Below are 243,793 nucleotides of genomic sequence, written 5' to 3'. Positions count from 1 at the left end.
CACTTGACAGGTGTTCAGTAAAGGTATGTTGCATGAATGAGCACTTTCTATCTCGTACATATTTTGTCAGAAGTACTTAGCACTATCTCTTTAAAGGGTTTAGGTTTTTGGAATCCTGAAATGAGAGACTAGGGGCTTTCAGTTCTGTCTCTTCTTTATGCTGAGGAAATGAAACAAGTAAAAGTATTTGCTTGGGATGGGTAGAAGGGAAGAGAAAACTGACAGTTCATATTTCCAAAATATCATCACTCAAGGCAGTTCTTCTCATTTTCCCAGGCTTGTAACTTCTAAGGTAGAGAATGTTGGGGTATTTTTAGTTGTTTTTTTTTTTGGTTTTTTTTTTGTTTTTTTTTGTAAAAGCCAAAACATTATTTCTGTGTGGAAATTTGAGGACTTTTATCATTTGATTTACTCTATCACCCCCAACCAACTTTGGCTCACTCCTTTGAAATTGTGTGAATCTTTGCAGTTTTCACAAGTTATATGGCTTTTAATCTTTTAATCCCTCTTACTCCTTTTCCCCTACTATGCTGAATCTGATTCAATAAAAGTTTACCTAGAAAAAAACTTATCCAGTTAGGAGCCCTTAAACAGTGCTCAGTGTTTTTTCCAAATTAGGTTTTGTTAGTGACATATCTAAGGGTAACATGTCAGTGTAATCAACTTGTTTCAGTTTGTTCAGAACTTTCTCGGTTTGAGCCCTGAAAATTCTGCATCCCAGGAAACCCCTCAGTCCCCCTACATCATGATATGTCAATCTCTTCTGTAATTTAAAATATTGGACATTTAAGCAAAATTGCAATTTAGGATATTCATTCAGTACATGTTTATTACCTACTCTGCGGCAAACAAAAATTAAGTCCTACTGTGATGGAGCTTACAATTCACATTAGGGGAGGAAAAAATAGAGCAGGGAGTAGGAAGTAGGCAAATAACACATGTGTAAGTTTCCAATCATTTTCATGGAGTGGAGTAATTCCGCAGTAATAGAGAGGGCGTGGGTGCTGTTGCTCAGGAATGTGACAGCGATGTGACTACCTGGCTGAGACTGGAACGATGTGAAGGCAGCCAGGCAAAGCCCTGAACAATGAGACAAGAACCCTGAAGCAGGTACATGTGTGTGCTACATAACGACATGTGTGCACTAACAAAGGGAAAAGTGGCAAGAACTGGAGTAAAAAAGTTGAAAGGAGGTAGATCACATTAGACCTTGCAGGCCCTGGGGAGGAATTTGGAATTTATTCTAAGTGCAATGAGAGGGTATTTAAGCAAATGAATAACATATACATATACATTTTCAAAAGACTACTTTTGTCCTTTTTAAAAAAATTTTTTAATGTTTATTTATTTTTGAGAGAGAGAGACAGAGCATGAGTGGGCAAGAGGCAGAGAGAGATCAAGATGCAGAATCTGAACTAGGCTCCAGCTCAGAGCCTGGCACAGGGCTTGAACTCAAGAACCGTGAGATCATGACCTGAGTTGAAGTTAGATGCTTAACCAACTGAGCCACCCAGGTGCCCCTACCTTTGTCCTATTTGGAGAATGGCCTTCAGGGGATAAGAGCAAAACAAGGAAGCCCACTCTGGAGACTATGGCAGCAATCGGGGAGGCAGATCGTGGTAGACTGGATTAGAGTAGTGGCAGTAGAGGTGGTGAGTGGCCATCCAATTCAGAGCACATATTCTGGAGACAGAACAGGCAAGACTTGACAGATTGGATGTGGGATATGAAAAGAACCATTAAGAATGGTTCCTAGGGTTTTGCCTGATGGCAGGGTGGATTAAAATGTCATTAACTAAAGTGGGGGAAAGTTAAGAAGTTAGTGGAGCAAAAATTCAAGAGTTCTTTAAGACATGTATTTGTGAGATGCTTATTATGAATAACTAGAGACATCCAGCTGGAAGTTTGATATATGAGACTGGAACTCAAGAGAGAGGTCAGGGCTAGAAATATAAATTTAGGAGTCTTTGAGCTGGCATGGCATTTTAAAAGGTGAGACTGGACAAAGTGGAAAAGCTGGTTAGAGGAGAAAGGCCTGAGGCACTTTCCTATAAAGGCTGGAGAGTGGAGGAGGAACTGGGAATAAGAACAAAAAAGCAGAACAAAAACTTGAGAAGGAGTGGCTATGAAGGAAGAAGGAACACCCAAGGCATGTGCTGTCTCAGAAGCCAATCTAAAACAAATCATTTCAAGAAGAGAGTAGTCAAAGTAGATCAAATGTTACAAAGTAGATCAAATGGTCCAAGAAGATGAGGAGAGATGACCACTTTCCTTGGATTCTCTGGCATTGATTTTTAAAAAGTATAATCCTCGTATAAAATGAGTATTTTATACTCATATAAAAATGGTATAATACTCCTGTAAAATGCTCATAATACTTATATAAAAAATGATCCCACAGTTCCCTAAAGTTGCAACTGTCATTATTCAAAGTCGAATAAAAACTTTTTTATTTAATGAGGGATGATCATTTTTCAGAACAAAATAATATGAATATAGCCTGGAATAGGAACTGGATGGGAAAAAAGCTGAACAGAGAAAAATACTAAGATGACTCATATATCTAAATGAAGGTGGTAATCAAGGTGCTAAGAAGTTATGTTATAAAGGGAAGAGAGAGGGGCACCTGGGTGGCTCAGTCAGTTAAGCATCCACTCTTGATTTTGGCTTAGGTCATGATCTCACGGTCTGGGAGTTGGAGCCTTGAATCAGGCTCTGCACTGACAGTGTGGAGCCTGCTTGAAATTCTCTCTCCCTCTCTCTCTGCCTCTCCCCTACTCATGCACTCTCTCTCTCTCAAAATAAATAAATAAACTTAAAAAAAAAAAAGGCAAGGGACAAGTTGGGAAAATACAAACATTTACAAATAACATACAAATATAATATACAAAAAGATTAATATTTATATATATAAAAGAGCTAACAAATTAATAATGGACAACTATCCCAATAGAAAAGTGAACAAAGGATATATAGATAGGAAATTCATAAAAGAAACACAAATATCCAATAAGGATAATTTAAGATATACACTAATATTATGAAGAAACAAACAACCACAACCTTGCTATTCAAGGAAATTACTTGTATCTAAAGCATTATTCCATTATTGAAAAATAATGGTGGGGCACCTGGGTGGGTCAGTTGGGTAAGCCTCTTACTTCAGCTCAGGTCATGATCTCGAGGTTTGTGAGTTTGAGTCCCACATCAGGCTATGTGCTGATGGCTCAGAGCCTGGAGCCTGCTTCGGATTCTGTGTCTCCCTCTCTCTCTCTGTTCCTACCCCACTTGCTCTCTCTCTCTCTCAAAAATAAACATTAAAAAATAATTTAAAAAATAATGGTAATTTTTTTAACTTTATTTTTTATTTTTTAAAATTTACATCCAAATTAGTTAGCATATAGTGAAGCAATGATTTCGGGAGTAGATTCCTTAATGCCCCTTACCCATTTAGCCCATTCCCCCCTCCCACAACCCCTCCAACAACCCTCAGTTTGTTCTCCATATTTATGAGTCTCTTCTGTTTTGTCCCCCTCTCTGTTTTTATATTATCTTTGTTTCCCTTCCCTTATGTTCATGTTTTGTCTCTTAAAGTCCTCATATGAGTGAAGTCATATGATTTTTGTCTTTCTCTATTTTCACTTAGCATAATACCTTCCAGTTCCATCCACGTAGTTGCAAATGGCAAGATTTCATTCTTTTTGATTGCTGAGTAATACTTCATTGTATATATATATACCACATCTTCTTTATCCATTCATCCATCGATGGACATTTGGGCTCTTTCCATACTTTGGCTATTGTGGATAGTGCTGCTATAAACATGGGGGTGCATGTGTCCCTTTGAAACAGCACACCTGTATCCCTTGGATAAATGCCTAGTAGTGCAATTGCTGGGTTGTAGGGTTCTATTTTTAGGTTTTTAAAAAAATTTTTTTAATGTTTATTTATTTTTGAGACAGAGAGAGAAAGAGCATGAACGGGGGAGGGGCAGAGAGAGAGGGAGACACAGAACCAGAAGCAGGCTCCAGGCTCTGAGCCATCAGCCCAGAGCCCAACGCGGGGCTCAAACTCACGGTCCGTGAGATCGTGGCCTGAGCTGAAGTCGGACGCTTAACCGACAGGCGCCCCTATTTTTAGTTTTTTGAGGAACCTCCATACTGTTTTCCAGAGTGGCTGCACCAGCTTGCGTTCCTACCAACAATGCAAAAGAGATCCTCTTTCTCTGCATCCTTGCCAACATCTGTTGCTGCCTGAGTTGTTAATGTTAGCCATTCTGACAGGTGTAAGGTGGTACCTCATTGTGCTTTTAATTTGTATTTCCCTGATGATGAGTGATGTTGAGCATTTTCTCATGTGTCAGTTAGCCATCTCATGTGTCAGTTGGAGAAGTGTCTATTCATGTCTTTTGCCCATTTCTTCACTGGATTCTTTGTTTTTTGGGTGTTGAGTTTGATAAGTTATTTATAGATTTTGGATACTAACCCTTTATCTGATATATCATTTGCAAATATCTTCTCCCATTCTATCGGTTGCCTTTTAGTTTTGCTGATTGTGTCCTTCACTGTGCAGAAGCTTTTTATTTTGATGAAGTCCCAATAGTTCATTTTTGCTTTTGTTTCCCTTGCCTCCAGAGAGAGACGTGTGAGTAAGAAGTTGCTGCGGGCAAGATCAAAGAGGGTTTTGCCTGCTTTCTCCTCGAGGATTTTGATGGTTTCCTGTCTTACATTGAGGTCTTTCATCCATTTTGAGTTTATTTTTGTATATGGTGTAAGAAAGTGGTCCAGGTTCATTCTTCTGCATGTTGCTGTCCAGTTTTCCCAGCACCACTTGCTGAAGAGACTGTCTTTATTCCACTGGATATTCTTTCCTGCTTTGTCAAAGATTAGTTGGCCATACGTTTGTGGGTCCATTTCTGGGTTCTCTCTTCTATTCCATTGATCTGTGTGTCTGAAATAATGGTAATTTTTAAAGGACTAGATTATAATACAAGAAGTATGTTCTAAAAAATTAATCGTGGTTAAGCTGGATGGTGAGATAATTGTTTTCTTTTCTCCATTTATACATTTTCAAATATTTCTACAGCATCCATGTATTATTTTGTAATAAGCTTTTCATTTTATTTACATACAAAGCAATTGCCGGGAATTGGCAATTCAGTATGAACCCAAGAGAAACACCTGTGAAAATATTGATGTCACATATCCGTTTTTCAAGCAGAACTGTAAATTTCTCAGATACAGGTCATCATGGTTGGTTTTTTTTTTCAAGATTTTATTTATTTTTTTAAATGTTCATTTTTGAGAGAGAGAGGGAGAGGAAGAGACAATGCAAGTGGGGAAGGGACGGAGGAACCAAAGCGGGCTCCTCGATGACAGCAGAAAGCCCTATGTGGGGCTCTAACTCACAAACCATGAGATTATGTCCTGAACCAAAGTCTGGCGCTTAACCGAGCCTTCCAGGCTCCCATTAAGATTTTAAGTACTCTCTACACCCAACTTGGTGCTCCAACCCACAACCCCAAGGTCAAGAGTAGCATGCTCCACCGACTGAGCCAGGTGTCCAGGTCATTATGTTTTAATGACATTTTCATTGCTCATTATCTAGGTTAAGCACTTCTCCGCATCCTACTGTTTTCTCTTTAGCCCCTACCGCAAAAGGCAGGGGAATAAGAAATAAAATACTCTGACATTGGCGGGCATATCTGTTAAAAGTTTACTATAGGAGGCTTCCCTATAATACGGCGTATTTTATTCTAGGTTCCCGCCTGCTCTCTAGTACGGAACTCCACTGCAGTGCACTGGTACCATATTCTTACTGAAAGTTTTCACAAGTAAGTATGATGCCGGTGTTTGCCTCTTATCCTCGTGCATTCAATAACTATTATTGTGCACATACAATATGTGCACAAAAGTATCCTCGGTATGCTATCTCCCACCCGACTACCTGAGTTGACTTCACAAAGTCGGACTCCTTAGTTTTCCCCTTCTGGGGAGAGGATTCCAGAGAAACGTACTGGGAAAACAGACATTGTCTTGTTAACAATCCAGGTCTTCCCACGGAAACCCCGTTACGAAACCAACCATCTCGCCCAGCTTCCTCTCTCAGGTCTCCTGCGCCGGGTGGTTCCCGTCTCTCTCGCACCCAGCAAGAGCCGCGAGAGCCCCGCCCCGGCACCGCCCCCAGCGCGTGACGTCACCACGCGCGCCGCGCACCGCGCCCCCTGTCAGAGGCAGCCATTGTTCAGTAGGTCGCGCTGGCTTTGCCAGGGCTGGGTTGGTCCTGCCCCCCTCTCCAAGTCCCGGCCCCTCCTTAAAGCTAGGAGAGGGGGCCAGTCCGCGGCTTTGAGCACTCTGCGGTCCTCGGGTGCAGGCCACCATGAGCAAACGGAAGGCGCCACAGGAGACGCTCAACGGGGGAATCACGGACATGCTCACAGGTTAGCGCCGCGCCAGGCGCCGCTGGCTTTCTTCTCCTTTCTTCCTACCTCACTGCCTTCCCTTCCTTCTCTCCCGTCCCCACAGCCCTGTGGATGGGTCTGGCCCCTTGCAGCGGGTAGTCTTCCGTACGGATCTTCCTTCAGCGCCCATTGCTGGTGGCTGAATGTCAGTCCTCCAGGGGACTCCTGTGTCACTGGGCTGTCTTTGGCCTGGCCCGTGTAGAAGCGTAGGGTCACTGCCCCTTAAGAAGTTGTTACATCCCCTTCTGGAAAACTCAGTTTTCGTTTGTTTACTCGTGGTTCTTGTTGACCCGAGCCTCTTGTTGCCTTTGCAGAACTCGCAAACTTTGAGAAGAACGTGAACCAGGCAATCCACAAGTACAATGCTTACAGGTGGGACGGTGCAGCATTCTCTGGTAGCATGCATCCTGGGATGTGTGGCAGTTAACAGGGCTGAGGGGCCAGTGGATATTTGGACCATATGCAAGAGGAGAAAAAAGCAACAACTGAGGGTATTGACTCTGTGGTTGTACCTTAATACAATATTTCTGGGATAATTTGGGCAGAGCTCTGTAGGATCGTTTCTAATCGGTGTAGCTGATGTGTGTTTTCCCCATCATCAAATATGAATTGCTGAAAATGCAGTTTGATTTTAAGCCATAATGAAAGACAGTGTATGAGGTCTGTGCTATGAAATTCATGGAATCAGATCTTCATCTGGTTGGTGTTTGGCCGATCCTTGGATCCATTCTATCCTGTCCATCTCACCAGGACCCTTATCATAGCCCTTATTCCCACATCCAGTTACTTGTGCCCCTTAGCTCACAAACATGTCCTAAGTCCCTCAGCTCTTACAAGCAAAAACAAAACAGCCTTCTTAACTTCCCTCTACCCTCTAGCTAGCTCCTGTCTCTTTCCTCCACTTTACAGTTAAGCTTCTTGAATAATCTGTTTCTTGTCTGGATTTTCTCAGCCCTGGTCATTCATTATCTCACTGTGGTATAATTGTCATCCTGCCATTCCTCTGAAAATGCTGTCACCTACATCTCACCTTATTGAACTCTCACTGGCATCCACCGTTAGCTCATTGCATTCAAGTCTTAGCCTTGAATTCTGTGATGGCACTCCTGTCTGTTCTTTCACCTCCTGTATTCCAATGCTAGGAGTTCCCAGAGGTCTGCCCTTTGTCCTTTTTTCTCATTTTCATACTTTCCCTGGCAGTCTTAACATTCTTGGCTTTGGATACTGGTTATGTCATTGACTCCAAATCTGTATCTCATTGGCTTTTCTTCAGATTTTTAGGCTGCTATTACCTTTATCTCCACCCTTTCAAAATTAACCTCAGCTCTCTCCTTCCTTTCCCATTCAAAATTCAAAACTGATTATGCTTCTTACCTTATCTTTTATGACTTCCTGTTTAAAGTAATTGTTCTATCAAAAAAAAATAATTGTTCTATCATCCACACATTTGATGATCTAAAAATCAGAGATATTCAACCCTATATTTTATGTCGCACCAGGCTTCAGAGAGGAGATGTTTAGTTTTGAAGGAGCCTGTCAAGGGATAAGTGAAAGGAAGAATAGTCTAAGAAAGGAAACAATATGTGTCAAGGTATTGAGACCTGAGGAGTATGACATTTTCCAGGAAGTCAGTAGTTCAGTTTGCTTATGGAATATGGTCGGAATGAGGAAATCAGTCTGGAAAATCAGGTGATGCCTGCATGTATTTCCCTACCCAGATATACATTTCTCTTGATTGTGGCCAATATATTCTTTTGAAAATAGTTGTCTGATCCTGCCATTCTTCCAGAAGGCCTTTCAGGATTCTTTTTCCCTTCAGGCTTTGCTCCATAATGCCAGTTGTCTGGTACTACTTGTCTTTACTGAAACAGTTCCCTCAACAAACTGTCCTCAACATACCTTTCCAGACTCATCATCAGTTACATGCTAATAGAGGTTGAAATCCAAATCTAAAGGTCTGTATGTATTAGAACAGAATGAAAAATCAAGGATGCAAAGACTACCTGGTATTTATGCTTTAGACTTAGATGTACTGTGGCTTTTTTTTTTTTTTTAATTTTTTTTTTTCAACGTTTTTTATTTATTTTTGGGACAGAGAGAGAGACAGAGCATGAACGGGGGAGGGGCAGAGAGAGAGGGAGACACAGAATCGGAAACAGGCTCCAGGCTCCGAGCCATCAGCCCAGAGCCTGACGCGGGGCTCGAACTCACGGACCGCGAGATCGTGACCTGGCTGAAGTCGGACGCTTAACCGACTGCGCCACCCAGGCGCCCCTGTACTGTGGCTTTTTTATCAGCATCATTGCTAAACTATATTTAGCACTGAAATTACAGACAGGATACCATCGGTAAGCTCCCAGGGTGTGCCCAATGTGTCACCAGATTATTGAGCTGGATGTGCGTGGAGATGGGCAAGAATCACAGGTCAGTGCTTTATGCAGAACTGAGATGAGAGCAATGAAAAAAAGAATATAACTATAAGGACATGGCGGAATGCAGTTGGAATTTTAGGCCATGAATTTAAAAATAACCATCCATAAACCCCTTTGGTATCTAGTAGTCTAAATACCACCAGGTGGCACATTTTCATGAGAGTTACAAACAATTTCTGAAAACTAGCTTATCCCCAAAAGGAAAGGCTACTGGTCTGCTGAATCTCCCTAGTTTCACATATACAGTTAAAATTATGCTATCCTCAAATGTGAGGATTTTCAAAATACTTCTAAAAGATATGCAGGTGGTCTGTCATTTCATCTGAGTTTTTTAAGTTTGACACAGATGTGGAAAATTAGTTATTATGATAAAGTTTAAGCTAAATATTTGCTTGTATATGTGTTCCAGTTTAAGAAAAATTAAGACCTCCCTGGATTTGTAACTAACTGATTTCTTTTTTTTTTTTCCTCTTATAGAAAAGCAGCATCTGTGATTGCAAAGTACCCACACAAAATAAAGAGTGGAGCAGAAGCTAAGAAGTTGGTAAGTTTAGTGAGCAAGCTGATTGTAGAGTTCACATATGTACAAATTTGATGGGTTCCACTGGAAAATTAAATTTGCCTCTCCAAAACTTCCTTGATCCACATATGCAGATTTCACTGCTCCTGATTTCTTGGAATAATATTAATGCTATATCAGTCATACTGTTTCATTGTCAAAGTGTGGAGGGTGTAGATTGAAATTCTGCTTTAAATATATGTAATTATAATTTTTTTCTATACCCTGCCATATACATATGTATTCACACTGAATTTCAGCTTGAGGATTAGTCCTCAAGAATGCGGTGACAGAACGTATTGGCATGTCTGGTCCCTAGCTCTTTTTCTGATAACAGGTATAAGAATTTATGTGAGTTAGTGAGAGTTGGTGTTCCCAAAGAGATCTTACCTACTAATCACATAATTGAGCCCCTTAGTATATTAACGCATTTAGCCCTCTAGTCTGTGATTTTCTTGAAGCCCTATATGCTCTGTCACTGTGTGTATCACAATTTCTAGAGGGTCATGGCTCTTGCTAATTTATATTGTCAAGAATATACTAGGAAAGTCTACATGTTCTCTTTCTTTTTTTTTTTTAATATTTATTTAATTTTTTTGAGAGAAAGTGACAGAGCAGGAGTGGGGGAGGAGCAGAGAGAGAGACACACACACACAGAATCTGAAGCAGGCTCCAGGCTTCGAGCTGTCAGCACAGAGCTGACGCAGGGCTCAAACCCACAAACCACAAGATCATGACCTGAGCTGATGTTGGCCGTTTAACCGACTGAGCCACCCAGGTGCCCCTGATAGGTTGTTTTCTTTCATCTAAATCTCACTAAAAGATTCTAAGTTCCTGAAAATTGAGGACCATATTTTAATTCATCTTTTGTTAAAGATGTCAAACTGACGTGGCTTTTGATTGGTCTAAGTCCTGACAGTTATCACCTTCTTTTGTTATTCTTTACCCATTTGTGTTCACAAAAGTCCTCTAGAATTTAGGTTATCAATATTTGATTTTCCTTAATTTTCTCATGAGAGCCTTCAAAATATGAGCCATAACTGTCCTGTATTTTCACCTTTCAGAGTCGTGAAATCACCATAAATCTTGTACATCTTATGATTGAGTGACAGATTATCCACATTAATCATGTGCCACATCTTCATCTTGAATTAATTACTCAATACTAATCATGTCCTGGTGTATAGGTTTTAAATCTTTTGTACCAATAGACAGTTCTCAACTTCAGTATATCCTCCCCAAATAGACTAGCCAAGGAAGTTATAAATACATTGGACTTTAATTCTGAGTTTCTTTCCTGGTGAACTCACCCAGTGTTAGCCTCAGGAGCCACTTCTGCCTGCATTCTGTTCCCCTTTTATCACTATTGACTTTCCTTTTTTATGTTAATTACCTGCTCATTTATTAGATTCAAACTTTTGACAAGCTTTAATGCACTTCATCCCAAATCTGAGCTTATGGTATATCTCAAAAAAAAACCCACAAAAGTATCCAAAATTCCTTTTACATGAGACTGGACTTAATATGAAAATCACATAGGGGCGCCTGGGTGGCTCAGTTGGTTAAGTGTCTGACTTCAGCTCAGGTCATGATCTCATGGTTCGTGAGTTCAAGCCCTGTGTCAAGCTCTGTGCTGACAGCTCAGAGCCTGGAGCTTGCTTCAGATTCTGTCTCTGTCTCCCTCCCCCACTCATGCGTGTGTGTGTGTGTGTGTGTGTGTGTGTGTGTGTGTGTGTGCTCTCTCAAAAAAATAAACATAAGATAGAAAATATGAATACCACATCATTATTCCTTTCCACTATTATATTAAAAATCACCAACCTACTCTTTGGCACATATGAGTGCTTGTCAATAATTCTAGAAGTCTGATATTTCCAGATTGAGTGTTTGCCTCTTAATCCTTAATGTTAGGTATAGGAAATAGCCTAGGCTTAAATTGCTTCAGGTCAGTATGTGTCTTCTGATAAAGAAAATGAGAAACCTGAGCAGTTTCCATTTTCTAGTCTTTTCTGCTTCCTAAATCTTGTTCATTTCTCTCTGGTAATTGCTGTTTTCAGAACTTGAATATGTGTTCAGTAGTCCGGGAACACTTATTAAGCATTAAATAAATCAAGAATATGGAAGGGTATATGTAGGGCTAAGAGACAATAGGAAATAACTGGCACACATGTTGTGCACTTGAACATTTAACTTAAAAGGACCAATACCACCAAGAGTGAGCACTAATGTAAACTGTGGGCTTTGATGATGATGTTTCAATGTAGGTTCATCAGTTATAATAAAGGTAGCGTTGTGGTGGGGGATGTTGATAGTTGTGGAGGCTATGTGTGTGTGGGGGCTGAGGGTATGCAGGAACTCCGTACTTAGTGATCAATTTTGCCATGAACCTGTAACTACTGTAAAAACTTATTTAAAGGGAAAAAATAAAAAGGAAAAAAACATGAAAAAAGTGTTCAACTTGACCAATAATCAGAGTTGCAAATTAAAACAAGATGCTGTATGGTGTTATCAAACTATCAAATATAATGTACAGTATGGATAAAGATGTGGAAAAAGACATACAGTTACTAATGATGGAAATCTTGGTTATTTACAGCTTTTCTGAAGGATAATTTGGCAGAATGTTGGCAAAATGCCTATCTCCTTTGTCCCAACAATTTTACTTTGAGGAATTTATCCTGAGGAAACCAGTAGAGATAGATGTATGTAAGCATCATTTGTTCTGCACCTGTATGCCACGTATTCTCCTGGTGCTTCAGGTGAAGCAGTAAAAAGACATGATCTCTGCTCTCATGGGGCTTATGTTCTAGAGCCGTGCTGTCCATCACAATAACCATGAGCTGCATTTGGCTAGTGAGCTCTTGAAGTGTGGCTAATGTGACTCAGGGATTGCATTTTTTCATTTTAATCATGTAAACTTAGATCGTCTCGTGTGGCTGGTGGCTACCATGTTGAACTATACAGTTCTAGAGCAGTGGTTCTCAGTGTGGTACGTAGACCAGCAGCAGCATCACTACCTGGGAACTTGTTAGAAATGCAACCTACTGGGGGAGCTGGCTGACTTAGTTGGTAGAGCTTGTCAGTGTTGTGAGTTTAAGCCCCACGTTAGATGTAGAGTTTACTTTAAAAGGAAGGAAGGAAGGAAGGAAAAAGAAAGGAAGGAAGGAAGGAAGGAAGGAAGGAAGGAAGGAAGGAAGGAAGAAAGAAAAGAAAAGAAAAGAAAAGAAAAGAAAAGAAAAGAAAAGAAAAGAAAAGAAAAGAAAAAAGAAAAGAAAAAAGAAAAGAAAAGAAAAAAAGAAAAAGAGAGAAGGGAAGGGAAGAAAGAAATGCTACCTTTTAAGTCAGAAACTCTAGGGTGAGATTGGCTTTCTGTGTTTTACCGCATCCCCAAGGTGATGATAATGTATGTAAAAGCTTAAGAACCTCTGCTCTAGAGGAAATTCATGACATGGTTATATCAAAGTTTGTGAACTATCTAAATGTTTACCTGTAGGGTATTTGTTAAGTAAATTATGATACATTTGTACAGTGATATACTATGCAGCCATTAAAGATACTGATGTTGTATTTATATATTGACATGGAGATTTGTTCATGATCTGTTTTTAAGTTAAGAAAATACAAAGCAGTATGATTCTGTTTTTGTAAGAAAACTGTGTGTGTATGTGTGTGTGTGTATATATATATATGCACATATATGCACATATAACTCTGCTTATGTATATAAGCAGAGAAGGCTATGTAGCAGATGTTAGGTGATGAGATTACAATTTATTTTAATTTTCAGGGTGATGAAATTAGCAAGTGATTTTAATATTTTTCTTTTTGCAATTCTATTTCTCTTTTCTACAACAAAAATTAATTTAAAAAATAAGTCATTTAGAATTGTTTTATTAGGACTTCTCTTTTGTCAGTCATTTAAGGATTTTGTTGGGAGAATATATTTTCACCATGACTCAATTTTCTGTGTCCTTGGTTTTAAAACTGGTCATGTGATGATCATTTTTTTCATTTCCCATTTTTTACTTTATCTTTGAGTGATTTGGTAAGCATTATATTTATATGAGTTTTATATTTTTAATTTTCTATTAGCCTGGTGTAGGAACAAAAATTGCTGAAAAGATTGATGAATTTTTAGCGACTGGAAAATTGCGTAAGCTGGAAAAGGTAAAATTTTAACTTGTTTGCTTATTTGATTATAGTGTATGCTTTTGTTTTTGTGTTTTGGGTTTTTTTAGTGTTTTTTTATTTCAAGAGAAGGAGAGCAAGCACGAGTGGGGGAGGGAGAGAGAGGGAGAGAGAAAATCCCAAGCAGACTCCATGCTATTAGCATATTAGCACTAATATTTAGTGCTAATTAGTGCTAATTTAGTGCTATATTAGTGCTAATAGCACTCCATGCTATTAGAGTCCAATGCAGGGCTCAGTCTCACTATTTGTGAGATTATGACCTGAGCTGAAATCAAGATTTGGACACTTAATGGACTGAGCCACCAGGTGCCCCTCTAGTGTCTGTCTTTAGGGCAACTATCATGTAGCATCATTGCAGGGTGACTGATGTCATTCACCTGGTGAGATGGAGAAGAAAAAGAGAGGAGTGGAGTTTATGGCTTTAAGTGTTCTATTTTTTAAATTTGAATATTATTCCCCTAAAATGATAATTGTTCACTTATTTTATGTGTCCTTTATTTTTAAAAAATGTTTTTTGGGGTGCCTGGGTGGCTGTCTTTGGGCATCTGACTTTGGCTCAGGTCATGATCTCGCAGTTTGTGAGTTCGAGCCCCACGTTGGGCTCTGTGCTGACAGCTCAGCCTGGAGCTTGCTTTGGATTCTTCTGTGTCTCCCTCTCTCCCTCTCACTTCTCCCCCACTCATGTTCTGTTTCTCTCTTTCTCACAAAAATGTTTTTATTTTTAATATTTACTTGTTTTTGAGAGAGAGACAGAGAAACAGAGCACAAGCAGGGGAGGGGCAGAGAGAGAGGAAGACACAGAATCCAAAGCAAGCTCCGGGCTCTGAGCTGTCAGCACAAAGCCCAACGCAGGGCTCAAAATCATGACTCGTGAGATTATCACCTGAGCCGAAGTCGGACACTTAACCAACGGAGCCACCCAGGTGCCCCTTTCTATATGTCCTTTAAGAGACTGTTAGCAGCTGTATTATAATTAGCTCCTCGTATCATTCAGAAGGTAGGTTATAAACTTTGATAAAAGATTGTTATATTTTAGAATTTCTATTCTTAAGCTCTTTAAAGCATTTTTATGATTTTATTTCACCCTGGTGATAGTAACTATACCACTTATGGTCTTTTATGAATAAGCCTTTTAAAAGTATTGGATAAATGAGAGATGAAATATCTTCATTTGCTTTGTTATTCATCTATAACCACTGAGGTTATTTGTGAATACTTTTGTATGGTTTTACAAACAAATGTAAATGGCTCCTCAGGTCTTTTAGCAGACTGGTATATTTCCAATAAGATCATTTGAGTCCTCAGAGCATTCCAAAATCATTATTAGACTTTTTTTTTTTTTTCTTAAAGATTCGGCAGGATGATACGAGTTCATCTATCAATTTCCTGACTCGAGTTAGTGGCATCGGGTAAGAAGTATTTTTTAAGTAGACACAGTAGTAGGGTTGGTTTTATTTTTTATGTAAGACAGAATAAGTATATTGTTTCCCTTCAAAACCTGTACCTTGCCATCTCTGTGTCTTTGTCCATATAGTTCACTCTTCCATATCTTATATGTCTGAGGCTGGTTCTTCAGGTGCTACCTCTCCTTTCAAAGTCCATCCAAGGCAAGTGTTACCTCCTTCATAAAACCAGTTTGATTCCCCAGTCAGATATAATCTCCTTCTTCTAACCTCCACCTACACTTGCTCTGTGTACATCTTATCACTCCCTCCAGATTATGCCTCTTTTGCCTCTCTGAGCATGATATTTATCTTAAGCATTGAAACTTTTTTTCCATAGCACCTAACATAGTACCTTATAAATTTGGGACAAGCATCCAAGCATTTTTTAATGAAGGAATCTCTATCTTAAAATTTGAGTTAGCACCAAAGGGGGCTTCTTTGACACTTCTTGGCAACATAAAGATTAACATTAAAACATTAAGGTTGTGGGGCACTTGGCTGGCTCAGTTGGTGGAGCATGTGACTCTTCATCTCAAGGTGTGAGTTTGAGCCCCACATTGGGTGTAGAGATTACTTAAAAAATAAAATATTGGGGGCGCCTGGGTGGCGCAGTCGGTTAAGCGTCCGACTTCAGCCAGGTCACGATCTCGCGGTCCGTGAGTTCGAGCCCCGCGTCAGGCTCTGGGCTGATGGCTCGGAGCCTGGAGCCTGTTTCCGATTCTGTGTCTCCCTCTCTCTCTGCCCCTCCCCCATTCATGCTCTGTCTCTCTCTGTCCCAAAAATAAATAAAAAGTGTAAAAAATAATAATAATAATAAATAAATAAAATAAAATATTGGGGCGCCTGGGTGGCGCAGTCGGTTGAGCGTCCAACTTCAGCCAGGTCACGATCTCGCGGTCCGTGAGTTCGAGCCCCGCGTCAGGCTCTGGGCTGGTGGCTCGGAGCCTGGAGCCTGTTTCCGATTCTGTGTCTCCCTCTCTCTCTGCTCCTCCCCCGTTCATGCTCTGTCTCTCTCTGTCCCAAAAATAAAAATAAAAAACGTTGAAAAAAAAATTTTTTTTTTAAATAAAATATTTATTTATTTATTTAAATCCAAGTTAGTTAACAAAGTATAGTATTGGTTTCAGGAGTAGAACTCAGTGATTCATCACGTACATATAACACCCAGCACTCATCCCAAGTGCCCTCCTTAATGTCCATCACCCATTTAGCCCATTCCCTACCCACCTCCAGCAACCCTTAGTTTGTTCTCTGTCTTTAAGAGTTTCTTATGGTTTGCTTCCCTTTTTGTTTTTATCTTACTTTTCCTTCCCTTCCCCTATGTTAATATTGTGTTTCTTGAATTCCACGAGTGAAATCATATGGTACTTGTCTTTCTCTGCCTGACTTATTTCACTTAGCATAATACACTGTAGTTCCAGCCACATTTTTGCAAATGTCAAGATATGCCAGTCTTTAAAATCTAAGATCTTTTTGTTTGTTTGTTTTAATTTTTGTTTAACATTTATTTTTGAGAGAGAGACAGAGCATGAGTAGGGGAGGAGCAGAGAGAGGGAGACACAGAATCCAAAGCAGGCTCCAGGCTCTGAGCTGTCAGCACAGAACCTGACGCAAGGCTCAAACTCACAAACTGGGAGATCATGACCTGAGCTGAAGTTGGATGCTTACCCAAGTGAGCCACCCAGGCTCCCCTAAAAACTAAAATCTTAAAAAACAAACAAACAGAGGTGCCTGGGTGGCTCAATCGGTTAAGTGGCCGACTTCGGCTCAGGTCATGATCTCGCAGTCCGTAAGTTCAAGCCCCGCATCGGGCTCTGTGCTGATAGATCGGAGCCTGGAGCCTGCTACTGTTTCTGTGTCTCCCTTTCTCTCTGCCCCTCCCCTGTTCGCGCTCTGTCTCTCTCTGCCTTTCAAAAATGAATAAATGTTAAAAAAATTAAAAACAACAACAACAAAAACCACTAAGGCTATACTGCTTTGCTTAAGCCGCATCTTTATGGAATGAGGCATTCTTTTAGATATGTGATTGTTCCTTTAAATAGCCACATTTTGATGAAAGTTATTGTAAAATATATTAAATTCTTAAATTCAGTACTGAAAATGAACATGACTCCTCAGGGACTTCGGGCCTTTCTAAAGTATTAGAAGTTGTTTTAAAGAGCATCTGTGTTATTATTATCTTCTTTTTCTAGGGAAAAACACTGAATATTGCAAGTGGGGTAACTGGCAAAGTCAGAATTAGAACCCATGTTTCCGGACTCCCAATTCAGTTCTACTTGTTATGTGCCATATTGCCTTTCTGCTATGAATATCTGTTTCTGTGTTTCTACAAATACTCTTTGTCATTAAAATTTTAGTTTAAATACCATTTCAGAGACCTTCCTTTGCTACCCAATCTAAAGTAGGACCCAGCCACTCGTCACTTTTCCGTATTTTAATTCATTTACCTGATACTTTAAAAAAATTTGTTTATATACCTATTTATTTTCTCTCTCTCCCCACTGGAATGTAAGTAGGTAGGTAAGACCAAGGTGCTTATTTGTCTTATTCTTGCTGTATTTTCAGCACCTAGAAGAGTATCTGGCACATAATAGGCCCTCAGTTAATCGTTTGAATGAAAGAACTGTTTTCCTATTTGTATGTCTGTCTGATGAATAAGGTATATGTGTACTATAGCACCTAGCTGCTTAGATGTCTGTTTCATATCCAGGTTCATGATTGTCTTCCTAGATTGACACTTCAGGAATTCTTCTCTTTGGATAAAATCACACCACATTTTAACAGGTCTTGTTTAGCTCCACAATAACTCTTCATGTTTGACAAAAGAAGACATACTTGGTTATTTGTTATTAAGGGGTCCTGAGTTTCACTTGATATTTAGATAATGCTTTTCTTTTTTTGTAGTCCATCTGCTGCAAGGAAGTTTGTAGATGAAGGGATTAAAACATTAGAAGGTGAGTATGTACAATAGGTCACCAGTCCCAGGTCACATATGCTCCTGAAGGATGGTTAATGCTCTAGCAAACTAGAACTTGAAAAACCTTTTCTCAACTAGTAAATAGGAATGGTAAGACTTTCATTTTAACTCTGTAGCAGAGAGTAGATGTAAAGTAGAGCTTTTATTCCTATATTAAACTTGTTTAGGTTTATAACTCAGAAGAGGAAGTGGCTTCTTTATTTAAATGCAGTGATTTCATTTGTAGATTTTGAAACAATTTAAATTGCCTTTTGTTTCTCTAGTGAAATTTTAGACAACAGAATCCTACGCATTCAGCCTTAAAAGCAAAGTGATATACATGGAGAAAGATTCTGTAAGAGGCTTGCAATACTTACTGAAGGAATTTTTGATTTCAAAGAAGTGATAAAAATAGAGCCTAAATCAAGTAATTATAAACATATTCCTTAAACCTAGTATAGTAATCCTTTGAATATAATTTATTTCTTCATACTTTTTAAAGGGTATATACTATATATAGATAGATTTATTACAGTATATTTATTATAGTATGTATGTACAGTATACAGTATAGATAGATTTATTACAGCATTTGGGGTTTAATATTTGTAGATTCAACTATCTGCAAGCAACCAAAATGATTAGGTGGACAGGTTCTAGAGATGAACCTGGGTTTGAATCCATTCTCCACCACTTTATTAGAATGGATGATCATGGTGCTTTGGTTTCTTAGCTGCAAAATGCTATCATAATTTCTACCTCATATGATTTAAAGCAGTAATGTATGAAAAGCACTTAGTGCACAGTTCTTGGTACGTAGTAAGTACTTAAAAGTGGTAACTGACTCTCAAGAGGCATGATTAATTAGTAATACTGCAAAGTTAAGAATTTGTGTGAGTCACATAACAAGAGAATGAACTCTACTATATCTGCATCTCAGAGAGGGTTTGGGCTCTTCTGCCTGTGGCATATTTGGTTTATCTGAGTGAAATATTGGTTAAAGGGGTCAAGAATTTGTTTTTAAACAGAAGTTGCATCCCTTGGGAGTGTCAGAGATCATCTATAATGGTTTTTACAGTATTTCACCATTCACAGATATGTAATATGATAACTGTCAACATCTATATCCTTACATATTACAAATTCATTAGTTCCATTGCATTTTCAGTGTTTACTATGTACACAGAACTATGACAAATATTAAGTGCTCCATGTATTATAAAGATTTTTATTTTTCTCCATTTTGTATCTCCAGAGAGAATCTATGATTGTGAATATAAGGGTGACTGTAGAAATTGCTTTGGAAGCATACTTATCTTGCTGTTTCTTTAACAAGGCTTACTCCTGTACTTATGCCCAGTAAAGGAACATCACTTCTAGATTTCAGATATGATATGACAGCTTTTTAATCAAAATAATGAAGATAACACTTTTCCTTTCAACAGGATTTCAGCCACAGTGCCTATACAAGTTACTATTCAATAAATACTAGTTGAATGAAGGAGTAAATGAACAAATGGGCAATATAAACTAACGTAGTCCTAAAACATTCAGAAGTTGTGGCTACTACTGCTGCTATGAACCGTAAATTAAGCAATATAGGTTCTTATAAGGCTGCTTTTTGCTATAGTCAGTGAAGTGTGGTATGATCCTGGCATGTTTAATCTATTATTCTGTGTAACTATAATTGAAATTTTGATTCAGTAAATAAAAATCATGAAATCAACTGTTAGATTTTACTGCATTGATTTGAAGAAACTTTTATCTAGTTCTTAATATCAGAATTTTTTTATCTTTTCAAAGTCGTTTCAGTGTATTTTCCTGGTAGTTCTTTGTAAAAAGGATCACTAAATTTAGCGACTTTCTTCCCAAGAATGTTTAAATTAGCACCTCAACTTTATATGTCTTCTATACAGATCTCAGGAAACATGAAGATAAGTTGAACCATCATCAGCGAATTGGGCTGAAGTAAGATAGCAAATTTTCTTTTATTTTGACACTTAAGATGTAAAAGTAAAGTTTTTTTATAGCCATTCTTCTTCCATACACCATAATAATTCTTCAAACTTAGCTAAACGCAATCATTTTTCTATTTCAGGAATACTAAGATTTGTTGCAGCTTTTGTAGAGAATATGCCTGTTTTCACACATCTTGTTATTGCCTTCTAGTTTGCTTTCTTGTGTTGAGTGTTTCCCCCATGCTCTTGACTTCAGGGAGGAACTTCCTCTTAAAATACATAGGACTGAGTGCATCAGTCAGTTAGCAGGTGTTTATTTTGTGCTTAACTATTGTAGAAAGCATTGTGTCAGGTCTGGGGTAAGGATATAAATAGGATCAGTGTAGCTCTTAAGAAGTTTAGAGTCTGCCCAAGAAGCTAGGACGTGAGTATGGAATGCTAAATTAAAAAAAGAAAAAGATAAAAACCCAAAGACCTAAATAATGGTGTAGGAATAACTAGTAGGAATGTTGTATATCAGCATCAGTAATTATTTTGTGTGCTGGATACAATCTGGAATCCCTTTTGTAATGCATAGTACATAAGCAGGTCTCACTTCCTGTCTTACATAGTCTTTTTTTTTTTTAATTTTTTTTTTTTTCAACGTTTTTTATTTATTTTTGGGACAGAGAGAGACAGAGCATGAACGGGGGAGGGGCAGAGAGAGAGGGAGACACAGAATTGGAAACAGGCTCCAGGCTCCGAGCCATCAGCCCAGAGCCTGACGCGGGGCTCGAACTCACGGACCGCGAGATCGTGACCTGGCTGAAGTCGGACGCTTAACCGACTGCACCACCCAGGCGCCCCAGCTGTCTTACATAGTCTTGTTGGCAGGTTAGCCCTGTTGATGCCTCACCATAATCCTCTAAACTCACACTGCTCTTCTAAGACTCTGAGCTGGTCAGAAACCAGGATTGTGTAGTCCTCCCTTTCCTTGCATTTACTTAACAGAGATCTTCTGAAGAACTTGGTTGTTGTGAGAGGTGGTTTTGAGCAGGTGCTTTATCAGTTTTAGATGTTATTTCATACTGAGATATTTTTGTAACAGCTTTATTGAAATATAATTCAGATACCATACAATTCATCCTTTTATAAAGTATACAGTTCAGTGGTTTTTAGTATATCCATGGAATTGTGCAACCATAACGACAGTTGATTTTAGAACATCTTTGTTATATCCCAAAAAGAACCCATACCTATTGGCATTTGCTCCCCATTTCTCTCTACCTGCCCTCTCTCTCCACCCACCCCCCCCCCCACTCCACCCCCACCCCCTCTCTGACAATCATTAATATACTTTCTGTCAATATAGATTTGCCTTTTCTGGTCGTTTCATATAAATGAAATCATACAGTATGTGATCTTTTGTGAATGCCTTCTTTCACATAGCATAATGTTATCTGGATTCATAGGATAATGTTTTAAAATATGATAATTTTGCAGGATTTAAGAGCAATAAACTGTAACCCCATGACTTACACACAAAGTGGAGGGAGCAGTCCACTTTGGAAATATACTAACTTACTCTTGGTATAGGAATGTGAAGTTTATTTAAAAGAAGTTTAGATGGAGTATCTGGAATAGCATAAAGAATGACACTTAAAAATTTTAGTCTAAGTTAAGAAACAAACTTACCCTTACCCCCCATTTTTACTGTTATCTTCTTAGTAAGTGCTAGTCTTGATTTTTGAATGATGTACTGGGATAAGGACACTTGATATGGTAGGCAGTTTATTTTTTAAGACGATTTAAATTTCACAAAAATCGTTTGTCTACTTATTCTGTCTTTATAGATATTTTGAGGACTTTGAGAAAAGAATTCCTCGTGAAGAGATGTTACAAATGCAAGTAAGCGTGTGCTGAATTGTATTCTTTGATTAGAATTGACAATGTCACTTGTTGAAAAGCCATTTTTAGAATACTGACTTAATTTTTTTTCTATTAGGATATTGTACTAAATGAAGTTAAAAAAGTGGATTCTGAATACATTGCTACAGTCTGTGGCAGTTTCAGAAGAGGTAACATACTTCCTGATCTTAGGTTATTCATGCCTTGATATTGCCTAATGTATACCAAAAAAAAATGGAACAAAGAGATGTAATTTGTGTTACTTTATAGATATACTAAGATCCAGTAGAGTATTATCTAAGTTTATTTGTTTATAGATAGGAATATGTATTAAAAATTAGAGAAAATTCATCCTTATTTTATTATAGGATGATATTTTAATGACTAGCTTTAACAAATTTTATAAAATAATTTTATATATATTAAGAGCTTAAGAGCAATTGACTACATGCTAGTAAAGCTGTGGGAAGGTGGTGTTGTTTTTTTTTTAACTTTTTTTATTTTCTAAGTTTTCTGTAACGAATCTAAAAATACTGTCTCTGAAGCACTAGTTCCAAACCAGTTCTCACAACAACCAGGTCCTTCAGATGATCTCATTCTGTGTGAATGTGAGCAAAGTGGGAACCAAGAGAATCCTGGTTTCTTACTGGCTCAGAATATGGAAGGGTAATATAAATTTTAAAATATTAACTTTAAAAATTGTAATACCAAAATTTGATTTAAAACTTTTGGAATAGTTATCTGACTGAATCCCTGGCCACCTTTGGAGTATTGCTTAAGCAGTAGGTAATGAGCTACCACAAATACTCAGGGTAGCTGCTTTAAGAATCTGGAGCTGGGAGAGGAAAGTGACACATCAATAATTGTTGATAAGTAGAAAGAACATGGGACTGGGACCAAAAGACTTGGGCCCTAAGGCCAAATCTACTGTCACTACATGATTGAAGTAAGTCTGCTCTTCACATCCCCTTTTCCATATTTGCAAAATGAGAGGATTAAAGTTAACCAGTTGTTTGAGTTTTTCTGTACATCAGAAATACCTAGAAAGTTTAAAAAGAGAAGTGCACATTGCTGTACGGTGCTACAAACCTACTAAATAAGAATCTTTTTAGGTGGGGCCTTAGAATCTGTATTTTCAGAACATAGACTTGGATACACAGCAGGACAAATGCATGCTCAGTTGAAGATGACAGCCTTTCTGGATTTCAGTATTTCTATTTTAGTTTTGCTTTTATTGAGTAGGTCATATGGTTGCATGCTTTAATATAAAAAAGGTATACACTAAGAAGTTTCCCTTCTACCCTGTCCTAGTTCACTCTTTCCACTCCCTCCCACCACTGTCCCATTAATGACCACTCTCCTGTGCGTTCTTTCAGTGGTTTTACAAGTAAATATAATGAATGTGAATATATATATTCTTTTTTCCCGTTTTTTTTTTTTATTTATTTAAAATCTTTTTATTATTGAAGTATAGTTGACATACAATGTTATATTAGTTTCAGGTATACAACATAGTGGTGACAATTCTGTACACTACACGGTGCTCACCACAATAAGTGTAGTTACCATCTCTCACCATACAATGTTAATACAATACTGACTGTGTTAACTATGCTGTACTTTTCATCTCCATGACTTCTTTTATGACTGGAAATTTTTACTTCCTAATCGCTTTCACCTATTTTATCCATCCCCCCACTTAGCCCTACCTCTGGCAGCTACCAGTTCTCTGTATTTATAAGTCTGTTTCTGTTTTGTTGGTAGTTTGTTTTGTTTTTTAGATTCCACATATAAATGAATCATATGGTATTTATCTTTCTCTGACTTATTTCACCTAGCATAATACTCTCTAGGTCCATCCATACTGTCAAAAATGACAAGATCTCATTCTTTTTTAGGACTGAGTAACATTCCATTGTATACTCATACCACATTGTCTTTACCTAATGAATACACGTTCTTGCTGTCCTCCTCCCCCTTTCTTTCACAAAAGTAACATAGTATATACACAGTATGTGCCTTACATCTTAATAAAAACATATCTTGGAGATCTTTTCCACATCAGTATATAGAGAGCATGTTTATTCTTTTTTATTTATTTATTATTGAGAGACAGACACAGTGTGTGAGCAGGGGAGGGTCAGAGAGAGGGGAAGACACAGAATCCAAAGCAGGCTCTAGGCTCTGAGCTATCACCAGAGAGCCGGATGCAGGGCTCCAACTCAACCCACGAGATCAGGACCTGAGCCAAAGTTGGACGGTTAACCAACCGACTGAGCCACCCAGGCACCCCTGTTCTTTTTTATAGCTTCATAACATTTGGTTATGTTGGTGTTTCATACTTTATTTATTTGGTCCTTTGTTAATAGACTCTTGGGTTATTTCCCTTTTTATGCTAAAGTAATTGTTTTGTTTTTTAAATGGATAGAGTAATACATTTTGGGTAGTAGGTTGATGGTAAAAGACACAACTTTTAAGAGAAATGAGAAGAAAAGAAGACAAAATTTTCTTTCTTAAAATAGCTTCCTTGAATGTCCTGGGAACAGCACACAATGAATCCAGTCTTCTTTATGTTTAAATAGCTGGTTAAAGATTATTGATGCATAAAGTGGTGGTCCAGAGACACTGCCATATCTTCAGTGACCAAAAGTATGTTTTGCATATATTGTACTTACAAAAATGCAAAGAAAGGAGATAAACAGTATTATTCTATGCCAACTGTGCGGCAGGCACTATTCTAGATGCTTTTACATATTATTCTTAGTTGTACAATGGCCAATAGAGTAGTTTTTAGTAGTTTATAGACAGAGAAACTGAAGTCCAAAGGAATATACAGTCCACACTTGTAATATTGAAACAAAAGACATTTAAAATGAAAATCCATTGAAATGAACACAAACTTTTATAGTTTTATAATAAAAGAAAGTATAAATAACTGTATGTAACCTTTCTAAAGTTATGTGGTTGTAGAATGGGGGTCAAAATAAAAACCTAAGTCATTATAAAGTGCTATATTCTTATCCATGATACCATAATAGTAATTTTTACTAATATTCATTAAATGAATTGAGTCGTAAGAGTTGAAATGGATTTTCTGATTAGCCTTTACAGAGTTAGAACATATTGTTTAATTTGAGGTTTTTAGATGTATAGTATTCATAGTTGTATTTTAAAGCTTTTTTCATAATGAGAATTTACTAATTAACATATAGTTGTTTTCAGGTATACAATATAATGGTTCAACTATTCTGTGCATTACTCAGTGCTCATCATGATAAGTACTCTTAATCCCCTTCACCTATTTCTCCCATCCCCTCACCTACCTCACCTCACCTCTGGGAACCACCAGTTTGTTCTCTATATTTAAGAGTCTGTTTTTAGGTTTGTCTCATTTTTTTCTTTGTTCATGTGTTTGGTTTCTTAAATTCCACACGAGTGAAATTGTATGGTATTTGTCTTTCTCTGACTGACTTATTTCACTTAGCATAATACACTCTACATCCATCCATATTGTCGCAAATGGCAAGATTCATTCTTTTTTTTATGCTGCGTAATATTCCATTGTGTATATAGACCACATCTTCTTTTTATTTTTATTTTATTTTATTTCTTTATAAAATTTTTTTTAACATTTATTTATTATTGAGAAACAGAGACAGAGCATGAGCATGGGGGAGGGGGTGGCAGAGAGAGAGAGGAGGAGACACAGAATCCGAAACAGGCTCCAGGCTCTGAGCTGTCAGCACAGAGCCCGATGCAGGGCTCGAACCCACAAACCGCGAGATCATGACCTGAGCCAAAGTCGGATGCTTAACCAACTTAGCCACCCAAGCACCCCGACCACATCTTCTTTTTAAAAAAAAAATTTTTAACGTTTATTATTGAGAGACAGAGAGACACAGAGCGTGAGCAGGGGAAGGGTAGAGAGAGGGGGAGACACAGAATATGAAGTAGGCTCCAGCCTCTGAGCTGTCAGCACAGAGCCTGACGCAGGGCTCGAACTCATGAACTGTGAGATCATGACCTGAGTCAAAAGTCAGTCGCCTAACCAACTAAGCCACCCAGGAGCCCCAGAAATTTAAATTGTTTTTTTTTTTTTACATTTATTCATTTTTGAGAGACAGAGAGAGACAGATCACAAGTGGAGGAGGGTCAGAGAGAGGGAGACACAGAATCTGAAACAGGCTCCAGGCTCTAAGCTGTCAGTACAGAGCCTGATATGGGGCTCAAACCCACAAACCACGAGATCATGACCTGAGCCAAAGTCGGACGCTTAACCAACTGAGCCACCCGGGCGCCCCTAGACCACGTCTTCTTTATCTATTCATCTATCAGTGAACACTTGGGTCATCTATTGCTGGACACTTCATTGCTTCCATGTCTTAGCTATTGTAAATAATGTTGCAGTAAACATAGGGGTGCATGTATGTTTTTGAAGTAGTGTCTTTATTTTCTTTGGGTAAATACCTATTAGTGGAATTACTGGACCATATGGTAATTTGATTTTTAATTTTTTGAGAAACATCTATACTGTCTTCCACAGTGGCTACACCAGTTTACATTCCTACCAACAGTACATGCGGGTTCCTTTTTCTCCACATCCTCGCCAACACTGTTTTTTGTGTTTTTGATTTTAGCCATTCTGACAGGTGTGAGGTGATAATCTCATTGTTCTTTTGATTTTCGTTTCCCTGATGATGAGTGATGATGAACATCTTTTCATGTGTCTGTTGGCCATCTGTATATCTTTTTTGGAAAAAAGTCTTTCAATATTGTTTTTATTCATTATTGAGTACTTAGGTGCATTTTGTTTTAATTTTTTGTTTTTAACATTGATTTATTTTTGAGAGAGAGAGCACAGGTGGGGGAGAGGCAGAGATGGAGGGAGACACAGAATCCGAAGCAGGCTTCAGGCTCCCAGCTGTCAGCACAGAGCCTGATGCAGGGCTTGAACTCATGAACCGTGAGATCATGATCTGAGCTGAAGTCAGACGCTTAACCGACTGAGCTACCCAGGTGCCCCTAGGTGCATTTTTAGTACATTAAACTCACCAACTGTATGTAATGCACATTTAATGCCAATCACTGTTGTTATCCCAGATTCTGCAGTTTATATTAGTATACCTGAACAGTTGGACAGAAAATTGAAATCTTTTAACTAATTCTGAATATGAAGTGCAGTGAAATATAGTTAGTCTACAAGAAGTAAAGCTCCTCGGTGTGACATCACTTTGGTGTTGTATTTGCCTGCTAATTTATAAAGTCATATAGGGAATTCCATACATATTTTTTGTTATTTAGGTGCAGAGTCCAGTGGTGACATGGATGTCCTTCTCACCCATCCAAGCTTTACCTCTGAATCAACTAAACAGGTACTGCAGAATTTATAGTCAAATATGCTGTCTTACACAATAGTAAATATCATTTTCTTTTTTTTTTTTTTTTGACAGAGAGAGCATGTGTGTGTGTGCAAGCAGGGGAGGGGCAGAGGGAGGAGAGAGAGAATCTCAAGCAGGCTCCACACCCAGTGCAGAGCCCAGCATGGGCGTCGATCTCACAGCTATGAGATCATGACCTGAACTGAAATGAAGAGTCGGACACTTAACCGACTGAGCCCCACAGGCACTCCTAAATAATCATTTTCTAAATGATAGTTGGATATTTCAGAATGAATTTTTGCTTTAATCTTTTTGAAAAGTCAGTTGAAGTGCCCTGTACTGATTGACATCTGTGAAAGGCAAAGTAAGTGGTTGAAAGGGATACACAATAGTGTTTTTCTGCAAGGAACTGGGGGTGGGGGGGGACAGTCTAATTTTCAAAAAAGAAACTTAGTACAACATTTCCAGAATTATTTATTGCCTATCATGGATATTTTAGAAATATCCACTATAATATTCAGGTTTTCATTAAAAGAATATTTTTCTACTAAAAAATGTTATATTAAGAAACTTTATCCCTGTTAGAAAAACCCATGAAGGCAAAACATTTTTGATTTTGGAATATATACTTTTTTAAAAAAAAATTATTTAATCTTTGTTTATTTTTGAGAGAGAAAGACAGAGCATGAGAGGCAGAGGGGCAGAGAGAGAAGGAGACACAGAATCCAAAGCAGGCTCCAGGCTCTGAGCTGTCAGCACAGGGCTTGAACTCACGGAGTGTGAGATCATGACCTGAGTTGAAGTCAGACGCTTAACTGACTGAGCCACCCAGGCACCCTTGGAATATATACCTTTTAAAGATGAAGCAGCTAACTTTTTGATTTAATGAAACAGACGAACCCAAATGATGTTTGGGAGTATCAATGATATTGGTGAAAAATGATGGTTTCTAAAAATATGTTTCATTTGATAAATGAGTTTTGTGTTAGAAGAAGAAAGTACTTAGAGGAAAGCTAGGCATTTCTCCATAGATAATTAGAAAACTCATCTTAAAAAATGTTTTCTGGCTATAAAAGAGTAATTATTTTTCTTTTTTCCTATTTATGTTTCTATAGCCAAAGCTGTTACATCGTGTTGTGGAGCAGTTACAGAAGGTCCATTTTATTACAGATACTCTGTCAAAAGGTGAAACCAAGTTCATGGTAAGTACTTGTTTGAGTTAACACTTCTGAACAAAAATCTTGGAAACTGTTCAGTAACCATTCTGAGTGTATGACTCTCAGTATTGTTAGTATTAGAGTCAATAAATAGGATATCCATGAGAGTTTAGAGAAGAATTAATAAGATGCTAATCTCAGAATATTTTAGTAAAGACTTTTGTTTTAAATTCTCCACTTGTAACTAATCTGAGCTACTGGAATACATAATTAGGCATAATCTGCTTTTATTAAAATTTCTATAATGACTTCAATGCATCATAAGTTTTTCTCTAAAATAGCAAATGTTCTCATATTCTCAGACTTGGAATTCTTCAGTAAGTGAGATTAGAATTGTCTGAAGAGTATTAATCTATTACAACACCAAAGAAAGAGAAGAAATTAGGGCATGTGATACAAACATGTTATGCAGCATGGTAAGCAGAGGAGTTAATAGAGATTTTCACGGTGAAACCCATCATGATGAATTGTGAAAATCCTGTAGAGTTCCAGGCAATTAAACTTTGAAGATTCAAGACAAATGGCAAATGAATTAAGAAGAGGTTAATAAATATCTCTGTGTAAAAAACCGACAGGAAGGCAAGTAGAAATCTAGGACTAAGGTAATAAAGGGTTACCTTTGTTGTGCTGCTCACTTAAATACATACCTTGAAACTCCTTTTTTCCGTGTCCCCTTTTCCCAAATCATATGCCTGAAATGGAAAGAGATTGTACTTTTGGGGAGCGGAAATGCTAATACTAGAAAGAGTCTCATTGCATAATTTGACAGTGGTTTTAGCCAAAAGTAGGATAAGATGGTTGAGATAGATCGTTGAAACATCGTGTCCTTCAAAAAGTAGAACAGTGCTCGCCAGGGACCTGTGGGGAAGGGGAATATGGAGTTAGTATTTAACAGACCCCGAGTTTCAGTTGGGGAACGTGAAGAAGTTCTGGAGGCAGATGGTGGTGATAGTTATACAACAGTGTGAATATACTTAATGCTATAGAACTTCAAACTTAAAAATGGCTAAAATGGTAAACTTTATGTTGTGTATATTTAATCAGACACACAGAAAATCATGTCATTAAATTCAACAGGGTGATTTTATTGGGCTATGAAACTATTGCCAAAGTTGGTCACATTTTATAATGTTTCAAAAGAACTTTGGGAAAGGTAAAAATAAAATTCTAGTCAAGTCTTTAGGAATTAAATCTATGAGCTGTTCTCCCAAATCTGTCTGATTTGGAGCTTTTACTCTATGCCCAGAAATATAGACATGTGAGATGTTATTAAAAATAGGGTTTATATATGCTCTAGGAACATCCCTTTTAAATTGAAATTGATTATATTCACCAAAATGAATCTGCATAAAAAATAAATCTGTGTAAAATAATCTTACATTTAAAGAGCATTCAATCAGATAAAATCCTAAAAATAACATGTGGTAGACAAGTTGAATTTTTTTTTTCATTGTAGGAAAGTGTCCTGGTATACCTGGGGATATTCTGGGGACCCCTCTGGCCTCTCTACCTCCTCTAGTCATCTCTGTGAAAGGCCCTAGGACTTCTACTGGGGAAGCGCACCTGCTCTTTTCAGAGTTAGCGACCAGGAAGGTGTTTATGCAATGCAATAGCAGGAACATTTTTTTTGCAGTCTGAACAGTATTCTGCTGTGCTCAAACAGAGATCCAGAGGCAACACCAACAGAGGCTAGTAATCCAGCTAGCAAGAATACAAAGAAAAATTACAAACTGGTGGGCTGGGTATAACCTAAAAAGGAAAGGTGGGTAGCCACGTGTATGTAAACATAAAGCGTTGCTGGCAGTAGTGGAATTGGGTTACCCCAGTAAGTGTTCAGTCATAGAAGAGAAGACCTTTGTCTGTCAGCCAAATTCCAGTGACTGCTACAAACCAGGCTGGTTCAGACCTTATTGCACATGTGATGCTTGAAAGACTAGGGCCACTCACCAATCCTAGGACAAGGCTGGAAACCTTCACTGTATCTTGCCTTCCCATTCTCTCAGTCATAGTCCTAACAGCACGTATATAGTTATTGCCAAAAAGAGAATTCCCCAAATCTATTTTCCAAAAGAAAACAGGTGAACATAATAATAAAGTGGGTTTTTTGTTTGTTTTTATACTTTGAGCAAGAAACTGAGGTCTTTGTGTGTGACATAGGAATCCATCTTAGTGGATGGTTTGTGTATAAAGTTTGGATACTGTACATGTGGCTCATATATTCTCTGAAGCTTAAAAAAAATGCCATGTGTGAGCCTGCTGTTTGACATTTATAATTGGTATGTGGTAGGATGAGGAGCAATCCAGGTTAGCTTTCAAGTCAATTTATTGTGGAGGCAATAAGGGGTAATTAGTACCTTATTGCAAAGAAAAGAGTGTGTGTTGGTATGTTGCATTGTGGAGGAATATACAGAAGCTCTAAAATCTTATTCTGGCTCCATGACTAATGGATCGTGTGACATTAGGCAAGTTCCTTTACCTCTGTAAGGCCTTAATATTTTTACCTATAAAATGATACACTTGTGCTGTGTCAAATGACAGTTATACAGATCAAATTAAGTAACATACATGGACACTGAAGGCTTTGTACAACTATCTTCATAGAGTGAATCTTCAAAAGAGTAGTACAAAGTGTTACACTAATATAGTATGATGTGATATAATATAGATACAGTATTTCTGTTTGGAAACAGATCAGTAGAGGAGAGCACCTGGTAGGGATTAAATTGGGAAACAAAAAGAGGGACAGAAAGTGAGAGAGGATGGTGATATGAGAGAACAAAACAGGGAGAATGAGTGCCAATAGGATGAGAAAGGTGTGTTCAGTCAGTTCAACAAATATACATTAAGCATCTACCACTTTTCAGTACATCTCCTGGGATGTATCTGAATTTCAGGAGAATTTATAGTTGGGACGGTGTGGGAAGGGAGTGATGGTTTACATGACCATAATAGGGGCACCTGGGTGTCTCGGTTAAGCATCAGGTCATGATCTCACAGTTCATGGATTCAAGCCCCATGTCGGGCTCTGTACTGACAACTCAGAGGCTGGAGCCTGCTTCAGATTCTGGTCTCCCTGTCTGTCTGCCCGCCACCACTCACACTCTGTCTCTTTCTCTCTCAAAACTAAATAAACATTAAAAAAATTAAAAAAAACACAATGACCATAATAAATAGGTAAATCACATGTTAGGTTAAGATAATGAGTACTATCTTTAAAAAAAGAAAAGGAGGGTATGGGGAGATGGGCGTGTAGGAAACAGCATTGAATAGGATGGTCAGAAGCAGCCCCTTTGAGAAGAGGAGACTTGAAAGAGGACTTGAGGTAAGGGAGTCAGCCAAGCAGAGAGCTCGGCAGGAGTCAGAGCAGTTACCCTGAATGCATGAGCGTCAGCAAAGATAGTCAAAGAAGCTGAGATCTTTTAAGTTTCTGAAAGGAAATTGGCTGAAAAACAAAGTCACCTTAGAAAATGGAATAAACCTGGGTGCCTGGCTGGCACAGTCTTTAGAGCATGTGACTCTTGATCTCAGGGTCATGAGTTCAAGCCCTATGTTGGGCGTAGAGCTTACTTTAAAAAAACAACAACAACATGGGAATGCAAGCTGGTGCAGCCACTCTGGAAAACAGTATGGAGGTTCCTCAAAAAAACTAAAAATAGAACTGCCCTACGACCCAGCAATTGCACTACTAGGTGTTTATCCAAGGGATACAGGTGTGCTGTTGTCGAACGTTTATACCAGCACTATCAACAGTAGCCAAAGTTAATGTCAATCGATGGATGAATGGATAAAGAAGATGTATATATATATACACACACATATATGTGTGTATATATATATATATAGAATATATATTGAATAATATATTGTATATAATAAGTGAATATATATTCAATATATGAATATACATTCATATATTCATATAATATATGAATATATTATTCAATATATGAATATACATTCATATATTCATATAATATATGAATATGTGAATAATATATTCGATAATATATGAATATATACATGTATATATATATATACAATGAAGTATTATTTGGCAATCAAAAAGAATGAAATCTTGCCATTTACAACTACATGGATGGAACTAGAGGGTATTATACTAAGTGAAATTAGTCAGAGAAAGACAAATATTATATGACTTCACTTACATGAGGACTTTAAGAGACAAAACAGATGAACATAAGGGAAACAAAAATAATATAAAAACAGGGAGGGGGACAAAACAGAAGAGACTCATAAATATGGAGAACAAACTGAGGGTTGTTGGAGGGGTTGTAGGAGGGGGGATGGGCTGAATGGGTAAGGAGCATTAAGGAATCTACTCCTAAAATCATTGTTGTACTATATGCTAACTAATTTGGATGTAAATTTAAAAAATTTAAATTAAAAATAAATAAACAACCAAAAAACAAAACAAATAAAAACAACAGCAAAGTGAAATAAACTATTCTCATTCCATATACAGTTGATTTCAAAATCTCTTATTTCTGTAACAACTGACTAAATAATTTTAAAGATATGACCATTCATGTCTTTTTCAAGTTCTCTTCAAAGCATGAATTCCTTTAAACTAATAGTCACCAAGCCTCAGGAAAGCCAGGGTTAATATTCCAGATCTTCTTGTAAAGCCATGATCTTTAGATAATTGAGTTATTCTTCCTGTGAATAAAATGACATTTGGAAGAAAAAAAAAAAACAACAATTTCTCCTGCATTTAGATGCCTGTTTGCTTTATATAATGACTACCATTCAGATTTTAGCATTTTGTGCAAGTTTGGCCTGGGATGATTTCCTGTGAAATATCTACTATAAGGATTCAAGGGACAATAGAAGATCCCTTGAGTCCCCTGGGGAAATGAAAGAGGCTTTATTTCAGACGACTAGGCATGAAGCTACCCAACTGAAATGCCAAACAAAACTAATCCACTCAATCTAATAAAGAATTTACAGTAATACAGAGAAATTCTTTAACATTAGCACTTCAGAAAAAGTGCAGGAAATAAAATGAGCCTTTGAGGAAAAGAACAAAGCCATTAGATGAAATCCTATTACTGATGTGACAAACCGCAAGATCATTGCCTGTGGCACCCAAACATCCATATCCGCAAGGTAATACCTCATGGTAATTCCAGATGGAAAGCATTGCTGATCCATTTGAAGGTTCAGTTAGAACTTGTTAATGTCTAAGAAGGTAGCTTTCATATTTTGAAGATAAACAGGTTTCATTTAATCTTTCAGCCATAGGAACAGCGAAAGAAAATACCCATTTTAGATTCTAGATTGTAATTTGTCCGTGTTACTGAGTGAAAAAGTATATAGCTTTTAGTGACATGTATACTTAGTCAACTGTTCTTTAGGACCAGAAGCCTGCCACATGTGTACTTTTCTTAGAATGTGACATTTGAAACATTTAATTTGAAATTTCTGATGTTTGTAGCTCTTTTTACATATTTATGGATTGTTCCCCAGTCCAGAATTTTGGTCCATTTTTCTAGAAAAGGAGAAGATTACTAAATAGACTTTGATAACGTTTGTTTAAAAACTGTAGAGGTATAATGAAAACTCACCTGTAGAGGAGGAAAATGATCCTCTAATTTTCTTTTAAATTTTTCTTATTTTTCATCTCTCTGTCTTTTCTAATTTCTGGGAGGTTTCCTCAATTTTAAATTCTACTTCTGCTATCCTATTTTAAATTTTGTTGAAACCTTTTCCTTAAGTGTTCTGTTTTCTATGGTATTCTGCCCCTACTTCAAGGATGGAATATTTTCTGTAATCTGAGAATACTACTCATAGCTCTTTGTGTTCTTCCCGAATAGTGATTGTTTCTTCCAAATTGCTTTTATCTGTTTTGGTCTGTGTCTTTCATGTTTGATGCTTTCCCTGGTTAGCTTCTCGTTTAGAATCCTATAAAGGCCAAATCCTCATACCTAGAATCCTTGCCTGCTGTTCCATGTACTTCTTTATTTGCCACAAAGTACAATAGGAGGGTAGCCATAGACAGCACATAGAAAATCCAACTAAAAGTGCTTAAAATTCTTTCTTTTTTTAAGGTTTATTTATTTTTGAGAGAGAGAGAGACAGAGTGCGAGTGGGGGAGGGGCAGAGAGAGAAAGAGAGAGAGAGACAGAATCCGAAGCAGGCTCCAGGCTCTGAGCTGTCAACACAGAGCCCGACGTGAGGCTCGAACCCAGGGACCACGAGATCATGACCTGAGCCGAAGTCGGTAGCTTAACTGACTGAGCCATCCAGGCATCCCTAAAAGTGCTCAGAATTCTAAAACTGCTTGCACTTAAAGCAGAAACCTCACATTTAACATCATAATACTGAAATTAAGCCTGAAGTTTGAAAACGTCTTTAAGCATTCTTTGAAATATCCATTTTAGGGTGTTTGCCAGCTTCCCAGTAAAAATGATGAAAAGGAGTATCCACACAGGAGAATTGATATAAGGTATTACTCAAAATTTGTTGCTGACCTATTAAATTTTCCCTTCTTTTCTCTTTCCTTTGTCTTCTGTATATCTTGGAATTCATATAAATGTCTAGAACCCCTTTTCATTCTGAAGGGCTGTATGTTCCTGCTATAGACAGTGTGCAGCCTGAAAATATGTAAAGAATAACGACTGTCTACAGAATCTAATCTATTTTCTCTAGATTTGCATCTCACCATGATGCCTTCCACAACTCAAAAGTAGTTTCCTGCCGGAGGAACGTTGGTTGTAATAAGTGATACTGCTTTTCGTTTCTCCACACCGCTTGCCAGAGCATAGTTTACTGAAACCCAGACTAACTGCAACGTCAGAAGAATTTGAACAGTCTACCTAATGATAGTCTCCTCCTTAGGTTATTAAACCACATAGACTTATTTTAGGTGTTTTGTGCCTTACTGATTATAAGAGTCCTATTTTTGCTAGATTTGAAATGTGTGGTGAAAGATTTGTTTATTTATTTATTTTAGGTTGATACCCAAGGATCAGTATTACTGTGGTGTTCTGTATTTCACTGGGAGTGATATTTTCAATAAGAATATGAGAGCTCATGCCCTAGAAAAGGGCTTCACAATCAATGAATACACAATCCGTCCCTTGGGAGTCACTGGTGGGTATTTGTGTGTGCGTTAGAGATAATCCCAGTCATCTGGAGAGAAAGTTATTTTCAGATATATTTTGATTTAGCAACTTTGGTTCCTCAAAAAAGCCTTTAAGTAATTATGCCAGTTAATTGTAGTTTCTTTGTATTATGAGTCCCTCAGGCAACAAAAGGGTCTTTAATCCATATGTGCTATCAAGCCCTCATTTGAAGCCCATGATGGCAAAAGTTATTTCTAGCTCTATTAGAATGTATTAATGTGATGGTCAGCAAAAAAAAAAAAAAAAACCTTACTGGTTTAAAGTGGGTTTGTTTGTTTTTAATGTATCTCCGAGACTTCCGCAGTACCCAGGTATCATTGCTTTTAGTATCAGGCCAAGCTTGGTAGCTTTGGCCACTTGCCTTTTAAAGTTTAAAGAGTTGGGGCGCCTGGCTGGCTCAGTCGGTAGAGCATGCAACTCTTGATGTCAGGGTCGTGAGTTCATACCCCACATTGGGTGTAGAGCTTACTTTAAAAAAGATTTTTAAATAACAAAAGAAGTTTAGGGGCACCTGGCTGGCCCAGTCAGTGGAGTGTGCAGTTCTTACTCAGAGTTGTGTGTTCGAGCTTCATGTTGGATATAGAGAGTAATCAAAAATAAAATTAATAAATGAAAAGTTTAAAGAGTAAGAATTGCTTAATCTGTACTTGTTGATATCTCACCACTGTGTGAAACTGTGTGGTTTACTATTCTCTACTAGGAAAATGAAGATTTTGTCATTTTGTCCTCAAAGTATAAAATAGAACTTTCTTCCCTGGTAGACAGGGCAGTGCTTCTTGTGTGTAAACATGTATGAGCCACATTGGGACCTCATTAAATGAAGACTCTAATAGGGGGGCCCAAGATTCTGCATTTCTAGTAAGCTTCCAGGTGATTCCCGTACTGCTAGTCCAGAGACCACATTTTGAGCTGCAAAGGAAACTAGAGAGTATTTCATATGATACATGGTAGCTCTAGTGGAGATCCAGCAGAGAAGGAAATCATGAATTAGGATCATTTCAGTGGCTCCAGTTGGGATGCTCAGGTTACTTTTGTAGGATGATTAGTATATGTGACAAAGCTCAAACACAAGCCATGTGGGAGGATGGGGGGTGGGGCAGTCAATATCATTTTTTGGTGACTTGGTTACCATTTTCTTTTTCTTCTGAAAGTGAGCCCCATACAGCTGTTTTCCTTGCACCCTCATAATCAAATTCCAAAACTGGCTTGTAGGTAAGTTTCTTTTCTCTCTGTACTTTTAGGAGTTGCTGGAGAGCCTCTGCCAGTGGATAGTGAGAAAGACATCTTTGACTACATCCAGTGGAAATACCGAGAACCCAAGGATCGAAGTGAATGAGGCCTGTTCTTTCCAGACACAGCTCAACTCAACAGGAGTCTTAATTTATTTCTTAACCTTTGCTATGTAAGGGTCTTTGGTGTTTTTTAAGTGATTATTTCTTCTTCATGCTTTAGCTTGCACTGTAGTCAATAAAGCCTCTCTTACTATTATCAGAGAATCTTATTCTGATTTTATTAGGAAATAGCATATCATGTTAACATGTGCGATCACACTTTACTAAGGATTTAGTGGAAAGAATGAAGAGATGAGATGTTAGCAGTGTTCAATGGGAATTTTTATTTTCCCATTTTTTTTAACCTTATGCTATATAAGCCACATTACCCTACCACCTTTCCCTCCTATTTACTAATTACAATTAGTCAGGATACACCAGAGACTGGTTCAGTGTTTTTTAGAAATTAGGGACCTTCATAAATGTAATTATTTTCTTTGGTTGGCTTGGCACCCACATTCAATTTTGTCATATATACTTAAGACCTAAGTATAGGTTTATCTCTTAAATCTGAAATTGGTTGTAATTGATCAGAAAGAACTTACCTAAGCAAAACCACTTACAATATGCACCTGTATGTACAAAATATGGCCTCTTCAACTTCAAACAAACAAAAATTTCACTTATTTGCTCTAGTTTTCCTCCAAGGTAACTTTTTAAGTTCAAATGGTCAAACATATAAGTAAAAACACTCCTTGAAGACCTTAGCTTTGAAATTATATAATCTATATAGTAAATTAATATAATTTAATAATATAAGTTAATGTAATATAAATTAGATTAATTTATATAATTAAAGTTATATAAATATAAAATGTAAAAAGTTATCAAGTGGTTAAGTAAAGCTATTGAAAACAATGCATGCAAATGCTTTGTAACTTGCAAAGGACTATATTCACATAAAATATTACCTTTTGAATCTTATTTCTGTTTTTTTTTAATGTTTATTTTTGATAGAAAGAGCATCAATGGGAGAGGGGGAGAAAGAAAGGGAGACACAGACTTTTGAAGCAGGTTCCAGGCTCTGAGCTGTCAGCACAGAGCCCGATATAGGGCTCAGAATCACGAACTGCGAGATCATTACCTGAGCCAAAGTCTGACGCTTAACTGACTGATCCACCCAGGCGCCCGAATCTTATTTATTTATTAACCAAATTATTTTGTAGTGAAATGATATTTCCCTGACAAGAAATGAAAGAAAATAAATGAGGGATTTTAATATAATTTTTTTCCTTAATTTACTGTGATAGTTTTTTGCCAGTAAGATACAAGAATTAACTGCAGAAACCTTCACTTTTGTCCCCCAAGCTACTGTCGGGTACCAGAATTTCACTGGAAATGAAATAAAGATTTATTTGAACTAATTGAGTCACTAGATCAAATTAAACTTTTCTGTTGTGGAATCACATTTCTTTCCTGCAGAAATAGACAAAAAGCCAAAGCTGGTTTTCATTCATCACAAGGCAGCACATCGCAGTGCTCTGACTCAGTCTATCTCAGTTACTACAAGATTTGATTTTCAGGGATATATGTATGGAAAGTTTTTTATTTTAAGTTTATTTCTTTTGAGAGAGCATGAAATGGGGAGGGGCAGAGAGGGGCAGAGAGAATCCCAGGCAAGCTCCGCAGCGTCAGCACAGAGCCCAAGGCAGGACTCAATCCAGCTAATTGCAAGATCACAACCTGAGCCGAAACCAAGAGTCAAAGACTTAACCAAATGAGCCACCCAGGCACCCTTGTATGGGAAAGATTTTTTAAAGTAATGTCTGAGATTTCTGTTTGAATACAATAAGGAGTTGTCTTTATTTTGAAGTATTTAGATTTTTTGGCATACTCTTAACCGTGTGTGTTGTTGGTTGCCGGTCACTTGATTTCGACATATTAGTCCAGGACCACAGTCACAGCGCTGGAAGATCTCTGGAGCCTGAGCGGTATCTTTATGCCCTCTCCTAGAGCAGACCTGTCCCTCCAATAGAACTGGCTTACAAATTTTAGTCCAGAAATGACGAGCACAGCAGAGTCCAGCTCCACAGTCCAAAGTTCTAAGGCATCTTTCTCCCTCTTGTCCTGTAACAAGATTCGTAAGGGCTGCAGCAAAAGTGGGGAAAGTGGCACGTGAGGGGGTTATCGCTGGGGTAAAGGTGTGGGATATAGAAAGAACTGAAGGCCACAAAGGAAGAACAGAGCATGCAGGTCTCCCAGAGCTAAATCTACTAAAAGTATATGAAATGGAAATTTCAGCCCTACCTAATAGAATTTGTTTTATAAAGTTAAAACATTTTCAAAGGAAGATGGGATTTCCAGTCTTGAGGAATGAAATAAGCATCCCTTATCAGTGTTTTTGTTTTTTTTTTAATGGGATTTATCCTGGCATAAAGACCATTACTTATAAAAGGGACTGTTAACCTGAAGGCACAAGAATGGCCAATTCACTGCTTTCAAACATTCTACTTAATTTCTGTCACAGATTGGAATTTGAGACTACAATTTTGTAAAAAGCTTCATCTTAGTGGGTTGTATTTTGTTTGAGAATAAAAAGTTAATGCATTTACTTTCATTTCTCTTTTTTCTCTTCATTTTTTATTCTGAGGATCTAGAAAGGGAAACTGCCATTTGTTAAATTACAGACTATAAAAAGATACATGTGTAAAATTCAATTAAAAATCTTGCTAACCAGTTCATTATTATGGCTATTCCCCTGTCCTTTTGCTGATTGCCTTATGTTACTCCCTGCATGATCTCCATAGCTGCTTACAGAAAGAGATGAGAAACAAGACATACTCCCTATGTGTTTCTGGAGTGGAGAGGAATCAAGTCAGTTTCAGCCTATCCTTAAAAGGCTAGGGGGAGGAAATGTTTTTCTTTAATGTTTATTTAGTTTTGAGAGAGAGAGAGAACAAGCAGGGGAGGGGCAGAGAGAGAGGGAGACAGAATCCAAATCAGGCTCCAGGCTCTGAGCTGTCAGCACAGAGCCAGATGCGGGGCTCAAACTCACGAACTGCAAGATCATGACTTGAACCGAAGTTGGATGCTTAACCAACTGAGCCACCCAGGTGCCCTGGAAATGTTTTTCTTTAAAAAAAAAAAAAAAAAAAAAAAAAAAGAGTGCTCAGAATGCTTCTCTTACCCTTCCCGCCTTGTGGTTTCTTAATATTTGGCTTTCTTTTGGGTTTGTTTTCCTGAATTGGATGCTCAGTTGTTCCTTTTGTTTCTATATCATCTTGGTCATCCATCTGCCTTTCCAATATTGGGGTTGCATCTTCCATTGTAGTACAAACATCTGAGCAACAACCAGATGTAGTTCGAGTTATTAACTCAAGGACTAGAACCACAGACATGCTAATTATCATACTGTTACATAGTTTGGCAGTACCTCTGCCTTCAGTTTATATATAACTTTCAAGATTTCTGGGACATATGCACTAAATATTTACATGCACATATGGTAAAGAAAGTGGTTAAGTAATAAGTGGAATCCAAGTGAAAATGAAAGAATTTGTAAGGTTCCAACTTGAACCTTTCCTTGAAAATCATTATCTCTAGGTTGTTGGCAAAAATTGTTGCCAGGAAATAAACTATTTTGTTGCATTAAGAAAAGGCAGCTGCATAAATTACTTCAAGTATAAATCCAGGAAATCTTTAGAGAGTGCCTATCTTGGAATATTCTAGTGCATGAGATTCGGATGCTGTCTTCAGTGTAAAGCCACTGTTCACTGGGGCAGAGCAGTCCCACAGGGGTTTATGACAGCTTACCATTCATGCACAGTGTTCCAGGGCAGCACATGGCATTACGTTGGCACCTCCTTCGTAACCCGCGACATGTAGCACAGAATGGCCTCTCATCTTGAGGCTTGAGGCAGAATTTTCTGGAACTGCAGTCCTTGTCAGACAAGCACTGTGAACCCTGTAGGGAAAAACTTGTCACAGGCCGGGCAATCCAACAAGATGTAGGATGACTTTTAATTCAAAGTGGGAGATGGAGGAAGCCAAATCACAGTGGCACTTTGAATGCAGGGACAAACCTTAGGTGGCACCTTAATTTTTCAATATAATTGGTTTTCTCCCACAAAGGAGAGACCAAATTTCCAATGAAGAAACCTATGTGTTGCATAGGTTACTCGTGTTCGAAAAATTGTCCTAAAAAGTTGTCCTCGTTTTAAAACTCAGGATTTAAATTTCTTATGCTCTTTCTGTAAGTGGAAGAAAATGTCTTCCCATGTGTGTCTTATAGATGGTTATGAGATTTTTGATTTATATCTGTTACCTCTAGAAGCTGTGCTACAGTTTAATTAAATATAATGTGGGTATTTGTGCCATTCCTATTTGATTTCTTTTCTCAGGTGAGTCCCATCAATCACTGCACCCATTTGCCAGCTAGCACCTCGGTGAGTCTTACCCAAGTGAACTGCCCCCTGCTCCCTGGTTGAACTTTACCTTCCGAGCCCCGTGCACGTCGGCAGAGCTCTTGATGTTGTTGAAGTCCAAAACCAGAGCACTCAGGGGGGCACAGAACCAGCTGAGCCCCAGCAAGACCACCACCGCCATCCTTCAATCACCTTGACCTTCTCAGCTGTCTCCGCGTTCTCCAAACTGAGCGGCAATAAACCTACAATAGAGCTTTTGCCAAAATGGAAACCCTGCAAGTCGTCCGTAACTGCTTTTCCTGAAGGAAAAACAAATCTTTGTCTAAGAAAGGTGTGTGAAATAGGATGAGTGAGGTCTAACCAGCAGATTCCTTCTGAAACGATTTATACCAGATGTGCCCCCCTCATCTCTCTCCACCTCCCTCCCTCCTCCTTCATTTCCTTCCTCCTTACCCCACACAGGCTTCAACAAATCCCTTCAGATCTGTTTGATCAATAGTTCAAAACAAGGACTCAATAGAGGGAGAGGAGAGGCAGGGCCACAGCGGCTTCTCCTCCAGGGGTTGAATCCCTCTTAATTATTGCATATCAAAGTTAGTTCAAAGGGTTAGCAGAAGAGCAGGATGTCTGTATCAAAGGCAAACTCTGATAATCACCTGCATTTCCTACCTTCAATAATCCTTTGGGGGTGGAGGGAGTCTGTTCTAAGATCTGTTTTCACGGCTAATTGTGCTCAAAGAAAGAATGAATCATATTGGCCAATATGCTGTCAAGGATGCCAAAAACTAATGAGTTACAAAATATCCTGAGAAGCTTTAAACTCTGCTTCAGATAGTGAAGACAGATAGAAAAGAGAAAAAATGCCTTCTGATTAGCTCTGGCATCCAGATGTAAAAATCGCAATGGCTTAAAAGCTGTGAGCATAATGGCACCTGTTCTAATTAAATGTCAATTGGAAAATAATCCTCCTTAAACTGAAAATTGAACTGTTTGAGGCTACGGTTATTTAATTAGGAAAACAATGAGATTTATAACAACCCTCCTCTCCTATTACTTGATGATGGGGGCAACCACAGAAAGTCTATTTTATGCAGATTCATACAATTCAATAGGAAGCTCTGGATGCATTTTATGTGCAATATATTTACTTACTTTGTATTGCATTGGTTAAACTGACTTGAGCAGTGTGCCTGTGTGGATCAGTTAAGTGTCTGGCTGTTGATTTCAGCTCAGATCATGATCTCACAGTTCGTGAGATCAAACTCCACATCGGGCTCTGCGCTGACATCTTGGAATTCTCTCTCTCTCTGCCTCCCTCCCCACCCCCCATGCATATGCATGCATGTGTGCACACTCTCTCAAAATAAATATATATATATATATATATATATATATATATATATATATATTAAGTTAAAAAAATTGACTCAAGCAGAACAGGTCTCCAGGTCTCTTGGACATTTCAGATGGAATGTCATTCATTTTCAATTTTTCCTAATTTGAATTTTTGAAAACATCTTCTTCATCCCTTGGTGTCTCATTTTTTCTTTTTTCAGCCAGACTGTTAGAGAAGTCAAATCATTTAGACCTGTAATCACTGCCTAAGTATTTTAGCAGTGGAACAATCCAGATCTGGGCCAAAACATTTTTTTTTCTCACTCCTTGTTTTCGTCGTTCTCAGTGTAGACTCATGCTGGTACCTCAGGTGAGAGGTGCCGTTTAAAATCTAAAAATGCAGGTATGCCTGGCTGGCTTGGCCAGTGGAGCATGGGCCTCTTGATCTTCGGGTTGTGGGTCGAGTCCCACATTGGGTGTAGAGATTACTTAAAAATAAAATCTTTAACAACAACAACAACAACAACAACAACAACGACAAATCTAAAAATGCATCGTTTCTAAGCCATAAATGGCAGTCTTGGTATTGCTGGGTCTTCCTCCAGAACCCCAGCCCATTGAAATGTATCTCAACATGCTGTACAATGGGAACATTTCCAGTCCCGAGTAATGGGTTGGTAGCATTTAGCAGCAGGTGAGCTGAGGCTTCCTTTCCTCAGCTCTCTCCCTTGGGTTGGGGCTGCTTGTCCACCACTCATGTAGTACAAGAAGGAGCTACTTCTTCTGCAAGGATGCCTTTTTTTTTTTTTTTTTTTTTTGCTTCAACTGAAAACATCAAACACCCTTTGATAGTTATGATAAGCCTGATGACTAGGTGTGTTACAGGATTTATTTTGAAGTTGGACAATTATGACCAAGGATAAAGGAGAGAGCCCCAGGGTTCCCTCTCTGCTGGGGATCTCTGCTTCCTGTTACCTAACTGAAGAGAGAATATCAGGGCACCAAAGGCCTCTGGCAATAAACACAGACAAAAGGGCTGATGGGAAATCTTGTAACACAGCAGAAGTATTCATTGAGCACTTCGTATGTAGCAGACCCTGTGGTTAGATGTTGGGAATAAATAAAACAGAATCCTTGGCCCTGAGGAACCAGTGTCCAGTCAGAAGATACATATATATCTAGGGATGCTTCCGATATATTGTAACAAGTGCTAAGATAAAGGCATAAATGTGTGGCTGGAGGATCACAGGGGATGGCATGACTAGACCCTCTAGAGAAATAAAGAAATGCATCTACAGAGGAGGTAATATTGGAGCTGGGTTTTGTGGGATGAGTAGGAGTTTCCTGGGCTGAGAAGCAGAGGATGGTCTCACCCCAGGCTCAGGGGGTGAAGTGTGTGGAGGGGCAGGGAGGTGTGTCTCAGCTCCAGGGAGAGATTGTGTCTGCCTGAGGCAGGTGGTAAAGGACAAGATGAAGCTACACTATGAGGAACCTGATACACCATGCAAAGAAAACTGGATTTAACTTATGTGTGAAGTCATCGGAGATATGTAAGCTTGAAAATGGCATGACCTAAATTCCTTTTTAAGAAGGCAGTGGTGGTGGCCACGTGGAACAATAGTTGTAGTGGGTGAAAGGGGACACTGGGCCATGACTCAGGTCTCAGCTGCAATTCCCACATGATGAGGAGGAAGTCCAATGTAAGGCAGTGGCACAGTGGTGATGAGGACCAAGCAAAGGGTGGGGTTTTGAAGTTGAACCTCTGTCATCAGATGTGGGGTGTAGGGAGCCAGTGGGAAGGGAGGAGCTGAGAGAGCTGGCCAGTTCTAATCTCACACCCCAGGTGGGCTGTGGCAGCACTAAAGCAGAGAATTCAGGGTGAAAAGCAAGTTGGGGTGGCAGGGTGACAGTTGGTCATGGGAAAAGCTATCCAGTTCATCAAGTCTTTGCTGGATATCTAATATCGAGGTGTTTTCCAGGAGTGATGCTCTCCATCTGCCTCCCACAGACAGAGGGAGGAAGGATGCAGACATCAGACACCGGGCGGTTACAAATAGGCATGGAATAGGACAGTAAAGCACACATGTCCGTGTCTGTGTCTCTCTGCACTGAGTACGAGATTTGGGGTCAGACTGGCCTGAATCAATCACAACGCTGGCTTCTCCCGTGTCCCCACCACACCCACCTCCCCTGTGCATCCCTCTACCTATCATGGCACTTACAAAGCTCTTTTGTCTACTTATTGTGTCTACAGCCAGATGATAAGCTCTGTGAAGGCAGGCCCATAGCTAATTCATCTTGATATCCTCATGCCTGGAGTGCCCGGCACTCAAGAGAAGCCCCACACAATTTTGATGTGATAGATGAATGCACAAATAAATGGATATATAGTGGGGCGCCTGGGTGGCACAGTCAGTTGGGTGTCTGACTTCGACTCAGGCCATGATCTCATGGTTCACAAGTTCGAGCCCCGCGTCAGGCTCTGTGCTGACAGCTCAGAGCCTGGAGCTGCTTCAGATTCTGTGTCTCCCTCTCTGTCCCTCCCCCACTCACTCTCTCTCTCTGTCTCAAAAATAAAATAAACATGAAAAATTTTTTAAATGAATGTGGAGTAACTTTGTGGTGCTGGGCAAGTTACTTCATCTTTCCAGGCTGCAGTATCCCCTGCTGGAAGCTGGCTGCCCTCCTCCATAATGATGACATTTTGAGGGTTCGATGTGTGAAAACATGTGTAAGGGCCTGGGGCAGTCACTGGCACTCAACACTCCAAATACGTGTCTTTTACCTCTTTTCCAGGCCAGAACTTTCCAGTGTCACGTAAACTTCAGTACCCAGCATGACACATAGCCCTTCCGTGGCAGGCTCTCCACAGATCTTTGTTCCACCAATTCATCAAGGAAGAATCTCCCCTAACCTCGGGCCTCATTTGGCAACAGGGCCACTATTTCTATGTCTCCTAAAAAGCCAGAGCAATTTTGAGGAAATTAAGTATGTGACATCTGCCTGGAAAGTAGCTTTTGGCATATTTTCAAATCTGCCAAGGCCACTGGCTCGTTCATAATCACAGCGTGCCTCAGTTGGGATGCCAGCAACTGAAAGGAGATGCCCCTGTGGCAGCGTTTACTGCAAGGCTTCACCTCAGTCATCTGGGGATTAGAGATGATGGGGCAGCGGGAAGAGGATGGCAGGGAGAGGGAAGGAGGGAGGGGACAGCTTTACAAACGTTTCTGCTTAAAAGGCATTTTCCCTGCTCTTAGGTCAGGGCGCCAAAGCACACACACTCAGACTGCGGCAGCAAGGACCTTGCAGAGGCTGTGGCTGCCTCTCAGAGAGACACCAGGAGCTCTGTCAGCCGCAGAACAAAGAAACCCTCACACACACTTTTGGCCGAGATGCTGCCATCTTGACACCCTCTGACAAGGATTAGGGGTTCACTGAAAATCTCAAACTGATTCTCTTACTTCCACAATGAGTATCTAGGCCAAAAGAACATTCAGATGGAGCACTAGGGACTGAGTTTAGAAGAAGTGAAAATTCCCAGAGAAACCCCCAAGGGCCCCAGCTTCGGCTCTGTAGGTCACCTGCCGCTCCGTGGGTGACTCACATTGTTTGTCCGGGAAGCACTGTGGGCTGGTGTGTGGGAGCAGACACCTGTATCCTCCGGAATGACAGCTGCTCTAGTTCAAGTCAAAGGCAGAGTGTCAGAACCCGTGATTTATAGTCACTTAGGAATGGAAATTTTTATTTGCTATGGCTCCTGTGTCAAAACCAGTTTGATTTCCATAAATTTTGCTTTCCTTAAAAGAAAATCAAAGTAACTGAAACAAGCAGGTCTTTGGCAGAATCTCACAGGAAATGTTCAATAAAATAAAAGATGAGAAGGGCATGTTGAGAAGAGACAGAGATTGCAGGATATAATCAAAGAGTTGCTGTAAACGTTACGGGTTAGTTACCTGAGGTCAGAAGGTAAAGCAAACCACTTGTAACAGCTGAGGAGTCGCCTGTCAGATGTCTTGCAGCTAAGCATGGGGACAACGCTGGAGGCATTAAGGCGGAAGCCAGGGAGATGGGGTCCTGGCCTCTTCACTGACTGTGTGGCCTTGGCTTGGTCACATCATCTCCCAGCTAACCTCCTCATCTTTCCGAGAGCCTCTTACAGACCAGTGTTCTGGGAGATTACAGGGGGGTCCCTGGCCACCATGTTGCTCAGCTCCAGGAGATTGTTTGGATGCTAGTCTGTGTGAATCACCCGCTTTGGAGTCTACCCCCAAGGAGGTGCTGGGGACTCCCTTTTCTTGCAGCAACAGCCTCAGAACTCTCCCGACTTCATTCTAGGCACCCAGCTAGAAGCAGCTCCAAGAATCCACGAGCTTCCGTCTTCCAGGATATGCTCTGTCTTCATTTGTTTTTTACTTAAAAAAATTAGATGAGGTTGTGTGTGACTTCATAAACCCAAATAATGCCTATCTGTCCCGCCCTGCTCCCAGGTACTTGTCTTAGTCCGTTCAGGCTGCTACAACAAAAATACCACAGACTGGGGGGCTTCTAAACAACAGAAATTCATCTCTCACAGTTCTGGAGTCTGGAAGTCCAAAGTCAGGGTGCCCACAACGTCAGGTTCAGGCCTGGGTCCTGGTTTATGAACAGCTGTCTCCTCACGTGGTAGAACGAGAGAGGAAGTTCTCTGGGATCTCCCTTATAAGGACACAATCCCACTCATGAAGACTTCATCCTCGTGCCCTAAGCACTCCCCCAAAAGCCCCCACCTCCTAAACCTGTCACATCAGGCATTAAGATTTCTATGTAAGAATTTGGAGAGGATGCAAGCATTCAGACCATGGCAATGCTCTTCCTCCCCCATACCAGGTTGTCACCGACATATCACATTGCACAAAACGTGGGGGACAGGGGAGTGTGACAACAAATGCTACTATGAAAAGGCAAGAAAACATGAAAAAGAAGCTGCCCCTGTGGCAATACCTATCAGCTGGAAAGCGTAACAGCTCCCGTCATCGGTCAGTGAAGGAGCCAACGAACTGAGAAGAGGGCGTATGTATGTTTGGGTGAACTGTGTCACTGCTGCTGTGGCTCTGTGACTAGGATGTCCTTTTGTCCATGCCGCCATGTTCCCCAGCTGAGGTCTATTGACCACGTGTGTCAGATTTTGATGTCGGTTGTTGTTTTTTTTAACTGAATGATATTTCCATTTCTAGAGAGTCTACAACTGACTTCTTGAGGCCCTTTCAGACTTTTGGTTGCCCGCAGCCTCTTCCCATGACAAAGCGGGTTCTGCCATCTTTTGATCTAGACCAAACTGGGTCTGATTCTTTTCCCTCAAAAGTTTCCCCTCAGGGGTCAGTCCAACTGCATTAGGAGACCCCAAATCTGCCTGGAGTCTCAATTCTGAAGAAGCACATTTTAAAAAATGTATGGCTATAGTGGCTATAGCTAACAATACCGTGCTGTGTATGTAGAAGTTGCTATGAAAGTAGAGCTTTAATGTTCCCACCATAGCAACAACAAGAAGATAATTATGTAAGATAAAGGATAGGTTAACTAGCCTTATTGTGGTAAATATTTGCTACATATATGTGAATCAAATAATCACATTGTACTCCTTAAGGTTACATGATGTTATATGTCAATTATATCTTAGTAACACTTGTAAAAAAGAATGGCTACCCATGAGCTCTGCACACATGAACTCTGGAATCCCCTTCTGGAGGGGATAAGCTACTTGCCGTGAATTTCCCTGGGGTATTCTCCAGGAGGCCCGCCCAGTTCTGGTATCCTTCCCCGTTAGAGTCACTCTTCCAGGGTGTCTTCATCTGGTTACTCCATCTCCCCAGGTGTTGTGAAGTATCTGACTCACTGAATGTGATCTAGCCTTCTCTGTCCAGGCTCCTACTCTGTATATACCCTGGATGTGGTCCAAGCTGCCTCATAACTTTGGCCAAAGTAAGCTGTCTGTGTGGCTGGAGCCCTCTGGCTGGGCCCCATTTGACCAGTTTAATACTGGGTGGGTGTAGCGGGGTGAAGACACTGAAGTTCACAGAGGTCAAGTAATTTGCCTAGGTCACATGGCTAGTGAGTTGCAGATATAGGATTTGAACATCAGTTTTCTGGTTCCAAAGTTTATTTTTTCCACTATACCACACTACACAGCTTGCTAGCTAAAGTCCATTCCCAAACATAGCAAATTGCATGAAACACAGGTGTATATTCACTAAGAAATAAAATCACAGGGAACACTGCCTGTTGCCATATTTGGATTATATACAGCTGTAGGACTATGTCACCTTTTCCCTATATTATCCTTTATGGAAATGTGATATAGTGGTTAAGATGAAATAACTTGCAGGTTGTGTCAGCCAGGCTGTACCCTAACCTACATGTGGTACATTGACAACACTGGTTTCCTCATATAGACAATTTGCAAAGATTTGATGGTGCCCTTTCAACCTTCAACATAGGCTTTGACTTTGGTAGGGAAGCCCCCAGACACACCATCTAACCCGATAGGATTCATAACTGTGTTCACAACCTTGTGAAGAATTTGGATAAAGCTCTGGAGAGCAAGAGGAGGACAGAGTTCATCACCCTGACACGCAAACCCCAAACCCAGTGCCCACTAGCACATTTAGCTTTGCATTTACTTTGATCCCTTGCACCCTCTTGTGGTCAAGAGTGAAGTGAGCACTCGGAAGGCCCAATGTAAATTCCAGGTACTCCATTCCAGAGGTATTTCTCAATTTTTGGTGGAAATTCCCCATGGAACAGCACCCGCCTTCTCATAAACCTAAGTACTTCCCCACCTTATGAAAGTGACCTTCCCTTTTCTAATTATAACAGAAAAACATGTTTTCAAATTTTAGAAATTTTGGAAAATACATAAAAGTGTGAAGAAGAAATTAAAAGTCACACATACTCTGACCCAGCAGAGACAGTCACTATCAAATTTCGGTGAATTCCCCCCAATTTTTTCTATGCAGGTACATATACACATATACATGTAGCATTTTTTTAATAATTTTTTAAATGCTTATTTATTTTTGAGAGAGAGAGAGACAGAGTGTGAGCGGGGTAAGGGCAGACAGAGAGGGAAACACAGAATCTGAAGTAGGCTCCAGGCTCCGAGCTGTCAGCACAGAGCCCACAAGGCTGGACCTCACAAACCATGAGATCATGACCTGAGCTAAAGTCCGACGCTTAACTGACTGAGCCACCCAGGCGCCCCTCATTTATTTTGTAATATACAATGTAATTAATCTATCACCAGCTCCAGAACTTGCCATTTCTAATGCTTACCCCTGCCCATGTGTGTCTCCTCTACCCAGTCCCTCTGTCTGCCTCCCCAACACTGATGTTTATGGTTATCATTCCGTTGTTTCCTCTTAAAGTAAAATTACAACATACACACACAACTTGGGATTACACTCTATTTACTTTTGTTTCCTCTTTTTTTTTCCCCACTGAACATTTTCCTTAGATCATCAAATATTATCAGAACACATGGCTGTACCTTCACCCAGAATACAGGTGTATTACAGTTTATTTAATGAATCCTCTAAATGTTGGTCATTCAGATTGTTTTAAAATTTTTGCCACTCTAAATCATTCAAGCTGTTTAAGAGAATACATCTATGATTGTTTCCTAGAGATGAGCCCTTAGGCATGGAATTTCAGGGTATGGTGTACTGAAGTCTTTGACCGCTCTGCCCCTCTGCACTGGAAGCCATGGCCCTCTTGTCCTCCTGAGCCGTTCTGAGACATCACCTCCTCGGAGCAGCCTCCAGTCTCTTCCCCCGGCCCGCTTAGGTGCTCTCACTGCTGGGTCCCCCTGTGCTCTGCAGCCTCCTTGTAGACGGCCAAAGGACATGGGTTGCATCTCCTCCTCTTCAAAGATGCTCAGTAACTAGGGGATCCTCACCCCTCATCAGAATTTTGGAGTCCTTGAAAAGAAACAAGTGAGCCCTTTTGCTTCAAAAGAAACAGGGAATGGGGCGCCTGGGTGGCTCAGTCAGTTGATCGTCCGGCTTTGGCTCAGGTCATGATCTCGCGGTCCAGGGGTTCAAGCCCCGCATCGGACTCCGTGCGGACAGCTTGGAGCCTGGAGCCTGCTTCGGATTCTGTGTCTCCCTCGCTCTCTCTGCCCCTCCCCCATTCGTGCTCTGTCTCACTCTGTCTTCAAAAATAAATAAATGTTTTAAAAAAATTAAAAAGAAACAGGGAATTAAATAATACCACTGGCATTAGAATCTTATTATTACTTTTTTACGTTTAGCATAATTGAGCTACCAAATCTTCACAGCGGGGCCTCTGCTCTTCAGTTGTTTTTTCATTTCTGAGGGTAAAACTATACTAACTTTTGAGATTTTTCTCTCAAAAAGGTAATGTAGGGGCGCCTGGGTGGCTCAGTTGGTTGTGTCCAACTCTTGATTTTGGCTCAGGTCATTATCTCACAGTACATGAGAGTGAGCCCTGAGTCAGACTCTGTACTGGAGTTATGCATGGAGCCTGCTTGGGATTCTCTCTCTGCCCCTCTGCCACTCACACTCACTCTCTCTCTCTTTCAAAATAAAATAAATAAACTTAAAAAATGGTAATGTAGGCAGTTCAGCAGGCTATTTTCACTAGAGCAGGTGACTTATACTGGAAAACTGCTCACAAGGTAACATGGGCCTCTGGACCCATATAGCACTTAGGGCGGTTTCCTCATGTAACAGCTCTGAGCATGGTGCCTGCACATAGCAAGTATTCAGCAAATGTTTCACAAATGAAGGTGTCTCAGATCCCTTCCTGCTCTAAAATTCTGTTTCTAGAGATTTTATAGGAAAAGAATGTCATATTATTAGAATTTGGACCGAGAAAGTTCTAAGGGTTTAGATCCCAGTGCAAGTGGGGGAATGAGAAGTAGCTGTAGTTTCAAAGTGGTCAAGGTCAGGGTCTTGACATAGACCTTGAGCATTAGCATGGATGCCAACTTGACAGGGCCAGAGGGACATGAAGCAAAGCAAGGATTTCCTCGGTAGCAGCTGTTTTCCTTGACACTTTCTTTCAACACCTTCTTCCTATATCAGGTGTTGGGAAAGAGGAAGTCTCTCTGCATGACCTGGGACTGGTGTTGTGAGATCCTTTTAGAAGAAAGATCTTTGGATAACAGAAGCAGAAGGAAGGAATTTTGCCAAATTCCCATTCAAGTGCTCTTTGTAGCCTTTAATGGCCAGGTATATCTGACAAAAGCCAGGTCTGTGCCAGAGTACAGGCTGAAGTGTGGCTTTAATATGTGTGTGTGTGTGTGTGTGTGTGTGTGTGTGTGTGTGTATAATTATGTGTGTATGTGTATATATGCGTATTCTTTGCCTACATAACTTTCAGACCTATAGCATATTTTCATTTGTCGTTAACGAATTAACATTTTCCGTATGCTAGGTAGATTGTTATGTGCTTTAGATACATTATTTTATTTACTATCCACTCAACCCTCTGAAGTAGATACTACTTATACCTGTTTCACAGAGGTAGAAACTGAAGCATAGAGAGGTTAAGTTGCTTGCCTCAGATCGAAGAGTTGGCAGATCTGGGATACAAACACCACCTCTTTGGACTCTAAAGGTCATTTCATTTGGCCTACTTAGATACACTGTTTACTTATATTTATCAACTCTGCCTCATTTGGCAGGTATTTGTCTAAGTCCTACATTATGAGTCCTTTGGGAGCATTTATCTACTGATCTCTTATTAGCCTGAAATGCCTTACACATAGCAGGTAAATAATAATATTAAGCAGCAACTTGGTATTGTGGACTGAACATCGATGACTTTGTGGGTGTGTTTTCTCTCCAACTTCTTATTTTGAACAATGTAAAACTTACAGTAAAGTTTTAAGAATAATGCAATGAACACCCATATATCTTCTACCTAGATTCACCAATTATTAACGCTTTGGACATTTACTTCTGGTCTTTTTTTTTCTTAACCATTTGAGAGTTAGTTGAAATCACATGCCATTTCATTCCTAAATACTTTACCATATATATATCTCCTAAAAACAAAGCCATTTCTGCATAACCAAAATACAATTATCAACATCAGAAAATTATACAATGTTGCAATACTGATATAATAGTCAAATTTTCTCAATTGTGCCAATAATGTTTCTCACTAACAGTTTCTTGTGTTTTTGTTGTTGTTATTGTTGTTGTTGTTGTTTTGATGCAGGGTCCAATTTAGGATTACATTGCTTGTAGTGTCATATCTTTCTTTTGTCTCTTTTAATCTAGAGCAATTCACCAATCTTTTTCTTAATCTTTCATGAAATTTACATTTTAAAAATTTTTGTTTAAATAAAGGGCAGTTTGTCATCAGAAGTTTCTCTTTTTTTCCCCCTTTGTAGAGAGAGAGCACATGCATGCATGAGCAAGGGAGAAAGGCAGAGGGAGAGAAAGAGACAGAGAGACAGAGAGAGAATCTTAAGCAGGCTGCACGCTCAGGCAGAGTGGGACTTGAATCTCGATCCCACGACCCTGGGATCCTGACCTGAGCCGAAATCAAGAGTGGGCGACTGGAGGGACTGAGCCACCCAGGTGCTCATGAAATTTACATTTTAGAAGGGACCCAGCGGTGTTTTGCAGAACGGCCCTCAATTTGGATTTGTCTGATTGTTTCCGCAAGAATAGAGACACACCTTTAGCAAGAATATTACCTTAGTGTCATCTGTGCATCATGTAGGGGGCATATGACGTCAGTCTGTATCATCCCTGGTGATGTTAAGTTTAATCACTTGGGTGACTTCTTTGATGTGAAAGTACCCTTTTTAGTAAGGAATCTGAGGGCTGACACTTTGGAACTGTGACGATCTTCAAATGTCTAGCACTTACTGATAATTTTTTGCCTGAAATTGGGTGGTTCCAAGAGTGGTGATTTTCTTTTTCTATAATTTCTTCTATATTTATTAGTTGGTATTCTTCTCTAAAGAAGGGCTTTCTCTCCTCCACCTCCTCTCTCCCTTTGAATTATAATCTACCCCTACCTGTGTGATCTTGAATAAATTACGTCACTTACCCCTGGGGACCCATGTTTTCTCATTCTTAAGTTGAGAGAGCTTAAGGGTCATATTTTTGAATTTTAGTCAGTCGGAGACAAAATTCCCATAAAGATCTGTTCGCATCTGAATGAAACGGTCTGACGTGCCCAGCCACAGCATCCCTCAGTAGCATCCCGGGTCAGCTCCGCCCGCCTTCCCCGCGGCCCCTCCCATAGCAACAGTAACTAGTAACCCGGGCGTTCTCGCGAGAGAGAGCCCCTTCAGGGACAAAGGTGCGGTCCCCAAAGCGTCTTCGCCTACATCAACTCCCGCCCCTGCCACCTGCGCGCCGGGCCGTCCCGCGCACGCGCGCACACGGAGCCAGACAGTTGGGTTTGTCCCAGCTGTTCCTCTCCGCACTCAGACCCCCGGCGCGCGACCCGGCGCGACACTACGGCGCAAACGCCGTGCGGGTGGGGGCGGCTAGGGGCGCGCAGGCGCCGCGGGGAGTGTGAGGCCGCGCAGGCGCGGACGGCGTTGGTTTGAAGAAGACCTTCAGCGTTGCCCTGGCGGAGCGGAGACCGGTCCTCTGGTTGGAGGTGAGGAGAGCCGACGCTGTGGGCCGGGCAGCCGGCGGCGGAGCGGGGCCTGGCGGGGGTGGGTGGTGGCCCGCCACAGAGCTGGGGACCCGGTGAGAGGCGGGCCTAACGGAGGGCTCGGAAGGGAGAGAGGAGCCTAATGGGGTGCGGGCCCGGTTGGGCCGCGGAGGGCAGAGAGGACCTTGCTCCCCTGGCCGCCTCAGGTGATGGAGCCGCAGCCCCGGCGTGGGGAGTGGCGCTCGGAACGCCGAGCCGCGACCCTGTCAACGCCTGGTGGGCCCACAGGACTTTTCTTTCCAGGCGTCAGGCCAGAAAGGAGGTTGGTTTCTCGGGAAGTTGGATCTTCGAACCCCAACCCCCAACCCCTCAACCCCGTCCCCAGCTTCCTCTCTGGAATTGTCCACTATCAGGGGAGCTCTCACACTCCTTACCGCCAGAGAGGATGCCATACGTGCAACTGAAAAAGGCGAAACGAGGAACAAAAGGGGCTCTTTACTGTCAAATTAGTAATTGTGTAAAGCAGTATTACCTAATTAACGCCCCCCCCCCGCATCTAAAGCAAACCCGTACGTTGTGCATGCCAACAAACGACAAGCGCATTTTGTAGAGCCAATAGAAATATGTAATGATAGCTTTACTCCCGAGTATCGTGAAGTCTCTGTATCTTATCGATTTTTTGCTTGATCATACCAGCAGTGCATTACCCATCAGAATCATAGGCCTGAAAAAGTAAGCTTGAACTAGGCAGAATTGAGATCAGTTAGTAAACTAAACCGGCTACACTCCTTGCAAAGTGTCTGGCAGTAAAGCAAAATTCTAAAAGACTGTAATTAGATGGATGTTTCTAAACATTTAAGTGTATCTTTTCTCTTGTCAGGAGATGAAAATCCAGACTATGTAGAGCCTTAACATTTCTGTTTGAATATATAGTGTCTGCGTTTCTATACTTACCTCCCCAAATTTAGACTTCGGAAAAGTTCCAACAGATACCAGCATCGACTGAAATAATAAAGAGTAATATCAAATTGCAATTGGCAATGTGTAAATAGTCTAGGATCAATCATTTAAATGCAAGGAATTGAATTGTAAAAATAATTGCCCTGAAAGTGGACTCTGAAACCCTGTGGTTTAGAACAAAGTTTTATTATGGTATGAGTCAGTATATTTATACTGACTCTTTCCCCTTTACTGTATGTACTCTCTCTCTCCCTCTCTCTCTCCCTCTCTCTCTCTCTCCCTCTCTCCCTCTCTCCCTCTCTCTCTCCCTCTCTCTCTCCCTCTCTCTCTCTCCCTCTCTCTCCCTTTCTCTCCCTCTCTCTCTCCCTCTCTCCCTCCCTCTCTCCCTCTCTCTCTCTCTCTCGCTTTCCCTCTCTCCCTCTCTCTCCTTCCCTCTCTCTCTCTCTTTCTCTCTCTCTCTCTATATATATATATACACACACACACACACACACATACATATTTTTTATATTGTACTCTTCCTTCTTAACATATATTATCTTCATATTTGACAGGTTTAGGTTAAGGAACAAATTTTAAATGAATTCACAATTAAAAAGTGCATCATGTGTATATTGTGTTCAGATATGGTATAGGCAGAAACTTAGCAGGAGGGCAGATTAAGAGCCAGGATAAATATAAATAATTATTAGTTTGAATGTGTTGCTAGTTCAGGCATAGTTAGTAATTGCATGGGCTAGCTGGTGCTCTGGATTTTTTGGGCCTATTAATTGGGCTAATGGGACTGCTTGAGATAGATGGTTCTACAAGTGGTTAGACATAGTTGTTGAGGCTGCTGCAGGAAAAGAGTTCCCATTATATAAAGAGGGCAAAGGAGTGGTATGCTTATCGGTGTTGATAGCGCTTCTGAGAACTTTAATGTGAGGGCCATGTTGGCAATAGAAAAGCTGAGGAATACCGAGCAGCCAAGATGAAAAAATCAGCCAAGAGGAAAGATATTTGAAGACTTTAACTTCAGAGCACACACCAGTTTTTGGTAAGCAGAATTATTGCAGGTGAAATTTATCCCGTGTCTAGTTAACGGGTAAGATTATATATTTTTGTTGTTGTTGTTACAATTTTGTTACCTTTTTTTAATGTTTATTTATTTATTTTGAGAGAGGAAAAGAGAGGCAGAGAGAGACGGAGAGAAAATCCCAACCAGGCTCCATGCTCAGTGTGGAGCCCGACATGGCGCTGGATCCTACCAGTCACGAGATCATGACCTGAGCAGAAATTGAAAGTCAAATACTTAACCGACTGAGCCACCCAGGCGCCCCTATATAATTTTATTTTTAAAAGCTTTGAGAGAGGACATATTCTGGAAGAATACATTTCAATTAGTGTGGTAATTCTTATTTTAAGAGCTGAATTTCAGAGTGGCAAAAATGTTCACCTTGAAGATTTTTAATGCATCTGTTCTTACAGTTCTTTAAAACAATTTTACCTTGTCACTTTATGTAGCTCTTAGGCTTTATTTTATATGTCATATATAAAATATATATAATATAATACATATATTATAAAATCCAATTTAACACAGCATCTTCTTCAGCCTGTGAGAAATTTCTTTTCTTTGAAATGCAGTCAGAAAGATGACCTCTGTGAATTGCACGAAAAAACCCTTTTATTCTCCAGTGTTCTGAAAAGTTCTTTGTAAAGGAGCAGAATGCCTTCTCCTAACTTTGCTTGCATTAGGGTATAAGCCTTAATGATGCAAAGGAAGAGAAAAGTGTATACCTCTTCTCACAGGACTAAATACGAGGACTGTGGGTGAATAAATACTAAATGGTTATTTTTATTCCTTTGTCCTCATTTTTCTTTATAAGATATGTGTAACACACCAACTTACTGTGACCTAGGAAAGGCCGCCAAGGATGTCTTCAACAAAGGATACGGTAAGAATGCTACTGTAAATTTCCAATTTTGGGTAACGGTTGGTGTTGAATGCTTACTATATGCAAGATAGTGCTAGTAAGATAAGGTTAACATTAATCTACTTTATAAGATTTAAGGGGATAACTGTCAACAGGTTATTAGACTTGACTCTTTAGAGGTAGAGTCCCTTACAAGCATTAAAAGCTATTATATACATATACACATGCATATATTATGCATATTTAATGTTAGCTGTAAGATGAAGTAATATAAATCTGTAATACTTATGTCTCTCCTGGCTAGCCCTGGGGAAAATTAAAGTGGGGACTGCATTTTTCCTCCTTCTAATTTTCATGAGTGTGAAGACACAACTTTTGACTTCTTTGGAGTAACATTCTTTGATTCCAAATGGACATTTATTTTTAGTTTTTAAAATTTAATCTTTAAATTTTTAATTTTTGTTATATACATTTGATTTTTCTTATTAATTAGTATAGTTATTTAAGTTTATACTTTTATAAGCATAACACTTTTTGATAATTTTTATTCTTTGAGGGCTTAAAAATTATACTTAGTTCATTATAATTGTATTTATGGAACTCTCACCTAATGGGAATACTGTGTATTTTCCATATGGAAGGACCATTTTCATAATTTCTAAGTTGTAAAAACTGGAGCGAATGTCACATTTTATACATTAATGTGTTTTTGTGTGTGTCTAGGATTTGGCATGGTCAAAATAGACCTGAGAACCAAGTCTTGTAGTGGAGTGGTAAGTACCCAAGACATAGATAGATAGACAGATAGATAGATATAGATACAGATATATATATTTTTTAACATTTATTTAATGTGGGAGAGCGCAAGCAGGGTAGGGGCAGAGAGAGGGAATCCCAAGCAGGTTCCGTGCTGTCAGCGCAGAGCCTGACACAGTGCTTGATCTCATGAACTTGAAATCATGACCTAAGCTGAAATCAAGAGTTGGACACTTAACTGACTGAGCCACCCTGCCCCCGCCCCAATATATTTTTAATAGATGTAGCATAATTAACCTAAAGGAACCTGTTTAAAAGTGTTTAGTCTAGTTGTGTGAATCAGCATACATTTGGTCCTATGCTATCTTACCTACAGTTTTGTCATAATCTCAGATTTCAGTGAGCATCTTCCCTGTAGCCCATAGACAATCCAGGTTGAATTTTGGGGGAGGTCCTTTGTGTTTGCCATAATAAGAATATGCTGAATCTTACTCTCAGGACATAAAATATATATGTATTTTGGACATATATCACATCTTTATACTTTCATGAGTACGTGTATGGCTACTAAATACTTTCATTATAATGAGTTTATGCAAGTTTTATTGCCCTCTTACAAAAACAAATTAACTTTAGCCTCTATCCCTTCATGATTAGTCAAAACAAATGTAGAAATAAAATGCATATAGAGGATTAATCTACTGTATTTATTGATGTTCATAAAGTCTTTTTTACTGGAAGTTATTTATATAGTAAAGGATATAGGCATATTTTCAAAGTGTTATTAACCAGAACTTTTATTCAGTAAATCTGGCAAATGAATTAGCTTTACATTCACCTCATTTTCTGATGTCTCCTCAGTGGCAGCATCTCTTTTTAGTATTTACCTATTGAAACCAGTGCGAATTTTATTTCTGGATAGAATGATTTAGTTAAAAGGGCTAGAGGCATGTGGAATTCATATGATACTTTGTCTCATACTCCATGTAATCCTGGTTTGTCACCATCATTTTTTTCCTGGGTTTTCTAGTGGTAAATAAATATATATGCAGCTGCCTACTAGGATGGACGTATTGTTATATGATTCTGTTAAAATGGAAAAATTATACTCACTTTGAATAGGGTTTCAGAATTTGCTCAAATTAGGTTTGTGTTGCAAAAATCATCAACTAAAATTTTATCTCCCTTTCATGCTGCTGTGGTGTGGGACTGTTCATTCAGATGGTAAGAAAAACAGAGCATATTTGTGTGCTTGTTTTTATGACTGCTTTTGGTCTCTGGTATTGATTTAGGATAAATTTCATCCATTGCTCCAATCAGATATCAGATTATACTTAATATATGGCATCTATTTAACAGTAGCATTTTTATGGTAGTTTTGTTGCTTATTTATTATAGAGCTGTAGACGTTAAATGCATGTTATAAATGTATTTTGCACTGTTCCTTCTAATGATGAAATTAGAGAAAAACTGAAGCAGTTGTAAGCCAATGCTAAGTTTTTAACTTAGAAAAATTCTGGCCTTTTCTTTGAGATTTGTACATCTGGTATTTTAGACTTTTGAGAGACTTTCAAAGTAAGAAATGATGATGATAAACAGGGAAAAAATGTAGACTAAATACACTTTTACCGTAGGTTTGTGTGTGAAGTTTTTCTAACACTAAAATTGAGGTTTATATTTGCTATACTTTCAAGTTTATGAGAGGTATGTAAAAAAGAAAACACTGGGTAGCTGGATCTACTGAAAAAAAGCAACAGTCACATTAAATAATTGTGTAGACTTCTAAACATGACTAGTGTTTTGTCATTTTGTACTGAGACCTTGCCCTAAAATGTGCAGCATGATACTCTCTTGGAAAACTTCCTGCGTGGTGTTGATAAACAGATCATAGTTTCCCAGTTGTCTCATCAGCCTGTAGAACTAGATGTGGGGAGCAGGGTATTTGGTAAAGGGAGGATTCATATTGCAGGCAGTGAAACAGAACTGCTCAGGGCTGGCAGCATTTCATTACTGTTGGCAGTATTTCAGAAATGCGCTCTAAAAACAGGGCCAATCAGAAGGTTTTTTTCTCGACAGTTCATAGATTGTCAGTGACAGGTGTTGACTGTTTGCTTCCTTTTAGGAGGAGATCTATTTCCTATTGCTCATTGTCATATGACTGAAAGGACACCTACTGAGGGAGGAGGATATATTTCAAGATGTTCATAGTAACTATTTGATAGAAAACACTTTAAAAGGTAGATGAGGAGAAGGGAGAAAAAGGGACAAGTTATAACATTGCATTTTGTTGTGAAAAATGGGTACATACTTACAAATATTGAAATTGTTTATACCGAAAGTTTTACAGATAGTTAAAAAAAATTTTTTTTTTTTAATGTTTATCTATTTTTGAGAGAGACAGAACGTGAGCAGGGGAGGGACAGAGAGAGAGGGAGACACAGAATCTGAAGCAGGCTCCAGGCTCTGAGCTGTCAGCACAGAGCCCAATGTGGGGCTCGATTTCACAAACTGTGAGATCATGACCTGAGCCAAGAGATCATGACCTGAGCTGAAGTTGGACACTTAACCGACTGAGCCATCCAGGAGCCCCTTACAGATATGATAGCTTTGTGGACCAAAGCAATAAAGTTTTCATAACAGTGTGAATGTACTTAATAATGCCACCGAACTGCACACTTAAAAATGGTAAATTAGGTGTATTTTACCACAGTAAAAATTAAAAACAATTATTTTGATGCAATGAAGTTTTGACTCTATTGAAGAGGATAGGGTAGTCCTTTCTAGTGTTTGGGGATTTTTAAGGACGTTAAAATTAACTAATAGTTTGAAACATATGATAGAGAATGAATAAGCTTTTTCAGGTCATGAAAGTAAAATGTTCAAGATTTAATATTTTTGTGTTTTTGGTAAAGGAATTTATTTTCAGTAAAGATATTTCTCTTTTATTTTTATTATTTTTTAAATTTATTTTGAGAGAGACCAGGGGCACATGCACTTGAACAGGGGAGGGGCAGAGAGGGCAAGAGAGAATCCCAAGCAGGCTCCACGCTGTCAACACAGAGCCCGATGTGGGACTTGGACTTAAGAACCTGAGACTATGACTTGAGCCAAAATCAAGAGTCGGACGCTTAACCAACTAAGCCATCCAGGTGCCCCAAGATATTTCTTTTCTAAAAAAGAGAGTTTAAGATTTCCATTTTAGTAAGAGAGTATATTGAACAAGAAATATCAATAAGAGAGGTGGAATAATGGAAAGATCTGAAACTCGTTAAACTTTAGAAATAGGAAAGAAGGAAAGCAGGAAATAAGTTATGATAAAAAGTAAACTATATTGGTTTCCGATGCATTGAACACTACTTTCTGAAATGAGTATTTTTTGTTTGATGAGCTGTTTTTAAAGTAATTATTTTTCTTGCTTATCAGGAATTTTCTACTTCTGGTCATGCTTACACTGATACAGGAAAAGCGTCAGGCAACCTAGAGACCAAATATAAGGTCTGTAACTATGGACTTACCTTCACTCAGAAATGGAACACAGATAACACTCTTGGAACAGAAATCTCTTTGGAGAATAAGGTAAAAGAAAGCATTAGAAATTACTTTTAGGTTAAATTTATCTTGCAGATAAAATGATCTATAAACCCCAAATACAACATGAATGAGATCTTATAACCTATATAGTAGCCATATTTTTTTCTCTGCATGTGGCCTTCTCTGGTATATTTTACATTTCTAGAAAGTGAAGCGTTGTTTGTGAGTACATAATTATCACATTACATCTTGGTTCTGACCAGTTCTACTTATAACTGAGCCTCTCCTGGTAAACTAGACTATTTATAGTGATTTTGTTTGATTTTATTTTGTAATCATTGCAAAATTGGCTCCGTAGAAAAATGTTTCTAACTTCTGTAATGTTTCTAAAGAGAAAAATTTATCAGCAGATATTTGTCACATACAAATATTTGCTTTGTACAGGACACTATTTTTTGAGGTATGTCTGTATGAACATCATCATGTATCAGTAATATATATGTATAGCTGAATAAATTACTTAGGTTGGCTTGTTAAATGTCAGGTTATCTCATTACAGTAATTTTAAGAGTGTATCAAGATTATTTGGTTGTATTGGAATTTTTTTTTTTTATTGGAATTAATGTTATTGGCTGTAATAGATTTGACCTACAACTTAAACCTGTATTTTGGTGAGAGAATTATGATGAAGCCTGGGAATAAGGGGACAGGGGAAGGAGACAGGGAAGAATAAAGAGGTAATTTATTAAATAATTTAATATTTGGCTTTCTTTAATGACTTTTTTTGTTTTGAAGTTAGATAAAACTTTAGAATTGTTTTCTTAGGTCAGAAGAAGAATAGAAAATTACTAATTGTTTGTTTTAAATCTTTATTTTTCAGTTGGCTGAAGGGTTGAAACTGACTCTTGATACCATATTTGTACCGAACACAGGGTAATTATCCAAACCCCATTTTCTGTTTTTGTAGTCTGTAGAGATAGAGAGCTTTAGAACAGGGAATTGCAATGAAAAGTTTAGGTGCAGGGAGAACGTAGGAGGTTGCTTTTAGGAACCCCAGAGACCTTGTGTATGTACTAAAGAGAAAGGAGGACTCCCTTGAAGCAGAGTAAAGTTTTGATTTGAAAATTGAACAGATGAACAAAAATATAAAGCTGGTCCAAGGAGGCACATAGTAGGAAAAATTTAGGCTATAGACGGGCTTGAGACTAGATCTTTTCTTTCTTTTTTTTCTAAAATATTTTATTTTTAAGTAATCTCTACACCAAACCTGAGGCTCCGACTCATAACCCCAAAACCAAGAATCACATACTTTACCAATTGAGCCAACCAGGCACCCTGAGACTAGATATTTCTTAAGCTCTTCTAAAGATTGATGGATGTAGTATTTTGCTGAGAAGTTAATTTCCTAAGAATAACTGTAATCTCCGGGCGTTGGAACACTATAAACAGTAGTTCTGCTACTGATGTGCTTTCTTGGCCTTTAAAAATCCCCCAGCTTTTCTGCCCCAGTTTCTTCATCTGAAAAATGGGCATGGTGTTGTTTCCTATGGGCCGCTGCTAGGTAAAGGCAGAATGACATTTTTCCTCAGCTGTGACAGCATGTGTGTCATTCCTGCCACACAGTTCAGTTATCTTCCAGGTAAATACTCTCAGAAGAAGCCTGCTTAGAAGACGACAGGATTATTAAGAACCAATTTCTTGGGGCGCTTGGGTGGCTCAGTCGGTTAAGTGTCTGACTTCGGCTCAGGTCATGATCTCGCAGTTTGTGAGTTCGAGCTCCGTGTCAGGCTCTGTGCTGACAGCTCAGAGCCTGGAGCCTGCTTCAGATTCTGTGTCTCTCCCTCTCTCTCTGCCCCTTCCCCACTCATGCTCTGTCTCTCTCTGTCTTTCAATAATAAATAAACGTTAAAAAAAAAATTTTTTTTTTTTTTAAAAAAGAACCAATTTCTTGTTTTCGGTACTGTCCTTCAAAAATGTATACTTCTCTATTAAAAAAAAAAAAAAAAAATGTATACTTCTCTTCCATCTATCCATCTGATATTTATTGTCCAGGGAGAAAACACTCACTTTAAGGAAAATAAATATGCTTACTAAAGCACTCTACCCTTAAAAAAAAAATAGCACTTCTTTTTGAGAAGTTAAGTGTGTCGGGTGTTACGTTTTATAGCATTTGGGCATTTAAAAACATTTAAAGAGATTTGGCTTCTCATGAATACATATGTATTCAGATTATTAATTCGGTACTGAAATATCTTATTCCTTTTTAGACTTTTGTTAATGCCTTTGTGAAATTAATCATGAAATATCCTATCATTTGTACTTACAGTGAAGAATAGATAAAAATGGTATATGTATTTATAATCCTAACAAAATTATATTTGTAGAGCTAAGTCATTTGAAATTTTACTATATGTATACCATCTACCAAAATAATATTTACATTGGGGGAAGGAGGGGATCTTTCTTACTCTAAAGATTTCTAGACAGTAGTAGAAACTCATGTTGTTTTCATTGTGTTGTTTTTATTTGTCTGTTTACAGAAAGAAGAGTGGAAAATTGAAGGCCTCCTATAAGCGGGAATGTTTCAGTCTCGGCAGCAATGTTGATATAGATTTTTCTGGACCAACCATCTATGGCTGGGCTGTGTTAGCCTTTGAAGGTTGGCTTGCTGGCTATCAGATGAGTTTCGACACAGCCAAATCCAAACTGTCACAGAATAATTTCGCTCTGGGTTACAAGGCCGCAGACTTCCAGCTGCACACTCATGTGTGAGTGTTTATAATTCACTCCTCCTTTAGTACTAGTGCAGTTGCCCAAAAAGATGGTAGCCATTAACATGCTGAGAAAGTTAGAAATGAGGTACCTGCATTTAATGTGCTTTGGTGGACATCCAGCCTCACTGTACTAATTTTCCTAGTCAGCAAAACATTGCCAGAGGTTAGGGCACTTGGTGCATTGTGCTGTGCTGCTGATAGTAACTGGCCTCTCAGCCTGTACCCCAAACTTTAGGAAGGTCTAGAATCTATACAAGAACCACTGGGTTGGAGAGAGCCCAGGACGTGGTCACCTCCTGATAAAAGGGATCCTTTGGAGACTCTTCTGCTTCCTCTAGTGCCCTACTTAGCTTGTCAGTATCTGGAAGTAGATCTGTTATTTGGATCATGAAGAGCAACCACTCAGTTGACCTGAGCATTCTGGAACATCCCCAGTAATTCTATTGAGGTTTTAGGTACTCACGGTCAGAACCCAGCCACCCCTGTTGCATTCAGAAGAAGCAGAAGTCCTCAAAGCAATCCTGGATTCAATTCTGTAGGCTGCATCCTGTTGGTTAAATGAATTTGAATTTTTAAATTGTATTTAATGTCTTGGCCTACTGGGCACTGTACTATTCCAGGAAGAAAATGCAAAGGATAAGCTAGGTGTTTTTCAAGTGGTATAGATTGCCTTCACTAGATATTCCAGTTCACTGAAATAAAGTGAAGCAATGGTATAGACAGTGGCATTAAAATTGATGAAGCAGTATTATCAGGAAAACCATGGAAAGTAGGGACCAAGTTCTGGGATGCTTTGAAGCAATAATGTAGGCACTTCTCTAGAGAAATACACCCTAGGTATTGTGTTTGGGGTGCTTTCTGATGCTAGGATTGTGTCTCAGATGAAATTCAAAATTGGCTTTCTTCTTGTTATTTATTTTGCAGAATCCTTATTGAACTCCACTTTTAGGTCTCTAAATTCTTTGAACATCTCAAAGACTTATAGATCATATTTACTAGAGGCGTCTGCCTTCATAATTGAATTTTGTCTAAAAAATTCGTATGGAGGAGCTGAGTAAATGAATCAGATGTTAACTACATTTTAATCAGATGGTTATAAATTACGTAACTGGATTTAGTTCCTTGTTTTGTTTGGTAGTCATTTATACTAGAAGTTTGCTGAAAATAGGTAGTTGCAAAGTGAGATCCTTGTCCAGATAGTCTTAGAATTTTTTCCATGTCATAAGAGTGGTACTAGCTAGATGTTTATGACTTTTTCTTATATCATGAAAATAGGAATGACGGCACTGAATTTGGAGGGTCTATCTACCAGAAGGTTAATGAGAAGATTGAAACATCAATAAACCTTGCTTGGACGGCTGGCAGTAACAATACCCGTTTTGGCATCGCTGCTAAATACAAGCTGGACTGTAGAACTTCTCTATCTGTAAGAATGTGCTACGAGATTGGATCTACTCTTAGGGTTTCATCTGAGTTGTAAATGAATGTTGTGAGATGGTTGTTGTACACATGTTCTCCATTAACTTTAGTGAGACGCTCATTGTGTAGTGAGAAGAGTATCACACCTCATGTCCTGGAATGTGGGTTCTAGTCCTAGTTCCTCCTGTATTTGGCTGTTGTCTGACCTTCTCAAGTCATTTTTATCTCTTTGGCCTCAAAATTTTCCTATCTGTAAATTCATGGGATTTGATTACTATTCCTGTGGCTCTTAGTAATTCTTATTAATACTGACACTAATTGAGCTCTTCAATTTCAGGTACTATACTAAGGGCTTTATGTGTAGTATCTCATTTAGTCCTCTCAGCTACTCTTGTGGTGAGTAGTATCTTCATGCCCATTTTATAGATGAGGGAACTGAGACTTGGAGAGGTCAGGTAACTTGCCCAAAGTCACACAGTAAGAGGCATTGTCAAGATTTGAACCCAGATCTTCTCTCACCAGAGTTTATGTTCTAACTACTGTCAGAGGTTGTAAACTGGCATCTCGAAGAACTCAGTACACCAGGGTGTTTGGCTGCACAGTGTTTTATTTATTTATTTATTTTTTTAAGTTTATTGGGGTGCCTGGGTGCCTCAGTTGGTTAGATGTCCAACTTTGGCTCAGGTCATGATCTCGTGGTTCATGAGTTTGAGCTCCGCATCCGGCTCTGTGTTGACAGCTCAGAGTCTGGAGCCTGCCTCAGGATTCTGTGTCTCCCTCTCTCTGTCCCTTCCCTGCTCACACTCTGTTTCTCTCTCTCTTTCAAAAATAAGTAAACATTAAAAAAAAATTTTTTTTTGAAGTATGGAGCAGAAATTTACTTGGAATTGGTTGTGGTACACTGAAAATTTGTATTTATGTCCAAACAAGCTCTCCTATTCTAACAATCAAAATGGAAGTCAATAGGTGTCTCCATTTATGAATGTTTATTTTGGAGGAGGGACAGAGAGAGAGAGAGAGAGAGAATCCCAAGCAGGCTCCGTGTTGCCAGTGCAGACTCAATGTGGGGCTCGAACTCAGGAAACTGTGAGATCATGACCTGAGCCAAACAAGAGTCGGATGCTTTTAACCAACTGAGCTACCCAGACACACCTGGCTGCACAGTGTTTTAAAAAATTTGTTTGAGGCCTTTAAGCATGCATTCTCAAAGTCCCTACTATCTCTCCCAGTCCTATTAACTGAAGAGACTTACATTTTTATTAATTAAATTTTCAGTTCCAGTAATTCTAGATTGACCCGAAGGTGCTTTAGTTTTGGAAATCCGATGCATGAAATGGTGCTTGTACTGGACTTACATATTATGAAGTTGGTTGTTTTCTAACTGTTTCTATTTCATCTCCTAATTTTTAGGCTAAAGTAAATAATGCCAGCCTAATTGGACTGGGTTATACTCAGACTCTTCGACCAGGTGAGTAAAGGAATTAATAACATTGGATGTGGGGTAGGAGATGATGGAAAAATAATGAAAATAACCTATAAAACCTACAATCAACTGTAGGTTGATTCAGTCCATTGTGTAACAATTGGTTATTCATACAAAGTAAAGCAGATCAAGTGCTTTTGTTTAAAAAATAATTCTATATTTCTAACCAGGTCACTGTGGCTTGTGAGTTTGGTTGGTCATTCATTATTCTTAACCCTGGATTCCAAATAAAGTTTGCTGTGATTGTGCTTTGCTCATTGCAGATCAAATGATTATAGGTAACCCTATTGACTTAGTGGTACCTGAATGCTTGTAACTCTTACACCCAGCTGCAATCCATGCCCTTGATTCCACCCATGTTCATTGTTTCTAGAAAATGAAAAGCTTATTGTAATACTTGTTACGAGTGATTGTGGTGTTTTCTTCTTCCTAGGAGTCAAACTGACCCTATCAGCTTTAATCGACGGAAAGAACTTCAATGCAGGAGGTCACAAGGTTGGGTTGGGATTTGAGCTAGAAGCTTAATGTGGTTTTGAGTAAAGCATCCGATTTGTCCCTGGAGGTGAAGAGAACCCACTATGTTTTGGCCTTAAAATTCTTCTGTGAAATTTCAAAAGTGAACTTTTTATTCTTCCAAAGAATTGTAATCCTCCCCACACTGAAGACTAGAGATCGCAAGTCCATCCTGAGGGAGGTACTTGAAGGCATGCCTGGAAGTTGTCATGTTTGTGCCACATTTCAGTTGAGTTCCACAGTGTTATTTTAAATGTGTTCCTCAGCGACAATGTAGTGTCATGTTACAAAGGAAATGACCCAATCCTCCAGTTTGTACATCACGTCCTGCATGTCCCACACCACTTTTTCATGACCTTTTAATATATTGGTCTCTGTGCTGTAGTGGAATCCTTGGTTTTGCATCAGAGTAAAATAAAATAAACCCATCACATTTGGAACATAATCGCTCATCTGATTTGCTAGTGATGGTTTTCTTATATTTGGTGTGATAGGTTTTGTTTTGAAAAATACTCTCATAGGTGATGGGATTTAGGTCTAAAGTGGTATGTCTGGAATGTCTGTGCTATTGCCTGTCCCTTCCATCTGTCTTTATGGCTCTGACTGTTCCTCTGCACTCAGGCTGAGGAGTGAAACAGTTTTGTTCTGCTGGACGCCTTTGTTGGGGTGCTTGCTTCCTATCGCACTAAAGCAGGATCATATTGGTAGTTTAGTAAAGCTGCTGAGAAAGAGTGGGGGCGGGGGTGGTGAGTGGGCAGAAAGACGGGTGAAGGGGAGGGTACAGTTGGGGAAATGCTGTCGGGAGGACACTGGTAGGCGGAGGCACGTCTGCAGCTCCTCCCAGGGCTTCAGGAAGGTGCTTTCGATTACTGGATCTAGAGAAATGATAACCCAAAAATGGAGATACCAGTTTGGAAAAGGAATGAGTAGGCTAGAGCTAGATATTAGAATATCTTCAGGGCTTACTGGTAAATATTGTCCTTTCCAAAAATAGAACTCTTTTTGAAATCTTTTTTTAAAAACAGTATATGCTGGTTGCAACAAATTCACTCAGCTTAGACATTAAAAGTGAAAATTTGCATTCCTCTCTCCAGTCCCTCTTTCTTCTACGACTTCTAACAGTTCGATGTATATCTTTGCAGATACTTTTCAGTGTCTTTAGAGATTACATAAATATATGTATATAATATTAAAATCCACATCTTGTTTTGCAATATACTTTATTTATTGTTTATTTATTTTTAAGTAATCTCTGCATGTGATGTGGGGCTTGAACTTAGAACCTTAAGATCGAGAGTCAATATGTTCCAACCAACTGAGCCAGCCAGGCGCCCCACAATATACTTTTAAATTTAACATATCAGAGTTCTTTTTATGTTTGTTCATATAGATCTGTCTCATGTTTTTTTATTATACTTGACTATAAATGTGATATTATTGAACTATTCTCCTTTTTACTGTATTGAGTTTTTTGCTTTATAAATAATGCTGCATTGAATATCTTTGTGTCTACTTCTATAAATATTTCCATAGCAGCACTACCCAGTAGATCTTTCTGTGATGATGAAAATGATGTGTCTGCCTTGTCTCATATGGTAGTCATTAGACACATGTAGCTGTTGAGCACTTGAAATGTAACTAGGTCAGTGGAAGAACTCAATTTTTTGATTTATTTTTTTAAGGTTTTTTTTTTTTTTTTTTTTTTGAGTGAGTGAGCAGGAGAGGGGCAGAGAGAGAGGGAGAGAGAGAATCCCAAGTAGGCTCTGCACTAACAGCATGGAGCCAGACGTGGGGCTTGAACTCAAGAACTGTTGACACCATGACCTGAGCCAAAACCAAGGGTCAGACACTTAACTGACCGAGCCACCCAGGCACTTCAGAACTCAATTAGAAAAAAAATAAAAAAATTGTAGGGGGTACCTGGTGGCTCAGTAGTTAAGCATCTGACTTTGGCTCAAGTCTTGATCTCACTGTTTGTGAGTTCGAGTCCCACATCAGGTGAGCTCAAGCCCCCTTCGGGTAAAACACGAACCTCAGGTGAGCCCGGCTTCTCTCTCTCTCTCTCTCTCTCTCTCTCTCTCTCTCTCTCTCTGTCTCTCTCTCTGCCTCTCACACACTTGTGCCCTCTCTCTCTCTCTGTCAAAAAAAAAAATTGTTTCTAAGATTTTTTTTTTTTTAATTTTAAGACATCTCTTGCCCAACATAGGGCTTAAACTCACAACCCCAAGATCAAGAGTTGTAAGTCTACCAACTGAGCCAGCCAGGTGCCCCAGAAGAACTCAATTTTTAATTCTATTTCATTTTTATCAAATTTAAATAGCCACCTGTGACTCATGGCTGTTCTTTAGTGCAGTTCTATAGGATAGGTTTCCAGAAGAGAGATTGCTAAGTCATAGGACATGTACATTTGATAAGTAGTACAAAATTGTCCTTCAAAAATTTTATATCAATTTCTGTTTCTACCCTTGGTGGTTAAGAGTGCCCATTTCTCCACATCCTCAGTAGCATTGAATGTCATCAAACTTTAAAATTTTTACCAGTTTTAGAAGTGAAAAATAGTGTCTTAATTTGTATTTCCCTAATTGCCAGTGAGATGGAGCTGTTTTCACGTATTTACTGATCATTTATAATTCTCTGATTTGCCTGTTAGATTTCTTGCTCAGTTTCCAAATGAGTTATCTTAACAACCACTAGACACTGTTGCTTTTTGAAAAATATTAGTGCTACAAGGTATTTTCCCCGCCACCACCAAAGATCATCTTTTCTAGCACCCAGATTCCAACCACCACCTCTTATGTTGGAAAATATCTACCAACCACATGATATAATTTGATTTTCTCATGATCTTTGTGGGTCAGACGACCATTACAGGAAATAAAGTACCACGGGAAAGGAAGAGGGGTACACAGGTTCGTTCTGTCCTATTGACATCTGTGCCTGACCCTGGCAGGACCTTCCATGCAGTGTGAGTGCTGGTGGGGTGCTAAGGTGGGCTGGCCGCTGCTGCACATGGAAACTCCTTTGTGGTATGGAGTGGAGCGGGAGCTAACTGCCGTGGGTTAACATAGCTCTGGGGGATTTGTCTTCATTCTAGTGTGGTTACGGGTGGGGGATGGAAGTGGGAGGAAGGGGGCATAAGGAGATTCAGGGAAACACTAATGAGATGTACCCCTAATTAATACCTTAGTTATCTGATAAAGTTAGTTATATTTATGGCTAGAGTTAGGTGGGAAGGAGATTGCTGTAGGGTTGTGTTTTTTTCCAATCTTGTGCTATCTGTCCCTTTTAAATGATCCATTATTGCAGAGCTAAGGAGCCAAGTTTTGTGTATTGATACATTAATCCAGATATGAACATAGGTGCTTTAAATTTCAGCCTTTATTCAGTAGTTTTACTGAATCCTGTGGTTTGCTAGGCTGTGTTCTAAGTCCCTTCATTGTTGTAAGGTCATTAACTTGTAGCAGAAAGAAAAGCACCCTTCTCGAGTGTATGTGCCAGGTACTGTGGTGGTTACCTTATATGACTTAATCTTGTTAATCCTCATAACAGTGACTGCAAACATCTTGGGAGTCCAGTAGTCCAGGAGAGAAAGCCGTGAGAGGTGTTTCTGGGATGGGGCAGTTCATTGTGGTTTCTCATGGTGGGAATTCTCAGTAGCTCCCTCTGTCCCCCGTAAAATGCACACAAGCACCTCTTTCCCCTCCCGCCGCCCACCAGCTTTCTCCTCCTCATCTTCCCAGGTTTTCCTCCCCTTTCTCAATTAGCCTGGTACCCCTAAGGCAATCATTTATTTCATTTTATTGAATTTTTAAATTGATTCATTCAGGACACTATGTTGCCTCAGTGTTTCCTCTTGAGCCTTACTCTCAAGGTAACTTATTTTGGCCTTTTCCACAGCCTGTGAGCTTTGTACCTGGGAATAGAGAAGGGACATTCTGGTTTGTATGTATTTAATGTCAGCAGATTCTTTGCTTCAGTGACTCCACTCAGGAATTTGCCTTAAGGAAATCATTAGAGGTACTCATTATAGAACAAATGTTCCACATGGGGAACAGTAGGGGAATGATTAAATGATGGTATGTGTATTCATCAAGTGGCACATTATTCAGCCATTAAAAATCATGTTTTTGAAGAATAAGAACCATTGAGAATTGTTCACAACATATTAAATAGAAAACAAAGTAAAAAACTAATCTCAATTTTATTTTTTTAAAAGGTATATGTTAATATAGGAGAAAAATACCCCCAAAATATTCATTATCTCAGGGAGGTGGGATCATGAATTTTTTTTTTAATCATGAATAATTTCTATTGATTTTATGCTTTACTGTATTTCTGTTTTTCTAAAGTGAATTTCTTATTTCTGTAATTAGGGAAATACTTCTCTAATTAATACTGTTTGAAAAGGCAGCCGGCCCTCGTGGCAGTGTGGCAGGCTGCAGTGTCTGATAGGTGGTCAGTGTGTGTCCAGCACGGCAGCTGAGGTGCCCCCTAGTCTGAGGGGACAAGGAGCCCCAAGGCATTGGCCAGGGCAAGAAACACCAGGGCCTTCTACCTGCCTTAGGAGAGTTACCTAAATAGATGAGAATATGGGTGTTTCTTGTGGTAAGAAACAAACAAGCATGAGGTTTTTATTAAATTTAAAGAGATTAAAGTTTACATATCACATTTTTTTTTAATTTTTAAAGATTTTATTTAAAATTTTGAGAGAGAGGGCGAGGGCAAGTGTTCGAGTGGTTAGAGGCAGAGAGAGAGAGAGAGAGAGGGAGAGAATCCCAAGCAGGCTCTGCACTGTCAGCACAGAGCCAGGTGCAGGGCTCAAACCCATGAACTGTGAGATCATGACCTGAGCTGGAATCAAGAGTTGGACGCTTAACTAACTGAGCCACCTAGACACCCCTAAAGATTTTACTTTTAAGTAATCTCTACCCGCCGTGTGGGGCTCAAACTCACAACCTTGAGATCAAAGGTCACATGCTCCACTGACTGAGCCAGCCAGGTGCTCCTACACATCACATTTTAAATATTACTTCTGCAAGAGACCAGGAAGACAACACAATGTATTGCTAATGTGTCATCATACTCAGCATCACTGCTTAAGGAACAGAGGAAGACAACAATGTTGCAAAGTTTCATTTAGTTAATGTCCTTGGAAGCTCACCACCAATGTGGGCAAGCCTCAGGTTCTAGAACCTTGGACAGGAGGAGTTCTAAGCTGAAGTGGTTTCTGGCTGCCCTACAGTGCTACCTACCTACCTACACATGCATGAAGATTGCTGTGTTTTCTGCACATGGAGGACCCCCATCCCCCACCCCCTTTAAGACTGTAGCCTCTGTTGTGCATGCTTTGTGTACTCTTGGGTTCAGTTCTCTCTGCCTGTTTTCCTTTAGACTCAGATCCCTCTTTTCGTTTGCTCTCACTTAAATGTTGACACTCAGGTTCTGTCCTCAGCCTTTTCTAACTCTACAACCTGGTTACGGGTGAGAAACTGTTCCAGATCCCATCTGCCTGTCCTCGGAGGTTCTGATACACCTCAGGGGCCTTCTCAGAATGAAGGTGGTCTGATGACAGCAGCATACCTCCTCACTCAGGTTTCAAATAAATTGTAAATTAGGACAAGGTGTCAACAGATACAAGCCAAAGGCTGTATCTTTATATGAAGGCTAGTTGACAGGGCAGTCCTCCCCCTCCCCCACAAACCTCCCCAGTTGACAGGGCAGTCCTCCTCCAGGTGGAATGGAGGAGGGGGTTCTTGTGCTTCCAAGAGGAAGATGAGAGGAACGAACTCCAACGTGCCCAGTTCATTCTTCCCAAATACACCATTCATATGCACTCCCTTGCCCCTGGAGGAGGGAACATAAGGGTAAAGAGAGGCCAGAGTGTGATGCTAAAGGTGGGCCAGTCCTGTGAAGGAGACACTGAGAAGGGAGCACAGCATTCATAGTATGTGTGCTTTTAATCATAGCCAATCCCCACCTCCTCCCAGAGATTGGGCTTGTCTGCCAAGGAAACACATCCAAACCTTGAGGGGTTGGGGTGAGTAGGGTATGTGCTTCGACACAGCTCCTAGCGATCCTCACACATCCACTGCATTCAGCCCTTGCACATCAGTGGCCCCATCTTCCTGACAGCTGCCCTCTAAAGCTCTTCCCAAAGTTAGCGCCATCTAAGATAGGCTCTCCTGCCCACTTCCAAGCCTTTCCTGCAAGCTGCCTGCCAGACCCTCTTCTCAGATAGTCTGCAGGCATCTAAAACTCACCGATTCTCAAACCGAACAATGCTATCACTGTCCACTTTGTACCTGGACTTTCAGCCAAATCGCTGCCTCTTCCATGAAAGCTTCCCCAAGGTTTATAACACACTGTCATGCAGTTTTGTTTTGCCCACCTCCCCTCCTGCCTGTGAACGCTTAGAAGCCTTTTTGTCTTCTGACCTCCAGTGGCCAGGCCAATACCTGGCACGTGATAAACATCCAATGGATGTTTACTGAATGGATGAAAATGAGCCCTTGGGCAGGTGGGCCTGGTTTTGTCTGCCAAGTCATGGGGATTTCTGCATACTGACTGTACAGACTGAGGTTCCCTTTGGCAAATACTCGTATTTTTTTCTGTGGCCATAAAAGAAATAGATACTGACATTTCCAGCAACTCTTTGAGTTATGATACAATTATTCTGTGAGGTGACTTCACCTGCAATTTTTAAAAGGTTCTGGGAAGATGGTCACTATTGCAATTACACTGGATCCCACTGGGTGTCGCTGTTGTTGCTGCTTAGAGGCGATAATGGCCCAGCTGTGGAGTCCGGGCCTTCTGTCCTGCAGGTCCTTCCTTTTGACCTCACTCCCTTCCTAGCACCATACGGACTCATACTTTGGAATGTCTACATTCAGGGCTTGCTTTAACCAAATGTCAAGGCTTCGGGAAAGGCAAGGGAATTGGCCATCCTGTAACCCAAAGCCCTCTTGCTCTGTTAGGTTCTCAATTTGTTCTGGCCCGTCCAGATGGAGACCAGATGATCAATCACACTTGTCGAGTCCGAAACTCCTTACTTTAAATCAGATTGAATTCCTATTGCCTTTATAAAAACAGTCAGAATAAGCCTCTCGCCTTTTCTTCCTAGGCTTCCTTCAAGTTCTTAGTCACCTGGCTGTGTTCCTTCCGGACACCCTCCTCCCAGCCCTACGGCACTTTCCTCCTTTTTCTAGAGGCCACAGTTGTGGACACAGTCTGACAGCTGCTCAGAGGAAGAGGCCGGTGGGGAAGCCTGGTCCTCTTACCATTTGGCTGCCTGGACCTTTTCCTCATTCTGTGCCTTAGTTTCTCCAGTGCCTGGCCAGCTCCAGGTGTCCCAAAGACTGGTGTTTCAGTATCATGGGGTGATGGAGTGTAGGTGACTTTCCCCTTTTTTTCATAACATGCTTCAGGGTTGTTTTGTTGTCTTCTTAATAATAAAAGGTGAAGCGCTATGAAAATATTTAAGGTGACGATCCAAGGACAGGACTCCCTGTCTTCTTCATGAGAATTCAACCATATCCTACAGGTCCCCCCAATCTTTTTCTTCCCTCACCAAGCACGCAGAGAACCCATCGTCCCGTTTCTTTTGGTCTCTGGCTGTTTTGTTCAACTGTGGCTTCTTTGCTATTCATTTTCTCCATCTAATTTAATGTTTTCCTCCAAGCAGCCCACCTGAGGGGAGCCATCCACAAAAAGTGGTCAGTGAATAACCACAAGGGAAGGCAAACACACACACACTTGTTCATGGAGCCCTATTCTGAGCCAGGCCTGGAGTGGCCCCCTTCATCACACTGTCCCCCAGAACTCCTTACAGCCCCACAGGAGGCCTTGGGGTCCCCAGGGAGGAAACCGGAACTGGCAGGGCCCGGTGCTCCCTGATGCCAGGAACCACCTTGGCAGGAGCACTTCTAGGTCAACCACAGGGTGAGGCTGAACCTCATCTGAGGACTCAGAACACACTGCATCATCCTTGGGTGCTCTTTGCACGGTAATTGAATATTTCTAATTGAATAAATTCACTGAGGCCTGATTTTACATTCCATTTTCGGAATGATGGATTTTTTTTTTTTTTCTGCAGCTTATTCTGAGGTGACAGGACTTATTTTTAAAAATTGTCTTGTTAAAAACGAATGAATGTGTTTACATATTTGCTCAAAAGTTCAGTCCTTTTGGAAAGGCAGAAAATGAAGTAATAAAAAGGCTGTCTGGGGAGCTCAAGCTCCCGTGGACAGCCCGCGCTCCGTGCACGCTGTGAACCTCCCAGAGGAGCGGGGACACAGGGAAGCCAGGGTCTCCAAGGGCGCCCCTCTCCGCCCCAGACAGCAGAGGGTGTGATTTGGTGACAAAATCAGTTGCCAGGGTCGTCGGAGTTCTCCTCAGGGAAGTGTTTGCATTTTTAGAGAGAGGCTGATTACGATGACGTCAGAGGAAGGACTCCAGGTGGCCCGGGGCGGGAAAGCCCCTTACCGGCTTCCCTCCCCCTCCGAGGCGACCCATCCTCGGCCGGACCTCGGGTACCCTCGTGGGGAGGGGAGGGAGTGGCCCCCTCTGTCAGGTAACAGGCTGCGCGGGGGTGCGCCGGTGACAGGGCTGCATGCTTAGTCATTCGGAGGCTCAGTGTGCATGTGACCTTTGTCCCACTTCGTTTCCTGGGCCTCTGTCCCTGCCGCCCTGGCTGCCGGGGCTGCGCTGGGGCCCAGGGCCCTGGACCGCAGCTTGCCAGCTGGCGCTGTTGTGCTGTGACTGTTTCTTCTTTAAATTTAGGAGGAAATAGAACTTCAATCTGATAAAGCTTTATTAGAAGAGGGTAAAATTGAAAGGCCTAGAATGCCATTTGAAAAATCACGGAAAGCAAATTTCTCCGTGGAGATGAACTTTTTACACCTGGTCAGCTTTCCTCGCCTGCTACCTGCCTGGCTCCAGAAGGCGACGGAGCAGGCGGCCCCTGCGCGGAGGCCGGAGGAGTTTGCTTCAGCTCAAAGGTTTGCTTTTGTTTGGGGCTGCTTGAGCCAAGAAGAGGGTGCGCCTTTTTCTGCTAGGTCCTTAGCGCTGAACATGTGAAAGCCCCGCCCCGCCTCCCCTCAGGAGGCTGGCTGACTCCAGAGTCGAGGGGGCAAGGCTGAACACAGAATTGTGATACACCCTTTAATAAAATCCCATCCGGGGACAAAACCCTCCCGTCAAATTGCTGAAGGATCAAGGTGTGTGTGTGTGTGGGGGGGGGGGGGGGTGCGCATGCACACGTGTGTGGAGTGCGTGTGCATGCGTGCTAACAGTGGGCATTTCAGGATGCTGGGTTGTGTGACTCGTTTTTTTTCCTTTTCTTACATATATATATTTTTTTTTTTTTAATTTTTTTAAATGTTTATTTTTGAGAGAGCGTGAGCAGGGGAGGGGCAGAGAGAGGGAGACACAGATCCCAAGCAGGCTCCAGGCTCCGAGGTGTCCCCAAAAACTGTGAGATCATGACCTGAGCAGAAGTCAGAGGCTTAGCCTTAAGCTTAACCGACTGAGCCACCCAGGCACCCAGCACATATATTTTTTGCACAAACATGTAACAGTCGTAAAATACAAAGAGTTATTTGAAAAGTAGAAGTAAAATTACATAGCTTTTATTTTTGTGGAAACTGAACAAAAAAAACATTGAATAGATAATTAGAAAAAGACTTCAGAGGCAACCTTTTGAAGGGCATTTTTTATTATAAATTTAATATGGTTGATTAATGAAAAATCACAATGAAGTACCAAGAAAATGTTTGTCAATATAAAAATTTTAGCAGCATTTCCACGGTTTCAGGCTCCAGCATCACTCACACTCCCTCCCTCCCGCTTTCAGGACAGAATCCAGTGGGACTACAGTAGAGCATCAAGATGTTCAGCTTAGTAAAGGCCTCAAGGAAATCCTCAAATCCAGTGTATTGTCTGATATTTCAACTCTACCCCCTCCTGAATGTCAACTCACTCGCCTTAGTGTTTTAAGAATTCGCTCTTTCAGGCTGCAGGGGAGAGTACGGGTGAAAATTTAAACTGGACTTGGTGTGTGGTGCTTGATCGGGCAGCCTCACGCGTGTACATTCTCTACACGATGATGACGACGACGACGACGACGGGCCACTGCAGGGCTCACCAGTAACTAGCGAGTGGTGGCAGTGGGGGCGGGGGACAGGAAGTAGGATGCTCGTAACGAGCACGTGACAGGGGGCTGGTGCTTCGGCCTCCGCCCTGCTAGGGGGCAGGCCGGGGCGAGGCGGTCTCGCTACAGCCTAGGTTAACAGGATTCATGGGAAGGGGAGAAAGACAGTATGAAAATATAATACTGGCAAACTATTCCCCTGCTTCTTTGGTACTTTCCAAAATTCTCTGATCAAAAAAGTATATGGGAAGCACACCATTAAAAAATTACCGTTTTAAGTATTTACAGAGGCAATTATGATATATTACATAATCAATACACAGTATATGAACAAATTCCTCAGTGAAAGCACTTGTGAACTCCTACCCCAGTATTACTCAAGAGCACACCCCGGACGTACATCTTCCCAAATGTGCATCCAACCCGATTCACACTTATCTTACAGTATATTCAATGGGAAAAATAGCACTTTCCAATCTACACTTTCCTTTTAAAAGGTTCTTAAAATTTGCCACTGAAATCATTCCGTACAAAGATTTGTTGAATATTGAATTCTAGACAATATTTCTCCACTCCCATTTTGAGTATGTTTGAAATAATGCTATCTATTCTATGTATACAATATATATTTAACATATAAGTAACTGCACCACGTTATGTCACCACGATACCAGTTTAATGCACATGATTATGTACAGTAGTTAAGTTAGCTCTGGAGGATGACTCTCTACAGTGTAGGTGAACAGTGTGGTTTGGAACCATATGAAAGGGCCACGGACAAGCTGGCTGGGAGACAGCCCGTGAGCAGGCAGCGTGCGTGTAACACGCCACCCACACATACCCACGCCAGACCCTCCCTTGTGTACTGGGTGGAAGAAGACAAATCACACATATGGAAGAATCCCGTACATGAGAAGAGCCATGATAGCAGCACTGAACAACCCGGCCACGGGGACAGTCACAAACCAGGCCACAAAGATGTTCCGGAAGAGGCGCCAGTCCACGGCTTTCCGGGAGCGGATCCAGCCCACGGCCACCACGGACCCCACCTGCCAGAGCACAAAGATTTAACAGTAAAAACAGAGGTCCACAGATCTGAAGGCGAGACAGAGAATCTGCGTTCAACCAATGTAAGTTGGCTCATCTCAGAAGGAAACTGAATTCTATATAATATTACCAATTCCTTCCCCTCCATTTGTTAAAGATTTTAAAATAGTTTAGATTTCATGTACAGTTACTTTAGGATTATTCTATTTAGCATATAGTTCTGGTATACTTTTCCACCTACGTTCTGCTCTGTTTGAGTGGAACTTTAGCCAATGACATGTTTTCTATTCTCTCTGCACCTTATAAACTATGAATGTTCTTGTTTTAAATATTCCACAGGTAGGACACTGCTTACTGCAATTTATGAACCTGTTTTAATCACATAATGAAATGGCAATAACGTATCCTTCTCTTAGAATAACAGCATCATAAATGTTGGAGCTGGAGAAGACCTTTGAGAGTATCTAATCAGCGTCATTTTTTACAGAGGATAACAGATCACGAGAGGATTCGGGGGCACGAGGAGCTATCCTAAATCACAGCGGACTGAGGACTAGAACTCAGGCCTCTTGATTTTAAACTGGTTTTCTCCTCCATCTCAAACTGCTTGCAGTTTTTGTACTTTAGCTAGTGTGAGGTGCAGGAAAAAAGTAAAAAGTGAAGTGAAATAAAATAAAATGAACATAAATATTATTGGATCTAAACTGTCACTCATGTCTCCCAAATGACACGTACAGATACTTGAAAATCATAATGTCAACAATGATTTCAAGTATTTTTGGTTTTTTTAATCGAGAAATTTTACTTATGAACAAAATACAAATAGGAAAAATACTTGCAATATGTTGTCAAGAAGGGTATAAGAATAAATGGGTTAAAGACAAAGAAAAATGGGGCTCCTGGTTGGCTCAATCAGTACAGCATGCTCAACTATTTTTCTAAACACTCACAGTTCATTTTATGGTTTGTTGAAAGTTTAAAGGAAAAAAGACTCAACTTTAAGTATCCTAAAAATGAAAATCATAAGAAAGTGCAATGCCTGTAATATCTCCTGCCTCACTCAGGCTCTGGTGGGGCTCAGAACTTGACAGAATGCCCTTGACCATTTGTGAGGTGGATTTTTAAGATCTCTATAAAATAGGCTTTGTCTCTACCGACCCTCAAATACTCCAGAATCAGCAATGATCAATGAGTGAAATATCAAGCAGGGTCTAACCACAGAAAAAATAAAATCCACCCCTTTAGATTGTTTATGGATGCAAACTGCAATGCCAAAAACAGCAGCATATTTAAAGGCAGTTAATCTGACATTTTGTCAAAGCCAGGTGGTGATTAATATCTCCAGGACAGCAACTGACTAACCTGAGTAAGGGGCCATCAAAATGACTGATTTTATTTAAACTTTGGCCATAACCAGTACTCTGTATGAACCTGATAATTCTGCTTAGCAGTTCCTAGAACATGACAGACAATCGAGAGTTTTCTACTGCATAAGGATCAGCTAGTTTCTGTTGGTTCTCAAATATGGTCAAATCCACACACATTAGTTCCTGAGATTAAATTCTTCCTGTTGCTCACAGTCTCTCTGGAGCACTGTCCTCTTTAGCACACCTCCTGTTGTTCTGGATTCCCTTAGGGAGGACACCCTCAAGTTTCCATTTTATCTCCACCCTCTTCCTTTCTTAGAACACTTTTTACCTTTTTTTTTTTTTTTAATGAGAGAGAGAGAGAGAGAGAGAGAGAGAGCGAGCATGAGTAGGGGAGAGGGGCTGAGGAAGAGAGAGAGAGAATCTTAAGCAGGCTCCATGCTCAGCCCCGGAGCCTGACATGGGGCTTGATTCCATGATCATGACCTGAGCCGAAATCAAGAGTCGGATGTTCAGTCAGCTGACTGAGCCACCCAGGTGCCTCTAGAACATTTTTTTTTTTTTAAAGCATAAAGTTAGAATAATAAATAACAAGTTTATGTACTAGGAGGGATAGACAATTACTCAGACCCCCACTATTGTCCTATTTATATATTCCTTTCTTGTATTTTTTATCAATATACTTTTGTTTGTAAGTAATAGGGCATACTGCTCCTTTCTTAAAAAAAAATTAACATTATAGGCATCTTCCCATAGTGTTCACAGACTTTATGATTATCATGAAAAATGACACACCCTTAAGGTGGATGTACCTTAATTTATTTAACCGTTTCCAGTTTGCTTCCAATTTTTCCCTACTGGAAATAGTTTCATGATTAATGTATTCATTCATATCACTTATATTTAGGCTTAATAAATAATATTCCCTGAAACAGATTATTAAAGGGGGCATTTAGTTTTAGTTTTTATTTTATTTTTAATACCAATATAGTTAACAATACAGGGTTATATTAATTTCAGGTATACAATATTCAATAATTTAAAGGGCGCATTTTAAAAAAATACCTTGAAATAATTTGAAACTTAGGGAAAAGTTGTAAGAACTCCATATACCTTTTACCCAAATTCACCTTTTTCTAACCTTATGTCACAATCTATGAAGAAACATTTTAATACTATTAAAATACTCTGCTCATCAACCTCCCTCTGTCCTCCCGCTAAAGACTCTGCAATCCAGCCTTTATTACAATGGTTGCAACACAGTAATTTACCAGCTCCCCTCCTCAGGTGTCAGAGGAAGTGCTGCTCGCAGGAAGAAGTCTCCTCTCCTAACGCATTTAGGATCGTAATACATCCCGCCAAATAGTTTTATAAACAGTTGTAAATACACAAGGTTGTAGAAAATGTGTGAATTTAGGCACACTGTAAAAACACTACAAATTGTTCTTTTTTTGCTAACCAATCATAAAACGTATTACTGTTGCTTTAATTTGCATATTTGAATTACTCCGAAGGTTGAACTTACTTTTATCTATCCAATTTACTCCTTCTAGTCTTTACATATAAAAATTGCCTCTCCATGTATTTTTCCCATTTAAATACTGGAATCTAAGTGTGTCCCTTATTTATTTATGTGTGGTCTTTACTGAATAATGATATTAACTGTTAATGCAAGTTATTTTCTCAATTCCGTATTTTGCTTTGTTTCACATTCAAATTTCTAATTCCACACAACAAATTACACTGCACTTTTCTCCTGTGATTTACCCTTGAATATTTGATAAATATTTAATTGTATAAGATTCTATTTTATTCTAAGTTTTAAAATGTTTTAAAAATGCTATTTAAGCCATCAGATATGTATTTTCTGAGAGCTGTGTGTCTTTGCTTTTCTAGATTGACAGCCAGCTAGTCAACATCGTTTACCCAACATCATCAAACTGTATGCTCCTCTATAATAAGTGCCCTCTCGGACCTGTCTACTGGTTTTATACAAATTGTGGTAAAATATATACACAATGAAACATATCATTTTAGCCATTTTTTTTTTTTTTTAATTTTTTTCAACGTTTTTTATTTATTTTTGGGACAGAGAGAGACAGAGCATGAACGGGGGAGGGGCAGAGAGAGAGGGAGACACAGAATCAGAAACAGGCTCCAGGCTCCGAGCCATCAGCCCAGAGCCTGACGTGGGGCTCGAACTCACGGACCGCGAGATCGTGACCTGGCTGAAGTCGGACGCTTAACCGACTGCGCCACCCAGGCGCCCCCGTTTTAGCCATTTTTAAGTGTACAATTGAGTGGCATAAAGTTTATTCGCACTGTCCTGAAACCATCATCTCCATCCATCTCCAGACCTTCGTCGTCTTCCCCAGCTGAGACTGCGCGGGGCCACACTGCTGCCCAGCCTCCGTGTATTTTTAACTCGTCTCTTGTACTTTTTTGCTCGTAAGCCTGGTCCTTCCTCATTGTTTTTCATTTTAGATCATTTCAGATTCTTACTAACTTAACCTACCAAATTCACTTTAAGTCAGTTTGTAAAGTCAGAAGAAAACTCCTTATAAAATTGAGCTTTCCTGTCGGGTAACAGTGTCTCGTCTGCGGGTGTTCTTTCATCATCTCTGTGCAGTCTTGTGCCTTCTTCATGTTCCTCACTCCCATTTATTAGGATTATTCTGAAATACCCTTCTTTTTGCTGCAATCCTGGGGGTGGGTGTTCTGGTTTTTATTACATTTTCATTCTGGCTACTGCTGACAGACAAACTCTAAAGAGTTCTGTATTTTTATGTGGGCTTGGTCATTTTCACTGAATTCTAGTGGTGTTTTAAGAGATACATGCAGAATTTTATCAAACGTCTTTTTGGCATATATCTCAATAGATGATCATATGTTGTTTTTTAATGGATAAGCCCTATTATATTGAAGATGTCAGAGTACCCTTCTTGGGATTCACTCAACACCTATTTTGTTGAGCACTTATGAGGGGCCAGCCCTGTGCAGGTGCTGCCGTGTTCAGAGCCTGCTTTCCTGTAATCTGGAAAATTAATTTGATCCTGCTGAAATGTTTTTTCATAAACTCATTGATGTTATTAGCACCTTACATTTTATACTAATATTCCTATGTAAATATAGCTTTCATTGTCATGTTTATTAAAAAAAATTTTTTTAAATATTTTTGAGAGACAGAGTGCAAGCGGGGAGAGGCAGAGAGAGAAGGAGACACAGAATCTGAGGCAGGCTCCAGGCTCCGAGCTGTCAGCACAGAGCCTGACTGGGGCTTGAACTCACGGACCAGGAGACCATGACCTGAGCCAAAGTCAGATGTTTAACCGACTGAGCCACCCGGTGGCCCCTATGTTTATTTTTTTAAATGTTTATTTTTGAGAGAGAGAGGGGCAGAGAGAGAGAGGAGAGAGGAAGACAGAGTATCCGAAGCAGGCTCCACATGGACAGCAGAGAGCCTGATATGGGGCTCAAACTCATCAGCTTCGAGATCATGACCTGAGCCGAAATTAAGAAGCTTAAGACGCTTAACTGAGTCACCCAGGTGCCCCACATTGTCATGTTTTATTAGGTATTAGTCAACGTCATTAGAGTTTTGGTATTGGGGTTATTCAGTATATGCTTTATAGAACAAAATGAGGAGTTTCCTCTTCTATTTTTTTTTTTATACCTTGTGGAAAGTTTACATAAAGTGAAAATTATTCTTTTAAAATGGAAGAGGTGATCTAATGAATCCATTGAGAAGTGGAGTCAGTTGTGCCCCCTCCTTTTTGTTTTTTCAGGTGAGAAGAATTGTTTCTGGAGAATGTCCTTAATTTCTTCCTCCGGCTCTAGTGAGATTTTCTGTTTTCCTGCTTCTTTGTCAGTATTTGTCATGTATATTTTTTGCAGAAAATAATGCATTTTACAAAGGTTTCTAAATTCTTCACATTTTGAGTAACCACTTTTCTCTCTCCTTCCCCTTCAGGATTTATTTTTATTTTAGAGAGAGCAAGAGCATGAGTGGGGGGGAGGGGCAGAGGAAGAGAGAATCCTTTTTTTTTTTTTTTAATGTTTATTTTTGGGAGAGAGAGAGCACGAGTAGGGGAGGAGCAGAGAGAGAGGGAGACACAGAATCCAAAGCAGGCTCCAGACCCTGAGCTGTCAGCACAGAGCCCAATGTGGGGCTTGAACCCATGAACTGTCACATCATGACCTGAGCTAAAGTCGGATGCTTAACTGACTGAGCCACCCAGGAGCCCCAGAGAGAGAGAGAGAGAGAGAGAGAGAGAGAGAGAGAGAGAGAAACAATCTTAATCAGGCTCCACGCTCAGTGCAGAGCCTGATGCCGGGCTCAATCCACGACCCTGGGATCATGACCTGAGTCAAAATCAAGAGTCGGACGCTGAACTGACTGAGCCACCCAGGTGCCCCAGTACTTTTGGTTTTAAATTTGTTTTGCTTTCATAATTATTATACCTTTCTTACTGTTTCCTCAGAATTTTTATTGTACTGTACCTTTTATAAACTCCTAATTTAATGTCTAGTTCTTGGGGCGCCTGGGTGACCCAGTTGGTTAAGTGACCGACTTTGGCTCAGGTCATGATCTCGCAGTTTGTGAGTTCGAGCCCCACATGGGGCTCTGTGCTGACAGCTCAGATCCTGGAGCCTACTTCAGATTCTATGTCTCCCCCTCTCTCTACCCCTCCCCTGCTCATGCTCTGTCTCTCTGTCTCTCAATAATAAATGAATGTTAAAAAAAAAATTTAATGTCTAGTTCTTTTATCATTCCTTTGCTCATTTAAATCATTTATTAAAGATAGGACTTTTCAATTGGGTTAACTTCGGTTCCCAAAGGTTTTTCTATGTATAACTACACACACACACACACACACACACACACACACACACACAGCTTTCTTTCTTTTTTTTTTTTTAAATGTTTATTTATTTTTGAGACAGAGAGAGACAGAGCATGAACGGGGGAGGGTCAGAGAGAGAGGGAGACACAGAATCTGAAGCAGGCTCCAGGCTCCTAGCTGTCAGTACAGAGCCCGATGTGGGGCTCAAACTCACAGACCGTGAGATCATGACCTGAGCCAAAGTCAGACACTTAACCGACTGAGCCACCCAGGCGCCCCCACAGCTTTCTTTTTAAGAAAGCTATCATTGTAATTTTTTAACTCCCTGATTTAACTGTTAAAAAGAGCATTTAAAATTGTCCAAGGGATTACTTCCCTTTTTCAACACATAATAAATTTATAGTTTAATTTCATTGTGATTGGTCTGTGTAGTACAACTTCTGTTCTTATTTTATAAATGTTATTTTTTAAGAATGTTTATTTTTATTTTTGCTAGAGAGTGTGCATGGGAGAGGGGCAGAGAGAGAGAGGGGAACAGAGGATCCAAAGCAGGCTCCACGCTGATCAAGCAGAGAGCCTGATGTGGGGCTCAAACCTGCAAACCGTGAGATCATGACCTGAGCTGAAGCAGGATGCTCAACCAACTAAGCCACCCAGGTACCCCTATTTTATAAATTTTAAAGTGACTTTTATCATGGCCTTCTGAATTTATCATTAATATTTATAAATGCTTGATGATACTTGATGAGAAGGCATGTGATCAGTAGGGTAAAACTTTGGTACATATTTATTAATTATAGTGCTCTAAATCTATTGTCCAAATCTTGTATATTCCTAAATACTTTTTGTCTTCTTCATCTGTCACACACTTAGACACACTAATTGTTGAGTTCTAGTGGCTTTTGCCTTTTTAGTTGTTACATTATTTGGATCACAAGGGACCTAGAGTCTGATGTCTTCACTACTGATTAGGTCTTCTGTTGGTATTATTCACTGCTGTATTGTAATCTCCCTCTTAATAAACTAAATGCGTTTCCAGCTTAAGGCCACTGTCAGGCACCAACAGCAACAAAATTATTGGGAAGTGGGCGGGGGTGGGGGGGGCGGGGCGGGGAAGTTAAGTAGGGGAACCAAAGAGCAAGAATTAGAAAATTAAATTAGAAATTAGAATACTAAATTTTTACATTTTTAAAATTAAAAAAAAATGTTAAATCAGTAGTGTTTCCTATAAGCGGTTTCAAATCCAAAGGCTGGCTGAGTAATCATTTATGTGACCAATATAGATGAACAATGTGGGTAATTCACAAGAGTAATCCCAAACCACCCCACCTGGAATTAAGACATTCTGCATTAACACCACTCTGAATCACTATTGAAAAGTTCACAAATGTGTTCAACAGTGGCCACTGCCTGTTGTACACCAGGGCTGAAGGTTGAAGCTGATCAAGGCACACAGAAGGCAAGAACAATTAACAAGTTACTGAAACACGCCTCTGTGGATACTTGTATTTTCAAGACTCATTTTAATTTTTTTAATTAAGGCTTTCAATTTTAACCAGAGGTATCATCCCAGGAAAATATCTAAGGGACTGAGCCCTATGGTGTGAAATACAAAAATACTTAACACTTAAAGATTTATAGAAAGCAAAACTTGTCATCAAAGATGGTCTTACCTCTGCCTTGTGAAATATATGATTATACTATTATACTATTCTGGATACTATGAATTGTCTAATTATTCGTTTCCAAATTATACATTCAACCAACATCTGTATCACTTAATGAAGGTTTATAAATTTTCTTACATAGGGTATAAAATTTAAACTATGCCCTTAGCTATGTATACTTAGAAAAAAGCATGAATAAATAAAATCTACCTAGATAAATTCAAAAGCTTATTTTCAACAATGGTATCCATCTTTTTTCCTGCCAAGTTCCTAACTTTTGACCTCCTTCTGAGGAAGGCAGCTGTAAGCAAAAAAACCTAACAAGCAGATAGGAGGGGAAGCAGGGAAGCAGGAAAAAATCGAACAGGTAGTATGATTGTTCCTGAAAACACGATGGCGTCCGGTTATGATTTTACGTGGAGGTCAACACACTTTGAATGTTTCCAGAGTCATGGCGTTGCTCACACAGGGCCTTGGTCTTACATTTCAGCCACACCTGCCACATGGGGCCCGCTGCATGCCAAGCCTATGCTGCAGGAGGGGTAAGTGCTCTGTACCAGGGCGGCTGCGAACTCTTCCCAGTGCCCCAACATCCGGGCTTTGTGCTCCAGGTCTGGAGAGCCAGGACTCCGACTTTAGCTACTGCAGTGACTAGCTCTGGGCTTTGTCCACCAGTCCACGATCAATGATACTGGACAGACCGATTAGAATCCGAGTTGAGCTCTGGCTCCAGTCTATTTGATAGCTGACATCCACTGTGGTCTCATGTTAAGGAGACTTTTTTTTTTTTTAAGTTTTAAAAACTTATTTTTTTTTTTTATTTTGAGAGAGAGAGATAAGAGTGTGTGTGTGTGGGCACAAGTGGGCAGAGAGAGACGGAGACACAGAATCAGAAACAGGCTCCAGGCTCTGCCCCAGAGCCCACTGTGGGGCTCGAACCCATGAGCCATGAGATCATGACCTGAGCTGAAGTCAGACACTTAACCGACTGAGCCACCCCAGGCACCCCCTGTGTTGCTTTTTCAAGAGGTCTTTCAACTGGTGTGAAAGTTTGCCTTCACTAGGCTTGCTCACATGCGGGGTTAATCATTGAAAAGACAGTAACATTTATTTAAAAGCAGCCCCAAAGACTCTTCATGCCTACAGAAAAGTTCAAAGCCTATTTTCTTTGGGAGAAAAATATATTTAATAAGAGGCAGTTCCTCTCTGCTCCCACACACCAGCAAGCTGAAATTGATGTGGAGTAAGGTGGAAGATGATCACTCTTCATTCCATATAGTTTTACTGTTTGAAATATTTCACTGAACGTGTGCTTCTTTTCTAAGTTTTAAATAACTGAAATTAGAACAGTAATGGTAGGAGCACACAGCACTTCTCCTGCGTTCCTTTTCTCTACTGGACAGGCACACAGGGCTGCACCAAGAGCAGGGCTGGGGCCACACTGGCTGTGCTACACCTCAGCTGGGCCAGTGCCTCGTTGGGTGATCTTGGGCGAGTTACTTAACCTTTCTATCTTCAGTCTCCTCACTGGTGAGACTGAGGTAATGTTAGCACTCACCTCAGAAGGTTCCTGGGAGGATGAAATGAGTTAATATTCACAGCACACTTAAAACACCGCCGGCAGAGAGCACTCGCTCCGCACATTTTAGTTGTGGCTGGTTACCATTACCGTGATCATCATGGTGAAAATCAGGAGGCACAGAGCATGCAGTGAAGGTCTGATGCTAAAAGTATGATCTTGGGAGAGTGACCTAACTCGGGAGGCCTCAGTTTTCTCATCTGTAAATTGGGAATAACTACCGATTTCACAGGGTTGCTGTGAGTATTAAGCAATACACTGTGCATGTATAAAGCCCTAAACATAGAGCTTGACTTTCTCCAAGTGCTGGGTAAGTGGCAATGATTTTTATAATGAAAATTTGTGCAAATTGAACGTTTTCTATATACTGTAGCAAAAAAAGGAAAAGAGGAAAAAACAAGGAAACAAAACACCTCTTTCCAATGAGGCTGATTCTCCATGCCACAAGGCTCCAGATTTGCCAGCTGGCCCACTTAAAATATTCCCATAAATGCCACCTGATATTTTAATATCTGAAGCACGAAGCCAATCACATTTGGTGGCATTTGTTTACAATAAACACATTGGTTGGAGTTTTTTAACTGTGTGTGAACATAGATGGCCATCTTGTCTTGGTTACTGTGGTGCCTGGGTGCCTACAATGGTGCCTCACACAGAGCAGGTACAGAGGAGTTTTTCTTGAATGACATGAACAAATGAACCAAGGAAAAATCTGGAAGTGCTTTTGCTTTGTTGGAGTATTTTTGTGTATAGGAGGCCCACTTGAGTATGTTTTAACACTCTCTCCAGTTGCTGGGCAGACCTGGGTTCCAGTCCTGACTCCTCCCTAGGTGACCTCAGATAACTCCCTGAAACTCACGGAGACCGATTCCTCTTCCTGAATCTTTCAGGTTCCTTGCAGCTCCAGCATTCCTCATTATAAGGAATTACCTCGTGCACAGCCCTGAGTTTACAGCACTTGGCAGTGATCAATATTCAGCATCACCCCTCACTTAGAATTTACTCTAAGACAATATAGGCAATTTAAGCAATCATACAAAGAAAGAGAACTGACACAACCGAGCCTTACAATTCCATTGAGATGGTTCCTGCTTATGTCTACTTCCACTGTCAACTCCCAGTCCCCTGCACTGGTTGGAACTGAGGGGCATGCCTCCATTTGAGCCTATGAATACGGTTAGCGTACACATGACTTCAATGCAAAATCCACTGTGGAAACGAGAGAGAAACAGGACAAATGGAAAGTGTGAAGCACACATGGAAGGAGTGAAAGAAAGCTCTTGCCGTACATGCACTGAAAAAGCAAAGTCTGCACCACCGAAGGGGTCCTGCTGCTGAGCACAGGAGGTAGAGAGGGACAATGTGGGAAAAGCGAATGCCCACATCCAACAATACACCAGCAGACCCAGCAGACCTTGGGATGGTTGTTTTCACAAACAACCACACACAAATCACTGCCAGCTTTTCTCAGATGCACTGGGTGGCTGTGGACGATCCCAGCAGCCCGGTGGCAGGGACCTACCTTGCAGTGTGTGGTGCTGACAGGAAGTCCGACGTTGGAGGCGATCACCACTGTGAACGCGGAGGCCAGCTCAATGGTGAAGCCGCTGCGGGAGGGGGCACAAGAGACACATCACAGGCGCTCTTTGTATCAGCCTCACTGACACCCCAGGGGTGCCAGAGTCTCACCAGAACATTCTTTGGGTCGATTGTTGGCTGCTGACTGGGCCAGATGACATTAACAGAAAAGAAACTGCTGCATAATGACAACAATTCACACTAAGACTGTGCATTATACTGTTTACAGCCCTAAATAGGCTTCTCTTTCTGGTATGTTTTCAAAAAGCACACACTGTAGTAACTGGGTCAGAAATTCCTGCTGTGCAAAAAATGCTAAATTAGTCACTTCTAAAGTGGCAGGAAAAAAAATCACACTTTCATTTCTAAAATGTGTACTTATTGCAAAAAAAAAGTGAATTTTTTTCTCAGATTGCTCATTTTTCTTCAAATCAACCTTACAAAAGAATCATTCACTAAAATGAGTTTCAAGGGGGAAAAACTTCTCACAATAAGCAGTTACAAGTCTTAGTTGTTTTCGCAAAGTTCTCCCGTAAGTCTGCACTTCACCCCTACTAGATCCGAAGAGGACACCACAGAAGGACCACACGGAGCCCGGGCGGTGGGGGTACTGAGCTACAGGCAGCCTGCACAGCGGAACCGCGAAGTGTGGTAGCCCAGAGCTGCTTCCAACCAGCAGGTGAAGCGGGGGCGGCAAATTTTCCGGAAACGCAGACCCAGGGCCCAGGGCCGTTGGCATCCCCTGGGTCCTCACGACTCGCCCTCTGGGCCTCCTGTGGGGTGAGACCAGTCGGGGGCATGGCCGGGGCCTGGCTTGGGGGGCTCCCTTCCCTTCTGTTTCCTTGAGCTTCTCTGGCTCCTGCATCCTCAGCGTCTCAAGTCCTCTCCCTCACCGCAGTGCCACCGTGGCCAGCCGAGGTGTGCGGGAAGGAGGGCGAGGACGGATGGTCGGCCCTCTCCTCACTGTGACCCCAGCTGCCCAGTGGCTGCGCTGAGGGGTTGCAGGCAGACGTTCAGGCATGGAAGAGCTGGGAAGGACAACCCTGCCGATCCCGCCCATGCTCTGGCTTACCTCGATGGTGTGATGGGGGTGAGGTCCTTCCCCATGGTCTGGATCACTCTTCTCCCCCAGACCCACAGACCCGTACAAATTCCAACTCCTCCATAAAACAGCAGCCAGACGGGGGTAACTGCTTCCTGCAGGACTGCACCTTGCTCGTAAATCAGCCACAAAGCTACCAGGGGACCAATAGCATTACTGGGAGGGAAAAGAAGATGAATGACACAGACATTGTATGTACGTGTACACAACATGCAATGACTTCCCAGGCTTGAGGAAAGCCCACCTGACTGTATTTCTGGCTCCGCATATAATCTTGTGGTGATTAAAATGATTTATTATTTTTTGTTGTGGTGGTGGAAAAAAACCATAAAAAATTTACTATCTTAACCATTTTAAGTGTATATAATTCAGTAGTGTTAAGCGTGTTCACACTGTTGTGAAATACATCTCCAGGACTTTCTCATCTGGCAAAACCCATTAAACAGTAAGTCCCTTTGCCCGCCACCCAGCCCCTGTGAACGGCCGTTTTACATTTCTATCCATGGGACTACTCTAGGTGCCTCATAGAAGTAGCGTCATTAAGTGTGTGTCCTTTGTGGCAGGCTTATTCCACTCAGCATTATGTCCTCAAGAGTCCTCCATGTTATAGCCACAGGTCACAATTTCCTCCCTTCTCAAGGCTGGACATTCCATGGTATGTATAGACCACATCTGCCTACACATTCATCTGACTGTGTACACTTAGGTTGCTCCCACCTCTTGGCTACTGTGAATGATGCTGCAATGAACATGGGTGTACAAATATCCCTTCAAGACCCTGCTTTCAATTCTTCTGGGTACATACTCAGAGGTAAGATTGCTGGATCAGATGGGAGTTCTATTTTTAATATTCTGAGGAACCTCTAGACTGTCTTCCATAGCAGCTGCACCAATTTACATTCCCACTAACAGCACACAAAGGTTCCAATTTCTCTACATCCTCACCAACACTTGTTATTTTCTGATTTTTTAAATAATTTATTCATTTTTAAATTTACATCCAAGTTAGCATACAGTGCAACAATGATTTCAGGAGTAGATTCCCTAATGCCCCCTACCCATTTAGCCCAGCCCCCCTCCCACAACCCCTCCAGGAACCCTCTGATTGTTCTCCATATTTAAGGGTCTCTTACGTTTTGTCCCCCTCCCTGTTTTTATCTTATTTTTGCTTCTCTTCCCTTATGTTCATCTGTTTTGTATCTTAAAGTCCTCATCTGAGTGAAGTCATTCTGTTTTTTTTTATAGTAGCCACCTTAATGGGTGTGTGATGTATTAATTTTTTAAAGAAGCACTGAAATATCGTAAGAAGTGGACACAAAAACTAAGTTCTTTTTTCTCTGTTTCTCTCCATTTTCATTACCAGCATTGCTACTAATAGTAGCTACCAGTCTGGGCAGCCATATCAGGTCCCACACAACGGGACCACAAACATGGTCTCTGTTAGTTCTCAAACCCATCCTGCAGTTAGGTATTGTCGCTCCCATTTTATTGATGAGGAAATGGATGCTAAAGTCGTGGCACTAGCAGGAGGCAGGACTCAGGTGCTCATGCCCTTTCTCCTCAACCTGCTATTGTCACTCAGGCCCTTGGCAGGCACATATGGATGGTTTTAGGGGATGCCACAGTTTTTTGAAAAAATTTTTAATTAAGACTTTATTCCTTTAGAGCAGTTTAAGGCGCACAGTGAAACTGAGGGGAAGGTAGAGCTTGCCCATTTACCTGCCCCACACATTCACAGCCTCACCATTATCCACATTGCCACCACAGTGGAACATTTGTTGTAAGTGATGAACCTTGGGGCTCCTGGGTGGCTCAGTTAAGTGTCCGACTCTCGATTTTGGCTCAGGTCATGGTCTCACAGTTCATGAGATCGAACTTCACAGTGAGCTCTGCACTGATATCGCAGAGCCTGCTTGGGATTCTCTCTCTCTGTCTCTCTCTGCCCCTCTCCTGCTTGTGCCCTGTCTCTCCTTAAAATAAATAAATAAACTTTAAAAAAAGGTGATGAACCTCCAAGGACACATCATTATCATCCAAAGTCCACAGTTTACATTAGAGTTCACCCTTGGTGTTGTACATTCTGTAGGTTTGGACAAATGTATAATGACCCGTAGCCATCTTTATAGCCTCATACAGAGTGTTTTCACTGCCCTAAAAATCCCCTGTGTGTATTCATCCCTCTTCCCCACCTCAACCCCTAATCTTTTCACTGTCTCCATAGTTCTGCCTTTTCCAGAATGTCATATAGTTAGACATTCATACAGAATGTAACTGTTCAGATTGGCTTCTTTCACTTAGTAATATGATTTACGTTTCCTACATGGCTTGGTAGCTCATTTCCTTACAAGTACTGAAAAAGATTCCATTGGCTGTATCACGTTTATTTATCCCTTCATCTACCAAAGAACATCTTGGTTACTTCCAAGTTTTGGCAATTGGGTATAAAGATACTATAAAATCTGTGTGCAGGTTTCTGAATGGACCTCAGTTCTCGACTCCTTTGAATAAATACCAAGGAGCATGAATTACTGGATCACATCGTAAGAGTATGTTGAGTTTTGTAAGAGCCTCCAAACTGTCTTCCCAAGTGGCTGTCCCATTTTGCACTCCCTCCAGCAACGAATGAGTTCCTGTTGCTCCACAGCCTTGTCAGCATTTGGTGCTGTCAGGGTTCCGGACTTTGGCCATCCTAACAGTTCCATAGTAGTATCTCATTGTTTTAATTTGCATTTCCTTAATGACACGAGGTGGAATATCTTTTCATATGTTTGTTTGCCTTCTGTGTATCTTCTTTGGCAAGGTGTCTGGTAATGTGTTGGGCTCACTTTTTAATTGGGTTGTTTTCTTATTTTTGAGTTTTAAGAGTTCTTTGTATATTACTATTTTATCAGTTACATCTTTTGCAAATATTTTCTGTTTCTGGCTTGTCTTCTCATTCTCTTGACACTTTCATCATGCAGAAATTTCTAATTTTAATGAAGTCCAGTTTATCTAGTAGGATTGTGCCCTTGGTATTGTATCTAAAGAGTCATTTCCATACCCAAGGTCATCTAGGTTTATTCTTGTGTTATCTACCAGGAGTGCTATAGTTTTTCACTTTACATTTAGGGTTGTGATCCATTTTCAGTCACTTTTTGTAAAGAGTGTAAGGTCTGCATGCAGATTGGTTTTTTTGCACATGGATATCTAGTTGTTCCAGCACCATTTGTTGAAAAGACTCTCTGCTCCACTGTATTTCCTTTGCTCCTTTGTCAAAGATCAGTTGACTATATTTATGGGAGTCTATTTCTGGGCTCTATTCTGTTTTACTGATTACTCTTTTCTCTCAGCAATACCACACTGTCTTGATTACTGTAGCTATATCGTAAGTCTTGATGTTGGGTAGTGTCAGTCCTTCAGCTTTGTCCCACTCTTTCAAGACAGTGTTGGCTACTCCAGGTCTTTTGCCTTTATCAACTTTACAATCAGGTTGCTGATATCCACAAAATAACTTGCTGGGACTGCACTGAATTTATAAATCAAGATAGGAAGAACTGACATCTTGACAATACTGAGTCTTTCTATCCTTGAACATGGAAAATCGATTTATATCATTCTTCAATTTTATTCGTCAACTTCGCAGAAATATTTCACTATGTGGATGGTTTTCTGTTTTTAATTTCAAATGCCACTTGTTCATTACTGGTATGTAGGAAAGCAATGGACTTTTGTATATTAATCTCATATTCTGCAACCTTGCTCTAACTGCTTATTCATTTCAGGAGTTTGTCGATTCTTTTCAATTTTTTACATAAATGATCATGTCATCTGTAAACAAAGGCAGTTTTCTTTCTTTCTTCCCATTCTGTATATCTTTTATTTCCTTTTCTTTTCCTATGCATTAGCTAGAATGCTATTCATTCAGTATAAGCTGAAAAGGAGTGGTAAAAGAGGACATCCTTGCCTTGCTCCTGATCTCAGTGGGAAAGCTTTGAGTTTTTCACCATTAAGTATAATGTTAGCTGTAGGTCTTTCGTGAATATTCTTTATCAAGTTGAGGAAGTTCCCCTTTATTCCTAGTTTACTGAGAGGTTTTATCATGAATAGGTGGTGAATTCCGTTAACTCCTTTTTAGCCTATTGATGTGATGGATTACATTAACTGATTTTTGAATGTTGAAGCAGCCTTCTTTATCTGGGATAAATATCACTTGGTCATGGGGCACCTGGATGGCTCAGTCATTTGAGTGTACGACTTCAGCTCAGGTCATGATCTAATGGTTCGTGGGTTCAAGCCCCACATCTGGCTCGCTGCTGTCAGCATGAAGTCCACTTTGGATCCTCTGTCCACCCCCCAACCCCCGAAAATAAATAAACATTAAAAATATATATATCATTTGGTCATGGTGACCAAATGGTCATGGTCATTCTTTTTATATATTGCTGGATTCAATTTGCTACTTATTTTGTTGAGGATTTGTACATCCATGTTCATGAAGGATACTGGTCTATAGTTTTCTTTTATGTTAATGTCTTTCTCTGGTTTGGGTAATAAGGTAATACTGGCCTTAGAGAGTAAGTTAGGAAGTATTCCTACTTCTATCCTTTGAAAGACATTGTAGAGAATTGGTATAATTTCTGCCTTAAATATTTGGTAGAATTCACCAGTGAACCCATCTGGGCCTGGTGCTTTCTATTTTGGAAGTTATTAATTACTGATTTGATCTCTTTAATAGGTATGGGTCTATTCAGAGTGTCTATTTCTTCTTTTGTGAGTTTTGGCAAAGTGTGTCATTCAAGGAATTAGTCCTTTTCATCTAGGTTATCAAATGTAAGGGCACAGAATGGTTTATAGCATTATCTTTTTAATGTCCATAGAATATATAGTGAACACCTGATTTCTGATATTAGTAATTTGTGTTTTTCTTAGTCTGGCTAGAGGCTTATCAACTGATCTTTTCAAAAAATTATCCTTTGGTTTCACAGATTTTCTCTTCTGATTTCCTGATTTCAATTTCACTGATTCATGTTCTAATTCTTATTATTTCTTCTGCTTACTTTGGATTTAATTTTCTCCTCTTTTTCTAGTTTCCTTGGGTGGGAATTGAGAATACTGATTTTATTTATGTATTTGTTTTTCCTAATATATGTGTTCAATGGTATAAATTTCCTTTTTAGCATCCCACAAATTTTGATGAGTTTTCCTTTCTTCATTTTTTAGTGTTTTTAAATTTTTTTTTAGAGAGAGAGAGAGAGACTGTGAGGGAAGGGCAGAGAGAGAGGAAGACACACAATCTGAAGCAGGCTGTAGGCTCTGAGCTGTCAGCACAGACCCTAATGTGGATTCTTTTTTTTTTTTTTTTTTTTAATGTTTATTTTTGAGAGAGACAGAGAGTATGCAAGGAAAGGGCAGAGAGAGAGGGAGACACAGAATCCAAAGCAGGGTCCAGGCTCTGACATGGGGCTCTAACCCATGAACTCTGAGACCATGACCTGAGCCAAAGTTGGATGCTTAACCGACTGAGCCACCCAAGTATCCCCCAATGGAGATTCTTTTTTTTTAATTTAATTTAATTTTTTAATATGAAATTTATTGTCAAATTGGTTTCCATACAACACCCAATACTCATCCCAACTGGTGCCCTCCTCAATGCCCATCATCCCCGATGCGGATTCTTAAAGCCTCTCACAGGGCTCTGAACTGAGAGTGGCGCCTGCTTAAGATAACTCTCTCTCTCTCTCTCCCTCCCTCTCTCTGTCCCCCTCCCTTCTCCTCCCCCCCCCCCCCATGCTGTCTCTCAAATGAAAAAACAAACAAGCAAAAACAAAAGCATTCCTCATTTCTGTTACAGTGTTATCTCTAGTATTTCTTTCTGGTTCTTTCTTACAGTTTCCAAGTCTCTGTTAACATTGCCCCATCTGTTCTTGCATGCAGTCTACTTTATCCATTAGAACCCTTAGCGTATTAATCATGGTTGTTTTAAATTCCTAATGTGATCATTCCAACACCCCTTTCCATTTCTGGTTCTGATGCCCGCTCTGTCTCTTCCAATTGGTTTTTTTTGTTGTTGTTGTTGTTGTTGTTGTTTTTGCCTTTTGGTATAACTCGTAATTTTTTCTTGATAGGCAGATACCATGTACCAGGCAAAAGGAACTGCTGTAAGTAGCCTTTAGTAAGGAACATGGTGGTGAAATGCAGGAGGGCGAGGAAGCACTCTAGAGTCCTATGGTTAGATCTCTGTCTTTTCATGAGCCTATGCCTCTGGACTGTGAACTTCACAAGTATTTCTCAGGTTTTCTTCTCCCCCTTTATGTAGGATAGGGTGGCTCAAGTGGGCTGCAGCTGGGTATTTCCCTTCCTCCAGGTTAGCCTGTGATAATAACCCAGCAGGTTAGGCTCCCGTTAACTAGTTTCCCCTCGGGGTTAGGCTTGTTAAGAACACAGTGCTCTGGGTACGTCAAAATGGTTACTTTCCCTCTCCCTGTGATGCGAGGGAGGAGGGGAGTTTCTCTGATTTTCACTGAGGATGAGCTAGGGCTCCTAGAGATAAAGCTGACAATCTTGTGCGGGCCCCTCCCACTGGCTCTCCCTGGAGTCTCTACTGACTTTAGGAACTCATCCTTACAGTTCAGGTTTTTCTCCTTGGCACTGGTTCCCAGAGCAGTTTCCACTCGCGAGTCTGTCCTCCCTTATTCCCTGTACATGTCTCTCTCTCGTACTAGTCTTGGGGGCAGCGGTTGCCCTGTGTCCCCGTCTCTCTTATGGCTTCAAGGGGAGCTGTTGATTTTTCAGTGTGCCCACTTTTTTACTTGTTGTTAGGATGGACTGATAAGTCCAAGCTCCTACATGCAGAAACACACACAGGCTTTCAACGCCGGGCATCTGCAGCCCTGGTCTCCCCCCCTCAGCCCACCCTACACCAAGCAGACACAGTGGAGGCTGAGCGTCAGGAAGAACTGGCTCTCAAGTCTGCTTCTCACTAGCTGTGTGATCCTGGGCAAGAAACATCACATCTCAGCTTCAGACTCCCTATCTTTGAAAGATACCACTTATGACCTCAAAGGACCGACTTAAAGTGGATTAGAAGAGGTTATAAATGGTTCAGCACTGAGGCCTGGACTATACTTCATAATCTTTTGTTAAAGGAATAGAAGCCTTATCTTCACGGTTACATTACTTCCAGAACTTGCTTTTATCAGACCAAATCTGTACTCAGAAGCCTCAAAACCAGTCCCTAAACTGCAAGCTTTAAACTCCAGTCACCTGTAGCAGCCACTGCCTGGATCCTCCTTAGGCCTGGAAATACTGTTTTGGGGTGGTTTGTCCATGTACATGCTTTTTTTAAATCTCCCCAACTGGAATTTAAATTCCAAAGAACAGGGACCCAATTCATAACACTTTGCCAGTACCAGGATCTCAATTTTTGATCAGGGGGCACCTGGGTGCTTGGTCGGTTAAACGTCTGAGCTCTTGATTTTAGCTCAGGTCATGATCTCACAGTTTGTGAGCTCGAACCCTATGTTGAGCTCTGTACAGACAGCACAGACCCTGCTTGAGAGTCTCTCTCTCTCTCTCTCTCTCTCTGCTCCTCCCCTGCATTTGTGCACACATTCTCTCTCTCAAAACAAATAAATAAAAACTTAAAAAATTTTTTTTGATCAGGAGGAAGAGGAAGTAGGGTGGTGCTGGGTGTGGGGCAGTCAAAAAATCAAGCTAGGACAGAGAATGATGCCTCAAATACAGTAATATGATAACACCTATATAACATTGAGCAGAACCCAAAATGTCCAGACCTCTTGCCTGGTGGCAAGACTTTTTAAAAAGAACAGAAATTGAATTACATGTGGTTAGGTGGTATATGGAAACCCCCAGCTATAACCTGGAGAGTCATATATCTGGGCAATAAGAAATACAACAACAGCATGTTTCCCTGATTTGGACAGAAATATCAGGCCTGCATGATAGTTACGATAATAATAATAATGAAAATACACAGATACTGATTATGTGAGAAACACCATCCTAAGCACATTAAATAAAGTATCTCACTTAATCCCCATAGAAACCCCCGAGGTTGGTACTAGTTTTACTCCCATTTTATAGATTGGGACACTGAGGCTTTAGGGCATCAAGTGACTTGTGTAGGGCTTCCCAGCTCATAGGAAGAGAGCAGAGACTCTACATATTCCAGGCTTCTGAGACCTGCTGACCTTACAGTCCACATTCTCTCCCTCCGTGGCCTCCTTGCTCTTCCTAGAATACACCAGGCACACTCCTTTCTCAGGCCTTTGCACCTGCTGTCCTGGGAATGCTCTCCTACCGATGCCCACACAGCTGGCTCCCTCAGCCCCTTCAGATCTCACTCAGGGAACCCTCACTTGAGCAGCTTAGCCAACACTGCTGTCCTCCAGATGTTCCCATCCTCCCTTCTACCTGATTTTCCCCTGCACATTTACACCTCCTGACATACTACACACGCCACCTATTTACTTGTTTACTCCTGGTGACAGGGATTTGTGTCTGTTGTTCCGTGCTGCATCCTGACACCCACAGCAGTGCCTGGTGCCCAAGCAGACCCTCCGGACATACTTGCTGGATGAAGGGATGGACTTACCTCACGTCATTGCCACCATGAGCAAAGGATCCAAAACAGGCAGTAAGGACTTGCAGGAAATGGAACAGGAGGTGGACCTCGGCTGTGTCCTTCTCCTCCTTCTCCTCTTCTGCAGGGTCGTCTCGGGGCTGGTCGGGATCCGTCAGCTCAGATGCCAGCTTCATTTCCACACCTCCCTCATCGGCCTCTATCTCGGCTTCTGCCACCGCATTGCAGTAGCTTGAGTAGCTGTCATAGCGAAGCCTCTTTTTAGAATAGGACACGGCGTCCCCCACCAGCTTCTCGCTGTCCTCTGGCGCAGATGACGAGTCAGCAGCTTTGAAGGTCGAGTGGACAGGCATTCCACAGATGGCTGCCGTGTAGCACGTGTAACTGTTATTTCGCCGCAGAAACCGGTAGTTGTTCTCCTGTGCGGGCCTCTCCTCGGGGCCCCTGTCTGAGTGAATCCTGTGCAGCAAGTCTTTGTAGAGCCCCGAGTCTTTGTGCACCGTGTGGTACACGTGCCCGTCACTCCTCGTGTGGCCGTCAAAGCCGAAGGTGCCGTTGGAGACGGGTGATTTTGCAGAGCCGTGAGTCATGGAAAGTGCCCTTCCTGAAATGGGTTAAAAAGAGTCTTATTTTCTAGCTTTTGAATATAAATCGTTTCTGTAAGGCAATATCCCTCATCCTTTATGGTGGTGATCTCTGGAAATTTGGGTTATGGGTGATTTTCAATCTTTTTCCACATGCTTTATTTTCCAAATTAACTATAAAGAGCATGCAATACAGTTAAAATGAAAAAGGGAACTTGGAACATAAAACACATGGGCAAAACTTTGAAAATGATGTTATTTAAGTTCTCCTAAAAAGCATCTTCCAGGGGCACCTGGGTGGCTCAGTTGGTTAAGTGTCAGACTTCGGCTCAGGTCATGATCTCACTGCTTGTGAGTTTGAGCCCCGTGTCAGGCTCTGGGGCTCTGTGCTGACAGCTCAGAGCCTGGAGCCTGCTTCGGATTCTGTCTCCCTCTCTCTCTGCTCCTTCCCCACTCACACGCTGTCTCTCTCTCTCAAAAATGAATAAACATTTTTTAAAAAGCATCTTCCAGAAATGACTACGGCACTCTTTCCTGTTTCTGGTAACCAATAAAGGGAGAATCTTTATAAGGAACTTATTTCAGGAAAACTTCATTCATGAGGGACAAAATCCAGTTCGCTATGAGATAGATTTGTAGGTGCTCCTTAAAGGCCAATCATAAATGTCAAAGGCAGTTATCTGTCAGATCAGCGGAGCAAAATTCATTTGCTTTCTTTGGGTCAAGTCTGAGACCGCACCTATGGGAAGTGAAAGCAGGTGCCAAGGCCCCACCTTGCAGGGAGGCGGGAAGCTGTCCCAACAGGCCTGGCAGAGGCTGGTGCTCACCCATCTTTAACCACAAATGTTACGAGACAAAAGAACCCCCAAGACGGCAGGACAGTCTTGACGTTTTTTGAGGTTTCTGTGATGCTACACTAGGCTTTCTCTTTATGTCCTCCATGTGGAAGGCATGCTTAGCAAGCTGGAAAAGCCAATCTTTGGCAACCAGGAAACTGCAACATGGAAGACGCAGGTGCAGTTGACTGAGCTGCAGAGAGGTGGTGTGTGGGCCCTGGCGCCGTTGATGAGACTATAAACAGCTCTTGGAAGAAAATCACAGGACCAGAGTGAGCTTGCTCTGTTGACTGCATGGTCTTCTGAGACCTCTTTAGCCCCTGGACTACCCCAAAACATAAAACTGAGGGACACTTTTGTGCATTAAAACCTAACCACCCATGGGGCGCCTGGGTGGCTCAGTTGGTTAAGCCTCCAACTTCAGCTCAGGTCATGATCTCGTGGTTCACAAGTTCAAGCCCCGAGTCAGACTCTGCGCAGACAACTCAGAGCCTGGAGTCTGTTTCAGATTCTGTGTCTCCCTCTCTCTCTCTGCCCTCCCCCACCCACACTCTGCCTCTTTCTCCCTCACTCTTTCTCAAAAACAAATAAACATTAAAAAAATTTTTTTTTTAATATATAAATAAAACCTAATCACCCACAGGCAGCCTGGCTGGTGTCCCCTGCTCACTGGCCCCCTAGGAACTGCTCTCTACCACCATGGAAACTCTACACCCTCTGTGCACACCTTACCGTAGGAGGCCCGGGGGTGGTTTCCCACTGATGTGCCTTCAGAGGTTCCAGATGGCTCCCCAGCTGACCCTGTGAGAGGGACAGTGCTGTCGTCATTAGCCTTGGCACCTGGTAGCTCTTTAAATACTGGGGACTCCACTTCCTGAATTTTACTGAGGCTTTCGTCAGAAACTCGCGATAAAGCAGCTTCTTTTTGTAATTTGCCTAAAGAAAATATAGGTATAACTGAAAATTCTGAAATTAGAGATCTTGTTATTGAAAAGCGAATATAAAAGTGAGCGTTTATCTTTATACTTTAGTATTTAACTTTGAAAATGAAAAAATAGTTATAGCTAAATAGAAAAAATGAAGAGGAGACTTCAATCAATTATCTGGGAAACTCAAGCCAGAAAATTCAGCTGCTGAGGACAAGAGGGGTAGGCTCAGGCTTCAATTATCTCCTTCAAAACCAACAAACTGAGAGGGCTAGATGCGGTCCCCACAGTCCCTTCCACCGCTAGTACTCTGTAATCCTACGACCATCTGGACTGGCCTTCTATTTTCTTAAACTAACCTCAAAATCACTGAAATGTTTATCCTTTTTGTCTTCAGAGATATTAGTTATAGTCTGTTTGGTTTTCTTCTGTTCAATAAATTACTGGTCTCTGATTTCTCCAGGTCACCAAATCTTAGAAAACAAGTAAATCATTTTCCAAAAAGGAACAGAGAGATCCTAATTACTTTTAAAAATCTTTTACTTTCAAAAGATAATTTTTTTAAAAAAAGCTGCTTTAAAGCTCTATAGGATTCTTTTTAATCAGATCTGATATGTGGTGCTGATTTAATGATCTTGCTGCTTGTAGATTCTCCTGGGCAAATTTCTAAGCTCTTACCTACAGAACTAAAATGGAAGTATTCTTCTTTGCTGGATATACTCACATAATCCCGTCACCTCCCTGTATCCACGTACACAGTCAGAAATACAGATTTTTTTTTTTTTTTTTTTTTAGATCTGGGACCTTAAGGTGCTTATAATCAAAATGAGAGAAGACAATATTTGTAAAGATTACAACAATTAAGCAAAAATTGTTCACACTTACATGAGACAGGTTTTATTATTTTCTGCTTTTTATTAATGAGCAAACTGAAGTACACAGAGAGATTAAGTCATTTGCCCAGAACCACACAGGTGGTAAAATGCAGGCATTTTAGCTCTATGGTCCATGACCTTAATCACTAGTGTATACTTAAAATACTAGATCAAGAGATATATATTGAACTAACAAAATATGGCATTGATAAAACAAAATCTCCTCAGAAGCCTATTGGGAGCAATACCAGTTTCCTGCTGTTACAGCATTAAGCTGGAAAGCAAAGATTTTATAGTCTATTCGGCAAGAAAGCTATTAGAAAAAGCCTCTAAAAATCAAAACATTTAGTGGGGCGCCTGGGTGGCTCAGTTGGTTAAGCGTCCAACTTCGGCTCAGGTCATGATCTCACAGTTCATGGGCTTGAGCTACGTGTCAGGCTCTGTGCTGACCATTCAGAGCCTGGATGGAGCCTACTTCAGATTCTGTATCTCCTTCTCTCTCTGCCCCTTCCCTGCTCGTGCTTTGTGTCTTTCTCTCTCTCAAAATAATAAGTAAAAACATTTAAAAAAATGTTTAAAAAATCAAAGCATTGAAGTATAGTTGATCATTCCTATGGGTTAAACCAGACAAGCAGTATGTTTAAGGGGCTCATCTTCAGTTAGTAGTCTGTATGAATGGTGGAGGGATAGTTATTTTCAGCAGAGAGCAGGGAACAGCTACACAGGAGAAGCAGCAGCAATTCATCCAGCCATTATTGATGTGGCTTTACTATTTAGTCTGAAGTTGTATGTATTAATGTGGATCTTTTTAATTTTTGTTTTAAAATTTACATGCAGTGAACTGACTATGTATTTGTGTGCCCATCCTGATTCTAAGACATGTCTAGACTCACGTAACCCTCACCACAATCAGGATACAGAAAAGTTCTATCACCTCCCAAAGCTCCCCTGGTAGTAAGACCCACTGCCCAGCTCCTTGGCAATCACTGACCTGGTCTCTTCCCGTGTTCTGTCTTTTTCAGAATGTCATATAAATGAAACCATAAACTTTGTAATTTTTATAAAAATTTTTAAAATGGAAAAAACTTCTATGAGTGGGTGAAACAAAGAATTTTTAGATGTGACATCCAAAACACAATTTATAAAAAAAGAAGTTGTGGGGCCCCTGGGCGGCTCAGTTGGTTGAGGGTCCAACTCTCGATTTCGGCTCAGGTCATGATCCCAGGGTCATGGGATCAAGCCCTGTGTTGGGTTCTGTGCTGTGAAGCCTGCTTGAGATTCTCTCTCCTTCTGCCCCTCTCCCCCATTCGTGCTCATCCTCTCTTTATATAAAAAAAATAAATAAAAATTAAAAAAAGCTGATAAATGGCACTTCATCAAAATTAAAACTACTGTTCTGTGAAAAACACTATTAAGGGAATGAAAAGACAACCTACAGATTAGAAGTGTTTACAAATCCCCTGACAAAGGACTTGTATTCAGAATATATAGAGAAATCTTCAAGAATATTGCAGTGAAAAAACGAGCAAAAAATTTGGACACTTCATCAGTAGAGCTATATAAATGGCAAATAAGTCTATGAAAAGGTACTCCACATCACTAGTCATCACAGAAGTACAAACTGAAATCATGAGATACCACAGACACCAATTTGAATGTCTCCAAAACAATGGGAAAATTTTATGTATTTTATTTTTTTCCCTAAAAGTCTTATCATTTTCTATTTTTGTTTAAATCTATGCTATGCTTTAATTTTTTTGGTTTTTTTTTGTTTTTTGTTTTTTGTTTTTTTTTACAGGTGTAAGGCTTAAGTCAAGGTTCTTTTTTTGGCATACAGATGTCCGAATATTCCAACACCATTTGTTGAAAGATGATTCTTTCTCCACTGAAGTGCCTCTGTACTTTGTTAAAAATCAACGTGCCAGATTTGTGTGGGTCTATTTCTAGACTCGAGTTCTGTTCTATTAATGTGGATGTCCATCTCTTCACTAATACCACATAGTCTGGTCACTTTATATTAACGCTTTGAGTAAAGTAGTATGAATCTTCCAATTCTGTTCTTTTTCAAAAGTGTTTTGGCTATTCTAGTTCCTTTTCCTTTCAACATAGATTTTACTTTTTTTTTAATGTTTTATTTATTCTTGAGAGACAACATGAATGAGGGAGGGGCATAGCGAAAGATACACAGAGACACAGAATCCGAAGCAGACTCCAGGCTCTGAGCTGTCAGCACAGAGCCCGACATGGGGTTTGAACTCACGAGCTGTGAGATCATGACCTGAGCCGAAGTCGGACGCTCAACCGACTGAGCCACCCAGGCGCCCCTCAATATAGATTTTAAAACCAGCTTGTCTAAATCTACAAAATAACCTGCTTGGATTTTAACTTCAACTGTGTTAAATCTAGAGAACAATTTGACAAGAACTGACATCTTAATGATACTGAATCTTCTAATTCGTGAACATGGTATGTCTCCTCATTTGTTCTGTTCTTCTTTGGAATATGGATTTTCAAACTGAGATATGTCCACACTGAAACAGGATCGTAAGGCACACTCTGAGGCTGAAAGTAAATACTTCTTTTCATCTGAGAGCCCTGTAACAGCATGTGGCCTTAAGGCTTAGAACTATGTTGCTAAGGACAGAATAGCAGCTCTTATAGCTTTCTGATCCATATTCTTCTTTTTGAAAAATTCTGTTGAAATATGATTTATATACAATAAAATTCATACATTTTAAACGTGCAGACAGATGACCTGTGATGGATGAGTACACCCTATAAACACTACCCCAGCTGGGACAGAGAACACTTCCATTTCCATGTCCCTGGAATGTTCCCATGTGCCCCTTTGCCATTAGTCTCCTGGAAACCCCCCACCATCTCCAGCACCTAGAGCTTTCTATCGCTATAGATTAATTTTCCCTGGAATCATATAGGATGTACTATTTTGTATCTGGCTTCTTTTACTCAACATAATGTCTGTGAAATTCATTATACTGTGGTTAGTTCATTCTCTTTATAGCTATGGAGGCTTGAATTACATGAATATATCACAATTTGGTTATCCTTTCACCTATTTAGGAACATTTGGGTTGTTTCTAGTTTCTGGTTGTTATGACAAAATGATTGTATACAAGTCTTTCTATGAACATATATATTTTTTATTTCTTTATGTTTATTTATTTTTGAGAGAGAGAGACAGAGACAGAGACAGAGACAGAGTGCAAGTTGGGGAGGGGCAGACAGAGAGGGAGACACAGAATCTGAAGCAGGCTCCAGGCTCTGAGCTGTCAGCACAGAGCCCGACGTGGAGCTCAAACCCATGAACCATGAGATCATGACCTAGCTGAAGTCACACACAACCAACTGAGCCACCCAGGTGCCCCTATGAATGTACATTTTCATTTCTCTTGGATAAATATCTAGGAGTAGAATTACTGGGTCATGTGGTAAATGTATGTCTAACTTGACAGGAAACTTCAAATTTCCAAGTGGTTGTACCATTTTATATTTCACCATAAACGTCTGAAAATTCTAGTTATTCTTCTTTGTCAATATTTTGAAATGTTAGTCTGTTTACTTTTAACCATTCCTGTGGATGTGAATGGATGGATATCTTACTGTGTTATTAATCTGCATTTCCCTGAAGACTAATGCTTTTCGTGGGGCTGGTAGAACCTGACCAGTAGTTAACTTCCAGTCATCCGAGGCAACGAGGACCTTACTGCTCATTCCAGTCACAAGTTACCAAGAAAAAGTTTGAGCCAGAAAGCAGTTAGGAGCCAAGAGACAAGGATGGGGCATGTATCTCAGTGCTATGTTCTAGGGTTATTCATGCATCCAGTTTCTTCTGTTAGTAAGGGTAATTGTGGATTACACCTGAAGCCCCAGGAACCAGGATTTTTGTAAACCAGAAGAATAAAAAAGCCCTTACCTGCTATTTTCCTCCGCATCCATGGACACACAAAGAGCCATACAAAAAGGGCAAACAGCAGTGCAACGCCAAAGGAGATGAGTGCTATTGCCCATATGGGAAGGACCAGACCAAGCACTGGAAAGTAAAAAGGACAGTGGTGTTGTCGGTGGATACTTTCTGAAAGGTCATGCTCATATCAACATACTTTATATTCCCCCAATCCAAAACTAATCACCTGGGTTTTGTATTTAATAAAACTTTCAACCAAAACAATGTGCTATAGTTTTTGGGGTAGAAAGCTGTCCCTGGAACGTTCCCATGTGCCCTGTGTTTAAGACACACTATATCTTGTCAATATGTGGTTAAACTGAGTAGCAAGCTAACTATTACAATTTTATCAATGTGGCACAAACAGCATATTAAATTGGAATAAAACCATTTACATATTATTTCAATATCTAAGTTACAGAGTTCCGGAGTGGACCATATATAGCTAAGAAAGGACGTTGTCGTCTTCTGTCCTGACATCAGCCCACTCCCAAGGCAGTGAGCAGCTGAGGTCTGGAACCCTGCACCAGGCTGCTGACTGCTGCCTCTTTGGGTTTCTCAGTAGTCAGCAGCTCTGCTTTAAATGGCCATGACACTCTAACCACATACACAAACCTTTTTAAAGTCAGCTTGGAGATAAAAGTTCTATAAAAGGACATTGACCTCCAAATTTAACTGTTCTTTGAATTGTCAACTCATGTAATTATAGAAAAACTTTTCATTAAAATTCAATAATGCATACTAAGTTGCAATTACATTAGCCAATAAAAAGGCAGAAGGGCACATGGTTTAGGAGCATCATATTTTCCTGGCACTGCATTCCAGAACTCATCACTCTGAATTTTGTCCATTTTCTGGCACTGGTGGCAACAGGCACATTTCGCACACATTCACAGGTTTACAGCTTTAACATGCATGCTTGCACAGAAACAAAGATATGTGTACAAGAACACTTACTAATGGCTTTATTTGTAACAGTAAGAATGTGCAAAACAACTAATATGTGCATCATTATGGAAATGTGTAATAATTATAGGACAGAGTCATATAAATGAGATAGATCTATATATACTGATAAGGAAAGAGGCCTATGATCTAGTAAGTAAGAAGGGCTGCCTGGAGTACTATACTCCAATTTATGTTGTTGGTTTTTTTTAAGATTTTATTTTTAAGTAATCTCTACACCCAGCATGGGGCTTGAATTTACAATCCCACCCCAGATCAAGAGTTGCATGTTCTATCAACTGAGCCAGCCAGGCACCCCGAATTTATGGTTTTTAAAAAAACCCATATTGGGGACACCTGGGTGGCTCAGTCAGTTAAGCCTCCTACTCTGGACTCTGGCTCAGGTCATGATTTCACGGTTCGCGATATCGAGCCCCACATCGGGTTCTGCGCTACCAGTGTGGAGTCTGCTTGGGATTCTCTCTCTCCCTCTCTCTGCCCCTCCCCTGCTCGTGCTCTGTCTCTCTCTCTCTCTCTCTCTCTCTCTCTCAAAATAAATAAATAAACTTAAAAAAATATATTTCTACTCCTACCATACGAACAAATGTATAGAAAAAGTTCTGGAATGATACAATGGTTAATCCTATAGGGACATAAGAAATCGGAGAGGGCTTTCACTTCTTACTACATACACTTTTGTACTGTTAACTTTGAAAACATAAGCATGTCACTTCTGTAAATTGTTAAACATGTTTTAAAAGTTTTAAAGGAATGAACTATTTAAAACTTTGCTCTTCGCTCTTAGATTAAATAAATCTTTAATGATGCAGGCTTTGTTACACTGTTAACCATTTTATATATACAAACACACTCAAAGCTATTTGATTAAGGGATTATTAAACATTTTGGTAACTGTAAGAGGTAGAATAGATAGGTAATACTATAAGTGAGAGTCAGGATTAGCTTATACACATACGAAAAACAAAAAACCTGAATCACCGAGCTTAATTATAGCTAAGGCGTCACTGGTGGGAGTACAGACGCTTTAGGGGCTAGATTATCTGAATCACTCGTAACACGCACTCTGACATCAGAAAGCTATGGACACCCTGGGGCTGCACCACATTAGCCGGCAGCCTGGCTCCAGCCCTGGCTCTGCCTCTAAGTCTGACCCTTGCAAAATCACTCGGGCTCACCCCACCAGGCTGTGCCAGTGGGCCACCGCTTCCTGGCTTCTGCTTTAGAATTTCACGTCAGTGTCTTAACACATGTGAGAAGAGCTCACACCAGAGCTGTGTCTTGCCAAACTGAATAGTAACTGTTAATTAGCAACACCAAACTGATCAACTAACATCAATACCAATCACTCTTACAGCTTAAAAGTATATGTTTTCCAGGGCACCTGGGTGGCTCAGTCGGTTCAGCGTCCGACTTCGGCTCAGGTCATGATCTTGCGGTCCGTGAGTTTGAGCCCCGCGTCAGGCTCTGTGCAGACAGCTCAGAGCCTGGAGCCTGTTTCAGATTCTGTGTCTCCCTCTCTCTCTGCCCCTCCCCTGCTCATGCTCTGTCTCTCTCTCTGTCTCAGAAATAAATAAACGCCAAAAAAATTTAAAAAAAAGTATTTGGTTTCCGAAGAGGTTTCCTTTGTGCTTCCTGGGTTAGTTGATGATAAAACTGTTTAACTGTGCTACTTTTAGTTTCATTGTATTAATCTAAGAGAGGCAAGCCCTGGATACGGTGGGAAGAGAGAAATAATTTGGGATATATATATATACATATATATATATATGGAGATATTTAAAATATCTATATATAGATTTAAGATATTTATACATAGATAATAATCTTTTCCATCTTTCTATAATGTACCTATCTATCCATAATCTATTTATTTTTTATTTTTAAAAATTTACATCCAAATTAGTTAGCATATAGTGCAACAATGATTTCAGGAGTAGATTCCTTAATGCCCCTTACCCATTTAGCCCATCCCCCCTCCCACAACCCCTCCAGTAACCCTCAGTTTGCTCTCCATATAATGAGTCTCTTCTGTTTTGTCTCTTCCCTTCCTTTATGTTCATCTGGTTTGTCTCTTAAAGTCCTCATATAATTGAAGTCATATGATTTTTGTCTTTCTCTGACTAATTTCACTTAGTGTAATACCCTCCAGTTCTATCCCCGTGGTTGCAAATGGCAATATTTCATTCTTTTTGATTGTGGAGTAATACTCCATTGTATATATACCACATCTTCTTTATCCATTCATCCATCGATGGACATTTGGGCTCTTTCCATACTTTGTCTATTGTGGATAGTGCTGCTATAAACATGGGGGTTGCATGTGTCCCTTTGAAACAGCACACCTGTACCCTGTGGATAAATGCCTAGTAGTGCAATTGCTGGGTCATAGGGTAGTTCTATTTTTAGTTTTTTTCTCCATACTATTTTCCAGAGTGGCTGCACCAGCTTGCATTCCCATAATCTATCTATTTGAGATGAGTGAACACGTTTGCTCTAGGACACTATTTTTTTCCATCCATGCTGAGCAGAGCCCAAAATAAAAGCAGACAAGGGCTGCTCTAGATGTTCCTTCCATGCCTATCTCCATGCTTTCTGTTGGAGTCCCTTGGGATTCTCAAGGTGTCAGGACCAACATCCAAGAAAGAGAAACTGAGGTTGGTTATAAGAGTTTGACCCCTGGGGCGCCTGGGTGGCGCAGTCGGTTAAGCGTCCGACTTCAGCCAGGTCACGATCTTGCGGTCCGTGAGTTCGAGCCCCGCGTCAGGCTCTGGGCTGATGGCTCGGAGCCTGGAGCCTGTTTCCGATTCTGTGTCTCCCTCTCTCTCTGCCCCTCCCCCGTTCATGCTCTGTCTCTCTCTGTCCCAAAAATAAAAATAAAAAAAAAAAAAAAAAAAAAAAAACAACGTTGAAAAAAAAATTAAAAAAAAAAAAAAAAAAAAAAGAGTTTGACCCCTGGTGTAGACAATAAGCCACACTATCACTTGCTCTTTGTAATTCTAGCATCACAACCTCTTTTGCCATCAGTTTGGCCTGGGAAGTGGCCAGAAAGCTCTGAAGTCACCCTCCTAAGTCACAAGAAACTGGAAAGGAGAGTAGGGGATAAACACATCACTGAGAGTGGAAGTTGGGGAGAAAGAGTAAAACATCCAGGAGGAAAAAGAACAAAGGCATGCAGAAAAATGGGGACAGTTGTTGATGATGAGAGCAGAGGGGAACAGGATGGGGAAAGAATGTGGATCTGACCAAATTATTCCAGCAATTTAGTAATGTGACAGGGCAGCAAAAGAACACAAGGATTCACTTTTAAAACCAGCATATAAGAAATATGAACTGACAGTTATGTTACACAGCTGTAATTTGTACAAATATATAAAATCAAGTTTCATGGATAAAAAACAAACACAAAAATTCAGTGTAGAAAGGCAGTTGAATCAATGTGCATCCAAGGCAAAACTTCTGACAAAAATACTCTGCATTGTCTTCCTGTGAGTACCTACATTATTTTCCAATAATCACACCTTAAGTTGGCAATAAAATATGGCGCACCTCTTCACTCTGTGGATAGGCAAAGTAGGACACGGCATGAATTGCTCCATTCCCTCAGCCAAAAGTGGCTGCCAGGAGCCGACACCAGGGGCTACGAGTCCCAGCCCTCTGCTCCAGACACACAACAGCCTTTCAGCTCAAGCTCCTTCCATTTTCTCAACAGTTAAGACATGATGAATAGTGATTTAGCTCTACCCTCAAACATCTTTAAAATTCTATTTCAAATCAGAATACGCAAGAGACTTGGGAAGTAAACAGTCTTCCAATGTCATTACTTTGTTACACCTCTCATTTTTCATATATGACAGCATTATTAGAATCTATAAAATGAATAAAACTTCCAAAGGTCATTGACCTATATTTCTTCCCTTATATTCCTACTCCTTAGCTTCTCTCTACAGCTTTTCTTCTCTATTTTAATTTATAAAATTAAAATTATTAAATTTAAATTAAAACATTAAATCATTAAATTATTAAATTTATAAAATTAATTTATAAAATAATATATGCTTATTAAAAAAACAGTACAAAACTGTATGATGTACAGATATGAAAATAGCTCATTACTCTTCCCTCTTGAACCTACTTTCTAGAGAAATACTGTTAACTCCGTGGCATGTTTCCTTCCAGGTATTTTCTAAATATAAACACACAATGTAGAATGTTTGTGAGAATCTCTTTTTTCCCTTAAAAAAAGTTAATGGATGTAGAATCATACTGTATATATTCTGTGATTTCATTTCCCACATACAATATATCAATATATTGTGGGTATCTTTCCACAGTCTCACACACATGCACACACACACACGTGTGCACGCGTTTATCTTACTTGCAGATGCTGATGCTGCTGGTCCAGGGACCACACTTTGACTTAGAAGTTACATATGATCACCAGAGGCTTAATTAGGCTATCAGCTCTGACCACTCAAAGAAGCATGCAACAAATTTCAGTTCTCATTCTTTAAAAACTGAACAAAGCCAGGTCCCACACAACTGAAGACTTTTTCATTAAAAATAAACCTCAGGCTTGTATCCAACCCAAGTGAGCACTTTATTTCCCAAAGTTATTTTTGCTTCTTGCAAATTATTTTTTTAAGGACAAAAATGCAGAGACAATGTTTTAAAGTGGTCAGTCTTTGAAGTAGAAGAATGACTTTTGAGAAAACTTGTGTCAAATGCAAATAAATCAAACTAAGCCCAAGATATAAACAACTTCAAAATAATTGAGAAGGAGGAGCAAGGAAATCAAAACAAAGCCCTAGAGCTCAACAGCCAATGAGTCCCACTGAAGTCATGTCCATGCATAAATATGCTATTTATCAAAAGCTCTTACAGCTGAAACAGGGTAAGATTAATGTTGCTACTCCTTTTTGTTAGAGATTTTCATTTTTTCCTTTTACCTCTAAGGCATCTATGTGTTGAATGGAAATATTCTAAGGAAGGAAGGAAACAAGGAATAAATTCCAGACTGGCAGGAAGGCAGACCTATTCTGAAAAGAGAGTGACCGAGTCACTGTTGAAGGGACCCTTCTCAGCTCAGCCTTATCACCAAATATGACACCACAGCTATCAGGCAGCAAGGCCCCACATGAGGAAGTAGTAGGTAATTACAGTCTAGTTTGAAAGGCAAAAGTTAACTTTTGTTTAACTAAAAATAAGATCTGGACTCATCTACTGGATATTCTAAAAACATGCCCCTGGAGCAAAAATATTAGCAAAATCCTTTTCTGACTTAGTGGGGAAACAAAATGGCTGGTCCTTCAGAGTCATGACTTACTTTTCTTTCCTTCTCCACTAGGCAAGCCCCCCTGGAAAACTTCAAGTAAGCTTTCCAAACCAACATGTGTGGAAAAAATAAAAGGATGACTCAGGATATGCTGGCAACTTAAGGTGGAAAAGATGAGGCTACTTATGATTGATAGCAATGAAATGGCTGCTATCATGGATTAAGATGGACTATGGGTCAGGCACTGTGTTCAGCACCTGCCGGCATTATCTCACATAACGTGGTGTTGCTTTCACAGAAGTCCTCCTACTGTCCTTACTTTATAATGATGCACAGAGGCTCAGGGAGGTGAGGAGATGTGACATTCCTGATAGCACAGCTGCCAACCGAAGTCCTTAACATTAGCTCTAGCACTGGGAATACTGTTTGTGCTTTCAAATGAGTAATGATCTTCAAGATTCTTGTACAGGTTTTTTAATATTCCTAATGAATGAGGTAGCCAGTCTCTTTACACTACCTGCATTAAATATATACAAAACATATATAGCCAGGTTTCCAAATATATTAGAATCCATTTTTTTAAAGCGTTTGTTTGTTTTGAAAGAGAGAGCGCACGAGCAGGGGAGGGCAGAGAGAGAGAGAGAGGGAGAGAGGGAGAGAGAGAATCCCAAGCAGGCTCCTTGCTGTCAGTGTAGAACCTGACGGGGCTCCAACTCACGAACCATGAGATCATGACCTAAGCCAAGATCAAGAGTCAGACGCTTAACCAACTGAGCCACCCAGGCACCTCTAGAAGCCATTTTTAAACAGAGTGAAGAGAGAAAAAACATATTAAGGTTGGTGCATTCTGACTGTTATTAACAGTGACATGAGGGACCAGGTACTATATACTAGGTGTCTAACCTGTGCCATGTCACGTGTTGGTCAGTGTACTGTCATCACGCAGAGCCTGGGGCTCAGAACTAGGATTCTCTACCTGACTAGTTATATGCCCTTGGAAATTCAGCATTGCCACACTTCACTTTCCTGTCTGCATTACCAGTTTCCCAGAGGACTTCAGAGGACCAAAAGGATTCATGTAAAACTCAACTCACTAAAAGTTAGCATTTACATTATTTATTTCTTACAACCTCTCTATGAAGTATTGATATTATCTTTAGTGCCTCATCTGTCATACAGTTTAACTTTCTCTAGAATAATTTACCATCCCAGTCAGAATGGTACCATACCAGAATTACCATACCATTTGCAAATCTGCAGTAAAACTGCAGCAAAAGATGAGGAAATGAGAAAAAAGAGATGGAAAAAATGAGGCCAACTACAGAAAAAGGCAAATTTTAATAAAAATCACAGTTGACTTCTGCCATTCAGAAGAACCACCAGGAGCAAGAAGAACAGAGGGTAGGGGGCGCCTGGGTGGCTCAGTTGGTTGGGTGTCTCTGACTTCCGCTCAGGTCACGATCTCACTGCTTGTGAGTTCGAGCCCCATGTCAGGCTCTGGGGCTCTGTGCTGACAGCTCAGAGCCTGGAGCCTGCTTCGGATTCTGTGTCTCCGTCTCTCTCTGCCCCTTCCCTCCTCTCGCTTGCTCTCTCTCTCAAATAAAAAAATAAATAAATAAATAAAAAAAAGAAGAATATAGGGTAGAAAAAAATAAAATGCAGAAAGAAAAGTAAATCAATAAATCATCCTTATTTGTACCAGTTCCCATTTTCAGGCCTGAGTACTACAAAGGCACCCCCAGCCTTCATTAGCTCTGTGCTTTAAATCACCAAGCTTAGAGACAGCTAGTGACACTTGCTTATTAGCTTTTTGTTCAGCTAACTTGAGCTCTAGGAGCTTATGTAAAATTAAGAACAAGACTCAGGAGGAGCACGAAGTTGCTACACAAAGAATAGCTCTCCTACAGTTTTCTCCCAACTTCATGCTCCAAGGCCTGCCCAGCCCTGTGTGAATGCTCTGGGAGATTCAGACTTGGGGGTGGGATTAACTCTGTGGTACGGAGCTGTGTTTTCCCTGCCTCCAATTTTTTTAGATATTGAGAAGACAGTCTATGACAAACACACTTCATAGTCCATGACTTATAAAACCTCCAGGGCCACCAGGCTGCTAGTATCTGAGGCTAGGGTTTTGTATCTCTCCAGCTCTCCTCATCCCCATGACCTTCAGCTTTGTGCTTTTCACAGAACTTGAGGCAGCTGTGATGCTCTACCCCCTGGGCTACCACCCAAAGTCTGGAAGTCCTGATCAACAGGACTGATTCAAAGATCAACACTTTGAATGCTGCAGAGATGCCAAAGCAGAAGGTTCTATAATGTTAATATTCATTCAGAAATTTTTTATTTGCAGTACTGAGTACACAAACATATTATAAATGTCTAATAAAATAAAATCTGAGAAAAATGGCCTTGAGGAACCTAGTTTGAGAAATTAGTAAGGATACTCCCCCATTTTGGAAGAGGGCACCTGTCAGCTGTTGTATGATATGCCATTTAGGGAAATTTTTATCTTTTGAACAGGAAGAGGGAGATTTTTGTCAGATATAGCCAATAACTGAATCTTAATCCATAATGTAATCCATAATGGCCATAAAGGTCATTAACAAGAAGAAACACAACACAAACTGACATATCTGCTGACTCCAGACATCCCCACAATAATGGGTATACTGAGGATTTAGCTGTAGGAGGCTACCACAAAGAGAAACAGGAGGAATCCTCTCTATTGAAACATGTACAAATACGCACCAACACTGAAATGTTTGCAAATAGAAATACCACATATGACTTTCTTTAGCCATCCAAAATGCAAAAGAAAACAACTTTTAATCCAGCATCCCCCCCCCCCCCAAAATAACCCTAAACCCATGTAAAAAGAACAAAAGCCATCAGAATGGGAAGGAGTGATTCTGAAAAATCAACATTGGTTTCAGTACCTTAAAAAAAAAAAAAAAAAAAAAAAAAGGGTAGCTTCTACCCACTGGATTCATTGGTCAGACAAATTCCAGGGAGGTGGATATTCGTGCTATGGGCCACGGCAGAGCTTCCCCCGTGTGTCATGTGTGTGCCATCCCCCTCCCCAAACTCCCCTGCAGCCTGGGGAGGTGCGTGGCGTTAGATCCTGTTCTGAGACTCAGCGCAAGAAAGCTGCTAAGGTAACACAGAGGGGCAAACAGGCAGAATGAGGATTTCACATTTCTTTATTTCACTTGCAAGTGTGTTTCTTGCCTCTGTACTTCACATACCTCTTGAGTATTTAGAACAAGGATGTACATTTACTCTTCTTTTTACTACTCCATCATGAGCATGAGTGATGCTTTTTACCATCAACCAACAACAGTGCCAGCACCAAATAAACCAATACCGTTAAGTCTAACGCTAATACACTTTGCCTGCCAGATTTAAACTGCCAAGGAATTCTTACCTGGTGCTCCTGTGTACATGATGGAAAATACGTTTATTGCTATTGTAGCAGCATAGAACACTGGAAGTGCCCGGAGGCCGTTGGGAACAGGGTCCTCCTGTATGATAATGAGATAAAGTGGAAGGTCAGGATTCAGGAAGCATCTGGAGCCAACAGAGGCAAAATGATATAAAACACTGTTACGAGAAAGTCTTCCAAACTGTGGTGTGGCCAAAACGGCTGGCCATGTCACTGCCGTGTGATCTATTGCACATCAGCTCAGGCTGTCTCTCCTACACAATTACTATTTCAAAGAGCACTATTGTGGACAGCAGACACGTTGAAGCACTAAAAATCACATGAGCTGATGTCAGATTTAGAAACAGAGAAGAGCTGTGAGGTTAGCCCCCAGTTCCTGGGGACTGAAGCCCGGAGCTCAGCATCTACTTCAAACCCCGTGGTGCTCACCACGCCAGCTAGTTTCAGGTTTGGCCCTGAAAATTCACTGTCAACAAATATTTGAAGACTCAACCCTCGGATGATGCCCCAAGAAAGCCAAATTACTTAAACACCACTGCATTACTACTAGATTTTACATCGCCCTATTGCACAATACATTTTAGCTCTATTAAAATATAGAAAGCAAATATATTACCGTATGCCATGGCTTTTTAAGATCTTTTCATAAGTTATAGTATTTAACCTTCAACTATTAGGAATTAAAAAGAACTGTGGGTTCTTTATCTAACAAAAAATGTATTTACAATTTTAGGTTTTTGGTACATTTCCTAAATCTAATACTTCAACAAGAAGGGATACTGCATATGTTTTACACTAAATAACATCTGAGAAAATATTCAAAATTTAGGGTTTTAAGCAGATCTACAGAAGATTTTGAAGCAAAAATACGGACTAGGAACTCGTCAATACAGCACCGGCACATAGATGTCACTTAATTCAAAAAAGGACTCCTTTCTAATAACCATGTAAGACACTGGTACATTTATATAAATCTGCTACCTACCATGATAAAAGGAAAATTAGATTTAACAACTGCTCTGAGCCCCAGGAGTAAGGATAAATGGAGATGGTGAAAGATTCCTAGGGTCAAATGCAAACATGTATGGAAATCAAGTATGTTTGCAGAACAGTACAACCCATTAAGAACCTATTCTGGAATGTCTCAAGTAGCCATCAGCACTTGTCAAGAGGCTTGAGTTGAATGGTAGTGAGAGTAAGGACCAGTAAGAGCAGGGGTAGTAAGTGATTCAATTACATGAGAGTTACAGCCAGCCCAGCAGGGTTGACAAGCACAGAGAACATGATGCCAGGGGCCAGGGCAGGAGCCAGGGATGAGGCTCAGTAGTCTTCTCACCTGTTGTGTATCATGTGACAAGAACCCAGGCTCAACTACAAACAAAATGTGCGGGTGCTCAAATGCCCACTGCCCCTCATTTCCAAAATGTTTTCTCAGGCCAAGAGTTACTAAAGACTCCTGAAAGTGTCTAAGTCCTGAATTTACATTTTATTTTATTGAATCACCTTATGTTTTTTCAAATAACCTATTCTTAAAACTCAAATGACAACTATCTTCAGACCTCTCTTCTCTCCTCCCTCCTTCCCTCTCTTTCTTTCCTTCCATGCATCCATCTGTCATCTGCCACCTAAGCATCCATCATTCCCTCTTAAATGTTCCATCAGTGTCCTTGAAGTACCAAGCCCAGTGCTGGGCACTAGAACATGAAAGCAAGCAAGTAAGTTGTGGTTCTACTCTCATAGACCTAACAGTCAGACAGCAAATAGGCTGCTAAGCAAGAAGTAAAACACCACACAGCACAACAGTGCAATGATGAGAAAGCACGGAGCACTGCAGAAGCATGAGAGAGAGGAAAGCAGCCAGAATTGGGTGGGAGATGAAAAGACTTCCAAGGAAATGGCATCTCAAGGCTGAGGAGCAGTAGGAATTTGCCAGGCAAGGGTTCCAGGCAGAGGAAGTAAAAAAAAACTGAAGTGTAGCAGGTAAGAGAGGGTGGCACCTTCCAAGATGTAAATAAATATTAGTATGGAGAGGGGCCAAGAGAAGGAATGGTAGAGCTGTGTACTGATCCAAGAGAAGAAGCCCTTCAACAGACTACTAGGCAAAGCCAAGGAAAACCAGACACATCTCCAAGCAAGGATACACTTGAAGGAAGGCCTGTCCCTGATGGGCTCAATGCGTACCACAACACAACAATCAGAGGCATGCTTTATGGCTTATAAAATATTGCAACAAGCTCTTGACAGTCAAATAAAAAAATACAATCAAGTTTTGTTTTGTTTTTTTTATGGAATACAGATCTCAGTAATTTCTAATTTTAATCTCATTTTAATTTTTGATAAAATGTACCCCCCCCAAATAGGTATATTACCTTCTTTTTACCCTTTCCTCAGGGATAGGAAAAAGTCAGTGTCTCAGGCTTGCCATCTCCATTAAAATAGAGAAAACACTCGTATTTGGGTAAAGAAATTCTCCAGATGTTTTTAGTGATAGTCTACTTCAAAATCTTAACACTATCACACTCTGTTCTGTTTAACATTCAGGAAATTACTTTGCCTGTTTGGGTTCTGTGCACAATGCTTGGGGGAGCCAAGTAATACACTAAACCACAGGGCAAGAAACACTATTTACAATGCTGCTTTCTGGGGGAGCCCCTGGGTACTCTCCTCTGCCTACTTTAAGATAAAGTCTAGGGGCGCCTGGGTGGCTCAGTCGGTTGAGCGTCCAACTTCGGCTCAGGTCATGATCTCACAGTCTGTGGGTTCAAGCCCCGCATCGGGCTCCGTGCTGACAGCTCAGAGCCTGGAGCCTGTTTCGGATTCTGTGTCTCCCTGTCTCTCTGACCCTCCCCCATTCATGCTCTGTCTCTCTCTGTCTCAAAAATAAATAAATGTTAATAATAAAAAATAAAAATAAAAAGATAAAGTCTAATTCTAACTGCAGGGTGCTATGCCTTAACAGTGTAAAAATATAATCATTTCTCTGACTCCCTCACTGCTAATTTCTATTGAATACAACCAAAATTAGTTCTAAAACTTAATAAGAAAAAAATAACAGCCTCACTTACCTTTTTTAAGATGAAAATTCTGATCAGTATAAACAGCACGCCAGACATGAAACCAGACAACAGTGGGGATATAAACCAGGAAGCAACTGAATAATTAAAAAAAAAATCTAATGAATGTTAAAATTCTATATAACTCAAGTCCTATTTATATGATACAATGATAACTACCACATAGTACATACATTAATAAATATTCCTGGAATTATTCACCTTAACTCAGAACCTAACAAACCTACTTCCCAGGCACAGCTGACCTTCGCACATGTGCAGCTGTCCTCAGACACAGAGTCCCACGTAAGTGAGCACATTTTCAGCACAGTCAGGTAAGGGACTCTGAGCTCTGGCCTGAAAAGACAGACTCCTTTGATTCCCACTAAGCCCCTTCTGTCTGCTCATCTTCTCCATCCCTATGGAGACCTGATCCTTGCTCCAACAGTAAAGGTTATTTAAAAGGTGAACCACCTTCCGTTTCCTTTTCCTAGTTCAGCCTGGTACTGACATCCTGACACTATAACCCAGTAGTTCCCAACTCTGGCTACACACTGGAAATATCTGGGGAGTTTTCAAACCCTAGTTATGCTCTGGTTCCACTCCCCAAATTCTGACTTAAAAGGTTAGGAACGGGGGCTTGGCACTGATTAAATTGCTTTCCCAGGTAATTCTAAGGTGCAGCCAGAGTTGAGACACACTGTTGAAGAAGCCTCCTGGGATCTGAGGTGATTCTCCTGGCTGTGTCCCTCCCTGCTTGGCAGGTCAGGGGTCTGTTTGACCTAGAGCTCCAGACGCCACTGTGATTCTTATACAGATGAGTAACCCAGAGGATGGAGATGAAGTAGGAGAATGTTTTTCACAAAGGGCAGGTTTTTACTTATGGGGCTGAATGGATTTCCCTCTTGCTAAAAGCCAGAGCCAGGAGGCAGACTGTCAGACCTGTTAGACCAGTCCCTCCTGGGAAGCCTACAACCCAGAAGGAGCGCTAGAGTGTTTCCCGTGTTTCCTGAGCAGGGGGCAGACTGGGAGACCTCTCCAGTGCAGTGAGGTAAGTAACACTGAGCTCACCCCAGGTTTCCCCATGACCATGAACTCTGCCTCCTGGAAAATGAAGGTATTTTCTTTACTAGGGCCTAGTTTTTTTCTGACTACAGTCTGATTTCAGTCAGAAAAATTTCTTTTCTGTCTGGGAACAACAGATAGATACTGATTTTCAAAGCCAGATGACACTGAAAAGAGTAGAGTTCAAATTCATCTAAGACAGGGGCACCTGGGTGGCTCAGCCAGTGAAGCATCTGACTTCAGCTCAGGTCATGATCTCACAGTTCATGGGTTCAAGCCCTGTGTCAGGCTCTGTGCTGACAGCTCAGAGCCTGGATGGAGCCTGCTTCGGATTCTGTCTCCCTCTCTCTCTGTCCCTCCCCCACTCATGCTCTGTCTCTCTCTCTCTCTCAAATAAATATTAAAAAAATTAAAATTAAAATAATTCATCTAACACATAAAAGTTCACAATCTCTGTGAGGAGAAATCTTACTGGCAAATGGACTGCCCATATAGGTCTTCTAAACCTTAACATCCAAAGGGGAAAATATATTATAATGGTGACTTTTAATAAAACTTACTCTAGAGAATGTAAACTTTCCTTCTGATAGGTAAAAGAAAATGGCAATTACCAATCTTGACAAGCTCCATCCACTGCACACCTTGTGTACCAATTGCAACAAGTGAGAATCCTATAGTAGAACCAACGATGCAATGAGTTCCTGAGATTGGAAGTCTCAGGAAGGATGCAATGAGCTGCCAAACAGCTGAGCCTATAGGTGGAAAGATTAAAAAAAAAAAAAAAAAGAGGTCAGACATAGAATATAGCATCTCAAATAGCCACAAAAGGAAGAAGCCCAAATTACTGTTCTCCATAACACCTCCCTAGGGTTGATTTTTTTTTTTTTATGGATTATTTCTTTACAGAGTGCTTAAGTCCTAACAAAAATCACTCATTGAACTTTAGTCAAAGGAATATTCTTCAACACTGAAGGGATAATGATGATTTATTGAAAGAAACATATTTTAAAAGTGTTTAAAGTTTTTTGATGTCAGTTATTAACTGCTTTTGTCACATTTAGGTGCTGACGATGAACTTGTTTTGATGTGAAGGGTGGCCAAGACCAAGCAAGAAATTACAGACTCTAGAGAACACAGAGCAACATGAAAGGCTGCATACTGGAAAAGATTTCACTGTAGTTATGCCTATCGTCACATAATGAGGAGGGCTAGATACCAGCGATGTCCTATTAGTCTGTCAGAGAGACTGTAATATACAAACAACTCATTACATTGTACACCTCAAATTAATATAGTGTTACATGTCAATTACACCTCAATAAAAAAATAAAAATAAAAGAGATTGTGTAATTCCACATTGTTTTTTGTAGTTGTGCCTCTCATATGAGAAGTCACCATGAAATCTAACCCACAGGAGGGCATCTGTTCTCAGCCCCTACCCAGAATGCCAGGCATCTTCTATGCAACCTCCCTCAAGTCTTCTAATTCTTTATTAAGTTAAGAGGATCCTTAGTTTTGGCTTTGTGTCCTTTTACCTCAATTTCACCTCCTTTTCCAGGCTTAATGTTTTTCTAGGCTACAGTTCACTCCAGATATTTTCATAAGCAGATCAAATTCTGCAGTGCATATTAAAAGCATCAGCTGGGCGAGATCACTTTCAGAAACAGTTGTCAAAAAGCTCATATAGGACTGTAAGGGAACAAAGGGCTTGGCTGATAAGCAGGGCACGTTATTAATCCCAAATGTTAATTCTGGAAATCTGTTGCTTGGCAGCAGCACTTTTAAGCAAATCCCTGGCATTTTCTTCAAAAATATCTGAGTTACAGAGGGTCATTAATGGCTGTGCAGGCCCTAATTTGTGAGGCAATGCTGACATCAGCTCCGTGAGTGCCGGGCAGGCCCACCTGTGAGCCAAATTATTGGCTGTGGCCCTGTCTACGTCTATCCCTGTCGCTGGAGCGTGTTGGGAGGAGGAGGGGCCAGCCTCCATGGCAGCAGCCAGGCCTCCCCATGGACAATTCCTTAAGCCTCCACATCTAAGCCCTGAGCTCCTGAATGACTGACTAGTTTGTTTTAAAAATAGAGCCAGAATTTGGAGCATGTTACATGGCACAGAACAGTAACTTGAAAAACATACTTATGATTTCTATTCTTACCAAACTAAAATAATCTCATGATGTTAATAGTATAAACTCACCCAAATGAATTTCAGACCATGAGGTTTTCTTTACTGAAAGCTGCTATCCCTCTCTGGCTGACTTTATAACATACGTCTTGGAGCAGCAGGGTTTGTAAGGAAAGGTCAGGAGGACAGGGCTGCCTTCAATGGAGGTGGGGGGAAGGTGGGAAAGAGGTGAGAAAGGGGGCCAGTGGGCACAAAGGAAAGGGCTGCAGAAAGGAGGGGAAGGTGAAGGTGGGTATTTGCAGGATGCCTGGCAAAGTGAGAGTGGGGCAGCCCTCCTAACCCTCGGGAATTTCTGAAGGCTGATAGGATTAATCTTAATGTTAAGAAAAACAGTGGGAAAAAAGGTATTTTAACTTAAGATAACGATATCTTATAAAGAGGAAGGGATTAAGTATGAAACAAGGGTATAAGACAAAACCTAGGGAGAGTGGGGGAAAGGTGAGCACCTCTGAGGCAACAGATTCCCGGGAAGACGGAAGAGTGGCAGCTCAAAGGCGCAGGGTCACCCAGAAGCAGACCGGCAGTGTGAATGAGCCCGAAGAGGCTCCAGGCTCCTGAGAAGGCTCAGTGGTTAGGGAGCATTAAGGGGACAGGGTACTTCTTAGGGTGGTTCCAGGAGATGGCTTGTTCATGCTTTTGTGGGTATTTCCATGAGAAGATGGGGAGTTGTGAATTCTCAGATTTTTGGAACCATTGGTGGTTTTCATACTAAGTGGACTATTGCTTTAGGGCTGAGCTCAGCGTCCCAAAAGGGAACTTGTTCAGAAAGTTTGGCTAGCACAAATAATTTCTTCCACCCAATGAACCCAACGCTACCACAACTCTATCAGAAAGCACAGAGACCCAAGGGCTTAGGGAAATGTTTCTTAAGAAAAAAAGGAAAAAATAAAAGAACAGAATAAAAGGATAGGGGGAGAGAAAGAGAGAAGAAATGGATATTGAGTTTAGAAGAGAAAGATGGGGACAATTCAGGCATCGGAATAGAATCAGCTTTGGTTCTGGCCAATAATAATTATACCATTGTATTAACAAAGCTCTCATTTGCAAGAAATCCAATTTTAAAAATCTAGGTAACTCACACAAATTCCTAACAAAAACAGGCTTTGAGATTCATCTAACCACACACCAAAAAAAAAAAAAAAAAAGAAAGAAAGAAAGAAAGAAAGAAACCAAAGCAAACAAAATCAAGTTATTCAAGCAAAACCCCAAATTGCTTTGGTTAACCTAAATTCTAGTTGAGGTAAGTATTCTTCATTCTTTCAGTAAAGAGCCAAAGGCCAGGGGTGAGAGAACTGAGAAACTGGACAAGTTATACTGCTCACATGAAAAGTGAGCAGTGACAAGAAGCTCGAGGTTCACAAGGCTTTCTGCCTAACCCAGAGCCTCTCTGTGGCCTCACTAACAATCTCTTTAATACATGACCATTCTTCAGAAGTTCTATCCAACGAAAGGAGAAACTGCTGTTAAGATTTAATTTGATCAGTGCTTTTCTTTATTACTCCCTTACTTTCAACATTTCTTGGGGCGCCTGGGTGGCTCAGTTAGTTGGTTAAGCATCCGACTCTTGATTTCAGCTGAGGTCATGATCTCACGGTTGTTAAGACTGATCCCTGTATGGGCTCCTCATATGGGGCTCCTCACTGAGCATGGAGCCTGCTTAAGATTCTCTTTCCCTTGGGGCACCTGGGTGATTCAGTTGGTTGAGCGTCCAACTTCAGCTCAGGTCATGATCTCACAGCTTGTGAGTTCGAGCCCCAAGTCAGGCTCTGTGCTAACAGCTCAAAGCCTGGAGCCTGCTTCGGATTCTGTGTGTGTGTCTCTCTCTCTCTGCCCCTAACCCACTTGCATTCTGTCTCTGTCTCTCTCAAAAATAAATAAACATTAAAAAAAAAAAAAAAAGATTCTCTTTCCCTCACCCTCTGCCCCTCCTCCACTCATGTGGGGGGTGGTGTAGAGAGGGAGGCACGGGCACTCTCTAAAAAAAAAAATTCTCACCCGTAGCATCCTGACTGGAAAGATTTTAACTTCAGCTCGATATGATTAGGTAGGTCTTAGATACCTATTGCGACAACCAAGATGATCTTTATAAATAACTTAGTTTTCTAAGGGAAATTCCACTTACATATGACTATGATGAGACATAGATGTTCAGTGAGGGTAAGTAAAATTCAATCATTACAACAGCTGCTGGAAATAAAGCAATTGTGAACCTTACATCTTTAAGTGTTGAGAAATAAGAACTCCTTGGCACGTATCACCAGCATACTGTGCTTAACAGTATTCAATACCTTAGTACATCTGTATTGGATATGGATCAAATGCCAACAACTTCTCAAACTAACTTGCTGTAACAAAAAGATGGTGTGTAATCTTCTATTAGGCAAATAATGCCCACATTCTGGGTCCTTAAGAAATGCTAGTGACAGTACAGAACTAGGGACCTGTGGAGTGTAGCTGTATTCTTGGTATACCAGCATCTTACCTCCTACTGCAGGACTCTTCCTACAAAAGGATATGTCCTGTTGAAAGCAGAAGGTGGTAGGATTCCTCTCTAACCCTCTTCTCCCTAACCAAATTACCCGTATAGATCAGCTGTCTGCTGGGACGTCATCTCTACCTAGAGGCAAGCAGAGAAAGAGTCCTGTCAGCTGCACTTAAGATATTCCTGCCTGAATCTTGTTCTCAGCTGTAGCAAGTGCAGGAAGGGAAGCGCCCCACAGTGCTTCAGGTTGATGGTCACCCTAACCAATGGAGAAATCACACTGTTTGACTGGGTCAATCTGCTTATTAACATGCTTCACTGCCCTTGACACTTTTCTTTCATCTAGACAACCGGAAACCACCAGTATAAGGTCATACTGTAAACAGGTGACACACAAATGGTCTTTTGGCCAGAAAACAAAACAAACATCCCAAATGGAGCTTCCAGAGGTAGAAATCAGAAAATCAAAACAAAAGCCACAAAAAGGATTACAAATAACGTAGAAGACTGGAATTTCTTGAAACACAGGCACTTAAGATTCATCTGGTAACTACTCAAGCACACAAACCGAGAACACAAAAGTTAGTAAAAACTGTTTCTTAGCATCCAAGTATTCAAAACAGTGCATCGTAACTGATGAAATATCTATGGAAATATCAAGGCTATTTCGCAAGTAAACCTTACAAACACATTCACTTAGACAAGTTATTTCTTTAAAATCTTTCAAACCACTTGAAAATGACAGCTATTATACAATCTTTGTTTGGACTTCATAAATAAAGTACTCTTAGCCAAAACTATTTTAACAGCAAAGTTTGCTAAGAATTTGAGAAAATGGTTGCTTGACACTTGAACACTAAAAAAAAAAAAAAAAAATGAAATTAAAGTGCAGAAAGCAAAAATAAGATGCAGTAAATATGAAACATCACACCAGTTTCTGAAGTTAAAGCAAAGATCACATTTATGGACAGGACAGAAGTACTGTAGGGAAGGAAGTAGGCCAGCGGAAACGTTTCTTATTGACGTAAAGAGTAATGCTACTTACCAACCATTGCACTAACTTCCCCAGCCATTAGTGTTTCTACTGTCTCGTTGTATAGGTTCACATCAATGATACCTTTTCGAATGGTCTCTCCTACTTTGGCTCCCAATAACACTGAGCCGGTGGTTTCAAATATCGAAGCCAAAATGCATGCCTGCCTCAAGGTCACCACGCCAGAGCCCACAGCAGTACCAAATGAATTGGCAACATCATTTGCACCAACGGAAAATGCCAAGATAAAAGCTATGATAAAACCCAAAATGACCATCCACAAATACTCATCCATGGCCATTTTGGAAAGTGGGCGCCAGGTACTTTTCTCGTGCAGGAATATTTTAAATAAACAAAGCTTGAGGTTATAAACGTCGTAAGGCTGAGAGTTCTTGTAAACAGTGAGTTTGCTCTGGAAAGTGCTGGACAATGTTAGAGCCTGAACAAACTGCTAACTGCTGGTTTTCAAACTACTGTCAGTACAGTTCATTTGGTTGTGTTCAGTCAGCGGTAAAACACATTCCATATTTTTCCTCCCAATCTGGGAAAGCTGTGATGTCTCCTCCTGTAACAGAAAACAAAAGAAATCAATTACCCTAAGCAACCTGTAACAGTTTGTTCTTTCAGAAATAAATGTTTTAAGCCTACTAATGGAATCTAACTTTGACATGTGACAGATCTAACCATAAAGCAACTCAAGGAAGATTATAATTAGGTTAACTGCCTACCCACCGCCCCCCCCCACCAAAAAAAAAAAAGAAAAGAAAAGACAAAAAGCTGGTCTCTACAGTATCAGTGGTTGAAGAAGCATGCTTTATAATTATAGGCTGCCAATTAAGCCTTAATAGGATAGGACTTTATGCAATCTGCAAAATATATTTCAAATGGGCAAAAAAAATGAGGATGCAGTTGTAGAGTTTTTGAAATATGTGGAATGTGCCTAATTTCTTGGAACAGCGATTAACAAATGTGATTCTGTGACACCACAGGGTATGGCTAATTATCTACCTGCTCATTTACACATAAGGAATGAGCACTTTATGAGTACACCATGCATGTATCTGAAAGAAAGCTTACAGTTTCTAGTATAAAGTGACTAGCCAGAGGGTAACAAAGCCAGAAACCGAAGGCCCTTGCAGGAGGAACAGAGAAAGGTGCAGAATGAAACAATCCTATTGAAACACGATTCAGATGTCATGATTCCATGACTACCCATATCTCACTCAGAGGAAAAGCCAGAGGTCTCATCGCACCTTGGAAGACCCTCCAAGGTCTCCTCAGGGCCCCACCCCAGCCCACTGACCTCAGCTCCGATCGCTCCTTCCCTCGTGGGCTCCTTTCTTTTCCTTGAAAACACCAAGCACTCTCATCTCTGGGCCTTTGCACCTGCTGATCCCTCTGCCAGACAGAAATCTCCTGACAGCTGTGTAGCTACTCCTCACGCTATTTAGGTCTTTGCTCAAATGACATTGTGAAAGAGCAGCCCCTCCCCCCATGCCATTATCCGTCCTGCTCACCTTCCTTTTTATCTTTTCTACTTATCACTGTATTCATTCATCCATTCTTGTCTGTCTCCTTTCACTAGGGTCCAGGACACAGAATAGTGCCTGGCACATGGGAAGCCCTAATAAACTTGTTGATTACATGAAAAAAGAAGCTATTAAATATGGAGAAAAGACTTGCAATATTCCTTCACAATAAACAGGCAATGTCACAAAATTAATATATCTATGAAGTAAACGTGTCACCAAAAGCTTTGGAACTATGGTATTCTATTATCATATAGTCAAAGTACCAAATCTGTAGTATCGTTTTCTTTGAATAGTATTAGGCGTACAGAATGGTGCCTAGCACAGTCCAGTTCTTCACAGATGCTTATTGAATTGAACTGAATGAATTAGGCTCATACATCATAGACACAGACAATATAATGATCAATCAACATTAAGGTTATTTAGGAAGAAAAAAACCAGGATGCTAAATTTTACGTACTTTGTGCTTATGGCAATGTTAAAATACATATAAAAAGACCGGCAGGTAATATACTACAATCAGAACAGTGGCTAAATTTGAGTTGTAGTATTAAAGATGATTTTTTTTTTCTTTCCATCAAAAACTGTAAACTGGGTTATATGCTTTTCAAACTAAAGTAGTGTATAATAAATCAATAAGCATCTACTGAGAGCCATCTATGTGTGCAATATTACAGGCATATCATGAAACAAAATATATACTAATAGATTTTATCATTTGCTAAGATTTGAAGGCTATGCAATTCTGGAGATTTAGATCCCACATGAGACAAATGAAAAGACCACTCTAAAGGCAAAAGACAATATTCTACTAAAAGAGTATTTTATTAATATCATGGGCACATTAAGTCTACAAATGAAAATACAAAATAGAAATATTTGGACCAATATTATCTAATCTTAAAGTAGAATTCTTGATGCAATCTTCTTTGCCAGGTTAGCTTGTCACGAGGGCAAATAAGAAAGAATAACATCAACAAATACTGATTGATGAGCTCCCCTGTGCCAGTCACCAGGAATATGATGATGAGTAAAAATGGATGTGGGGCTTATGGCCCAGTGAGGGCAATACACGCTAACCAAATAAACATACAAATGTATGACTGTTAGCTGTCATGAGTGCTACAAAGGCAGGAGGCACACATCACGCAGTGTCGTGACAGCGCAGTTCTGGGTCTGAGAGGGCAGGGAAGGCTCAAGGGCGATCTAAGGATGGTGGAGTTGACTCTGGGGTGGGGGAGGCGTTCCAGGCACCGCCCGGGCAGGAAGGAGCAGCGTGAGGGAGGACAGGCAGGCCAGCATGAGGAAGCCGCAAGCAAGCTGACAGGAGCCCTACTCAAGACTGTGACCATCATGCAGACAGTCGGGTGCCACAGAAGGGTTTTAACCAGAGGGAGGCCGACCTGTCAGATGTTCATTTTGGAAAGGTCATTCTGGCTGCCATGCAGACAATGGGCTAGACAGAAGGGTGAATGTGGAGAGGTAATTACCAGGCTCCTCCTCCTGCATGGTTCGGGCATAAGGGGAGGCCCCTGGCCCAGCGTGGTGGTGGCACCGAAGGGAAGAGAAAGGACGTAAAGAGGTTTCAGTGGCTCAAGTCAAGTCAACTTTGTGGTGGCCTATGTGCAGGGGCTGAAAGAGACGGCTGGTTACTGACTCATGGACCTGGGATGAAAAATAGCCAAACAGAGTTTTTATGTTTTCTCTTTTACACTGTTTCTAGTTTTGTTTTTATATGTTAGGGAGAGGTTTGAGCCCCGGTTCACTTTGGGACATGCTGCACACACAGGTAAATCATAGGAGCACCAAAGAAGGTATATCCTCAGCCCAGGCTTTTCATTGTCTTCACGATCCCTCAGGCAACATTTCAGACCAGAGATTCCCTCTCCTACTTAGATACTCTTAGACAACTTATTTCTATAATCATGTCTATGTTCTTTGATTCAGCTTTTCTCCTTCACATTACATCCGATAAACATCTGGTTAAGGAGAAAGGTGTTTTTGAGACCAAATGACTACTATTTTGTTTTATATTTATAGGGCCTGTTTTTTTTTTATGACAAGTACCAACACCCTGATTTTCTCCCTCTTCCATTAATTTTTATCAAACAGGAGCAAAATAAAACAAAGCAGTTAAACAAGTGTGCAACTTGCTGCACAGAAGGTGGTAATGCTGCTGAGACGGGGCCACTGTCAGGGGTGGCCAGAGAACATCGCACACAAGGCCAAGACTGTCGAGAATACAGAAGCCCAAATTCAGAGTGGCTGAGGTCTGGCCGGGTATGACACCTGAGAGTGCTGGGTGTTTGAAAGCAGGATTTTGGAGGTGAGCAATCAAATCAGTGGGGACAGGTCAGCTTAATCAACAAGTGATGTTGGGCCAATGTGCTAATTGCTAATTAACTGGAAGGAAGAAAAAAAGATCCCTACCTCATGCCAAAATAAATGGAAGATTTAAATGTGAAAACTGAAACCTGAAGAGAGTAAGAAAAAAAACATATGTAAATATTTACTTAATATTGGGATAAGGAAGGGACACCTGGGTAGCTTAGTCGGTTAAGCCCCTGACTCTTGATTTCCGCTCAGGTCATGATCCCAGTGTGGTGAGCCCCTGCATCAGGCTCTGCGCTGAGTGTGGAGCCTGCTTGAGAGGCAGCCTAGACCTGATACTGAAGAATCAACTCATTTGAGTTCTTAGAAATCATGTAGCTGGGAGACAGAGAGGCTTGATGTGTGGAAGCATCACATGTAAATGCCTCTTCTCCTCAGCAATGATTCTCAACAAGGGCGCAATGTTATAACTTCCAGTGAAAGCCTTGGTTCTTTTCTCTCTCCTACAAGAGCTTTTCTGAAAAGGGTCAGAAGATGAAGGAGGGTCAGAACAAGCCCCCTAACTCTCTCTCTCTCTTTCACCCAGTATGAAGCCCCTATATGGCTAAGATATTCTTATAAGGTTACAAGATATTCTTCAATTTTCAAATGCCGCCAACCTCTTGCATTTGAGGAACAGAAACCTTAGAATCTTTTGGATCATTGGGAGAGGTACTAGTGGTCTCGTGAGTTCTGTCTCCCAAACCTGTAATGGTAATAAGATCCTCATTCTCTTTCCTCGGTGCCTTCAATGGCTTCTGAGCATGTTTCTCAACTCTGAGTTCTGCTCACCATCACTTCTGTCCCTTGATCTCTGAACCAGCCCTGCTTCCTTCACCAGGCCCAGTGAGCATGCTGGCAGGACTCCCAAGTAAAGTGTTTACAGATTCTCTCTCTAGAATTTCCTCCATGAGCATCTGCTTCACCTCTACCTCATACCCTCTTATCTACTACACTAGAAATATGAATGCTGAAGAAAAAGTGAAAACAAACATTCTCAGAATATTTCTAGATGAATTTGTACACTGTCTAAAAACAGGGATGTTGCTGAGTTGTAGCACTTAATAGACATTAATGCAAAAAAAAAGCCTGGGTGGGAGGCTCCCTGCTCTGAAATGCTGCTGAAGAGAACATCCAAGATGACCCCTGGTCTTTCCAAGCAAACATGTGGAGGGGGTGCCTGCTCCAGTCTTCCATCCACGCTCCTCCTCTCTCAGCATCGGAGCCCAATCAGCTCCTCAGCCGGCATGACCCAACCCAGACAAGCAGGTCTGTGGTGGACTGTGGCTGAGTTATGACTCGTTCCCAGGGATCCTGTGGTTTTAAAGGCCTGGTCCATGGCCGACCTCCCTTCCATGTTAGCTTCTGGCCTGTGGTGAGCTTTTCTCTGAGGTTTCATGGACTGCACCCAGGCCAAGCTCTCCCTCCACCATGTGAAGGGAAGGAGCCAAGTCCCCCATGCAGAGGACCTCAGTGCTCTGAAATAATTTTCCAACACCTCCTCTGAAGCCCAAAGTGCCTCACACTCAACTCTCTGAAAATGTAAAACCTACTTTCCTAGCAGCTAGGATTGGATCTTGAATTCTGACACTTAGGTAGAAATTTGAAGACGGTAATCTCTTCAATGGCATGATGTAAAATCTACGACTCTCTGCTACCTGTGAGTGAATCTGACTACTTAACCATAAAAATGACCAGATTTTCATCAAGAAAATATTAAGTAAATATTTAAATAAAATGGGAGATACATTTTGGAAATCTCACTTGCAGAATAGTACAGCAGAATCATTTTTTTCTTTCAACATTCAGGATGTAGATCTTATCATAAGGAGTTTGTATTAACACCATCATTCTTTTTAAAAAAATTTTTTAAACTTTTTAAATTTATTTTTGAGAGACAAAGAGAGACAGAGTGTGAGTAGGGGACGGGCAGAGAGAGAGAGAGAGAGAGAGAGAGAGAGAGAGAGAAACATAGAATCCGAAGTAGGCTCCAGGCTCTGAGCTGTCAGCACAGAGCCCAACGTGGGGCCCGAACCCACGAACTGTGAGATCATGACCTGAACTGAAGTTGGCCGACTGAGCCACCCAGGTGCCCCAACACCATCATTCTTGAATAGCTCGTGACAACATCTACTTTATATTCTTACATTTAAAAAATTAATTTAAGGGGTGCCTGGGTTGCCCGGTCGGTTAAACGTCCTACTATTGATTTCAGCTCAGGTCATGATCTCACGGTTCATGCGTTTGAGCCCCACATCAGGCTCTGCACTGAGTATGGAGCCTGCTTGGCATTCTCTCTCTCTGTCTCTCTCTCTCCCTCTACCCCTCTCCTCTGCTCATGCTCTCTCAAAATAAACAAAAAATTAATTTAAAAAATAATAGTGTATTTATGATGAAAAATACTGAGTTTCATATTTTCACTCTAATGATAAAAAACTGAAACATTACTGGAATGGCTCTGAAACTTGCTTTAACTACCTTTAAACGGCATATTTACAGATATGCAAAGTAGTCTATGGGAACAAAGGAGCCTAAGGAAAGGCAGATGATATTCTGACTGAAGCAGAAGCAAGAAAGACAGCAAGAAAGGGGTAGAGAGGAGGGGTAGAGAAAAGAAAGAGGGAGGGAAACGGGGAAAAATGTCAGAAGGGGAGGCAAAACAGTCGAGCCAATGTTAGACCCAGCTTGGAACTGTATCTATGACACAGATCATAGAAGCAGGAATAAGCAGGTTTACTCTCTGGGGACAAAGAGCATGAGTGTAAAGCCTGATAATAAAGATGTAAGACATTCAAAGTGAACAGGCTGCAGATTTAAAACCTAGTATCAACTGAAAAAGAAGTGGCAAGACAGTTTGCTAAGACACTGTGGCTCATTCCCAGCACTGCATGCTCTCCAGCTTCTCCTCTTCTCTCTGCCATTAAAAAAAGGAACATTCGTGTCTTCGGCATGAAGAACAGGAAAGAGCACAGGACCTGCGGTCAGAGGTTCTGGGTCCATTCCAATCCAGCTAGCTACTGGCTACACAACCATGGGCAAGTCACTGAAATGACTCATCTGGAAAATGGGAATAATAGTACATAATGTGGAGGCCATGCAGAAGCCCTAGTTCAGTGCCAGGGATCAATACATGGTGACTATTATCATTACTAGCAGATAAAGTCCTGGGGTAATGGTCAGGAAACTCAAGGCCTAATCCTGGCTCTGTTACTAAGTAGCAGTGTGACCTTGGGTAAGTCACATACACTTTCTGAATCCTGTTTCATCATCTGTAAAATGGGGATAGTAATAATACATGTGCTTTATAGAATTATTGTTAGGATCAAATCTAATGTATGCACGAGTGCTTGTAAGTTGTGGTTAGCTTCAAGCAACCTGAAGGTATCAGTACCACTGTAGGCATAGGAAGAACAACCTGAGGTTCCAATAATCCTTCTGGAAGGATCTTTCTCACTCTTATGTCCCCCACCTCTAGTAGTCATGTGGCTATACCCAGTCCACCTTCCTCTAGTCCTGCTCTTCTTCCTCAATGTACAAACTCTGGCCTTGTCTTTGATTCAAGATTGATATGCACTCTAAGGCCCAGGAACAGTTCTGAGGAGTGGAGGGAGTGAAGAGGTAGACAAAGAAACTTCTAAAAGGTGCCAAGAAAAGAGCATCACGCAAAATGTTTAAGCCACTTCGGACAACAGGTTGGCAGTTTCTTATAAAGCGTATGCTTACCACACAAGTCAGCAGTCCCGTTCTGAGGTATTTTCACCCAAGGGAAGTGAAAACATGTCTACGCAGGAAACTTTTCATTCTATATCTTGAGTATCAAAAACGTATTAAACTGTACACTTGCAACTGGTGAATTTTAGTGCATGTAAACTGTACTTGAATAAAACTAACTATAAATAACACCAGCATATATAAATATGTGAGGTGGTAGAGGTATTCATTAACTAGATGGGAGGACTCCTTTCGCAATATATATGCATATAAAATCACCGTGGTGTACATTTCAAATATCTTACAATTTTGTCAATTATACCTCAGTAAACCTGAGGAAAAAAACCCATAAAAACCATTCGCTTTTGATATTTCTCCTTTCCTATATTGACAGCATTGCCTCCCCCTGCCCCCCAAGCTCCCCTTTAAATAGTAGAAAGAAAAAAAGAAAGAAAGAAAGAAAGAAAGAAAGAAAGAAAGAAAGAAAGAAAGAAAGAGTTCTCTTATTCAATGAAAGAAGCAACATTCCACTTAGATGCAATAAAAGCAGCCAGTTCAACCAATCGAGCAAGGCTCTAAGACAGGGTGTCACATCTTGTTAAAACAATGGCAGCAAGAAGCAAAGAGCAAATATAGATCAAGTAGAGGAGGTGGCTGACTTACAACTGCAAATACAGAGTTCCACAGAAAGGGACTCAGATAGAACTCTTTTGAGGCCAGAGATGTAAGAGAAAGGCCTGCTGTGAGGACAAACTAGTGAACTCTCTTCCAACTAGGCACGTACTACTTGCACAGAAAAAGAAAAGCAGGGCATTCCTGTGGAGACAAGTGTTCGACCTCACTTCTCCAGGATCCAAAAGGTGGAAACCCATTTATATGCATTCAGGTTTAGGGCAAATATAAACAGCTGGGCTGAAAATCACTCCTACAGAGGCCCACAGATTGAAGATTGTTTAAATCTGGACTTGTGGACACTTCATACACCAAAAGCTTCAAGAAGGTCAATTAAAATAAGTTAGAGTAGAAGCAAACTATAAAGAAAAGTGTCACCTTGCTCTGCTACTCCAATACCAATTCTAAAATCAGTTCTGAAATGTTCTCTCTCATAAGTATAGTTGGAAATGATTTAAACGGTTCTAAGTAGGACGATTTATTTTTCATATGGGAAATGGTCCTTATAAACACACCAGGCTGGGTCAGATCCGTGGTGGTCCCAGTACTCTCTCTTGAACAGAGAGTACTCAGGGAGGGGATGGGTGTCTTTATGACATTAACCTCACAAGATCAAGAAAATAAGCAAATAATGTGAAATGTGAACAAATACTGATATACAAAAATGTCATTTATTATGATCACGAAAAAAAGAAAACCATTTAATTGTCCCCAGACAGGAGGAAAGGCTGAGGAAATACTGGTGACTTCTAAAGAGGAAATATAACATATTCACTAACATAATGTAACTTGAGAATTTTTCATGGCATTGGAACACAGTCTGCTATGGAAAAAACCAGCATACAAATGGTGTGTGCCATATGATCAACTATGCTTAAGCACGCACCAGTAATGAGGCTTTAAAGAAATAGGGCCAAGGTTCAGCATTCTCTAGGTGCTCTCAACATTTTTTTTATATTATCCAAAACTTCCTATGATGAGCAACTACTAGTTTTTAGCATTGGGAAACTGTTTAAAACACTACAAAGGAAAGCACATTTTTTTTTTTTAAGTTAGGAATGTACCACCAAAATATGCTTTGTTTTTGCTAATAAACAAAATGAATTTACTATCAATCTGTTTTCAACCCAGGCCTCTCAGACAATTCTTCCATCAAGTTTATGACCTATAATTTAAGATATAAATACATCTATATATTTTTATTTATCTTTTTCACTTTCAAGAACATCCCTTTGTCCTGGCACCTGAGCACTGTGTGAAAAGGTCACTGGTTTGGACCAAACCTTTGGACATGGTTTGGAGTCGTCTATCATATTCCCATCTACGGGATTCTAAAGGGCATCCTCAGTCACACCTGGTCCTTCTTTAGAATTCTTCCTTCATCCTTTGTACGCTTCTCTTGAGGACTGGCCAGAAGAACTGAACTTCACCCAGAGAATACGAAAATGTCCTGAGGGTACCAAGTGCACTGCAAGCCTTTTTACTGGAACAGTATTTGAGGTTAATCCTCACAAGGAACAACCTAAGATTAGTCTCTTATTCCTATTTTGGTTCACAGCATTAGAGAATCAGAGAACATCAGAGTTTGAAAAGTCTTGAGAAGTCATCTGGTCCAATTTTGGTCGTTTTGAAGATGTGACTGTCGTAACAAAGTAGAAGTGAGATGGTGGTTCCTACTTACTATGTGGAGTAAAAGCAGTGTAAAGAGGTGATGCTCCTGGTTGGCATTCATCAGGCCTTCTTAATGACACTAGCTCCTCTTTGGGGAATTGAGATTCCTTGGGGTCTTGGCCTGAGCTGGGGATGGGGAGGCAGGAACAATGGGGAAAGAGGAAAGGGTAAAAAAGAGAACCAGCTACAAGGAGCGCTGCAGAGCCATGATCTTTGTAAATTTTCAAGATCAGACGGTATCTTCAAGTCCCATCCAACCCAATTATTCTGTATCAACCAGAGACCACAGGACTAGGAAGAGGCAGTGCAGTCTGCAACTATGAACCGCAGGATTGTGCTGTGGGGAGAGGGGGTGGAAATTCCTGACCCTTTCTTGAACAATGCCATCAACGGCCCTCATGAATTTCTGGAACATACACAAACTTATTTTGCTCCTCGATATAAAGTTTCCACTGCAGATCCTGTGGGCTCAGCGTCTCCAGACCCTGTTTCTTCTGCAGGCCTCATTCCTGCTGTATCCACTCTCCCTCCTGCATTTTTGTCATTCTGACATTTAAGTTTCTTTTTGGCTCATAAAGCATGTGTTATTTAGATGTTTTCCAAAAGCCTTTTGCTCTGTATGAAGGCGTTATAAGAAATCTGTTAAGTAAATATATTTTTAAAAGGATAAAGAGAAATAAAGAGCAACAATAATGAAAAGGAGATAAAAGGATGGCTGGGTGGCTCAGGTCACAATATCACAGGTTCCTGGGTTTGAGACCTGGATCAGTCTCTGTACAGACAGTGCAGAGCGCGCTTGGGATTCTCTTTCTCCCTCTCTCTGTCCCTCCTCCCCTTAAAATAAATAATGATGAATGAATGAATGAATGAATAAATAAATAAATAAATGGTTTATGGCGATTTGGCCTGAAGAAGAGAAGACACAGAAGTTTTTAAAAACTGGAAGACTACCCCAGGAGGTGCAAGCGCCATTTCTTTGGAGATGTTCAAATGGAATTTGAATGACTGTATGAGCAGTTATCTTAAAAAAGCTTTAATGTTTCTATTTTATTTTTTATTTTTTAAAAAGATTTTGGTTTTTTAAATTGTTTTTTTAATGTTTATTTATTTTTGAGAGAGAGAAAGAGCATGAGCAGAGGAGGGGCAGAGAGAGAGGGAAACAGAATCAGAAGCAGGTTCCAGGCTCCAAGCTGTCAGCACAGAGCCCAACGCCAGGCTCGAACCCACCAACCGTGAGATCATGACCTGAGCCAAAGTCAGATGCTCAACTGACTGAGCCAAACAGGCACCCCTGTTTTTAAGTAATACTTACACCCAACGTGGGGCTCGAACCCACAATTCCAAGATCAAGAGTCACATGCTCCATTGACTGAGCCAGCTGAGAACCCCAGTTGTTTCTATTTCAAATTTCATGATTCCACAAAATTACTATAATGAAATACATATTGGCCACTCTATCAAATTTGGAGATATGGCAGTCTTTCATTGTAGTAAGACTGCCCTTGGAGAGGAAGAAAAAATTTGTAACTGAATGGCTTGTTGCACACTGCAGTGTGCTCCCATCAGAAATGTGGAATTAGGGGCGCCTGGGGTGGTTCAGTCGGTCATGAGTTCAAGCCCGGCATCAGGTGAGCTCGCGCCCCGCTTCAGGTGAGCGTGAGTCCTGCATCAGGTGAGCACGAACCGAACTGGCTCAGGGCTCCACACTCTCCCTCTCTCTCTCTGCCCCTTGCTCACTAGTGCTTTCTCTTTCTCTCTCAAAAAATAATTAATTTGAAAAAAAAAGAAACGTGAAAGCTGCTAAGAGTTTCTTTGTTTTTGTTTTTTTAAGGATTATGACCCCCTTGCTGGAATGTTGTAGGTACCTACCATGTAGGTAGGAACAGAACTGTTCCAGTTCTGTGCCCTGAAGTGTTGGGCTGTCTGGCTAAGCTCTAGGAGCTGTATTAAGGAAATACTTTCCCTTCAGCTACAGTTTAAAATGGGACTATGTATGGGTATCCTGGTTCCTACATATTTATTTGCTAATTTTGTTCTGATTATACAAGCTCAACAGAAATATGAATGGTACTTATAAAAACATTGATTCCTGATACTACTACATATTCTTTCTATTAATAGAACATTAACATAAATAGAAGAGTGGATAGATGGAGATTATTATCTCAACTATTTTCCATGCTCAACTTACAGCTCCATAGCTCTTATTTTCATTCCAGAGGTTCTTAAGCAATAGTTCTTAGGCAGCAGAAAAAGCAAGAGGGAACAAATAATTATTAAATTGATTCAGTCAGACTTTTCCTTTTTTGCAATTCAAAAACTGGTTGGTTCAGGCCTGAAAGTTGGTTCAGGCCTCTGAAGTGCTTTATCAGAAGTCTGCAAACTTAATTCAATTCCACCCAAATTCACAGTGTAAACAGTCTAAACAAGGCAGTAAGTCTAAAACATTGTTCGTCTGGGCAGGAAGTCAGGTGAAAATTTAGCAGTTCCTCCTATCTCTCATTGAGACAACTGAAATTGAAATCTTTTTACTAACTTAAGAAACCATAAGCATTTGCTTGCTACCACCCTCAAAGAATGATGGGAAGTATTAATTTAAAAATATGAGTGAGATAAGACAGTTTATAAGATTTCTTTGAATATTATTTCCTGATTCTGAGTGTGCTCCTGGCACTCAACTCTTTGGTGGATGCTTGAGATAAACTTTCTTGGGCAAGTCACTGACTCCCTTTGGCTCAGTTTTTCCTTTAGAAAACTTGAGGCTAGGGAGGATGCTTTGATGTGAACACAGAGCTTTATTACAGTAACTAGAAAGCAACCAGATAGAAGCTGCTCTTTAGTGATGTTTGAAATCAGTTATAAGAAGCAGAAATATATAATTATACAGTCTTTTATCATTACCTACTTAATTACCTTTACTGGAGCTCACGTGTGTGTGTGTGTGTGTGTGTGTGTGTGTGTGTGCGTCTTCATATTACTGTCAAGTGTCACTTCCTTTAGTATTTCTTGTAAGGCAGAACTGCTAGCAATGGATTCTGTTTTCAGTTACTTGGGATAAAAATGTTTTTATTTTGCCTTTACTTCTGAAAGATAGTTTTGCGGGCAGAGGATTCTTTTAACACTTTAATGTGCCCTCTTAACTGCATTCTGGCCCCCACTGTTTCTCATAAGAAATCAGGTGTTAATATTAGTGAAGTTCCCTTATAATTGAGTTTTTCCTTTCTTGCTGCTATCCACATCAACTTTTTGTCTTTCAAAATTTTGATTACATGTCTGGTTGTGGATCTCTTAATGCTTATCCGAATTAGAGTCTGCTAAGCATCTTGAATGTGTACATTAGTGTATTTCATCCACCTGTAAGGCTGTAAATCATGACTTTTTTGAATATTTTTCTACCCCTTTTTCTCTCTCTTCTACTTCTGATACTTCAATTGGCACACTTAATAGTGACCTATATTCTTCTGAGATTCTGTCCATTCTTTTTCATTCTTTCGTTCTGTTCTTCAGACTGCATTATCTCCATGGCTTTCTCTTCAATTTGCAGATTCTTTCTTCTGACAAATCTACTGTTGATCCCTCTGGTGAGTTTTTCATTTTGTTATACTTTTGAATTCCAGAATTTCCATGTTTAAAACATTTTTTTTAATTGCGGTAAAATAAACATAAAACTTACCATTTAACTACTTTTAAGTGTACTGTGGCATTAAGTACATTTGCATTGTTATGCAAACATCACCACAAAACTCTTTTCATTTTACAAAACTGAAACTCTGTACCTATTAAAGAATAATTTCCCATTCTCTCTCACCCCAATCCTTAGCAACCACCATTCTACTTTCTGTCTCTGAGTCTGACTACTTTAAGTACATCCATATAAGTGAGACCATACAGTGTGTTTTTGTGACTGCCCTATTTTACTTAGCATAGTGTCTTCAAAGTTCATCCACACTGTAGCATGTTCAGAATTTCTTTCCTTTTTAAGGCTGAATAATATTCCATTGTACATATAAACCACATTTTTTTTAACTCATCCACCGATGGACATTTCAGTTACTTCCACTTTTTGGCTACTGTGAATAATGCTATCAAAAAAAAGTGTACAAACTTCTCTCCAAGTCTCTGTTTTCAATTCTTTTGGGTGTATATCCAGAAGCAAAATTGCCAGGTGAGGTGGTAATTCTGTTTTTATCTCTTTGAGAAACTACCGTACTATTTTGCACAGCAGCCACACCATTTTATATTCCCACCGACAAGGTACAAAGGTTCCAATTTCTCCAGAAGCAAAATTGCCATGTGAGGTGGTAATTCTGTTTTTAACTCTTTGAGAAACTACTGTACTGCTTTGCACAGCAGCCACACCATTTTATATTCCCACCAACAAGGTACAAAGGTTCCAATTTCTCCACATCCTCACTAATGCTTGTTTTTTGTTTTGTTTTGTTTTTTATATATAGTAGCCATTCTAACTGGTGTGAGGTGATATCTCACGGTGGTTTCGATTTGCATTTCGATAATGATTAGTGATGATGAGCATCTTTTCACTGGCTTGTCGGCCATTTGTAGGTCTTCTTTAGTGAAATATCTACTTCAAGTCCTCTGCACATTTTTTCATTGTTTTTTTGTTTCTTTGTTTGGTTGTGGTTTTTTTGTTTTGTTTTGTTTTGTTTTTTGCTGTTGAATTGTAGGAATTCTTTATATATTCTGGATACTAACCCCTTATTAGATATATGATTTATAGATTTTTTTCTCCCATTCCAAAGGTTGCCTGTTCACTCTATTGATTGTGTCCTTTGTTGTGCGGAAGCTTTTAATTTTGATGTAGTCCAATTTATCTATTTTTACCTTTGTTGTCTGTGCTTCTGGTATCATGTCTGCATTTTCTATCGCTTTAAAAAGAGTCACTACTTGGTGATTCACTGCCACCATACCTTCATTTTTTTCTTTAAAAATGGTTTCTTTTAGGGGCGCCTGTGTGGCTCAGTTGGTTAAGGTGATGACTTTGGCTCAAGTCGTGATCTCACACTTTACAGAGTTCAAGCCCCGCATCGGGCTCTGTGCTGACAGCTTGGACCCTGGAGCCCGCTTCGGATTCTGTGTCTCCCTCTCTCTCTCTGCCCCTCCCCCACTCATGCTCTGTGGTTCTCTCCCCAAAATAAATGAACATTAAAAAAAATGTTTTAAATGGTTTCTTTTAATCTTTGAGTATTTATAATAGCTACTTTGAAGTCTTTGTTTTGTTCAGTGTATGGGCCCCTCAAAAGCAGTGTCAATTGTCTAGTTTATTTCTCCTGTGTATGTGTCACAATTTCTAATTTCTTTACATGTCTCATAAATTTTTATTGAAAACTAGACATATTATAGATATGTTATATATCTATAACTGTACATAACATAGCAACTCTGGTTACTGATGTTCCCAGACCCTAGAGGTTTTGTTACTGATATTTGTTTGCTTGTTTATTTGGCTGATCTAATTCTGTGAAGTCTACTTTCCACAGAGAATAGCTGTTGATTTCCCTGCTCAGATTTTTCCTCCTTGTTTTTATATTTTAGTCTGGCTTCTGAAGAATCACCCATAAGCCACTTAACTGATCAAAGGTTGTGCTTAAGCCCCCTTAACTATGGCTTTTCACCCTTTACTATAGCTGGTGTGGAACTTAGAGACTACTTTCATAGTTCAGAGAGTTAAGGGATGGGGGAAAGGTCTAAATACAAAGGGGTGGCACAAAGACAACCTCTGGGGAGTTTTAATTTTTATTTATCCTGTCTGTGCTGATGGTCACAAAATCCTCAGCATGTGTAAACACTCACAGAACTATAGTGTCATCAGATTCATAATTTTATAGTAAAATGAATGTTACTATATATAATTTTTGTTGAAGTGGCCATGATTTGCCTTTAAAAAAATTACTTCTGGGGCACCTGGGTGGCTCAGTTGGTTAAACGTCTGACTCCGGACTTCAGCTCAGGTCATGGTCTCATGGTTTGTGGGATTAGGCCCCACGTTGGGCTCTGTGCTGACAGCATGGAACCTGCTTGGGATTCTCTCTCCCTCCCTCTGTCCCTCCTGTGTGCATGTGCACTCCCTCTCAAAATGAAAAGAAAAGAAAAGAAAAGAAAAGAAAAGAAAAGAAAAGAAAAGAAAAGAAAAGAAAAGAAAGTTCTATATCTGTGTTGTTCTTACATAGTTGGATCCAATTTGATCATTTGAGTTCTTAGAAGTTTACTGCTTAATATTTAATGGGGAGACAGAAAAAAAAATATTTTTCATTATATCATTACCAATTGAGGGTAATTTCCCCTCAGAACGCAATAAAAATTAAACTTTAAAAAATGTATCATTGTAATACGTAATAGTATGACAATGTCAAGTTTTTGTACCTGATCAAACGAAGCTTTTCTGGATTAAGCTGTTAAGTCATTTTTCTTCAAATAAAAATTCTGGATTATTTAACTGTTATTGACAAGTCTCACAGAGCCTGAAGACACTCAAGGAAAAACCAAACGAACGTGAACAGAAGTAGAGATCGTGAAAATCAGGACTGACAGCAAAAGGTGCTTGGCTGGACACTCCTCCACCCTCTAGGTCCTTAGGGATACTGAACTCTGCACAGTAGGCTGAGGCAGAAAGTGACAGAACCTCCCAACAATTCTCTCTTCCTGCACGAGCCACCACTTTAATTTCAAGTCAAGTTTAAAGCAATCGCTTTCTTTCTAAAACCTTTGTAACAGTACATGAGCTCCCAACCGCCTCACTATGCTAAGCACATTCATATCCCCTTATTTTCACTTTTAGTCTGTAAAAAAGGCAAAAACAAACAAAACCAAGAAATGAATGAACAAATAAAAAAATAAAAAGGAAGAAAATAAACTCAGTCCAAATCTTTAAGCTGAGCTCCAATCTCCTCTTGCTCTTACAAAACCCCCCTTTCTCTTGACAGCAACCAGTTGTTTTTTTTTTACCTTTTCTAATTTAGTCTATAGTCTCAGAATATAGTCTAGACATATTTTTATCCACTCTATCATTTTAAAAAAATGTTCTCTTTCTTCCTTTGAGCCACTCAACTTGAAAAGCATTCTATTAATCAAACTGTAGCCACCTATTTTACTCCATCTTGATAGGGCATGTGGCATTTCATTTTTTTAATGAAAAAAATTTTTAAGTTTATTTGTTTTGAGGGAGAGAGAAAGAGAGAGCATGAGCAAGTGAGAGGAGGGCAGAGAGAAAGGGAGAGAGACAGACAGAATCCCAAGCAGGCTCCATGCTGTCGGCACAGAGCCCAACACAGGGCTCAAACTCACAAACCATGAGATCATGACCTGAGCTCAAATCAAGAGTCAGACGCTTAACCAACTGAATCATCCAGGTGCCCCAAGGCACGTGGCACATCATATATCTGTGCTGAAATTGTGTGCAGGAGGGCTGTGACTCATCAGAGTTGAAATCACCTGGCAGCTAGGGCATGCTGATGTGGCTGGCTATCACAAATCTCACTGGAACAGTACTCTATCCATTGCATTTCTGACTCTTTGGGTTAAATAGCTCACTGACATCTCTTTCTCCCCTCCCTGACCCAGAAAAAATGATGATAAACCCATGTGGGATATGTCTTTACTTCCCCAAAGAGGCAACAGTGCAGAGAGGAATTACATGATTATTCCTATCTTACAATTGCAGGAGAAAGAGACAAGATGATAAAGAAATATAAGAGAGGATGAACAGAAAAGCACTCCTTATAAGGATCAAAAATGGTAAGAAAGAAACTTGAAAAACCAGCTTTCTTAGTTACAAGTATTCCAGGAAAACACTCTTCTATGAGTAACAAAGGTCCTCAAACAAAGGCTAGGCCAAAACATGGTATACTACATGCATGCTACTAAATTCGTTTTGGTTTCTCAAGGTACCGTGGCTTTAAATTAAGTTTAAGGTTCTGTTGACAGTGGATTCAATTTAGTTTCAATCTAAACCTCTGTCCCCAAGTAAACCTGGTGACAGATTCTACTCATTTAGGCCCAAACTTAGGAACATACTTCAAAGAGAGACTCTTTAAGTAACTATCAAAAGTACTTATTCTCACATGTTACCACACAAAAATGGGTTGAAAGGGAGGCCTACTGTTTTTGCTCACGATTTTCTTATATCAACTGCCACCAGGACCAAATAGTTACCCGAAATAACCTTCTGATTAAGGCCACAAGAACATCCTAGCAGCATTTGGCAGAAAGAATTGAGAAGGCCAGTACTCTCCTAAAGTGCTATCGCTTTTAATAAACACTGGTGAGATACACTTTGATACTACAAAGATAAGTGCTCTGGAAATACGAGCTAGATGGCTTATTCTTTCCATCATCCCTTGTAACTGTCACTCAAAATATTATCTTTTATAATGGTTTTATAATTCACTACTTTATATTGAAGACCAAGAATGATGGTCCCTTGCAAAATTTAAATGAATAATCCTAACACAAAGTATTATTTCAATGACTTAAAAATGTTGGGTTCCCCAGCTCCCATCCTTTATATAATACTGAACCTGAGATCCTACTCAATTTGAGGTCATATTAGAGCTCACCGAACATCCACAGCCATAAGTAGTGAAAGCAAACCCTTGCTGAATACCTGTTACCCTGAAGAATTAACAAAACTAACCTTTATCAATAACTGCCACACATCACTTTGTATGGGCCTCTTCCCAAGAGCCAAGATCTCAAGTCTCTGCCTTAAAAATAAGTCAAAATCTCCCATTGTAAAAATAATACACACTCACATAAAAAAAAAAAACCTGGTACGTACACAAGAAAGTAAAGCAAGGAAAAGTGCTCTTTGCTCACCACTGAAAAATAACCACTGTTTTGTGTACATTCTGATGTACTACTAGTTTTATTCATCGAAGTATGCATTACTTATGTAAGCCACTGGGAGGCCACTGCCAAATTAAATAAAAAAGTCAAAATCAAAATGAATTATAATAGCCCTGTTTTGAAAAGAAAGTTTTTCATTATTACATAATGCATGCTCATTAGAAAAAAAAAGAAAACAAAAAACTTATAGGTAGCCAAAGAGAAGAGGGAAGACATCACACATCAGCTAATCTCCTTGAGATAACTATTGCTTACATCTGATGCAAAGCATTTGTTTTTCATGTACATATAAGTACCTTCCTTTTTTTTTTTTCTTTAACTTTTGAGAGAGAGAGAGAGAGAGAGAGAGAAAGGGAGGGAGAAAGAGGATCCCAAGCAGGCTCCATGCTCAGTGAGGAGCCTGATGTGGGACTTGATCCTATGACTTGGGATCATAACCTGAGCTGAAAGCAAGAGCTGGACACTCAACTGACTGAGCCATCCAGGAGCCCCTGTGCCTTCCTTTCAAAAAAGAAAATGAAGCCATTAGCCATTAAAAAAATTGCCTTCTGTGTAGAAAACGGTTATACATATGTATTTTGTAACCTGCAAGTTTCACTCGTAATAGATAGAACGCCATCACTTTTAAATGTCTGCAGAGAGTTGCATTACATGGTAACACCATATATGATCTAACTAGTACCTTATCAAGTTGTTTCTGGGGATGTTTCTTTGAAGCATTAGGTCAGTAATTCTTCAGTAGTCTATAATAAGCAAAGGGGTTGTTCCTCCTCCTTTTTCATCAAGTTCAATTTTTTTTCAACTGAACACTAATGAGAAAAGGTTTACCCCAAACCACTTACCCACTCTCGTTTTTAATCAAACATATGTGGACTAGGTATAAGATTGCTTTTAGAAACAAAACTATTTTTGCCAAAGTGAAATACTAAAGGGAATGACTATCAAGTAAATTCTCTTTGTAGAGAAATAAAAATAGCCTTTTGCCTGCTATCAATAAGAACCAAATGGACCAATCGTTTGAACTTTCTCTTGGATTTATAGTTATTGAGAGTTCGCTGGTTTTAAAGAAAATATTTTATATTCAGACTAACTCAATGTTAAAAATCAGCTGCCTCTGTCCTCTGCATTGGTGAGACATAGCTATCTTATCAGTGTGCAACTAACACATTCGGTGGGCTTCATATATTCCGTAAACAGACACAGGTGTAGAAATAGCAGTGCCTGCAGCTTAATGTCTGAGAGCTCAGTTTTTTCAAACACAACTCAGTCCGAAGGTTGTGCAACACTCGTATATACACTTGCCACCTTTACCCCCTGTCTCCCATTACACAGCAAACTGAAGTTCGAGCCAGACGCCCTCACTTGTCATTTCTCACTTCAAGGATCTTTTAATACTCTGCAAATATGTAATTAACTATAGCCATAAAAGCCAAGGGTTCTACCTATCCCATTTTTAAGGGCTAAAATATTACAGCCATGGTGCCCTGGCCAAGATAGAGCATGTCTTCTTTGGAGACAGCAGTGTGCCACTTGTGTGTCAATTTTTAAACAGCACTGGCAAAACATGTCCTCAGAAAACCCTTTCTTCGTTATGATCACAAAAAGCTTTTATTGTACTAAATGCTATACAAAGTATAACAAATAGACACACTCTCAGTAGTTTGTGTTTTCAACCCAAGAAAATTCCATCAGGCAAAAAGCACAATGAGGTGTGTGGCAGGTGGTGAGTAGAGGGACTCATAGGAGTAACTATTTTGATTGGGAAGGGTAAGAACCACCACCCTCCTAATTCTAGATAATTTATTACACTGAAGAAGGCAGAGCACCTGTGGCCTTGACCATTTCAACTGAGCAATTAACCACTTAATTTCATTAAGTGCCTGGCATGTGTACCATTGCTTGCTGCAAATATAAAAACGTCACGATGAAACAGGTCACTATCCTTCACCTCTAGCAGACAGCCTCCAAGCTGAACACATCCATGCTTACATTTTCTTTAGGTCCTCGCTCTGCCCCTATATCTAGGGTGTCACATGGAATTCCCCATGGCAGGGACGGGGAAGGACATTCCTGCAGGTGATACAACAGCACACCAACAAAGCTCTCCTGTGGAAGTGACAGAGTTGGGAAAATGGGGTAGTCAAACTTCCCCTACTGCCACCTATCTTCTGACATAGGCTTCATGAAGAAAGTGACCAATCTAGCCAGCAGTCTGTGACACAAAATGATCAATCACCAGCTAACATCAAGAGGCTCCTTGTTTTGACCCCTGCCCAAATTCCCCTTCTGGTGGCTGTTAAAAGTCACATGGGGAAGAGGGAGTCCACTGAATAACACTGTGATATAATCTGAGAGCACATTACTATCACATTTTCTCATTTGCTTCTCATTTGAAATGGGCACTGTCTTAACTACTGAGTTCAGAAAAGTAATTGCAAAATTTTCCTGGTTAATTATTAATCTTCTCTAAGTGACAGAGGAAATCCAGAGCAAAGTCAGGGCTAGAAGGGACTTTGAGAGGTCACTTATCTCCAGACTTTAGAGAGAATATTGAAAACATCACAAATACAAATCCATTTTTAGATAACTTCCAAAAAAAGGTTTACATTTTCCAGGGTTCAAATTCCCCATTTTATAAAACCCTTCTTTATATCTCATCTAGTAGTCCGCCAACCTTAGTGTGCATCAGAATCACTTACGGGGCTTGTCAAAATGCAGATTGCTGGGCCCCATCTCCCCAGGTTCTGAATCAACAGATCTTGGATGAGACCTGAGAAGGTGCATTTCTCACAAGTTCCCACGTGGTGCTGATGCTCAAGGTGCCAGGACTGCAGTGTGAGGGACCATGGTTCTAACCTAAGCTTTGTTGGACTGAACTCTTATATTCTCAATGGAAATAGATACTAGTTGGTCATCAGTCCTTGGTTCTGAGGCATCTACTTACTTGCATAACAATTCAAGAGTCTCCTGGGCATTTTTTCCCCTCCAGGCTAAATAAGAGAAGTTCCCTAACATCATATTATAGATATCAGTTTTCAACCCTTTAATCATTTTGTGGCATTCTTGGTTGAGCCTTCTCCAAGTCTCTTTTAGTTGTGGAGCCATGAACTAGACCCAGAACCTTAGTCAGAGAGACTGGCTGAGGTTGCATATGAGGGGAAAAATGACTCACAGATTCATACAGTATATTCCTATTTATTAATCTCCAATACCCAAAGCTTGCCTTATTAGCTCCCTTCTGATTCATGTTCTCTGACTCCTTTATGAGCTGCAATAATGCTTAGGTGACCTTCGTAATGCCTTTCTTCTGAGAAGCTCAAAGCATTTCTCTAATTCAACAGTTGACTCAACATCCTAAACCAGTGCAGGGTTTTAAGGAACCAGATCTAGTGCACATCAGTTCAGGAGGAGAGAGAAAATCTGGAATGCCAGGTCAGATTTCTATACAAATCTCATTATACTGGGAAAGATGCTTCTTACTTTTATTGGACTTTATGAGACACCAGAAGTTTACGCCCTCCATATAACAACCATTCCAGGTGCAGGGAAACTAGTGAACCTCCTCCCTTTGTGGAGAATTGTAACAGGGAACTGGCGCTGAGGATCTGGTTGCAGGGCTCAGTCCATCTCCATCACTTCCCTAGCTGCTGGAAGAGAAAGGGAAGGAGCACCCCTGGGCGCACAGCAGTTTGTCCTGTTTGGCAAAAGCCCAGATGAACTGAAAGCTATCCTGTGAGCTGACCCCAACTCTCCCCGCTCCATTTTGTTTTCCTTTTCTTCCCTTTCACACTATTTTTTCTGCCAGTTTACTTAGTGTGTTATGTCGGGGGCCCAGTCTCTGTCTATTGCCTAATTTTAGCACGTGAGTTCTTTGTGAGTAGGAACTATGCAGTCTTTGTGCATTGTATGTGTTCTGGGGGTGCTTAATACATGCTAAATAATAACAGCAGTCCCAGTATTTCCAGGAGAAGTGAGAATTCCAGCAGAGGGTCCAATCCTATTATCATCTACTTACATACAAGACAAGCAGAGCTCAAGGCATTCCTGTGCACACCGTTCCTTTCATATGAGACAAAACCGTTGAAATTCAATATAACAAAGCCTATTCCTACATAATTTCCTTTTGAAAGAGCACAAGCTAGAGATGTGATCACTGCGCACTTGCATCCAGCTCCAAGCCAAAAGGCAACCTGTTAGATAATGTAAGTTCCCATACAACCACACAGACAATATATCTATTACATAAACCCTCAAGTGGATGAAGAAAACCCCCAAAAAGATTCTTCGTTGCTTCCCTAAGCAGCTTCGGAGCAGAAGGCTAATTCTCTAGGAATAAAGAGTAAAATAAACCTACTGCAGTCAGGAGCTACTCTGTCAGAGCCTCTGGGTCTGTAACTATTTTAAGAGGCAGAGGGCTAGGAGGAAAAGGCAGGCTGCCAGGGAAAGCGGTTTAAACAGGACTGGAGGACAGACACACACAGTCAACCGCAGGGAGGGCAACCATGATGGAAGGTACAGGTGTGCACAGCACAGGCGTGGAACCGTGGGCTGCTGGGCTCTTTCCACAGGCCCCAAAGCCGCCCTGCTGCTCAGCATCTGGACCCCCATTTGTGACCATGAGCTGAGCTCACTCTGATCTGTCATGCCCAAGGTCATAACTAGTCAACAGAGACTTTACTGACCAGGGAACAATAACCGGTATCACTTCATCAGGCACACAAGATAAGAAGGAGTGAAGGGAATCACACCCCAGCAAACAGAACAAATTCCCACACTGACGCTTACATCATTAAAATGATCTTCCCTTTCATTCACCTGTATCACTCTCTCACAGCACATAAATCATTAAAACGGACACTCTCAAAGTGTTTATGAGCATTTTAGCAACTCCTCCTAGAAGAACACAAGCTTCCTCTAGTAAAAATACCTATGGAAACTTCTGTTAAATTTTAAAAATGGATACATTTTGAACAGCTTTTCTTTTTCACAGGACTGAGCTACAACTGAGGGAATGAATAACAGCTTGAAAACGATCTAGGATCCAACTACAATGCACCTTTAAAAACACTCCGCGGACATTCAGATGGCGCCTTATTAACAATTAAAAGTAAGAATAAGAGTGGTGACTTTCTTGCAATGAAAGTATGTATTATGAAGCAAATACTGTAACAAAGTCCTTTTTACTATTAAAGACGGTATTAGACTTTTCTATTATAATTACAATGAATCTGGACTGCAAATTTCTCTTCTGCTCAACAAAAAAACTTGTTTTAATAGGAGTTTCTTTCTAAAAATAGCTCAAGAACGCAGTTCTGTTTTTCCTTCTTACATTCTTTTCCTACTAAATGTACCACTGAAACACTTCCTTTCATTGTTGACACCTTAGGTCATTTGGATTTAAAATCAGACAATATATAATAACAAAGAAGTCTTTGAATAAAGCTTTCAAAATGGAAAATGGCATTTGAGGGAATGCCTCCCTCCTCGCTCACACAGATGACATGGGCACAGATGCCTGGTGAGGAGCTACCACAGCACCTACTAGAACTGCTTCATTAAGGTCAATATTCCTAGAGGGGATAGAATTTATTTGTTAATTGGTTAAAGAAATGTCCAGCCTGGTTCTCTGTTATAAGCATGTTATTTGGCATGAAGTTAGTGTACTCTGAATTAAAACACACCTCAAACTAAGCAAGGTGATGCAGATTTAATTAAAAATATTTGATATTAAAATCTTTAGTTTTCTTCAGTCTAAATTTAAGTTGGCAATGACTTGTTAAATTAAGAGCAGTTAAGATTAAAGAATTTCATGACTTTGGTTAGTTGTGGTAATTAACTCAATCTTCCAGAGGATGCTTTCAATTACTTTGTAAAGCCTTCATCCTAAATTTGTTTAAGTGCTTCTCTTTAGAGGTATATGGGTCTATTTTTAAACACGAAATCTTTCTTAAAAAAAAAATAAAACTGTCCATCTGTACATTTTACACAATTACATATGACACTCCCATTATTTCTGCATATAAATTGTAACTCACAGTAAGTACAACAGGAATCTACTTTTAACTTTTTTTTTTCCTGAGAGTTAGGTTACCATAGAAATAAAGCTCAATGAGACAACCATCCCATTAATCAAATATTTTAACAGATAAAATACGGAATAATCTACAGACTGCTTCTGCCAAGATAAAAACAGTAAGAATCAAATACTTTCTCTTGGGAAAACCAAATGAGGTAGGTTTTTTGCAGTAGGATACACGGTAAAGAAAAACCTTTGCCACCATTCTTAGAATCCCCTGAAGTAGCCACCCCAAAGTTTCCAGTTTTCCCAAGAGATGAAAAGTTACTATGATAGCAACATTAGGAAGATTTAAGGAGAGAAGAACAAAGAGAAATCTTAAAAACCCAGCCACTACTTACAAGCACTTTCAAAGGAAATCTGAGCCGCAATTCTTCAGAAGACTGTTCTCCCGACCATGAACACAATCTGAAGTCTAAAATAGATATCCTATCACCTTAGGCCGAGAAGTCACATTTCAGCTTACTAACTTCTACTTGGGTAAACAGTTTTACAACTCCTAGAACAAACCCCAGCTAAAATTAACCGCACCGGCGCAGCAGGCAGGAACTCGCTGATTTGCATCATGTGTGCTGGGATTTATTCACTAGGACAACATCGGTGTCCTCTTAATGGGAAATTTGGCCAAGGGGCGTGCTCTGCTGAACAATACATAGCATCATGATTATGCTAATTACTGAATTCAGTCCAATAATACTAACTTCTTTTAAGTTGTTTTCGCAAGTACTGACAAAGAAAGAGTAAGCTCTTTTTCACAACAGGCGCTCACTTGATTTTTTAAGCACATTCAAATCAAACAAAACTTTGGCAACAAGGTGGCAGTGCTGTATGCTCCTCACAAGGAAAAGCAAAGTAAAAGGACGTTTTGTCAGATTCTTTACAGTGTGATTAGATGTGGTACCATGTGAAATTGAACAGGAATCAAATATACAAACTAGTAAGTTTAACAACAAGTACTCTTCAATGAAAGCTTTTTTCTTGATATAAAACGAACCAATGTCATTCACTTGCTTTCTAGCTTTGTCTTCTGCACTTCCAAGGAGTTGCTGTTAGGACACAGGTTCACTAATAAATTACAAGTGAGAACAAACATCTCAAACATTTGCAAAAGGCATCGTCCTTGGCAAGAAACATTCTGAAGTGCATTTAACTGCATGGCTAGCTGGAACTGGTAAACTGTCCTCTATAGATGACAGACCATCTATAAATCATGTTGACACTCAAGTTAACAGCTGAAGACCCCAAGCACACATCTGATAGTCAAAAGAAAACGAGAAATAGCACAGAATTTCTTTTAAAATATATATACTTCCAAATATATATATGTACTTCCTTAACAAGTACAACTTATTATCAAAGCCACAGAATTGCATAACATCTACTCAAGATGGTTTCGATCAGTTTTAAACATTTGAGTTCTGGTGACATACTCTGGTCTTACTGGACACTTTATGAAAGATCTCAAAACACATTACAAACCTCAAATCCCCAAACACATCAGGGAGATATTATTCCCACCCCCCCTTTTTTTTAAACACATGGGTAAAACAGGGAAATTCAATGACTTGTCCAAGGCTTCATTCTGAATCAACACTGGATCATTCCATCGCCCTCCTAACCTCTGTATGACATATATGTCTTCCATATTAACCATTTAGCTATAATCCTATAGATCTTTTCTAAGCTGTTTTTCTGATTTTAAAATGTTAGTTTAAGAATGCAAGAGATTTAAAAAAAGAAGAAGAAGAAGAAGAAGAAGAAGAAGAAGAAGAAGAAGAAGAAGAAGAAGAAGAAGAATGTAAGAGATTTATTCTACTTAACTCCCAAATCCCAGGTCTGTGCTACAGGGTTTCACTCCTTGACTCTCTGTCACAGGTAGGTATCCTATTACATGGATCTTTAAGACAGGACTATGCTCTTATGAAGCACCGTCCACCTATGGCACAAACACCCAAAGTGGTAAACAGGTTGATTCCCATTGGCATGAGCTGGTAACCACCAGCACAAACCTCCTCCAAGTTGTTTACAAAAACTGCTAGCTGCAGGTCTGGGATGCCACCCCCACTGCCCAAAGGTAAGCAGGACTCGCTAAAACCCTTGCAAGATGGTAGCTAGAGGTACACTCACCACTACCCCAACCCAAAGTCACTGGAGGTAAGCATTTCCCACTCTATGCCAAAAGGAAACAAGATGGCACTATCAAAGATGACTAGCCCTAATCAATATAATTAACTCTTAGCGATTGACAGCAAACTCACTCTAGAATTCTTAATGCCAAAAGAAGATGCTGTGAGGCTATTTTTGACACAATCATCCTTATCCTGTTATCATAGTTTGGAAAAAGAGTTTCTTTTTTTTTTTCTTTAATGTTTATTTATTCTTGAGAGAGAGAAATAGAGTATGAGCGAGGGAAGGGCAGAGAGAGGGAGACACAGAACTTGAAGCAGGCTCCAAGCTCTGAGCTGTCAGTACAGAGCCCATCACAGGACCTGAACCCACGAACCGTGAGATCATGACCTGAGCTGAAGTCCGACGTTCAACCAACTAAGCCACTCAGGTACCCCTGGAAAAAGAGTTTCTAAGCTAAAACACATTTCTTCCCTAAACCAGAAAGAAAAAGCAAATACACCAACTTTATTTAGGCACTGGAGTTTGCATTACAGAAGAACACTATGATAAGTCTTATATCCATTATACGGAGGGCAGGGAACACTGAGTTTTCCAGTTCCTCATGTATCAAATATGCTGAGTATGACTCCACTGTTTCTTTCAACACTGGCCACACCTGTTCCAAAATGGAAGAACCAAAACATTCCAAAGAAAATAGTGTATCCTCCAATTTACATTAGTCACTCTGCTGCTTCCTTTTCATTAGTGAAAATAATTTAAGAGTCAACTGTACTTTTGTTCCAGGCATACTTATGACAGTAGAGAAAAATCTATGTGCATCATTAAAAGCAAGGTAAATTCTCCCCATTTGTTCTCAGGAAGTTTTGGTGGTGGGGGAGGAAGGCCAGGCAATGCCATGTGAGTGGAAGGAAGATGGTGATCTATGGCTTATCTAGTGCAACAGATCCATGCAATTGAAACAAAAACAAAAACTAGTTTTATGAACTCATATTAACGAATTAAACTGGATATCGACCCTCTAGAGTAGCCACATACATAATTTTAAATTTTCTCGTAGTAAGGTAAAAAAATAATAAAAATAACAGGTAAAATTAATTTGAATAATATATTTGGTTTAACTCAATATATCCAAGATACTATCATTTCAACATGTAATGAATATAAAAATGACTAATGAGTTGGTGGGAGAAATGGAAAGCTGAGGAAAGCTGAAGATCAGAAGATCGGGGGCGGGGGGAGGAAAAATGATCTAGGAAGGAGAAAGACAGGACCAAAGGAGGATGAATAGCCCAAAAGGAGGGAGAAGGAAAGAAGGAAAGAATTTCCCCCCAGGCATGGAATTCAGTTATAAAATCATGTACCAGATACTGGAATGCTCCTGTTCGGGGGTAGGTGCTGCTGATACAGGGAGGACAGACAAGATTCTGGTGCGAAGGGCAGACCTACCCAAACAACGTTCTGGTAAGCACAAAGACACAGTGATGTGCTCTGTGCTCTGGGAGCACAACTGGGGCAGAGTGGGGAAGAGATGTAGTTTATTTTTTACATGAAGGGTTTTTTTTTAAATAATTATTTAGTTTTGAGACAGAGAGAGAGAGAGAGAGAGAGAGAGCTAGCGCAAGCGGGGGAGGGGCAGAGAGAGAGAGCAGCAGAATCCAAAGCAGGCTCCAGGCTCTGAGCTGTCAGCACACAGCCCAACTCAGGGCTTGAACCCATGAACCACGAATTGCCACCCAGATGCCCCTTCTGAAATATTTAAAAATCACATCTGGACCCAGCAGTAAAATTTCCATTCCGAGCTTTTATCATCTTCAAATTAAATCTGGTTATTTGGTCCAACTAGTGAGGGTGGTGGGATAGGGAAAGAGTAGAAAGGGGGGGAAAAAACCCTCATGTATCTCCATGGTTCTCAGTTTTTCAGAGGATGACATAAAATACTCAAAGCCTCCATGCTGGAAAAATACATGATCAACCCACTAGGTAAGCAACTCTTCTTTGGATGCAGCTGTGGAGTCAGAAAGAGCTGGGTACAAAATGTAGTCTCCCACCTACCAGCTCTATGACTTCAGGGAACTCAGCTAACCTCTATGACTCTGCTTCCTTACCTGTAAAACAAGGGTAATAATGCCAACATCAAGGGCCAGTGTTAAAACTCCCTGAGATGCCATATAGCACCAGCACACATGAGCTCTCAATAAACAGCTGTAGCCATCATGATCACACCCCTTCTGCCATCAACGTAGTCTTTGCTGAAGATCAATTTGGGATATTTACTGAGTGAGGAAGGATTAAAGGTTCCCGACTTTTATAGCTCAAGGCTTAAAAAAAAAAAAAAAAAGTTGAAAGGGGCTTCAAATGATTACTAAGTATTTCAGGGGAGCCTAGGGTCTATAGACTATCCCTCTGAAAACTGTGTAGCTTTGACAGCCTGATTTTCTCTATTTGATCACCTCATGTTGCTGGCCTAAGGATCAATCAGAATTTAGGGACACTAACTAAGCACATTCATGAATTCCCTATCTTGGCAGACTGTTGCAGTAATGACCCCCTATTTGTTCCTGCTTCCCTATATCCACACCCTTTGGCCTGCAAGACAAGAGCAAAGTTGAAAAGTCCTGACCCATGGGGGATCGCCCTCTCTTGCTGCACTCTGGACCCCAAGAACACCTCATGAAGAAGCCCTGGCCAGCCCACTGATGATGACCATCTGGGACAAAGATGTGCCACCTGCTGCCAAGGCTCCCGCACCAGCCAGCAGGACAACTCCGGACATGTGCAGGAGGCCATCGTAGACTGTGTGGCTCCAGCAGGGCTGCCAGCCACCTGCAGAGACCAGCCAGGCTAGCCCAAACCAAAAGAACCACCTCAGTGACCTATGTTATTGTGACGCATCATATGTTTGTTTGTCTAAGTCACTAGTATTAGGTGATTTGTTACACAGCAAAATCTCACTAATATACATATCTTCAAAAAATTTGTAACATTCCATCCCTGGATCTCCAAACTAAACCTTTCAAGACTAACTGATGTCTGTTATTCCTAAAACTCACAATTCTGCTTACTATATTTACTTTATCATATCAATTATTATGTTAATCAAACTAAAATGAAACAGTGATATGGTCTGATTATAAAACTGCTACAGTGGTAAGTTCTCCATTTAGTCCATCCTATAATTTGAAACAAAATACACATGGCCTTTAACGCTACAACTATACATATATGCTAAAGAGATGGTTCTTTCATCCTAGGCTTCAGAGGGATTATACTGGCATAGGTCACAGCTATCCAACCTGTTTTAGTACTTCAGAAATGGATTAGAGTACCAATTTACCCACACATGACCAGAAACCTCTAACTCCAAAAGTGCAAACCATTTCCTCTTCAGCAGTCATTTTTTTGTAAGCTAAAAAAAGAGAGAGAGAAACATAGCAAACTCTTAAAAACAGTTCTTTTTAAAACTCTGCTAAGTAATTAATTCAGCATGATTTTATAACACAATTTATATCAGTACTGTGAACATAAAGGCAGTACTGTTACTGCTAGTGTTTGAATACTTATTTTAACATAGTTGATTTTTTAAAGTATCTTAGAATAATACTGGGAAATTTTTACCGTTTGAATACATTCCTAAAAGGTCATCCGTTTAACAAACATTTGTTGGGGTGTCTGGGTGGCTCAGTCAGCTGAGCGTCCGACTTCAGCTCAGGTCATGATCTCACAGTTCGTGAGTTCAAGCCCCATGTTGGGCTCTGTGCTGACAGCTCAAAGCCTGGAGCTTGCTTCAGATTCTGTGACTCCCTCTCTCTCTGCCCCTCCCCTGCTCGTACTCTGCCTCTCTCTCTCTCTCTCTCTCATAAATAAATACGCTTAAAAAAAAATTTGTTAAACACTTGGTTTCTGCCATCATGAAACTCCCAAGCATCTGTAAGATTTGTATGAATGGCAGGATGTTCATGATTATAGCAGAAAATAGTGTGAATGAAAGTTCTGCCTTCAGGAGGCTTATAATCTGGTATGAGACATCTCGGTAAATATAAACTGTCTACCATATAAGAGAGTAATCAGCAAGTATCTCAAAGGGTAAAATTTCATTCCATTAGAAATCTAAGAAAAGAAGAGGCTTCTAGTTGGGTTAATCAGGAAAAGGCATCTTGGAAAAAGTGACATTTGAATAGCACCTTTGCATACTGGTGAGCTTTCAAAAGCAAAAGGAGTGGAAAGAACATTATACAGAAGCAATGACGTAAGCAAAGATAGAGAAAAAGGAAAGCTACAATGTATGCCTGGGGAATGGAATGGATTCAGAATCCATCTGTATTTGCCTGGGTTCAAATTCTAGCTTCATCATCAGTAGTTGTTGACCTTGGGCAATTACTTTCGCTATGCCTAGTTTCTTTATCTTTAAAACGGGGATAGTAATCTACATACCTCATAGGGCTATTATGAAGATTACAGGAGTTTATATTTATAAAGCATGTAGAACAGTGCCTGGTGTTTAATATATAAACATTTCATTAAATAAATAAATTCACACATTTATGCATACACAGCAAGGTATGCAGGCAAATGTGCATGAATATAGATATAGAGATAGCTATATCACTGAGGACAGTACCTGGTAGGTAGCAGGTGTTAAATATACTTGTAATTTTTTCCCCTTTGTCTAGAGTTCATAAAGAGTCACACTAGAGTACAGGGTCAGCCATATTTTAAGATGCCCCAACATTAGCCTCCACTCAGTTAAAAGAGTTTCACTCCTTTCTCTCGGGGCAACACTTCTGCATTTGCTGATATAAGATGCTCTGCTTGGAACTGCTACACAGACACAGCCTGGCTGTCAGATTCAAACAAACAAGAACTAGTATCTTATGTAATAAATACACCTTCAATGAAAAAATAAGCATAGGCTTATTAAGTACAAACTGAACCTCTACAGTTAGTCAGGCTAACCTAAAATAAACAAATGTATTCTGATATTTTAGGAAAAACAACATTAGATTTAAAGCCATAGTATTTCAAAAGGTAGGTTAACAAAATCTTACTAATTCTACTCTAATTTGGCTTCAAGGTAGTCATATATCCACACTGAAAATACTTTCAAATGCAGTCTTATTACTTGAATCTATCAAGAAAATGTTAAACTGAGTTCTGTCCATTTTTAGGGCAAAAGTACTAGATAGTTAAACATACTAAAATAAATACTGCTACAACTACTTGAAAATATTCTAAGTTGAAATAAGTAAAACTGTCCTGCAATCGCATACTATTTATTTGTTTAGAAACCTCTTTCTCACAGATAATGCAAACGCAAATTTCACCCATCACGAATCAAACTTGGTGGCCAATCCTGGATTCATGAGCTGTGCTTAACTGCTAATCAGAAACACCCATTTCTCAGTTTATGCAATCCAATTATAAGAAAACTATTAGGAATCAGGGAATAAGCTACAGACTTCCAAAACCTTTTGGTACGTTAGCACTAAACGTTAATTTTTGTTATCTCAATCTGCACTGCTCCATAAGCAATCAAGCTTACTTCAAGAGTATGTACAATCTTTTTTGGATAAGAACTACTCTACTTTCTAACTTGAGATTTCAGACTTTCAAAGGAAAAGAGGGCTGTAGGAAAGTACTTAACAGAGCCCTTTGCTGGGATCATTCAAATCGAAGTTTACTAGCTTTGCAACCATTGGCAAGTTACTTAACAGAATTCTCTTTGCCCACCTGCAAAATAAGGATAAGAATCCACTTCCAAGGACTGCTGAGAAAACGAGTTAATGCACATATAGTACTCAGAACAATGATTCACACAGGTTTCTATACATAAAATATATTTATATATATTTTTATTTGTGTGTGTGTGTGTGTATATATATATATATATATATATATATATATAGAGAGAGAGAGAGAGAGAGAGAGAGAGAGAGAGAGAGGGAGCACACTAGTTAGCTACATAAAAGAACAATGAATGGGAATTCCAGATTGAACCACCTGTATGTAGTAATGAATCTACTTTTTTTGGGCTTTTAGGTTCCTTCTCTATCTTATTTTAGATGCACAGGAAACTTACAGGGTAAGAATGAAAGGATCCTCATAATAACAGCCCAAAGCCACCAGTTTTATTATTAATAATTTCAAATATGTTCTCATGGGTCCTCAAGTATTTGTAAGGTTTGTTTGAAAGGCAAATGCTCAAGTATGTGGTAGAACACAGCACTTGGTACTTACTAATTTACCAAGAGACATGGGAAATCAAGCATGTATGCTCTAGGGGCACCTGGGTGGCTCAGTCAGTTAAGTGTCCAACTTCAGTTCAGGTCATGATCTAATGGTTCATGGGTTTGAGCCCTGCATCGGGCTCTGTGCTGACAGCTCAGAGCCTAGAGTGAGCTTCAGATTCTGTCTCCCTCTCTGCCCCTCTCTGGCTCATACTCTGTCTCTCAAAAATAAACGTTAAAAAAAATTAAGAAAAAAACAGAACATATGCTCTAATTTTTTATAGCTTTGCTGTAAATGGATGTGGTCTGTTCCCAACCAGATAAACTAAGTGGTCACTTTTAGAGTAGGCTGTTCAAAATCAACCTCAAACTAAAAGAGATGAAATATTCATAAGAGATTCTAATTGCACTTGGCTACAAGAACCCAGTAGGTGGCTAGTTTCTTCAGGGGGGTACAGCCTAGTCTCTTGATGATAAAAGTACATGACTGTATCTCTTAAGCACTAAACATTTCATTTAAAAAAATGCTGCAATGAGTGCTCACTTTTAAAAGCAGCAAAAAACAAGAGGACTAATTAACAACTCAGCTCGAATATTTATAATAGCCAGTAATTATAATCATCTGAAAGGCCATTCTCAGAAACACCAAAGACCAGTTTCTTTCCATAGGCCCTGGCTCACAAAAAGATGGGTGGACAAACAGTACTGGAATATCTGCGGTTGATTGTAGACGGTGAAATAATAAACAATTATCCATTTTAGACCTTAATGTGGTCATTGTAAGAGTTGGTTTCTCCTTTTTCTTGACATTATATTTTCCTCTCTCCAGTTGCCAGGAAAGGGTGCATTTCCCAATTCTTTGACTCACATCTGTTTCTAAAAATGCTCTTAAAAAATGACTAAAAATTATTCTTTTTAGTTTCACCGATTGATATCCTTTTTTTGTAAACATATTTAAAGGAAGGGCTCTTGATAGATCCAGATTTAAGGCTTTTTAAAAAACTTTTTAAATAAAAGGAATGGAAGCATAACTGGGTAGCAAATTAATAAATTCCAACTAACATTCTGACTTTGAATAAGAAAAATCTTGTCCTTATTATTCAAGCTTATAAGATTATAAAATAATAAGAAGCCAGTTAGACAAAGGGTATTCTGGTTGTTCATACACAGCATATCAGAACGATGTATACCCAAATCATGACATCAGACTAGTACTCACTATTCCTTGTGTAAGTGTTAAATAGGCCATCTCTTCGCAAAAGAGTGTAGTGGTGGGTCAGTGTTCAGGAAAAATAATTAAGATAAAAGGCAAATCAACACAAAACATCTCCCAAACAATATTCAAAAGAATCTCTCTGAGATCATTTACTAAAGTAATCTCTTCCAAAAATCACCATTAAATTAATCCTTGCCACTGAAGAAAGAGGACGAATAAATCACATTTAATTTACAATTCTTTAGAATGTTTCGGACAATTCCAAGACACACGGAGGAAAAAAAAGTATTAAAAATAGCCAAGAGAAGGACTAGGCAGCAGCTAAACATAAAGGCCAGGGGTGAGATCAAAATTAGAAACATATAATGTCTGGAGAACTGTCCATATAAGGGTATCTTTAAATCAGTAACTAAGTTAGGATAATCCACTGGGCAAAATAAACCGTTGCCATCATCACAATGGCTGACCCCTCCATCTCTCATTCAGAAATCTTTGGCGTCTCGGGAAACAAATATGATATGTGCGACTTTATGTTGTTATGTTGGATAATACTCAACAGTATTTGGAGATATTTTCAAAGCTGGTCTTAACTTGCCTAGTTCCAGATGAGAAACTTCATATATTATTGATCTTTCACTCTTATAAAAATATAGAAGAGTAACTAACCATAGAGGATAAAACTTCTGCTGAGCATTTCTTACTACATCTAGTGTACCATATTTACTTACTTTCCCCAACACCATGGATTTCCAGATTCCACAGAGCAGGCTGTTGTTTCTTCACTGTCATTTACTCATTCATTAGACTCTTAGGGAGCTTCTTAACCTGGTGCCAACACTAGAGAAATGAAACAAAGAAGGCTCCTAGCTTCTAGGAGTTCACTGTGTGTGGAAGACAGATCCACAAGTAATTATGACACAGTGTAAGGCCTATAACAGAAGTCTGCACAAGAGTAGGGTTGCAATTCTCTTCAGGGCTTGGGGAAAGGTTTTATGATTTAAATGACCAGGCAGAGAAAGGGTAAAAGGCATTTCAGGCAGAGCAAGCAGTATAGGCAAAAGCTCAGAGGGAGGAAACAGCACAGCATGTTCCAGGAATAGCAGAAGTAGGTATCCAGAGAGCAAATGATGGGATATAAGTGGGAGAGGAGGCAGAAGATCAGGTTGAAAAGGTAGATAAGCACTGGGTTGTTGAGGTCCGTAAGTGCCACACTAACAATTTCATCCGTTATCCTGTAGCCCTGACACTCTCAAGTCTGCCTACACGTTAAAATCTCCTGAGAAGCTTTAAAACAAAATATTGATGCCTGGTATTTGTTAGTATCGATTAATTGGTCTAGGATGGGACCCGGGTATTTTTTTAAAGCTTCCCATGTTTCTAGTATGTGGTCGGGAGGAGAACTGCTGCTGTAGGCAACAAGGAGTCAACACAACCATGTAAGCAGGATGGTGATGTAAAAATATTAAAAAACAAAACAAAAAACGAGTTAACTGGCACCAGTGTGAAGAGATCACAGGCACGGAGACTAGGGAAGGAATGTCAGTGTATAGGCTACTGGATACAGGCCAGAGATAAGAGTCTAAGACAGGAGCTATTAACATCTTGTGAGTCACTGACCTGTGTGAAAGTTGATGATAAAAGCTAAAGCCGTCTTCTTGAGAAAAACTCTTAGGTTAAAACATGTACATATAACTTCAAGGAATTATGAACCTCTTTGATTATGATAAATTCAAATTAAGAAACCCTGACCTAAAGGCAGTGATGAGAAAGAGGAGAGAAAGACTTCTTTTTTTTTTTTTTTTTTTTTTTTAAATTTTTTTTTCAACGTTTTTTATTTATTTTTGGGACAGAGAGAGACAGAGCATGAACGGGGGAGGTGCAGAGAGAGGGAGACACAGAATCAGAAACAGGCTCCAGGCTCCGAGCCATCAGCCCAGAGCCTGACGCGGGGCTCAAACTCACGGACCGCGAGATCGTGACCTGGCTGAAGTCGGACGCTTAACCGACTGCGCCACCCAGGCGCCCCGAGAGAAAGACTTCTGAGGTAGAATCAATAGCACTGAGGACATTTAAGTGAAGGGAAAGAAGAGGAATTAAGGATGACATCACCACTTCTGGCCTGACTTATAAATAATAAATGTGTACTGTGCACTCACTTAAGTATCAGCAACCATACTGAGCAGCTAACATGTATATATCACACTGAATTTTTCCGATTCTATAAGACAGATTGCTGCCATACTAATTTTATAATTGAACAAACTGAGATTTAGAGACAGACATTAAGTAACTTGTCCAACACCACGTGGCAAGAGTAGTAGAGCCAGAATTTAATCCGAGACCACATGACTCCAGAGCTTGCGGTGTTAGCCTCTTCCAGGACAACCTCTGGTGAGTTGTACCCCTGGATGAACAAGAGGAGTCGGGAGGATAGAGTACGGCCAGGCAGAGGAAGAGAAGAGGAAGGGGTGGGGGTGGCAACACAAAAAAGTAGTTTTAGATAAGCTATGTCCGAGATAGTACAAGACATGTGGATGACAGTAGCTGTTGAGTCAGAAAAAACAGAAAGATCACAAGGTGAGAGTAAAAGATACAGAAACAGAACTGGTACTGAGTTCTCCTCATGCACCCAGTACCCTGCTTTCTCACAACACTATAAGCACCATCACTATCTTTCCTTTGCAAGTGAGGAATCAGACACGGGACGTCAGGGCCATGTGAGTGGTGGAGCCATCTTAACCCCTGACCTAAATGTCTAGGGCACTATAAAAAGGAGTGGAACAGGGTGTCCTAAGTGGCAGCAGCCCCCAACCTCTTTTAAAACTGCTAGTGGGAGAGGCGCCTGGTGGCTCAGTCGGTTGGGCATCCGACTTCCACTCAGGTCATGAACTCATGGTTTGCGGGTTGGAGCCCTGCATCAGGCTCTGTGCTGACAGCTCAGAGCCTGGAGCCTGCTTTGGATTCTGTCTCCCTCTTTCTCTGCCCCTCCCCCGGTCACGCTGTTCTGTCTCTGTCTTGCTCTCTCATAAATAAATAAAAACATTAAAAAAATTAAAAATAACTAAATAAAACTGCTAGTGGAAGACACAGGGTTTGTTTTTTAAAAAGCTTTACAATAAAGGGGCGCCTGGGTGGCTCAGTCGGTTAGACATCAGACTTCAGCTCAGGTCATGATATACAGTCTGTGAGTTCAAGCCCTGTGTCGGGCTGTACGTGGACAGCTCACAGCCTGGAGCCTGCTTCAGACTCTGTCTCCGGCTCTCTCTGCCCCTCCCCCGCTCTCAGTGTCTGTCTGTCTCTCTCTCTCTCTCTCTCTCTCAAAAATAAAATAAAGACATAAAAAAATTTTTTTAAAGCTTTACATAAAAAAGCTTTGACAATATTTATCCATTTCCATAACCTAAAGGTGTTTTGATTGAACTATTTGAGGGGTAGTAAGAGGCATCTCTGTATTAACCAACTTAAACAAATACTAAAGATACATTTCCACAGGGCGGTAGGCAAACTGAGGGGCAAACCTATGTAAAAGATACAACAGGACACAAATTCTATATAGTGTGTTACTATAACCTGGGGCAAAATTCAGACAATTAGTCTAATGGAGATAGTGTGCCTGTTTCCTGAGGCCATGGGAAGTGGTGAAATTTCCTTTTTTACTCTTTTTGTAGCTTGGAAAGAATGTGGTTTTTCTTCTCTCTAAAGTAACAAGAATAAAATCTCAAACCACACTCACTCTACAAGTCTAGACTAGCTACTTCAGATTTTAACAGCGGAATAACTTTTACATCAGTTTCAGAAAAAAAGAAAACCTGTTACAGTTCAATGTATCAGCACCTATACTAACAACGGAGTAGTCTTTGAGTCACAAACACTCCTTCTATAAATGTACTTTTAAAGAGCCTACAATATCATCCTAGAACTGTCCTCTATTTAAAATTAAAAAAAAATTTTTTTTAAGGTTTATTTTTGAGAGAGAGAAAGAGAGAAAGAAAGAGAGAGGGAGAGCAGGGAAGGGGCAGAAAGAGAGTGGGGCAGAGGATCTGAAGCAGGCTCTGTGCTGACAGTAGACAGCCCAATGTGGGCTCACGTGATCATGACCTGAGCTGAAGTCAGACACTTAACTGACTGAGCCGCCCAGGAACAGGGGATTGTCCTCTATTTTAAAATTGAAGTACCTGAGGGGCACCTGGGTGGCTCAGTCGGTTAAGTGTCTGACTTTGGCTCAGGTCATGATCTCACTGTTCATGAGTTTGAGCCCCACGTCAGGCTCTGCGATGACGGCTCAGAGCCTGAAGCCTGTTTCGGATTCTGTGTCTCCCCCTCTCTACCCCTCCCCTGCTCATGCTCTGTCTCTCTCTGTCTCTCAAAAATAAACATTGAAAAAAAATTTTTTTAATTAAAGTGCCTGAGAGAAATATAAAATTCCAATTAAAAGAGTTTTGAAGTTCTGCTGTACAGCCTTTCATTGAGAACAGCAATACCTTACACAGTACTATTCCAGTCACCCATCACTATGCTTAAAGGGCTCCATTGGGAAGTCAGTGCTTTCTAGAGCAGCCCACCGCATTACTGGAGAACTCTCACCAGAGCTTAGATCAAGAGGGAATCCTTTGCTTTGTTAATTTTCATTCACTCATTCACTCATTCATTCATTCATTCATTCAAACATTCACTAAGCACACTCTGGTCTTTCTATTCCTTAATCTACAAGGGTTGTTGCCATTGCTATTTCATACCCTCTCCTTCAGATCCAGCAACCACAAGCAGCGGTTCCTCATGTGACGTCACGTCTCAGTCCATTGCTGTCCCTGTCTCCCTCCTTTGCTCGTGTCTCACCTAAAATGTGGTTTTCAGATACAAACACAATTCACCAGATGTGGTCTAACCTCCTCATATTTTTAGCAGTCACATTACAGAGACTTCCCAGACCAGCCTGTGGGCAAATAAACTCCCAGCTCTTTTTCATCTCAGGTGCATCTGAGATTGTCCTCCGTGCCCAGGCATTGTTCAGCTCCTACACGTTTATCCTTAGTATCTTTCATCTTTTGGAACATTATTACAACCTATTGGGGTTATGCTCAGCCTGGATTCTGCTAGGTTTGGTATTAGCCAACTCTCCTAGGCTTATGTCATCCGGAAATTAGAAAAATTTATTTCAATCCAGAACTTTACAAGAAAGAGGACATTGTGATTAAAAATGTGCTATCAATGGCAACTCAAAGTACTCTGCAGGTTCTCTGGACTGAGTACTCCTCTCTGATACACGTATTACCAATTTTTAACCATTATGAGGGGCAATAAAAACCCCCTTGAAAATCTGATGAAAGCCATAAAGTGTACATTTATATACAATTTTTCAGTCAGTATCAGGTGGTTCATAGACACCCATGAAGCCCATCTGTTGGCCTCCCATTAAGGTGCCCCACCTTAGGGATTCCAGGACCTATGAAAAACATTTCTGGCCACTAGGATTTATTAATATCCATTACTAAAATAACTGATTCTCCTATCTAACACCCAATTTAATACCCAGGAGCCAAATAACTGGCAATCAGCAGACATTATTAACTCGCTAATAATTCTCAAGATCAGAAAAAGTACCCAGAAACCAAGAAATCTGACCAAAACCAAACCATGGATTATAAGAATACTTTACAAACAAAAGCACAGGTACCTAAGCTTATATACACAAAGATATGTGCTACACCACTGTTTGTAGTAAATTTTTAAAAAGGTGTGTGGGGGGGGGATATTCTAAATGTCCCTTCATAGAGAAATGGCTCAATAAATCATGGCATGTTGAAAATTTAATTTATTTTATGAAAATAAGAGATCTACATTGACTTGGGACATATCAATGGTATATTGAGGGGAAGCTTCAAAATAATATATAGTGTGATCCTATTTTAAAAACAAAAAACTTACAAATCTTATATTGTTAAACATACTTTTGTAAATATAAAAAAAGGTATGGAAGAATTCACATCTGGCTGTGAACACTGGTGGGGGATTAGTTCTTTTTGTCTGTACTCATCTTTGCATACTTTCACTTGTTACAGTTAAGTATCACTTTTGCCAAGTAAAAATCAAAAGAAAAAAAGAAAAACTAAGTAAGGTTGACAATAGGATCTATCAATAAAAACGGAGACCTCTCACCCCAACACCCCATATGTATTTTCTAATGCCCAATTTCCCAAAAACTGTCCCACCCATAATAAGCCCTGGATGAAATCTAATTTCCTTTTGACTTTTCAACAATTTTGATGTCTTTGATTCCAAAGACAGGCACTCTTCTGTTACACCTATTAAAGCTGTTTTATAGTTTAAATATGACCACAATTCACAAGTATGGCTTTTGCCCCCTTTAGGGAAACAGACATCTCAGCAGAGCCACGTATAAAAGGTGTGTGGAACCCACATTAGTCCAATACATAAAAGATGGATGCATGCAGCACAAACACTATCAAATTCTAAGGTGAAGAAATAGGAGCACAGAGGCCATTCCTAGTGGGCCAGTGGTTCTCAACCTTGGCTAAACATTAAAACTACCTGGAAACATGTTTTAAAGTATCAGTGCCTGGGCACCACTTTCAGAGTCTAATTTGACTGGCCTGGGAACAGGTGCTTGTTTCAATCTAAAGTTTCTCTAGATTATTCAAATGAGCAGCCACTGCTTTCTACATTTCATTTCCTTCCCTTCTATCAATTTTTACAGAGCTTTCCCTTTATCAGTTATTTTAGGGCCGTGACTGTATTTGGGAAAGCCAAAACTGATCACCCAGCCAATGCCTGTCTGCTACACATAACTTATATTGTCCTTCTGTTGATTTTTGATGCCCAACTTCAATAACATTACTGAAATCTATGGGTACCATCATGAGGAGCTCTTCACATGTCAACACTACTTGTAGCTTTGCCTTACATTACGTTGGAAAACACAAATCCAACATTACTCTACTGATTATTTGAAATATTGCTGGACATTAATTAATGGACTGCCTGATTTTCTGTGCTCATCTTTACAGGTATTTTAAAATTTTAACAGCCACCACATTGCAAAATATTGATGGAAAGAAAAACCATTACTTGAAATATCTCCTCCCACTCAAATTTAGTATCTGAGAACAGTAAAATACCCAAGAAAAATTTCAATACAATATGCAAGGGGATTCACTAACAAAATGAAATATTTCTTTAGTACGTTATATTACAACACAAAAAGTCAGGATTCAAAACTTTGGACTGGTGCTGCAAATTATACAAAAAGATATTTTAAAACAAAGGACACTGTATATTGTTTATAATGGCTGGCATTAAAAAATAACTGCCTTTATGTATCTACAAATGGCATTAGCATGTATTTTCAAAGAAGCTTACAATGGTCCATTTAAAGTTCTGATCTAGGAACTGTACTCCCAAGCATTTATCCCAGTGAAATGAAAACTTAGATCTACAAAAAACACCTGTACACAAATGTTCACAGCAGCTTTATTTGTAATAACCCAGAACTGTAAACAACCCAAATGTCCTTCCACTGGACAAGTGGTTAAACTGTGGTACATCTATGGCATGAACAGAACTCAGCAATGAAAGGAACAAACTATTTGGCACACGCAACAATTTGAATGGATCTCACAAGCATCATGCTGAGTAAAACGAGCCAATCTCTAAAGATCACAGGCTGCATGAACATTAGAAAGCTGAAGAACACAATAGTGATCACCAAGGGTTTGAGGAAATTATAAAGGAGAGCAAGAGAAAGCCTTGGGTTGATGGGTGAGGGATACAAAATCCTGCATCTTGATTGTGATGGTGGTTACACAAATACATGTAATCAAACTGCACAGAACCATACAAACACACACACACACACACACACACACACACAAATACACAAATGAGTGCATATAAAACTGGAGAAATCTGAATAAGCTCTGGATGGCACCAATGTCAATTTTCTGGTTTTGATCTTGGACTTCGGCTACCTTTGGGGGAAAATGGGTGAAGGGTACATGGGACTGCTCTGTATTTTTGCTATTTCCTATGAATCTGCGATCATTTCAAGATGAAAAGTTTTTTAAAAGTGAGAGGAAAACAAGAAGGTGGTCACTTATTTAAAATACACACACCATGTTTCCTAATCTATGTGAAGGTATAAACAAGTAAAAGGGAAAGATGTAATAAGGGTGGCTGGAAAGAAGCAGATGGCTTGAATAACATTTATGGAGCATTTATTATGTGCCAGGCACTACAGCTTATTCCATTTAACTCAAAAATCCAGTGAGGTGACTGCTGATTAATATCCCCACTTTTCAGATGAGAAAACTGAAAGAAGGTAAGAAATTCAATCAGGATCACATGCTGGCAAGAAGCAAAGATGTCAAAAATAAGAAGAGAATTTCAAAGAAAATAGGATTTGGAGAAAAAGTGTCATTACTATATCAAGAAAAGATTTAAAAAGTAGCTTAAAATAGGTAGAATGCTACAGAGGTAAATCACAGCACACACTGATGAATACTCTGTCCTCCAAGAAGTTAAAATCTGTAATACACATTAGCCTAGGAAAACTGAATGCACTTGACCAGAGATGTATTTGCAACTGGTTATTTTTTATTAATCTTTCAATTTCTGCTTAGAATAGAGAAGAAAAGTAACAACGATTTCTCCTCTTTAAAAGATGTCCACCAAATGAAAACAAGGAGAAAAAGGTGAACCAAAATTCAGAAATAATACAAACAGGGCACTCAAAATGGTAAGAAAACTAAGCTGATTGACTATAACAAAGCCTATTCACGAAAGAAAACAGAAAAGCTGTAACACTGTCAAATGCAAGGCAGAAGTCTAAATTAGGTTAGAATAAAACATGAATCTACATATAATGAACAATATGGGCTAGCAAGATGAATATTTATTTGCAATAAAATAGTTTTAAATTAAATTATGCAGTTAAGATTGGTTTCAGTCTGGCTTAGAATAAGCGGAAGGAAAATTTCAGCCCTCTTTTTCACTCCATCTTCAATTTAGATCATTGAATATTGAATATTTTAACAGCATGCCAAAAACCAGAAGCAATTCTAAGATAAATTCAATGCAAGTAAATGGGTATTTAAGAGGAAGTTTCTTATTCTGGTTGTAAAGCCTCTGAGACGGGGTTGCTTTTCTAGAGGAAAATAACATCTCAATTTTAATTTTAAAGATCCAGTGAAATCCCAAGAAAATACAATATTTAAAATATTGGAAGTATTAACCACTCTTCTAAATTGCAAACACTAAGCAATCCACGTAGTGTGCCGCTTGAAGTAAATCGAGGAACCGCAGTCAGCTCTGCCTTTAGGATCATCTCTGATAGAAAAGGTATTCTTTCCTCTTAAATTATCTTTTTTAAGTTTACTTATTTATTTTGAGAGAGGTAGAGCACAAATGGGGGAGGAACAGAGAGAGAGGAAGAGAGAGAGAATCCCAAGCAGGCTCGACATTGTCAGTGCAGAGCCCAATGTGGGGCTTGAACCCATGAATCATGAGATCATGACCTGAGCCAAAATCAAGAGTCAAATGCAAAAGACTGAGTCACCCAGGTACCCCTTAAATTATCTTCTAAAAGCAAATGAAAATACAGTGATGATGTCAGCATGTTGGTTCTTAGAAGCTTTGTAAACTTCTAATTCAGGAAGTAACATGCAGGAATTTCACTTGACGTTCAAAAATCTCTCTACAGAAGATCTGGAATAAAATGGCCACACCACAATATTCTCATCCATGGCTTTAATTAATATGATAAAATCTGAAATAGAATTCTTGTCATACATCCTCGGAATTTCTTTCTCATGCACAAATAGAGTAAAGGAGGGCCAAAAAGCAAATGTATCCAGTTGGACGATATCTGTCATACAGTGTTTATGGATTTCTCTGCTCTAAGGAAATCTCATGAGGTTAACTTATTTTTTACGGGTAAAACCCTAACACATTTTTTATAAAAGCCATAACCTAGGCCATTTTGTATGGTGTACAGATATACATTAAAATCTCCCTATAATTCTTGGGGGATCATACCAAGGAAATGTATTTTCAGTAATGCCAGATTCTAATCAATGGTGAATACAAATTTTTGAAGTTTTTACAACTAAATATCCTTAAATAGAAATATTTTTAAGGTCTGGAGTGCCTGGGTGGCTCAGTCGGAGCCAGTCAGTGGGAGACTCTTGATCTCAGCTCAGGTCATGATCACACAGTTTGTGAGTTCGAGCCCTGTATCAGGCTCTCTGCTGTCAGCACAGAGTCTGCTTCAGATCCTCTGTCTCTCTCTCTCTGCCCTCCCCGTTCTCTCTCTCAAAAATAAACATTAAAAAAATGTTAAAAATATATTTTTAACGTGTGATAATGATATTGTGGTTGTGTTCTGACAAGGGATTTCTTGAACATACTGAAAATTCACAGACGAATAATTTAATATCTGAGATATGTTTTAAAGTAGTATGGCATTGGGGGCCAGCAGGGGGTAGTTTAAACAAGACTTGCCACAAATGGAAAGGTAAAGCTGAAGGATGGGGACATACAGATGAATTATCTTGTCTTCTTTGGTACATGTTTGAAATTTTCCAACATAAACTGTGTATATCCATGCATGGGATATAAAATATACTCATGTAACAGGAATTCTGAGCAGAAATTCAGGTTCTTGAATGCTTCTTTTATGGCAAAAATACCAGGCAAATCATCTCACCCCATGGTACTATAGTTTCCAATTTCTAAAATGCAGGGATGGAACATGATTTCTATGGTTGCTTCCAGTTCTGAAGTTTTTACTCTCTGAGAATGCTGTTTTGTTCTTCCAAATGGAATTTCAATTCATCTCACTGTCTACAGTAACCGAGTCTATACTGAGAAGGCACAGCTGTCTTAAGACAAAGTATGATCTCAAAGCAGCTCTTTTAAGACCATCAGTGCCACCCTGTCATCACCTCTCACTTACCACATGAAAAAAAGAAAAAAGGGAGGCAACCACAATGATTTCCATAGGGTAGGTGAAAATTCCCTCCCTTCAGAGATTTGACTAAGGGTCACAAATCACATGATATGTATAAAAGGCACTCCCTTTAACACGGCAAATCTTCCTGAGTAATTATCAAACAATATTTTTATAAATATATTTTGAAGACTTCTCATCACAGTACTGTTCATAACGGTGAAAAATCTGGTATGTAGATTACCATTAATAAGGGTTTAGTTAAATATATCATGGTATAGTCTTATAACAGAATACCATGCAACTATGTAAAAAATAAAGATATTAGCCCACAATGATCAGGGTATCATAAAGGGACACAGGAACCAACCGAAAGACTCCCAAGGGTCAAAGCTGGAAAAATTAGAGCAATAAAGTTGTATTGGATTATAACTCAAAGTATAAATATCATTAGTCTATACTGATATTAAAAAAATGATTCAATAAATAAATGGGAGAGAAGAGCGAAGTCTCCTGCGTAGAATTCCAAATAACGTATGTAGATACTCTGCTTCTCCCCTACAGAAGGTGGAGCATAACTCTTAAGTGTGGGCTGCCTTCCTTCCAAGGAGCACAAGATGAAAAGTTGAGAAAAAAAGAGTAACTTTACAATAGAGAAGTCTGACAAACACTATCTCAGCCAGGATACCAAGGTCAACATCAACAGTAAGGTCACAAAGCTAGGATGCACCCTTGAAATGTGATAAAAACAGCCTTTTGCCTCTGTGGCCTCCCTTAGTCTAACCCCACATAACCCCAGTCTAACCATGAGAAAACAACAGACAAGCCCAAATGAGGGGCATTCTACTATCTGACTGGTACACCTCAAAACTGTCAAGTCATAAAAAACAAGGGAAGTCTGAGAAACAGTCATAGCCACGAAGAACCTAAGGAGACATGATGACTGAATGCAGTGTGGACTCGTGGATGGGGTCCTAGAACAGAAAAAGACAGGAGGTAAAAACTCATGAAAGGGAAATCACAATAAAGTATGGACTTCAACCAATTATAATGTTATCAGTTTGGTTCATTAATTATAACATATGTACCACACTAACATTAAGAGGTTAATGAGAGGGGAAACTGGGAACTCTACTATCTTCGCAATTTTTTTATAAATCTAAAACCTTCTATGAGGCGCCTGGGTGGCTCAGTTAAGTGTCTGACTCTTGGTTTCAGCTCAGGTCATGATCTCACAGTTTGTGGGTTCAAGCCTTGCATCGGGCTCTACATTGACAGCATGGAGCCTGCTTGGGATTCTCTCTCTCCCCCTCTTTCTCTGCCCCTCCCCTGCTTGTGCACACACTCACTCTCTCTCTCAAAATAAATGAAAATAAACTTAGGAAAAAAATCCAAAACTCTTCTAAAATAAAAAGTTTATTTTTAAAAAATGAAAAAACAAGATATAAACTTACAATGATGTGGAATGATGGCCAATATATAATAAACAAAAGAAGTGTTACTAAACAATATGCATATTATGAACCTATTTGTATTTTAGAGATATACATATATGTACTTTTTTACCAAATGTCTGGATAATTTACACCAAATGCTAACCTCTGGGAAGTGCATCACTAGTGATTTTCACTTCACCACCCACTTTATACTTTTCTGTACTATCTGATTTTGTTCTTTCTACTAAGCATTGATCACTTTAACATTGAGCCTTCTATAATCTTACAAACTATTAACAAAGCTCTTTTACTCTGGAAAAAAAAAAATTAGGCATACAGCAGAGGATTAATAGCAGTGCTCCTCAGCTCAAAATAATACACATTTATAAAAGAGTAAATTTTACTTTTTCAAGGAAAAAATGTTTAATTTTATTAAGTAGGCTCTATACCCAATGTGGGGCTCAAACTCACGACCCTCAGATCAAGAGCCTCATGCTCTACTGACTGAGCCAGCTGGGCGCCTCTCAAGGAGAGAAATAATATTTTAAGTTAGTACAGAAAAGTGAATGAAAGCATGGATTTTAATCAGACTTAGCTTAAATTCCTGGTTTCACCATTTACGACTGGTTATGACCTTGGACAGTTCAACAACCTCCCTCAATTTCCTCATTTTTATAGTAGGAAATATGTACAACAACAAACCTATTGCTCAGCAGAAATATCCTAACATTATTTAGTCATCAATATAAACATACATTACATACTACATAAGTGTGTAGTATATAAATTATATTTCATAACAAAATTTTATTGGGTTGCTTGGATGGCTCAGTCAGTTAAGCACCCAACTCTTGATTTCAGCTCAGGTCACAATCTCATGGTTCATGAGTTTGAGCCCCACATCAGGCTCCACGCTGACAGTGAGGAGCCTGCTTGGGATTCTCTCTCTCTGCCCTCCCCACCTCAAAATAAATAAACTTAAAAAAAAAAAATTTTTAAAAATCAAATTTTATTAGAAGGAATTACATTAGTAGTAGCAAAAACTTCAATGTATGCCTGGAGCCTGGCCCTACTGAGGCTCCATAATGGCAAGTGTTTCTTAATGGTATTAACAAAAATCCAAGAAAAAATAAAACACCATCAGGAAAAAATTTAGTTTCTCTAAGAACAGGGAACAGTAAAAGACAAACCCTACCCTCAGCTCATTCTACATCATCTGCAGCAATTTCCCAAATGTCTCTGCTAACTATTTATTATGGTGATTAAAAATGTTATTGTTAACATGCCCACAGACCTGAGATTCGTCCAGAGAATACACATGAAAGCCACTTTTCTAATCATAACCAGCTTAAACTAAGCTTTGGAATACTAATACATCAAGTTCTCCTTCCTATGGAGATAGTTTCCCTATTTATGAATGTCAATACAAATTTATGAATGTCAATACAAATAAACACCAGCCACAAACTAAACTTATTTAAATCTCTTGATTATACATAACAAACTTTAATAAAGAAGCTTTAAATAAGACATATATTTTGATCTGTAACAAATTTCTGGGCTGGCTGATTTATCTCAAATATGGTATTTTCAAATTACCCAAATTCAAACCTTACATTACAAAAAATCACAACAGACAAGTCTAATCACGCTATGAATTAGGGGACTTTTTTAAACAAGGCCAAACAACGCACATCAGAAGAATCAATTTGTTCCATCAAGTGAAAAGTTTACCCAAACTGATTTATCATATAGTTTAGGACACACACCCTTAAAGACCTGTTAATTTAGGAAGAAATTAACCAACCATAAACATAACAATATTATATTATTGTGGCAATTTTTTCTACATTAGAAAATGCAAACTGTTCAGTTTGGTTGTTAAAAGAAATTAATGTAAACACCTTTTAAAATAACAAAAACATAGATACAATTCAGAAACTATATTCAGGTTGTTATATGTAATCCAGTGTTGGGATTATAACTATACAAAGACGGATTTTATAATATACTCAAAAGTATGTCACTGAGAACTGCACTGGCAAATAGATCATAGAAACTTCTTTTGGTTAAAAAAAAAAAAAGAGACTGACTATAAGGTTTTGAGTTAGTTTAGTTTTCTTAAACACTATAAAAGCAAATTTAAAATGGGAATTCCAAGCATTCTGCATAGCAATATTATATATACAAGAAGAGTATAATCCTTTATCACGTTCTCTAAATTCTAAACAACTGAAGAAGGGACCACACTGGCACCTCCTATATATTATCTCATTTAATTCATATAACAATCCTAGATAATCATCACAATTTCAAGGGAAAGACACTCAAACTGAGTACTTTAAGTAACCTGCCCAGATAATAAGGGATACACCAGCAATTACATTACAGTCAGAATTTATATACGATACATACTACACACACCAGTTATATACATATCATATCTGGTATCTAACTTTTTAGGTTTTTAACCTATACAATTAGTCTGTTCCTATGATAACTACTATGTATGTGTATTTCAGCATTTGCCACATTGTACTGTAATCTTTTACTTATCAATATTCCCTATTCAATTATGAGCTTCCAGAGAGAACGGACTATATGGTGTTCATCTCTGTAACTGCAGAACATAGTCCTGTACCGAGCACATCTACATAAATTTCTCCTTAGTAGCTTACCCATGGTTCTGATGTTATTTTCACTAGCTGCTCACGGGTGGTGAATATTACAGAAACATTATCACACTATTAGCCATCCCTTCAGCTTCAAGATACCCAACAGTAACCATCACAATAGGAGAAGGCTTGGGCAGAAAGAATGTTCAGTCTGATCAACCCCAGTTTGTAGCATTACTCTTACAATCCTATTTAAATACATTACGTGCTATACAGGGTTCTTCTTTTTTAAGTTTCATAAAGCTGCATCTGTGCTTACATTAGTCTACTCCCAGGAGTTCATATACATTATAGGAAACTCAATTACAGGATAGCTCCATGTTCATAGTATATACAAGAATTAAGGAAAGACATAAGACGACATAAATCATCAAAGGCATAAACGCTTGCCAAAAGGCTACCTTTTCATTACAACAGGACTACAGTGTCCACAGGGACAAAACCATACAATTTATATGCTTTCCCATACAAGAAACAGGACTGGATGTTAATGGCATTTTTGAGAATGTTACAGTGTAATTATAAAATGATATAGGTTAATATATAAGGAGACATCAAGTCTCTCAAAACAAAATGAATATTTACAAGATTAAGTTTCTGTTTTGTTAAACATTAAATAAAGGTGTTGGAACTTAAATGGAAGTGTAAAAATACCAATGACCTAGTACTAAAACTAGTTAACAGAATTACTGATACTTTTCATTCTTTTAGCAGACCTCTTACCTAATAAATGTTAAAGCATGTGGTTTGTGTTTTCAGTTTTCTTCCCAGTTCTAGATATTGACTATGAATCCTTTTCTAGTATTTACCTTTCTGTTCCCACCTTCCACCCAATTCTACCCCCAAACCTGGTAAGGATGTCTTCTTTAATTTTTCAAGACAAGGGAGTGAATTCAAATGTCTGTCATGAACTCTTGAATAAAGAGTTAAAATGACAGCATCATAGGACTATCCTGACTCTCTTTAAAGTCATATTAATCTTCTAGAATAGCAATCTAAATCTTAGAAGCAGAAAACACAGGAAGCTCAATGTTCCAAGAAAAGTTAATAATAATTGATTCATCCTGGCTACCCAGGAAATACACAGCAAGGATCCGTGTTCTATGCAAATACTGACAACAAATCCATCTAGCAATACCTGCCATCCTGGGACAAGGAAAATAGAAGAAGAGACCTCACAAGGCAAATTCACAATGACTAAAAAGTACACAAAGAAAACATCATCAGTTCAGAGGTGAGAAGGGATCAGAACTAAATGAAACATAACAGAGATCAGTGTACTTATACTGACAGGAGTAGACTGGGGTAGTGGAAGAGACGAGATCACCACTGACGGGAGATGTGAGTGGGATGCAAGTGGACAGGACGCGCAGTGGACAGAGGGGAGGGTAAAACAAGCAGGAGCTGGAGGTGACAGGAGCTGAATTACAAGAGATAACAAAAGACTGGAGGCGGCAGACAAGGCAGGAAGCCCACCCAAGGAAATAGAGGGTAAGGAGAACAGAAATCATTTTCAATGGGAGGATGAATCATGGAAAAGGCAGGAAGCAGGCAAAACACAGACACCAAGCAAGAAATTCTAGACAGATGAGAAAAAAAATGTAAAAGTAGTAAGTACATAGGGAAGAAAAGTGAAAAAAGGATGAAGTAAACAGGCCTACTAGGAAAGGAAATATTTATTAAAAAATGGTTCCTGGAATTTTGTTTTATTAATTTAAATTTTAAAATCGCTTCTGCTTATATTTCTTTCTGTTGGGTAAAACTTGATTCATAAGAACAAAGGCTTCCTCAGTTTACAAAGAAGAAAATTATGGCTCAGGTCAACTGACTTAAGTCACAAAAGTAGGAAGGGTTGAAAACAATAAAATTTACTGTCAGTTAATAATGTTAGTTCTAAGCCACAAACTAATTTTTATACTGACAACGTGTGTATACACATTAATGACTTTAATGACCAACTGCTTCATTTGTTAAGTACAAAAGCCTTCTCTTTTGCTTCATTTGTAAAGTACAAAAGCTTTCTCGTTCTCTCATATTCTCTCTATGCTTATCAGCATTTGGAGAAATCCCTGCTTCTTACTGCCTCCCCCAAAAAGGAAAGGGCACAGTATGAAGGTAACATTTACATCAATATTGCTAAAAAGAAATCTGACGGAGGTTTAAAACAAAGTTAAAATAGTAATGGTTAAAAGATGTTGTAATTTTTCTATAAATGTCTACGACCCATCTTATTCTGGTCTCCTAGTTAACTAAAACCACAACACAGAGATCATCCTTCATTTCCACCTAGAAAGAGTAGAGGAAAACAAAACCCTGAACAAGAATACAAAAATAGAAAGACGAGCAAACCCAAAAACGAATGGAAATTATTCTATTCTTGATCTTAGAAAACAAGCAAGGGTAGGAGAGAACCATACCAAAGGTCTATTTATGAAGATACAATTCTTATTTTTAAACTGAAAAAATACGGTCATCAGATCGTCAGGCTAAAAAATTGTGCAAGAAAAAAGCAGGCACATACAGAGACTGAGGAGTAGATAAAAGAAGATGAATCTGAAGCCACAAAAACTGTGAACAAGCAGCAGCACATTATGAAGAAGCAATTTGTCAACAACCTGTCCCTTTAGTGATTAGCAGAAGCTGGTTTCTGCTACTGTATCTACTATTTCTCTATCCGAACACAATAAAACTCTGATCATGAGGAAACTACCAGCTATTGCAGTAGAGGAAAATAATGCAAATATTACACACAAAAGCAGCTGGGTTAACAATGGTAATGTAAGAAACATATAAAGACTTGTGCTAGAGTTTTGTCACTCATATTTTCAGAACTATCTTCTTTCAACTCCTTAAAAATCCTAAATGATACTGTGGTAGCTTCTTGAAATTTGCCTTTTCTTCACTTTTTTTTTTTTTTTTTTTTTTTACCATTCTTCCATGATTATCTTAATGAGTCACTTGACCATATAGTCCATTCACAGGCATCATCGACACACATTTTTATCGACTTCTGGAAATGGATGCTGCTCCACAGCCTTTAGGAGACTTCTTGAAGGAACAAACCTGGTTCTTTGGTGTCTGAGGACATGCTGAAATTAGGATTCTCTCTCATACTCAAAGATGACATGGATGCAAGCCAAACTGTGCTGTTTCCAAGGTAAGATGCCTTAAAACACAAAGAAAAAAAAGTTAAAAATCAAACAGATTTTGACAACACAAAACTCTAATAAAGCAGTACAAATTCTCACAGTATTTACATTTTAGCTAAGACTGAAAAATAACTGATTCAAATAAAAAATTTTTTAATCTTTCACTTTAGCATTAAATACTGTATTTTTCAAAAAAACTTTAACAGAGCATCACAAAATACACAATAAAAATACTGCAAATAATGGACAATTCCTGAAGTTAATACAAAAACATGTTAAAATTATACAGAAATTCTGGTGATTTACCGTTTAATCTTTATCCTGGCCAGGATAGAAGATAGGCTATGAAAACATATTATTTCCCTATATTCATATATTACTTGAAAATTATATGAACAAGCATGGTTTATAGTCAGCTATAAAATGAACTGCTGAATTGACTTGGAAAATTTCTTCCAGCCCCAAAATTCTGAAATTACATATCATCTGGTGACACAATCTTGGTACCACTGAACCAGCTCTAGGTAAGGCAAGTCATTTGACTTTGCCCAATTTTCTTATCTATAAAATACACAGCTGGTACCTAAGGGGGAGGTGGAGACTAGGATCACTTGCAGATGATTTAAAACACAGACGCCCAGGCACAGCTCTAAAGAATCTGAATCTCTAGGGGTCAGCTAAGGTGTCGCTTACTTTCATCATAAACCCTGGGTCATTCTGACATACACTTCTACTTAAAGAACAATCGCACTGGATCACATTCAGGATCCAGCTCTACAAACCTAAAATTCATAAAATGGGGCAGTAGACATTTTATTAAATTATCCCATATTGATAGAACTAAAATAAATGAATTAAATAAATTCATATTGATAGAACTAAAATAAATTCAATTTCTCTTTCCCTAAAACTCCCCATTCAGAGAAGAACCTGAAATTAAGATTAAGGCTAACATGCCCGTTGGATAGACATTTCGACATAGATTATTTTAACTCCAATTATTTCTTGGGATATTTAAATAGAACACAACTGTGGGACAATGTTCACAGTTATAAACTGCTTCTATGACAGGTCATCCCAAAATATGTGCTGGTATGAAAATGGAAACAGCAGGTCATTTCTTCACTGACTCCTATTACAAAGTACCCCCAAGACAAACAACATGACCTCCTACCCAGCAGAAACAATCTATAACACAGAATACTATACCTGCAGAGCGTGTGTCCTCCCTGGCCGCTAACCAGGTTTGTAGCCCATGCTTCATTCAAGGGCACTTCCTCCTCTGATTCCTGGACAGTGGGTGTGCTGATGTATGTACTCCCCTATCTGTGGAGTCATTTGGATTCAGTGTCTCTTTTGATGCCCAACACCCCCAAAATAATACTGTCAGCTCCTGACAAAAGGGACACAAAAGTGGGTTTTCAGAGAATACCATTTTTTTTTCCATCTTGCTGGATTTTGTTTGCAGCCCCTCTTTTAATTCCACGCAGCTTCAAAATGACTTCACTCCAGGTATGTCACCAAATCAACAGCACAATTTTACCTTTTTTTTTTCCATCAAAGAAATATTACTAGAAGAGGCCTCCTGGCCAATAGTGTTCTGTACTGCCCAAGACAAGCTGAACAAGTGGATCAAGATTCCACATGAGGCCACAGCAAATGGATATAAGTGCACAGGAAACCTTCAGGAACACTTACGTTCTGGTAAGTTACTACCACTGGGGTTTAAATCTAGTAAGTGTTTAAAAAAGAAAGGTAGTAAGATATCAAGTGTTATTCAATATTATATTTCACGTTTTCTGACACTAAATTAAAAACTTCAACAGTCATTATCCTACGTCCTGGTGAATCACTGTCCTCGAATTCAACACCTACGGAAGAGTTATAATCCTCATTCAGTGTTGAGATTCAAAATTCAGTTTCTCTCCCCTTGCCTTTAGTCATTTCAAAATGTAGTGTCCCCGGAACCATTGATCAACCACTTCCATTTGAAAATTCAGCACTGTTTCTGCAGCTCAGTCCTTGCAACCTATGCTACTTTGAAATTTGAAAAAGAGAACCTTTTACAGCCAAGAAACTAGTGTCAAGTTTTAGATCTGTCTTCTTTGATCGAGAAAAACTCCCCAGAGAAAGGACACTGACTTGGGGGCCAGACTGCCTGGGCTCATATCCAGTCCCTTTACTATATGCATTGTGATCTTGGGTAAGTGATTTAATTACCTTGCTGGGTCTCAGTTTCCTCATTTTAAGAAATGGGATTATAACTGTACCTACTTCGAAAGATTGTTGACATTCCAACAAATTAACAGGCAAAGATTCCTGAAACAGTATCTGGCACATTTTAAGCACTACATAAATGTTAGCTATTATTTTCACTTTATTTTATTTAGCTACAAATTCTCATACTGTTTCACATGTGCACACAATGTCTACCCAACTAAAATACTACCTACTTGAAGACTGGAATCACATGCTGAATATCTCTGATGTTTCCCCTAGGGTATCTAATATTCACTCAATAAGTAAATACAAACCTACTCTGTATATATTATACTGGATGAATAAGGAAAACATAGTACCTTATATATTCTCAGCCCTCAGTAGCCATTATTTTAGGTGGGGAAACAAAACATGCAGAAAAACTTATTTAACAGTATAAAGCCATAAGGGATTAAATGTCAAAGTATGTGGTATAAACAGCTAACATTTATACCAGTATACATTTATACTGTGCTTATCGTGAGCTGCAGATTCTGTGGGGAAGGTAAAGCTGGTGTGGCCCTGCCCCTAAAGTTAAATGGGATCTTTGGTAGTGGAAAGAAGAGAGGACAGGATTCCAGTGTATTTGGGTTCATTCCACAAACAGTCACTGAGTACCTTCCATGGGTCAGGCTCTGTTCTAGGCTCTGGAGATAAGGCAATGAATGACAGAAAAGATCCCTGCACTCTGGAGCTTTAAAGGGCACTCCATGTGAGAGCCAAGTTTTGAAGTAAGGAACGAGAAGAGCTTATCTTCCAAAACGATGAAACAACACTGGTTAAATGCCTTACAAACAGGAGCCAATGCCGTCATTATAGTCATTCTGACTGTCCAACAACAAACATACAGAAATGGTTGTGGTGAAAAATTCAGTAACTGTCATGTACTGTATTCTAAATGTTCCACTGTTTATAAAGCACATTAAAGGGATACTCTCCAGATTCTTGGATACAAATATCATAGAAGAGATTTTAAATACATACAGTCAATACCATTAGAACGATTTTCATTACAAAGGCCACTGGAGGCCTAAATTTTGCCCAAATGGAAAGCCTATTAATGCTCTGCTGTACACCCCTGTGCTTTGTCTCCACCCTCCACCCCATCCCTTTTCCTTTCTTTCCTTGATCTACCAGTGGCTGCCCACAGCTATCAAGTATCTACTAGGAAAGTGCCTAAAGATGCAAGTGCTGACAGGAATCAGTTAGTCACAATGGGTGGAAACATTAACTCCAAAAGAAACTATGTGCATTTTTTTCTTCTTACATCCTTCCATTGATGATGACAACTCTCCACTCTGCCCCTCCCCCCAAAGAGAAGGCCCACAGGCCCACAGGCCCACAGGGGAAAGGAACCCTCTTATAATAGTGACTGGCAAAGCATTCCCAACCTCTCTCTCTCTCCAACGATGGACCACTAGAATCAGGAGACAGGTTAAGTCCAATATACTCTCATCACAAATGAGACACATTTCCAAGCACGTCCCTCATCCTCTCCAGTCCTTTTCAACCTCTTCTACTCTCAGAAGATGCAAACAGTTAGACCTTACCATCATACTCTCATTGTTATGCCTATACAAATCATTACATTGTATTTTTGGGCCATTAAGGTTTCCCCCAAATTTACCTTTTTCCAGTGTCTAAGAATAACCTGTTCATTGGGTGACCATGATATGTAATCAGAATTTGTATAAATATGAGACACAGGACTTTAGAAACTATTGAATACCCAAATAAAGAGACTAATTGCAGTTTTATGCAATTTTAAAGTCATCTTCCAACTTGAAAAACACATTCTTTTACTGAGTCATTTTATATTGCCAACACCCTTCTTCACAAAAACAGAAACAGAAGTAATTAATGTACATACTCCACATTTGGATCTATTCAAATCAAACCCATGTATTCACAATTTCTGAGCAAACTATGCCTATGCAAAAGTTATCCCAGAAGATTAAATGACAAAGCACATACCATTTGGCAGAGGCCTGGCAAACAAGTACTCAACATTACCCATTACTGCTGTTCCTAATTTTCCAACTTTAGAGTCAAACTAAATGGTTTATATTTATAAATTACTTACATGAATATATAATGTATATATAATAAAAGTTAATATGTATTAATACTCTAAATAAAGCTAGTATATTATTGTACCAAGCAATGTTCTTCATCCAAAGATGAGCTTAACTGTAACAGAATGAGCCACAAAAAAGGCAGAGAAAACTTGCAAAGAGATTTGGGTTAAAGGTTAGCTCTTAACCTCTGCTTATTAAGGATACAACCGCTACAAGATCTGGTATGAATTATAATTAGCAGTCAGCTGATCCTAGACAACCAGCTCAACATAAATAGTTAAGACCTCAAGCATGTGGACAAGTGGCCATTTATTCCCAAGGCTGCTACCAACCACTGAAATCTGATTACTTGAACACTGATGCTGAAATCCTGCATAAATTCATTAACTCTTATGGTAGAAATCCATTTTTCAAATCTATTTCCCAAGGAAATCTATTTTACACACAATTTTTTTAATACACAAAAATCACTTCAACTGACAATACTGCGGCATCCTGGGCACATCCAGTTTTTAAAACACCTCAACAATCTCAGCCACGCATCATTTATTAAAAGGGAAAAATGGAAAGATAATTTGAAAAGCATATGCTTTCTTAACTATTAAATACTAAAAGTAACTCTACGCCTTCATTACGAAAGAAGAAAATCTCCGTGTTTCCCAGCTTAACCCCGATTCGTGGGACAATCAATGCACATTCCCCCCTCCCACGCTGACAATCACGCCCGGGGCGCGCCGAAGTGGGGCGGGCAGAGGCATGGAACTCCCGGGTAATGACCCGTCCCCGCTACTTCTCGCTCGGTTTTGGCACACAACCGCAACACCCACGTGGACTTCCAGGCGGGGGCGGCAAGACCCGCCGCCAGCACCAGAGCCCGCCACCCCGGCCCGCCCAGCCCTGCCGCGGGGGCTCCGGGTTCCGGGCCGGGGGCTCGCGGAGGGCGGCGCACGGAGGTGACGCGCCACGGGGTAGGGGAAGGGAGCCCAGCTCCACTCACGCGCCCGGGGGCGGCACCGGGGCCGTCGCTGCGTCGCTCCCGTTCAAAAACTGAAAAGGGGGGCGGGGGGGGGCGGGGGGAAAGACCTGGCTCCTCGTTTCATCCGGAAACCGGCGGGCCGGCAGGAAATGACGAAGGCAGAGGTCGTCCAGGTCCGGTCGGTAACCGGGTCCCGCGCGTCCGGCCCCGACTCTGGGGGAAAGAGCCCCGAGCGGAGCAGCCTGGCCGCGTGCCGCCTCCGGAGCCAGCAGCGTGAGTGGACCCGCGTCCCGGCGCCTCCCGGGCCCCGGGCGGGGCCGCGTCACCCGGCCCCGCCCCCCGCCCGCGCGCCGGCCCGCCCCGCCCGAGACTCACGGGGGAGGGGAAGGGAGGGGTCCGCGGCCCGCTCCGCGCCCCCAGCCCTGGGCACGGAGGCTCCTACGAGTCCAGCCCGCGCTGCGAGCCTGTTTCCGGGTCGTAAGGAATAGTGAGGCTCCGAGGGCCAGAAACGCAGACAAAAAGCCGAAGCAGCCGCGACGGCCGCGCGAGCAGGGGGCGGCCGAGACGTCCCCGGCGCGGCTGGAGTTTAGCGCCAGCGTTTTAAGATTGAGCCCCGCGCAGCCTTAGAGCGGCGGAAACGCAAAGGATGTTCCCGGCAGCTCTGGAAGCTGCCTGTGGCCACTTAGTGGGAGAGGATTATATTTTATACCCTCGCGACTGGATTTCCTTCCAGGAGGAGCCGGTGTCAAGGAACCAGGGTCAAGGCTGGTAGGGCTCAGGTTTAGAAGTCAGTTATATGTGACAGTCAAGTTTCCGCTCCACTCCCTACTCGCTCCACTCCCTACTTGCAACTTTGGGCAAGTTACATAACCACCACTACCACCTTCCCGGTTTCTTTCTTCTGTGAAATGGAACGTTAGTGCCTCACTATTGCAAAAACTCAATATGTGGACTGCCCTACATATAAGCCCTCAAATGTTAATTCCCTTCTTCCTCTTGGTTGAAGGCCTGTTACCTTGTACCCTTTTGCTTTGGGAGCCCAAACCTTTAATGTTTCAGAAGACAGAGAAAATTACATTTATGCAGTGGATTGTGTTGTAAGCAACTGTGTAAGTGATGCCAATCTGAATTTTTATCAAGATAGCAAAGCTCTAAGTGAGAGACAAAAATGTAATATTCAAAGCAGAATGACAAGTGATACTCCATTTTAGAACCACCTAGACATGGTATCAGGAAACTGATTTTAAAACTTATGATACAGTCACTTGATCCCTGGAAATTTTCTCCTAGTTCTCAACCTGGAAGTTTATCAAACGAAAACCAAGCTCTAGTTGTCATATTTTGGGAACTCTGTCTCTGGATACTGACGTTTTACTTGGGACTTAACTAAGCTCATCCTAGAATCCCCTTACCAAAATTGTTCAAGCATCACTGCACAGGAAAAATATGTGAAAAAAGTTCAGTTTTCTCACAAGAACGCTGAACGATGATCCAAGCAAGTGGCTAGCCATAATGGTGATCTTGCTGAAACTGTGCATTTTGCTTTAGAAGGCTGTAGTGGTATGTAGTAACCACTTAGCAAGTATGTATGGGTACACTTGGTTAGACTGTAGTGTGCTGGGAGGTGACGGTCATAGTTCAGGCCACATGTGGGCCATGGGTCTGTACTATGACTCTGGGCAAGGCCATTCCTTCTTCCTAGTAGTCTTGCAAAACCATGCCATTGGTCATGATGGAGGACTGGGCAGGCAAGGCCTACCCTCAGTGCAAATCTTTCACAACTACAGTGCTAAAAATAACTCAAGTGCCTGTCCCTGGAACTGTGGAATGGTAGTGTCATTGCATACCAGCAATGTTGTATAATCCATGTTGTTTAATTCATGTTAAAATTTTACCATTCTGGGTCAGTAGTAATTCAAAATCCTTCTCTACATATAATTAAAGACTGGCATATTTGTAGCAGGATGAAGACAAGCTCTGTAGGAATACACCATTTATCAAGGGGCCCATAAACAGAATTTTGTGAGAAATGGAAGCAAGAAACTAACCTGGCTCAGATCCATTCAGGTGTTAGAAAACAGGTAGGAAACACTTCTATGATTTGTCAGACAACGGGAACCTGCAAAATGTTCCAATGGCTGCTGCTGTATGTTCACTGTTTCTTCCCAAATCTGCTAATAGCTCCCAATCCTGAAACCTTTCTGCAGAATCTCAAATCAGATATCCAAAGTCATCTCTTTTTGCCAAAAACATGTTTGTTGTTGTTACTTTATATTTTAGCACCAGCAAAATTCTAGATTCCAGAAATCATAAAGACAATTATAGTCTCGTATCTTCCCAAAGTTTCCATTTCTAAAATAGGCTGATCACTTTCAGAGAAAGTCTGGAGTTCAGTTTTAAGAAATAAGAGTTAAAACTGTAAATATGCCAAATCTCCCTATATCTCCTACTCCTTTAAAAAAAAATCCATTTCCAGGCTTTAATATCAAGGAATTGGGTATGGTATAATGTTTAAGTAATATCTAGATCTTGCATCTACAAATTTTTATAATTTAATGTAAGTTCTGTTTTTATTACTACTTGGCCAGTTTTTACAAGATCAATCTTTATATTCATCAGACACCAACAGATATTTTAAAGAGATCACTCTTAACCTCAGTGTCTAGAGTTTAAGTTAAATGAGCACTCATGACACTCACTTTATTGTAAATGAACATAGGATGTCCCCAAACATCTGACAAAAACTTCAGGTGTCAGCAGAGAAAACATGCCATCTGGTTTAGGAGCAGACCTCTGGGGAAATTTTATTCATTTATACAGGGGTAAGCTATAAGAAAGAAAGACTGCCTTTAATGCACACTTGTTAACACTGAGCCAGATCTACGTTGCAGAACATTTTGGAAGCTTACAGGAGATTGGAGGATAGTTTGTGCAAGAATGTCTGCAATGCCTTCATTGTTGTAGGATGTCTAGAAAAAAATTGCAAAACAATTTCTTGGACATTTCAGATATTCTTTTTCTTGGAATTAGAAAATGGCTGTCTAATTCTTAGAAACTACTGTACATTTATCGCCTATAACTTGTTCAATTTTTCTCCTTTTCGTATAATGTCTAAAACAATGCTTTTTGGTTTTCTTTCACATATTAGGTCATTTTACTTAGATTTACCTTTATGTCCAACACAAGGGAGGCACTTTCAACTAACTCTCAAACACCAAGGGGACACCATTACTCTTTTACTTGCTATTTGAAACACTTGCTATTACCACTCTTATTTTCTGTGAGAATGTAGGAAGAATGCATTTCCTTGAATAGAAGTCACAGCTGTGTAAATAGCAAAAAGTAACTTTTACCCCATAGTTTCTTTCAACCACATTTGGCCAGGAGGCCAAAACTAGATAAAGCTTCAAACTTTCCCACTTGCATGGGAGCAAGTGAAAGAGCATAGAGATTAACTAGAGTTTTAACCTACATGTGGAAGATACAATGTTTCAAAATCAAAAATAAGGGGAAATAACATTTCATGCCTTAGTTATCTAGCCCAGGGGTTGGCAAACTTTTTCTTAAAGGGCAAGATTATAAATATTTTAGGCTTTGAGGGCTGGAAAGCAAAAATCAAGGGTACTATACAGGTGCTTACAACCATTTAAAATATATCCACTTAGAAATGTGAAACCATTCTTGGCTCCTGGGCCATCCAAAAGCAGGCAGCAGGCTGGAGTTGGCCAGAAGGCCATATGTTTGCCAGCCTTTCTCCAGATGGTCATACCACCACTAACTAAAAGAACCCCTGTTCTCTTTTCTTTCTTCTAGCCCCATGCCTGGAGGTTACGGAGTGATGGGTGACGATGGTTCTATGGATTACAGTGTTCATGAGGCCTGGAATGAAGCCACCAATGTTTACTTGGTAGTGATCCTTGTTAGCTTTGTTCTCTTCATGTATGCCAAGAGGTAAAGGTTTTAGTATTTCAGGGTTGATAAGAAACTGGGCATTTAAAAGGTTTACACGTTTGTTTGTTCCAAATTAAATGCATAAAAATACTGCATTTATGCATTATTGCAAAATTGAGCATTTTTGTTCTTGCTATGAAAGCACTATCTATTCAGGTCTGTCCTCGAGCTCTGGACACCAAGGTTTGGCTTTGAAAAGCCCACTGCATTAAGAGTTGGAAATTTTGGGGTGCCTGGGTGGCTTAGTTGGTTGAGGGTCCAACTCTTGATTCTGGCTCAGGTCATGATCCCAGGGTTGTGGGAGGAAGCCCCACATGGGGCTTTGTGGTGCTGAGTGTGGAGCCCGCTTAGGATTTTCTCTCTCTCTCCCTCTGCCCTCTCTTCATCTTGTGCTCATGCATGTGTGCTCTCTTGCTCTCTCTCTCTCTCTCTTTCTCAAAAAAAAAAAAAAAAAAAGTTGGAAATTTAAGTGCAGCTCAGGTACCCTGACTGGCTTCTATCATTTCTAATGTAGCTCAATTTTATCATCCAGCCTGGGCCCACTGTCACTCTAGGATGAGCATTTTATTTTTGGCCAACATGCCTGAAATGCAGAAACACTAATTCCTATGTATTAAGCAATTCTCTCTTGGCACATGTTAAGTTTTCCCTTCTGATTGTTGTGCATGACCATATCATAGCACTTACTGAATAATGTTGGTATTATCTGGCTACTTGTCTGTCTGTTCCACAAAAACTTCAGTCCCTTCAGGACAAGGGCTTTCCCTTTTAACCTTGTGTCCCTGGTGTGCCACACAGTGTAAATCCTCAATAAATATTTCCTGGTTTAATTCCAGGTGTTGTAGCATAATTTAACTATTCTTTTTCACACACCATGGCTCCTTTCCTTTAAGTACAATTAAAAAGAGAGAGAGAGAGAGAGAGAGATGGGTGCTTTGAAGAGTAAAAGCAGTATTCACTGGACTGAGTTGCTTCTTCTTAGGGCCCCATGCTCTTTGGTATTCTCTATGCAGGTTAAAAAGGCATTAGATATGTTAGAAGATATTTGATAACTGATTTAATTTCTCTGCTGGTTATGGGCCTGTTCAGATTTTCTATTTCTTCCTGTTTGAGTTTCGGTAGTTTTTGAGTGTCTAGGAATTTGTCCATTTCTTCCAGGTTGTCCAGTTTGTTGGCATATCATCTATCATAGTATTCTCTTATAATTGTTTATATTTCTATGGTGTTGGTTGTGATCTTTCCTCCTTCATTCATGATTTTATCTATTTGTGTCCACTCTCTTTTCTTTTTGAGAAGTTTGGCTACGGGTTTATCAATTTTTTTATTCTTTAAAAAAAAACAGCTCTTGGTTTCATTGATCTGACAACAATTAAGAGTCCTGGGTCAGATGGCTTCCCAGAGAAATTCGACCAGACATTTGAAGAAGAGTTAATACCTGTTCTTTTCAAACTGTTCCACAAGACAGACATGGAAGGAAAACTTCCAAATTCATTCTATGAAGCCAGCATTACCTTGGTTCCAAAGACCCCACTAATAAGGAGAATTACAGGCCAATATCCCTGATGAATCTGGATGCAGAAATTCTCAATGAGATACTAGCAAATTGAATTCAACAGTACATTAAAAGAATTATTCACCATGATCAAGTGAGATTCATTCTTCAGCTGCAGAGCTGAGTTAATATTTGCAAATCAATCAACGTGATATACAACATTAAGAGAAGAAAGACTCAGAATCATATTATCCTGTCAATAGATGCAGAAAAAGCATTTGACAAAATACAGCATCCTTTCTTGATAAAAACCCTCAAAAAAGTAGGGATAGAAGAAACATACCTCAACATCATAAAAGCCATATATGAAAGGCCCACAGCTAATAGCGTCCTTAATGGGGAAAAATTGAGAACTTCCCTCTAAGGTCAGGAACACAACAGAGATGTCCACTCTCACCACTGTTGTTCAACAAAGTACTGGAAGTCCTAGTCTCAGAAGTCAGACAACAAAAAGAAATAAAAGGCATACAAATTGGCAAAGTAGAAGTCAGACTTTCATTCTTCACAGACAACATGATACTTTACATGGAAAACCCAAAAGACTCCACCAAAAAACTGGTAGAACTAATATGTGAATTCAGCAAAGTCACAGGATAAAAAATCAACATACAGAAGTCAGTTGCATTACTACACACCGATAATGAAGAAGCAGAAAGAGAAATCAAGGAATCAATCCCATTTACAATTGAACCAAAAACCATAAGATGCCTAGGAATAAACCTAGGCAAACAGATAGAAGATCTATATGCTGAAAACGATAGAAAATTTAGGAAGGAAATTGGAGAAGACACAAAGAAATGGAAAAACATTCCATGCTCATGGATTGGAAGAACTGATATTGTTAAAATGTCACTATTACCCAAAGCTATCTACACATTCAATGCAATCCCAATCAAAATAATTCCAGCATTCTTCACAGAGCTAGAACAAACAATCCTAAAATTTGTATGGAACCACAAAAGATCCTGAATAGTCAAAGTAATGTTGAAAAAGAAAAGCAAAGATGGAGGCATCACAATTCTGGACTTCAAGCTGTATTACAAAGCTGTAGTCATCAAGACAGTATGGTACTAGCACAAAAACACATAGATCAATGGAACAGAATAGAGAACCCAGAAATGGACCCACAAACGTATGGCCAACTAATCTTTGACAAAGTAGAAAAGAGTATCCAGTGGGGGAAAAAAAAACAGTCTCTTCAGAAAATGGTAATGGGAGAACTGGACAGTGACATGCAGAAGAATGAAACTGGACCGCTTTCTTATACCATGGACAAAAATAAACTCAAAATGGATGAAAGACTGAAATGTAAGACAGGAAGCCATCAAAATCCTAGAGGAGAAAGCAGTCAACAACCTTTTTGACCTTGGCCACAGCAACTCCTTACTAGTCATGTCTCAGAAAGCAAGGGAAACCAAAGCAAAAATGAACTATTGGGACCTTATTAAAATAAAAAGCTGCTGCACAGTGAAGGAAACAATCAGGAAAACTAAAAGGCAACTGATGGAATGGGAGAAGATGTTTGCAAATGACCTAATCAGATAAAGAGTTAGTATCCAAAATCTATAAAGAACTTATCAAATTCAACACACAAAAACAAATAATCCAGTGAAGAAATGGGCAGAAGACATGAATAGACACTTTTCCAAAGAAGACATGCAGATGATGCTCCACATCACTCATAATCAGGGAAATACAAATCAAAACCACAATGAGATACCACCTCACTCCCATCAGGATGGCTAAAATTAACAACTCAGGCAATAACAGATGTTGGTGAGGATGCAGAGAAAGGGGAACTCTTTTGCACTGCTGGTAGGAATGCAAACTGGTGCAGCCACTCTGGAAAACAGTATGGAGGCTTCTCAAAAAATTAAAAATAGAACTACCCTACCACCCAGCAATTGCGCTACTAGGTATTTATCCAAAGGATACAAAAATGCTGATTCGAAGGGGTATACGCACCCCAATGTTTATAGCAGCATTATCAACAATAACCAAAGTATGGAAAGAGCCCAAATGTCCATTGGGTGATGAATGGATGAAGAAGTGTGGTATATATATACAATGGAATACTACTCAGCAATCAAAAATAATGAAACCTTGCCATTTGCGACAATGTGGATGAAACTAGAGTGTATTATGCTAAGTAGAATAAGTCAGAAAAAGATATCATATAATTTCACTCATGTAGAATTTAAGAAACATGACAGATGAACATAGGGCAAGGGAAGGAAAAATAAGATAAAAACAGAGGGAGGCAAACCGTATGAGACTTTTAAATACAGAGAACAAACTGGGGGTTGCTAGAGGGAAGGTGAGTGGAGAGATGGGCTAAATGGGTGATAGGCATTAAGGAGGGCACTTGGAATGAGCACTGGGGGTTATATAAGTAATGAATCACTGGGTTTTATTCCTAAAACCAATACTATACTGTATGTTAACTAACTTGAATTTAAATAAATAAATGTAAAATTTTTAAAAAGGCATTAGATAGTTCAAATTAATTAGTAATCAAAAAATAATTGATGTTTGGCCTGGGGAGCAGGTCAGAACTCACACTTGTTCTCAGACAGGCAGGTTTGCCTTTCCAGCCACATGACCCCTGGAGCAGCTGGCCCATTGACAGCCTGGACTCCAGGGTGGCTGAGAGAAGGCTCCACTCCATCGCCAGTTTACTTGCAGGTAACAGCTTTCTTCCAAAAATAGCCACCATGTCCCCCCGACCCTCCTGTTTTAAAAGCAGAGACATACTGTTGTTAGTTTTAAGTGGATGGACCCACTAAGGCTATGCAATTGTATTTAAGAAATATGGTGATTCATTATTTTCCAAAATTAAGGTCTACTCCCATTCTGTTTATTCGCTAACCCAGTAATTTAGCTTTATTTGGATGACACCAGAGGGAGGAGAAAAATAAGATGTTTTCTTGTTTATGCATTTTCCCATACAGTATTTGGCTTTTGGTGAGAGGAAGGAGTGGAAGTGCAATGAAGGTACATCTCTTTGTTGTATTACATGGATGTTTTCAGCTTTCTTTTCTTTCTTAGAGCCCTGTGGCTATACATGTACAGCTTCGTGGTTTTTAGGGAAAGAAAGAACACTTGAGCCAAGGAAGCACCTCACAGATACAAAAGAAATGAGCGCATTGTTACTTAAGTCCTTTTTTTTTAAGTTTATTTATTTTCAGAGCAAGAGAGAGAGAGAATGCAAGTGGATGAGGGGCAGAGAGAGAGAGAGAGAGAGAGAATCCCAAGTAGACTCTGCACTGTCAGCACAGAGCCCAATGGGGGCTCGAACTCACAATTCACAAGATCATGACCTGAGCCCAGGTCGGACATTTAGCCATCTGAGCTACCCAGGCACCCCTTAAGTCCTTGTGATGTATCTTCTGATTACTATGGTCCTGAGTTCATTACAGTCCAATAGATATTAATACAAATCTCTCTTCTGTATTGGTTTTGTGTTTTAGAAACAAAAGGAAAATTATGAGGATATTCAGCGTGCCACCTATAGCAGAAACTTTATCAGAGCCCAGCTTTTATGACACAATAAGCAAAATTCGTTTAAGACAGCAACTGGAAATGTATTCCATTTGTAAGTATATTCTGTGCTGAACTGTATATATAGACATGTTTCAAATAGATTTTTTTGGAATTGAGTTCAGTTAGCAAAGGTTATCAGAAATCATTGATAGTGCCTTTTTTAGATGATGAGCATGGTATTGGCAAAGGCAGATCTCCCATGTAGTTGATGCTTCAGAGCCCTCTGCTTGTATGGGACCCTTCAGGACCCTGAGAACAGCCCTAGCAATGTGTTCATATGATGATATTTTTATATGTTTTGCAAAAATTAGTTATTTTACCCATCAGCTAAGACTGCTGTCTCTTCCTGCTCTAATTTGCCCTCCTTTGCACATGCCTCATGTGGAGTAGCATTAAGTGGCCAAGAGCATTTGGGGATGTGGCTGAGGGGAAGTTGAGCTGGAGCTGCATTTAGTTTGGGTTTGAATTTTGTATTTATGGAGTTTGCAGTCATTTCTATTATAATTAAATTACTGCAAGCCAAAGCAATATAAGAATTGCTTCTAGGAATGTGGCATGTGATATCAACGTGCAAGGCTAGAAGTCATGTCTCAGTGTGTCATATAGTACTAAACACTGTCGGTATGTATGTCATGGAGAAGAAATAAAATTTAAAATGTATAGAGTCATAATGAAATGTACATCTAAGCCACAGCCTTTTATGCCACCATTTAAAAGAATGAGTTGTGGTTTCCAAGATACATTATTAACTGAAAAGAGCAAGATAAAATAATATATATACTAGGATGCTACTCTTTTAAAATCAAAAGACCAAAACACCCCTTGTATTATCTATGTCTAATATAAATGTTCTATATAATTATGCAAGCATGGAGGAAGGCTTGGAAAGATACGCATCAGATTATTAACATTCATTACCTTCATGGGGACTGTGTGGAATTTAAGGGGAAAAGACTGGACAGTTTTTAAAGCAGTTGTCTACAGTAAAAAATTAAGTGTGTGTGCATGTGTGTGTGTGTGCATAGAAAGATGCAAGAAAGAATGATCAGCAAGATATCACTACTATGTGTCTCGGGTGAAATGGAATTTCAGGTGAAAATATACATGTTTACGTGCATATACGTGTATATACACGCATAAACACAAGTAGAACCTCTAAAATCTTAAGCATAAATGTTATCCTGAAAACTAGTAACAGCAATTCCTTTAGGGCAAGGAAATTGCCCTGGGTAGCCACAGGATTGATCAGGTAGGAGGAAGATACACTTTTTACTGTTTCCTCTGTTCCTTTTGCATTTTGTACCATCTGCATATGTTACCAGTTCAAAATAAGAAGCAAAATTGAACATAGCAGCATTACTCACAATAGCCAAAAGGGAGAAACAACCCAAGTGCCCTTGACAGATACACAAAATGTGGTATAGAAATACAATAGGATGTTATTTAGTCTTTAAGAGGAAGGAAATGCTGACACGTGCTACAGCACAGATGAACCTGAGGACGTTATGCTTCATAGTGGTTCTTATTATGAAGGGAAATAAGCCAGTCGCAAAAGAACAGATATTTCACTTAAAGGAGGCAAATTCGTAGAGACAGAAAATAGAATGGTGGATGTCAGGGACCTGGGGAGGAGGCAGTGGGAAGTTATTGCTTAATGGGTGTGGAGTTCAGTTGGGGATGATCAGAAGAGCTCTGTAGGCAGATGGGGGTGATGGTTGCAGAGCAATATGAATGTACCTAATGCTACTGAACTGTGCCCTTAGAAATAGTTAAGGGGCTCCTGGGTGGCTGAGTCGGTTAAGCATCTGACTTCAGCTCAGGTCATGATCTCACAGTTCCTGAGTTTGAACCCCACATTGGGCTCTGCGCTGACAGCTCAGAGCCTGGAGCCTGCTTCGAATTCTGTGTCTCCCTCTGTCTCAGCCCCTCCCCCTGCTTGCACTCTGTCCGTCTCTCTTTCTCTCTCTCAAAAATAAATAAACATTAAAAAAAAGACATAGTTAAAATGGCAAAATTCATGTATATTTTACCACAATAAGAAAGTTCTTTTAAAAGAAAATACCAACAAAACAAAACACAAAGTAGAGAGCCAGAAGCTCTGTTTGGAAAATTATAAAGAATTAAGTTTCTGTTGACACCCAGTCAAAACAGAAGCTATTTCCTATTAGTAATACATTCAGTAGCATAACATATACCATTATAAACCAAGTATACAGGGTTTTTTTTTCTTTTTTGATGGGAACGCCATAAAATAAAATTTATCTGAATTCCTGTGTTTGTAGGGTGTGTTAATTTTCTACTGCTGCTGTAACAAATCACTACAAATCCAGTGGCTAAATACAACACAAATGTATGGTCTTACAATTTTGTAGTGTAGAAGTCCTACATCAGTCTCACTGGGCTGAAATCAGGTGTCAGCAGGGTACTGTTTCTTTCTGGAGGCTCTAGAAGAGAGTCTGTGTCTTTGCTAGAAAGCTTCTGGAGGCCACTCACGTTCCTTGGTTTATGGCCCTATGCCTCCGCATTGGGAGCCAGCATTATGTAATCTTTCTGATCATTCTTCCATTTTTATATCTTAGTCCCTCTCTGAACTCAGGAAAGGTTCTCTGATTTTTAAGGTCCATTTGATAATGGTTGGGCCAGATAATCCAGGGTAATCTCCTCGTTATAAGGTCCTTACCTTAATCACATCTTTAAAGTGCCTTTTGTCCTGTAAAATAACATACTCACGGATTTAGGGGATTAGGATGTGAACATCTTTAAAAGCCATTTTTCTTATAAATAGTATATGTGTGGATTTACATGTTTAATGAATCCAATCACATTGGATCATTCTTAGTGTTCATGACATATCTATTCCTGACAAAGGTAGTTCAAAAGGAAATAGTAAACAAAGTTCTTTTTCTTAAAAACGACTCCCAAAATTGTATAAACTGTAGGCCACAAACTTTTGGATGCACCCTGAGTAGCATAAATAAATAGTGTCTCTTTCTTGGCTAGTAAAAACTTAAGGAGGTGAGTGAAAGTTTTAACTGTAGGCAGTGAATGACATTTATAAAGATTTTAGCCTTGTACTCTCTCCAGTTCCAGGTTAAGACCATTCTTCTTCAATAAACATTTCTCAGAAGTACAAAAAAACCCACAGAATGCATATCTGTTTTTTCTTCTAGTTTATATTAAAAAAAATTTTTTTTATTAGTTTTCTTTATTTTTGAGAGGCAGAGAGAGACAGAGTGGGGGGGAGGGGGGGGAGGCGCAGAGAGAGAGGGAGACACAGAATCAGAAGCAGGCTCCAGGCTCTGAGCTGTCAGCACAGAGCCCAATGCAGGGCCTGAACTCACAAACCGTGAGATCCAGACCTGGGCCAAAGTTGGTTGCTCAACCGACAGCCACCCAGGCGCCCCTCTTCTAGTTTATATTGACAATGTTCAGTAATAAGTTTCTTAGACTTACAAGTTAAAATACAGTCAAATTCATTATGATGTGAACAAAAGCATTACTATCAGCTTAAGGTGGAAGTGGGAGATAAGAAAGAAGGAAATTGGGGCACCTGGGTGGCTCAGTCGGTTAAGCATCCAACTTCTGATTTCAGCTCAGGTCATGATCTCATGGTTTGTGAGATCAAGCCCCACATTGGGCTCTGCACTGGCAGCATGGAGCCTGCTTGGGATTCTCTCTTTCCCTTTCTCTCTGCCTGTCCTCTGCGCTCTCTCTCTCTCTCTCTCTCTCAAGGTAAATAAATAAACTTAAAAAAAAAAAGAAAGGAAGTTATAAAATGTTAATTTAACTGTAATATCTTAATTAATGTTCACACTGTTTTTTAAAACTGAATAATCCTGACATACAAATAATAAAATAAACATATAAAAATGAGTATCAGCAGTGCTGGGAAATTACAGGATCAGAAATTAATTCTTACTTAATTCTACTAATTACTTAATTAGTTAATTCTTTACTGAGAATCATGACTTGACTGTGATTTAATGATGTTAGCTAATATTTTGCTATTTTTATTAATTTTATCACTTTTTTTTGTTTTGTGTTTGCTTTGTTTTTTAATAGCAAGGAAGTATGACTATCAGCAGCCACAAAACCAAGCTGACAGTGTGCAACTCTCATTGGAATGAAATGACAGAAAATGAACAACATAAGTAATTCTTCAACAGTCTGTTAGCAAGCTCCTAAATGTACTAAATCATGAACAGCATTTTTTTTAACCCTATCTCCATAAAATCATTTTACTTGTGACTTTCTTCCAGTTTTTTGTGTTTTGTTTTGCTTTTTAAAATTGCATCACCAAGTCATTTGTTATACAAATTAAAAAAAAAGTCTCAAAGGCATGGACACAGAGAGTCTGTATATCCTTAGGAAGATAGAATATAACCAGAGATGGTGATTTTTACCTTGCGAAGACTTTTGATTTCTTCAGGATATGATCAGTCAGGAATAAAAATACATCTTTGGAGGTGAGCGTATGGAGCTTATGCCACTTTGATTTGAACAGTTTTGCAAAATTAAAAAGTAAAAATCCATTCATTGGTATAACATCCTCGATTGTATTCTGTAATGAATATAATAATCCATAATGGACGCATTTGTGTTCTCACCGCTGTTATTACCACACTTGAATTGAATTAACTATCTTTGCTTCTTCAGAACTTATACAGGAGACTGTCTTTTCTACTATCCTCATGAAACAAACCCATCTACTAATTGTGGAAGCTTCCTGTGATTGGAATGTTTTCCCTTCATTGTGTTCCCGGGAGTTTGCCTTTTTTTTTTAATCCCACAGTTTCATTTCTACCAGAAGAGTTTCTTTGGACCATATTGCAACCATGCTGTGGAATAAATGGGCACCTCTCTACTGGTGTTAGCAACTTGCTTTTTTGGTCATGTAACTCTCAAGTTTAATGTAACTGGATACTTATACTTTTTTAGCATAATAAGCTTCCCTGAAGACTCTCATATCTTGTACCATTTTGTACCATACATGGAAATGTTTTTACCAAATTTTTCCTATTTATTTAAATAAAAGTTGGTGGGAGGTAGTGGCAGGGAAATTTCACTGTCCACATCACTGTCCAAGAATTAGTTTTTGAATCAAAGCTATTCTTAATTTTAAGAGTTAGAGTTAATATTTCAAGCACTGTTTCCTTTTCTCTTTATTGTGAAGTAAAGAACATAAATTTTAAATGAAAAGGTTTAGACCAAATAAAATTACTGAGGGAAATTGCATTTGTTTTTAAATTTTAATTATATTATTCAAAAATGTCTATCTTGTTCAAGGTAAATTGTTGACTAAATGGAATAATTCTTGACTCACAAATGAGTTTGAATGCACTGCTGATACATAGAATAAAAAACTGACTACAGGATTGTAAACAGTTATAATTATGGGCCAGGAATAGCAGAGCAGCAGGGGGATGATCTCCTTAAACTTTGCTTTGCTCTTAGGAAAACCACTGTATATTTCTGTGAGCAGGAAATGTGATCAGGAGCAGGAGCAGTTTACTTGTGTCACTGACATACTGCACAATCTGGACAAATTACAAAAACTGGCTATTTCAGATGATTTGTAAAAATAGTGTACATAAATAAATGTAAATCACAATGAAATTGACTGGTTGTTTTTTATGTGCATCCACTAGATAGAGGCAGTCATAACTTAAAGCTAGTAGATCGTGTGGTGAGCATCAAACCTTGACAAGGAAAAGGATGAATTCCTCCTCATTTTTTCTCTAAACCCAGCTGATGGGAATCACACCCCCCACTGGCAGGAACAACAACAAGTCCGCCTTTGAAGTTTCTTCTCTGCTTCAACAGCTGAACTGCTTAAGGGGTAGAAGCCCTGTAGCCACACTTCAAAGCCATGCCAGTTGATCGTCCTGCTTCTGCGCGCGCGCGCGCGCGCGCGCGCGCGCACACACACACACACACACACACACACACACACCGCCCCCACTGCATCCAAGGTTCAATAGAACTATTTTCTTTGGAAGAAAAATGGAATGACTAATAGACTGGTAACTAACACTTGTGTTCTTTTCCTGTTGCTTCTCTTTTAACTGTATAAAAGATATTCAGCAGTATGCACATTTCAGCCTCTATTGGTGCACAGCTTCAGTATGTAAAATAATTGGTTGTTTAGCCAGCCAGCTGCACAAAAGGAAGAAGGTAGCCTCTGGAGGGCACAAGTGTTTGCTATTGACCTCACACTGTTTCAGGTGGAGTTATTTATGATTCATCAGAAATGAAATGCAGACTTTATCATAAAATTGTTGTAATGTCAGAACTATTTTAAGTATGGCATAGAAATAGATAAATTTATCATAATAAAAATAATTTCAGTTCTTAAGAAAAGAATAAATTAAACTTAGAAAATATAATTAAAGGGAGAAGGGACAAAAGTATATTATATGGAGCCAAATAATTCATTCAACAAACAGTTGTGGAGTATATACTCTGTGCTAGCTGTATGTAATTTTCTGCAGGCTATTCCAGTCTAATAGTAGAATCAGAACAGAAATAGGGGCTGAATCAACTGATAAATTGATAAAGAAGATGTGGTACATATATACAATGGAATATTAGCCACCAGAAAGAATGAAATCTTGCCATTTGCAATGATGTGGATGGAGCTAGAGTGTGTTATGCTGTGAAATAAGTCTGAGAAAGACAAATACCATATGATTTCACTCATGGAATTTAAAAAACAAATGAGCAAAGGGGAAAAAAGAGAGAGGCAAACCATAAGAGACTCTTAACTATAGAGAATAAACTGAGGGTTGATGGAGGGAGGTAGGTGGGGGATGGGCTAAATGGGTGATGAGTCCTAAGGAGGGCACTTGTTAAGATGAACATTGGGTGTTGTATGTGAGTGATGAATCATTCAAAAACAAAAACAAAGGAATAGAGTCCAAAAAACTAAATGAAAATAGAAAAGACACTTGGCTTATCTCCAACCTGTATGCAAAATTGTGAAGATCACAGAGTAGGAACTTCAGCTTAGTCTTAAATCTATTTCCCACTGGACCCGCCAATAAAGCCAGCGCCAAACTTACACAAAACTACAAAGCAAGAAAAATTTCCTCTTTTTTTGTCCCCCTTCAGCCTCCTGTAAGTCTATGCATAGGACAGTCTTGAATGAGGACATAAGAGCATTAGGCTCAAGAACCACGATGGTAAACCCTCCTAACTCCTAAGGTACACGTGGAAACTCAGGAGCAGCTCACCCTGACCTTGACCTCTCACCCCAAAATAAAGGAGTGGCATTTAGCATTGGATTCCATTCTGATGTATTCTCCACCTTTATTTTATTCAGATACAGTAAAAAATGAAAGTTGACTATGCAGATTAGTAACATTCCACATTCTATCTAGGTAGAAAGATGAGATAAATGGAAGGGGAGGATGCTCACTATCCAGGCTCATTGATAGTAGTTTAGCCTCCAGTTTGATGCTGAGGGCCCATTTTGTTGTTCACTTGTTTTATTAGTTTTTAATGTTTATATATTTATTTTGAAAGAGAGAGGGTAAGGGCAGAGAGAGAGGAGAGAGGGCATTTTGTGCTATCAGTGTGGAGCCCGATGAGGGGCTCAAACCCACAAACCTTGAGATCATGACCTGAGCCGAAATCAAGAGTCAGATGCTTAACTGAGCCATCTAGATGCCCCTATTTTTGATGTCCCTAGTTCTGGAATTTCTTCTCTTCCAAATAGAGAAACTACAGAGGTTAGGAAGGAGAGGCTCCATAACAGGAATTTTTATGAAAAAAATATTTTGACACATTTCTAACTAGCTGAAGAAAGTTCGAGTTTTTTAACTGCAACCAACTGTTGTTAAATGAAACTGCAAATCCTTTTGGTCTCAGAAATCTGAATTTCTTTAAAAAAATACACCATATAAAGTATTTAAGACAGAACAAGTAAATGTATGTTTAACATATTCATTTTTGGAGAAGTGATTGCAAGTGTCTCTGAATAACATTTTATTTTGAGATTTAAAAAACTAGGCCCATTCAAGTACACTACTATCCAATATAATTTTTAGATCTCAAATGCATTCTAGCACCTTCTCTTAGCATAGTAACTAGTCCAAAGTAAATGTCTGGTAAAGATTTGTTGAATTAATTTCCTTGTGACAACTTGTAGAATTGATGTTTTATTTTTTTACATTTTTAAAAAGTGTAGGTTGTTTCTGGTAATGGAAGAGTAATTGCATCAGGCTAACTTACAGATAATGATTATGAGTTCACAGCAAAACATTAAAAAAGGACTATTTGAAGGTAACCGTAAGCAGACAAACCAGAAGGAAAATGACCCTTGAAAGAAAAAGACTGTATTGTTTGAGATTTGTGTTTATATGGTGTTTGCCTGAAGGTATTTCCCAGTCTGCTAGTTGTAAGTAGCTGGAACTCAAATGGAAAGCTACAGAGAAATGGGTTTGAGGAATAGGGCAGAGTTCAGGGCTTCTGGAAAGACTGGAAAGTGAGGAGGAACATCACAGAAAGAAGGGAACCACAGAAGGGGGAGCCCCCAAATCTGTATATAAATACTGACAAGTCCCTGGCTGATCCCTAAACTACAAATCTGCAAGAGAGATTCTGGCAGAAAGGTGCCTGGCAGAAAACAAACAGCTAAAAAGATGTAAGAAATAAGAAGAGCCTTCAGCTGCTGCCCACCATAAGAGATAGAGTTTGAGTTGTGTCAAGATGAATTGCCTGCTGGAACAAAAACAACACTTTTTAGAGAAGGAAAACAGAATCTAGAATCTCTACACCGTATCACCCACCCATTGTCTATTATGCAACAAAAAAAAAATTACAGGAATGAGAAGAACAGGAAAATGAGATCCACAGTCAAGAAAAGAAATGGGACATGTGGTCCATAGTCAAGACAAAAAATAGTCAATATAAACTGACTCCAAGATGACCCACATGTTGAACTAACAGCAAGGACTTTAAAGTAGCTATTCAAATATGTTTAGATAAATGAAATATCTACAGATAAATGATAATTGAAAGGCTTTATCATCAGATCTGCTGTACAAGAAATACTAAAGAAAATTCTTTGGGCAAAAGAGAAATGATAGCAGATGGAATCTAATCTAAGCAAACTCTAGACATAATGAATGAACAGTTGGGGAGACACAATGATAGTGTAAGTAGGGGCTTTTACCAAATGAAGATAAATATATAGAACTTGAGGGGCACCTGGGTAGCTCAGTCAGTTAAAAGTCCAACTTCTGCTTAGGCCATGATCTCACAGTTCGTGAGTTCCAGCCCCATGCCAGGCTCTGTGCTGATAGCTCGGAGCCTGAAGCCTGCTTCAGATTCTGTGTCTCCCCCTCTCTCTGCCCCTCTCCCACTTGTGCTCTCTTTCTCTCCCCCCAAAAATAAACATTAAAAACATTTTAAAAAAAGAATATATAGAAGTTTCTTGTACTATTGTAACTTTTCTATAAGCTTAAAGGTTTTTTTTTAATCATAGAAAAGTATTTATAATTTTTTTTTACTGTTTATTTATTTTTGAGACAGAGAGACAGAGTGTGAACAGGGGAGGGGCAATGAGAGAGGGAGACACAGAATCCGAAGCAGGCTCCAGGCTCTGAGCTGTCAGCGCAGAGCCCAGTGCGGGGCTTGAACTCCCGAACAGCGAGATCATGACCTGAACTGAAGTCAGATGCTTAACTGACTGAGCCACCCAGGTGCCCTAAGAAGAAGTATTTATAGGGGCACCTGGGTGTCAGTCGGTTAAGTGGCCGACTTCGGCTCAGGTCACGATCTCGCGGTCCGTGGGTTCGAGCCCTGCGTCGGGCTCTGGGCTGATGGCTCGGAGCCTGGAGCCTGCTTCCGATTCTGTGTCTCCCTCTCTCTCTGCCCCTCCCCCATTCATGCTCTGTCTCTCTCTGTCTCAAAAATAAATAAAACATTAAAAAAAATTAAAAAAAAATAAAAAGTATTTATAAATCAATTTCTTAGTAAATCAGATTCTACTTCTTGTGTCGTACCAATCATTGGCAAAATGAAAAACAGGCAAGGTGTCTAAAGGTGTTTTGGACAACATTATGCTTTTTTTCTTCTCTATTTCATCCGACAGCATTCAATATCCTGTTCTTGATCAAAATCCACTGCCAAGAAAGAATCTAAAACACACTTCCAAAACAGGAATAAATAATAACAATCAAAATGTTACTTCTCACAAGGCACTTGTTTTGTATTTTAACAGAGGCTTCAACTAGAGAGATACGAAGATTTCAGACATTACAGAGCAGTGGTAATTAAAAAAAAAATTTAATGTTTATTTGAGAAAGAGAGAAAGAGAGAGAACAGGGGAGGGGCAGAGAGAGAGGGAGAGAGAGAATCCCAAGCAGGCTCTGCACTGTCAGCATAGAGCCCAGCGTAGGGCCTAACCCATGAACCATGAGATCATGGCCTGAGCCGAAATCAAGAGTCGGAGACTTAACCAACTGAGCCACCAGATGCCCCCATCATCTTAGTTTAAACATTAGCAATCAGAATGTCACCGTCTCCCCATCAATATTATTAAATGCATTGGAATTCCTAAAAAAAAATTTATATCTGTCAAAACAGGACACTGTCACCTCTGATTTATTGTCTCATCTCTGTGAGGTAGCAAGATAGATGATAACAGATAATGATCTTTTAAGTGCCATTTTACAAGTGAGTAAAAATGAACAATGTGAATGACTCTCCTAGTCCTGGACCTTTTCCAATATTGAGAAATGCAAAGATTAGATGGGAAGAAATATCTCCAGGGGCAAGTAGGGAGATGTCCAAAGCCAGGTATATTAAAAAGGCAATTACTGACAAACATATAGTAACATACTGTACTTATTATTGCTTTGTACATTTAGGACTGTGGTTAAAACACACACACATACACACACACACATACAAGTAGTAACTGATTAATTTTTTTCTATGGTGTCAATTTTTAAATCTACTATAGTACCTTGCAAATACTAGGTGTTTAACAAACATTTGCTTAGTTAAATCAAATCAAATCCAGTGTTGTGCTATCCCAGAAAGCAATCAGGCCTGGAATAACACTGTTTTGATAGGTTTTTGTATTTTTCTTTCCAATGCAACAGAGAGTAACAGTGATTCTACCATTCTTACAGCTCTTTCTAGAAGTCCAGTGTACTTTGTGAAAGCAGTTGAATCCCAACAACTTATCATGTTTTATATTTTTTTCATATTTTACCTTTAAAAAAAATTTTTTTAGTGGCTTAAAATAACAAACATCTCACAGTTGAAGAGCTCTGTAGCTGAGTGGCTCAGGGTCTCTCATGATGTTGCAATGAGGATGGGGTGCATTCAGCTGAGGCTTCAGAAGCTGCCTCCAAGATGGCTCCCTCACATGGCTATTGGCAGGAGACCTTAGTTCTTTGTCATGTGGGCTGTACACATTAACACCTTCCAAAAAGCAAAAGAAGGAAGATGGATTTTTTTTTTTCTCCAAAATATTCCGGAATAAAATATACTATATATTTTAAGGCATTACAATTTCTTAAAAATACATGATTATTTTTCAAAAAATATTTAGAAATTTTTGGGGGTGGGGGAGAGAGTGCATATGTGTGGGGGAGGGGCAGAGGAAGAGAGAGAAACTTAAGCAGGCTCCATGCTCAGCACAGAGTCCAATGCAAGGTTTGATCTCACAACCCTGGGATCATGACCTGAGCTGAAATCAAGAGTCATTTGCTCAAATGACTGAGCCACTTAGGTGCCCCAATTTTTTAGCAATTAAATCTCAATTCATTACATAAATGAAAGCAGGTACATGGAAAATCCAAAAAAGGAAACAATCCAAAAATGTTAACTTTCGTTTGTCGTACATTTGCTTTTCCAAATTAGTTTTGCTATACCAGTATTTTGATTGTTTTGCAGTTTCTTAAGCTCATTATACCTAATGATAATGGCCTGCAAGTACACAGCTATCTGAATTCCAAAGGGAAGGCAGCTGGCCTGGGACTGGGACAAGGTTACAGCTAATCTACAGATTTGCCAGTTGGTATTCAGACAATCTTGAGGGGACCAATTCTGTTCTTTGAAAGTATAGACATGAATGGGTGGTTGTTTTTACAAATTAATTTCTCCCTTGTTATATTCAAATCTAGCAAGTTACCACAGGAGCACATCTTGAATTTACTTAAGGCATCATCTTCCACAATTTATAGTTCTTAAGCAAAGCTGAACATGTGGTTACTGTCTTGTATATCAGTAAAACATCAACAAAATATTGTTGATTGGAAATCAATTACGACAGAGGAACTGCGTCAACAATCCAGAACACGGGAGGGGATGCTGGCCCGGCTAATTGCAGACAAATGTTAAGCGCTCTTTTCAGACTGTCAGGGCTTTTACCAGCATATCTTTTTGGGAAAGGAGTTGCTCCCTTTCTTCCTTGAGACTCTTTTCCCTCCATTTTAGGGAGAGAGATAGAGTGTGTGAGTAGGGGGAAGGGACAGAGGGAAAGAGAGAGAGAAACTTAAGCAGGCTCTACACTTAGTATGGAGCCCAATACGGGGCTCGATCCCACGACCCTGGGATCATGACCTTAACTGAAATCATGAGTCAGACGCTCAACCCACCGAGCCACTCAGGTGCCCCTCTTCCTTTAGACTTTGCTCATCAGAGTTCAGCTTCCCTTTTCATCTTCAACACCTGTGATGTTTTCTGCAGAGGCCTGGAGATTGGGTTTTAGAAACACCAGTTCAGAGGACAGGTTTTCATTTATCTACAAATTGTAAATGAAGAGGAATTGTTGGAAACTTACTCAAAATTTGCTTATTTAGTTGCATCCTAACTTTGTTTAGGGTTCTGGATGTTTTTGGCTACTTCTTAGGTGCCTTGCTTAATGACCTGTGGCCCGTTGCCGTGGTGAAATAGAATTAATAACAATTCTTACTTATGTTAACTTAATACTTGTAAAACATACTCTTTCTTTGTTTTTTAAAAAAGGACCTAGGCAAATCTCATCTGCTTTAAAAGGATTAAACTAGAAACACTAGTCCTTAGTGGTAGCTGTGGAGAAATTTCAGCTGAATGTGTGAACCAACATATGACAAATGTAGACACTGTTCAGCAAGCCTACAGCTCTGACTGAAGTTTGACATTTGCTTTTTCAAGTTTGGAGAGTAAACTTAGCTTGATACAATTCTGAATGGAGTGAAGTCACTTGGTGGTCCAAATAATCTTTTTCCTTCTGAACTCTATTGTAACTAGTCATTTTGGGCTAATCAGAAGGGTCTAGTTCATCTTTCTCCCAAGAAGTTACAATAAAATTTGAATTTTATTTAGTTTGAATAAATTTCCATTTAATACAAAGACTACTGTACATTTTTGTATGTTTCCAGACAACTTTCAAAGCACCAATATAGATAGAAAATGAACTAGTTTAGTTAATAGAACTTAGAATTTGAAACCTGAGTTCCAGCCCATTTTGCTCTAGGCTGTATCTATTTGAATTTGAACATATCATTAGCCTCATTAGGCCTCAATTTGTTCATCTATTAAATGGGAATAAGACTGCCTTTACCCCATGGATAAAGGGATTTTTTTTTTTTTTTTTTTTTTTTTTTTTTTTTTTTAGAGAGAGACAGAGAGTGCAAGGAAGGGGGCAGAAGGAGAAAGAGAGAGAGAATCCCAAGCAGGCTCTGACTGTCAGCACAGAGTCCTACTCAGGGTTTGATCTTATAAACTGTAAGATTGTGACCTGAGCCAAAACTAAGTGCTGATGCTTAACTGAGTGAGCCACCCAGGTGCCCAGTCATATTTTTTTTTTAATTTTTTTAAGTTTATTTATTTATTTTGAGAGAGAGAGAGAGCATGTGCATAAGCAAGGGAGGGGCAGAGAGAGAGAAAGAGAGAGAGAATCCCAGGCAGGCTCTGCACTGTTGATAGTGCAGAGCCCGATGTAGGGCTCAAACTCACAAATGGTGACATCATGACATGAACTGAAACCAAGAGTTGGTCGCTTAACCAACTGAGCCACCCAGGTGCCCCTGGTAATGTTCTTAATGATATGATATCCGGGCCCCTTGGAAAGAAATGTAATGATCCCTGGCAATGTTGTTCAATATTCTTGTACCGTGTAACTAAATATATTTAAAAGTTTGGAAAAGCAAAATCAGACAAGAATGGAATCCCTGATGCCTCCAGGCCACTACCGTGGGTATTTGTTAGCTTTCTGTGCAACGCCAGGAAGGCAGCTAGCCAATGAAAACTTATAAAGTACATGAATCAAGGAATCTAAACAAAATTGTCATCTCTGAACACACAGCTATTGCTTTGACCACACCAAGAACCTTCAGTCTTCTGTGTCATCCTTCCAGTAATGATAACATCTCCATTTTTCAGAGGGCAATATGGGTAACAGGGAGATTAGGGGAGCAGCCCAATGTCAAAAACCAGGATTTTGTTCTCTTTTGAGATTCTTTCCACTCTATGTTTCTATGATCCTCATAACAGAAACACAATGGTTTGGAGGGTCAGCATTGTTTCCAGATATTATTGATGGGGAATACTTAGCATGCCTAAGTTATCAGCCTCATTCAAGTCTGTTTGAGATGTAAGTCGAGCAAATGGCAGCAAGTAACTTTTCCTTACAATAATTTAAAGTATCACTCCCAAACACTCAAATATAGAGGATTCTTTTTTTCTGTGTATTCATTTGACCACCCCATAGTTTATAAATCTGCCTGTTTTGTACACTTTGTACCAGACAAGTCTGGGCATGCAAAGATTGTAGCAAGTTTACAAAAGCCACTTAACATATTTGGTTGTCATTTAAATTATGACTTTGAAAACAAAGAAGACAAGCCCTTTTACAGTGATAGGCAGGTTTACATAAGTCGCTGCACCAACTAAATTCAAAATAACTTCAGTTCATATTGAAAAAGTTATTCTTCTGTTGCCACTCTGCCACAGCAGTCTGATATTTTAAAATATATCCATGGAAATTAGTAAGTATGAAAGGAAGGGTTTCGGTACTTCTCCTGTGTGTCCTTTTTGTGAGTCATGGAAACTGCAGTCACCAGAGCTTTCTCTTGATGATGGGATGCAGTCTATCCTTTCTTTCCAAGAACTTACTCTGACACATTATAAATCAGGGAAAGAAAGTCAAGAGACGTGGTCTTAGGAGTACATATAGGACTTGAGGTTGGTTCATTTGCTTCACCTAGTATCTCTTTTAATTGCTATAGTTTCAGTTGAGTGACTCAAGAATATTTAAGTCAAAAAAAAAAAAGACTCAGGTATTTCGGGTGCCAACAGTGACCTAGTGAACATGGAAGTCAGGTGTGTAGCGTAGAGTGGGCATGCATCAGAAAGGCCAGCACTGTGAGCTGTGGCCAGAGAAAGACGTGGGTTGACATCCCGTTCTTATCAGCAGTGCCCTGTGCTCCTCTAAGTGGAGATCATAACTCCACCTCCAAGAATTCTTTTCAGGGTTAAATGAAATTCCCAATGTTAACTGCTCAGCACAGTGTCTGACTGAAGATATATTCCATATATACTTATTGTAGTATACTTGCTTTAACCCAGGCTATATATAAAAAACCACATGAAATAGAATTGATGCTAAGAAGAAAGCGAAGCCACACTAGAATGAATCAAGAAAAAAGACCATTCTCTGGAGAATTCTCAGGTGAAAGATTTGTGTTACATAATTTTAAAAATAATAAAATTTCTTATTTTCAATAACATGCAGTAACGGAACTACATGCATAAACTAAGAGGCAAACCTGTTTAAATGAACAAATAAGGACCACTTAGAATTATCATAGTGGGATATACAGGAAAGGGGTGTTAGATCTACTTGATTTCAATTTTATCTTTGTCCTTTGCCTGAATGTCTTTATCTGTGATCTTTGGCTTCTCTGTCTGTTAAAACAACACATTGCAGAGTGTAGTGAGGATAATATATTAAAAGTATATAAGTGTCGGGGCGCCTGGGTGGCGCAGTCGGTTAAGCGTCCGACTTCAGCCAGGTCACGATCTCGCGGTCCGTGAGTTCGAGCCCCGCGTCAGGCTCTGGGCTGATGGCTCGGAGCCTGGAGCCTGTTTCTGATTCTGTGTCTCCCTCTCTCTCTGCCCCTCCCTGTTCATGCTCTGTCTCTCTCTGTCCCAAAAATAAATAAAAAACGTTGAAAAAAAAAATTAAAAAAAAAAAAAAAAAAAAGTATATAAGTGTCTGTCTATCTATCTAGGATAATATATTAAAACTATATACATGTCCGTCTACCTACCTAGAAAGAGTATGCAATAAACCATGTAGAGTCATGATTATTCCAATACTATAATAAATTTTTACTACAAGTAGGATTTTAAAATTATTTTAAATATGAAAAATTAGTCTGATGTATGTAAACATCCTCTTTGAAATTATTTGCACTATTGCTTCCCTAATTATTTTGTCATTTGTATAATTAAAGATTAACCTCTAGGGGTTATGATTGATGAGGCACAGGAAGTGGCTTCTGGGGTGGATGGCAAAGTTCTAGTTCTTGGCCCGGGTGGTATTTATAAGGGTGTGCTGCTTTGAATTACCCATTGAGCTATATATTTGTTTTGTGTGGATTTTGGTGTCTGTTTCATTATACAATAAAAAAAATTTTTTAATAAAAAAGTTTACTCAACGCAGTTACTGTATAAACTACAAAGGTAAAATCATAGACGGCTGATTTAGTGAGGTCTTATTATGTTTTAAAAACACATTGAATAGGGGGTACCTGGGTGGCTCAGTCGGTTGAGTGTCCAACTTCGGCTCAGGTCGTGATCTCGCCCTCTGTGAGTTTGAGCCCCACTTCGGGCTCTGTGCCGACAGCTCAGAGCCTGGAGCCTGCTTCAGATTCTGTGTCCCCCTCTCTCTCTCTGCCCCTCCCCCCACTTGCACTCTGTCTCTCTCTGTCTCTAAAAAATGAATAAATGTAAAAAAATTTTTTTAAAAAACACATGAAATAGAATTAACATATAAGTAAATGAGTGATCTTGATTCCCACCTTTTATGGGCCCTTCCACCCATGCACGAAATCGCTATCTGAATTTTCCATTTTCATGTGAAAAATTTTGGATGCCATTGACTGTAAATATAAAGTGGAATTAATGTCATCTTAGATGGTAACAGAGTTTACATGGCAATACAAACAATCAACACTAATCCAAAAAGATGAATCCAATTGTAATGAGGCCTCATGATTTCAGACACAGTAAGCATAGTGGTGCCCACTGAAGAATAGAAAATGTAGACAGTTAAAAAGAGATCAGTGGATGACAAGTTGAACATGAGTCCTCTTTTGTGTGGTTATGCAAAAAATAATAGCTATAGTATGTATTCAACAAGTTACTATATTATCTCTGGTGAAAAATGTGAAAATTGCAATTATTCTATTGCTATGTAGAAAATATAGGAACAGGTACCTTTGGGAAGCTTTGCTTTTAAAGAGGAACTTACTCAAAAAAAAAAAAAAAAGAGGAACTTACTCAAGATTTCTCTTGGTAAAGGAATGTAGAGGTGTCGTATGACACCCAAAGCTTCCTGAGGGATCAGAAGCAGAACATTTGCAAGAACCAAGGAAAGGCTGGTCTCTCTCCCCTTGCACCATGGACTCTTGCTCTCTTCTTTTCTGCAGACCACCTCCCATCCCTTGTTGATCAGCAAACATGCCCCTGAAAAAGTGCCCTATGTTTCCAGATCTCCTGTGGTCAGTATCTGATGGACTCATTCTGTCTGAGCCCCAATCCAAGTAACTGTGGACAAAAGAGACAACGAGAGTGGAAGGCTCTCTGCTGAGGCATTGTAGAAATGGGAGGAAATGACTTATTTGAACTCAACACAGATGATGACACGGCCACTAAAATAGATCATTCATGCATTCCACCAACACTGAACTACCATGAGTCAGGCTGCTAGGGATTCAAGGATGAATAATGCCCAGCCCCTGTCCTTGAAGAGGTCAGCCTTCAGAACACAGAATTTCTAAAGAAATTCTTTAAAAAGGAGAAGATGAAAGAAGTATGAAAACAGTCTTTAAGGATCCTAGAGGAGGTGATGACTAATTTCACAGAGGAAATTATAGCGGAACAATCTTGAACAATGAGTATTGAAGCTTGCAAAGTACATGCAAGCAAAAATGTATTAATTAATTTACATCAAAATTGAGAATTTCTCTTCAATGGAAGACATTATGGATAAAGTCTTGACAGATCCAAGAGAAGACAAAAGTCTAAATATCTAAAACTGATAAGGATCTAAGGCAAATCCACAGGAAAAACGGATGGGTACTCCAATAGAAGACGGGCAAACATTGTGAACAAGCAATCACCAGAGGAGAAAACCAAAAGCAGCAAGTATCATTTGCCCACAGTCATTTTACACCAGTTAAAGCAGCAAAATCAGTAAGATGGATAGCGTGCCAACTGAGGGCAGGGCTCTGGGACTCCAGGCTCCAGGATAGGGGTGTTATCAGTGCATCCGTCCTGGAGAGCGTTCTAGCAGTGCTTATTAAATTCTTAATTAATACTCTGCACGCAGGAGGAGGAAGAGGGGGGTACAATAGAGAGACCAGCTTGGAAGGGTTTTTTGTGTCATGAGTTTGGTTTGTTTCTAAAGATAATGGAGGGTTAAGAGAAGATTCTAAGAAGGACAGTGACATGGCCAGGACAAAACTGATGGCAACATGGAGTTAAAAACAGAGTAAGGGGGAAATGGCAGCTTAACAAATAAGCTAAGGGGCATGTATATATATAATGACATACAGTGATTAAAGCAGAAAACAAAATAGTATGCAGGGGCGCCTGGGTGGCTCAGTTGGTTAAGCATCTGACTTCAACTCAGGTCATGATCTCACAGTTCATGGGTTCAAGCCCCACATTGGGCTCTGTGCTGACAGCTTAGAGCCTGGAGTTGCTTCGGATTCTGTGTCTCCCTCTCTCTGCCCCTCCCAGCTCACGCTCTGTTTCTCTCTCTCTCAAATACAAAAAATTCAAAATAGTATGCAGACATAAACGACTACTCTAGAAGAATGACAGAGTACATTCAATAAAGATCAGAAGTGAATCTGGAATTAAACATCATATTTAACACTTGCAATCTTCTTTTTTCCCATGCAGCAGTTGTATATGATTTTTTTATTGTACAGAATATTGATTAGAACTCAGGAGTCTAAATATTAAAAGCATTAATTAAAAAAATTAAAAATGGGGCGCCTGGCTGGCTCAGTCATTAGAGCGTGCAACTCTTGATCTCAGGGTTGTGAGTTCAAGCCCCACATTGGGTGTAGAGATCAGTTAAAAATAAAATCTTTTTTTTTTTAAAAAAAGTACATTGAAATTTAAGAATACAGTCATTATTCTTTGGTCCTGTCTAAAAGGTAAAATCTTGGCAGTGTTTGGTGGTTCAGACAGTTCTCTTTTATATGACTATTGTGAAAATTTAGAGCCTATTTATACATAAATTACTCTTCAAAGAATGCCACTACTTTGAGTTTATGGGATTATGGATGATTTTTCAAAATATGTTTTATATTTTTTATGGTTTCTGCAATGAGGTTGTACCCCCATAACTTACCATTTTCCCAATTACATTCTGATTTTTAATTTAGATGAATTTAGGATTTATTTTAGGCATAGGTGCAATGGAACTTTAAACCTTAAAACTGAACCTAGTTTCTCCTATGAAATTAATTGGTTGGTCCAGCTGGTAGATGGTGTCACAGCTGCCTTAGCTGGTGGGCAGAGCAGCCTGGCCCTGAGAAGTGGGACAGTCAGACCAGGGACTGGTCTTCTTTGCAGTAATGGAACCTACAGAAAACTTGTAATCTTTTTTTTTTTTTTTTTTTTTTTTGAGAGAGAGAGAGAGAGAGAGAGGGAGAGAACGTGCACACAGGGGAGGGGCAGAGGGAGAGAGAGAATCCCAAGCAGGCTTCACGCTAAGTGTGGTACTTAGTCTCATGACTGGAATCATTACCTGAGCTGAAATCAAGAATGGAGTGCTTAACTGACTGAGCCACCCAGGCACCCTGAAAATTTATAATCTTAAAGGCATGAAGCACACCAGTCCAACAAGGTATAGGGCCAATAAGTGCTTGTTAGTTTCTCTTCCGTATGTGCAGAGATTTAATTACCTCTATTCTTAGAAACTGTTCATTGTGGTTTCTGTAACCTGAATATTAATTAGCATCCTTTTCTCCTTCCTGTATGTCTACCCATCTCGGGGCAATGCCAATGCTGAGAATACACAAAGCCCTTTTTCTTGTTTGCTTCTGGTTTTCTAACTTTGCTTTCTCCCTCTGCCTCTCTCCCTGTTCTTTCTCAGCCCTAGTCTGTTGTGTTTTCTTTTGTATCCCACGTCCTAATGCTTAATGGCTTGTTTTCTCATTAATCCATGAGGAGATGGCATTGAGGCCCAGACACGAACTAGACAGAGACTCTGGTGGAATGTCTGTGTGGTCTTCTCCAACAAGACTTCACAGAGATTAGGTTGGAGGATTTATGCTCATTTGGCAGGGATGTATTCTAAAGCCAAAGAACCATGTAAACATTATGATACTTGCTAGAATTTTTTTTAAGAATGATACTTAAGATACAGGCTAGCTCTTTATTTTATTGAAAATATTCAACTATTAGAAATAGTTGCACCAGGGGTTATGGTATGTGCCATGTTCCATTAGGCTACTGGTCTAAACCTAAGCCCCTTTAAATAATTGCTTTATACTTTACAACCATTATGACAAGATTTAATATATTTAAGTAATAGATGAATAATAAATTATTAATATAGATGCACTCCACTTAATGCAACAGGTGAGCTCCAGGAAAGTAGTATGTAAATACAATTATGAACGGAAAGAATAGAATTCTAAGTTACTAGGCCCTGTGAAGAAATTCTATTGTTAATTGCTTAATAATTAAAGAATCCTCTTGTAAATATGATGGCAGCTTTATGAAGTGGAAAAAATAGTGGAATCTGGAGTAATAAGAACAACGTATCAATTCCTCTTCCACAAAGAGCGAGCTGTATTATATTAAAACACTCAGCTGAAGCTTTCATCAGTAGAACAGGATTTATTTCACAATGTTATTGCACGTTGCAAATTAGAAAGTAGTACCCAGGTGTGGGCTGCTGCTGTGATTACCTGCAGGGCCTTTTAATCAGCACGCTCTTGTGGGAGCTTCCTGCAACCTGTGGTTGAGTCAGAGTGGATTTTATTATACTTTTCTATATAGGTGAGGAAACTAAGGGTCAGAAAGTTCTAGCGACTGAACCAAGGTAACGTTACCAAAGGTGATAGAGGCAAAACGGAAATCTAAATTCTCTGACTCCTAAATTGGTACATTTTTTACTATACCACACATTTTCTACTCTGCCTCTGACTTTGAGAGTAGGGCAGGGGTGGGGGAGGGAAAGAGGAGATGAAGATTTATACATTAATATGCTTTCTCCCATTACAGTGGAAAGGGAAAGATGATGGGAACAGTTTTGGCTGAAATTCTGGCTGTGTCTCTTATAAGCTGCATGAGCTTGAATATCATAATTCCCCATTTAGTCAACTATAAAATAAAGACAATAACATCTGATTTGTAGGTAGGCTAGGATTAAATAAAATGATGTGTGTCTTATACATGGTATATAATGATCATTTGTTAAAGGAAACATTAGTTCCAAATTCAGATCTACATATGTGTGGGAGAAAAGAAACCAAATACATCTAAAGCAGTTTGGAAGAAGTCAATAGTTCTGCCTGGCCTGATCCATTAGGGGGTTGTTTTGGGGACCAGCAGAAGAGAAACATTCTCATCTTCCACGAATTTCCTCAACTCCTGTCATTCTAGCCATCAAAATTGCCTGCAATTCAGGACATCCTTCCCATTTCTTCCTGAGAAGAAATAATGAAGTTACATCTTGATTACTAAAGGAAATGGAAGATTTTCAGTCTCAGATGGCAAATTTATACACTCTGCATTAAAATGCTAATAAGTAATGTTTTAAACACTCCAACAATACAGAAAATAGGAGAATGTGCCATCAACAGACAATGGAGTTCAACAAATTTCTGCAAAATTAAAAGTGCACAGAAATGGCTGACAATGAAGTAGACCCAAGGAAGCCTAGGTTATCGAGAAGGATGGTGCTGCAGACTTCAAGAGTGAATGGGAGCCAACATGGTGGTGCGTGAAAAGTCTTGGGACTCCCATGGCAGGCATGAAGTGGGGCTGAACACAGGGAGATTTGCTGATGATTAAAGATTAAAGATACATTAAAATCATCTTTGTCCCCCACTTCCCTATGTGTCTCATAGCCAGCTGCTTAACTTCCTAAGAAAAAACAACCTTTCTAAAGACATCAAAAGAACTCTCCAGGGAGAACTACCGTAGTTAGAGTGGTATTGGTGATCTAGGTAAAACTCGCCTCTTTCAGCATTCTGTGGAATGGTGGCCTCCTCCCAGCCTACTTGTCTAGACGAAAGCAAAGCGTGTTCAGATGAAAACCCATCACTGTACCCCATACTCCCAGTCAGACTTTGGATTTCCTCATTGTCAATATAAATAGATACCTCACAGGGGCGCCTGGGTGGCTCAGTTGGTTAATCCTCCAGCTTCTGCTCAAGTCATGATCTCACGGTTCATGAGTTTGAGCCCCGAGTTGGGCTCTCTGCTGTCAGCGCAGTCTGCTTTGAATCTTCTGTCTCTCTTTTTCTCTGTCCTTCTCTCTCTCTCTTTTTCTTTTTTTTTTTTTAATTTTTTTTAATGTTTATTTATTTTTGACAGAGAGAGAGAGACAGAGCATGAGCAGGGGAGGGGCAGAGAGAGAGGGAGACACAGAATCTGAAGCAGGCTCCAGGCTCTGAACTGACAGCACAGAGCCCGATGCGGGGCTTGAACTCACAGACCATGAGATCATGACCTGAGCTGAAGTCGGACGCTCAAGCAACTGAGCCACCCAGGTGCCCCCCTTTCTCTCTTTCAAAAATAAATAAACATTAAAAAAAAATAAACAGGTACCCACAGTTTATCAAAATTTGAGTCAAACCAGAAAAACAGAAGGGAAAGAACAAGTGAACAAAGAGAAAAACTGTCCCCAGAAAAGAAAGAACTAATTAATGAAACAGAAGGTAACATTTTAAATAATATAGTTAGTATCACCACAGAGATATAAATAATATGTCCGTGAAACAAGGATAGAATGCTGTGAAAAAGAAACAGTAAGAAAATTAGAAAGAGCTCTTGCAAATAAAATTAAAAGAGGAATATTGCTGAAATTACAAATTCAACAGAAGGGTAGGAAGATAAAATCAAAGAAATCTGTCAGAAAGTAAACCAAAATGACACACATACAGAAAACTGAACCAAAAAACAAGAGACAAGGAGGCTTAATCTAGGAGGTCCCAATATACAACTAATAATTCCAGAAACAGAGAAAAGAAAATAGGGGATAAGTTTATCCAAAAAATAACTTAAGTTCCAGAAGTTTTAGCAAAAGAGACTACAAAGATGTCCAGAAAAAGAAGTGAAAAAAGAGCCACACCTAAAAATTTCACTGTGAAATTTGAGAATGCCAGAGATTTTCACAAAATATTCTAAAAACCTCCAGAGAGCAAATCTTGAAGAAAAAGTCCACAAGACACTTATTACACCAGAATAGTGGCAGAGTAAAGGTCCATTCTGGATGGTGCCATGATGACAGCTGGGTAGCACTTCCAGAAAATGACCAGGTCCAGATTAGGGCATGCGGGTCCTGGAAGGGAGATCCCTGGGAGAAAAATAGAATGGCCATTTACTGAGATCAAGTAGAATGATTGTGCACTCAGAAAAAAATAATTGAAGATATAATAAAGGCGTTGGATCCAAAAAGGTAACCAGAAACTCCAGGAAAAACAAAAATCAATATAAGAAAATTGCAGTCTATAAATAAGAAAAAAACTGGAATTTCAAAAAGAAAAATGGTATAGTTTCCAAGCAATGGATAACATGAATAAGAACCTTAAAAGAGAGCCAGGAGAAGGTCAAGAAGACATATGTTAACCCATATGTTCCTTCTTACAACAATGAAAGAGTAATTAGAAACTCAAGAGATAAAGTATAAGAAAGACATCTTCCAAATAAAAGGCAAACTAAAATGTGCATGATTGAATTTTATGTTAGGACCATTCTCATTTGAGTGTTCACAAGTGCTGGTGAGAAAGCATTGTGCTCCTAGGCACTATTTGATTGTTGAGTGAACAATTTTTACAGTCATAATAATGTGCATGCTGTTAACTGTTTTTCATATTTAGAATCAACTTATAGACAAAGAGCAGAAAAGTTCATTATGGTTACAAACAAGCTATAAATGTAACCAACTTTGATATTTTAAAACAAAAATCAAATTTCAGCTGACAAAGGTTGAGATAGAGAGGAAGAGCGGGTGGCTAATATTCATAACACGAACTGGGGAGTGGGGGGAACAGTCCATTGTATGGATCAAGAAATGGAAGGCTAAGTGTGCTGTGAGGGTTGCAATGGTGCCAGGGAGCTAATCTGTGACAGTCATAGCAAGGAGTGAATAGATAGCATTTAAGTTGGTAAATCAATAGTGTTGGTAAAACAACCTACTGAATGGGAGAAGATATTTGCACATGACATATCCAATAAAGGGTTAGTATCCAAAATATATAAAGAACATGTGCCACTCAATACCAAAAAAACAAATAATCCAATTAAAAATGGACAGAAGACATGAACAGACATTTCTTCAAAGAAAACATCCAGATGGCCAACAGACACATGAAAAGATGCTCATGATCACTTATCATCAGGGAAGTAAAAGTCAAAACCACAATGAGACATCACCTCACACCTGTCAGAATGGCTAAAATCAGAAACACAAGAAACCAGAAACACAACACTCTTGGTGAGGAGGTGGAGAGAAAGGAACCCTTGTACATCATTGGTGGGAATGCAAACTGGTGTGGCCACTGCAGAAAACTGTATGGATGTTTCTCAAAAAATTAAAAATAGAAGTACTATGTGATCTAGTAATTCTGCTACTGTTACCCAAAGAATACTAAAGCACTAATTCGAAAAGATATATGCACCCCTATGTTTATTGCAGCATTATTTACATTAGCCAAATTATGGAAGCAGCCCAAGTGTCCATTAACAGATGAATGAATAAAGAAGATGTGGTATATATACATAATGGAATATTATTCAGCCATAAAAAAGAATGAAATCTTGCCATTTGCAATGACATGGATGGATCTGGAGGGTATAACATTAAGTGAAATAGTCAGAGAAAGACAAATACTACATGATTTCACTCATATCTGGAATTTAAGAAACAAATGAACAAGGAAAAAAAGAGACAAAACAAAAAACAGACTTAATATAGAAAACAAACTGATGGTTACCAGAGGGGAGGTCAGTTGGGGTGGGGGGATGGGTGAAACAGGTGAGAGGATTAAGAGTAAACTTATCATGATGAGCACTAAATAATGCATAGAATTGTCAAATCACTATATCATAAACCTGAAACGAATATAGCACTGTATATTAACAATACTGGGGTTTTAAAAGAAAAAGAAAAGAAATGAGCTATCAAGTCATGAAAAGACATGGAGAAACTTTACATAAAGAAAGAAAATAGTAGTGGTGTAAATGCAATATTTACAAACATGGTGTTAACTATTAGAATAAATGAAAATAAGACAAGGCTTAAAATAATAACTAGGGTAGGAGGAAAGAAAGCAAAGAGGAAGTGGGCAAGGGACTGTTGGCCTTCATTATAATCCCTTTACAATTAGATTTTTTTATCTGACAAATAAAAATTATAATATTTTTCACCTTAAATTAAAGTCAGGTATGCATTGCATATTATGTTAACATTTTTTATATGCTTCCATGTTGACATGTTGAGGACTTAGATAAGTGGTAGTATTATTCCCATTCTGCAGATAACACACTAAGGCTTACAGGTGTCAAATATGTCACTTGCTGCACAGCTCATAGGAGTAGAACCAAAATTACAGCCCAGGTCAAAGGAGCTTTTATTCATATATGATATCACCATTTAAGACATTTTCAGCCTGATCGGCCAGGGCTCAGGTGAACAGTGCAAATTTACCTGAGAGTAGGGAGAGTGCTAGAAATGGTGCAGACAGAAGGGTTTTCTCCATAGGTCTGAGCGTTATGTGTCTACAGGTTACACATCACAGACTCAGAAGATGAAAACCAAGCTGACTATTTATGAGATGGTTTTAAAGAAGGCGATATCTGTGACGAGATGAATTTTTAAAGAGTTCTCCCTGTGGACTCACAGAATTTCTAGAAAAATGATTTATATAAACCCCTTTAATTTTGCTCTGAGGTGGTCTCCACCCCAGTCCCCACACATGCACTCACATGCACCCATGCTCAAGTAGTAGCATTAAAACCATCAGGTTTGGGACCTTGAACTTCCTGTTTGTAACTAAGTCAATATGGCTTCAGCACAGCTCTTCTGCCCCAATCTTTAATTTTCTTTGAAGAAGCACACAACATATTGCCTATATAATTGTGAAAAGATCTTTTTTTTCTGCAAAAATTTTTAATGGATAGAAAAAAAAAGCAACGCCTAACAAAAACACTGTTAAAAAAAACAAACAAACAGGTACCTCTTGTCTTAATTTCAATTTTTCTACCATCATCCGGCTCTTGACAACTTCCTCCTCCTGTTTCAGCAGATGGTTTCTTTGATGCATCAAGGCGTGATGCCCATTTCTAAGGCTATCTGAATGAAAGTGCATATCTTATTATCTCTGATTTATTTTTTTAATTTTTTTTAACGTTTATCATTTTTGAGACAGAGAGAGACAGAGCATGAACGGGGGAGGGTCAGAGAGAGAGAGAGACACAGAATCTGAAACAGGCTCCAGGCTCTGAGCGGTCAGCACAGAGCCCGACGCGGGGCTCGAACTCACGGACCGAGAGATCATGACCTGAGCCGAAGTCGGATGCTTAACCGACTGAGCCACCCAGGCGCCCCCTATTATCTCTGATTTAAATAACTTATTTTCAAGTCATATTCAGGATCCAGGTGGTCCAGGTCCTAACTCCTGATGATGACACTGTAGTCCATTTTTCAACCTGAATTAGCTGCAGTTTGAGTTCTGATGGTTTGAACTGTAGATACACAGGCAATTTGACAAATGCACCTGTATTTGTAATTTTACTGTGTCCTGGATCCTTCAGGATCTTCCTCTTTCAGATTTTCCCATTCTCTCCATCCTAATATCCACCAGCTTCTTGAATGACTAGTCTTCACTTCCTGTCTCTACTTTCTTACTTTCCTACTCCTCCTCAATCTCCTGAAATCCAACTTCTTGCCCCTCCCCAACAAAAGTCCTGTTGTGCCTGTAGGGCGCACACTGGGTCTCTTCCAGTCATGTACCAGAGCTTAAGACGACGTCTGTTCCATCATATGTTAGGAATTTAATTTTTTTTTTCTTTTGAGAGAGAGAGAAAGAGAGAGCACGCACAGGAGTAGGGGAGAGGGGCGGGGTGGGGGGCGGGGGAGAGAAAATCTCAAGCAAGCTCTATGCCTAGTGCAGAACCAACGTGGAGCTTGATCTCACAACCTGACCTGAGCTGAAATCAAAAGTTAGACACTCAACCAGCTGTGTGCCACCCAGGCACCCCCATATGTCAGGGGAATTTTAAAAATAGGCTTTGTTGGGGAAATTTACATAGGTCACAGGTAATTAAGAGATTAGGCAGGGATCTCCTGATCCTTCAATCATCCCACAGACAGGTGCATGTGGAGTCTGCCTCCCAGGTGAGGGATTCTCCTTCCATCGGTCTTCCCTTTGAGGGCAAGCAAGAGAAAACGGTCTTGTTTGAGGGATTTGGCTACCTGCTGTTTAAGGTGTTATCTGGGAACTCCAGATATCCAGCCTGGGGAGACTTGATGGCTCATAAAATGTTGCAATTCCCCATGCTAGGGGAAGGAAGCTGCAGATGTGGTGGGAAGCTAAGCAAGAGTGTCAGATGGTAGGTTTCAGACTCCACCTGTGCCCTCCCCTCTCCACATCCCAGCTGGCTTATTGTCTAGACAACCCAGAATTAGTTCCCTTCCCCACTTTCAAACAGTTCCGTACATTTCACAACAGATTCTTAGCTCCCCTGAAGCTGTTACAACTGAAAGTACAAGTCAACGCTTATGTGGCCAAATACAGTGGAAGCTATTCAGTCCTTACTTTCTTATCTGCCTCAGAGCGCTTGACACTGTTGACTACTTCCTTTTCTTGAACCACAAACTTCTCTTGACTTTCCCAATATTACACTTTCTTCTTTCTTCTATAGGTCTGACCTCCAACTCATTCACTAGCTTCTTTTATGTTATCTAAATGTGGAAGTTGTAAAAACTGATCAGATGTTGTTTAAAAAGGAAAAAAAGTCCAAGAATTTTCATAATATAGAAATATGATACATAGAAATATATGAAAACAACTAAAAGAGCTGAATGTAGTTTCTCCTAGGAAAATTAGGAATTAGGAGCAAGAAGAACTATTGTCTTTGTAATAATCCATATACTCTATTTGACTTTTAAAACTAAGTATACCTATTTATTTGATTAAAATAGAAAATGTACTTTAAAAATCTCAAAAGAAAGGCTGGAAGATAAATAAATCTCTATGTGTAGTGACATATGGAAATGCTTCTAAGATTTGTTAAGTAAAAATCACAAAGGAAAACAGTGGTTAGTATGTGGTGATGTGTGTGTATATATGGGTGTACACAATGCTCAGGTATGTACAGGATATCTCTGGGAACATGTAAGATAATTTCACAGGACAGCTGACTCTGGGAAGGGAAACTGAATCATCAGAGGACTGGGCTAGCTCTGAGATTTTTCATGGCATAATCTTTTCAGCTTTTGAATTTTATATACATGTATTTTTTTTACTTATGAAAAATAAAATTTTCATACAAATCTTGTTTAAGGTAAGCTTTAGCAAGCAGCTCTTGATTGTGGTCTTTCTGAAGCTTTTATCTTTTATTAAAAAGGTAAGAGCTCACACCATTACCAAAATCTAAGACTGATGGACAATAAATAAGATTCTGGAAGGATCCATTCCTAACTCTAAGTCAACTGAAGGCAGGTTGAAAACACGTGCCCCCATTCATTCTAGTGCATGCTATCTTCACAAAACAGAGACTATATTCATAATGGTGGAAAATACTTTAAAACCTACTCCCTACTCACAGCTCAGAGGTTTAGAGTTCATTTATTTGTTCATTCTCATGACTAAGTGTGTATTGTGTGAGATACTTTCCTGGTGCCCCGGCTAAACCTGTGCAAGACCAGTGCAAGGCGTGGCTATGATGCAATTGTAACCTCACCGAAAAACTGGGAAAGCAGTCTCCTTCAAGCTGGGACTGAGTTTTTGTTTTTGTTTTTGTTTTGAGAATGCCAGAGCACAGTTGCTACCACCACCCACTCTCCAACCTACACACACCCTTTGTTGTCTGTCTACACACATTAAGAGACAGGAACTCCCAGATGGTGACTGGAGGTGGTGAAGAATATTCCTCACAAGTCAAGAATAGCTGGTGGGGGCAGGCAGGAAGAACACTGGTAGTTCTACATGCCCAAATTGTATTGTCTTTGTTTAGAATATTACAGAATTAGGCAGAGGGAACAGGATATTATGTCATTTCCACAGAGCACAAATGCACTGATGAGTATAGGCTAGAAACTCTAATGAGGACTTGCGGCTGGATTCACCCACCTCCTCTCCACTGGTGGATCCATGATGAGATTTTTTACCGTCACTCAAATAGACGCAGAGTGAACCCAAAAGCAACCCATATATATCCCATATATCAAAAAAATGTTGCCTTAGTGTTTATTCAAAAGACATCAAATGAGGCGTACAAAAATATATCACAATGAAGAGAAGGGAACAGCATAATGAAGACTTTGAGGAGACCCCCAAGAACTTTTAAAAAGTTTTTGAAATTTAAAAAAGAGACAAAACTTTTAAAAACTGTGCTCTCCTTAATATAATACAAGAAAATATGGTCAATATGAAATAAAACAGAAAAGTCATAAAGAATAAATAGGAAAGGCATTTAAAGGGTCATGAAATTTAAAGGGTCATGGATATGATTTTTAAAAAAGAAGAAGAATGAGCACTGGGTGTTGTATGGAAACCAATTTGACAATAAATTTCATATATTGAAAAAAATAAATAAAATAAAAGAAGAGCATGGAAACTAAAAACAAAATAGCAAAATATAATCTATAAATCAGAACTGATTCTACAGGAAATCAAGTAAGTAATATAAAAGAAGAATGTGGTAGACAGATCACATTAATGGCCCTAATGTATAGTTTTCCTCCATCCATACCCTTTGCTCTGTACCTTTGAAGTCCCTTTTACTTTGACTTACGGCTCAGCCATGTGGCTTGTGAAAGAAATGGTGGTACAGAGGCTTGAAAAGAGCTTGACCATTTTAGCTCTCTATCTCCTTGCTCTCCCACCTTTGCCATGAGATTGTGCCTAAGCTAGCTTTTGGGATGAGTGATCTCAAGGAGCAGAACCAAGCCATGCCAGCAAAGGAGACCCTACACAGCCCATTGTCAGTCATCCAGCTGACCATAGACACATAGGCAAGCCAAGCTATCAGCTGAGTCCAGCTCAGACTGGCAGAAATACCCAGATGACTTATAAATTTGCGAGAAATAATACATGTTATTATTTAAAGCCATTATGTTTTGAGATTGTTTGTCACACAGCAGTAGCTAACTTATAACACAAACTTGAGAAAGCATCCCAGAATTTAGGGGAAATCACAAAGAAACAAAGAGAGAATGTGAGTATAAAGGATAGAGAAAGGAAATCTAACATGTAGATAACACGTAGATATCTCTGCAGAAGACATCAGAATAAACCAAACAGAAGTTAATTACCAAAAGCAAAGTAAACAAAAAACAAAAAACAACAAATTCCTGGGCTGAGGAAAACCTGTGTAATCAGATAAAAGTATTGGGGTCCCTGTGTGGCTCACTTGGTTAAACGTCTGACTTTGGCTTAGGTCATGATCTTGCAGTTCTCAAATTCGAGCTCCGCATTGGGCTCTGTGCTGACAGTTCAGAGCCTGGAGCCTACTTCAGATTCTGTGTCTCACCTCTCTCTCTGCACCCTCCCCCACTTGCATTCTGTCTCTCTCTCTCAAAAACAAACAAATTTTTTAAAAATTAAAAAAAAGTGTTCACTAAAAGGGGCACCTGACTGGTTCAGTCCTTAGAGCATGCAACCCTTGATCTTGGGGTTGTGGGTTCAAACCCCATGTAGGGTGTGGAGATTCCATAACATTAAAATCTTAAAAAAAAAAAGTGTTCATCAAGTTTAAAGACAAACTTTATCTAAAAAGACTTGTACCAGGGCACATGGGTGGCTCAGTTGGTTGAGCATCCAACTCTTGATTTCAGTTCAGGTCATGATCCCAGGGTCCTGGGATTGAGCCCAGCACTGAAAGTGCAGAGCCTGCTTGGGATTCTCTCTCTCTCTCTGCCTCTCCCTTGGTCATGCTGTCTCTCTTTCTCAAAATAAGTAAACATTAAAAAAAAAAAACACTAAAAAAAACCCCAAAAAACAAAAACAAAACAAAACAAAAACACTAAAAGGACTTATACCAAGACATAATCTAGCAAATTTTGAACCATACAAATATTTTCTTCGTTAGTCTATTAATTTGGTAAATTACATTGATTCAATTTCAAATGTTGAAACTGCTTTGCATTTTTGGAATAAACCTCACTTGCATGTATTATCATTTTTATATATTTCTGAGCTCAATTTGCTAATTTTTTGTTGGGAATTTTATATGTTCATGAGGCATATTTATCTATAGTTTTCTTGTAATATCTTTGTCTAGTTTTAGCATAAGAGTAATGCTGGTCTTATAAAATGAGTTCGGATGTATCCCTCCCTCTTCTATTTTCCAGAAGAGAATATGTAAAATTGGTATTATCTTGTCCTTACGTGTTTGGTAGACCCATTTGAGTCTGAAGTTTTCTTCACAAGACAGTTTTGTTTCATTTTATTTTACTACAAATTTGATGTATTCGATAGATATAAGACTATTTCAGGTCATCCATTTTTTTCTTGAGTGAGTTTTTGTTTTTGTCTTTCGAGGACTTTGTTGATTCTAAGTTGTCAAATATACAGATGGAGAATTTTTTGTAGCACTTCCTAATTATTCTTTTAATGTCTGTATGTTCTGTAGTGATAATGGTAATTTGTGGCTTCTCTCCTTTTTTGGTCAGTGTGGCTGGACGTTTTTCAAGTTTTTTCTTTTTTTTAATCTTACCAAAAAACCCAGCATTTGGTTTCATTGATTTTCTCTATTGTTTTTGTTTCTAATTTTATTCAGCTTCGTCTGATCTTTTTCAGTTCCTTTTTTCTGCTTGCATTGGGTTTAGCTTGCTCTTCTTTTTCTAGGTTTATAAGGTGGAAGCTTAGATTTTTGGGGTACAATGGACTGAATGTTTGTATTCCCTGACAATTTCAATTCATATGTTGAAATCCTAAACCCCAAAGTGATAGTTTTCAGAGGTGGGGCTTTTGGGTTAGTTGAGGCCATGAGCGTGAGGCCCTCATGATGGAATTAGTGCTTTTATATAAAGAGGAGACACAGGGTCTCTCTCAGAGTCATCTCTAAGAACCTGCTCATGTTGCCGTCCTGTTCTCAGACTTCTGAGCTGAGAAAAAAAAAAAAAGCTGTTAGAAATAAATGTTCGTTGTTGAAGCCACCTGTCTGTGATTTATTAAAGCAATCCAAGCCAACTGAGACAGTGTGACACCTTTCTTCTTTTTTAATTTAAGCATTTAGTACGATAAATTTCCCCTAAGCTGCTTTAGGTGCATTTTACAAATGCACAAATCTATATTGACTTTTTATTTTCATTCAGTTCAAAATATTTTCTTATTACCTTTAGACTTCGTCTTTGATCCATGGGTTATATACATATATTTTTTCATATTTTTTAGGTGTCTGTTATTGACCTTTTTCTTTAAGATTTTTATTTTTAAGCAATCTCTGCACTTAATGTGGGGCTTGAACCCACAACCCCATAGGTTGCTCAGTGAGCCAGCCAGGATCCCCTGTTGTCGACATTTATTTTATTTTGTTATGACCAAGAAACATTCAATATGATTTCAATTTTTAAAAATGGGTGAAAGTTTATTTTATGGCCCAGAACATAGCACATATTGATGAGATTATAACTTTTCTGGTTGTTTAAAAAAGAGTAGGTTATCACTTGCAAGTGAGGGCATCCTAGCTGATACACCTTTTCACTTTTAACCTTGACTGAGATAGGATAATGGAAGTGGCCCCAAATTATCGCAATACATTCACATGCTTTAATCTCTATTATAGTTTTTCTCATAAACCAAAGATTTTCAGATTCAGCAAAAAACAAGATAGATGTATATTTTCGTTCTGAGAAGGAGCTTAAAACAATGTGACTGAAAAAATTTTAAGATAAAGGATGGGCAAATATATAAGGCTATATATAACAAATATATATATCTGGGGTGCCTGAGTGGCTCAGTTGGTTAAGCCTCCAACTTCAGCTCAGGTCATGACCTCACGGTTCGTGGGTACAAGCCCCCAGTCAGGTTCTGGGAGACAGCTCAGGGCCTGGAGCCTGCTTTGGATTCTGTATCTCCCTCTCTCTGCCCCTCCCCTGCTCATGCTCTGTCCCTCTCTGTTTCTCAAAAATAAATAAATGTTAAAAAAAAAATTAAAAAACTACACATATATATAACAAAAAAATGTTGCAAGAATTACAATATGTTATTATATAAAATGGATCCAACATGAATGCATTTAATGGGAGGCATACTTTAATAATAAATTACAGTATACCTCAAATTTTGTATCTTACACATTTTTTCTGTGCTTATACAGTGAGAGCTTTTTGGGTGGCAAGTTGAGGAATCCTCTGGATTAGCTTAGGTGGGGAAGGAGTCATAGTTGGGAGGCACAGAGTTCTCTCGCCAAAGCTATAATCCAGCTGGTTCCCACCCCAGTCCAAGTGGCTATGACTACGGGAACAGGTCCCACCCCCACGAATGGGAAAAGGCATTATCAGAAAAGGGGGTCATCAGCTAAGTAGATTCTCAGACCCTGTCTGTGACATAATGGCCTTTAGAGAACAAGCTTGTGTGTGTGCACACAACTGCTCATTTCTCCGAGGATGGCACCTCCTAGTGTAATCCCTTTTCTCTACTGTTCTTCAAATTATGGGTTACAACCTAGTCATGGGAATAAAATCAATTGAGTGTGTTGCCCAGCATTTTAAGAAGTAAAATAGAATTGGGAAACCTAGGTGGCTCAGTTGGTTGATCATCCGTCTTCGGCTCAGGACATGATCTCACTGTCCGTGAGTTCAAGATCCGCATTGGGCTCTGTGCTGACAGCTCAGAGCCTAGAGCCTGTTTTGGATTCTGTCTCCCTCTCTCTCTGCCTCTCCCCCACTCATGGTCTGACTCTCTCCCCCTCTCTCTGTCAAAAATAAATAAAACATTTTTTAAAAAGTGAAATAGAATATAACATAAAAAATATCAGAATGTCTTACCTGTACTATTAAGTATTGGTTTGAGACTTTTTATTTGTTTTATACAGAAGTAAATATTAGTCATTTACAAAACACTCAATTCCTGGGTGCAGCCATAACTGCATTCAGCCCTCAATCTCAAAGGAGGGAGCCCCAGATCCCCTCTAGCTATGATAAGAGCCACCCATCCCTTTTCTCAGTCAAACTTGATTTGATGCAGTTGTACCTCCCTAACTTCCTACAGTGTATGGACTAAATGATCAGTTTACCCACCTTCCCACCACTGCAGGCATGAAAACGTGACACTAGGCTTTAATTGTCTAACTGTATGAAGTTTTGGCATTAAAGTTATGCTACCTTGGGAGTCACTAAAGGAGAGATCAGTCATCTTTTCTGTGTGCTGCACCATTTTAAATAACTTTAGTGATGTCTACTCTTTGAAAATATTTGGCTACAGAGCTGAATATATATGAAGAATATGTACCTGTTCGATTGGCAATTTTTAAAAAATGACAATTTCGACTCTTCCAAGGTTACGGTTCTGCTCAGTTTTGCTGGTTCTTTTTGCATTAATTTTGGTCATTTATGTAAAATCATTTACCCAAATTTTCTTTTTATTTTATTTTATTTATTTATTTATTTATTTATTTTTATGTTTTTTTATTTTTGAGACAGAGAGAGACAGAGCATGAACGGGGGAGGGGCAGAGAGAGAGGGAGACACAGAATCGGAAGCAGGCTCCAGGCTCTGAGCCGTCAGCCCAGAGCCTGACGCGGGGCTCGAACTCACGGTCTGTGAGATCATGACCTGAGCTGAAGTCAGACGCCCAACCGACCGAGCCACCCAGGCGCCCCCCAAATTTTCAAATATATTAATAGTAATTTGTAGAAGACCTTCTCTTATACTTAGTAAATCTTTTCTGTATCTGTCTCGTTTCAAATATTTAATGTTATATATTTATTTTCCTAATTATACTTGTCAGAGGTGTGTCTATTTTACTGTTGATTGCTGGTTTTAGAGAACTAGCTCTTGAATTTATTTAATTCTATTGTTTTTACATGTTTTAAAAATGTTTATTTATTTTGAGAGAGAGAGATTTTGTGTGGAGGGGCATGCATGCGTGCACATAAGCAGGAGAGGGGCAAAGAGAGAGCTGGGGGGGAGGGAAGGAGGGAGAGAGAATCCCAAGCAGGTTCTGTGCTGTCGGCACAGAGCCCGTCATGGGGCTTGCTCTCATGAACTCTGAGATAATAACCTGAGCCAAAATCAAGAGTTGGGATACTTAAGCCACTGAGCTGCCCAGGCACTCCTTTATATTTTAAAATTCACTTATTTTAGCTCTTTCTCAAATTCTTCCTTCTGCTTTCTTTAAATTAAAAAAAATTTTTTTTGTTTTGCTATTTCCTTATCAATTTCTTGAGAATTCTTGATTGATTTATTTTAACTTTTCCCAAACTAATAATGAAATCATTTCAAGCAATTAATTTTCTTGAATGCAGGTTTGGTCTCATTTCATAATTGGAATGTTTTAAATGTTTATTGACTATCTTTAATTGAAATTTCTATTTTTAATTTCTAAAATTATTGTATTGTGATAATGGAATGTGACCTATATCATGTTGGCTTTTTGAAATTAAATTATGTTCCTATTTCTGATTAATACACGATTGAGTTTAGTAGGTATTTTAGTAGACTCCTGCAGATATCTGGGCAGCTTGAACCCCTTTCTTTGAGAATTGTCTTTTCTCTCCCAAGGGCAGGTTTTGGTAGTATGTGACATTGCTACACTACACCTCCCCTACCTCTCTAAAGAGGTAAAATAAACGTGTAGCTAAAATAAACATGACCCAAGTTGAGCCAACCAAATGTTTTCTTCAGGAATTGGGAATTGAGGCTCTGTGATGATACAGACCTTTGCTGGTTGTTCTAACTGTGGGGAACTCATCCTCCACCCTGTGTGGGGAATAATACATTTGGGGGGTGGGGGGCAGCTGAGTGAGTTATGGGCTCTTATCAGCTTTCTAGCTTCCTGCTTCCTGTTTTATTTTCTTCTTGAAGCCTGGCTGTATTTCAACCTTTGTGTTGCAAGACATACTCTGGACTCTGTAGTAAACTCCTTTTCTTGGCTTCAGGTAGTTTGAGTAGATTTCTATTACCTGTGTAATCAAGGTCTGAAGGTTTGCTCTGTTTGGATGTAAAACCGAACTTGGTTTCTCTTTGTTCCATTAGAAATGATTTGTCCCACTCTGGGGGAGAGCTGCTCCTTGGAGAAGAAAAACATTTCAGGCAGCAGAGACCAGAGAACTGTGATATCTAAATACTGAGTTCTCTTTGTCCATGAGGAAGGAAAACTGCTCAATTCTTCCTGACATTCAGGGCTTTTCCTAATCTAGAGTCAAGGGCTAATATGAAAGAAAAAAAAAAATAGGGCTTTTTGGTGTGGAAAGGAGTTTGGCCTCAAAACTGGAGGGTTTTGAGGCTGGGTAAGAAGAGCTAATGAGGATTCTGGAAATGGGACCATTTTCCAGGGGAGCACAAGGCAAGCGGTCAAAAAGAGACTTTGTAGGAAGCAGCCTTTGGTGCTCTGAAGCTATGTTGGAGCAGAGTCGTTACCGAGCACCAACCTATGTTTTTAATCATCGGCGTGCACAAAGCTTTACTCTCATATTTATTTTTGCTTCCATTTTTACTCTTGCTTTCCTAACCTCCGTAGGTAGGCATTCTGATGTGTTTGAGATGTTAAGTATTCTTTTATTTGTCCTTGTGAAAACATTTATTGTGGCTTTATTGTGCACGTATTTTTTATTGAGATGTAATTCACATTCTGCACAGTCATCATTTTGAAAGAACGCCCAGCTGTGCCCTAACATGCCTCCATTTTGACCTCGGTCTATACTTCCTAATTGATTTTTTTCCAGCTTATCTCTTAACTCAGGCAAAAGACCTGGCGGGCGAAGCGTCCTGTGATGGGAAATGAAACTACCCCCTAACCAATAACAACTATCCTGACCCCAGCGAGACCCAGCATGATTGACCCGAAGACAATCTTCGACCTGTCCTTTACTACCCACCTGCTTGTACCCGCTGACATTCGTGACACATTTTCCTTACATAAACCTAGAAGTATTTTTGCATTTTGGAGTCAGTTTTTGAGAGGTGGGTCCATTGTCTTCCTGGTGTTGGTCTCACTGAAATAAACTCCTTTCTGGCTTCACCACGCCTCATCTCTCTGCCTTTGCATTTTGTCAGCAGCAAGTGGCTGAACCTGGTCATTTTGGGACCGCTGGTTACAATTTTAAGTATGCAATTAGTGGTTTTTAGCATATTCACTACACTGTGCAACCATCACCACTATTGTGCATGTATTGTTAATTTCCATAAAGGCATGGTTCTGTATTGTCATTCTGTTTCTTACTATTTTTGTCAGTTTCCGTTTTGTTTTGTTTTGTTTTGTTTTGTTTTGTTTTGTTTTGTTTTAATCCATCCAGGCTTCTGCACGCACTTCTGGTTCGTTGCTTCTCCCTGCTGTGGTGTATCCCATAGTGTACACCTACCACATTTTTCTCATCCATTCCCTTAATCTTATCCATTAATCTTAAAAATAAAACTGCCAATTATTTTACCAGTAAAAGATGGCTTTATTTGGGAACTGCAGAGAATTGCAATCTGGGACAAGCCGACTATGCCAAAACCATAGGCAAGTCCACAGAACAAAACACGGGCCCGCTCTTTTATAGAAGAAAGGGGGATGTTGGGAAGGCTGTTGTAAACAAAAAGCCCATTGGAGTAAACTGCAAGTTGGAAGTATAGTGGTTTCTCATTGGCTGAGTTGCAACTGTCTCTCATTGGCTGGGCTATTGCCAGGGGAGGAGGGAAAGCCTTCCTTCCTCCTGCTGCATCAGTAAAGTAGTATCCAGTTGCAAGGTCTGTCTCCTCTTGTTGGATTTGCAATTGATAAGGAGTGGTAGGGCATGAAGCCTCCCACTGCCCAAACTCCTGATTCCATTTTAGTGGTTTCCCTTTATTAACTTCCATACCTCTCTAACAGACGTCTAGGTTATCTTCAAATCCCTACCATAACAACCAATACTGCAGCCAGCATCGTCATACAGGTGCCCTTGTGGAACAGTGTCAGAATTGCTCTTTTGGAGGGTACTGCCGGGTGCAAGCTAGGAGGCTGTCTGGTTTGACCAAATGCCACCAGATGGTTCTCTGGAATGGCTGCTCCCATCCACACTCCTGCCACAGTGCCCACATCTCCATTGGCTTTCAGCATTATCAGCTTTCTACTTTATGCCAGTCTAGCAAGTATAAAGGGATATATTCTTATTTGTTTTGCCTCATTTCTGTCATTACCACAGAGACTGCACATAGCTTCACGTGCATTTTGGCCTTTTGGGCTTTCTCTTCTCGAATTGCCTGTTTTGTTGTTGTTGCTCTTGTTTGGGTTTGTACCTCCCCTTTTCTCCATTGGAGTTCCTGTATTTTTTTCTCTCTCCCTGCATACTCTAAATATTTGACCATGTTTGGTTTAAGATACTGTAAATATCCTTTCCCAATCTGATCTCACTGTTTTTTCCATGGTCTCTCATTTTCCATGGGGTTAGAAAATTCGAGTGACCTGTACCCAGAGCCAATGCCAGTCAACTGCCCAGGGTTCACATGAGTGGAAATCTGACTCTGACTGCCACTCACACCCTCACCAGCCAGTAACTACAAGGTGGGAGAGATGCCTGGCCCCTGCCTCTGGTATCTGCTCCGTTGCCATCTGGCCTCACTATGACAACTTCTAATACTACTCCCACACCCCTGCACCTTCCAACAACTGTAAAACCAAGGTGACTTGGACACCCAATGAATATTGAGGGAGGAGTGTGTGAGAGTGGGGGGTGGGGAAAGGGCGGAGAGCTAAAGCCGAGGGAGAATTTTGAAATGGTACCGTGGGCACGAACACTCTACTAGACTTTGAAATACAAAAGACTACTCCTCAAGCAGTAACAACCATCCTGACACCAGCAAGACCCTGTGAAGGTAGAAATTGGTATAAGGAGTAGGTTTATAAGTAAAAGATCCTCAGGAAACATGTGGAATTGGTGGCTCCCAAGGATTTACCCCCTCCCCCCCCCAGGAAGGGAAGATAGTAATCTACAGTAAGTCAGCAAAGGAGGCCCTTGGGCCTCAGTCAATAGGCCCCTGAAGTTAAGGCTTAAATTAGACTCAAAGCCTTAAGTAAAAAGTACCAGCAAAGTGACAGATTCCAAGACCAAGGTGGCTTGGCTGGAAACAACAACACTACCAACAAAAAAACAAAACCAAATATTTGAGAATGCTGAGCTCCAGTCTAATGAGCATGCCAAATTACAGTAATGAAATTCTGTACTTTGCTTCCACCTCTATTGTGAAGCTTTAATCCCTGAGAATTGGAGTCTCATGATTGCCATGGCAGCATATATGGTAGGAACCTGAAACATGAGGAAACCCAAGCCCCCAGGCCTTGCTGAGGCATTCTGCCCATGCACCACTGCTGGACAAATGTGGAGAGGCCTCCCTTTCAAAAATTTTTGCATGAAAGGGTTGAAATGCAGCATAAGTGGATGTTTGCAAAAAGGAAAGACCACTTCTGCAAGCTCCCCAGTCTATTTTTTCTATCCATAGCCTCAGACTAAGACGTTTTAGTGGGAAACAAAGCTTAGCTTGCTCTGGCTGTCAAAAAACAAACAAACAAACAAACAAACAAACAAACAAAAACTAGATAAGAAGGTGTGATCCAACCCCAACTATTTACATAACTGGTAAAGTTATTCATAGAGCTGCCTGGCCAGCATGACAAGATCACATCCCCTGTACTGGCTTTTGGCCAATAAGTTGAGCAAAAATAACATGGACAGGCAACTTACTAAAGCTCCATGGAGTTATACTGCCAAGACAAAAATGTCTGTTAAGTGGGGCCTGTGTTTAACTTAACCTCTAGTCTCTGTTTACAGTATACCTATCTGAAAATGAGAACCACACTGAAAGAAGCAGAGCCAAGGAGCAGAGAGACAAATTATTTAAGATATCATAATGAATCCTTGAATTCAACCATGATGGAAGCAACTTCCGTCCATCCTGGTTACTTTCATTTCCTGCTTTTGACAGTTTAAGCTGGATTTCTACTGCGGGTAACCAAAATGTTCTGATTAGATTAAGAGGTGTAAATATTGGAGAGTAAAATATTCACTAGTTACATTCTTAACCTAACCCCCCCCCCCCCAACCCAGAGAATCAGCTGAAAACTTATTCAGAGGAATATGAGAAATGATTTTTTTTTTCCAATAAATGGTGTTGGATTATTAGATCCCTAACTCACACCAAAATCAATTTCAGAAAGATAAATATTTGGAGCACTTGGGTGGCTCAGTCGGTTAAGCATCTGACTTCGGCTCAGGTCATGATCTCGTGGTCTGTGAGTTCGAGCCCTGTGTCGGGCTCTGTGCTGACAGCTCAGAGCCTGGAGCCTGCTTCGGATTCTATGTCTCCCTCTCTCTCTGCCCCTCCCCCCACTCGTGCTCTGTCTTTCTCTCTCTCTTTCTCAAAAATAAATAAACATTAAAAAAAGAAAGATAAATATTTAATTAATTGATAAAAGAAAAAGAAGAGAATATAGACAAATTTTTATCTGATTTGGGAGTAGGAAAAGACTTTCTTAGCGTTCAAGCAAAAGCAGAAAACAAGCAGACAAAAAAAGACAGACTTGTAAAAATTAACACTTCTGTTTTAATCATAGCAAACAACAATAAAGCACAGAATGAAAACTCCAAAGATAGGAAATTCGAGAGGAAAATCAGGTTTGGGTCTTCCAGAGGGCATCTCTGGGTGTAGGGAAGATGTTAACATGTTGGTTGACATATTAGACATGTTGGTACTTGTAGAACCTGCTCTCTCTGTCCAAGTGAACGAGAAACAGATGACAGATGGGTAAAAATGAGGGGTGACCACAAGTTTAGAGACATATGTTTGAGACCAGTCAGCATAGTGATGATAGTTAAATCTACTAGAGTGGATGGGATCACCTAAGAATGAGAAAAGAAGTGGTCCAGAACCTTGTAGAACACTGACATTTAAGGAACATGGAGAAAGAAAAATCCAGAAAGACTCTTAGTTCCTTCAGGACAGGAGATATACCTAACCTGATTTGTCTTGTGATCTAGATAATACTTAGCACTGTCCAGATTATGTATTGTATATTCAGTGCACACCCTCTTGATTGTTTCTATTTGTTTCTTAAACTTAATTAAAAAATATGTCAGTTCGTATGAGTCAAAATTCAATAGGTGTGAGTGTATTTCTTGGTACCCCTGTCCCTTAGCCACTATTTTCCCTCCCTGGAATCAATGGATTTCAACACTTTATGTATTGTTTCAGAGATATTTTATGCATATATACAAACAAATGAGAATATATTTTCTTTCTTTTTTTAAATCCTCTGGTTTCAACTCCCTTTTTTAAAAAAAAAATTTTTTTTTTTAACGCTTGTTTATTTTTGAGACAGAGAGAGACAGAACATGAACAGGGGAGGGGCAGAGAGAGAGGGAGACACAGAATCTGAAATAGGCTCCAGGCTCTGAACTGTCAGCAAAGATCCTGACGCGGGGCTCGAACTCACAGACGGTGAGATCATGACCTGAGCTGAAGTCGGACGCTTAACCGACCGAGCCACCCAGGCGCCCCTCAACTCCCTTTTTTTTAACTGACATAATATTTTAGAGATTGTGTCATGTCAGTAAAGACTTTTTCTGTTCTTCTATGACTGTATAGTATTTCAACTTATAGATTACCATAATTTGCTTAACCAGACGGTTTGTGATGGCTATATAAGTCATTTTCAATTGTTTGCTTTAACTAATAATGCTGAAATACAAACGTCGCATGCTATTTGATGGTGGTGGTTTTGAAATGTATCAACTCGATTAGGCTGACCCATGGGCTTCCCAATTCCTTTTTCTGTATGTTTCCTATAAGGTGGGACACAAGAGACATTTTTGTCACATGAGATTGGAGGGCAGAAGTGAAAATACTGCCATAATATTTTTACCATGGTAGATTAGGGCACATTGCTCTCAAGAACAATTGCTTAGGTGCTGGCTCACCTCCTTAGAGTGGAGCAGCCAGCCATACTCATGCTAAGTTCAGAAAGAAGTCTGCTATTGTTTCCTGTCTGCTCTTACATCCTGCTTCTCTAGATTTAAATGTGTAGCCCCTTTGGAATTTGTCTATGTGTTTAACCAGTACTTCCAAGACCATTTATCAAATACTGTTTTTCCCCCACTGATTTTAATGACATCTTCATCATATTATACATTCCTATATGTATTTAGCTCTATTTCTGGACTTTCTCATTCTTTCAACTGATTTGTGGGTAACACATTATTTTATTTACAGAAATATATGACATTTAAACATTTATGGTTGGTCCAAGCCATTTCAATTACTCTTTTCAGAATTTTACTGGCAAATCTTAATTCATTTTTTATACAAAGTTCAGACTTAACTTCTCTAATTTAAAAATCCATTTAACATTTTTATTGGAATTAAATTAAATTTGTAGATCAACTTAGAAAGACTTGATATCTCTATGATATTGAGTCTTACCAGTTAAGAACACAGTATACTTTCCACTTAATCAGTTTTTCTTATGTGTCCAAAAGTAAATTAAAAAAAAAGTTTTAGAAACTGCACATGCATTAGTAAGTTTATATCTAGATATTTTACCTTTTGTAAAACCATTGAAATATGTGTTTTCTTCCATTATATTTTCTAATTGGTTATAATTTATACATCTTTTTTTCCCATTGGGCTCTAAAGTGGAACACACCTAAACTGTTGCAGGCTGGCTATTGTTGCCTCTATTTTTTCTCTTTCTCTTTCCCAGTAAGTTTTCTAGGCAGTCTTAAAAACAGTAAATTAAATACTGCATCTCTCTTGCAAATTTCTCTTTTACCCACTCAGTTCCAAAATTCCTTAGTTAGGTCACAGATGGTGTCCCTCTCTGCTGGTATTTTAGTCAAATCAAGGTTTTTGTTTATGCTTTTTTTTCCCTGCAGGCCAAATAGTGGAGATATTTTTGGTTAAAATTGGAGTTTGATCTCATCAAGTCTCCAAACTGAGCACTCAGGATGCTGGCCAGCAATGCTGTTATCTGTTCTGAGGACCCCTCTGGTGTGGATAATTGTGCAAGTTTGTAGGAATTGCTAAAGCCATGTTTTCATACCCTCTTATAAACTGGTACTACTTTGCAGTGCTGAGAATATAAGAATCATTCTGCTTTCATCATGTGAATTAATTAGAAATGTTTAGAACAGCAAGAGATGTTTTAGATCATACATCTAGTTTAAAGCTTTCATTTTACAAACGAAGAAGACCATGGAAAACAGACTACAGTTAAAAAGTGATTAAAACTGATGACTTCAAATGCCAGGGCTGATACTATCTCTTATAACTTAAACTGTCCTTTCCTCTTTAACTTAAAATGTCTCCACATTTCAAAGGAGTCTTCTCCATGAATCATTGTTCTCCACTGTACGCCCCAGAGTGAAAAACACCTGGTCAACTATATAACACACTCCCTGATAAGTCAGGCCAAGTGACTGTGTTTGACTTCTGTTTGTCTATCTCTGGACCTTTTTGCTAATTGAGCCATTCTCAAAATGTGGTCTGGGGACCACTGTGAGATTGCAAGTCCCTTTCAGGAAGTTTGCAACGTCAAAATTATTTCTATAATAATAATAAAACATCATTTGCCTTTTGTGCTCTCATTTGCTCAGGAATATTTTCTAGAATTTTCCAAGAAAGTAGACTTAAGATATAAATATATGCATTTTCAGAGATTAAATAAATTTGTTCTCAGCACTTCTACCGAGCTCTCACTACCTTCAGTTATACTTGCTATAATGTCGTTAACCTCATTATTGTCCAATAAGTTATTTTGAAATCCTGAAGTTTGCCTCAAATGTATGTGGAAACCTAAGAAATAAGTACACTTTGTCATCTTGATTGGCAATCATTATTTTTAAAAATTTTAAAACTTTACTAAAATTTAAAACTGTATGTGAAATGTACTGTTTTAAAATTTAATAATATTTTATTCTAAAATAAAATTTATTTCTATATTTCTTACTTTTAAAAGTTTAATTTCTTTATTTTTGAGAGAAAAAGCAAGAGTGGGGTTGGGGGCAGAGAGACTGGGAGCCAGAGAATCCCTAGCAAGTGTCACGCCATCAGTGCAGAGCCAAACAAGGGCTCGATTCCACCAACTGGGAGATCATGACCTGAGCCAAAATCTACAGTTGGACGCTTAACTGACTGAGCCACCCAGGTGCCACTATATCTTTATTTTTTTTTTAATTTTTTAAATTTATTTTTTGAGAAAGAGAGAGACAGAGTTCAAACAGAGGAGGGACAGAAAGAGAGGGAAACACAGAATCTGAAGCAGGCTCCAGGCTCTGAGCTGTCAGCAGTCTGATGTGGGGCTTGAACTCACAAACTGTGAGATCATGACCTAAGCCAAAGTCAGCCACTTAACTGAGCCACCCAGGTGACCCATCTTTCTTATTTTTAAGTGTGGTTCACCATCCACATATAAAGATGTTTCTCTGACTCAGAAGGGAGGAGACTTCAGAGGAACAAGGTGAAAATGTGAATAAGAAATAAAAATATTGTGGGGCACCTGGGTGGCTCAGTTGGTTGAGCAGCCAACTCTTGGTTTTGGGTTAGGTCATGATCTCAGGGTTTATGGGTTCGAGCCCTACATCAGACTCCACACTGACAGTATGGAGCCTGCTGGAGATTCTCTCTCCCTCTCTTTCTCTGCCCCTGAGCATTCTCTCTTTCAAAATAAAAACTAAAAAAAAAACAAAACAAAAACAAAAAAAAAACCACTTAAAAAATGGTAAAAATGTGGTGACTGTTATCCTTTCTTTGGCTATATACATGTTAATGATTAACTTTATTTGTTATTTCTTATATTATTATGGTGGATGACTTCCAGTTTCTGGTCCAGCATGTACAGAGCTTAAGAGTCATGACTCAATCCTAACAATAAGTAAAAAGCTGAGCAAACTGAAAAATCAACTCTTCTTAGACCCATTGTCAGAGAAGTGAAGTCACAGGGCAAACCACTGTCCAAAAAAATTGAAGAGACAGACAAGTAGATAGAGACAATCACATTTTACCATTCCTGAAACCTGTAGCAGAAAATCCCATGAGAACCAATGCTAGGGAAGAAAAATTTGAACTATAATTAATGAATAGCTGGAGGCTCACAGAAAGCAATCTGAGAGTTAAAAACTCCAGGGAGACCCAGTTTGGGGGAGTCCTTATGATTTTGTGAGTTTTACCTAGGTCCTAACAGTGAATATTAGAAAGAAAAAAAAATGTTGTGCTTCCAACAGGGGGAGGGGAAAAGTAACCATTTTGATATACCCAGAGAATTCTGTTCTTCTTAACAAGGTCTGCCCTCAGGAGAAGCTATATATATACCCAGAGCCTAACCTGCTAAGGTTTTATCAGAACCTAACTGATCTTGGAGAAGGGAAATACCTAACCCCCAGTTCCCTCCAGCTTTCCACATGGAAGAAGAGAAACATCCAACTCTAACCCCCTCTAGCCATCCTGTCCCACCAAAGGAGAGGAGAGAACTGAGAAGCACTGGGGAGGTTCACAGTTCAGTGGTACAGGCTCAAAAGACTGAGACCTACCCATGTGACTGCAGAATGCTACCCTTCTTCCCATACTTTACCATTATATAACCATCAACCTATTTACTCAGTTTGTCATGCTCACCTTTCAACAAAAAACAGCAAGGCATGTTAAAAGGCAAAACCACACACTTTGAAGTGACTGAGAAAACATAGGAACCAGAGTCAGTTATGTCAAGAATGTTGGAATTATCAGACCAGGAATTTTTTAAACTGTGATTTAAATGCTAGGAGCTTTAATGGAAAAAGCAGACAACATGCAAGAATGGATGGATAATGTAAAAAGAAGGATGTTAATTCTAAGAAAATATTAAAAAAAATGCCAGAGATAAACAAACACTGAAACAGAAATGAAGAATGCCACTGATGTGCTCATCAGTAGAGTAGACACAGGAAGAATCTCTATGCTTGAGGATATTACAATAGAAACTTCCAAAACTGAAAAAGAGAGAGAGAGAGAAGACCAGAAAAAAAGACCGAACAGGGACACCTGGGTGGCTCAGTCAGTTAAATGTCTGTCTATTGATTTCAGCTCAGGTCATGATCTAACGGTTTATGGAAACAAGCCACACATCAGGCTCCACACTGAGCATGGAGCCGGCTTAGGACTCTCTCTCCCCCTCTCTCTCTGTCCCTCCCTTGCTGTCTCTCTCTCTCTCTCTCTCTCTCTCTAAAAAAAAAAGAAGAAGAAAGAAAGAAAGAAAGAAAGAAAGAAAGAAAGAAAGAAAAAGAAAAAAGAAGACAGAACAAAATATCCAAGAACTGTGAGACAACTACAAAAGATGTGACCTATATGCAATGGGAAAGCCATAAGGTTAGGCACCTGGCTAGCTCAGTCAGTAGAACATGTGATTCTTGATCTTGGGCTTGTGAGTTTGAGCCCTACATTGGATGTAAAGATTACTTAAAAAAAAAAAATCTTAAAAAAAAAAAAACCTGAAGAAGAAAGAGAGAAAAAAACAGAAGCAATATATGAAGAAATACTGACTGAAGATTGCTCCAAATTAATGTCAGACACCAAAACACAGATCCAGGAAGGTCAGAGAACACCAAGCCAGTTAAAAGCCAAAAAATTGCACCTATGAATATTATATTCAAACTGCAGAAAAGCAAAGATAACAAAAAAATCTTGAAGGAAGGTAGATTTTTAAAAAAGTTACCTATAGAAAAGCAAAGATAAGAATTACATCTGACTTCTCCTCAGAAACCATCCAAGCAAGAGAGAGCATAGTGAAATATTTACGTGTTGAGAAAAGAAAACCCACCAACCTAAATAATGTACCCTATGACATTATCCTTCAAAAGAGAAAGAAAAATACTTTCTCACATAAATAAAACTTGGGGGAATTTGTTGTCAGTTTGTTGTCATTACTGCCTTGCAATAAATGTTTTTTTTTAAAGCTCCTTTTTTAATGTTTATTTATTTTTGAGAGATACAGAGTGTGAGCAGGGGAGGGGCAGAGAGAGAGAGAGGGAGACACAGAATCCAAAGTAAGCTCCAGGCTCTGACTGAACCACCCAGTCGCCCCTAAAAAAAAAGTTCTTAAGAGAGAAGGAAAATGATATAGGTCAGAAACTCAGATCTACATAAAGAAAAAAAGGTATCAGAGAAAGAATAAGTGAAGGTAACATAAAACCTTTTTAAAATTAATCTAACAGGGCTCCTGGGTGGCTCAGTTGGTTGAGCGTCTGGCTTCAGCTCAGGTCATGATCTCACAGTTTGTGGGTTTGAGCCCTGTGTTGGGCTCTGTGCTGATAGCTTAGAGCTTGGAGCCTGCTTCGGATTCTTTGTCTCCCTCTCTCTCTGCCCCTCCCCCACTCACACTCTGTCTCTCTCTATCTCTCAAAAATAAATAAAAATGTTAAAAAAATTTTTTTAAAGGAATCCATTGCCTTTAAAGAAAAAGAAAGAAAATTAATCTAACAGATAACAGTCTGTTCAAAATAGTGATACCAACAGTAGATTCAATTATATATGTTTATATATATAACACTCCTTTATCAGAAATGGACAGATCTAACAGGCAGAAAATCAGTAAAGACATAGTTGAACCTTGACAGCACCATCCATCAATTAGGTATAACTGAAATCTATAATCTATAGATCACTTCATCCAACAACAGCAGATTTCACATTCTCCTCAAGTTCACATGGAACACTCAGGAAGATAGACAACCTTATGGGCCATAAAAGACACCTTAACACATCTAAAAGAATGGAAATCATACATTGTCTGCTCTCAGACCACAATTGAATTAAATAAAGAAATCAATAAAAGAAAAATACTGCGAAATACCCCAACTACTTGGAAATTAAACTGCACACTTATAAACAATCTGTGGGTCAAAAAAGAAATATCAAGAGAATCTAAAATTTTTGAACTAAATGAAACTGAAAATACAACTTATTAAATTTTGTAACATACAGTGGAAGTGGTGCTTAGAGAGAAATTTATACCACAGAATGCATTTACTAGAAAAGAATAAGGTATAAAATCAATTATCTAAGTTTTTCCTTTAGGAAATCAGAAAAAGAAGAGAAAATTTAATCCAAATCAATTTCATCTCTAGATGAAATGAACCTTGAAAGACACAATCTGCCAAAACTCACACAAGGAGAAAGAAATGATCTGGGGGTGCCTGGGTGGCTCAATCAATTAAGCATCTGACTTTAGCTCAAGTCATGATCTTGTAGATCTGCACTGGGCTCTGTGCTGACAGCTGGGAGCCTGCAGCCTGCTTCAGATTCTGTGTGTGTGTGTGTGTGTGTGTGTGTGTGTCTCTGACCCACCCCTATTCTCTCTCTCTCTCTCAAAAATAAATAAACATTAAAAAAATATATCTGAATAGGCCTATATCTACTAATCAAATCTAATCAATAATTAATAACCCTCCAAAACAGGAAACACCAGGCCTAGATGGGTTCACTGGTGAATTCTACCAAACATTAAAGAAGAAATTATACCATTTCTCTATAATCTTTTTCAGAGGATAGAAACAGAGGAAACACTCTTCCCAACTCAGTCTATGAGGCCAGAATAACCCTACTACCAAAACCAGACAAACACATTACAAGAAAAGAAAGCTATAGACCAATATCTCTCATGAACATAGATACAAAAATCCTCAACAAAATATTAACAAATCAAATCTAACAATGTATGAAAAAAATTGTATACCACAACTAAGTGGGATTCATCCCAGGTATTGAAGGCTCAATAGGTACAGAAAAGCATTTAATAAAATCCTATACTCATTCATGATGAAAACTCTAAGTAAACTAGGAGTAGAGGGGAACTTCCTCAACTTGATGAAGAATATTTACAAAATCCTGTAGCTAACACCATACTTAATGGTGAGAAATTCAATGATTTCCCTCTAAGATCAGGAACAAGGCAAAGATGTTCCCTCTCACCACTGCTTTTCAACATCACATCGAAAACTCTAGCTAATGCAATAAGATAAGAGAAAGAAATAAAAGGTTTACAGACTGAGATAAATAAAGCTCTCTATGTTTGTAGATGACATGATCATCAATGTAGAAAGTGTGAAATAATCAACTAAAAATACTACTGGAACTAATTAATGTTGTAGCAAGGTTGCTGGATACAAGGTTAATATACAAAAGTCAATTACTTTCCTACATACCAGCAATGAACAAGCGGAACTTTTTTTTTTATGTTTATTAATTTGAGAGACAGAGAGAGAGAGAGAGAGAGCAAGCGAGTGAGAGAGGGGCAGAGAGAGAGGAAGAGAGAGAATCCCAAGCAGGCTCCATGCTGTCAGCATGGAGCCAAACAAGGGGCTTGAAACCACAAACCATGAGACCATGACCTGAGCTGAAATCAAGAGTCAGAAGCTTAACCAACTGAGCCACCCAGGCACCCCTAAGTGGAACCTGAAATAAAAAACATAATACTATTTACATTAGCACCCTCAAAATGAAATAGGTATAAGCCTAATGAAATATAATCAAGATCTCTATGAGGCAAGCTACAAAACTCTAATGAAAGATGTTAAAGATGGACTAAAAAAGGGAGAGAGAGATTCTGTATTCATGGGTAGGAAAACTCAATATTGTCATGATGTCTGTTCTTTCCAATTTGATCTATAGTTTCAATGCAATCCCAATCAGAATTCCAGGATGTTATCTTGTGGATACCAACAAACTGA

The 243,793-nt window shown here is 39.6% G+C and overlaps 5 protein-coding genes and 1 long non-coding RNA gene across 19 annotated transcripts; 4 read left to right on the top strand and 2 right to left on the bottom strand.

Annotated features, from left to right (window-relative positions):
• The first annotated feature begins 6,246 nt into the window (after positions 1–6,246).
• On the top strand, positions 6,247–37,116 carry POLB (DNA polymerase beta). 2 transcript variants are annotated; one of them, XM_058720541.1, is made up of 14 exons: positions 6,247–6,439; positions 6,775–6,832; positions 9,370–9,436; positions 13,544–13,618; positions 14,993–15,051; positions 17,992–18,041; positions 19,960–20,011; positions 21,834–21,888; positions 21,986–22,058; positions 27,190–27,260; positions 28,382–28,468; positions 34,885–34,949; positions 35,457–35,596; positions 36,870–37,116. In XM_058720541.1, the coding sequence occupies exons 1-14, from the start codon at positions 6,379–6,381 to the stop codon at positions 36,962–36,964; spliced, it is 1,008 nt and encodes a 335-aa protein (XP_058576524.1). In that variant the 5' UTR covers positions 6,247–6,378; the 3' UTR covers positions 36,965–37,116. The 2 variants fall into 2 exon arrangements, with proteins under 2 accessions (XP_058576524.1, XP_058576525.1); XM_058720542.1 differs by lacking the exon at positions 13,544–13,618.
• Positions 37,117–38,738: 1,622 nt separating this feature from the next.
• Positions 38,739–41,635, bottom strand: DKK4 (dickkopf WNT signaling pathway inhibitor 4). The gene is made up of 4 exons (XM_058720543.1): positions 41,394–41,635; positions 40,713–40,863; positions 40,087–40,239; positions 38,739–39,026 (listed from the first exon to the last, which is right to left on the bottom strand). Exons 1-4 carry the CDS (start codon positions 41,502–41,504, stop codon positions 38,776–38,778), a joined length of 666 nt encoding a protein of 221 aa, XP_058576526.1. The 5' UTR covers positions 41,505–41,635; the 3' UTR covers positions 38,739–38,775.
• Positions 41,636–53,980: 12,345 nt separating this feature from the next.
• Positions 53,981–68,077, top strand: VDAC3 (voltage dependent anion channel 3). 3 transcript variants are annotated; one of them, XM_058720524.1, is made up of 9 exons: positions 53,982–54,283; positions 57,109–57,177; positions 57,880–57,929; positions 61,336–61,488; positions 62,324–62,376; positions 63,984–64,211; positions 65,493–65,643; positions 67,047–67,104; positions 67,553–68,077. In XM_058720524.1, exons 2-9 carry the CDS (start codon positions 57,111–57,113, stop codon positions 67,642–67,644), a joined length of 852 nt encoding a protein of 283 aa, XP_058576507.1. In that variant the 5' UTR covers positions 53,982–54,283; positions 57,109–57,110; the 3' UTR covers positions 67,645–68,077. The 3 variants fall into 3 exon arrangements, with proteins under 3 accessions (XP_058576509.1, XP_058576507.1, XP_058576508.1); XM_058720525.1 differs by lacking the exon at positions 53,982–54,283 and adding an exon at positions 54,581–54,602; XM_058720526.1 differs by lacking the exon at positions 57,880–57,929 and having other exon boundaries at positions 53,981–54,283.
• Positions 68,078–77,322: 9,245 nt separating this feature from the next.
• On the bottom strand, positions 77,323–184,468 carry SLC20A2 (solute carrier family 20 member 2). 9 transcript variants are annotated; one of them, XM_058720515.1, is made up of 14 exons: positions 184,335–184,468; positions 180,124–180,307; positions 178,829–178,931; positions 129,250–129,391; positions 126,240–126,792; positions 121,139–121,279; positions 119,475–119,560; positions 116,392–116,488; positions 106,700–106,816; positions 101,697–101,900; positions 99,557–100,148; positions 90,934–91,119; positions 89,806–89,890; positions 77,323–78,828 (listed from the first exon to the last, which is right to left on the bottom strand). In XM_058720515.1, exons 5-14 carry the CDS (start codon positions 126,526–126,528, stop codon positions 78,664–78,666), a joined length of 1,962 nt encoding a protein of 653 aa, XP_058576498.1. In that variant the 5' UTR covers positions 126,529–126,792; positions 129,250–129,391; positions 178,829–178,931; positions 180,124–180,307; positions 184,335–184,468; the 3' UTR covers positions 77,323–78,663. The 9 variants fall into 9 exon arrangements, with proteins under 9 accessions (XP_058576498.1, XP_058576493.1, XP_058576494.1 ...); XM_058720510.1 differs by lacking the exon at positions 129,250–129,391; XM_058720511.1 differs by lacking the exon at positions 129,250–129,391 and having other exon boundaries at positions 180,124–180,240; positions 184,335–184,447.
• Positions 137,734–150,231, top strand: LOC131506674 (uncharacterized). The gene is made up of 3 exons (XR_009259089.1): positions 137,734–137,855; positions 143,862–143,935; positions 150,036–150,231. It is a non-coding gene; the product is annotated as an uncharacterized LOC131506674 (long non-coding RNA).
• Positions 184,377–198,889, top strand: SMIM19 (small integral membrane protein 19). Of its 3 annotated transcripts, none has more exons than XM_058720523.1 (5): positions 184,385–184,500; positions 186,191–186,308; positions 188,041–188,178; positions 193,201–193,325; positions 197,336–198,889. In XM_058720523.1, exons 3-5 carry the CDS (start codon positions 188,045–188,047, stop codon positions 197,398–197,400), a joined length of 324 nt encoding a protein of 107 aa, XP_058576506.1. In that variant the 5' UTR covers positions 184,385–184,500; positions 186,191–186,308; positions 188,041–188,044; the 3' UTR covers positions 197,401–198,889. The 3 variants fall into 3 exon arrangements, with proteins under 3 accessions (XP_058576503.1, XP_058576506.1, XP_058576504.1); XM_058720521.1 differs by having other exon boundaries at positions 184,386–184,500; positions 186,188–186,308; XM_058720520.1 differs by lacking the exon at positions 186,191–186,308 and having other exon boundaries at positions 184,377–184,500.
• The last annotated feature ends 44,904 nt before the right edge of the window (positions 198,890–243,793 follow it).

This window comes from Neofelis nebulosa, chromosome 3 (genome assembly GCF_028018385.1).
Source record: "Neofelis nebulosa isolate mNeoNeb1 chromosome 3, mNeoNeb1.pri, whole genome shotgun sequence".
Classification (NCBI taxonomy): domain Eukaryota; kingdom Metazoa; phylum Chordata; class Mammalia; order Carnivora; family Felidae; genus Neofelis; species Neofelis nebulosa.
This window is presented reverse-complemented; position numbering and strand designations above follow the sequence as displayed.

What these genes read in the sequence shown, in the direction of transcription:
- DKK4 (XM_058720543.1), bottom strand. Translation starts at nt 41,504, where the DNA reads ATGGCGGTGGTGGTCTTGCTGGGGCTCAGCTGGTTCTGTGCCCCCCTG. An exon ending in ACGTGCACGGGGCTCGGAAG is followed by an intron (nt 40,864 to 41,393) that starts GTAAAGTTCAAC and finishes TTTTCCCTACAG; the next exon opens with GGTTCACAGTGCTTGTCTGA. An exon ending in TGGAACACTGTGCATGAATG is followed by an intron (nt 40,240 to 40,712) that starts GTAAGCTGTCAT and finishes GTTGTTGCTCAG; the next exon opens with ATGTTTGTACTACAATGGAA.
- SLC20A2 (XM_058720515.1), bottom strand. Translation starts at nt 126,528, where the DNA reads ATGGCCATGGATGAGTATTTGTGGATGGTCATTTTGGGTTTTATCATA. An exon ending in GATGGAGCTTGTCAAGATTG is followed by an intron (nt 119,561 to 121,138) that starts GTAATTGCCATT and finishes TTAATTATTCAG; the next exon opens with TTGCTTCCTGGTTTATATCC. An exon ending in CCACCCCCGGGCCTCCTACG is followed by an intron (nt 100,149 to 101,696) that starts GTAAGGTGTGCA and finishes AACCCATTTCAG; the next exon opens with GAAGGGCACTTTCCATGACT.
- VDAC3 (XM_058720524.1), top strand. Translation starts at nt 57,111, where the DNA reads ATGTGTAACACACCAACTTACTGTGACCTAGGAAAGGCCGCCAAGGAT. An exon ending in CCAAGTCTTGTAGTGGAGTG is followed by an intron (nt 57,930 to 61,335) that starts GTAAGTACCCAA and finishes CTTGCTTATCAG; the next exon opens with GAATTTTCTACTTCTGGTCA. An exon ending in TTCCAGCTGCACACTCATGT is followed by an intron (nt 64,212 to 65,492) that starts GTGAGTGTTTAT and finishes TCATGAAAATAG; the next exon opens with GAATGACGGCACTGAATTTG.
- POLB (XM_058720541.1), top strand. Translation starts at nt 6,379, where the DNA reads ATGAGCAAACGGAAGGCGCCACAGGAGACGCTCAACGGGGGAATCACG. An exon ending in AAGAGATGTTACAAATGCAA is followed by an intron (nt 21,889 to 21,985) that starts GTAAGCGTGTGC and finishes TTTTTCTATTAG; the next exon opens with GATATTGTACTAAATGAAGT. An exon ending in CCGTCCCTTGGGAGTCACTG is followed by an intron (nt 35,597 to 36,869) that starts GTGGGTATTTGT and finishes CTGTACTTTTAG; the next exon opens with GAGTTGCTGGAGAGCCTCTG.
- SMIM19 (XM_058720520.1), top strand. Translation starts at nt 188,045, where the DNA reads ATGCCTGGAGGTTACGGAGTGATGGGTGACGATGGTTCTATGGATTAC. An exon ending in CTCTTCATGTATGCCAAGAG is followed by an intron (nt 188,179 to 193,200) that starts GTAAAGGTTTTA and finishes TTTGTGTTTTAG; the next exon opens with AAACAAAAGGAAAATTATGA. An exon ending in ACTGGAAATGTATTCCATTT is followed by an intron (nt 193,326 to 197,335) that starts GTAAGTATATTC and finishes GTTTTTTAATAG; the next exon opens with CAAGGAAGTATGACTATCAG.